Genomic DNA, 243,793 nt, shown 5'->3' with positions numbered 1-243,793 from the left:
GGGCGCGGGGAGCGGGGGGCCGGGCGCGGGGGGCCGGGCGCGGGGGAGGAGCCGCACCGCCCCCGGGGTATTTAAGCCCCGTCTGGCGCCCGCGGGGCCGGCCGCTCCCGCTCCTCCCAGCTCGCGCCTCCCTTCCCCCGCCCGCGCTCTCCCCGCGCGTCCCCACCCTCCGCCCCGCGCTCGCCAGGCGCGCAGGCACCGGCCGGCGGGCGCGGGGAGCGGGGCGCGGGGAGCGGGGCGCGGGGCGCGGGCGGCGCTCGCCTCTGCCGAGCCGCCCCCCGGCCGCCGCCGCGCACTGCCCAGCCCGCCCCGCCGGGGCCGCCGCCGCCCCCCGACCCCCGCCCCGAGCGCGCCGCGGCAGCCGGAGCCCGGACCGGCCCCGAGCGCCCCGCAGACGGGCGGGCGGCTGTGACCGTCCGGCCAGCAGCCCGCAGCATGGATTCGGACTCCGGCGAGCAGAGCGAGGGCGAGCCCGTGACCGCCGCAGGTACGGACGGGCCGGGCCGGGCGGAGGGGGGGCCGGGGCGGGGGTCCCGAGTGCTCCTCGGAGCGGCGGCGGGGGCCGGTCCCTTCCAGGCCGGGGCCGGGGCCGGGGCCGGCTCCGCGCCGCGAGTTTGCCGGGAGGCGCCCGCCGCCGCCGCACTCGGGCGCGGGAGGGAGAAGGGGTGCGTCTGCGGGCGGCTCCGGCGCAGCTGCGTCCTGCGGCGGCTCGGGTCGCCCGGGCCGCGTGGGGGTGGGGAAGGGCTCGGGAGGCCACGCCTCTGCCCTTTGAAATAACTTTCCGCGCGCCGACCCCGTCCTCGAGCCCGGGGCGCTGCGGCACAGGTGAGCGGTCCGGAGGCGTGGCCGGGGACCCCGGGCGGGAGAGGAGCGCGCGGACCCGCAGGGGCCCAGGCTGCTGCGCGAGCGGGAGGGTCCCGGCGGCGGAGCGCGGACGGCGCCGCGGGCTTTTCACAATCGATCGTTATCGAAGCCGTGGGTGGATGCTTACTTCGGAAAAAATGAACGTCCTCCCCCGCCTCTCCCTGATACTGAGCAACAGGAGGAAGCCACCCACAGCCCTGGGTCGGCTTACGCCGGGCTCTGCCCACCTGCACCGGCGGGCTCCACCCCCCGCCCACGGGCCCGCGCCCCGAGACCCGGTCGCCCCCCGCACCTGTCCTCGGCTCCCCGCACCCTCGGGACCCTGCGGGCTAGGCGCAGCCCCCCCAGCCCTGTGACCTGAGCGCCGGGACCCTCCTGCTACAGACCCGACCTTCCAGTCTAGTCCCCACTCTTCCCTATGGCAGACCAGCATCCTGAGAGCAGGGACCAAGTGCCAGAAAGCACTATCAGCCCAGGCGTGGGTGTCCGAAAGGCAGGCTCAGGAACCAGGCAGGACAGCTCGAGGCGCTGTGCCAGAGGCCCTGTGTAGATGATTCCCCTTCATCCTCACAGCATCTAGCCAGGTGATTACTATCTCCATTTTACAGAAGCCCGGAGAGGCTAAGTGGCTTGCCCACGTCTCGCAGCAGGGAGTAGCCACCAGCAGAGGGATTCCCTATCCCCTACATGGTACCCCTCAGCCTCTCACAGGGCAGCTCTGGTCAACCCCTTTGGGTGCCTGGGAAGAGATGAGCCTGGCAAAGAGGAAAGGTGGCATTACCAAGATCCCTGTGTTGAGGATGCCCGTGTCTGTGCAAGGGCCACCTCCTTTGGGCTGGTATGTGTGACTATAACGAATTAACCTGAGCCCTTTTGCCTACCCGTATGTTTCTGTAGCTATGAAGCACCAAGATTTTGTTTCACACGGGGCTTGTGGATCTCCTCACATCTTTTTAAAGTTCCAGTGGGTGTTTGTGTGTGTATCTAAGTATATCCGGAGAGCTGGGCGGAGCAGGGGTGAGAGGCCACTGACCTTGACACTTTACTGTCTCAAAATCCCAGGAACTATCATGCTGTCACCACCCCACCCTCAGATCTCTTATGCAGGTTGATATTCGAAGGAGAGAAGGAAACTTAGAGAAAGAACAGGGAGGAGACACTCCAGAAGAGTTCATCCTTGGGTGATAGCAGAGTGAAGGAGTTCTCAGGGGGCCTGGTTCTTCTCCCGAAAGCATGCCCAGCCTGGAATATCCCTGATGCGTGCATGTCGGTTTATGTCAGACCTCTGCACTGCTAACAGCAAACCTTAGGCCAGATAGGTCCCATGAAGAATAGGGCAGGCAAGTGAGCTGTCACCATTTATTTGAGCCTTGCTGTTTTCTACAGTCATTTCTTCTTTTCTGTATGTGTTTGAATCTCCCAAGCTGAATGTTTAATGGAATATCACAAGCCATTCTGCTAAATGGCATTCCATCTCATTATTCTCAAACTTAAGCTATTCGTGACAAAGCTTCAAAACTAGATGTTAATTCATTGCCTTGCTGTATCTGCATCCTGTCAAATGGAAAGCCTTGTTGCAGCTTCAGATATCGGTTGAATGACAGGTATGTTATCCTTAGGGTTTGACCTTGGTCTCCATAAGGAATGAGGCATTCATCTGTATCCATGGACTTGTATCCGTGCAAGCTGGATGGGTTTGTCACCAAGGACAACAGAGGAAGTGGGACTTCTTGGAGTATTCATCGTGTGTGTGTGTTCGTTCACCTATCTCTTAAGGAGTTGGGATGTAAGGGCTGCTTCCTCCGAAGTGGTACTTTGTCAAAATTGCAAAAAAGCCCTGCTGTGAGATGGACCCCATTAAGGTCAAGAGCCTGGACTTTGGGGGCACCTGGGTGGCTCAGTGGTTGAGCGTCGCCTTCAGCTCAAGGTCATGATCCTCGGATCGAGTCCTGCATCGGGCTCCCTGTGAGGAGACTGCTTCTCCCTCTACCTGTGCCTCTCGTGTATAAATAAATTTAAAAAAGAGTCTGGACTCTGGAATCAGAACGACCTGGGTTTCATTCTCTACCCATTGAGCAAGTTTCGTAACCTCTCTAAACCTGTTTCCCCACCCTCTGTAAAATGGGGATAACAGTAGTACCACAAAGAGGTTGTGAGGATTAAATAAAATACCACGTAAGAAGTATTCCTGGTGATCATTCAGTACATGGTAGCTGCTATGTTGATCATCACCTGACTGGATTTTTTTTTAAAGATTTTATTTATTTATTCATGAGAGACAGAGAGAGGCAGAGACACAGGCAGAGGGAGAAGCAGGCTCCCTGCAGGGAGTCTGATGTGGGACTTGATCCCAGACCCCAAGATCATGCCCTGAGCTGAAGGCAGACGAGCAGACGCTCATCCGCTGAGCCACCCAGGTGTCCCCTGACTGGGTTGTTTGTTGTGAGAATTCTGCTAAATAATGTACCCCAGTGCTTTATAAAATGTAAACCAGTAGGCATGTGTAAGACAATTAGTATTGTTGTCATTATTATCACATTAAGGTAGTTGCCTGAGCAGGTTTGTTTTGAATTTTCTCCTTTTTACTCTCCTTCTCTCTGGGGTGAAGTTGGGGAGGATGTTTGTATGTGTTTGTTTGCTTGTTTGGGGGAGGTTATCTTTAACTTACCTCTTCTTCTCCTCCTCATCTTCCAACTCAAGGCATGAAGATGGGGATATTCAAAACCACTGCTCTGACTCCCCTTTTTCCTCTAGTGCTAGGTAAGATTGTACAAGGCAGAGAATCCCTTACCCAACCCACCAGCTAACCTGGAGATAGCCACTTACATGCCATTTCTTTCTTTTTTTCTTTTCATGCCATTTCAAATAGAAGAAGAGGCCATAACCCTTCCCAACCAGTGAACCTTTTTCCTTCAAAGTAGCAGAAAGCCCAAGAGGTCCTCCCCATTCCCGCTTTCATTTTTATCCATCTGAGTCACCTTCCCAGTTATAAATTGGCAGAAGAGTGAGAAAGTCTTCTGAGGACTACCTACTCTTTACTGTCCCCCTTTGAAGAGACTTTTTCCAGAGATCTCCCCAGTGCCCGCGAAGTACTCATCAAGCAATACAATACTCTGCATAAGAGAGTGAAGAGAGGAGATGAGATTTGTCCCAAGCTGCATTTTCTGTTTTTCAGGAAGCACAGGAGGATGCTTTTATGTCATTCTGCTGCCTGAAACTCTACTCTGCCTTTCTGTCGTTTTGGGTTCTTTCTATGATTAGGAAAGAGGCAGGGTTTATGGAACACTGGATTCATTCCAGAGACCCAACTTGGCAGTCTATCGTTTGGCAAACCCACCATCCATCTCTCAGGAATCCTAGCACTTGTGTATTAACTCGACAGTGATTGAGTCTTTCCTAAGAAGCAACAAGAGAGTAAACGTTAGCGGTGTCAGCTTTTTCCCTTTTTGGCTTGTAAGCCAAGATAGTCTACCCAGCTGAGGGCAGACTAGCTCCTTCCACCCACAGCTAGGTGGTCCAGGGCAGTCTAGCTGGTGGGGCTTCTGTGCAGCTGGACAGATGCTACAGAAAAGCATTTCCATGCAATGGAGTTGAGATATGGCAGGGGAGTTTCAAAACAGTAAAAAAAAAAAAAAAAAAAAAGGGAAACAGCAGGCCCCTAACCTTGCCTTTGCCATCGCCTAGGTCCTAGCCTTGGTCCTTGTGAAAAAAGTGGCAAGGAGGGATGCCTGCATGGCTCAGTCAACTAAGCTTCTGTCTTTGGCTCCATGATCTTGGGGTCCTAGGATGAAGCCCTGCATCGAGATCCTGCTCAGTGGAGAGTCTGCTAGAGATTAATTCTCTCTCTCTCTCTACCCCCCTCCCTCCCCCCACCGCCTCTCTCTCCCCCTCTCTCCACCCCCTTTGTGTGCTCATGCTTTCTCTCTCTCTCTCTCTCTCTCTCTCTGATTCTCTCAAACAAATCAGTGAACCTTAAAAAAAAGTTGCAAGAAGGCTGGGTAGGATTCAATAGGTGGCCAAGAAGAAGAAAGATATTCCAAAAGTCAGACACTACTTGAGCAAAGGCACAAATAAGCAGGGAGATGACTGTTGTGGAGAGCATATACTAGGGAGTACTGAGAAGTAAGGTTATATGAGTGCAGGGAGGGCCACACAGAAGAGGGTCTTAATTACTGGTCCTGATGGTGCACAAGAAGCCCCTCCCTATTGATCCTTGTTGTGCAGAGATGTGACTGAGAGCTGGGTTTGCAGGAGCCACATCGGACAAAGGCTTGGAGCCTCGGCAACCAGGCATGGCCATGGTATCAGAGGACATGGTAGCCGTAAGGCAAGGCAGGAGGAGAAGGATGCAAGTGCCATTTTGGAGAAGCAAAAAACAGTAGTTGCTGACAGATGGTATAAAAGCAGTGAAGGGCGATGGAGAGTGGAAGGAGACTGGTGTGGTGAGTTGGGGTGAGGGCAGGGAGATGGGGGAGCTGAACTCCCCCACCCAGGCTTCCCAGCACCACCCTTTCATCAGGCACTTAGCAGTGATGTTTTGCTTAAAGGCACTTTCCCCTTGTAGACAGTAAACCATAATAGGGCATTGGTTTCAAGGGGTTGTGAGGTTCTGGAGTTTGTTGATTCTCATTGTTAGGTTCCTCTTGGAGACTGTCAAGTAACCTTTGTTGCCTGACAGATTGACATTGACAATGTGCTGGCCAACCTGGGACAGAGACCACCTGGGGTTGCGGTACCACTTGCCTGTTAGTCATAGTCCTGTGTCTTGTTCCTGTTTGTGGACATTTTTAGGGGCCTCTGCCTTATCCACACAGAGGGCTGTAACTGCTTTAAGGGTCAGGACCTTGTCTTTTGCTTTCATGTTCTTGAGATTTTTATGGGCGTAATAAATGAACGAGCATCTTGAGGAGACTCCTGGGAACTCTGCTCCAAAAGACAAGACAGCCAGAAACCTTTCCTATAGGGTGGAACTGCCAAACCTTTCCTTCAGTGTTTTGTTTTGCTTCAGTATTTTTATATATATATATATTTATATATATATATATATTTTTTTTTGTACTACCTGGGACCCTGTGTTGGGAACGCAGAGTTAAGAATGCAGTCCATTCTGCCTTCCGGGGCTTCAAATCAGAGGGGGAGATAGGACCACGTATGCTGATGGCCACAGCTTATACCAGTGCATGAAGATTCCTGACCCATCTTGCCCTGGATATACCCCAGACAAGTCTCTGTTTATACGTTTTGTCTTAACAGCCCTTTCCATTGTGTGCTTTATGGTCCCACCGACACCATGGATGCTAAACACACTGGCAGGTGGCTGGCTGGTTGGCTGGCTGCATGCCTGCATGGATAGATGGATACAGGCATAGCTCAGAGATACTGCAAGTTCAGTTCCAGACCACTGCAGTAAAGCAAATATTGCAATAAAGATGGTCAAATGAATTTTTAGATTCCCCAATGCATAGGAAAGTCATGTTTACACTCTATCATATTCTCCTAAGTGTGCAATTATTTCATATCTTTTTTACAAAACAATTTACATACCCTAATTTAAAAATACTTTATTGATGGGGCGCCTGGATGGCTCAGTTAAGCGTCTGACTCTTGATTTCAGCTCAGGTCATGATCTCAGAGTGGTGAGATCGAGCCCCACTTGGGGTTCCTCACTGTGTGTGGAGCCTGCTTAAGATTCTCTTTGCCCCTCCCCCATCTTTCTCCCCTCTCTAAAAAAAGAAATAAATAAAAATATTTTATTGCTAAAAAATGCTAACCATCATCTGAGCTTTCAGTAAGCCGTAATCACTGATTAAATCTCACCATAACAAATGTTAATAACAATTTAAAAGTTTGAAGTATTGCAAAAATTACCAAAGTGTGAGACATAGACATGAAGTGAGCAGATGCTGTTAGGAAAATGGCACGGCTAGACTTGCCCCACTAGGGTTGCCACAAGCCTTCAGTTTGTTTGAAAACAAAACAAAAAAAATCTGCAAAGTGCATTAAGCGAAATGCAACAAAATGAGCTATGCCTGTCTATGGATAGAGTGATGGATGACTCTGTGATAGAGGTTGGCATGCAGTGGGTTTAGTTGGGGAAGGAAAGGAGAGGGGAGGGACACTGGACTAGGCAGAGTGAGAAGCTGAGCTGCAGTGCACACCCAACAGTAGCCTCCAGCTCCGGAGCTAGAATAGCCCTTCAGAACTACTCTGAGTAGAGGTAAGAGGCCGGGCCTCCATGTCCTCTTACACAGTGACCAGTCATAGATGCAGGCCATCCCAAGGAACAGGATGTGAGCTTGGGTGAAGCAGTCCCCCACAGCTGAATGCTATCTGCAGGCCCCTGGCAGCCTGTGGCATGCTTGACTCTTGATTCTCTGGGAGGAACCTGGGCAATACACTGCAACATCCCCTGTAGGTGGTCCCCAGAATTCTTCAGGAATGTTTCATTAGGGATGGTGGCCCTGTCTCCTGGCAAAGCTCGGGGGATAGTCGTTGAGCTGTAAATTTTGTCTAGACCTCACTAGGACAATTTAGATTGCCAGATGAAATTAGCCATTCTAGACCTCATAGCTCTGCACCCAGTTGTTCAAGCCACTCAATCCAAGAGATATCGGCTGATCATCTGTTTTGTGTTCAGAGTGTACAGGGTGCATAGAGAAATGGAATTAGATGGGACCCTGCCTTCTAGAAATTTGCAGCCATGTTAGGGAGAGAAAACACCCACCCAGAAAAACTGAATCTGCAAGACTGAGTGGCATCAGCAATTAATAGTGTAGGATTTGGAGCATGGAGTATGGGGAATTTGGAATTCTGGTGGGGAGGCTTCATCAGGGAGATGTGCCTTGAGGGTACCCTTGAAGTAGTGAAAGATTTAAATGGGGGAAGAAGAAAGAGCAGGTGGCCAGGCCAGGAGCCTGTGAAGAGCCTGGCCTGACCCCCAGTGGGGCTCTCCTTAGAGGACCAGTGGGAGAAGAGAGCTGTCCTACTTAAAAAGTAAAATTGGACGTTGTGGTGATGGTTGTAGCCAACATGTAAGTTTCTAGAGCTGGAATGAGAATGTGTGTGACTGGGTAAATATAAAGTCCTGTTTCCTATGTTATTTTTCTCTTAAAAAATATGGCACTTGCTTTTTTATTTGTCAGCAAAACCAAATTATAGTCACACTTTCCCATTAGCACTGTCCTCTAACTGGTTCCTTTTCCTCAAGAGTTACCATTGGCTCCCACTTGAATTCACATGCCGATCTCTGTAAAGACACTGTATACAAAATTTGGTTTTGTTTTTTTTCAGTCACTTGGCTTCCAACTCTCTATGTAAAATGCCTGTGTAGGTGGGTGTTTGGGCTGTATTCTGTGCAAGCGTAGAAATAAACAATACACAAGAATGTAAAAAACATATTTCCCATAACAGCCTAGTCCAAGAAAACATATAGGGAGAGTGAGTACCCTTGGCCCCCACATATATTAAGGCATGTCAAAAAATAGATTACTTTTTTTACACATCAGAGATGATGTTTTTAAGGCAGTTGCATGGTCCAAATTTCTGATGCTGCTTTAGAACAGTCTTCACGTTCATATTGGGTTTCTTAAACATTATGGCCTGGGAATAAATTTGAGCCTGTTCATGGAAAATCTACTAGCGTGCAGACTATAAAAATGGAAAACTTGGCGGCACAGAAAGTGCTAGACACACCCTAATAGAAACCAGTATTTTGTAGCTCAGTTCTCCAGAAAAAAAAAAAAAAAAATGAGACACTGGTGGTGTCTAAATACTGGTTTAAACTGTTTGAAAAACCACAGGAGCAGCCACTAACTTGTAGATTCTCTTCTCAAAAGTAAAATATGCTTTCTGTGAAACTGTTCTAACCCTGAAAGGAAACATTTTGGTGATCCGTAGTTTTATGGAGATTCCCAGTTGATATTTTTATAGTGGAGGCATCCAATTTCATGCGCAGGAGGAAATTCTGTCAAGGGCTGTTCTGGTGAGCACGCACGTCCGCCGTTCCTGATTTGGGGCCTGTGCGTTATGCTGGGAAGGTAAACAGAGATTTTGGCGTAGAACATGGGAGGGAGATAATGGGGCCGTCTGCAGGGCAGGCCTCTACCACGTTCTAGTTGGTTCCTTGGTTTCCTTAAGATAACACTGAGATCGTCAAGGAGAAAAAACTGAGGTTGGGGTTATAGAGTAGAGGAAGTGGGGTTTAAGAAGTTGTGACAGATGGGATGCCTCAGTGGCTCAGTGGTTGAGCATCTGCCTTCGGCTCAGGGCATGATCCTGGGGTCCTGGGATCAAGTCCTGCATCAGGCTCCCCACAGGGAGCCTGCTTCTCCCTCTACCTGTGTCTCTGCCTCTCTCTGTGTGTGTCTCATGAATAAATAAAATCTTAAAAAAAAAAAAGTGAAAAATATCAAACAAGATGAGAAACTGTAAGGATAGTCTTTGGCAGCCAGAGTCCAGCCCCAGAGGGCCAGTACTGAATACAAAATTACAGTGATGTTTTGAATTTTACTTATTTCATGTTAACTAAGAACATACAATGTAGCTGAGACTGGATTGATTGTTTATATGACATTTAACCCTTATGCCAGCCTTCCAGGATAGGTACCATAAGTAGCCTCATTTTATAAACCAGGAAACTGAGGCACAGAGAGGTTAAGTAACTTGCTCAGGGAGGTGCAGCTTGTCAGTGGATATGAAGTCACTCGAACTCCAAAAATAGTGCTCTTGTTCAAGGTAGATTCAGGTACTTAAGTAAATGGATGCCATCAGCTCCCCAGGGCCCAGAACACCCTGACCATTAGGCTCCCTCATGAGACCCCTTCTGTTAGGACATTACCTATCCAGAAGGCCCTGTTTTAAGCAGCAGACGTTACCTGCATTGGCTCTTTAGCACATGGGCAAGGATTGGCTGGCACAAGTTCCTGTCCTGGAGCTGGTGAAGAGTGATTTGGGAGGGAAGATGGGGAGAAGGGCACAGTGCTCTGCCAGGGAGAGAAGGTCGTGGAAGGACCCTGCAGCCATGCACATCCCCAGAGTCATGGGACCTGGCAGGTGGTGAATATGGCAAACAGAGGAGAGAAGGGATTGAAAAGCAGAGTCAGGAGAGGTGCTGAAGGCACACATTCCTTTTATCAGAGTGTGCTTACGCTGGGTCCTAAGGCCTTTTTTTTTTTTTTTTAATTCCACTTCAGCATTAAGAATCATTTCAGATATAGAATTCCCCGGGCATTCTGACTAGTTGGATTCGAGGAGGAGCAGAAACTTAAGGACGAGCCTGCTTCACAGGGAAGAGATGTTGAGATTCAGAGCTAGCTGGGTTTTGGGTGTCCAGCACTCTCTCTTATTTACTGCTTTTTAGTAACACTAGTTTCTGACCCAAGGAATGCAGGCTCATGGTAGAACATGTAAAGACAGTACAAAGGAGAAAATTAGATTAGATTGAGCCCTAAGAATAGATGTGCTTTCCCAAAGCCAAAAAGCAGTGAAAAAGCAATGAAAAGATGCAAGGGAGCTTTATTTGGGGAGGGAGCGGGCCTTTTAAGAGAACAAAAGTCCCCCTTCTGCAGCGTTTCCGTGGGGACACAAAATACATCTGGCTATACTGCCAGGCAGCATCAGAACCAGAACTGGAGGCCAGATCCTCTGGCTCGTCTGTCCTTCGCTGAAAACATGGGTAATTTTTTTTAAAAGGATAAGAGTTATTCTGGATGTTGGGATAGCAGAGGGACCCCTGCTCTGTTTCCTTCTGACACCTTGTACAGTGTTCTTGCCACCCTCTCCCCACCAGGTACCTCTGCCCAAGAGTTAGGCCACCACCAGCCCACACCAGGCCTTAGACTTCTGCCTGGCCCACTCCTCCCCCATAGTCAGGAGAGCCCTACACAGAGCCCTTACAAGATTTTGTATTTTTTAATAGCCAAAAGATATTTACTTAGGTATTTACTTATAAAAAAGGTTTTACAGATGCCCAGTGGCAGTTGCAAAGGTTAATTTACTTTTGAGTTTAATTATCTACCAGCTTCAGGGATAGATTTATTGACGTCTAGTTCTCCAATTATGTTTTTTATCTTTGTTGGAGATTGACTATTTTTGTAAGGAAACAGGGAAATTTGTTCAACTGTGTTAGCCTTTCTACCCCTAAGATTTACCTTCATAATTCAGTGATTCCATCTCAATGAAACAAGGCAGGCAGAGTTCATTTAATACGGAGTCAACTTTTAGAGAGCCCAGAGCAGTATCTGATGGGATTCAACAATAATTTCTTGGAGGCACCTGGGTGGCTCAGTGGGTTTAGCATCTGCCTTGGGCTCAGATCATAATATCATGATCTCATGATCTCAGAGTCCTGGGATCGAGCCCTGTGTCAGGCTCCCTGCTTGGTGGTGAGTTGGCTTCTTTCTCTTCCTGGGCTTGTACTTTCTCTCTCAAATAAATAAATAAAATCTTAAAAAAAAAAAAAAAACTTTTTAACTTATTTTTTCCTTTAATTTCTCCCACTATGTATAATCCTGAGTTTCCTGCACCCTTACTCCACTGCTCTTCCTGTGCCCATTATTAATGCTTTTTTCCTGCCCATGTCTCCTCAGGCTGAGCCTTCAGCCTGGTCTTTTCTGGCAATACACTCTCATTTGGGAGAGACCATCCGATTTCATGGCACAGAGCCAAAGATTCCCAAAGCTGCAGTCTAGCGCAGTCCTCTCTCCCAAGCAAGAATGCTGCCTTGCGAGGCATCTGGGCATCTCTTCCTCACTGGCCAGGAGGCCTCTTGGCTCAGCACCTCCACACCCAGACCATTACCTCTCCCTCAGCTTTGCCCAGCATTTCTGTGGCCTCCTCAGCCACCAAGTCGTTCCAGACTGAAACAGCTGTAAAGTTGTAACAACAATGAAATGTCCTGTACACTTGATCCATGGCAAAACCAGGACATGGATAAAGCAGGTATTATTATTCTCGATTTACAGATGAAGAAACAGAATCAGAGATTACCCCAAATCAAAGCAAGTGGTAAATTTTCACTATTGAAAACTGTACTCCCTGAATTGGGGACAGCAACAAACCCACATACCAAACCTAAACAAACAATATTCAGTCAAATAGCTATTGAACGATTAAATACATAATGACTTTTCCACATGGTGTAGTATTACTCAGTTGTTAAGAAAAATTAATTAGGAGTGCCTGGGTGGCTCAGTTGGTTAAGTGTCTGCCTTCAGCTCGTCATGATCCCAGGGTCCTGGGATGGAGCCCTGCATTGGGCTCCCTGGTCAGTGAGGAGCCTGCTTCTCCCTCTCCCTCTGCCACTCCCCCTACTCATGCACATACACTCTCTGTCAAATAAATAAAATCTTTTAAAAATTTAATTCGAAGAACATATAATAATATAGGGAAGAGTTTGCATTATAATGTATAAAGAAAGCTTGATGATCTATGATCCAAATTGTGCTCCATACGTGTATACATATATATTTCATGTACGGATGTATATACACACACATCTCCGTACATATACATACACTCCTTTTTATAGAGAAAAAGGGAAGAGACCTCCTTTCATTCATACACATAAACTTTAACTTTTTAATGCTGGAACAGAACCATTCTATATGATGAGTTTGTGGGTAATTGTAATTTCCTTCTTTGTACTTCTCTTCTAGATATTTCTGCAATAGGTGTGTATAACTTTCAGCACATAATGTGGTTTTTAAAAGCAACAATCAAGTGAGATCCCGTGGCCTAGTCCACTGCTCATCCTTTGGGCTTTTTTACAGTTTTGTCCCACGTCCTCCCATCTTCTTCCTTGAAACTAGTTCTTCTCTCACTTCTCTGTGATCTTTCCCCCAGACCAGTCCTCTCATGGCTCCTCCTGGTAGGGGCATGTTCCAGGCTTCTCTCCTCAGCTCTCTTCCTGCTCACGCATTGCCCAGGCTTTGGTTCTCCCCTCTCCCTGGTACCTCCTCACCCAGAGGGTATAGGCCTTGTGGGCCCTCATGCCACGTAGAGAAAGTGTAGACCACCAGAGTGGGTAATGAGCTCATAGATGTGGGGCTCAGAGTCTGGCACAGGGCACCAGAGCCTCTCCAGCCAAATGGAATGCTGGATGAGCTTGCTGACTCAGCCGTCTTGGCCCTTGAACACGGCCTCACTGCCGTTTGCTGACCGGCAGTGTATGTAGCTGGCAGCCCTGACCTTCCATGACCCTATCTCTGTCCCTGACCTCTATCCCAAATATGAGTGAGTTTCACGTTCCACTTTTTCATTTACACATTGATTTTGTGTCTTTATTACTTTTATAATTAGAAAAAGAGAGGTGAGGATTAGAGCAGGATTATTAACTTTCAGGAGGTATTGGTCTGCCACCAGCATTGGTCTACTATCCCCCAAAAAATTATTATTGAGGAGCTGTATGATACTAAATATAATGTATCTATTTCTGAAGAAATTAGAAATTTAATTGAGGATTTCTTGTGCATCTTGGAGCTGAAAATAAGAGAGACATCATGGCCCTAATATTCATTACTGCCTCCCTATCTCCACCTTATTCTACTCTAGTCAACCAAATTAGGGTAACCCAGTCAGGAAGTTTATAGGAAACAGAAGTACTGTTTCACGTTTATCAGAATTTTTTTTTTTTTTTTTTTTTTGTTTATCAGAATTTTTAACTTAATTTTAAATTAAGAGTATTCCCCATCAGCCAGGATTTTGTCTATCTTTACTTTCTTAGTTTATGTTATACAAAATGATTATTTTTATCTCTTTTCAGAGATAAATATATATATATAGATTATGCATTTTCACCCTTCCAGAAAAGTTCCTCCTCTCGTTAAAAAAAAAAAAAAGACTTAATCTTCAAGTGGAAAGCAATTATCAGTTCTTAATTAAGCAGCCATATCTCCTTCTTATCAGTTGCAAGTGAGTGCATATGACCACTGTGATTTTTAAAAGATCAGAGAATATGAAAGGTAGAATAATCAAGATAGGAGTGAATTCTGAGGAAATAGGCCTTTATGCCAAGAATGATAGATGGTAAGACCAGCATTTGTAGTAAGCACCCAGGTGTTATCTCCAGAAAGCTGTTACCAAATTCCCCCCACCCCAGGCTTTCCATTCACCCCAGGAGAGGGGTCAGTGATGGGCTTATGGGTGGGATGAAGATGTCTGGTTCCAGCCATCCTTGGATTTTGTTTGTTTCATTTTTGTTTTAAAAAAAAAAACCTACTCCAGGGGCAGCCCCGGTGGCCCAGGGGTTGAGCGTCTGCCTTCAGCCCTGGGCCTGATCCTGGAGACCTGGGATTGAATCCCACCTCAGGCTCCCTGCATGGAGCCTGCTCCTCCCTCTGCCTGTGTCTTGGCCTCTCTCTGTCTCTCTGTCTCTCTGTCTCTCTCTCTCTCTCTCTGTAGGTCTCTCATGAATAAATAAATAAAATCTTAAAAAAAAAAAACTCCACATAAAAATAGCTCTGCCAAATTGTCATAATCCAGTGAGAGTAACTGGAGTCTGCACAAAGTCTGAAGATTGTTGATAATTAGGGGCCAAGGCTGTCTTAAGGCGGGATGGAGGTTGGCAAGGACTAGTGACAGCTGGTCAGGTCATCAGGAAGTTGGGTCAGGTGACAGGGAGGCCACAGGGGCAGGGGACATTCTCTTGAGTCACTCGGCCTGCAGTGGGTCTGCCAGTCATGGCTGCTCAGCCTTCTTAGGCCTCTTCCCCTGGAGGGCAGTCCCTCTTAAAAAGTCCAAAATTTTGAGAAAAGCTGGCTCCCCAGTTTGGGCCTCCTGACCTCCTACCTCCTGCCCAGAAGCAAATCCTCCTCCTGACATCGCCTCTTCTGCACCCCCTGGCCCCAGATCTCTGCCTCATCCTTGATGCTTCCCTTCCCTGCAGCCTCTCCCACCGGAGTGCTTCTCTCCATTTCCTCTGCCAGCACCTCCCCCCCCCCGCCCCGCCCCCACTTCACAAGCCCTCCTGGGCAATAGATGGACTAGGGCAGGGGAAACTCAGACCTGGAGCCCTGACTGGTCATGAAGCAAAGATCTTAAAGCTTCCGGAGAGAAAAACAAGGCCCTTTTACCAATGGTCTAGTTATCTAAATAGCAGCACCGAGAACCAAATAACAGTGATACAATGCCTTTGAGTTCTCAAGGCGAGGGATTTCCCTGATAGAGTTCTGAACCCCGTGAAGCCATCAGTGGAGTGTGTGGGTAGAATAAGGTAATTATAGGACACGTTAGGTCTCCAGAAAATTACCCTACCATGTTCCCTTCCTTAGGGAGCTGCTAGATCAGGAATCAGCCAGCTGACGCCCCAGGCCAAGTCTGGCCTGCCACCTTTCTTGGATGGCCCACAGCACTTTTACATTTTTTTAATGGTTACATTTAAATGGTTATATAAGTACCCAGATATATTTTGCCTTTTGGCCCTTTATTCTCTGACTTTTTCAGGTGGTTTGCTGATGCCTGTACTAGACAAAGTGTTCCACTGAAATGGGGTATAAGAAAGAGGAAGCCATGAGACAGACACAGGAGAGAAGGAATGAAAGATAGAGGGAGAACCATGGTGGCAGCCTGGAGCAGGCTTAGAGGGGAAAAAAGGTGCCCAGATTTGAGCCAGGGCACAGAAAGCCGCCCCTGCCCAGGAGCCTCCACAAAAGAAAATTAAAGTGAAAGATTAGTTGATTAATCTGAGCCTATTGAGAACTTTGTATTCTGCTAGGAGCTTTGGGAGTGAATTAATGCTAGGTAGATAGAAAACTAACCAAAAGAAAAACAAGGCAGCGTTTGGCTCCTAAGAAAACAAGATGAATAAGAAAGGAAATGCAGTCATGGAAGTGATAGAACATACATGACTCAGCTATGAATGGTATCCAAGTCAGGGTAATGTAAATCACTGACGTCTGATTTAACCAAGTATTATAATAGAACTAAATGGGAAGGTGGAAGGAGAAATGAATGGAGAAGAGAGCTAATTTCTTGCCTTCCATAATAGGAAGTTAAAAGCACATAAAGTCGAGGACTAACAGTGTAAGCATGTAATTTAAATATAAAGAGGTAATTATTAGTTGAAACAGCTAAAAGAATTTGAAGTATTTTGCATGAAGAGCCAGCATCAGAAGTGAGCCAGAGGATGCTGCATTTTGTATAAGCCCTAGAATGACTTGACTTTTAAAATGCACCATATCACTTTGAAAACAGGTTTTGAAAATAACAAAAAGGAAAAGTGACTGGTCAGCTGAAGGAGTGATGTCCTGGCAACCATGCCCAGGTGGGAAAGAGGCACAGTGGGAGTGACCCAGGCCCCTGGCTGAAGGAAGCAGGCTTCAGTGTCCTGAGGCCACGCTAGTTCTGAATATCATGATTGTTCCTGACTAAGTGGGAATACATTTCAATAAAATGTCATGACTGATAGCCATTCATTCATGCACTGAACATTCTCTGCATTTCTATCCCTAGCTGGAGCTATTGGGATGAATACATGATTCCTGCCCTCAAGCAGTTCACAAACTGGTGCTAGATAAAGTCATTCATCCAGCTGGTGTATGATGGCTCTGCGCTGTGATGAGAGTATACTGGAGGGAAATGTGATTGCCAGGACAAGTGCTCAGAGGTCAGAAGTCCACTGGCGCCTGGGAGTTTGACTAGGAATCGAGGGAGATGGGGCAAGGGAGAAACAGATGTCCGCGGAACAAAATGTCCAGGGAACAAAATGTGCAGAGGCACAGGGAGGGCCTGGGAATGACGGAGCCAGGTACAGATGAGACGTGCGTGTGGCCTGGAGTCAGGAACTCGGAGTTTGGAGAGGATAAAGCTGGAGAGGTGAACAGCAGCTAGATCCTCAGCTCAACAAGGTGGCATGCTACAATAAAGGGCCTGCCCCTGTCGTCCCCACAGCATCGTTTCCCAGGCTGACTAGTCACTATTGGTTTTTGGAGGCTGAAATTCATTACTGAGCTCCTACTATGTGCCAGAGACACCTCTGTGGACACAGCAGTGCAGGTCCCCTCTCCTGGAATTTGCAATGAACAAACCAGTGAAGCCAGGTGGGAGGTTCTTAAATAGCCCTGGTGTGGGGGTTTTGTTCTGGATAGAAAGAATGTTCAGGGAAGGGCTGGGAGGGAGAGCAGAAGGCCATGTTTGCATCCAGGTAGAAGATGCATAGAGTAAAACGTGGGACTGGGGCAAGGATGAACCACTTTCTCTTTGAGCAGAAAAAATGGGATGACAGGGATGTGAGGCCCCATAGGAAGAACCGGCCCTGGGGGTTGGGGCACAGCTCCTGTATGCAGCTGTGTCAGCATGGCGCGGCCTGCTGGGGCTGGCAGCCTGCAGCTTGGTCTGTGGGTGCGGTGCTGAGGCCAGCACAGGCTGAGGCCCTGGGCAGAGTTTGCTTACCGCCTGCCCGGTGGTGAGCACAGGCTGTAGCCTGATGGAGAAGGCAAGGGCCCCAGGAAATTGGTGGAAGGGGCATTTTGGAGAGAAGCCACAGAAAAGGAAAGCTGGAGGCTCCAAGGTCACTGCCTCCGGTTTTTCAAGGAGGGAAGAGAGGAGGCATTTTATTGCTGAAGTGGACAATTGCAGAGCTCGGCGAGAGCTTGATGGATGGAGGGGAATCAGGGTGTGAAAAGGAAGCCTGATAATCCATCCTACAGGAATCAGCTCATATCTCGTGTATGCCCAGTGCTGTTCTTTTATGGACTTTTTTTTTTTTTAATATTCTGTTTTGTTTTTTTTTAAATTTTTATTTATTTATGATAGTCACAGAGAGAGAGAGAGAGAGAGGCAGAGACACAGGCCGAGGGAGAAGCAGGCTCCATGCACCGGGAGCCCGACGTGGGATTCGATCCCGGGTCTCCAGGATCGCGCCCTGGGCCAAAGGCAGGTGCCAAACCGCTGCGCCACCCAGGGATCCCTTTTTATGGACTTTAAAAATTCAATTTCTGGGGGCACCCGGGTGGCTCAGTCAGTTAAGTGCCTTCAGCTCAGGTCATGGTCCCAGGGTCCTGGGACTGAGCCCCATGTCTGGCTCCCAGCTCCGTGGGGAGGCTGCTTCTCCCTCTCCCACTGCCACTCCCCCTGCTCGTGTGCTCGCTCTCTCAAATAAATAAATCTTTAATAAAAACTCAATTTCTGATTCTGAAGAAGTTACCATTAAATTGGGAATATAAAGCAAATGAGCAGGCTCATCTAGTCCAGCTCCCCCATTTGACAAACCAAGGAACCAGGAAGATAAAGACTTGGGCCCATAGCCTACAGTGAGCAGCACACTGGGGACGATGGGGCAGCCTTGGGGCAGGGCTCTCTCCTTCACACCCTGCTGCCTGCACAGTGGCTGGGGACAGGAACAGTTTTCCGTGTTTGGGGAGCGACGCCGTGGCTGCAGCTCTGGCATGCCAAGTCCACAGGGCAGCCATTATCAGCATCTTGGGGTGACCGCACCAGATGACTCGCTTTGAAATAGTGACACCTTTTGGTGGCGCTTTCCTCTATGACCATGACCTATAAATAATTTAGAGAGACATTTACTGCGTTGAGACATGTATGGAGAAAGTTAAATTTAGAAAGGAAGTCTCAGAGAAAGACACATTTAGGTGTGACTTCCAGGAACATGAGTCTCCCCAGCTTGTTTGATCCTTGAGTGATGTGAGTGGGACTCTCTTGGCTCACAGTAGTTCTGAGTAGGGGTCCCAGCGGAGCTCAGGGGAGCAACCTCAGGGACCTTGCAGGTGAGTGAGAAAACTGCCATCTCACCTCCCATCTGCAAACTACCTCCTGCAACACTGCCATTGCCCTGAGCCAGGAATGACCATGGCATTATCCAGAATTCAGCCTGACTCGTCTCAGATCTCAAATCCGTGGACAAAACCAGTTACTACAGGATATATGGAAGGGGCACTGCTGTCAGGAAAACAAAAACTTGCATTGATGAGCTTGTTCTCAAGTATCTCATCATTGGGTCCTGAACATCCAGTTCCTGAGTGGGAATCTGCAACAACCACCATGAACACAGCATGGAAAGCAACAGCACAGACACCTGTCTGCATTGCAGAGAGGATTCCTGAGTGAGTTCCTGCCTCTTCTCTAAATCTTTCCAGGGGTGCCCTATGTCTAGAATTTAGCCCCCAAACAGAGGCTCTTCACTTAAACTGGATTGAAATCAGGAGTATCTGTAAACCTGGAGGAAAATATTGCATCTTCATTTTCACTAATATAACAGAAATTTCACTAATACAGCTGAAATTTAGCTTTACTCCTAAATACAAATGCTGACAATAAATCACATTAGTAAAAGCAGTGCCTGTTACCTTCCCCCAATACAAATCAGTTATTTTTTATGTGACGTTATAGTTTTTGCAGACATCTTGACATGCTGTTCACATTTGTCACTACTTTGAATAATAGAAGATCTTATATTTTGATGTACTAATAAAAAACTCCATATTAAAAAATAAGTGATATATTATGTGTGCCCCTTTCCTGTTCCAATTTCAAATTGACTGAAATCCAAAAATATCATTGAACAAAATTTATATTTCACTAAAAAAATAATTAAGTAGAACATTGAGCAAGGCATAATGCTGTCTGCCAAATCATCTCCCATCCAGAAGTACCTTCTGGTTTCTTCTCCTTCGTGTGTTCCAACCTGTCTAGTACAGCTACCATTTTTTTTTAACTCACTAAACTGTATTAATCTAATCATGGCACCTTCCAAGACCTCATTCCTTACGTGCCCACTATCCCAGGCCACATTTTGTCTTTATTTTTTCCAGTAGAGCCTGGAAAGGTGTTCCATTTTACTGCCTGATTTTTTTTTTTTTGACGTTTTAGGTTTTATATCTACACTCCAAAAATTGAAGAATTCCAAAGGCTGACATTTTTATGACATCAGTCTGTTTACTAATTTTACATATTACCAAATTGGCATCCTCCCATGGCTCTGAATGCAGCATCCTACTGGTGTCCTTGTTAGCAGGCTGGTGGCCTGAGCCTGGATTTTCAGCAACTGCCACGGAGAACAGTCTGGGAGCTGTCAACAGAGAGAGGGGATCACCCAGAGAGACAGATGTGGCCTGTGCTATTCTGATCCCCAGCAGCTCCCAAGTGTTAAAATAGCTGGTGAGCGTGAAGGGACGTGAGTGGGGAGGCTCTGGGGTGGCAGGAGGGTGGGTGCTGCTGCCATGGAGAGAGGGCTCCTGCTGGAATTGAACACTGAGGGCGTGGTGGGTGGCACCTCTGACCCCTCAGGGGATGCTGTTGCTTTTAGGGGTACAGACAGGCAGGACCCAGCTGGGCCGGGCAGGCGACTCCATGTGAAAGGCAACGCGTGGACCTCATGCTGAGTTCAGAAGGTGCTCGAGTGCACTCAGTTCAGCACGTACTTCGTGAATCCTCGTGCCAGTGTATATCCTGAACAGATAGAATGTGGGCCTCGAAGAACGAGAAAGAGCACTCGAAATCATTCATTCAGTTATTCATTTACAGACATTTATTGAACAACTTCTACATGGCAGATGCTGCCCCTGTTGTGAGGATACACAGGTCCTCTGAGCATCAGTCCTAGAATAACTCAGTGCTGATCACAGTGCAGCACTGGAAAAGGACTACACTGGAATTGGGTGCAAGGGCCACCCTTGCTGGAAGGATGTGAGTGCTGGCCCGGGGCTCAAGGTGAGAGGAGCCTGTAGCAAGAACAAACCGTCAGCTGTGCCTCTGCCACCTGGTCAGGGATCCATTGGATCCAGCTATGGGCACAGGGGGCCAGGGCAGCCAGGCTTAGAGCACCACTCCCAGGGAGAGCCGCCCTGAATTTCTGGTACTTTTTGGCTGTCACCTGCCTATCTTCACCCATTTGGGCTAGGGCAGAGTCATACATGTGAAGGGATGAAGCTGCCCTTTGGCTTGTGATTTCAGCATGTCCTCTGACATCCGAAGAGCAGGCATCTGATGGGAGGGCTGAGATGAGATGAGGTGGGCAGAGCCGGGGTTCTGTGTACCGAGCTCCTCCTCGGTGTCTCCTGCCACCTCCTGGCTTAGGAAAGGGCAGTAGAAGGGAATCCTGTTATGTACCAGTAGAGACCTATGGACACCCTTACCCCCATCATGCAGCCTGCCGCTAGGTTATTTGTTACTTTCAGTAGATTAGAATATAGTGTCTGTTGACCATGTGTTTGTGAATATTAAAGCACATATGCCTTGGAGATTGTGTGGTAGAGTATATACGTGTTAAATGTGATGCATGGTGGGGTTGTGGGGGACTCATTCTCTTCCTTTAGTGTGTCTTTTCTGACTTCTCTCAATACCCATTAATCATTTTTTGTACTAAAATTGTTAAAGTATCTTGAGAAATAGATACTTGGTCTCCCCTCTTAAAAATAAAACAAAGAGAACAGTATTAAAAATTACACCAGTGGATGGTGTTTATCCCTTTATTCATGAGAGTGATCCACCATTCAGAGTGGCTACCAACTTTGTGGGTGCTCTAGGGAAAGAAAAGAAAAATCTAAAGAGCTTAAAATAGTTTAAAAAATCATAAGTATGTGTTGATTTAGGGGATTATTGCTCTTCTACATGAATAATGAATAAACATTAAAGAAATTGATTCTCCACTCATCCCCGGTCTCAAAACATAACACTTGTCACAGGTGGCTTTATGGATGAGTATTTCTAAACCTTCAAAAAACAAGGCGGCAGGATGCCTGGATGGCTTGGTGGTTGAGCATCTGCCTTCACACTCAGAGCATGATCCTAAGATCCCCAGAGTCCTGCATCAGGCTCCCAGCAGGGAGCCTGCTTCTCCCTCTGCCTATGTCTCTGCCTTTCTGTCTCATGAATAAATAAATAAAATCTTTAAAAAAACAAGAAAGCTACATAATCCATTTTATGAGGGTAGTTTATTTGGTCATTAAAATCAGACAGAGACTTTTCTAGGAAAAAGTTATAGGCCAGTCTCACCTTTGAGCATAGTTGCAAAATGCTAAATACAAAACTTATGGAATTCTTCAGTATATTATATATGTGTATATTACATACATATACACTATAATATATATAATGTACATGTATAATATGCATTATGATGACGTGGGGCTTATTGTGGGAAAGCAATGATGATTTAAATCAGGAAGCCATTTAATAATTGGTTAAATTCACATATTAAAAGGGATAAACCATACGGTGATCTCAATAGGTACAAAGTGTTTGATAAAATCAGATACACATTTCTATCTTCAGACAAAGCCTATTAGCAAACAGGAACGTAAGGAGAATTCCTTAACTTGATAAGTGGTATCCATCAAAAACCCACAGCAGAGATCATATGGGGGGAGCAGATTTTAGAGGCAATTCTGTTGGTAGGAAACAAGACAGAGATGCCAAATAGCACCCTTACAATTCAGCATTGCACTGGAGGCTCCCACTGGTGCAACAAGGCAAGAAAAAGAAATAGAAGGTAGAAGAAAATCATCTTGTGTGGGCAATTTGGTTGTCCATATAAAAAAATCTGAAATGCTACATAAAATCAATTAGAACTAATTACAGAACTCAACAAATTTTCTCAATTGGAGATCACTATATAGGAATCAGTTGGGTTTCTGTATATCACCAATAACCATTTAGAAACTATAATAGAAAAAAATGACACTTGTAGTAGCAACCAAAACTATGTGGTACCTAGAAGTAAATCTAATGAAAGATATGCAAGAGTTTCATGGAAGTGACTCTTAAAGCATTATCCAAGTACAAAGAAGATCTAAGTGGAGAGATAAATCATGCTAGTGGATGGGAGGCTTAATATCATAAGGATACCTGTTCTAGATTAATACAGGGTGTCGTGGCATTTGGCCAAATGATCCTAAAATTCATATGGAAGAGTAAAGGCAAGAACAGTCAAGATAATTTCTCTTTTTTTTAAGATTTTATGTATTTATTTGAGAGAGAGTGAGAGCACAAGTAGTGGGGAGGGATAGAGGAAGAAGTAGATTCCCACTGAGCAGGGAGCCTGATATAGACTCAGTCCCAGCGTTCTAGGATCGTGGCCTGAGCCAGAGGCAGATGCTTAACCAACTGAGCCACCCAGGTGCCCCCAGTCAAGACAATTTCTACGAAGGATAAAATGGTGGGGGGTACCTTCCCTATGGCCTATCAAGACTTATTATGAGTTATAGTAGTTAATATGGTAGAGTGCCAGTACTGAAATAGTTCAGTAGTACAGAGTAAAAGACACAGACCCATGCAGTTTGGAAACTTGATAAGAAAAACGTAGCCTAACAGGTCAGTGGGACAAGGGTGAATTATTCAATAAACAATAAATTGTGAGGAGAAAAATGTACCTCATGCAATAAGCACAAATAAATGCCAAATGGATTAAAGACCTAAATGTGGGAAGCAAAGCCTTCAAACTTCTGGAAGATATATGAGACTCACTTCTCACCTCATGGCAGGAAAGGGTTTCTTAAAATGCGATACAAAAGAAAACATTGATAAATTTGACTATGTTAAAATTTTTAGCTTCTGTATGACTAAAGGCACAACAAATAAAGTGAAAAGGCAGCGCTACAGACTGGAAGGAGATAGTTGCAACTCATGTGATCAGCAGAGGATTAGAATCCATAGCATATTAAAAGCTCCTGTAGGGGCACTTGGGTGGCTCAGTGGGTTAAGCATCTGCCTTTGGCTCAGGTCATGGTCTCAGGGTCCTGGGATCAGCCTGCATCAGACTCACTGCTCAGCAGAGAGTCTGCTTGCCCCTGGCCCTCTGCTCTCCCCCCCTCTGCTTGTGCTCCCTATCTCTGTCTCTCTCTCTCTCAAATAAATAAAATATTTTTTAAAAACCAAAAAACTCCCATAAATTAGCCAGGAAAAGACATACAATCCAAGGGGGGGGGGGGGTGGAGGCAGGGGCAGGAATTAGTAAATTCTATGAATAAGCAATTCACATTCACAGAGGAAAGACGTGAATGCTCAGTATACACAAAAATACATTGAATTTCACTAGCAGAGATATATTAAAACAGGTTACTATTTTGTACTTATTGCAGAAAATTAAAAGGTGGACTATTTGAAGTGTTGATGAGAAAATGGAACGGCAGGCACTCATATGCTGCTGCTGAGAGTGAAAATTAGTGCTGTCTTGCTGGGTAGCAACCGGCAGCCTCTGGCCCAGGAGCTGGCAGTCTCATTCTAGATGTAGAACCCAGGAGACTGTTGTATGTGGGCATAGAGACAGGTCTGTGGACTCTTGCTTGCAGAAAGGGGAAAGAACTCAAATGTCCATCATCAGGAAATGTGAATGCATAGTATATTCACATAAGCAACTAAGTGACGAAATTTGATAAATTTTGAAAGCTTGATGTTGAGTGAAGAGTTGCAGAAAAACCTGTGTAGTCCGACACCCTTATCTGAAGTTTAAAAATACTCTAAACAATATACTGATGATGCGTGCATACTTGTGAGGCAAAACTATAAAGACATGGATGAGACAAAGACGCATCAGCTTCTGAAGTGCAGTTAGATCTGGGGAGATAGGGAAAAGAGGGAGCTGAAAACAAAGAGGCCTTTTTACCTCGCTCTGTCTCCGAGGACAAAATATTGAGATCTGTTCCATCTGGGCAGTGGCCACACAAGTAGAGTTTGTTATATTATCTTCTGTTTTGTCTACATACTTGAGATGTGTCGTGGTTTTTAAAAAATTAATTCTTCTGAGGAAAAAAAGGACCCTTCATTTCCATTTTCCAAGTGGGCAGTAGTTCAAAAAAACATTTAAACTAATTGATATTTGTCACTCATGAATGGCAGTGTAGTGTGGCGGGGTGAAGCATGGGACTGTGGGGCAGCCTTCCGGGCCTGAACCCAGCCCTTCCGCATGGATGGAGGCTGCACACAAGCTGTTTAATCTCTGTGCCTTGGATTCCTTGGATGTGAGACGCAAAATGCCATTGCTGCTGTTGATGATGATAATGATGATGATTAGTGTGTGCTCATAGAGTTGTCACAAGGGTATGATGAGTTCGTGTGCATAAAGCCCTACGGAAGTGGACTCTATTATTATGCTTGAATATGATGTACCATTCAGAGAGACACCAGTTACTTATTAAATAGATGCAAGGGAGAGTGGGGGAGGGGATGAATAAGCTTTGTTTAAAGAAATCATGTTAAGTAGATGTTGTGTTTGGTGATGGTTGCTCTTCAACTGCAGTAAGACAAAAATATCTCTCCGATCTCCAAAATTAACCTGTGGAGTTGGAGATGATTCAGCCCCCCAGTTACTTCACACGTATCTGCCTCAGCTAGCTCTGGTAAGTAAAATCATCACTCATTCACTTTTCAGAGCTAGCTGTAAAATCAATATGTCACTCTGTTGAAATATATAGAATTCCCTCTAAAAATGAGAGCGACATCTATCTTCAAGTTTTGGTGAATACGTGGTATTGTTTTATCACATAATGAGAATGACTTTTTTTGTATTGAAGAAAAAAATGATGAAATGTAAATCTCCTTGCTAGATGGGGATTTAAATTGAAGCCTATTTAATGTCGCAAATAAGTGAGAAATCACAAACATTAGGGAGCCAAGGATGATTTTCAGAAAGCAGATGCTGGGACGCAAAGATTGCAGGCTTTGTCTGGAGTTGGTTTGAACTTGGCCCAAATCGCAGTTCTGCTGCTTATCAGCCCTAGAGCATTGAGTGAATTACTTAAATCTGCTGTGGCTCAGATTCCTCATCTGTAAAATGGAACTCACCGTCCCTCTCTTGCAGAACTCTTGTGAAGACCAAATACATGGTGTCTGTCACCCCAGGTACATAATCTGTGCTCAGTAGTTAATAGTCTCTGTGACATGATTATTAATTAATTAGTTACTCAGTGCTGATGGATGGGCCGATTGGAGAGGGTCTAAGACAAAAATGAGATAATGAGCTGGTATGCTTGCTTACAGCAGACCCATCTCTCTTCACCTTACTTAGAACAGTAAGTTATTTCAAGGCCCAGAAATTTTTTTAAATGAAAAAAACTTGGTCTTCTTCTTAAAGATGATCAATCAAGTGCTGCTTTTAAAGAGTAATTATTCAGTGCAAGGTACTGCAACAATCAGAACCAGCTTTCCTGTAAGAAGTGTCCCTTTTTGACTACCATCACTTTTGTACATCTTTGCACAACATCCTGAAATGTCCAGTATAGCTGGGAAGATTCATCATGCCTGGTCCCCTAAAAACACATCATTTCTAATGGCTGGATGAATGACTCTCTAGGACTGAGCAGCCATGAAGTGCAAAGCCAAAACTCTGCACCTGTTCTCAGGCTTGAGCCAAAGGCAAGATTTCCAAACAAGCCCGAGCTCGAGGTAGAATGACTGGCTACTGGCGACACCCGCTCCTCTGCATTTGCTTGTTGGCAGCTCAGTCCTTCTTCCTTCTACCCTCCCTCCCAACTGTGCCATACCCAAGCCTGCCTCTCACTTCCTAACCTCAGTTTTCATTGAATAGGAAGGGCAGTTTGGTGGCGGGCCTAGAGAGGGGAGAGAGAATTCCCTAGGAGGGATACATTGTAGCTCTGACTCAAGAGATTCCCAACAAGCCATGAGTAGAGACCATACTTTAATTAGCTAATTTTATATATGTGCATTTTTAATTAGCTAATTTTATATATGTGCATTTTAAGGAAGAACCTTTTTAATCCCTCAGGATCCCCAGTTGACAAATTCTTTAGGGAAGGTTGGTCTTCCCTTCCCTTGCTTTGTGAAAACTGGTAGAGTTTGGGTAGGAAAGGGGTAAGCTTGGGGTGGGACAGGTTGGTGTGAGGTGCCTACTGGGCAGGTCCCATGACCATCTCCACGCAGATTCCCCTAAGGCACCAAGAATTCAGCATGCTAAGGCCTGAATTCATCCATTCCACAGGCTCCTAGATGCTTCTAATTGCCCCACAGCCCCCTCCACCACCCTCCAATTTCCCATGCTAGAAGAGGCACTCAACATCATCCTCAACTCATCCCTGCCCCCCCAGCAGTCATTCCTGATCGCCCATCCCCATCACCCATAGGACAAGCTAAAATCAAAATCACAGTAACTGTCTTACTAATTGCCATGGCTTCCTACTACCTTGGGGAATAGCTCAAGGCAAGTAAAAGTGTTTCAAATCCATATTTCAAATCATCTTATTAGAATTTTTGAAATTTTTATGGCCCATTTTTTTGTCAGATTTGATTAGATCATTACTTTTACCTTATAATTTGGCTGCGGAAAAGCTCTTATGATGAGGAGGATAATCGTCAGCCCTGCCATTTCCTTGCTGTTCATTTATGCTGGCATGATTAGTGTATTGTCTTCAGTTTTGTTGCTTGCAGGAATCTCTTGAAATCATTGGTCCATTCTGTGAGGATTTAGTTAAAACTAAATAATATAATCACTGAGTCTGTTTAACCAAGCACACATAAACAAATGCTGAAATAAATCAAAACTGTTGAAAGGGAATAAACAAGTAAGGGGTTCACTAAATACCCCCAAACTCTGAGTGGGGGACTTTCCCCACTTCCCTTAGAATGCCACATGCTGTGGGTGGGTCCCCCAGTCAGCCTGCATGTTAACTGTTAGTAAAGCTTAACATATCTCCTAAGAAAACAAAGAGACAGAAACAGAGGTTCTGATATTTTCATCTTGGACAAGGTGGAGTGTTACCTGGCAGAGGCTGATACCCCCCACGTCGTGGTGATCCCACCTGTAGGACCCATAAACTGCTTGCTTCTTACTTCAGGGAGTGGAAAGTTGGGGACCTCAGGTCTCAGCTGCAGAGGTGAGCCCAGGAAATACACGCTCAAGGGAGTGGCTCTCTTGGGGGGAGGGAGAGGCCCAGACCCGAAGGAGGCTTGAGGGTGTGCTGGACTGACGTGCAGTCAGAAAAATGCATTCCTCACCCTCCCAGGCCATCCAAGTTTTACTGTGATGCCTTTTAAAATATCCCAAAATATCTTTTTTAAGCCTCAAAACTGCCATCTCATTCAAGTATGAAAGGGATTAGACCAAAAAAGGCTTTTTTTTCCATGGGCTTCTGAGCTTTGATCATTTCTCTGTGGAGAGAGGGGAGGATCCAGGTTTTTGCTGGTCCTTAACTCAAAGGCCCCACCATTAGTCAATGATCTCGTTTCATTGCACTTCCTCCTGTGCTGTGTTTTTAATATTCCAGCAGTATACAAGCCACAGTTTTATACAAGGGAAAGAAAATGTTTTCTAGTTTGACTCCACTGGAGATGCAACGACTCCTTTAGTAGTCTTCCTGGAAACCGTAACTCTGTTGGGTTCACACTTCAAAACAGTACTTAAGGTTGCTTAATAGTTTTGGCCTCGTGGCTACATAGGGACAACCAAGAACTGAAGCAGAGGCAGGGTCTTCTCTAGAAGGTGTTTTGGCCCTGTCGTGGATAGCCCATCCTGCCCACCCTCTCACCCCCAAAGCAACCCCTTCCTCATCATTCACACAGAGAACAGACAAGAGAACAGGCAGGGAAGGGAGAGGGTGCCATTCTCTCCACCGGCTCCTGGCCCTTTGGCAGCAGTGAAGGATAGAACAAGAGGGACATGACCGGTCCAATCAGCTTTTCTGGGTGCGTGTGCAGGTAAACAGACAGGTGCTCATCATGGAAGTTCAGGCAGTTTGTGAGGCTGCTGGATCTGAAGGAGGCTTGCTTGAACTTTTTCCCAACAGTTAAATATAAGTGATTGAATGCCAGAAACTTGGACTACCACTAATCACCCTCTGCTAAGGGTCTTACCCCTCCATAGGCCCTGGGGACTCCGCTCCCACTTTCCTTATACTCTGGGTCTCCTGCTTTGACAGCTGGTGCTTATTAAACACCACAGATTGTTGTGCTCTGGGTACCATCTCCACTCCTAACTTCTACTTAACACTTTTAGCTAACTCTCTTCCTTGCCATCATCATCTTAGGCTGTTTACAGAAGTGAAGTGATACTGTGTGTGCACTGGCTGTGACAAAATTTCCAGTTTTATTATTTTGACACAGCTCTCCATACTCGTATTCAAGTTTTCCACACCATCCTTAACTGGAAGCAGAGAAGTTACAGAGTCCCGAGAGTAAGAAGAGAAGAGTTGAGTCTGTCCCCCAGCCCCTCTGTACCTCAGTGCATCTTGGGCTGATGCTCAGAGCTCTTCATCCCTCACAACCCTCATTTGCTTTATTTTTCCCCAAACGTACTACCTGTTCTTATCATGCGAAAGCTCATCTGCCTCTTCCCTGCCCACTCACCCGGCTTGGTAAGATCTTCCTGCTGTTTATCACCACCAGTTTGGCATTTCACCATCTGGGAGAGCTTAGTGTCGTCTAGAAATGTGGAAACCTCACTTGTACTACAGCTGAACATCATTTATAGAAGCATCAACTCAGACTGGCCCCAACACTGTTCTGTTTAGTGAAGGACCCACTTAAGTTAACTTTTGCCTTCTGTCTCCAAACTAGTTTGCTACCATTGTCACACCAATCTCCCAACATAGTTCTTGGTAATTTTCTTTTCCTTGTAAATATTCTAAGGGTTCTTATTGTCAGAGCACTGACCTCACATTGCTTTCACTTGAGCTTCTTCATCAATCTTGTGTGTTTTTTAAAGATTTTATTTATTCATGAGAGACACACAGAGGCAGAGACATAGGGAGAAGCAGGCTCCCCTTGGGGAGCCTGATGCAGGACTTGATTCCAGGACCCCAGGATCACGACCTGAGCCAAAAGCAGACAGTCAACCACTGAGCCACCCAGGTGCCCCTCACCTGTGGTTTAAGGAAGCTCCTGTTTATTCTACGGGGGTCAGTTTCACGGCTTCCTCCATCTTGTTCCATCGTGCTGGTCAGGTGAGCTATATATAATAGCTGCATAATCACATTTTTCTTTCCATTCTCAGAGATTCTGAGGTATTGTAAACAACTCATTAGCTTTCATGGCTGGGGAATGGGACCTTTTGTACAAACATGGCTAAGAGAATTGTCCCTGGCCACAACAGCCTTCTGAAGGCTTGTACACAGCAATAAGAGGACAGTTTTCACCAAGATCTAACCTGGGTCCCTTGGTGTTCTCCCAAAACAAATATGTATCCACGGGTTAGGCCTGTTTCCCCAAATATCCAAGTGTACTCCTGACCTTGGCTCCCAAAACTCACATTCTTCCTCTCAGCCTCCAGTGTTTCTCCGTGATAGATCATCAATATAGTACCCCCTGTAGAAGGTTCGGATAGAAGAATGAATGGAAGAAAGCAAGCTCAAGATTTCCATGTACATGGAAATCATGTATGCGTGCTGGTAACAGTGGTGTCTCCTCACCCCTCCCCAGCAGATCCCTGGGAGCTGTAAAAGTTGACCAGAGTGTCTCGATTTTATTTCTCTCAATCCTGTCCCAGAATTTCTTATAATACCACAAGATGATTGTGTGTGTGTGTGTGTGTGTGTGTGTGTGTGTGTGTGTGTTGTGTACAAATTTTGTAAGGTTCAGGAAGTTTGAGAAGTGGGTAGACTAAACAAAACCACACAGGTGTCTTTACTGTGGGACTTCTCAAAGCCTTGAATAAGCTACCTGGTATGGCAAATCCTCAAGAGCCAACTATAATATATGGTCATCTACAAACTTATCATAACTGACCACACACCCTTCTCTCCCAAATCACCTATCAGGACTAGTGTCCTATCAGATACATGTTGAGGCATGTCCTGATCAGGGGGTCTTAGGCATGTCAGAGTCTCTTAGGGAGCTTGTAATTACTGGCCGTCTCCCTGAAGATTTTCACACTGGCTGTCTAGGGCTGGGCGGGAGAGAGGGGTTGTTGGGGAATCTACTTATTTGTTGTTCTTTCTTAAAGCTTTCTTGGTGCTTGTTGAGCCATACACAGCAGTTAGGTTCCTCCACCCTAGACTCTTGGTATTTCAGGCTTCAGAGATGTTACACCTTGGCCCTCCTGAACCCTCACCCTGGAAGTTTGTACCCTAAATCGCCTTACAGGTAAATAACACATTTTTTAACAACTGCGATGACTGCAAACTTACCAGGAAAACCAGCCTTTGTGACTAGGAGAAACTATTGGCCTGTATCTTTTTTTTTAAGATTTTATTTATTTATTCATGACAGACACACACACACAGAGAGAGAGAGAGGCAGAGACACAGGCAGAGACACAGGCAGGGAGAGAAGCAGGCTCCATGCAGGGAGCCCGACATGGGACTCGATCCCGCATCTCCAGGATCAGGCCCTGGGCTGAAGGAGGCACTAAACTGCTGAGCCACCCGGGCTGCCCTGGCCCATATCTTTGACTTTAGAAACCACTTTATAACATTGTAGCCATCCCTATCCATCCACATGCAAGTCCACCCTTAGCTGTCCCCAGCTGTTCTCACTCTTGCCATTTTGTGTTATTTCGCATGTTTTTCCTTTTTGTTTCATTTGTCTGTCTCTCCTGTCCTGCAGGACCACATTCAGAGTGGGACCCAAATGAATATTTTGGAGTGATTTTCCCCATAGCAATTCATATAGAGCCAAAACTAATAGTAAGTGCTCGATAAGTGCAGAGCAACCAAAGGACAAAAGGGATTTTTGCCCAGAATGAACCATAAACGGTTAAGATTGACTACAGAAGGCAAAAGCAAGTAGAGGGGGCGGTAAATTGGTAAACGTGGCAACATGAGTGTACAACTTACCTGCTGAGATTAAAGCATCTCAAATGGCAAGTATATATTATATTCCACCACCCTCTGAAGTTTTTCTTTGTTACTTCCAATTTTTAACTCAACGATATATATATATATATATATATACACACACACACACATTACTGGTGGTTTTGGAATAGGGTGACGGGCTTGTCCCAACATGCCTGTCCCTTAGTTCCAGCACAGAAAGTCAGCTCTATGAGAAACCCCTCAATCCTGGCAAACCAGGGCATTGGGCACTCTACTCAAAAAAACAAAAAGAACTCCCTGACCAAATAAAATTGGGAAGTGCTGCATCGCACTATATTCTATTCACCTGAATTACTGCTGCTGTAATGGAGCAAATTACCACAAACTTAGACACTTCAGACTCACAAATGTATCCTCTTACACCTCTAGAGATCAGAACTCCTAAATGGGTTTCACAGGGCTAAAAATCAGTGTAACGGCAGGGCTGCATTTTTCCCAGAGGCTCTAGGGCAGATTGTGTTCCCTTCCCTTTTCCAGCTTCTAGAAACCAGCCATGCTCCAATGGCTCGTGGCTCCTTCCTCTGTCTTCAAAGCCAGCGATCATGTCACTCTGATCCTCTGCTCCCAACATCACGTCCCCTTCTCTGGCCCACTCTCTCCTGCCTCCCTCTTTTACTTTGAAAGACCCTCGTGATTATATCAGGCTCACTGGATGATCCAGGATAATTTCTCCATCCTCAAATCCTGAATTTAATTACACCTGCAAAGTCTCTTTTGCTGGGTCACATTCACAGGTTTCAGGGACTAAGATGTGGACATCTTTGGGGCGGGGGGGGGGGGGCATTATTCCGCCTACCACACCCAGCCCCCTCAGAGAGTTGCTAGGACACCTGGATGTATTAAAGGAATATTTCAAAGTCTCACAGGAAAAGAATCTGTTTAATTACTTAATCCAGTATTTTCCAAACTTATTTGATCAAGAAACTCTATGCCCCTGAAGAGCACGTCTTTTCCCCTCTTGAAACACTGCTGCTGTCATGGAAGAGGAGAGTTCCATACAGGGTACGCACCTTGAGAGTCCAAAGACTTCCTGTGTGATGTGCAGACGAGGATGATTTTGAGGGAACTGACTTCGGGATCCAATTCCTCTTTCTTACCTCAATTCATAGTCTTTTTTACATTTCCCTGCCTGAGACACAATGTGAGGTCAAAACATGGTGGTCCCCTCTCCTTTCCACTGTTGTAGCCAGAGTTCTTGCCCATTCTGGGGTGCAGAACCTCCCTGGTCAAACACAGGGATGACGCAAAACTCTGGTGTTGATGATGCCTCTTTGAATCAAGGTACCATAACCCACCCCTACACATTTCATTTGGAGGTGCATTTCCAATAAATATTTACTTTTTATGTTTAGTACTTATCAACAGTTAATATTTTATATTATACCCCAAAATAAAATAACTCGCTCCAAAAGAAATGTTTTAAGGCTTGGAGATTTTTGACCACTGGAATCCTCTTTTAATTTAAATTTCCACTTGTGGGCAGCCCCGGTGGCCCAGCGGTTTAGCGCCGCCTTCAGTCCAGGGCGTGATCCTGGAGACCCGGGATCGAGTCCCATGTTGGGCTCCCTGTGTGGAGCCTGCTTCTCCCTCTGCCTGTATCTCTGCCTGCCCCTCTCTCTCTCTCTCTGTCATGAATAAATAAATAAAATCTTTAAAAAAAATTTCCACTTGTGTACATCCTTTGGCTGTAGAGAATTATGATGAATTGATCTGATAAAATATTTTCAAGCATAAAAACGTATGTTAAAAGTCTCTGGGTGTCATGAAATAGAGATGCAATTTCAAGGAAGAAAAAAGAACAGCATTTTAATTTTTAAAGAAGAGCTTGACTTGTATCATCTTAAAATGGACAGTAACAGGTGTTACATCACTGTAGTGCTATGTTATATTGGACATATTTTAAAAATGATTTAACAGGCTAATTTTTAAATACTCATTTTATATCTAGAAATCATATCTATTAACAAATTGTTACTATTTAACATTATAATACTTGCTGGCAAGTTAAGTGCACAAGGAGGTACATGGGTTTTCAAAAATCTTATGGGAATATATGAGCGAAAGGTGTGGAGCTATGGGTCTTAGAGAAAAGTGTTGGGAGTGCTGGAAGGGAAATGAGTGGCATTTGGAATCGGGCTAGCAAGGAAGCCTTGATAAAAATGCCAGCTTCACCCAACAGTTAGAGTTAAAACCACGAAGCGCCTGGTGCAGAGGCCGCCAGCACTCCTTCCTCCCAGCGCACCTGCCCCGTGTGCCCGGTGTGTGAGGCGCTGGGCGTCCAGGAGGGCTTGCACACAGGTCCCTGCTCCCACAGAGCCTACCTCCCAGCAGGCACGTGCGTATTTGATGCCCCGCTTCTGGGTCAGTATGTGCTGGGTGCATTTCTAGAGAGCCTCTTAATGTACCTTATTCTCAGGCAGTTGTTAGGAGCTATATCTACAAAGAAATGACTCATTTTTTTTTTAATATTCTAGAAAGGATCCATCTAGATGCCATTGTTCCCATTAGAATAATAACCTGAGTAGGCATACACCTATTTTAGTGCAGGGCCACTATTCAAAAGTCTTTAAGCTGCTTCTGTGGAGTTGACTTCAAGGCAATACAGCACAGGAGCACCCCGGTGGCTCAGCGGTTAAGCGCCTGCCTTCAGCCCAGGGCGTGATCCTGGAGACCCAGGATGGAGTCCCATGTCAGGCTCCCTGCACGGAGCCTGCTTCCTCTCTGCCTGTGTCTCTGCTTCTCTCTGTGTGTCTCCATGAACAAAGCACACAGCACAGTCTTCTGAAATCCTTAATACCTGTAAATATTTGGGACACCTGGGTGGCTCAATGGTTGAGCATCCGCCTTTGGCTCAGGTTGTGATCCCGGGGTCCTGGGATCAAGTCCTGCATCAGGCTCCCCATAGGGAGCCTGCTTCTCCCTCTGCTTGTGTCTCTGCTTCTCTCTCTGTCTCTCATGAATAAATAAATAAATAAATTTAAAAATACTTATAAATATTTGTCTTTGGAATACGCATTTGATATTTTGGGAACAAAGGTAATTCACACAGAAGTCTGATAACCATAGTAGATGGTCATACTGGGCAGAAATGTTTTTTGTTACAAACTCAGGGAGGGCATAAATCAGACAGTTGGGGCTTTCTCGTGGTAAAGAGTCAAGAGATGCTGTTTGTTCTCTTTGCGCCTCGACTGAAGGGAAAATCCTGCCTATGTCAGGGTCACTTCACTGTGACCTTGCTTGAAGATTGTATGGATTCAAACTTGAGAGAGAGAGCTCCCTGCACTGTAGGATGCCCATGGCCCCAGCTGCCTTACTGCTGCTGATCCTGCCACAGCAACCCCACTCCAGGTTGTGGCCCCCAGGGCGTGTAGCCAGAAGGCTGAGAGCTGAAGTAGCTGTCTTGCAGGGGCCCAGGGCTGAGGGAGAAAGGCTGGGCCAGTTGTGAGGGGTCATGTGGATGGAGGAAGTGCATATATGCCTTGTTTAAATTATGTTGGAGTGTCCATTGAGTCTGTCTGTGAGACCCAAGCATCCAGGTATTAGTCACTGTCCACTGAGAAAATGAGTCCAGGGTGGGCAGAGCTCGTGGGATAGGAGGTGGGGCAGCCAGGTGAGGATTGCAGAACCTGGCATGCATGGCCGTGTGGCCCCTCTGCCTGTCCAATCTGTCACTTCCCGTGGCCATGCAGCACCGGATAGAGTCTCTCTGGATCCTAGAAAGGTCTTCAGTCCTCAAAGGAAAAGTATTTTTTTAATAGAAATTTGTGCTGTATTTTACTACTTTCTTATTCTTCTGCAGTGTTTCTCTGGTATTTTACTTAGCAGACACCATTTCATCCCTGTGCCCAGAACTGAACTGGGTGCTGTGGGAGACATCGTCTCAGTCCTGGGGCAGCCCAAATCTCCTTTGGAAGAATAATACACATACATACTGTAGAGTGATGGCCAGTGGAAAACAAGAGAAATGAATTGACTTTGGGGGGCACCTGGGTGCTCAGTTGGTTTAAGTATCTGCCTTCAACTCTGGTCGTCATCTCAGGGTCCTGGAATAGAGCCCGCATTGGGCTCCCTGCTGAGCTGGGAGCCTGCTTCTCCCTCTCCATCTGCCCTTCCCCCTGCTTGTTCTCATTCTTGTGCTCTCAAATAAATAAAATCTAATAAATAAATAAATAGATAGATAGACTTTGGTTTTTCTAAGCTTCTTCACATTCAGGGTACTACTATCTGAAGCATGTTTGCCTTGGACTTGTTGATGTTTGTGTTTCGCACACAGTGCCCTTCTGTTCTCTATTGCCAATTGAAAGCGTTGGTGAGGCAATATTTCTTCGAGTGCTCTTGACTTTTCTCCCAAGTCTCTGGCTCTTGTTGTGCAAATTGATGTACATATAGATAACGACAACCACAGCACAAGTGCCACCTAGCAATGGTGACTATAAGACACATAGCAATTTCCAAGATAAGAAACATGAAAAAAATACACCTTAGACTCAAAATATGGATTCTGAGACTCAGTAAGAAGACTGCCATGATCAGCTGCCTGTGTATGGCATTGGCACTGCTGCTACATTCTTGTCATTAAGTGGTAATTTGCACAACTGAATGGTGGTGTCCCTTGTGAGCTAATAGGGTCAGGAGAGTATCATGCATGAAGTAGGTCTCAAAAGGTGAGATGCTTAGAGAAGAGGAGACCAGTTCCAGAGAGAGAAGCGTGCAATTTAAGAGGTTTAGGAGGGTAAACAAGCAGATTATGTGGAGAGGACAGTGGAGTCCCAGGCTTTGGTGGAGTTTGGTTAAGGGGTTGTGGGATATAAAGGCCTGCGTTTCTGCTCTAGGAACATAGGTTCAAATTAGTGTTTCTCACTTATAGAAACATAACAAATGGTTCTCATCTTCCTATAACATTTCTTTCTTTCCTTACTGTAGGTCCTGATGTTTTTAGTTCCAAGAACCTTGCTCTTCAAGCCCAGAAGAAGATCTTAAGCAAAATAGCCAGCAAAACCATGGCAAACATGTTGATTGATGACACCAGCAGCGAGATCTTTGATGAGCTCTACAAAGTCACCAAAGAGCACACCCACAACAAGAAGGAAGCCCACAAGATCATGAAAGACTTGATCAAGGTGGCAGTCAAAATTGGAATCCTCTACCGGCACAACCAGTTCAGCCAGGAGGAGGTTGTTATCGTGGAGAAGCTCAGGAAGAAGCTAAACCAGACCGCCATGACCATCGTCAGCTTCTATGAGGTGGAATACACCTTTGATAGGAACGTGCTGTCCAAGCTCCTGCATGAGTGCAAGGACCTGGTGCATGAACTGGTGCAGCGACACCTGACGCCTAGAACCCACGGGCGCATCAACCACGTCTTCAACCACTTTGCCGATGTGGAGTTCCTCTCCACCCTTTATAGTCTGGATGGAGACTGTAGGCCCAACCTCAAGAGGATTTGTGAAGGAATCAACAAATTGCTAGATGAGAAAGTCCTCTGAATGCCTTCTCTCCTCCTGGACTTTGCTGAGTTCCGGTTCTAGCAGCCAATGTGGTCCAGGTTAGAATCAAGACAACAGGACACCTTGTCGAAGATGCCCATGTTCTGCCCTATTTACCTGTCTGATACTGATGCCAGATTTCACTCAGGTGTGCTTATCCCCTGAGCTCACTGACCAGGTCTGTACTTTGAATCTCCTTGGTTTGCCAGCCCAAAGGACATTTCATCTATTCTAAGTGGAAGGCTGTTGTGCTCATCAACGTGAGCTCAGTTCATCTAGTGGAGCAGAAGGAGCCCTGGACCAGAAGTTGAAGGGCATGGATTTGGTTCCCAGCCTCACCAGTAGAGCCATCCTCGGGATCCCAGAACCACGATGCCCGCCTGCCCACCTCCCAGGGCTGCTGTGAGGTTCAATGCTTTTGAAAACTCTAACATAAGGTCTTGTTATTTTCTCTCTGGAGTGTGAGAGGGATCAACCTGGATCTAGACTACTAAGCAGCAGAGAAGAAAAGAATAATAGCATCTAGTGGGCTGGGTTTACAGTCTGTCTCTAGACGTGCTGTTTCAAATACAAATGAATACAAAAGTGTGAAAAAGCATAGCTGCAAATTGGAAAGATGTTTTCCAAGAGCTGTATTTTTTAGGCCCTAGATGCGGGTTTATGATCCTGCAGAGGGAGGCTTTCCAGTGGGTTGGGGGTGCGGAGAGAGTTGCCCCCTCCTGACACAGGGGCAGAAAACTATGCTCCCTTTAGACCTGGCCTCCCCCTCTTAGGGGCGCCATCCTCGAGGTGCAGGAGGGCACACAGAATGGACCCCTATCCATCTCACCTAGCCGTTCACAGTCACTTTGCGCTAATTTCTTTGGTTCATTAATAAATTGAAAACTACCCTTCAAACAAGAGGTTTTGGAGTTGTGATTCCAAAGTCAAATACCTGGGAATTAGATACAGTGTTAAGAACAATGGGATGGAAAGGCAGACAGTGACAAGCAAGAGCTGCACACTCAGACCCTGGGGGGCAGTGGGCGGGCAGGAAGGGTGGGCGCGGGCTGCTGGCTCAAGGACATGTGGCCGCCTTCAGTCCCACTGGCTCCCAGCCTTGCTTTCACACTGTGACTTCTGACATATTTTTACCAACTCTCAACAAACATCAGGACAGGGTATTTACTGCCTTATGTTGTCTGTAGGACATGGCGTTAGAAGACTTGCTCTTCCTGCATCACCTCCCATCCTACTCTGCTGCTTATAGCTGATGATAATGGCAAAATACCACATTAGCTCGGCCCATGGCTCATCCCATTAGAAGACAGTTTGTGGGAGGCTGTGGAATGACATCCTGTGAGCCTCCGGTTGCCATTCAGCCTCAGCTGGCTCCTATGTCAACATCAGTGCAGTGCAAACCACCAAGTTCTTCAGCTTCCAGCACTCAAAAGTAGTTAATAGGAGGGGCGCCTTGGTAGCTCTATGGTTGAGCATCTGCCTTTGGCTCAGGTCATGATCTCAGGGTCTTGGGATTAGGCTTCCTGTTCGGAGGGGAGTCTGCTCCTCCCTCTCCCTCCCACAAAAAAAACAAACAAACAAACAAAAAAAAAACCTGCTTACTCATACTGTCTCTCTCAAATAAGTTTTAAAACATAAAATAAAAATTAAAAAAAAAATTTAGTTCCTAGGAAGGATATCCAGTAAGGAATAGGGAACAGGTAAGTCAGCCGCAGCATCTCCTTGCAGACCTGAGGCCTGAATCTTGATGCCCTGTGCACATATGGGCTGGGGTGGTCGTTATGGCAATGGAAGCTCAGGTGGCAGGCTTCATCCTTCCCAATTGCCGACCAGGCAGCAAGCAGCCCAGCAATAGCTGAATTTTCACATAGAGCCTTCAATGCCTGCCTTGGTATAGTCATCTGATTAAGGACTGCTTTCTAGTTTCAGGGATAGTTCTAGAAGCAGCAGGTCTTTTTTTCACTTTTTTCACCTACCCAGAGAATTCAGACCTACCAGGAATGGATGGCACTGTGTTCTGTTCATCTGAGACACAGTAGGGAAGAAGGCAGGGTCCCCAGGTGCTCCCCACTCTGCAGGCCACCACACACATCAGTTTCTGATGGTCCGTGAGTCCCTAAGGAAACTGGGTCCTCCTTGTTCTTGTTCAGAGAAGGACAAGCACTTTTACCACAGCAAGTGTAAAAGCAGAGTATAGACCAGAATATGTTCTACTGCCCTAGACCTCCCTACTGAGGTGGCCAAGGGGCTCTCTACTGCATGGCCAGTTGGGTGTATCTCAAGCTTATCAACAGTAGCCAAGGGGAACTGGGCTACCTAGGCAAAAATAACCCACACACAACTCTAAAAATAGCCCAAACCAATCCCATGTGTACGTTTTAAACATAGCATTGGCATATAAACTCAAGTGATTACCAAGTTTCATCAACCAACCAAAAAGCTTACAAATTTCAAACACTTTACATAACAAACTAGTGAACCAAAAAAAGAAATGCATTATTGGTTTATCCTAAGGACTCTAACCATATCACTCCATGGCCCTGAAAGGCTGTTTTTTTTTTTTAATATTTATCTATTCATGAAAGACACAGAGGCAGAGACACAGATGAAGGGAGAAGCAGACTCCCTGCAGGGATCCCAATGTGGGACTTGATCCCAGGACCCTGGGATCACGACCTGAGCTAAAGGCAAACACTCAACCACTGAAAGACTGTTTTGCCTGGAAAAAAAAAAAAAATGACCAGCAGATGCTAGATGCTTTCCAAAATAGGACTCTAGATGTGCATTTGTGCTCAGACCGCTACAAAATTTTCGAAACTGAGAACCCATAAAAGCAAAGTTAGAATATCTACATTCAGGTGGCACCAAAAAGAAAACCGATCCCAAGAGAAGCAACAGTGCAGAATCGCCCAATTGATCCAGCCCCACATGCACTACAGAGAGCAATGCCTGCCTCAGCAGTCACAGACAGCACTCATTCTTTAAGAGTGGGGCTGGCAGGAGCAGTCTACCTTAGTCATCTAGAAACATCCCTAGGTCTTCAGCCATCTGTGAGCACTCAGGTCGGTCCCCTGGGAGGACAGCAGACTTGTGCTGAAATCCCTACCCCATCCCTGGTTATGTGTCCTTCTTCAGGCATCTGAGCCCTGCAGAAACACATTTCCTGCCGGCTGTGCCTGCCGTGAGTTTGTGTCACCCTTCCTCCCCGTGTTTGCATCTGTGAGTCTTGACACCCTCAGCAACTCCAGGTCCCTTCTCAGTGACAAATCAAAATGAAAAGACTTCTCCATCTGTGCTTCTTCTCTGAACTCCCATCTCCCCCATCTGTACATTTTTCAGAAGCAAATCAGTACATTCACTGGCTACTCAATGAACTTCTTGTATCTATATTTTTTAGAAAAGAAACTTGGGGTGCCTGGGTAGCTCAGTTGGTGGAACGCCTGCTTTTGGCTCAGGTCATGATCTTGGGTTCCTGGCATCGAGCCCCAATTGATTGAGCCCCTGCTTAGCAGGGAGTCTACTTCTCCCTCTGCCCACCCCCCACCCTGCCTTGCGTTCTCTTTCATAAGCTTAAAAATCTTAAAAATCTCAAACCAGGCCTGCATGCCCTCAGCCTTATTATCCTGCGGGGGGCGGGGGGTTGTTTTTTAATTCAACATAGTCTCAGGTGTCAAGGGCATAACCAATTGTTGAAAATTCCAGGTCAGCTAACTTTGGCTATGAAGACATTGCATTAGCAGGAGTTGTCCAATAATGGACAAGGACATTGACAACAGAGTCATGAATCAGATGAATCTCAACTCCAAATTGTGTGGCCAGTTTTCCCTAGTTAGTCTGCGGGGGCACAGAGCAGACCCGCCTCCTGCTCTTTCCTTAGAGGGAGGTCTTTTTTGTTAGGGGGAAGATTTTTCTTCAACTCATTCCTCCAAATGGCATCTAGAAATCCCCAAGATTTCTGGTAGGGGTGTGGGGGTGTGGCAGGGAAAGATGGGGTGGTAGCAGGGGAGAGGGAAGAGACCATGAGTTCTAAAGGGAGGTTTGGATTTTTGTTTAATTCTTGTAACTTTTTTTTTTTTTTTTAAATAGCATCAATATAAGTCCCTTCTGAATTTTGTGGGGATGAGACTTTATAGCTGGATGATCCCACCTCACCTCAGGGTCTGAGCTTCTCTTTTTGTTTCCAGCATTGGTCATGCTGAATGATCAACTCAAGTGAAAGAATTTAACTGGATGTATTTTTGCAATAGGTTGGGTCTGTAGGTCTTTGGGGTCCATGGGTTTCCAATTTTGAGAAATGTAAACATATGAAAGTGTAGGCTTGCAGAGAACGAATGTCACCTTGCCCTTGATGGTGACTTTCAACAGTTGAGGGACACACAGGCCTCCTGCAGAAAGAGGCAGACTCCTACATGTCCTGGCAATCCTAATAATGAAACTCAAAGGTACAAGAGAAGCCATCACTAGAGACTCCGGGTACTGTTCCCTCTGAGGAAGGGAACAGGAAAAACCTTGCAGAGAAGAGAAGTTGCCTGTACCCACTCACATTCTATCCCAGTGCCAGTTTTACTAGAGTACAGAATCCCAGGCATGAAGAGGATGTGTGGTTCTGGGATCCCAGGAGCTAATTCCTTGGCTGAACTTAAGAATAAGGCACATGGCACTCAGGTACTGGTGTCACTGAATTCCTCCACACCCAGAAGGAAGAACCAGCCAGAGTAAGTGATCTCTCACAGCCCACCCCAACAGCCCCTCAGCGCTGCTACTAACCTGTCATTTCCCCTCCCTATCCTCCTTTTGCAGTGCTGGGGCAGATCTCTACAGAGTAGGGGTCCCGGCCACCCACCCAGGCAGCCAGGGCGTGGGCAGCCAGGCCCCCCAGGCCATGGTATAAAGCTCCTCCTTGCCGACTGCCAAAGCCCTTCTGGACCAGTTCCTAGGACAAGAGAGTCTGGGGTTTGGCTCCCAAGGAGGGGCTGGATGGAAGCCAGCGCTTGGCACGGAGCGAATGCTGGAGGCTAGCCGGGGAGCGGCAATTCGTTATGTTGTGGAGGGAGAAAAGCAACTCTTCCAGGCTCTGTCACTGGGAAGGAGGGGCCTGGGGGCTGGTTCCCTCTGTGTGACTGAGCTCCTTCCACCTCCCAGAGCTGCGTTTCCCCAACGAAAGGGTCTTACTCCTTCAGTGGTGACATGGGGCATGGGTGCTTTGTGGATCAGACACAGCTACAACTGGATTTTAGAACTAGATGGTAGAAGAAAAAAAAAAAAGAACTAGATGGTAGGGGGCGCCTGGGTGGCTCAGTCCGTTAAGCATCTGCCCTGGGCTCGGGTCATGACCCCAGGGTCCTAGGATCCAGCCCCGCATCTGGGCTTCCTGCTCAGTGGGGAGTCAGCTTCTACCTCTCCCTCTGGCCTTAACCCCCTGCTTGAGCTCGCTCATGCTCTATCTCAAATAAATAAACAAACAAACAAATAATAAATAAATAAAATCTTTAAAAAAAAAATAGACTGCGGGTTTGGCTTTGGGGAGACAGGTACTTGGAGGTTTTTCTCTGTGGCTTTCATAGGCAGTGCAAAGCATAGAACATGGGACAAGCCATGAGTCAGAAGGTTTAGTCTCCGTTCACCTGCTACCTGTGATTTCCTTGCACGTCACCTCCCTCAGGCTGTGCACACAGACAGAGCCACCCAAGATCTCTAAGAATCCTTCTAGCTCAGAGTTCTGTGTTCTGAGCATCATAGGAGAGAAGCTCTAGGCATTTTTTTTCCTTGTATGGTTCTTAGGAGGGAAACTATTCATTAGTTAAATGAAGCAATAGCTCCAAGAAGACTGAGAAATGACTCCTCAATGATCCCCTTTAGAACTCTGGATCATAGATAGAAGTTCATTATTTTAGAGGGGAAAAGCTTTAAGCTAGAAAATGCAGGCTAAAATTCGGACTCCAGGGGTGCTGGGGTGGCACAGTTGGTTAGGCGTCTGACCCTTGGTTCTGGCTCAAGTCATGATCTCAGGGGCCAGGGAACCGGCTCGCACCAGGCTCCACACTTAGCATGGAGTCTGCTTGAGATTCTCTATCTCCCTCACCCTCTGCCCCTTCCACTCATACTGTCTCAATCTTTCAATCTCCCTCTATCTCTCTCAAATAAATAAAATCTTTTTAAAAATTTAGGATTCCAAAAAAAAAAAAAAAAAAAAAAAAAAAAATAAAAATTTAGGATTCCAAAGGACCAGAGACTGGAACGTGAGCCCACACACATTGGCTCACGAAGGCCAGTCAGTCACCAGCGTAGCTGGGGCCCACTGGGAGCCCATGTCAGGACCAGCTGTCTACAGAGACATACGTTTCAAAGTGAGATGTGTCAGACTCGGTAATGTATCTCTGTAGAGATAACAGGTTAATAAGCAAAGTTGTAAACATGTCATTACTGATTTGAGTCAAGTACCATAAGAAATTATCAGAATTATTTTAGAGTATATTAATAAAGCCATTCCCCCAACAAATGAGATTTTATGGAGTTCTCAGACCTTTTTTTCCCTCAGCTGGTAAAACTTTATTTCCCTCTATGTGGTAAACACATTGTGTCACTAAAATAACCCTATATTTGTATATACAAACAGCACTCTTCGAAACATTTTTAATGTGTCTTTAGAATGTGTTTCATGCACCCTGGTGTACTGAACTTTTTCTTTAACCAGTTTTATTGATATATAATCCACCCATTTAAAATGCACAATTCAGTGGATTGGGCTATATTCACAGCTGTGTGTAACCTCAAGGACACAACTTTAGAAACCCCTCAGAAGGGAACCTGGTACTTTAGCTATCATGTTACTCCCCCACTCCGGCCTTACTAGCAATATCGAAGCTGCTCTTCCCCTGCCCAATGTCACAATAATAATTTCTCAATATTGGAAGTGCACTATGGTCATGGATTCAGAGCAAGCACATCCCAGTGGCCTGTGTGGCTAGGACTCATGCTGAACCAGGTTGTACCTCTAGCATCATGGGTACGGTTCCAGTGAGAACATGCCTCGGCAGCCTCCTCATGGGTGGCCTCCCTGGGGAGGTAGATCCGGCTAAGTGGAAGGATGGCAGGCTGACAAGATGCTTGCAGTTGGCAGCTCCCTGTCATTTTGCTGCCCCAGCCCTGGATGCAGAGTCAGTGGCCATGTGCTGGGGGTGCTGCAGAAGGAGCCCAGGTATCACATGTGGACTCTGAACCACCTGCATCAGAATTCCCAGGGACAGGGAATGGTTCCTTTAAAAATGCAGTCCTGGGGTCCACCCCCAAAACCACCTAAGCCAAATCTCTGGAGATGGGGCTTGGGAATCTGTATTATGAACAGACTCCCTGGTGATTTTTAGACACAGAAGTTTGCTGAGAGGGTTCGACTTGCAATCCTTTGCATCTCTATGCTTCTCAGGGGATGTGTTTTCTCCTCCCGCCTCTTCCAGCTTTGAGACTGAGTCCCTCTCATTCTCCCTCTGTGTCCACGAGGGACACTGGCTGTTCTCACTTATGCCATTACCTGGGGCTTTCACAAGCCCTGTCTTCACTGGCTGCAAGGGCCTGAAGGACAGCTGTCTTCATTGCAGCAGACACCTTCAATGACCTCCAATGCCAAGAGCCACGGGAACTGTGGGGAAGGTGGCATGAGGCAACCCATGCTGTCTGGACCATGCTCTGAGTCTCACATTTGCCTTTTTTTTTTTTTCTATTTCTCATCTCTGAATTAATGAATTATCTTCTAAGGCAGCTTTCTGAAAATTTTCTTCTAAGGAAAATTACTTGGGATGCTGATCTGGAAATGTAATTTCCAGAATCATATTTGGTCCAAGTTGCTCCAAGAAGAGGAAGAGTGCCTCACGGGCACATTAAAGATGGCATGCTCTGCTCAGCCCCTCTTTGGGCCCTTTCTTTCCAAGGCCCCCTTGGGAAATGTGGGTGAAGGGCAGGGTTCTTCTGGAACCTGGAGGTAAAGGGAGCAGAAAGACCTGCCTTTCTCTTAGCTCATGGCAAAATGATCTTAAAGTCAAACATGGGCTCAAACTAGCCATCCATGGGACTCCCAGACAGGAAGAGAGGAGCCAGGGCACACACAGACACAAGAGAGAGGCTCCCAGGCATGGGACATTTGGTCCCACCTGATTCCAAGTTGATCAGGACTATCCAGCCCCTCCAGTGGCCCCCATCCAAGCTCTCTTGCAGCAAAGGGGAGATGGCTTTTTGCCAGAGGAAGAACAATGGAGGCTTCCTTTCAGAAAGGGGCCTTACAGCCAATGAAGCAAGAAAGGAATGAGGGAGCTTCAGCCATTTTGTGGGGGTGAGTGCTCACAGGTTCCCCCAAAGAGCCAAGTACCCTCTGGGTCCACTAGCACAGGATAGGACTAAGGTACCGGTGTAGTAGGCCCCTACTGGCCAGGGCCGAGGAAGGCCCTACAAAAGTGAGGGCTTATGACCTCTCGCCTCTGATCTGACAATGGCAGCTCATTTCTGTTGCCAACCAGTCAAGCGGTGGTTCAGATTGTGAAGCCATACCCTGATTATTCCTCAAATTCAATCAATGAAATTGAGTTAATTGAAATCAATGGGCTGCTTGCCTCCATTCTGTGTAGATGGAGGCCTCTTCCCTCATCATTTATTTATCAGAGGCAGGGAATTCAGAGTGTTTCTGTCTTGCTTCTCCACACCATGACAACCACATTCACTTTCTTTCCCCAAATTTTTTACCCTAGTAAAATACACATAGCACAAAATTTACCATCTCTATCATTTTTAAGTGTACAGCTCAGTGTATTAAATACATTCACATTGTCATACAGCCATTACCACCATCCATCTCTTTTCATCTGGTAAAACTGACACTTTATAACCTCTAAACCCCAGTACCCCTCTCCCTGTACCTCTCTCCCTGGCCCTTGGCAACCACCATTCTACTTTGTCTCTATGATGTTGACTACTCTGAGTACCTCATATAAGTGGAATCATTCAGTATTTGTCTATTTGTGATTTCTTTCACTTAGCATAGTGTCCTCAAGATTCACCCATGTTGTAGTATTAGAACTTTCTTCTCTGTCAAGGCTGAATAATATTTCATTGTGTATGTACCACATATTGCTTATCTGTTCATCCATCCACATGCACTTGGGTTGTTTCCACATTTTAGCTATTGTGAAGAATACTGCTATGAACATGGGTATACAATACCTCTTTGAGACCTGCTTTTGATTATTCCACCCCAAAGTGGAATTGTTGGATCATATAGTAATTCTATTTTTAATTTTTTGAGGAACCACAATTCTGTCTTCCACAGCAGCTGTACCATTTATATTCCCACCAACAGAACATGAGGGCTCTAATTGCTCCATAGCCCTACCAACATTTGTCATTTTCTGGGGTTTTTCTTGATAATAACCATTTGAATGGGTGTGAAATATTACGTCTTAGTGGTTTTAACTCGCATTTCCTTACTGATTAGTGATGTTGAGCATCTTTCATGAGCTTATTAGCCATTTGTATATCTTTGAAGAAATATCTATTTAAGTCCTTTGCCCATTTTTGAATTGATTTTGTTGTTTTTAGGAATTCTCTCTATATTCCGGATATTAATCTCTTACCAGACATGATTTGCAAATATTTTCTCCCATTCTGTAGGGTCTTTTTACCCTGTTGCTAGTGTTTTTTGATGCACACTTTTTTTTTTTTTTTTTTGGTAATTTTTGTGAAATCCAGTTGTTTATATCTTCTTTTGTTGCCTGTGCCTCTGGTGTCATATGCAAGACATCATTGCCAAATCCAATGTCATAAAGTTTTTGCCCTCTGTTTCTTTTAAGAATTTTATAGTTTTAGGTCTTATATTTAGGTCTTTGAGCCATTTGGTGTTAATTTTCCTTAGCACTTCATTGTAGTTTTCATTGTAGTCTTTCACCTCCTTAATTCCTATTTTTGATGCTACTATAAATGGAATTGTTTCCATAATTTCCTTTTCAGATTGTTCATTGTTAGCATATAGATATGCAACTGACTTTTGCATGTTGACTTTGTATCTCACTACTTTGCTGAATTCATATACAAGTTCTAACAGGGTTTTTTGTGGAATCTTTGGGGCAACTGCTACTGTACTAAGAGCTAAAATTAACCATCCAAGTCTTCCTCTGGAAGTTGCAAGATGGTCTTATTCAATAGACTCCAGGGCTCTAAAATACTTACATCAGACAGATCCTTCCAGTTCAACTGCTGTTTAGCTGGGGAGACACATTCCTGGTGCTTCCTTGTTCCACAATCTTCCTAGAATCCTCAACGGCACATTCACTCTAGGTCTCCTGCCCTGTCTCACCCCATGCCCTATCATGCCTCTGTATGTATGACCTCCAGATTTCAGGCTTCACCACCTGCATGGATGTTAAGACCACTGACGAGGTTGTGAATTCTGCTCAGCAGTGAATCTCCTGGATTCATCAGTCCAGGAGAACCAAAGACCCACCTCTTTAAATCTTCCTCCTCCTTTTTTTGCAATCAGGTATCTTTTTCACATTTTTTTGCCCAGTTCCCTACCAATGTGCTCAAAATGCCAAGAGAAGGAGAGGGGTCTTCATGCTGTATATATATGTATATCCAAGGGTGGGACACAAGCACCTTCTTTTCAAATTCCCAAAACAACAGAAAAAAATTTTTTTTCATTTTTTGAAATCAAATCCAGTTGACAAATTCAGGAATGGTTTAAAGATTCTTGGTAGACATTAGGCTTTCCAAGAACATAAACAAGAAAAACCAGTCCCATGAGCACACATTCGTGGTACCTCCCCAACAGAAGCAGGTCCTCTGACCACCACTAGCGGAGGGAAGCAGTGGTGACATTTCACTTCCCACCTCTCCTCTCTCGGTCTCTCACCCTGAGTGATATTGGTCTCATTTGTGGACTAATTAATGCCAAGCTGATGTGAGGGGAGACTGTAGCCCCTTTACCCAGGAGAAAACTGCAGCTTGACTGGGCTTTTGAAACCAGGCCTTTGTAGGAAATGGGTTCCTCCTGACTCTCCTCCCCTACATTGTAAATGCCAGGAAGGATGGACCCACAGGGGAGTGTGTGACCCTCACAGTTGTGGCTGGCCAATTCCTCACTTGCCTGAGAGTTCCCAGAGGAAATGCAAACAAATCAGACCACACTTGGCCGCTGGCCAATGAATCTTTGAACTTCTTCAATAAAAAGTCTTTAAAACTTTGGTTCTGACCCAAATCTTTTGCTGCAGCATAAAAACTGCTAGGCCTCAAGCCTCTGTGTTTAGGGAAACAGTGTGTCTGTGGCATTTGAATAAGGGTGTTTATCTCAGAGATGGTTCCTTGAGTTCCACCAAGTTCTATTAAAAGCTCACTATGCCTCACTTTCAGTATTCAAACCTTCCTATTTGGTGTGTTTCCCTCCATCCCTTACCTGTCCGATATATCTACCTGTGGGAATTCCTAACCCCGTCCTCTTTCTTGTAAGCCCTTTGTTGTGCTTTATAAAGGGGCCCAGAGGTTGTTGAATTTCCACTGAAACCAGGATGAGAGAAAAACTCTCCAGCAGGAGGTATTTAAAAGGTCTTAGTCAAGGCGCCTGAGTGGCTCAATTGGTTAAGTGTCTGACTCTTGGTTTTGGCTCAGGTCACGATCAGCAAGGAGTCAGCTTAAGATTCGTTCTCTCCCTCTCCTTTACCCTGATCCCCCCCCCCCCGCCCCACTCTTAAAATAAATAAATAAACCTTTTAAAAATAAATAAAAGGTATTGGTCACTGGTATTCACTATCCAAAGTGGTCCTGGAACTACCACTGTTACAAAAAAAAAATAAATTTAAAGAATCAGTGAGATATTAAGATGTGTCTTTCTTTTATGATGAATTGCACATTTGATTTTTTCTTTTTTCTTTTTTCTTTATTCATGAGAGACAGAGAGAGACAGGCAGAGAGACAGGCAGAGGGAGAAGCAAGCTCCCCACAGGGAGCCCAATGCGGGGCAGATGCTCTACCACTAAGTTACCCAGGTGCCCAGATATTTTCATTCCATTCCCCCTTTGTTGCTTCTTACTTCCACAGCAGATAACATGGCAGGTATCTGCCCTCCAAAGCCAAATCTCCTGCCCTTATAAACAGAAGTCTCAGGAGGAAAGAGAACCAAGCAATTCCTCTCAGTCCCATGTGTCCTCCAAACCAATACTCTTACTACCTCCACTTCCATACCTTCCTGGAAATAATACTGAGTCCACCCGGAGCCTTGGAGAGGAAGTGAGTTACCAGCAAACCACTAAGCAGTGATTTCTTAACCTACTCTATCGCCAATTTACCTACATAACATGGACATTCCAACAGCAGCCGAACCCTCCCCACTGTGTCCCAAGTACTAGTCTTGAACCTCCTTAACCTGAAATCTACCTGCACCAAACTCACAGCACATCTGGGAATCAAAGACATCAAGAAAGTTCCCCCAGAAAATCCCAAGTAGCTGGAAAAGGACAGCAGGAAAGGATTTCAGACTCAAGGAAAGAAGAACCACAGATCATACCCTACGCATATTTTTTAATAAAACTAGAGAGAGCAATAATTGTTAACCCATTTTCATAATTGTGCCCTTAATTAACACCTTCAGAGAGTCAGGTCCAAGCTGTTCATTTTCACTTGAATGACTTTTAGTGACAATTGACAGGAACCAACTCCATTTCAGAATTAATTTTCTTTTATGGCACATTTCCAGATGTGTCACAGGGCTTTACGTGTTGTAAAATAGTATTTTTTCTTATTCTTAGAGTGTCAGTATAAATTCGTATGTACATAAAAGTCCTAGTATGTTAGGACAGCCCCAAATCATTTATAATGATGTACATCCTTAACTAGAGAAAAAGACGTTCTAAAGAGCCCTGCTGATTGCTTCCCTATAAGGCATCCTTTCTTTTTGGACTGTGGCAACACACATGTCATCTCCTCTCCTCCCACCCAAACAGATTTACTTTAGCCACCCATAAAACAATTTCATATTCTATCATAATATTTGTAGATTAAATGTGCTACTTGACCTCATTTAGTTCAATTTTCATGTTTTTCTTGCCATTATATTTATATATTTACATGGAAACTTCTAAAATTGGCCAGAACTCTGTTAGAGCAAATTATGAGAGCAGATGAAATAACATATTCATAGATTATTTATGATGTTGTAACTTTCTAAAGTGCTATGAAGTCAACCCATCATATGAAGATAATATTGCTAGAGCTGGTATTTATGGCAAGTCATAAATGAACATGTTGGATGGCTATTTTGGGTAACGACAGCTTTTAGAGCTTTGGAAGAGTTCTTCACAGTAGTCACTTTGTTTGGCATTATTTCTTCTGGGGAATTTCTGGGTGGCTGTTTAAGAGGAGGCTGACCCTGGAGGGAGGTGGCCAGGGCTGTATATAAGTGTGACAGCGACCTGGGGTGAGGTCACTGTCATTCACCTGGGTAAAGAATGGTTTCTTAGGTTGTAGCGTGTTCCATCCTGGGCTGCCTTGACTCTCACACATTGCTGGTGGGAATGTAAAATGGTGTGGCCACTATAGGAAACAGTGAGGTAGTTCCTCAAAAAGTTCAACATGGAGTTTCCATGTGACCCAGCAATTCCACTCCTAGATATATACCCTGGAGAACTGAAAACATATTCTCATAAAAATCTGTACACAGGGACGCCTGGGTGGCTCAGTGGCTGAGCGTCTGCCTTCGACCCAGGGCATGATCCTGGTGTCCCAGGATCGAGTCCCACACTGGGCTCCCTGCATGGAGCCTGCTTCTCTCTCTGCCTGTGTCTCTGCCTCTCTCTGTGTGTCTCTCATGAATAAGTAAATAAAATCTTAAAAAAAAATCTGTACACAAATGTTCATAGTAGCATTAATGATTCATAACAGCCAAAAAGTGGGGGACCTGGGTGGCTCAGTTAAGCATCTGACTTGACTTTGGCTCAGGTCATGATCTCAGGGTAGTGAGACTGAGCCCCATGATAGGCTCTGTGCTGGGCATGGCGCCTGCTTAAAATCATCTCTCTCCCCCTCTCCCTCTGTCCTTTCCCCACGAGCTTGTTCTTTCTCTCTCAAAAAAATAGAAATAAAACATAATAGCCAAAAAAAGTAGAAACGATCCAAATATCCATCATCTGAAGAGAATAACCAAAATCTGGTATATCCATACAAAGGAGTACTATCTGGCCTTAAAAAGGAATGAAGTGTTGTTAAATGCTACAATATGAAAGAACCTTGAATACATTATGCTAAGTAAAAAAGCCAGACACAGAAGGCCACAGATAGTATGATGCCATTTTTACAAAATGTTCAAGAATGGTAAATCCATAGACACAGAAAGAACATTACTGGTTGCAGAGGCTAGGAAGAGGGGAAATTGGGACTAAGTGCTAGTAGACACAGGATGTCCTTTTGGGTTGATGGTAATTATATAGTGATGATGATCGTACAACATAGTTAATATGTCAGAAAATACTGAATTGTACTCTTTAAAATGATGGGTTTTATGTTATATGAATTATATCTCAATTAAAAACTGCAAAAATCTAAGGAATATATTATAGTTTTCACAGAATAATATCAACAATTTCAAGCTTACTAACTATAAAATGCAACTCTGATGATTGGAGCCACTTTTAAGAAAAAAGTTAGTAAGCTATATCTTTTCATGCATTCTTCAGAAAAACACCTGTGACATGTTTTGAGCACAGAAATAGCTAAGAAATGTGAATATGTTACAAGAAAAACAATTCTGCTTATGTGATTTTTTATTTTTTTAAAGATTTTATTTATTCATGAGACACACACACAGAGAGAGAAAGAGAAAGAGGGAGGCAGAGACACAGGCAGAGGGAGAAGCAGGCTCCATGCAGGGAGCCCAATGCAGGACTCGATCCCGGGTCTCCAGGAACACACCCTGGGCCGAAGGCGGCACTACACTGCTGAGCCACCTGGGCTGCTTAGCTTATGTGATTTTTTAAATGATCGTATCATCAATATAAAGACATTAAACTTTTGCTGTGATGTAATTTTGTTTTTTCCAAAAAATTGTTGGAAACATCTTTTTATTTATCTACCAATATAATAAGCCAGTATTTCAGATCAAGGAATATTTCAAAATTTAAATTTTATAATTTAAATTATATATAAAGTACTCATTCACTTTCAAAAGTATCTCAGTATCCTCCATAAATTACATGGTTACCCTACTTAGAAATAATCCAGAATAACAGGTAATAGCCCCTTTGTACCCTGAGGAACCAAGATACTACACTCTTCCTGGGGAGAAGTCCCTTCTGAACACCTCGTGGAGCTCCTGCAGATATCTGTATCCCCACCCTCGCTGCTCTGCCATCCAGATAGTTCCCCTAAATCAAGAGCTTCTGGAGGGCAAGGACCTCATCTCATTCCCCAGGACCTAGCATCATGACTGACTGACCTAAAAAAGATGCTCAAATGACAAAAGAAAAGGGACAGAGGAAAGATTACGACTTTTTGTCAACTCTGCTTAGTTTCTGAAAAGAAAGGGACAGAGGAAAGATTACGACTTTTTGTCAACTCTCTTAGTTTCTGCAGTCCCAGTCCTGCAGGGGCCATGCCCCACTCTGTTCTAGCACAGGGTCTGGAGAGAACTGTGGGAAGCCTGGCATGATGACCAGCCTTGCCCCCTCTCCTCTCTGGGCTTCTGGGACTGGCAGCTGCACTTTTCTGAACCACTCAGTAAAGCCTCACATTGGCCCTCAGTCAGCTGGCCCATCTCGGTGCCCCCAGACTCACACTCCCTCACCCCCTGAACTCTGGTCCTGCAGCCCTGGGCTTGCTCCCAGCACTCCAGTAAGGAACTGGTGGTCTGATGATTCTACACTATGCCCTCTTGGGAGCAACCAGGACATACTGGCTGAGGCACTATACTCAGAGGCACCTCCTCGAAAGTTGATGTGGCTGGGGGCATGCCTGGGTGGTTCAGTTGGACTGTTGATTTTGGCTCATGATCCCAGAGTCATGAAATCAAGCCTGGAGTGGGGCTCTGCATTGGGCATGGAGCCTGCTTAAGATCCTCTTTCTCTCCCCTTGCCCCTCGCCACTGCTTGCACAGACGTGCACAATCTCTCTAAAAAAAAAAGTTGGTGTGCCTAAAATAATTCACTGATTTTAAAAAGATATTTCATATAATATAATAGTTAACTATTTCAAACATGTTTATTTCATTAAATAATCATATATGTACCTCTGTGTGTGTGAATCTCTATATGTAGGCTGGGTTAATTTGCTTATCTCTCATTTTCAGTAATAATTGTTTCCTAATACAAAATAAAAACAGTCAATCATCCATCATCAGTGGTTAACTTGTTGAAGATAGGTTTCCTGTGGCTTTATAACTACCTGCTTCAATTAAATAAAATCATCACAGCATTATTTAATTTCCTGACCCAATTGCCAAATTAAAATAAAAACAAATTGCTGTAATTTCTCAATTTTCTTTAGACTAGCTGGATTTTCAGCATTCAGAATGGCTCCAAATCTGTAAGTAACCAAGAAAAGAAAAAACAAAATATGTCTCTCTCCAGTCAGAAAAGAAAATCCCTGTCAGTCTGCTCACAGAAGTTACGGCACCCTCTGCTTGGCGGAACTTCCAAAGGGCCAACTGCTCCTCACCAAAGCCACAAGGTGTGGAAGAAGAAAAGGAAATAAGAAAATAGGCAGAGGACATTCAAGGGCCACCACAAAACCCCTAAAGTCCTAATTCTATCGCTAGATACCTGTGTGATTTCAGGCAAGTCGCTTTAGTTCCCTGAGCCTGTTTCTTCATCAATAAAATAGGAAAATATAAACAGGGGTTTGGGAAATTAAGCACATAATAGAGTTTGGAACAAGATAGAGTTTGGGTGGCTCAGTGGTTGAGTGTCTGCCTTGGGTTCAGGTCATGATCCCGGGGTCCTGGGATCAAGTCCCGCATCAGGCTCCTCACAGGAAGTCTGCTTTCCCCGGCCTAGGTTGTTGCTTCTCTCTGTGCGTCTCTCATGAATGAATGAATGAATGAATGAATGAATGAATGAATAAATAAATAAATAAAAACTTTAAAAAAAAGTGCTTGGAACTGTTTCTGACCCAGTGACACTCAATAAATGTTACCTTGTTGTGATAGCAAATTACTCTTCCTTGGAGGCCTCTTGGATTTAATTAGGGCTAGACAATCACTGTGGACAGGAGAGAAGTCAGTGGAAGAGCTAAGGCGGAGAGCTACTGGCACTCTACAGGTTGTGAATCCCCTAATGGGAAGGAGGTGGTTATAAACAAATTATATACTACTTAAGACAGGACAAATAATAGGATTCATTTTGAGTGGCAGTTCAGACTACCTAGTAGTGGATGCCTGTAGGGCTACAGTAGGACGGATTCTGAAACTGACACTGGAGTCCAGAGGCAGGAGGGATGTATAGATGGCAACATCTGTCCTGACCTTAGAATCGTGATGGCAGGTGCCATTCCTGATCAGTGCACAAAGGACCCACCTGTGGTGACCTGTACAATACAGGGGCACCTGTACAATAGAACTTCAATAGAAAGTCAGACAAGGAATAGTACCTCTTAAACCAAGAAATAATTTAGTTGAGAATTTTAGTTGAGAATCACTTCATTAAAATACACAAACCCACACACACACATCTAACAAAGAAAAATGCCAATACTGATAAGATACATGGCATTACAGGGACAACTCTTGGGGGATATCCTACTTTATTGACTTCGGCCCTTGAAATCCAAGGAAGAGGTTGGGAGAGACCAACTCTGTTAGAGAGTCCATGAGCTGACATGTTCAGAAGTTCAATGTCCACGGAAGGAAATTTTATTTAAGAAATGACAACCCTCTTCCCCTGCATCCCCACCACCACCAAAAAAAACCCTACTATTCTGCACACACAAATCAGCAGTACCAAGTCCACAGTATTATCCCACAAAGAACATTCCCAAATACCACTCCCAGTGAGTTCAGCTCCGGCTGGCCTACACAGAGCTCTTAGCCTGGGGCTGCTCAGCACTGTCGACCCAAGTGAGGCTTCACACTGAAGGGAAGACTTAAGAAGTCCTCTTCTACTCCATTCTGCATTCTTTTTTTTTTTTTTAATATTTTATTTATTTATTCAGGAGAGAGAGAAGCAGAGACACAGGCAGAGGGAGAAGCAGGCTCCATGCAGGGAGCCCGACGTGGGACTCAATCCCAGGTCTCCACGCCCTGGGCTGAAGGCAGCGCTAAACCACTGAGCCATCCACTGAGCCACCCGGGCTGCCCTCCATTCTGCTTTCTTAACTAGCACTTAACTGCCACAGTAAGGGGCTCTTCCTTTTCATGCTAATTGCATCCCCCAATTGTGGGTAATTTTTTTTTAAGATTTATTTATTTGTGTGGGGGAAGGGACAGGGGGTTGGAGAGAGACAAGCAGACTTGGCACAGAGTGTTGAGCCCAACAGGGAGGATAGATCTCACAACCCTGCGATCACGACCTGAGCCAAAATCTAGGCGCCCCACTACATTATCGTTAATAACCTGGCCAAACCTAAAACACACAGAGGAGTGTTCTGGTTCTGTCTCCACAGAGTAAAATGTGCTTCTTCCTTCTCTGAATTTGATCAAGTGCCTCAGAAATCCCTGAGGTAGAAATGTGTCCTTCATGAAATTAAAACCTAATTAGGGTACTACCTCTTCTGACTGACAGTAAAAAGAACTAGATTTACCCTCCTGCCATAAACAACTGGGAAACTAGAGAGATTACACGAAATCATGATTTTTAGACATTGAAAAACAACCAGGGCAGGACTCTGATCTCACTGAAAGAAGGGAAGCAAAAACCAAGGCAAACCCTGTGACTGGAAGTAGGTTCCAGGGCACAGGATAGGGAAGGAAAAATCCTAAGAGATCATGGAGGCCAGGATGGCTAGAATTTGGGACTGAAACAGTTTGTTTCCACCAGCCAAAGTGCCCTTGTGAGACAGAGGTAGTATCTTTAGAAGGCTGTTGTCTTAATGGTGAAAAATTAACCCTAAAGACTGCTCTGGACTCAGCCTAAGAAAACTTAAAAGCAGGTGTTGAAAAGACCAAACTGATTCCAAGTAACTTAACTGTACCAGTACAGACTCCAATTCTCTCTGAATTGCCTTTAAAGTTTAAGAATAAAGGATTTAATATGAGGATTAGCAGGAAGAGATAGAACCACCACTGATGGTTTTTTCTAGGTTTGGCCTTTATAAGGCTATAAATCAAGACCTTGGTTGAGTGTTAGATCCGAGATAGCACTAACAGAAATATAATGCAATCACATATGGAGTTTAAAGTTTCTACTAATCATGAGAGACACCTAACTCTGGGAAACGAACAAGGGGTAGTGGAAGGGGAGGTGGGCGGGGGGTTGGGGTGACAGGGTGATGGGCACTGAGGGGAGCACTTGACAGGATGAGCACTGGGTGATATGCTATATGTTGGCAAACTAAACTCCAATAAAAAAATAAAGTAAAAATAATAATAATAAAGTAGTTTGTCCAATGTAAAAATTAATTAATTTTTTTTAAAGTTTCTACTAACCACATTAGAAAGAAAAAGAAACAGGTGAAATTAATTTTGATGACATACTTTTGGTCTAATACATCTACAATACTACTTCAATATCCTTAATATAAAAATTCTTTTACTTTTGCACTAAGTCTTTGAAATCCAATGTTTATACTTCAAATACATCTTCATTTTATACTTCAAACATATGTGAATTCTGACTGGCCACATTTCAAGAACAGCCAGATGAAGTAGTATATAGGACAAGGTCCAAAAGGGTCCTGAACATGTTAACTTCTGTTCCTGTGGAACTGGGATGCATCACCAACATGGGAAATTCATAAATCCCATTCAAGAGTTTTTAGAGAGCTTCATCTCCAGCCATCCTGCCCCTCCCTTTGCGCTTCCCAGAGGTTGAGTGGGGCTGAAAGTTCCACCCCTCTAATCACTTGGGTCTTTCTGGTGACCAACCCATCCTGAGGCTCTATAGGCACACCACTATAAGTCACTTCATTGGCATAAAATCAGATGTGCTGCAAAAGGCTCCTTATGAATAACAAAAGACATTTATCACTTATATAGATGAAGACTGGTCTGATATTTGGATCCAAGTCGTTTCATTTTTCCCAGAGCTCACAGTAACTCTTTCTGTTTAACCCCAGCAACTATTAATCAGTCAATTTATTTTTTAAGAGGAAAAAATAAATTCTTAACCTTGACCTATCAGGTCTTACACATTCATCACCAGTGGGGACCAGCTTGCTCCACTCACTGGTTTTGCCCTAACTTCACTAAATTTTATAGTAGTAATTTAGACCAAACTCCTGCCCCTAAGAATACAGCACACCTTGCCTCTGTTACTTTCAACTTGTCACACAATATAAGGGATAGAGATGTGAAATCAAACAGATTTCCAAGTACTTTTCTCTCACTGAAATACAAAACATCTCTGGGCTCAAGTCTCTGCCCATTTGGCCATGTCTCACCAGATCGCATCAAGGAAGTAGTTCTAAGGTCAACTACTGTTTAGTGGCATCGGCAATGTGTTCTGGGGAATGAAAAGTACTCATCCACTTAGGAAAATAGTTTAAAATAACTAAAGAAAATTGATTCCTTTCTTGGAAAGAAGCCCACAATCTAGCTGCAACCACTTAAAAGAATGCTCCAAGAAACTCATGGTGTTTGACATAATCTGCCATTCCCCCCTGCCCAGGTCCGTCTTCCCTGTATCCAGGACACAATCTTTAAATTCTCTGGACACATCTTTTTGGGTACCCTCCAGTCTTGGATCCAGGCACCTACCACAAAGTTTCCCATGTGATGCATATGAAAATGCACAATTCCTTTTAAGTAATTGTCTCCTGCTGCTTTATTCAGAAGACCCGTTCTTCCCCAACTTTCCTGATGCTATTGGCCTTGCCAATGTACCCTCCCATTACCACAAGGCTCACTCTTCTAGAGAAACAGGTAATGCTAACTTAGCTGGTAGATCTGCCTTATCATATTTATTAGCTACCCATCTTTAGCTTCACTGATCAAATGTCCACTGCTTTCTGTCCTAGAACAAGTTCTTTTAGATCAGTACAACTTCATGGACATCTGCCATAATGCAGAAAAGTCCTCCTCCAAGTCATAAAATCTATCTGTAATCACACTGTATTTGCAGAGAGAGCTCTTAAATGGCATGGCAACTTTTCAGACGCCCTAGCCCTCAGGCCGGTAATGGTACCATCAAGCACTCGTGCTTCCTCTCTCCCACCTGGTAGAAAATGGCACAAGCTAGTTTCACCAGTACTCCTTTCTGCTGACCCCTTAACTATAAACTAGGTCAGATCACTTTTCTTTACTTCTAGGAGAGCAACAGGATTGCTAAAATCAATCCCTGTGTATTACCTGGTCTCGGCTTACTTATTTTGAGGGGACAAGTCTTCTTAGTCATTCATTCAGTAAGCTGAGCCCCTATTACTGAATACCTATTATGTATCAGTCAAAAGGAACATAAAACATACACATCGTCCTTAACCACAAAAAATTCACAGTCTCATTATGCATACACATAAACAAGTAACTTCCATACAATCATTAACCCTGGCCCATTGGACAGCAGGTCCCTCCCCTCCCTGCAAGAGGCCCCTCTCCTCAATTTCTGCAGTGGGTGTGGTGCATTTAAGCCTCCTTTACCTTCAATGCTCCAAAGATGGGGCTTCAACTCTAAAAATTTGTCTGCTATACATTATAGCCAATAGTAGACATAAATCGGTGAGATTCAAATGCCATCTTTGATCTAGCTCTGTGTTTTAGGATACACATGCAGAGATGCCACAAGATTCAGTGTCTTGAAGGGCTTTTTTTTTTTTAAAGATTTTATTTATTTATTCATGAGAAAGAGAGAGAGAGGCAGAGGGAGAAGCAGGCTCCATGCAGGGAGCCCGACATGGGACTTGAACTCCAGGTCTCCAGGATCATGCCCTGGGCCAAAGGCGGGGCTAAACCGCTGAGCCACCCGGCTGCCAGGTCTTAAAGGGCTTCTTAAAGGGAGAGGAGGCCTGCAACTGAGATCAATCTACACTCTAACCTGTCTGAAGCCCACAAAGTTCTCTTTGAACGTTACACAGAAACCAATATCTTTCTTTTAATCAGACCACAATTTTTGGGGCTGTGATGAGTAACTTATTCTTTTCATCCTATTCCAGTTGCTTCTTTTCTTTTTCACTAACCCTATCAAATTACTGAATAGTATTTACTTATTATTCAGCTATTTAGATAACAAAAAAATACACAGACCAAAGAACAGTATAGATCATTTTGTATTTATTACATATTTAACTGAATTTTTTCCAATTACAGAATTCAACTCCAAAATAAGGTAATTAACGCCTACTAGGTTGTTATTCTCATTTGCATTTGTCTCTCCTAAAATTTTAACACAGCAAAACACCTTAAAGACACGCGAATAGGTTCAGTGCACTTTCAGGGGCTCACGATCATGAGACAAAGACCACATTTACACCCATAAAAAAAGAAGACAGAGCTCAATATTTTACAATATTACTGACATGAAAGAAAAGAAAAAGCACAATACTGCATCTTCAGCACAATTGTTTTGGTAGAGGCTAGTATTTTACAGTTTAAAATACTGCCTCTCTACAGAGCACATGCTGTGCTTGGCATGCTTGGCACATTAGCACTTCGTAACTGCTTGGCTTCCCTCTGCAGTTTCAGGACCCTGCCTCAGGGCCCACTCTCCCCTGAGCCAATCTGTCCGCCTCCACATGGACTACTCTGGTGGGTGCCTGATCCTACTCCATTCACCTGCTCTTAAGGCTTTGCTAGGTGCCCTCCCGCCAGCCTCCCCCAAGACCCATGCTTGCTGCCACCTGCACGCTCCGTGAAGGAGCCTGGCGCAGAACTCCCACAGCTGCGTAGCACCCTCGCCCTTACTCCAGATGCCGCCCCTTCACCTGACTCAACTGTGACTAGAAGGCAAAGAAATCATCTACCCACAAAAATCATTCTCCCTACGTTGTAGTCACATCTCCTGCAACGCAAAAAAGGCTGGTGACACCTGATTTAGAATTTAAAACATTGAGTTAATTTAGGCAGAATATATGCTGCTCTGAAACTCTTTAAAACCTATTCTTACTGTTGCTTTAAAACTGTAAAAATATAAACATTGTAAACATTCTACTAAATATTTCCATGGAAACTCACCCTACTTTTCATTTAGTGAGTTCAGAAAGAACAAAAGTGGCACTATGTTCCCTTTGGCAGGCCAGAGTGATGGCCCCGGCCCCAACCCACTATTACACATCTCCCACCATCAGATAGCTCTGTTGGCCAAGCCATGTCCTTCATGACAACTGACGCTGCCACTCATGAACAACCTTGCAACCAAGGAGCACTACAGCTCACTAATCTCTCCTAGGTAGTTGTCCATTTGCTTGCTGGGCACCTTCCACCCACTGTGCCATACTCAACCCAGCCTTAATGCACAGAAGGATACGAAAAAACCGGAGCACCTCTTTTGCCATACACTGCATTTCTCTACAAAATGAGAGGGTAATCCTATTTCTTTGTCAGAATAAGAGCAGAATTGGTGGTGGGGGGGGGGGCGGGGGCAGGAAGCTGTGGACAGAGGTAGAAATAAAGAAGCTGTTAAGTCTAGCCACCAGTGTCTACTACACCCCAGAGAGACCAACCTCTTTCCCTTCACCATGACACTGCTGGGAGCTTGAAGATGATTCAAATTTTCTACCCAAAAGGAGATACCTAAAGATACCTAAGCAGGAAATTCCAGTCACCTATCATTGCTCTTGTAGCAAGGTTTTACTGCATGTTTTTAAAAGCATGAAATTAACAAGATATCACATTTTTTAAAATGAATAATATTAAAATTAATTTTTAAAAATAGCACTTTTGTTTTTAGGGAGGAAAACACTAGACATGAAAAACTAATGAAATCCATCATCTCTGGGGAACTCCCTTAATAATCTTCATCAGCTATGATTAGTGAGATCATTTAAACCAAAATTCTACACCTGGATGATAAGCAGTGCCAATTAACCAGAAAACTAACTGCGATGACTTAAAACTATATTACTAGAACAGTCCCCATGAAGTGTCAGAAAAAGTGAAATAATAAATATTTTCCACAGCACCATAAGATTTTATAAAATACTTACTATTTCGGTTTTTAACTTTAACATACAATCTCAAGATGGTGGTCCATCATTCATATGAGGCTTAACTTCTTCTTTACTAAGAAGAGTTCTGACACAGGCCATAAAGGCAAACTATAACACGAAAATGATAAATTTTACTGAAGAACTTGTATGGTATACTTAAGCAGTCACTGTTTTGGTTGTACCCACTCAGTACTAGTGGATTCAAAAGCCAGGAAAGATGGTTTTGCCATTTATACTCACAAAATTAGTTTGTCAAAAGGACCTAACTGGACCTAACTGGTAACTAAGATATTCACCATAATTAAAAAGTTCTTTTGTATCTATTTGCTTTAGTACTGTGTGTTCTTATGGGTTGTGTTTCCATATGACAATATTTTGTAAATGGCTCTGGGTTTCTAAAATAAGAATAGTGATTCACTTTAAATTTTAAAAATAAATGCAAGCGGAAAACAGACAAATTCTGTAGCCAAATTATCTGCAATTATGTGTAACAAGTTATCCACAATAAAAACTATATCACAGACTGAATCCCCCCAATATCCAGCATGCTCATGGATCTCCTGAATTGTTAGTGTGTACTGTGCCAACTTAGTTCAATACCAATCTAAGCAAAACATAATTGAAAGTAATGACTTGCCTATCAAAAAGCTAATACTGCATTCCAAAACCAAATACGAATTAGGTTTGGGATTATCAATGCCATGTCCATCTCCCTTCAATTAATGTGGAGAACAGAGACTTGGTTTTACTACAAATCAACTAACACTACAGTAAATTTGCTATAAAATTATTTATAACAAAATAAATATTTTCAGTCCCTCTACACTAAGTGACATATAAATCATTAACAGTTTATAACATTAGGTCACTTTTTTGGGACCCAAACATACTGTACAATCCTGAGTAAAAGATTAAGGATACAGTTTCTTGGGGACCTTTCTTGATCACGATTCATAAAGAAAACACAAAGAACCACAGCTTATAATAATCCCCATTTTCATTAGAAGTACCAAGAGTTCTTTTTACTTTGGTAAATAAGTTTATCTATGTAAACCATTTATTCTGATGGAGTAAAATATCAACAGAGCTTCTGCTAGGATCCCTCCATCACCTTTTGACACTGATACAGTAAGTAGTCAGGAAGAGAAGAGCAGGAGGATCTGAACCACAAGGCCAATACATCACCATGAACTCGAAAGTGCAGCAAACAGGGGATGGATGGGAGCAGTTGACAGGCCAAAAGCCCTTCGTTGCCTACAACAAAACAAAAATTAAAAATTCCTAAGACAAAAGAACTAAAATAGACACTTCTCCAAAGAAGATATACAAATGGCCAATAGGCACGTGAAAAGATATTTGACATCACTGATCAGTAAGGAAATGTAAGGAACTACTCATATATATATGATATATATATCATATACATACACACACACACACACACATGCATACACATACACACATACTTTCATGTATATATAAACACCGTTGGTGAGGATGTGGAAAATTGGGAACCTCTGTGCACTGCTGGTGGGAATGTAAATGGTGCAAATAATGTGGAAAATCATATGGTAGTTTCTTTAAAAATTAATATAGAATTATATAACCAAAAGAACTGAAAGCAGGGACTTGAAACCAAATAGCTGTACACTCACACTCACAACAGCATTATTCCTAGTAGCCAAAAGGCAGAAGCAACCCAAGTGTCCTTCAACACATGAATGGATAAACAAACTGTGGTATATTCATATAATGAATAGTATTCAGGCTTAAAAAGGAAAGATATCTTGACACATGGTACATGAATGAACGTTGAAGACATCACGCTAAGTGAAATAAGCCAGTCACAAAAGGACAAATATTGCATAATTCACCTAATATGAGACACCTAGAGTAATTGAATTCATAGAGACAGAAGGAAGAATGGTGTTACTAAGAGCTAGAGGGAATGATAAGTTAGTGTTTAAAGGGCACAGGATTTTAGTTAAGGAAGAGGAAAAGTTCTGGAAGTGATGGTGGCAACAGTTGTACAACAATATGAATGTACTTAATGTCAATGAACTGTACAGTTAAAATTGGTTAAAATGGAAAATTTTGTTATGTTTTACCACACAAAAAAAATACTTAGTTTGAACAACACACTCATTTGAAAGATACTCATAACAGGAAATACAGCTCTAAGAAATTTGATACTCGTAAAAGTTGATTCGTGCTCTGTGAGAAAGCCCCTATAACACAAGATTGTCTTTATGTAACTCTACGAACCTATAATTTCAACAACATGAAGTCTTAGTTTCTGTTGCAGGGTCTTTAGGGCAGAAGACAGAGCAGCTTGAGATTCTGACACTTTTACATTTTGCTTCACATCATTTGCGAAGGATAACCAGAGTTTGCCAAAGTTTTCAGTTGAGATTTTTAACGGTCTGAAAATAATTTTTAAAATTAGATTTATGTCCAAAAGAATGAAATTAATTCTAAACAAACAAACAAATACATTTCAAATGACTCATGAGAATAAAACAATCGTTGTAAATCTGGGTCCCACAAAATTTGTTTTTAAACTATGTTAAGAATGCTTACCATCATACTCCAAACTGATGAAAATACTGAAAAAAAGATGTTATTAAGGTGTAAATGTCTTTTCAATAAATCACTCACTTCTCTCTTTATCTGAGCATTAGTCATTTCAGTAAAATTTTACAAAGTGATTTCATGAATCATTCAAATATAAAACTTTCTTTCACATATACTTTGGATTTGGGGATAATAAGACACTATCTACATCCTGTACAGAGTATGAATACAAAGATCTAGCACCTTATGTAAATTAGACCGTGGAAAGGATTTTAACAAATGTATTTTTTAAATGTCTCATGACACTTAAGATCAAATAGTTAACGTTGGGTCTCTAGAGTGGGGGTAGAATTATAGGGAACTTTTATATTCTACTTATATTTTTCTATACCATCTGAATTTTTATAATAATTATACATTTATTCTTTAATTAGGAAAAATATTTTTTAAAGATACACAGGATTTTTTTGTTTTTGTTTTTGTTTTTTTTAGATACACAGGATTTTATTAATACACACAGAAGACCTGTTTATCATATGTATTGTGCTTGGTCAGGTTACTAATGCTCACCATGGGATACACCCCTACAGTCAGAACATGTTAGTTCTTAGAAGGCTGGATTCTACGTTATTCAGCACCAAAGGCAGAAACACTCTTTGACAGAGAGAGAAACATGTTCTTACTAAAAGATTTTAAAGAGTAGGCAAAAATTACAACAGTGTAACACAAGTGAATGTGTGAAGGTTAAAGAACTTTACAGATACTCATGCGTATTCTGCACTCTTGGTTCACGTGGCTTTTTCTAAAAAATGTCTGAATACAGTACAATATTACCATAAAACTAAATGAAGGAAGAGTGAAGAAGCTGTCTTCAATTATTTGGTAACACTGCAGAGTGCCTAGTATGATGCTAAATACTTATTATATCTCTAATAGAAGTTTAATAACCCTGAGTAATTTGCTTACAGATCTCGGAAGCTTAATAAACAGATTTTATGAAAGAGTTAATCAAATATATGAAATATAAATGAGAGAAGCTTCAAAAGCTTTTTTAAAAAGCCAGGCAGATTCTCTAAAGTTATTTCAGATTAAACATTTGTTCAGTATTACGTTCTTTTAGAGGTTTTCCAAGATTAGTAATCAACCTCAACCTAAATCAAGTCCCATATTATAATTGCTCATCGTGCCATTTACTTTCTCTTCACAGCACAATTCAAGACTATATATGCATTCATGTGATGTGTTCTCTGCTCTAAGACTGAACACTCCCTAAAGGAAGGGACTGTATCTAGTTTTGAATTATATTCTCTAGCACCTAGCACAATGTTTCTCTCCAGAGAAAAGGCCTAATAAATATTTGCTGAATGAATACCTTGAATTAATATTCCAGAAAATATTTACCTAATGAAATCTAATAGCGATAAGTTTACAGAAAATTCAAGCTGAACAGAATGAGTATCCATCATTTGATAATTTATAAAACCAGTAAGATTCCCGTCTGTAAAAGGTTTCTCCATCTGCACATTATACTGAAAGGTTTTGATGCTTTCTGCTTCTATTACAGGCAAGCAGCATCCAGGTTGCTCAGTGATCTGTAAATAAAAGTAATAAAAGTACTGAAGAAGGGATCAATACAGACTATCATATGAATACCAATTTTCTATTTCACTGAAGTTTGAATAACACACTTTTGTGAGACATTAAAAACAAACCACATTATGAAAATGACAACTTCACTTGAGAAAAATTCACTAACACAGGTAATTAAGAAATAGAATACAGGTAAAGGTTGTGTAACAAATTGCAGTGAAAATCTGTAAAATTTAGCAACAATAGTAAAAAAATTATTAAGCTTGAATCTTTTGGTTCTCAACTCTGGCTAGCACCATATGTTTAAAGTGAGGAGAGTTAAAACACACACACACACACACACACACACACACACACACACACAGGTGTCTTCCCTTCTCAATCTACATTGTTACTCAAGCTATGGGGGTTGAGTTGCCCAAGCAACTAGATTGGATTTTATTTTATTTTATTAAGTTCCACTGGTGATCCTAATGCCCATCTAGAGTCAGGAACTTCTGCCCTGGTCAGTGGCTCAGGTAATATCCCATTCAACATATTGTAGCTCATAGGAGAAATTGGGTCAGTCTTGTGAAATAACTGACCTACTGGTCAAATCTCATTATAATTCCACCAAGGACATCATATCCATACCATAATATAATTAAACATATTTCCAGAAATCACAATGGCAATCTCTTAGAGCTAGGGAAGAAATAAAATTGATGCCCAAGCACTCAGTACAGAAAAATAAATCAGTGAAAGAAAAAGGCAGTAGACAGTATACACATTTATTCTTTAATATTCTTATTCCTTGATGTTCTGCTTTGTTAAACTGAGAACTTTGTCTCGGTATTTATAACAAGAATGAATGAGACATTTAAAGAGTGCAAAAAAAAATCACAAAATATACACTGAAAATAATAACACAGTAACACCATGTGCCAGGTACTGCTGTAAGCATTTTACAGATATTAACTCATTTTCTCCTTACAGTAACAGGCAGACACTATTAATATCTTCATTTTAAATGTGAAGAAACTCAAAGCCACAAAGCAGTTACATAACCTGACCATGTAACACAGCTAATAAGTAGCAGAAGCAAGATTCAAAGCCAAGCAATCTGAGTCAAGAGCCTCCCTTCTTAACTACTATGCCCTATCAATACTCACTTTGTATTTATGGCCTTCCCCAGTACAGTTGGAAAATCTTTATGATGTTTTATCTCTTTTGCATAATTCACCCCTACTCAAAAATAATTAAAAAATCCTGTCACACCTTTGGGGTTTTTTTTTTTTTTTTTGCTAAAGAGAAAAGGATGTGGATGAAATTTAAAACCATCAGAAGAGCCAACAGCAGAAATACTAAGTAAGCATTGTCCATTTAAGGCAGAAATAAGGAACCATTCATTACCTTACCTTGAAATATTCTGCTGGAGCAATTTCTAAGTTAGCACTTTTCAATTCCAAACCACTCTTATTAGAAACTGACCATACCATCAATAAACAATCATCTTTCCAAATTTTGTAAGAAGACATTGATATGGTTTCATTATGACAGACCTCCACAAGATCTGAATGCATGTGCTCTGAAGTTTCTTCCAGTAAAGAAGAAGCTAAAGAGGTTTCATTAGCAACTGAGGGTGCAGTGGGCTGAGAAGGGTGAAAACCTTCCATGTTGTTATCTGTAAACAAAGATGGTGAAGACAGCTTGCAATTGGAGAGTTTCTCAACTGAAGGTAGTTCTGTGAGTGACTCAGAATCCAAAAGTTCAGAATTGAGAGAAAATTTATTTAATTCTTTGTCTTCTCTATCCTGCAAAGTATCCAAATAATAATCATCTTCATAAGTTGCATTTGACGAAGAACTAAAGTAAGAACAGGTGATATTATGAGCACTGCTTGTTTCTCCACTTTTGGTTTCCTTGACTTTTGATTTCCTTCTGAATTTGTGAGATACAGTATCTGCTTTTCCTAGCTGCAAAAATAAAACATAATATTTAAAAATCCATTCTACCAGTCATGAGTTTTAAACATTTTTCTATAATTTCAAATGAGTAATTTACTAACTTGTTAAAATTCTATCTATAAAGCATAGGTTAACAAAATCATCGGAGATGAATAAATGTTAAGCCCTAAAATTCTGACAGCTACCTCACTTTGAACTATCAGCTAAATCTTAGTTCTCATTAAAAACACATAAAATCAAAAAAAGAAAGTCAAAAAGTCATTTGTGAACAATTCTAAAAACTTGTTCAATTTCAGAATGCTAGAGTGTAGAATTGCACAAATTAAAAACAGTGAGGGATGCCTCAGTGGCTCAGTTGATTGGGTGTCCAACTCTTGATTTTGGCTTGGGTCATAATCTCGGGGTCATGAGACTGAGCCCCGCATCAGCTCTGTGCTGAGCACGGAGTCTGCTTGAGATTCTCTCCCTCTCTCTCCCTGTCCCCTCCCAACTGCTCACACATGTACTCTCTAAAAAAATTTAAAAAACAGTAAAATTTTTAAAATAAAATAAAAACAGTGAGAAACCTAGTCATGTTTTGAGTTTCCAGATCTGCCCTGTAGAAGAGAAGATAACCTCAAATACAGGATGGTTCAAACTCTGGTTTGGCAGTCTATAGTAACCATGATTTTATGGCACACAAGTCAATGAACAGAGAAGAAAAACTGGTTTTACCTCAAGAACCAACTGGCAGTGGCTGACACACACATAGCAGGCAAGAACTCTATAAGTGACTAGTGATGTTTCCTATTGACTCAGGAAATGAGAATGGCAAATTTGCCATCCCTGAACCAACACTTCTGGGGAATGGTCTATAAATCTATGTAAGAAAAGTAGAGTGATGCTTACAGTTCTCCCTTGCCTTCCAAAGTTCTATATAAAATCAGCGCAGCAGGCACTACTCTAAATCCACATTTCCATCCGCCCTGGGGCAGTGTGGCCACCATTCACATCATTCTAGTTCTTCCATGCCCTCTTACTCCCTCAAGTCCCAATACCTCTTCCAACTCTTGGCAGTGAATTTGTCTCCTATCTTTCAATTCAGAAGTCCTCAAACAAGAACTAAAATTCTATTAGCACAAAAGCGAAAACAAGGGGGGTGGGTGAAGGATTTCCATTTTCAAGCAGCCATGGGACTCAAATTAGACCTATATTAGACTGTTCAGTATTGTTCCTCAGGTCTCTGATGCTCTGAGTTTCTTCATTTGCTTTTTGTTTTCTCTTTTCTGTGTTTCATTTTGGGTATTTTTGATACTTCATCTTCAAGTTTATTTTTTTTTCTTCTGTACTGTCTAATCTGCTGTTATTCAGAAGCTACACAAGCCATAAGACACTAGAATGACATCTTTGTTAAATAAAGAAAAGAAATAGTCAACCTAGACCTCAGAGAAAATAACTTTTAAAAATGAAGGTAAAAAAGAAAGGAAAACTAAGAAACAGACTCTTAACTATAGAGAACAAACTGAAGGTTACAAGAGGGGAGAGACATGGGGTTAACTAGATGATGGGGATTAAGAAATACACTTGTAGTGATGAGCACCAGGTGTTGTATTAAGTATTAAATCACTAAATTCTACACCTGAAACTAATATTATACTGTAGATTAACTAGAATTTAAACAAAAACTGAAAAAAAAAAAAAAGATAAAATAAAGGGCAAGGGTGAGGGGAATTTAAAAAAAAAAAAGCAAGCCTTGATCCTTAGAGTGAATTATGTAAAAAAATTAACCCATAAAGGACCTACTATACCTTAAGTGGAAAAATAACCTAAATATATTTCTGGTATCAAGCCCACCACCAAAAAAAGAAAAAAAAAAAGCCCGATAATTCATTTGTCACACTGAATGCTCGCTTGAGAAAGATTGTTTAACTGAAAGCTCTGCACTTTGTCAAGAGGGCAGGAATCCTTCAACAGCAGCCAGGGGATTCACAAATCAGGGCTCCGTAGCCTGGGTGCATGCTGATCTTTTTTTTTTTTTTTTTTTTTTTTTTTTTTTTTTTTTTGGTGCATGCTGATCTTTAAGAACTCACCCCACGGGTCTAGGGCATTCACAGGTACCCTTACAGAAGCCAGCTGGAACATCTTAAAAACCCAAAGTAAGTCACCTTGCTGCTGAAATGCAAATGCTGAGACAGCATTAAGATCCATTACTTATTAATAGTTTGAAATTGATTTTTTTTTCCTTAGGAGGGAATATCAAGGCTGATAGAAATGAAGTCCAGAAAAGAGACAGAAAACAGGCAAAAAGCATAGGAATGGAGAGGAAATTCCACCAATGGAGAAAGAAGATGTAAGAACTGGAATGATCTAAAACTGAAGAAAATTGGGCAGCCCGGGTGGCTCAGTGGTTTACCACTGCCTTCAGTCCAGGGCGTGATCCTGGAGATCCGGGATCAAGTCCCACGTCGTGCTCCCTGCATGGAGCCTGCTTCTCCCTCTGCCTGTATCTCTGCCTCTCTCTCTCCCTGTGTCTCTCATGAGTAAACAAATAAAATCTTAAAAAAAAAAAAAAAAAACCTGAAGAAAATGGAGCTCTAATCACAATTTTGTACCAGGTAGGTCCATCAGTCCACCAGATGGAAAATTACATGGAATTCTCAGATGCTCAAAAATAGCACCTGTCCTTTACTCCAATTTTTCATTCTTTAATAAAAAATTATAATAATAATATATCAGCATTAAAAGTTTTGAAAATCATAATGCCCGAGTGTAGTTTTCATTTTTGCATAATTCTTTGTCTCAATAACTTTTATCTTCTTTTCTTTTTTTAAAGATTTATTTTTATTTATTTATGATAGACATAGAGAGAGAGAGAGAGGCAGAGACACAGGCAGAGGGAGAAGCAGGCTCCATGCCAGGAGCCCGACGCGGAACTCGATCCCGGGACTCCAGGATCGCTCCCTGGGCCAAAGGCAGGCGCTAAACCGCTGAGCCACCCAGGGATCCCCAATAACTTTTATCTTCTTAACAGTTATGAACAAAGTATAAATAAAACTTTCTATTCTGCCTTTTTGCTTAATATATCACATGTATGTTTTATTTTAAATAAATGCAAGATTTACCATAATTAATGGCTGAGTAATATTCTGAGCGAACATAATTATATACCCATTCTCCTACTGTTAGATATCTATTTCTTACTATTAAAAATACCATTTTGAGAACTACTTTTTCCATAGACACATCAAAATTGTTGAACTATTATTAATGCCAATACTTCCATTAAGCCCCCTTCCCACTGAGAACTGTCCTATCCATCCATGGGAGTAATACCAGTGGTCATATCTGTAACTTTATTTGGACCCTGACCCTTGCCCCAGCTGAATGGACTACAGAAAATACCTGACTCAAGCTAAACCAATTAGAATTTCTCTTTCAGGAATATATAAAGTGTGTCATTGGTGGCTTTGGAGCTGGGGAAGCCATTTCCCACCGCGTGTAAGGTGACAGCCAAGAACTTCTATAGAGCCAGTTTTTTTGTACAAGGCAGGGACACAGATTCTCAGAAGAATAAAACAGACTACTTACCAAATTGATTGTACTTTCTGATCCTAGCCCAACAAATAACGATGATGCCAGCAGCTGCTTTTCTTTCTCCTCTTTAGATTGGGTAAGGACTTGACACTGATCCTTTTTTGTTATAGTTTGGTCTACATTCTCCATTATTATGCTCTCTTGAGGAACAGGCAGAGCTTCAGTTTCATCCCCAGTTTTACCTTCCTTCTTAGGAAGATAGCCCTCTTTCCCCCACAATTTCTTTATACCTTCCAGCTTCAAGCTATTTGTCCTAAGGAGATTAATAATACAATTAAGTCAACTTAATAACTCCTGAAGAGTAACTTTCTTGAGGCATTTTTAAAAACACATCATTGCCATGGCCTCTTAAAACAGCTTTCAGGGGTACCTGGGTGGCTCAGTCAGTTAAGCATCTTTAACCCTTGATTTTGGCTCAGGTTGTGATCTCCAGGTCATGAGACTGAGCCCCAAGACAGGCATCTCTAGGATGCTCAACAGCAGCAACTCAAAGGGATTCATAAATGCCCACAGTGTTTCTGTAACCCTGTTTATCAAAACATATTCTTTAAGAAGAAAAAAGGCCAACTCTCCAAGTTTTACTAATAATTTAAATATCAGTTGAACAAAAAGGTTAAGTGTGATGAACACTGGGATGCCCTATCCAGATCATTCTTCAATAAAGGACATGTTGCCCTCTTCGTTGGGAGTACAGCCCTCTCTGGGACAGCCTCAGCTGCAGAGGGACACCTCGCCTGAGACCATCCCCTCCTGGGCAGCCCACACTAGTGGGCTGTTGAACAGAAGTATGGAGTCCTGGCCACATATGTGGGACTAACCCAGGACAACTCTGAAGGGCCACTCTAACTTCTGAGCTCCCCATGGGGTCAGCAGAGGCTGCTGTTAGACTGCATTGCATCTTAACTTCTTCCTCTGCCCACACCTGCTTGTTTCTCCTTCCTTCCACAGGTGGTGATCACAAGGCCACTCAATATTCTTTTTTTTTTTTTTTAAGATTTTATTTATTTATTCATGAGAGACACAGAGAAAGAGAGAGGCAGAGGGAGAAGCAGGCTCCATGCCAGAAGCCTGACGTGGGACTTAATCCCGGGTCTCCAGGATCAGGCCCTGGGCTGAAGGCGGCCCTAAACCACTGAGCCACGCTAAACTGCTGAGCCACCCAGGCTGTTGTGCCACTCAATATTCTGATGCTAAATCCATGATGGAATGCACACCCCAGGGAATCCAATTCACAAAAGAAACAAAATAGGAAAGGAGAGGAAAAATAAACCTAAAAGGAGCCTCAAGCTACTTTAAAGATTTTTCTGGCATATTTCATCTGCATGCATGCCTATTATCAACATAAATTTTCTGTCGTGGGGACACCTGGGTGGCTCAGTGGTTCAGTGTCTGCCTTTGGCCCAAGGCGTGATCCTGGGATCCAGGATCAAATCGCGCATTGGGCTCCCTGCACAGAGCCTGCTTCTCCCTCTGCCTGTGTCTCTGCCTCTCTCTCTGTGGTCTCTCATGAATAAATAAATCTTTAAAAAAAAAACTTTTCTCTGTCGTGGATTACATATCAGCCATCTAAAAGACAGGAAAACTAAGGGCACAAAATATGCTTCTTTATGATATGAAACATACTGTAAAAGAATTTTTTTTCTGTAAAAGAATTTTTTTAAACATGAGTCATCTTTGCCTGGATTTTTACAACAATAATGTAATTCGTGGTTTTACGTGGTATACCTTTGTATTGTTTTTAAACAGATCACTCAAACACAGATGTAAATTCTAGCCAAGCTAACCTTCAAAAGATTAGGGATACACTTTAACTCAGCTCTAGGAATTCCCTTTTAAGATAGCCCCCAAATAGGGCCTAAGGTAAGAAATTCTAAATTGAGCTTGCTACTACTTCATTCTCAGCTTGCCAGAGATTGCAGAAGAGCGACTGTCTCCTCTCTAAAGCTGAGTTGCCTTGTTAATTACAACACAGGTGCCTAATCTGAAATGATGTGTGAGCTGTGGTCCTCTTTGGAAAGGAATTTTAAATTCATCCCTCACGTTCCACTTCATGGTAACACAGCATATGTATAATTCTTTAGCAACTCAGCCAAATGTCATTTCTCTGAGAGTATGGTACGTGTGTATGTATAGGATTTACAAAGATTGTCAAGTCCTCCAGATCTTAGTTCAGTACTAAACAAACAGATGCTCTCACCTGTTGTGCCTGTAAAAGAGACTAAGTTTCCTCCCTGGGTTTAGAGGCTTCCTGTCCCCTCTTTCCCTTGTCCTGGTGTTCTGATTGGGGCACATAATTGCTACCACCTCTACCATCAAATGCTCACAAATCATCTGTCCCCCATACTTGGAATATCAAAATTAAATGTCTAGGAAAGAAAAGAATGTCAACAGAGCAGGAAAAAGAAGCTAAGAAAGAATTTCATTCAGCATATCATCCTATATTCCTCATAATCTATGAGTCACTCTTCTGATAAATACTTCTTCCAACCATCATGCTGGAAGACTGACAAATGCAAAGATGAACATTAATAAAATAAGGTGACTGACTCTATAATGAACATATGAGGACTCAAAATTCAAATATCATCTTTCAAAGCTGTCACCTTTGAGATTTTATTACATTTATTCCAACAAAGCTGCCATTACTCAAAACATTTTTTAATAAGCACTGAGTAATATGTGGAACTGTTGAATCACTATATGGTATACCGGAAACTAGTATAACACTGCATGTTAACTACACTGGAATAAAAATAAAATTTTTAAAAATGTTTTAACTCTTTTTGAAGCTCCTTCACAAAGCACCATTTTCATTATTTTATGTCACATCAATATACTGACCAAAGTTATTCGGATTGATCACTAATTTCTTTTTTTTTTTTTTTTTTTAAAGATTTTATTTATTTATTCATGACAGTCACAGAGAGAGAGAGAGAGGCAGAGACACAGGCAGAGGGAGAAGCAGGCTCCATGCACCGGGAGCCCGATGTGGGATTCGATCCCGGGTCTCCAGGATCGCGCCCTGGGCCAAAGGCAGGCGCCAAACCGCTGCGCCACCCAGGGATCCCTGATCACTAATTTCATTTGGTTAACTGAGCTATTGGATATTGATAATGATGGCAATGACAATCAGTATTAATAGTAGCAGCTACAATGTATCAATCACTTACTATGCATTGGATTTTATGAGGCACTGCATATATATTATCTCACTTTTTAACTTAATCATGTTTCTAAAATTTATTTATATTTCCCAAATCAAAATCTACCTAAAATGGTTGAAGATTTAGCTCCACATAAGACGTTTAGATAAATGTATCACCAATTTTCATGTTGGCAGGAAAGAAGCTCTGAAAACATTTTGAAGAAAGTATCCAGCTTACTTAAATGAAGTCAGTCATCTTATTTTATGTTCATATCTGTCAATCTTTCAATGAAATGGTTGTAAGATTATAAGGAATGTAGAATGATATGCTGAATATTCACCTGTGTATAAAAGTTCTCACATCTTTAAAAAATGTATATGTATACATATGTGTATACATATATATGTACAAATATATGTGTATTAAACAAACATGTATACATAGACACATATACACACAATACACAGTAATAACATATACACCATCATTATGTGTTAGAAGCCTATAGACATTATGCTATCTTGGAAATAAGCAAACTCTCTTAAAAGTTCTCTTATACACCTTGAAAGCAATAACCAGAAAACAACTGAAACAACAGCCCATGCAGAATTTAGCTCTCAGGAAACATCCTACATTTAAAGACCTTTAAATACTCCTATGTTTTCGATTTTAATAAGAAAAGAACTTACTCCTTCAGTCCAGTCTCTGCACTATTCCCAGATAGATCTGAACCAAGGGAAATGCCAGCAGGAGACTGTCGTCCAGTGAAGCCAGATGAAGAAAAGGAGAGTCCATATGGTTCAAAATTGAGAACTAGAATTTTAAAACAATAACAGAAGTTCGTATTTAAAACAAAGCAAAAGTTAGGGGGAAAAAGAAATTATCAGTTATCATTCACTCCTGAAATAAAATAACTGAAGATTAGAATCCAATGAAAGGGGGGCACCCGGGTAGCTGAGTTATGCATCTGCCTTTCTCAGGTCATGATTCTAGAGTCCTGGAATCCCAACCCCACACTGGGCTCCCTTCTCAGCAGGCTGTTGCTTCTCCCTCTGCCCCTCTCCCTATTCATGCTCTCTATCTCTCTCAAATAAACAAATAAAATCTTTAAAGAAAAAAAAAAAGAATCCAATGACAATTTTTATTTTTTTATTTTGTTTTTTAAAGTAACCTCTACACCCAACATGAGGCTCAAACATACAACCCCAAGATCAAGAATTATATGCTTCACCAACTGAGTTAGTGAGACACTCCTCCAATAACAATTTTTAAGCTGGAAGGGACACTGGAGATGATCTAATCAAATAATTATAGCAGTAATAATAAAGTAGCTATGATTTATTGAATATCTACTATAGTCTGCAAATAGTACTTTACTTTTACCTTTTCACCTCCCTTAGAAGCTAAAGTAGGATCCAATTAGGAAAGAAAACTGATAAATCAGGTCTACTGAATAGCTGCTGTCCCCAGACAAAAATGTTTAATGAGCTATGAATGAAGGGATGATCCTGTTTTTGCTTAACAAAATGTTCTTAGGCACATTCCTATACTGAATGGACTAATGGAGCCCTCAATGTGAAATCTCTCTTACTAAAAAGAACAAGGTTTACTCAGGTTCAGATTCCTTTGAATCTGTATACTCAAATGAATTCAATCAAGAGCTATAAAAATTCATATTGCCCTTGTGGTAGAACTGATGCCAATATCCACTCTCCTTTCTAAGTAATAGAACCCTCAATCTTAGTCAGGTACGTGTCCATCCAGAAAAGAAATGACATTTCCAGACTCTTCTGCCATATGCTTGACTTCTGGCCAATGAAATTATGTACACATTCTGTGCACAACTTCTGGAAGGAATCTGCCTACAAGAAAAAACATCTTTTTTCTCTCCCTTCCTCCTTTACATTCATGAAGCCATCATCAATCCTAGGCTGCCTACTTCTGGAATTTTTTTTAACAAGAAGAAGCAATAATCTTCTGCCTTGTTTAAGGCCACATTTTGTTAATTTGTTTTCTAATATGCTGTGTAGCTATACTTAATCCTAACTGGCATATTTACCTTTTTGGACAATCTGGATCATAATACAATGGACCTTTTTAAATCATAAAAAATATAAAATATTTTTATTTATATATATTTTATATGAAATATAATGTGAACTTCTATAATTATTACCTTCATTTTGCAAATACAGAAACTGGGGCAGGGTTTGCCATGAACTTACCAAAGATCACAAAAATAGGAAAAATGATAGAGCAAGATAAGTCAGATACTCTGGTTCTAGAGCTCTACTCCAAAAGAGACAGCACCTAATCCAAAGACAACTAAATAAATCAGTTTAGGATAGAATAAATTAATTATTTATCTAAATGAATGATACAGAAGAGAAATAAACATGTAGAAAAAATAATAGGCTAATTAAAAATCATAAGAACTTGGGCAGCCCCAGTGGCGCAGCGGTTTGGCGCCGCCTGCAGCCTGGGGTGTGATCCTGGAGACCTGGGATCAAGTCCCACGTCGGGCTTCCTGTGTGGAGCCTGCTTCTCCCTCTGCCTGTGTCTCTGCCCCCCCACACCCCCCTCTCTCTCTATGAATAAAATCTTTTAAAAAATAAAAAATAAAAATCAGAAGAACTCCGTTCTCGATGTACATTGAGTATTAACTGGGTGCATGAACTAGACCTTAATTTCTTCGTAAAGTGAAGGGTTCAGGCTATATCAGCAGTTTCCAAATGCTGATTTGATAACCAGGATCAAGTGACTTTGTAGAATCTCCCACATACAGCCAAGCTTTCAGAGATTCAGATACAAAAGATAGAGGAGTAGGGCTCAAAAATCTGTATCATTTTTAAAGACTTTCTTTGTGGACTGTGATGCATAATCATGTTTGGAAACTATTTCCCTAAATCCTTCCAAGGTCCTTTTCAACTAGAAAATCCTCTCATTTTAAGCTTCTCAATCATGTAATTTAATTTTCTATCCTATTTTGACCTCTTTTTAATAGCATCTGTGACAGTTATCCAGCCTCTGGATAACAAAGTAGCAGTGAAGAACTCAAGAAATGTTTCCTATGTACAAGCAAAAACAAAGTTTAAGGCAAATATCAAGTAAAGATAGAGTTTAAGCAAAGAGCAGAAAGCTTTTTTTTATTTTTTTTTTTTTGCACAGTGAGAGTTTAATATAAAAGACCAATAGGGGATTGCTGTAATGACAGATTTGTCAGTAAAAATAAAAAGAGCCCTGAAACATATTGGAAGGGCACATATTGGAAGCCTTTGGGCTGAGATTATGTGTCCAAGTAAGACATCCTCCTATCCCACCAAAGAGACTTTCTAAGATCTTGTTGGAAAGGGCAAATGGTGATTTTTGGAATGATAAGAGTTGCTTTGATGCCTCACCAGTAGGACTTCCGGGAACTGGAGCAGAAAGAAGTCAAAATCAGAGGTAGACTTTAATAGTGAAGGAAAAAAAAAACTAGGCATGGAAGGGGACAGCATCTGGAGAAGAGTCAGATAAAATTCCAAACCTGAGACAACAGTATTAAACATTGTCATCTAAGGAAGGCCTGGAAAGGCTCGAGGCTGAGAATGAACTTCAAACCACATTATTTTCATTATTCCATGAAATTTTCACAAGATCTTTACAGAGGTAAATGATTGGAAGGGCCAAAGATTTTTTAAAAGTTTACTAGATATATCAGAGTTCATGTGCATGTGGGAAACAGAAGAAAATAACAGTATGCAGAAGAGTCAGGTAAAGGAAGCAGATGGCTGAATTGCAACTTTACTTTTTCAGTGTCATTTTTAGATCAACCATTTAGTTATACTCATATGCCTCCACAGAGCTGGGAAAGTACTCGACAAAATCATTAGATGATGAATGGGGAGAAAAAGAGCTTTCAATGCTGAACTTCTCAGTACCACCACTCTGAACTAAAATATTCAATGGTCTGTCTTTATTCATATACTTATTTCCCATCCACCATCCAAACATCTCAATGATTTCCTCTTTGCCAAAATCACAACAGGCACCTTTCCCTGACAGGCTACATTTCTGAAATGTAAAGTTACTCTTTCTTTTCTTAGTTTCTAACTTCATTGATCAGATATTTTGTTGGAGGAAGCATTCTAATACAGTTTATATAAGTGTGCTCAGAATGAAAATGAAACTCACTAGTCTACAATAACCACATTTTTTCCCCCAAACTTTTCTAGAGATGCTCACATGAGTATCATCAGCCCTCCGTCGAGCACAGTAACCCAATATGATAATTCCACTTCTGGAATTCTTTCAAAATTCCAGAATGGCTATCTTAGGCACTTATGTATATGGACCCAATGACTTTGGGAATACCTCCAGGCTAACTTCTTTTTTTCTAGTTATCCAAAGACCTAATCAGGATAAATAAGTCACAAGTACTTTAAGGATTTAAGGAAGGATTTAAGGAAGGATGATAAAAGGAAACATCCTCAATTATTTATATTATGTAACTGTAATAACAATTGCATTAAAAATGATCTCCCTACAATTTCGCTTGTTACAGACCCAAGAAAAATTACCTTTTTCCTGAGAAAGCTTTTCCTCCTGCCGTTGGTGGTGAGGTTTGTAAGGTGCTGCCCCCTGACTAAGTTCTTCAGCCACAAAACCATCCAGAAAAGATAAAGAAGCATCTACCTGTATTAAAGTGAAGCAAAAATTAGAAAATTAAAAAATTCACCCTAAAGAGAGTAGACTATAAAATCACATAATAATTTTAATCCATATGCCCTAAAAATAATTTGTAAGTGAAAAACAGAACTTCATTTCTAAGAGGGCTATCAGTGCTTCCACACTCTCTGGGAAAGATGTTAGATACCAGGTGTACAAAATGCAAAAGAGAATTATTTTTTACATTCTCAAAGAAAACACAATAATAATTAAATGACATATTAAAGCAGTTCAAAGGAAATTAAAATTTTTTAATTCTTGAATTACCAAATGTTAAAAGAGATTGTCATTGGATATAAATGCCTTCGCTACAGTCCTCCAGAAGAGACACTCCTCGATTCCTATTTAGGATCACTACTGACCTGAAGGAAAACTCCAACCTTCATCTTGAATGTCATGGAAACTATATTTTGATATATTCCATATTATATCACAAATGCAAGAATTATTCTGTTTATAGACAATGCAATTTTAACACAGCTAAAATACAGATGCCTTACCACCATGTCTTCACAGCTTTTATCAACTGGAAGCAAACTCTTCATAAGTTCCAAATTCTCACGTAAGTGTTTCAATTCAAATGCATGCTGTCTCATACAAGTATCCAAAGATATGGTGAATTCCTGGATTAATCTCTCGACTATGTTAGAAGAGTGTGCTTGGGGCGTCAGCTTGGTAACAGCTGCGATTAACCAGGCTTTTGTTTCTGAAGAAACGGAGTCATTCATAAGTAACTTGTAGAGCTTGGTTAGAACTTCCTCTGGTGTGTCTTTATCTAAGAGGTAGGAATATTCCCCTAACACCTATGAGTAAAACAAAGAGACATTCATATTGGAATATCAAGCTACAGCAAATTGTACTCAGAAATCGAAACAAAGTAGCTACTGCTAGAGTCAATTTACTCTAGATTGACCATACTCTCATGGTGTAGAAATTATTAAAGATAAAAATCATATATTTTAGGTTGAAAATTATGTAAGAATTGGAACACAATATAAAAAGTTTTCAAAAAAAAATAAAATAAAAAAATAAAAAGTTTTCCACATCTTAATCATTAACAATATATAAAACAGCATACCTTGACAAGTTTGCTTTCTTCTGAACTTCAGGTTTGGTTACTGCTTTTTACAAGCATATTTATTTTGCAATAAGCACTTAAACCAGTGGTTCTCACATACTAGTATGCATGAGAGTCACCTAAAGTATTTCATAAAAATATAGATTTCTAGGTTCTCCCCTGAGATATGCTGAGTTAGTATGTCTGTGGTAGGGATCTGTAATACATATTTTGAACCAGCATCAAGCTGATTCTGATATAGATGATCTGTGGATCATCACTGATCCACTGGAAGAACATAGGAAGAACACTGATCTATGTTACATATCCTTTTTCTTACATCTAACTTATTTAGGTGATACATAATCCGAATCATTAATAAACTGATAATTCATGGAGTGTGAGATCTTTCCTAAGTCTATTTATGGAGTATTGTCACGTCTTTGGTGTAATACTGGCATCAGCAGGGAAGAAAACAGATGAGGTGATAGGCAAGGAAAAATTTACAGCTAGTAACAAGAGGAGGAAAAATAAATAGAACTAAATAAATTCAATCCTTAAAGTAGCAAGATAAGGGGCACCCAGGTGGCTCAGGTGGTTAAGCGGCAGCCTTCAGCTTCAGTCATGATCCCAGGGTCCTGGGATCAAGCCTGTATGGGGCTCCCTGGTGGAGAGCCTGTTTCTCCCTCTCCCTCACTCGTGCATGTGTTCTTTCTCTCTCTCTCTAAGTAAAATCATTTTTTTAAAGTAGCAAGATAATATTTAAATTGTTTACTAAGATGAAAGATAGTTATAGAAAACCCAGTAATCAGGGATCCCTGGGTGGCGCAGCGGTTTGGCGCCTGCCTTTGGCCCAGGGCGTGATCCTGGAGACCCGGGATCGAATCCCACGTCAGGCTCCCGGTGCATGGAGCCTGCTTCTCCCTCTGCCTGTGTCTCTGCCTCTCTCTTTCTCTCTCTGTATGACTATCATAAATAAATTTAAAAAAAAAAATTAAAAAAAAAAAAAAAAAAAAAAAGAAAACCCAGTAATCTAAACCCAGGTCAAGAATTAATAGAAAGATGGAGTAGATGCATTTTCCCTTATTCTTCCCAATACGTACACCTAAAAACCCTTGATGTTATATATAAAATACACACAAAAAGAGACTGACAGATGGAGAAAAGAAGGCTGACTGCTAAGGACACCGGACAGTATAGTGGGTAATCTGCTGCCTCATACACCCTGGACTGGACACTGGAAAACCAGCAACCTGGAAACACCAATGGGCACAGACAAACCGGCCCCAAGAAAAGCCTGTCTTCTAGCCAAAGAGCCAGGAGGCCAGAAAACTTTTAGGCAATAATAACCCTTCTACTCCAGCTAAGCACTACACAGATAAAAACTATAGACCCACCCACACCAGCAAAGGCAGAACAGAGAGCCAAGACTTCCACCTCTACCAAGCTGTAAGAGGCACCCCAATTCCCTCACAAGGGTGATGACAGAGAAGACCCAGTGGGGAGCTAAGACTTTCATCCCCACCAAGATCCACTCCTCCACAGTGTCTACCTCTATCCACGTATAAAGAGGGATCCCTCCCCTCTTCCCCTGGGGTGGTGTCAGAAGAAGCCTAGCAGACACTCAGGACTTTCACCACTGCTCTGCCATACAAGACGACCCCTTCACAGTATCAGTGGAGGCCATATAAAATCTTAACACCTGTGTCACAGCACCATCACCAAAAGAATCTAATCAACATTTATTGAACACACCATCCAACAACAGCAGAATACCCATTCTTTTCAAGCACTCACAGAACACAGAGTAAGACATATCTTAGGCCACAAAACAAACCTCAACAAACTTAAAAGAACTGAATTCAGAGTATTTTCTCTGACAACAATGGCATCAAACTAGAAATCAGTAACAGGAAATTTTCTAAACACTTAAAAACTAAACATTCTTCTATACAATTTTTCCAGAACATGGAAGAGGAAAGAACATTCCTGACTTGATACCAAAACCAAACCAACAGAGTAGAAAAAAAATCTCAAGAACAGAGATGTAAAAATTCTTAACAAGGTCTCAAGACCTCAAAAAAAAAAAATCTTAGATTAATGAGATCAACAAGATTGAAAAGGTTGCAAAACAAGACTACAAAGACAAGATTAAAATACAAAAATCTATTTTATTTGAATAAACTAGCAACAAATATGTGGGAACCTAAATAAAAATACAGCTTATTTTACTACTGCCCTAAAGCAAATGAAATGCTTAAGTATAAATCTAACAAAGCCTGGACAGTATCTGTATGTTGCAGAAAGAAATATAAGCGCTATAAATATATGGAGTGACATGGAATTAAAATACAATAACCCATTTAGGCAAGGTTTCTAATACTAAAACCATTGGTGAAAGACAGTTGAGGAAAAGATGTTCATACAGAACCACATAGAATCACCTTACAGATTAGTTATAAATTACCAAAGAGAAAGGGTACCTTTACAATGGAGAAATCTAAAAGACATGATCTTAACCAAACAATGAAACTTAAATCACCAAAAACTGGAAAAACTGATACTTTACATGTCCTGGTGATGCAGTGGAAAGTACATAATATAGTTGATGTAGTATTGCTGCTAAAAATGTTTAATCAAATCAGAAAAAATGAGACAAATTCAGCATGTCAGACATTCTACAAGTAAACAGAACTCATCCAAAAAATCAGTGTCATGAGACAGAAACTGCGGATCAGTACAAAACAAAAGAGGCTAAAAAAGACAACTAAATGCAATTTGTGAATCCTGACTGGATCCAGAATTGCAAATAGTAGGAAAACAGCCATAAGAGACATTTTTTGGACAAATAGATAAATGTAATGATGGACTGTATAGTAAGTGATATTAATCAATTAATGTTACATTTCTTAGGTGTAAAAATGGTTCTATGAGAGGACAATGTCATTCTTAGAAGATTCACCTTGAATTTTTTATGAATATCATGATATCTGCAACTCAACTGTAAATGACGCAGCAAAACAATCTGTATACAGATAGAAAACACCTATATAGAGGTAGATCCACATATAGATAGAGATAGATATGGAGATAGATATGGATATAGTAAAGCAAATGTGGTAAAAAATATTAACTAGGACTCTAGATGAAAAAGATGGAGATATTTATTACACTAGACTCTCAACTTTCCTGTAGTTGAGAAAAAAAAATTTTTTTAATTTTAGGATTTTATTTATTCATTCCTGAGAGACACAGAGAGAAGCAGTGATATAGACAGAGGGAGAAGCAGACTCCTCAACAGGGAACCCAATTTGGGACTCGATCCCTGGACCAGGATCATGCCCTGAGCCAAAGGCAGACTCTCAAAGGTGATGTTGAGCCACCCCGGCATCCTGAGAAAAAAAAAAATCTTGAATAAAAGTCTGGGTAAAATTTAAGTTAACATGCTAACATTTGGCCAAAGTATAAAATATTAAGATATGCATATCCTATGACCCAGTAGTTGTACTTCACCAAATCTCCCCCTAAAGAAACTCACCCATATGCACACCAAAGAATACACAGAGGTGACAGTATGTGTGCAATTACCTATGACTATATTACATAAAATATGACCTTCATCTTATAAAGGAATGATCTCCTTTCCTGGCTTTGATGAAGTAAGGAAGCATGTCGAGAGGCCCAAATGTAAGAAATTAAAGGCAGTTCTAGGAGCTGAGGGTAGCCTACAGTCAACAGTTTGAACTTCAAACCCTCAGTCCTACAGCTGCAAGAAACTGATTTCTTCCAACAACCACAAGAGCTTGGAAGTAGATTCTTCACCAGTCAAGATTCAGACGTGACAGCAGCCCTAGCCGACATCCTGACTGCAACCCTGAGAGTCCCTAAGCAGAGTACCCACCTAAGGCATGTCTCAACTCCTGACCCACAGAAACTGAGATAATAAATTTCTGTTGTTTTAAGCACTAAGTTTGTGGTAACATACAGCAACAGAAAACTACTATAACACAGATGCATGAGTGTTCACATATTCTAACACAGATTCACAAAAAAACATAACAAATGTATTGTAGACACAGAAAGATAGCAAACCAACTATCTATACTTAAAGGATCAGACAAGTGGGATGTCAAAGAAAATGAATAGACAAGTAGATAGTCAAGTGATAAAAACTAGCCACTGGGAGAAAAATTGATAGCTGAAAGAGTGAGCAGAGTAGAACTGAATGACTTCTGAAGGAAATACACTGTTAGTATTTGGTTGTATAAAAGACAATGTTATAAATACTTATGATCTAATGTACTTTGCTCACCCAACTCATAACTTGAAGAAATTTCTGTGGGTAGAACACATTTTCCACATCTAGTAAAGTGAGATAAGACTGAACTGCATAAAGCCTTAATTGCTGGTCTTCTGTTTCATCATCAAAACCTATAAAGAAATTGATACATCATTTTAACCTCCACTAAATTCTCTAAGTACTCTGTAATAAAAACATTTAATTTTTAGATCTCTATTTTATAGAATGCAGTAATTTACTAACCTTCCGCCAGCAGTCTCAAAAAGTTATTGGGAATATCAGGATGCATGACATCTCCTCCCACTGAAAACACAGCATTCATGGTCTGAATAAACCATGCATTATCAGGGGCATATGTGTCCACAGTGTTAAGAACAAGTACACTTCCAAATGCGACTTATTAAAATTATCTTTTCTGCATCAATCTTTAAAGAATAATCCCCAACCCATCCTACTTTGGCATTTTTATTCTTAACCTCTGCAAACAAATTGTTCTATATTCTAGTTTTATGTAAAATAGGTGCTCAGTAAAAGCTTATATAATAAGCTTAATAAACTAAGTTCACGTTGCTTTATCTAGCACTGTGTCTTGTATATAACTAAGCATCCAATAAATAAGTGTGAAATAATTTAAAGAAATGGTCCTGCTGACTAAGGACAAATAATGGAAAATGATCTACACTTCAAAGAGGCTAAATGTGGTGTATCTACCTGAACAAGCTATTTGACCTCTTTTCTAATCTGTTTCACTTCAGTTCTAAAATTCTCTCATTCCACTGGCTAGAGCTATAGCACTGGCTAGCACAAAACTATACTTAAGCAATTTCCAAGACAACTGGATTAGCACCATGCATTTATTCTTTTAAATAACAGACATCTTAAAAAGAATAGAATATCTTTGTGACCTAGAACTTTATTCTAAATTAAAAAGGAAATGTGAAAAGTGACACGTGAATGGAGTTCCCAACCACCTTACTGTGACAAGTTCCAGTATAAACAATAGTGGAAAGGATAAATTTTAGCATATCGATCCCTACTCCCAAGGCCCCCTGCAAAAAACAAGAACTTTTACCAGAAAAGAAACGAAGTATGAAGCAAAGTCAAAGACAAGGAGGCACTGAAAGAGGAATCAGGCAGGGGTTCCTTTATCTTTCTGCTCATAATACTGACCAATCAAATGAAAAGAACCAAGGAAAAAGCCATCCACTAAGAAGCCTACACAATTCCCATTTTTGACAAGAAACACTTGATTATCAGGTATGGGAAAAGTTACTGCTGCATCTCTGAATTCAATTTGCAAGAGACTATACCTAAACCAATCATTCTAAAGTTACTATGTAACCAAAGGCATTCATGACTCAGGGTCCAAACAAAGGATATTTCTCAGCAAGCTCAGCTATTTTGCCAACCAAATTGACAATAATATATTCTTCTTTGCTCTGATGTAAATATTCAAGCATTTTCTGGACAATCACTGTTATATTCTGTGCATTAGTAATTCTGTAAAGAAGTTCCAGTGTCTATAAGAAAAAGGAATAAAAACAGTATTATAAAACTATGAATGATAATGCCAATAAATACAGCAATATACAGATTTATAACAACAGTTGATTCTTCCACTTTTACATGGATCAACTGGGCAGTCAGAGTTAATAGGTGCTGAAGAAATGCACATTTTAACTGAAATAGAACTTAAGAAAAGTAGAACCTAGTGTCAAAAAAATAAATTATGATCAATTCCAAAGTCTAAAAAGCCTTCTAACTGATATCAATAATTATAATCTGACTACCTACATAAGAGGCCACGTAAAGACCAAAAACTTAAAAGGCTTATAATCTATTTTCTAAAAATGTAACAGCTTCTTAAACCTGTATTACTTATGCCTGTATGTGCACGTGTATATATACACATACATACATATCTAAAAATCCAGTCTTGCAAACTTTATTTTCCAGTACCCAAACAATAGAAAACAGCCCCTAAGTGGGTTTGTCAGTTGAGGGCAAATGGCCTCTAGTGGATAGACAACGGTTGGTGGCTCAAGTGCCTCAAAGCCTTAGCAAGGCTTAAGGTCAGAATCTCAGGCAGCAAGGAAAAACCATGTTATAGCCACTTTCTCAATGCTCAGGGATATAACTCTTGCTTCTTCAAGTAAGATGAAGGAAGACTGGTACCAGAGTAAGCTCCCATTTGGTTGGGCTTTCCGAGGCCCTATATTAAGGTGCTAAAAATATTGTAACTCCCAGAAATCAATATGAGACCAAAAGCAATACTGAAAAAGTAACATTTACTGGTATTTCAGAATCAACATTAGCTGTCAGGAGAATTTCCACATGTCTTCCTTGTCAAACTTGTTCAAAATACCTTTAGGGCTCTTTGTAATTTTTCAATCTTTATAGCCAAGATTTCAGGTACAAAAGACAACGGTTTCAGTTCATCTTAAACTCTATTTAAAATCTACAAAAACACAAGTCCCGTATCAATAGTTTCCAATTTATGTAGCTGTCTCAGACATGCTCCCTATACACTCTAAACCATCTATTTTTAGATAATTTACACCCAATTTATTTCCTACTCTAAGACCATGCAATTTAGCATTTCCAGGACTACATGGGACATGGTGTTAGGAACTGCATGACTAGCTAGAGGTCCTTTATGTTAGCTCCTCTATGCCTTCTTTCTCCCTGTCAGAAAGAAAGATAATAAAACCAGGTAAAAGGGAATCCCAGTCTGAAGCAACAGTTCACTCCATACCCAGGAACTGAAGTTTATGTAATTACTTATAGAGATTAGATGTGACAAGCAGCATTCAAAGAGACAGTACTACAGTGCCTTCTTGGAGCACCACTGAAACTCAGTATCTTCCCCAAAGAATTCAAACTGTGTTTCTCACTGCAGGTAATTTTAAGCAGATCAGACTTGAAAAGAATTCTATTTTCCCTCTGACTCTCATTTTTATTTATTTTTGACTCTCATTTTTAAATGAGAGCCCTCAAATTAAATACAGCAATAAGAAAACTGTACTAAGTCAACTCTGTTCAATTTAGTAGCCAATCACAAAAAGAAAACACATGCTCTGTATCTGTTCAAAGTGCAAGAGTCATGTAATTATTTGTTATTTTCCTTTGTCACCTTCTCATTTTTCTATGATGCCTACACAAAGAAATTATGTATCTGTGAACTTCCCATATTCATTTGAGACAGGTAACAATTTTCAAAAGAATAAAAATATGAATGAAAAAATATATATATATATCACCTGAACAGCTCAGTTGGTTAAGCGTTTGACTCTGACTCTGGATTTTAGCTCAGGTTATGATCTCAGGGTTGTGAGTGGAGCCCCACTTCTGGCTCCATGCTGAGTGTGGAGCCTGCTTAAGAGTCCCTCTCTTCCTCTATCTCTGCCCCTCCCTCTCTGCTCTCTCTCTCTTATAAAAAAGAAAAGAAATAAATGTATTTGACTTCTTAAAATTATTTTTGTTTCAAAAATAGTACCTTTTAAAATTCAAAATTTATAATTTTATCTTTTAAAATTATTCAATGAAATAGTGTTCTTTCAATAAACTATTTTGAACTCACTGCTTTTAAGTAACTTAGATGTTCAGTAAATTATCTTTATTATTTTTAAAATCAAAAATAGAACTGCCTACTCAACTAGGTCCCATATACCATTTTATTTTTTTTTTCATATACCATTTTAAATGAAGGTACAGAGTGATTTCTTTAATGAAAATTAACAGAACTATTTATATAGACACCCAGTGGACAAAAGGGAAAAGTTGAAAAAAATTAACTAAATTATACACCTTTCCTCCCAAGCAGTTCAAATCACTTTGGGGATATCTTTATTCTTTTAATATTCCTACATATTTAATACAGACTGCATTAGTCCACTTTACAGATGTTAAGCAGAATATGAAAAAATCTTAATAGACATAAATTACATCTTAAATTGTATTAACATAAAGACCTGGAAAGAGAATTTAGTTTTCCTCTTGGACCAAAAAGATATTAATGAATCCATACAGGTAACTGAACCTAACTCCTCCAACTCATAGTTTAAATCCATCCATGAGGATACTGACATAGGAATTTTTAGAAAAGCTCCTTAAACTTTAGTAGAAAAAATAAAATACACTCAAAAGTTAAAATACACGTATGTAAACACATATACACGCACATACACATTGCCAACTATTTAATTCTCTCCATAATACCAAAAAAAAAAGTTTAATAACACTCTGCATACACTTTTCAAAATATCAGTTTACCTCTCTTTTAATAATGGGATCAGGATGGTCTAAGCATTCAATTATTGTCATCTGGTGCTGAAGAGCCAAAGTGGGATCCTGCTGGATAACATAGGTAAGAGCCTTCAGTCCTAAAAACAAAGATTACATTATATAAAGTGACTGGAAACAAATACCCAGCAAATTTCAAGAGTCCTCTTTGTAATTTCTGTCAATATTATCTAATCATCTTGGGGCACTTGGGTGGCTCAGAGCCAGGAGATCCAGCCCTGCATCAGACTCTATGCTCAGCAAGGAGTCTGCTTGAGATTTTCTCTCCCTCTCCCATTGCCCCTCCCCCCCCACTCATGCACAAGTGGCCAGTGCTCCCTCTCTCTCAAATAAATAAATAAATAAATAAATAAAATCTTCTAAAACTTTCCTAATCATCTTACCTAAATACTTGAGATTTATTTTAGGTGAAAGAACAAATTTTCCAATGCACTTGGCAGCCTTCTCAAGTAATTCTGATTTAGGATAAATAGAATAAACTGTATGCACACATTCAAACAGAATCGCTGGAGAAAGAAAATATAAAATATCAGGGATCATTTTAAGGCATAATAAAAGAACATACTTGTATAGAACTCATAGCAAAACAGATTAAAAGGTCAGTTTTAGTAAAAAATCTTTATCTATGGAAAAATTTCAAAGACAGGAACTTTTTGATATTTTCAAGCTTACACACTTATCAGGATTATGTTACCACAGCACAATCTAAAGAGAAATAGATGATAGATAGATAGATAGATAGATAGATAGATAGATAGATAGATGATAGAAAGAAAGAAAGAAATGATGCATTCATTCATGAAACAAGTATTAACTGAATACCTCCTATGTGCGCCAGGCACTGTTGTAACAGTATGGATACAACAGTGGGGGGAAAAAAGTAAGACAGAAAACCCTGCCTTTATGGAGTTCACATTCTAATGTACACATAGTAATACACTCATTGTTCTTTTTTTTTTTTTAGATTATTTTATTTTATTTATTCATAGAGACAGAGACAGAGAGAGAGAGAGAGAGGCAGAGACACAGGCACCATACAGAGAGCCCGACGTGGGACTCGATCCCGGGTCTCCAGAATCACGCCCTAGGCTGCAGGCGCCACTAAACCGCTGCGCCACCGGGGCTGCCCACACTCATTGTTCTTATATAAACATTATTTCCAACACTCCTTGAATGCTTTAAAATAACTTGTTCTCAAGCAGTTTCTACCACTTATACACAGAACCAATATATATAGTTTATTTTAATATAATCATTTTAGGATGCTTTAGCATTCATTTCAAAGTAGGACCACTTCAAAAAAAATCCTCAAGTCAGTCCTTTAAAACCAGTCTCAAAAAACATAGAACAATCAACTGAACATCTTGTTGACAGTGTTCAAATTTGATTTCCTAATATAGTCAAAGCTCTGATAAATATGATAGATGATCAAAGTGGACACTAAAATTTTTTTTCAAACTTTTTTAAAGTTCCTAAGTAAAGGAGGTGGACCATCACCATGGTAAAGAAGAACCAGTGAAGTATCATTAAGTTCTGCATGTGCTATGGAGTTACAGCAATGAGAAGTGAGACATGAAATCCAACAGACTTAACAATTCTACTACAAATTGAAGCATATCCAAGTGTCCTTGATAGAATCATTTCTTCTCTATTTCCAAAAGCCTAAAACAAAACAATCAGATACTTTTTTGTGTACAAGATAGATCCTGAATATTCAACTAGCTATGTTTTACACTGCTAACTTGCCTATCAATTTACACCCAGATTTTATGTAAAAAGCTTTATATAAACCCTTTCTATAAAAGAGAAAATGAATCAGAAATATAAATTTCTCCCTGAGAAGGGAACTGACTTTAAAAGAAAACCTACAAAGTAAGTTAATTAAACCTAAAAAGATACACTGTATATTCAGATGTTGTGCTGTAAGTTGTCCTTACTCCGTGTTATGAAAAAAAGCAGACATATGACTTTATGAACTAAACAAAGAGAGGCTTGGTCAAGTGACTAACCAAGTAAGGCAGGAGTGGATAAATTACTAAGTCTAGCCCTTGGCCTACTTTCGCAAGCCTGTAAACTAAGAATGATTTTTACATTTTTAAATTGAGATATAACTGACATACAACTTATTTTAGTTTCAGGTGTACAAATACATTTTTTAAAGTTTCTGAAAAAGAGGCACCTGGGTGGCTCAGTCAGTTGAGCGTCCAACTCTTAGTTTCAGCTCAGGTCATGATCTCCAGGTCTTGAGATCAAGCCCCAAAATGGGCTTCCCACTCACCAGAGAGTCTGCTTGAGATTCTTTCCCCATCTCCCTCTCTCTTCCACTCCCGCCCTGCTCCTCACGCCTCCCTCCCAGTCACTTGCTCTCTCTTTCTCTCCCTACTCTGTTGCTCTCTAAAATAAACAAAATATTTTTTAAAAATAAAAATAAATTTTAAAAACTAAGGTTATAAGAAAAACAAAGCAAACAAAGGAGAGTTTATGACAGAAACCTATGGTACCGGGACGCCTACATGGCTCAATGGTTGAGAGTTTGCCTTTGGCTCAGGATGTGATCCCAGAGTCCCAGGATCAGGTCCCACATCAGGATCCCTGAGAAGCCTGCTTCTCCCTCTGCCTATGTCTCTGACCCTCTCTCTGGGTCTCTCATGAGTAAATAAATAAAATCTTTAAAAGAAAACCTATGTTACCTACAAAGCCTAAAATATTTACTACCTGGACCCCTTTTCAGAAAAAGTTTGCCAAAAACCCTGAATTAACAGGCAGCCCTAAATAAGACTAAAAATAATGCTGCGCAAGCACCTCAGTAGCCCAGTCAGTTAAGCGTCTGCCTTCAGCTCAGGTCATGATCCCCAAATCAAGCCCCAAGTCAGGCTGCCTGCTCAGTGGCAAGCCCATTTCTCCCTCTCTATCTGCTCTCCCCTCCACTCATGTGCTCTCCCACTCTCAAATAAATAAACAAAATCTTTGGGAAAAAAAAAATTCCCCTCTTCTGTTATAACTGACATGGTTTCCTTTACAGATTCCTACCATTCAGAACTCTCCTGCTATCAAACTGTGTTACTACAAAAGCTTCTCTACCCACCTAAAATCTAAACTTATTTAGATTTCTGGAAAGCTAGTACAGGTAAAATTACTAGTTCAAAAATTACACTTTTTAGTCAACTTAGGCATAAATGAGCTAAAAATGAATTTAAAAGGTTTTTAAATTATTTTTCCACTGGAGCTAAGTCCCTTTATTCCACTGCTCTACAAAAATCTAAGTCCACAAATGAAATAGCGGCCACCCTAATGTCTCCCCTCTACAGAGGTTTCAAAAAAGTGCTTCTGAGGATTTCTAAATAAATGTAAAAACACAATGTGAAGTTTTTTCTCTTCCAAAGCAACCTAGGTCCTAACCAAATTATCAAGTAAAAATTATCAAATTAAAAATAACATTCTGACATTTATAATACTGTGGTTTTATCATAGGTATTTGGTATTCGATTATGCACAAAATTTGAAGAGGTTCCACTGACACCTTCTCCTTCAGACTAGACTTTACTTTCATATGAAGTAAGTTAAGTCTCTATCTGTTGACCCCACTTTGGCAAGGAGATGTGGGTACCACCCAATGGGGATAGAAGTCCAGGTTCTCCACTCTGCCTCCTTTGACACTTGGAGAAGGAATCCTTGTTCCCTCTGAGTAGGGGATGGGAACCTCTGCTGATACTATCTTGCCTGGGAAAGGAAGGGGCATTACTTCATTAGTACTCCCTACGTGGCCTCCACTGATACTGCTAGCGTGGCCTGAGTATCCCTGACCAGTGGTAAAAGCTCCAACTCTCTAGTAGGCTTCCTCTAACACCACCCCAGCAAAGACAGGAGAAGTACTTCGTTAACCCCTATTCCTAAATATGAGAAATCCCGGCTTCCCCACATCATCTCCACTGACAGTGCAAGGGAGGGGTGACCCCCTTCAACACCTGGGAGGGATGAAGTTCTTGCTCTCCTCTTGGGCTTCTCCACCATGAGTCCAGTGGAAGGGTTGGGAAGCTAGTTATACCTGGTGAAGGGGAAATCTTGGCTTTCCACTCAGTCTTTTCGGCCATGTGTGATGGCTGGCTGGGATAGAGAGGCTAGCTCTTCCCCTAAGCGCCCTGAGGTAACCTCTGAAAATGGTTTGCTATTCACTCGACCCAAAAAACCCTAAAAAATCATGCAAATCAAGAGGTCCAAATCTTCATATTCATTTTAAGGACACACATGAAACTACCCAGGCCATCAAGGGTATGCATATCTGAAAAGCCACCTAATATATGAAAGATGTCACTTTGCGGAAGCAGTGTGTGCCATTCCGTCACTACAATGGTGGAGCTGGTAGGTGTGCCCAGGCCAAACAGTGGGACTGGACACAGGGTCAGTGGGCCAAGAAGAATGTTGAATTTTTACTGCACATGCTTTAAAAATGCAGAGTAATGCTGAACTTTTCAGGGTTTACATGTAGATAGATCCTCTGGTCATTGAGCACATCCAGGTGAACAAAGCAGCCAAGATGCAGCATAGAACTCAACAGGGCTCATGGCCGGATTAATTAACCCATACATGAACTCTCCCTGCCACATCAAGATGATCCTTGCTGAAAAAGACCAGACTGCTCCTAAACCAGAAGAGGAAGTTATACAGAAAAAAACATCCCAGAAGAAACTGAAGAAACAAACACTTACAGCTCAGGAGTAAATTCTGCATAGAATAAATGCAAATTTTTTTAAAAATAGGCTATTGTCTAAGTCTTCTATCTTGCTATTTTGCCCTTTTCTTGTCAGTCCTTTAGCTAGACAGCAGGCTTTTTTCTTGGGGCATTTTTGTCTGCACCTGTTGGTGTTTCCAGGTTGCTGGCTCTCCTGTACCCAGTTTGGGGACTATGAGGCAAAAAGAAAACCCAAGGTATTCACTGTGACATTGTTCCTTGCATTGCAAGGTCCCAAACCAGTCTACCTTCATTTCTCCACCTTTCAGAGTCATATGTTAATTTTACATATAATATCCATAAGAGGGAAAAACAGGGAAATGATGGTTCTGTTCCTTGTACTCCATTATATAGAAGTCTCCTGATTTATTAAATAGCTTATGAAAAATGTTACTCTCATCTTATCAGTACTCTGCCTAAATATCTTCCATATCTCTGTATTTATATACAGTATAAAGCCAAACTCACTTGGCTGCCATGAGAGGACCTCTGCAATATGGCCTTTCCACTGTTCCCACTATGAAATGTCCATGCAGGCTGCTGGTAAGTCAATATTCTCTGAAACAGTTTTAAACATCCCTACTTCTATACCTTCTCTCATGTTTCCTCTTCCTGGGCCCCCTAGACCTCCCTTCTGACTATCTGAATCCAACCTACCTTTCAGAGCCCCATTACCTCAATATATCCTTGTGTGCAGTCCTCAGGCCCACAGTGATCTCTACCACCTCTGGACTCCTACAGTATTTATTCCCTGCACCACCACTTAGCATTCTACCTTATACTAGGTATTATGCTTTCATAAATAAGCTATTTCTCCCATTATATTGTAAATTCCTGTGACGACGCTTGGGTGGCTCAGTGCTTGAGCATCTGCCTTTGGCTCGGGTCATGATCCCAGGGTCATTGGGATCAAGTCCCGCATCAAGATCCCCACAGGAAGCCTCTGCCTATGTCTCTGCCAATCTCTCTGAGTCTCTCATGAACAAATAAAATCTTTTAAAATATATATATATATATATATATTAAATTCCTTGAAGGCAAAGATTATATTTTATACTTCTTCATATGCTCTATATCACTTTGTATAATGTCTGGTATATAACAGCAGTCAATAAATGTCTTTGGTATGTTTTATGTCTTGATTTAACAGTAAGGTAAGTTATAATAATGAAACTTTCATAAAAATATGGTTTAGAAAGTATAAAGCCAAAATCCAATCAGATAACTAATAAAAGTAATCTTCTTTTTCTTTAATTCAACTAAAACACATTTTAAAAAAAAGATTTTATTTATTTATTCATGAGAGACACACAGAGAGAGCAGGCTCCATGCAGGGAGCCCAATGTGGTACTCAATCCCAGGACTCCAGGATCACACTCTGAGCCAAAGGCGGACGCTAAACCGCTGAGACACCCAGGCATCCCTCAACTAAAACATTTTAATTATTGATTAACCCAATACCAGATACTGGGCTAAACTCAGTCTCTTCCCTTAAGAAGTTCATAATTTCAAATGCACATTCTTCAGCAATAAACTCTTTATGGTAGCACTATGAGAGAATAGTCTACCATTGACAAAATCACTGTCAGTTATAATTGTATCAATACAAAAGGAGGGAAGCCTAACAAGGAGGGAAAGATTAATAAAAGAAATAAACAAAACAACAGAAACTATAAGGTTTCCATGGCAAGGTGAAACACTGGACTAACAGCCTACAAAGAAGCAAACTTGCTCGTGTTCCCAGAAATTTTAATAAAAGAAAGGTGCCCTCGTGGGAAACATTAAAAAATATTTTTTTCGGGTATACAGTGTTCTCCAAGTGAAAAGAAATGGGTAACAGTGGTTATCTCCAAGAAAGGGAACTGGGTGGTAGTGGTAAGGGTCAAAGGGACACTTACTGTTCACTGTATACTTTTTTGTACCTTTTGAATTTTGAACCATGTGCAAATATTACCTATTCCAAAAAAAAAAAATTAAAGCTGAAATGTCAATTACAAAAATAAAAACAAAAAAACGTTCTACAAGAAAAAGAAAAGCAGATCCTTAACTGATTCTAAACAGAATTCCTTGAAAGTCTTTCACACTCTTATCCTACACACTAATTATATCTCAGTAAAACTTTTTTTATCTTGGCTGCCTGCAAAGACTCTGACATTTCTCTGGATCGTCTGACAGTTCCTAGCCTAACCACCTGTGTCAGTAAGGATCATCCAGAGGTAAGGATGGAACAGATCTACTGGGTTACCTTCACAGTCAATTAGATGCTTAGTGAATATTTTTAATATAAAAACAATTTCTCTTTAAAAATAAAATATTTTAAAAAGAGAGAATTTTAATTATAATTCAGGTCAATGTTTAAAACAAAGTCATAATTTCAGAGTAGTTCTATTATCCAATGCTTACATTGAAAAATAACCCAAAGAACCATCTTAAAAATTAACATACAAAATTCTTTTGGAATTTATAGTAGTCTAACACACATTTTGCTAAAATACCAAAAAGCACTGTTAATCATTAGAGTAGCATTTACATATGTTACCTACCATATGTGACATTGTGATTTAACTCGGCTCTTCGTAAGGATTCATCAAGAACATCATACATTAATTCACTTGTCCTGTTTAAAAGATATTTTATTTGCAGTAGAATTATAGTATTATAACTCAATAAAACAGTTTTTCAAACTTCTCTCTCTTTAAAACTGAGGATCTACAGAAAAGAAGTGAAAAAAATTCATTTTATGAAGATATGGAAATTTCACTTCTTCAAGATTCCATTTGCTCTTTCTCATGAGTTTAATTTCCTGTTTTATCAAAGCTGACTAGTCAATGGAGAGATATCCATAAGTCAATCAACTCTTTACCTATACCTAGTCTACAAATCAGGCTTTTGTTTCGTTGAGCATACTACCTTTTATAATTTTATTTATAATAAAATATGCTACCTGTTTCAAGTTACTACAGTAATACCTCACACATCCAGATTATTCCAGATGGTAACCATGTAATTTTTTTTTTAAATATTCAAATACCATCTTTCTTTGAGCAGCACCAGGTTCTCTGGGAAAAAATTTCAACTTTCATTTATGTTAAATGTAAAGAAATTTCATTTTGTGAAACAGGTTTGTACCACTCCTATGTCTTTATGGTTACTGATTACAATTACAGTAACTGGGTTGAGGTAGCTACTGTAAGAAAATGCAGTGCTTTCTAGAGCATTCTGCCTCCAAACCTAGAAAAGTCCTCTCCAAGAAGTCAGTGTGAAACTATGGCTCCTAAATTAGCATTTCTGTCTATATTTTACAAGTTCAAAAAAGCACTAACAGAAAAAAAAAAAAAAAACTACCATCAACATACGATACACACAGTAGTCTTGCAGAGAAACTATACTGTAATACAAACAAAAAGATCAAAAATAACATAGGGCTACACAAATAACATATCAACATATCTTTTTCAGAAAATTTCTTTTTTCCAAATATACAACTATAAAATTTAATTTGAAGTACATAACTTTATTCTATCTTGACTAACATGTAATTATCCAGTGAGAATCCAGAACCATATTCTAAAATCCCTCATTTTATTGTGTAAGCACTTTTTTCCAGACAATAACCACAAAGCAGACATTACAACCCTTCCCCCACCTCAAATTTGGTAATACTACACCTAGATTACAGTCTAGTTTCTCAATTTTAAAAGCCAATGTCTGACAGAAGAGTCATAATTAACCACATGAAAATGTGGAAACGTTTGCAGACATGATCAAGCAATGTTAATAACCTAAGACGAAGAATGCTATAAAACACAAGAAAATATTCAAACAATAGACATAAAAGAATACAAATCTAAGAAGTTTCCAGTAAATTATCTCTTTCAATTAAATATATTAGAATCCTGTTATAAAATAACATTTTTACTTTGCCACACTGAGCTAATCATGTCTTTAAAAATACAAGATTTGTGTTAACATAAAATCTCAGAGTTGGGACAAAGGAAAAAATATTTTAATGTTCCACAGCATCAGTAAAGAGTTCCACTCTACTCATTTCAAATAAGTCTATGCCAACTGAGCTCTCTGTGGAGACAAACACTCTGTTTGTATTGTTTGTAACTTTGTATGTATTCCACACATTCATTCATAAAGGAAAGAAGATAATGAGTTAATAAATTTAGTAAATTCACTAAATGCCTCCAAAGTTACTTCATGAAAACATACTGTCACTGGATTTTTTTAGATCAGTGAGGTCTGGTTGCATTATTATGAAATTCATGATTTTAAAACAGAATTCCAGTGAACTCCAACTAGAGCTACACAACAGGATAGGTTGGATTATATACAATAAAATTAGGACAAACACTTTTAATGTGCATATCTACTTCCATCACCTCCAGTTTTTTGACTTAGGTTTCGATCAGGAATTGAGATCCAGAAACACAGAAAAAGTAACATAGCAAGAGTGATAGAGTCCAATTAGCTCCCCTTAGGAGCTCACAGGCAGATGGACAGTGACATGACACTGACAAGGAATTAGTAGGAGCAAGAGTCTAGAAGACAATCCCTTTCTAAAGCTAGGCCAAAGAATTAGAAGGTACCCTACTACATGGAGGAGAACCATATCTCACAAAGTCAAAACACTGATCAGCAAATTTTTTTTTAGTAAATATTTTCTTAAGACAGAAACTCAAGTCATGGTCCTTGCTCTCAAGGGAACTAAAATCTAGTTCAACTTGCTCTTGAACAGTTCAGGAAAAAAAATTTTAAAATATGTATGTATATATATAGTGAGAAAGAACAAGAAGACAAATGCAAATAATTGATGACTCTAGGTAAAGAGTACAAGGAAGCTCTTGTACTATTCTTGGAACTTTCCTTTAAATTTGAAAAACTATGGCAAAATAAAAAGCTACAAAAATATATATATAATCAAAAAGACACCCATAAAAAATCTAATATAAAGTACTGGCTAAAAGAATAACCCAGACAAAGAAATTAAGATGAAGTACTCATATTCATTAATTAGAGCAAGAGTCAGCAAACTATCGTCCACAGGCCTATCCTGGTTGGATATTTGTTTTTGTATGACTACAGGCTAAGAATGGTCTACATTTTTAAATGACTGGGGTGGGGGGGGAAATCAAAGGAAGAATTTTTTTTCCAAAGGAATAATATTTCATGACAGATAAAGATTATATGAAATACAAGTTTTAACGTCCAAAGAAAGTTTTTTTGGAACACAGCAATGTTCATTCATTTACATGTTGTCTATGGCTGCTTTTGAGCTGTACAACAGCAGGCTTAAATAGCTACAACAGACAACATACAATCCATAAAACTTAAAATATTTATTATCTGGACCTTTACAGAAAGTTTCCCAATCCCTACACTAGAATGATTAAGAAGGTTTCATGGAAGATACGGAGCCTCAGAGGTACCTTTCCCTATGAACAGAATTTAGATAAGCAGAGGGCCAGGATTATCCCAGCAACCTGTTATATACTTCTTAAAATGGCTTATTTATCATTATTAAGCCAATTAAACATTGGGAGAACCTGACGTATGAAACTTCTAGATGATGGGCTATCAGAGTATCAAGTTTACTTAGAATAGTTTACCTTTGATCATCTTTTCCTAGTAGTCCTAATATTCTCAAGAGCTGGATTTGTAACCATGGTGCTGGCACACTGTGGTAATTGAAATCTACTGGGAGCTTTCCTCCAACTACTTGCTTCAAAATTGTCACAAAACTCCCCGTCAAGTCTTTATATCCAGATGAATTCTCCTATAACCAAACAAAAAACAAAAACAAAAACAAAAACAAAAAATATTCTGTTAAGAATAATGTCTTATCAAAAAAAAAAAAAAAGAATAATGTCTTACCAAATATAAAATAGATCTGGTTGAAATGCCATACAGAATCTAACTTAATATATGTTCACTTAGAAGTTTCAGGTTCACATTTAATCAAACAGTGCTCTAATCTGTTTGATTTCTTCCATGATGAAACTACTCTGGCTACTTGATCCAAAGCTGAATCATCCCTCAAAAGCTTGCACTACTCTCTACTTATCCCCACACAGTCTCAATCACATTTCATAAGTTCTCATAATTACATCTTATATAGAACTTTTATTAGCCAATACCAGCAATTAAATCAAAAAGGGAAAAGAACGGGCATATTGAAAAGGGGCAGCATTACCACTACTTTTGATGAAAATCAAAGCCTGTTTGCAATCTCTGAACTTTGTTTGCAAAAGACTTCTCATGTAAGTAATCTAAGTGTATTCTGGGTGGAGGAGCACAGGGCAGTCAAGACCACTCAAACATTCAAACCTCCCAAAATCAGTGCATCTGCCTTTTAAAAATTAATTAACCCTATAGTATTTAAACACACCTGTGTTTCTGAATGCGTGTGCTTTGGTTACTTATCTGATGAATCTCTTAGACTGGGGAAATGACATACATATTCTTCAAACATTAGATTCATTGTAATTTTTATTTCATTATCATGGACACATTTTTGGAAGGGAAATAACAGCTCTTTGAAAGTTTAGTAAATGTTAGAGAAAAATAAGATTTAACATCAATTATCTATTTATACCAATCTATTTTGGAGCACAATGCATAAAAATGAAGACACCCTTCAACCTGTAATTGTAAATTGAATTCAGTAACATATGCCATTTTGTTTTATAGTACTCATGGAGTCTCACACATATATATAAAACACACAAAGGGGTTTCAGGCAATACACTGGGGCTGAATTAATATAAACCTATATGACCATTTAGAAAATTTTACCATACCATTCAACCTTCCTTTCTGATCTGATACAGTATCGATGGAAGGAGACAACATAGTAGTCCATATACCTTGCACAACCCCTATCCACTCTCCTCATTTGTATAAGCTGTCACACATATCTCAGGAATTTGTACAAAAGAAAGTTACTCCTTGGGGCACCTGGGTGGCTCAGTTGGCTAAGTGTCTGACTTTGGCTCAGGTCATGACCTGAGGGTCCTAGGATCGAGCCCTGTATGAGGCCCTGAGTCAGGACCAGTGTCAGACTTGGCGCTCAGTGAGGAGTCTGCTTCTCCCTCTCCCTTTGCCCCTCTCCCTGCTCGTGCTCTCTCTCTGATATATAAATAAAATCTTAAAAAAAAAAAATTTAAAGGAAAGTTACTGCTTGAAAAACCACAAAGTTACAAATTTCAATCACCTTCCAAAGGTATCATTTTTCCATACATCTTTAGTAACACAAAAAAACTTAGTCATTTAAAAAAGAGACTAATCCTGTAATATGCCAACAACTCATGCTATCAAACTTGCAAAATTACTATTAAAAAGTCAATTATAAAAAAAGTCAATTATAAAAATTTGAAATGTTAATTAAGCATTTACTGAAAAACATGAGTTTTCTTTTAATTCCATAATTACATTTTTCTAATGGCAACTACTCAGTACCTCCTGAAATTTCCAACTTACCTTAATCATCCTAAAGTATATGTGCAAAGAAGCAGCCATGACCCCAACATCTCTGTCACAAAGTGCTTTCCGAAACTTAATATGGATATGCTGTACTTGATTAGGAGCAATAAGATGGAATTTATATAATGCCAGAACAGCTTTTCTTCGTATAATCTCCCTAAAGATAAAAAATTAAATCTAAATAAATCATCTGAATTGTCATTTAGCTTAAAAAGATTATAGATGAGATGACTTCAAAATATGAGCTATTACCTTAATATAAAAAGAATGAATTATACATTTATACTAATTTCTTTATTCTAATCCACCAAACTATAAAAAGTAGTTCTCTCCAGGAAGTAAGACCTCAAGAGACTAACTGCTCATGTTATATAGTTCTAGTTACATAATTTTTGGCAATAAGCATGTATTTTTTACTTTTGAAACCAGAATAAACAAGGAAGATAAACATATTCCTTAACTCCCTAATTCCATTTTTGAAAGCCATCTCTCTAGAAACTGTGAAAAGTTTCAACAGTTCAAAGCTTTAACAGGTAATTCTGGCTAGCAATATTAAACCTCTTTATTAATACTGAAAATCTCAGTAACATTCTACCTTTTAATATATTTTTTTTTTTTGTACCATAGGCAACCTAGAGGACTCCAAATACTCCAAATAGAAAGGGAGACTCACAGTAAAAGATGTTACCCTTCCCCTTGCCCAGCTCATGTTTCCAAAATATCATTACAAAGAAGAGGAAAGTAGGAGCACCTGGGTGGCTCAATGGGTTGAGAGGCTGCCTTCAGCTCAGGTCATGATCTCAGGGGCTGCTTCTCCCTCTGCCTTTCCCTCTCCCCCACACCATCCCACCCCTGTGCTTGCATACTCTCTCTCAAATAAAATATTTAAAAAATAAAAAAATAAAAAAATATTTTTTATAAAAAAAGAAGAGGGAAGTATACACTAGTATTACACTTAATTTGTAACAGATACTGTCTAGCACACAAGAAGCAAAAATATTAAGTAGCTATACTATATTCATAATATAATTTCCAAGGAAGCATATTCCTTATTCTTCTCACTCATGCCTATTTCTAAATATTTCATATTTGCAGGCTATGCTGGCAGTACTCATAACAGCAGCAATGTCTGTCACAAAAGTGAAGTATTTATTTTTAGGGTTTCTTAACACATATTTGTTACCTAAAATCATAGAATCTCAAAATTGAGATTACTCAATGCAATCCTCTGTGTTCCACTCAAGAATATCCCTTAGAATATTCCTAACAAATGTCAAATTTAGCTTCTGCTAAATTCCATTAATAAGCAACTTACTATCCTCCTAGGCAAACTATAGCATGATGGAAACTTCTTTTTTACAGAGAAAAAGCAGATTAACAACAGATTTGCCATTAGTAGTATTAATACTATGATGACTGGAAACCATATCTCGGTGTATTGCTATTGAGTGTTAACCATTTTAGTTCTATGGGGGCAGCGGTTTAGTGCTGCCTGCAGCCTGGGGTGTGATACTGGAGACCCGGAATCGAGTCCCATGTCAGGCTTCCTATATGGAGCCTGCTTCTCCCTCTACCTGTGTCTCTGCCTCTCTCTCTCTCTGTCTCTATGAATAAATAAAATCTTAAAAAAAAATTTTTTTTTCAGTTCTAAGAGAGTAGGTAAATGAGGTAAAATAAAATATAAACACTCAACAGGCTCAGGAATCCGAAGGCCTGGCCCTCTATGGTGACACTAACAAAAGACATCAAGAGACCTGGGTTGAGGCTATAGGTCTGGCATGGTGAAATTCAAAAGTCAAGTGCAAACCACATCTTCCTTGTGTCATCCCCTGGCCTACCTATAGCTCTGACCCATGTTCTTCCACATGGAGTTAAGTATGGCCATCTGCAAAAGCAGAGTTTCAAACAGTCTAACTGGGGGAAAAGAGGCCAGGATTTGAAATTAGAGTACATGGGAAGCAAAAAGGAAAAAATTCAGTTCTCAGAAGGATTTCATACAAAGACTCTGGAAGTATGATTACCACAAAACAATGAGGGTATGGAAAAATTACATAAAAATAATGCTCTGCTATGATCAGATCAACCTGTAATTATCTAAGAAAAACTAGTGCTTTATTTCTAGTAATTAACTGTCTATAGCCATCGTTTGTTCTGAACACAGATCTGACCTAAATAAAATATTAAAACAAGTTTGAAAAGCCTATGAAGTTATTCTATAATTCTTAGTAAAAGCTATCATTTTAGCCAGATAATTCATGGTCCAAAATTTCTTAAAGAAAACAAACCATAAGACAACACTTTATAATCTCAGAACACCAAAAATACTAGCTTAAAGAGACATATAAAATAAATATTGTGTGAATAACAAAAAAATATTAAAGATTGTATAACTAAAATGGTGAAGCTGTAAGGAATCTTACAAGATTAGCAAAATACCACAAGTTAATAAGGTTTATATGGATATGTTCTGCTATAAAATAGAATTTGAATGTTGCAATTTTGCTATGAAAGCAACCCCAATATGGGGAAGCTCTGCATTCATAGCACTTGAACCACTGCCAGATTTTTTTCATTTCACTTTATCCTCAAAACAACTTTGTGAAAACTAACACACTTCAACCAACCCCATATAGCCAAAGGAAAAACAGGACCAATGCTGGTTAGTGGTAGAACTGAGAGGAAAGCCACAGATTCCTGACACTAAACCTCACTGACTCTCAGTTTAACTTTAGAAAGCTGCCTGACATTTTCTCGAACCCACATAAAATAAAGCATGATGCTATCAAGGATTTTTGCATTAATATCTGGCAGTCAAAGGATATCCTCCACCCTAATAGCATTAAATTAAAGTTATAATAAATGTTTTAGTATAAATTTTTATCCTGAAAAATATAGTATAGACCCGTATCCAAAAAAAATTGACTTACTTAGAATGTTGAAGTTTATCTTCAATTAATGGAAGAACAGCTGGAATCATTTCTCGAGGGAAAATCTGGCTGACAATAGTAAGTGCCATACATACTTCTACCAGATTAGTGCTCTGCAAATCCTGACGTAATAATTAAGCAAACAAAACATTCAGTGCAAATTTTGAAACTTAGGATTAGTAAATTCAACATTGCAATGGTCCTATGTACTTAATAGTCTTCTACTAACTTTATAATTAATTTGTACATTCAGAACAGATCTAGAGAAAAAGACAAGAGCCAGAAAAGTGTATTGGAGATCTGCTTTCAAATGAAACCATAATAACAGCAGCAGAGGGTTAAATGTTTCATTTAACCCTTACAACTGGGTTAAGTTCTATTATTAGCCTCATTTTATAAACTCAGAAACTGATATAAAAGATCTTTCTAAGTCCATTCTATAAGCCTGGCTTCTTCCAACAATATCTAATTCAATATGTTTGAGGCAAAATGTCAGATGCCTATGGAAATAATTTTCATATTTACTAACATATAATACAGTACCTTTACAACTGTATTCACAAGGAGAAGCAGCAGTTCATGACTTTCATGTAAAAATAAAGAAACAGCCAAATAACCTATAAAATTTGAGGGAAAAAGTCTCATTATTACCTGCCAAAAATGAACTTTTCCCAATAAATTAAATAAAACAATAATATATTCCAAAATTTAAGTGTCAAAGATAATAGCTATAAATAACTATAAAGACAGATTATAAAATATGAGGTTCAAAAACTTAAGGAAGATTTCAGGTATGCTTTATCCTGAAATACGTCATAATCATGTATTTCACAGGATATACCTGAAACAGAAAAGAGGCTATATGTACCACCTTGAACTCCTATACATGACATGACAAATACATGCCTTCTATCTTCTGTGCATATGTCTACACAAGCAATCAAAATATTTTCTATCTGGGAACCTGGGTGGCTCAGTGATTAAGCATCTGCCTTTGGCTCAGGTTGTGATCCCAGGGTCCTAAGATCAAGTCCCACATCAGGTTCCTCACAGGGAGCCTGCTTCTCCCTTGTCTATGTCTCTGCCTTTCTCTGTCTCCTATGAATAAATGAAATCTTTAAAATACGTATATATTTTTTCTATCTTATAGCCAAACATGCAACTATTCAACTGAATGAATCACCTAGGGATCCCTGGGTGGCTCAGCAGTTTAGCGCCTGCCTTCAGCCCAGAGCATGGTCCTAGAGTCCCGAGATCGAGTCCCACATCAGGCTCCCTGCATGGAGCCTCCTTCTCCCTCTGCCTGTGTCTTTGCCTCTCTCTGTGTATCTCTCATGAATAAATAAATAAAATCTTATAAAAGAAATGAGCCACCTAATACCAACCCATATGATGTAAATCACATTTTAAGCCATAAACAATATTTTCTTAATATGAAAATACACTATTGACAGAATAACAGTTGTTGAGGGAAGAAACACGGTCTACCACATTATATGTAATCACTGATTTAAGTAAATATTTTTATTTCAATATCAAAACATAAAGTACATCTTAGAATTGAGGAAATACATTAATACTATGACACAGGCCATATATATATATATGGAATCTAGATACTCCATGTCATTTCCTGTCACTCTTCACACTGATAACATTTGTTAGACAGTTACTATGGAACAGTGCATTACAAGCCTCACCTCATTCAATCTTCACAACCCTATGAAGTATTATTATCCCAAAGAGAATATGAGGCCCTAAAAGGGTAACTGCACAAAATCTATAGCTATTACATGGTGGAGCCAGCACTCAAACCCAGCCAGTCAAAGTTAGCTCATGTTTTAATACCTATGCTGTCCTGTCTCTCCACACAGTCTATGTGGAGGCCCTATTCCCTGCCTCCCACCCTTACTGCTTTCCATTCTTCTCAATTCTTTCAGTCCTCTCATTAGAATTCTAATGTTAAACTATCCCATCATTTCCCAGATAATGTGTGTATCGGCTGGAAATCATGGGCAAACTGTTAGAAACTACCTATTCTCAAAACCAAGAAATAGCAGCATAACCCATTTCAACATCTTTACTGAAGATCAGAGGAGCAGAGCATGAGAAAGAAAATAGAATTAACCAGGGGCAAGAAAGAAATGAGAAAAACCTCGGCATTTAAAGAGATTAGGTCTTACCAGATTGCGGAGAACTCATGTGATAAGCTAAGTTATCACTCACACCCAAGTCACCAATATCAAGGTAGGAGAAGATGAACAAATTCAAAAACTATCTCAACAAAACCTTACCTCTATCTGTTACAAAGAATATCCTAACTATTTTGACAGGAAATATAAAAATATTTAGTGACTCAAAAAATGAAAAGGTTCCAGAAGACAAAGAATAATGACTATGATTATGGAATATGTTTGATATAAAAGAGTGACATATAGGATAAGAATATAAGCTTTGACTCACAGAAACTTGGGTTTACATTCTGGCTCCACCATTTATTAACTGTACAACCTTGGACAAGTGACTTAACCTTTGAGCATCAACATTCTATCTCACAAGATAAAGTACCTAACATGCCTGACTTAATAGGTACTGAAAATGTAACTTTTCAACAAAATTCATATAAAAAATACAAAGCCATCTCTAACAGAGAAAGCACCAAAGCTAGTCTCAGAAATCTCAGGGGAGCTGAAGAGGCAATAGGACCAGAGTGAATACATATAGAAAGTTTAAATGCTATCTTAAAAAAAAAAAAAAAAAAAAAAAAAACCCTTCTACTCATTAGCATACATAAAAAATGTCTGATACCTACAGACATATGTCCCTCTACAAGGCAATAAAATATTTCCCTAAGGTCATAAATCTCAACAAAAATGACTCTGAAGTCACTATTAAAATAAGCTTCTATAACTATCAATAACATGTACAAGGTTATTCCCTGCAACACTATTTACAAGAGCAAAGAATAAAAAATAACTCATATGTCCATCAGTAGGGACTTGGTTGAAAAACTATGGCCCATCCACCCATCCAATGAAAATGATGCAACTGTATAAATAAAGATGTCAAAACAAAATGTAAAATAATCTATATAGCCATGCTATCTTTTGTGTAAGAGAGTGTTTGAGTGTGTACTGGTGCACTTAATTGTTTTGCAAAAAAGAAACAACGGAAAGATTTATCAGAAACTAATGAAAATATTACCTATGGGAATAAGGGCCAAACTGGGTAAAAGGGGAAGGGGATAGAGATAAAAGTGAGACTTCTTTGATTATACCTTTTTATAAGGTCTTAACTTCTAAACAATGTAATACTTTATATATTTTTAAAATAAAATTAAATAGAAAATGAAAAAAATTATATTAAATTCTAAGAAGTACAACATAGTAACACCTGTACAAAATTATAGCACCAACCATCTGATATTGATCATCTATTGTTTTTCAGATTTCCTGGCCTTTAGAGATCTTAGAATTAATTTGAGGGCTAAATCATTAATATACGAAAAGACAACACCGTAAGATGACAGACGGTAAAAGCCACCCAAGTGATCACCAAAAAGTTAAAACTTAATTTGGAATATGAAAAAGGAGAGACAGGATGCCAGAGGACATTTCCCTTGGAGGGAAGAACACAACAAATCTAGAAGAGTGGACTGAGTTTCAATAAAAATAGAATACTGGGTGCACCTAGTCTCGGAATCTTTACCAAAATATCTCCCTTCCCCACCCCAGCATCTGACAGCACAGGTGAATATAATTTGTGAAGAATGCTGGTCCTTGAAAATATGACACTACCAACTCCTTTGAATAAAGAACATGCTATACTCCTATATTACTCTAAAGTGTTTTCTTTTTGGATTCTGATACACTGCTAAACCTACATGAATAAAAGATTTAAGTCCTTAATTTAAAGGACATTTCCTAATAGTTTGATTAAAGAGACAAAATTTTTCCAAAGATACCTCTAAACCTTCACAGCTAACATTTATGAAACTGAGAACAGTATTTTTTTAATTATTCAAGTCAATTTCAGTTTTTATTCTATAAAGAAACATTTTTAATCATTAAACTGATGAGGTGAGACAAACTTTAAATCAGCTTTCTTGAGGTATAATTTATACATAAGAAAATTCCTCATTTTTAAGTGTATAGTTTAATGAGTTTTGAAAAATACATATAGTCATCTAACTATCCCAAAATCAGGCAAATTTTAATCTTCTCCATAACTCTAAAATGCCATGAATCAGTAAGACTGATTTCACTTATAGGCTTTAAGTTTTTGAAGTGTTCTCTTCTAAAGCTTTGAAAATTACAAAGCACTGTTCTAAAAACACTATATACCTGCTACCATTCATTTCACACAATAACTAGAACTTTAAGGACAGTATTAAGTAAAAAATCTTAAACACATACATACCTACTCTTTTTTCTAAAAGGTTTCCTTGTTGTGCCAACTTGATTGCATGTATATAGCCAAATGAAGCGTCATATCCAAGCATTTCACAATATATAAGTCTCACCATACATTCCTTCATCATTTTCTGTAAAGCAAAATAACCAGTAATTGCATAAATAAGTAGAATGTTTTGTTTTTTTAAATTATATTGCAATCATTTCACAGAGGAAATCCCTTAGTCCTGGCACTAAAGAAATAACCAATACATATATTATAAATTCATAACCTGAAGTCAAACTTTATAAATAAAAGTTGCTCCAAAACTTAGTTCACCAACAGTATTGATTTTAGTAAAATTATTTTAACTTTTTTTTTTTAAGATTTTATCCATTTATTCATGAGAGACACAGAGAGAGGCAGAGACATAGGCAGACAGAGAAGCAGGCTCCCTGTGGAGAGCCCGATGCTGGACTCAGAGCCAACACCAGGCTCAATCTCACAACCCTAACATCATGACCTGAGCCAAAATCAACAGTCAGATGCTCAACTAAGGCACCCAGGCACACCCTAATTGTAGCTATGTCTAATTCTAAATGTGTAAATTTGGTTATAATGTGAAACACATGGTCCTCAGACAAAATTTCACCAATAGTAATATGACTTGGCTTCTAGAATGGAGCACATCATTTTAATATACTTTGCCAAATAAAAACATCCATAAAATTCCCACAAGTCGGGGATCCCTGGGTGGCTCAACGGTTTAGCGCCTGCCTTCGGCCCAGGGCGTGATCCTGGAGTCCCAGGATCGAGTCCCACGTCGGGCTCCCTGCATGGAGCCTGCTTCTCCCTCTGCCTGTATCTCTGCCTCTCTCTCTCTCTCCCCCTCTCTCTCTCTCTCATAAATAAAATATTAAAAAAAAATTCCCACAACTTGGTAATAATTTGTAAAGAAAATAACTTTCACATTTAAAAACCAAATTACACACGGACTTTCTTCAGAATTATTTTATTGTACGTAATATGCAATAGTCTGTTTTACAGACATTCTTTTTAAACAACTCTGGTATAGCTATTATATAAACAATATTTAATTTTTTTAACCAGGTCTTTCAATACTGACAATATAAGCTAATTAAGTTGTTTAAGGCATTGTATAAATGTTTTCAGTATAATATTTGCATTCTCAAAAAAAAAAAAAATATTTGCATTCTCAATATCTATAATAAATTTTAATCATAAATAAAAATATAAATAAAATGTGTTTCAAAATAAGCTCACACCTATTTTAATATATAAAAATTAATCAAGGTTAGTATATTACACAAAATACCTGGAAAATAACAAATAATAAGCAAGGATAATAATATTTAATATTTCATTCATATTTATGTATGTATTTCATATTTATATATGTAAATATGAAGAGTTTTTTTAAAAACCATAGGAAAATCAAGCTTGGAGAAAAAGATTTTTAATACAGGTCACTTATGTTTAAAGTAATAAAAGTTAAATCATTAGTATATTAAGACTACTAAGTACTGAAAAAACAAGCTTAAAAGATACTAGAAGTCCCTCTTCAAAAGCTTCCACATCAATTAGGAGTGAAAGTATTCATCTAATCTATTAAGTACCAATCCTGGTTTTCAAACATTTTATCTCAGAGTTTTTCAAAAGTCATGATGAGCTCTATTTTATCAAAATTAAGAAATGTGTGGGAAATATCAGAAAGGGAGACAGAACATAAAGACTCCTAACTCTGGGAAACGAACTAGGGGTGGTGGAAGGGGAGGAGGGCGGGGGGTGGGGGTGAGTGGGTGACGGGCACTAAGGGGGATACTTGATGGGATGAGCACTGGGTGTTATTCTGTATGTTGGTAAATTGAACACCAATAAAAATTATTTTATTAAAAAAATAAAATAAAAATAAAAGCTTAAAAAAATTATACATGCATACATTATTATTCTCTTAGAGAAGAAAGTCCATTTCCCAATACAGAATTTTTTTTTTATAATTTCTCTACCAAACTGTCATACAACTTCTACACAACCACCTCAGGGACAGACTATAAAGCATGCCCAGATGGGCACCTGAGTGGCTCAATCGGTTAAGTGCCCAACTCTTGATTTTGGCTCAGGTCATAATCTCAGGGTTATGGAATCAAGCCCTGCCTGGGGCTCCATGCTGAGCGTGGAGCTTGCTTGGGATTCTCTTTTCTCCCTCTACCCCATCACGCGCGCGCTCTCTCTCTCCCTCTCTCAAAAAAAAAAAGAAAGAAAGCATGTCCAGAGCTGGATGGTCACAATGATTATAAAATCTTCCTTCCGAACTCTGGCTCCCTAACTTATCTTATTTCTCCAGGTATGTCAACTATAAAAAATAGAAATAAAACAAAGTAAAAAGACAGAAACCACTTCTGCTGGGATCCCCGGGTGGCTCAGCGGTTTAGCACCTGCCTTTGGCCCAGGGCACAATCCCGGAGTCCCAGGATCGAGTCCCGCATTGGGATCCCGGCATGGAGCCCGCTTCTCCCTCTGCCTGTGTCTCTGCCTCTCTCTCCTCTCTCTATGACTATCATGAATAAATAATAAATAAAAATAATAAAAAATATTTAAAAAAAAAGAAACCACTTCTGCTTAACATTTCTATCAAATATCATGAGTAAATATCACAATGATTTCATACATATACACACACAGATATATCTATACATATACACATAAATATAGCAGATTAAGCTAGGTTTTGAGCTTCATTTGTCCACATTACTATGATAATAAAAGGAAATATATACACTCTTAGACTTTAAAAGTGTTATTTATGTACATAAGCATGCGTTCATGCAAAATGATCACCCCAATATTTTTATTAGAAGAGGGAAAATACTCCCACAGTGATGTACACACAGGAGGTACTCACTAAATATTTGCTGAATAATGTTGCGTGGCAAAATCTCATTATATGAAACATGAAAATTAATTAAAAGGAAAAAAATTTAAGTCTTAATCTAACTATGTAGAAACATTGACCTGCATAGAGCGGCTACTCATTAAACAGCTGCTAAATGAATGCTGTTTGAAAAATCAAATTACATGGAACTCAAGTTCTAAAATAACTGGAACTCGATTTAGGTGTTGTGCAATATAGTTTTACAGTAAGAAAACCATGTTTCTGCCTTGTTCACATATAATTCAGGGCTGAAAGTATTACTTCAGATGATATATGGTAACTTTTTCCCAGTGCACAACATTAAAACAATAAGAAAGGCACTGGAGTCCCATCAGTATTGCCACATTTATGTAATTATCATCACATTGGCATTGAATTGTCATCAGTCAAGCAAGTCTTGCTTCAGTGCCACCAGTCAATAATAAAAAGCTCAAGCTCTGACTTGCTATCATCCATAACTGACTGTGACCATAACAAATTAGATTTTAGTAACTGATCAATTAGATGCCACTATAGACTCCATAGTGGACCAGATTTCAAATATAAAATGTGCTGGCACTAGCTATACAAACTTACCAGTGTTGTAGTAGGAGCAGAAACAGTTGCTTTCAGATTACTCAATTCCTGTTGGATTAGTTTCTCTTCCTCCTGAAACAATGAAAGTATTTAAATGCATGAATAACTGTCTTTCCAAACTCTAACAATATTTCTTGAAAGGAAAAATATGATACTTTCAATGACAAAAAAAATCACATTATTTTGAAGGACAGTTATAAAAATTATGTGCTTAACATTGGCCTAAAGGCCAATGTTTCATTCCTGGAAAGAATAATCCATCATGCCTTTTTCCTTCACTTAATTATTGTCCCCTCAAGGACAGTCTAGCAGAAAATGTTTTGTTTTGAATTAAAGGTGGAGAGAAAGAAGAAAAGAAATTTTTCATGAATTGGTCCAGGATAAGGTTCTCACACTTTCTCTTTAAGAGTAAAAAGTCCTGGGGAGCCCAGGTGGCACAGTGGTTTAGTGCTGTCTTCAGCCCAGGGCCCAATCCTGAAGATCCGGGATCAAGTCCCGCATCGGGCTCCCTGCACGGAGCCTGCTTCTCCCTCTGCCTGTGTCTCTGCCTCTCTCTCTCTCCGTGTGTCTCTCATGAATGAATGAATAAGTAATCTTTAAAAAATAAAAAAGTAAAAAGTCCTGGGGCGCCTGGCTGGCTCAGTCAGTAGAGCATGCAACTCTCGATCTTGGGGTTCCAAGGTTGAGCCCCACATTGTGTGTAGAGATAATAAAAAAATAAAAAATTTTAATAAACAAGTAAAAAGTTTTCAAAGAATAACAAGTAGCATAAGAGCCATATGCTTCCTTCTTATTTTCTCCTTATTCCTCACATCCTTTCTCTCACTTCCCATCTCTCTCATACACACAATAAATACACCATTGTGATCACTTCTGTCTGCACAGTGTTTCACCTCTTTAGCACACTTGAATATTGGTCTCATTTTTGGCTAACATAATGCTATCTTTAAATTACACATTGAATCAGGGGCGCCTGGGTGGCTCGGTGGTTAAGCAACTGCCTTTGGCTTGGGTAGTGATCCTGGGGTCCTGGATTGAGTCTGCATCTTGCTCCTGGCACGGAGCCTGTTTCTCCCTCTGCCTGTGTCTCTGCCTCTCTCTCTCTCTCTCTCTGTCTCTCATGAATAAATGGGTAAAATCTTTAAAAAAAAAAAAAAAAAGTTACACATTGGATCAGCAGATGTCCATTAGGTAGATTATCAAGAACCACTAGTGAAGTACTGCCACATTTCCACATTTAGATATCTTATGTACAGCTTCAAACTGCAATTTAAGATCAAAAATAATTCTTTTTTTTAAATTTCACTCAGAATCTCACAAAAATGAGTAAAGGACAAAGCGTTGAGACAAGCAATAGTATGTCCATAATTATGATTTCTGAATATGAAGCAGAAATACAGCATCCAGTGGCATATCATCTTATTTCACATTTTAAAACAAAAATGTTTTAGGGCAGCCCGGGTGGCTCAGTGGTTTAGCGCCTGTCTTTGGCCCAGGGCGTGATCCTGGAGTCCCGGTATGGAGTCCCACGTAGGGCTCCCAGCATGGAGGCTGCTTCTTTTTTTTCTTTTCTTTTTTTTTTTAAGATTTTCTTTATTTATTCATGATAGACAGAGAGAGAGAGAGAGAGAGAGAGAGGCAGAGACACAGGCAGAGGGAGAAGCAGGCTCCATGCAGGGAGCCCGATGCGGGACTCCATCCCGGGTCTCCAGGATCGTGCCCTGGGCCGAAGGCAGGCGCCAAACCGCTGAGCCACCCAGGGATCCCCATGGAGCCTGCTTCTCCCTCTGCCCATGTCTCTGCCTCTCTCTCTCTGTGTGTCTCTCATGAATAAATAAATAAAATCTTTTTTTAAAAAAAATGTTTTAAACCCCCAGGGCACTTTGAAGGAAATCCTTCTCTGTCATTTCTCCTCTCTGGGCACCTACCTGTCATCGTATATTGCTTATATCTGTCTTAAGCTCCAATTCCTTGGGAAAAAGGAAATAAGTTTTATTCTTTTCCCTCGGTGTCTAACACATAACCTCTCCCATAAGCATATTTTGAACAAATTACGACGTAACACATTTATCTTGCACAACCCGTTCACCTACCAAAAGTCTGCGGACGCTTAATACCTTCTATGACAACTGCTGATTTTCAATGCCCACCTGAGGCCGACAACAAATTTTACATTTTGGGAGAATGACGCTTTTTCTTTGCAACCCCCCTCCCTCCCCCGGTTGGTCTAACCTAAGAACCTCGAGCTCCCCAAAGATGCTGAACGATAGGTTCAGATGGCAGGGTCTGTTCCGGCGTGTGAAGGGACCTGCAAAGGAACTTTGTAGAAGGTAAACAAAGCTGGCACTGGCTCGGCACTTGGTGTTTTCACTCGCTTGATGGCCCATCTAATCCTCAAAACAACCTATAGAATACGTATGGGTGCTTGTCCACGTCAACGTTCCAGGAAATACGAGAAGGCTCAACAATTAATGAGGCTGCCCCAGATAATAATGACTCAGGGTCGGGGCCAACCGTGGAAACTCGGCCTGCCAGCTGTCGGTCCCGGAAGGAAACTGACGCTTCCAGACAGACGCAGGGACCGACTGGACGCCTATCGCAGCCCCTGAGCTCCCCCGGAGCTCCGGCGGGGCTAGGCCTCCCAGCGCGAGGGCCTCCCCACACCGCCCACACCCCCCTCGGGCGCCCCTGACCTCCCGGCCCCGGGAGCACGTACGTGCTTGGAGGTTAGCGCTGTGATGCCGCGGACGAGGCCGCCCAGCCGCGAAGAGAAAGAAGCCTTGACGCCCGCGGGCCCGCCCACCGACTGGTTCTGCAAAAAGAGTCCCGGCAGCGCCGTCAGCGTCTTCTCCACTATGTCGCTCATCGCCGCCGCCGCCGCCGCCGCCGCCGCCACCGCCCGCGATCGGGCCGCCGCCCGCCTGCATGCCCGGCCCCTGCCCAGACGCCGGCCCGGCCTCCGTAGACACTTCCTGTTTGTTTGAAAAAGAAATCTTTATTCGCGTCCAGCGCGGACAAGGACAGTGTCGTTCTCGAGAGAGGCCGCCGGAGGGCGCGAGACTCCGCGTGATGAAACCGCGAGCGGCGCAGACGACCCTGACAGCTCACGCTGGGGCCGCCGGGAGGAAGCCGCTGGGCCGGGTCCCTCTCACGCTGTGACGTCAACTCATGACTACACACCAGGTAAAAATAGAGGGAGTCAGGATGCCTGGGGGCTCGGCGGTGGAGCGTCTGCCCTCCCCGGATCGAGTCCCACGTCGGGCTCCCTGCGTGGAGCCTGCTTCTCCCTCTGCCTGTGTCTCTGCCTCTCTCTCTCTCTCTGTGTCTCTCATGAATAAGTAAAATATTTTAATTTTTTTTAATTTTTTTAAATTAAAAAAAAAAATAGACGAGTCTGTGTCATTCCCTGGGTTGCTTCTCCATGCCCCACTGCCTTGTAAGTTTGATAGGTGCTGTAATCTGTCAGGGTGGAGCAATTCATGAAAACCTTTAGCTTCATTGCTGGAGGGAACTCAGTTATTTTGGAGACTAGCGTGAAAAGCCCAGTGGTATCTGCTAGCCTGAGGTTGCGGTCCCGATTACGGTGAGCAATGGATCAAGGACGCGGCAGTAGTTGAAAAGAGAGATCAGGGGATCCCTGGGTGGCGCAGCGGTTTAGCCCCTGCCTTTGGCCCAGCGCGCAGTCCTGGAGTCTCAGGATCGAGTCCTGCGTCAGGCTCCTGGCATGGAGCCTGCTTCTCTCTCTTTCTATGTCTATCATAAATAAATATTTTAAAAAATAAAAAAATAAAAGAGAGATCAGGAAACAGCCAGGGATAGTAGCTCTCCATCCATCCCTAACTGACCACAGGCTGCATGCACACGCAGGAGACACAAGGCCTGTTGGAAAGTAAAAGGCAGACACGAAAACTGCCTAAAATGTGAAAGTTCTCTCCAAACCACACATATATCTAGTAGCAGAGATTGGAAGTCTTACTGGTTCTGGGCATTTGAGCACAACCTCTGATCAATTCCTGGCTGACTACTAAGCTGTGCGGGTACAGGATGACCCCTAAAAAGAGAGATATCCAAAGGTTTAGTCCAGGCAAGTTACTAAACAAAGAAAAAAAAAACAGCAACAATTATCACTAAGGGTAGAAATCAGAAACTAGATTTGCTACAGAATTTTACCTAAAATGTTCAGCTTTCCTGGAGGGATGACAATTCTGGACTTCAGATTATAATAAAAAGCTGTAGTGATCAAACAGTATGGTATTAGCACAAAAAAATAGGCACATAAATCAACGGAACAGAATAGAAAACCCAGAGGTGAACCTACAGCTGCATGGTCAATCTTTGACAAAGCAGGAAATAATATCCAATGGGGAAAAAATCTTTTCAACAAATGGTGTTGGGAAAACTGGACAGCAACAAGCAAAATAATGGAATTGGACCACTTTCTTACACCAAACACAAAAATAAATTAAAAATGGATTAAAGACCTAAATGTGAGACATGAAACCATTAAGATCTAGAGGAGAATACAGGCAGTTAACCTCTTTGATATCAGCTATAGCAACTTCTTACTAGTTGTCTCCTGAGGCAAGGGAAACAAAAGCAAAAATAAACTATTGTGACTTCCTCAAAATAAAAAACTTCTACACAGCAAAGGAAACAATAAAACTAAAAGGCAACCTTCAAAATAGAAGATATTTGCAAATGACATATGTGATAAAGAGTTAATATTTAAAATATATAAGGAACTTATCTAACTCAACACCCAAAAAATGAATAATCCAATTAAAAAATGGACAGAAGACATGAGTCGACATTTTTCCAAAGAAGACATATAGATGATCAACAGACACATGAAAAGATTATCAACATCACTATCATCAGGGAAATACAAAGCAAAACTACAATGAGCTATCACCTCACACCTGTCAGAATAGCTAAAATCAACAACACGAGAAGCAACAGGCGTGGGCAAAGGTGTGAACAAAGGGGAACTCTCCTGTGCTGCTGGTGGGAATGCAAACTGGTGTGGTCACTCTGAAAAACAGTATAGAGTGTCCTCAAAAATAGAACTACCCCATGACCCAGCAATTGCACTACTAGGTATTTACCAAAAGAAAACAAAAACACTTATACAAAAGGATATATGCACCCCAGTGTTTATAGCAGCACATCTGCAACAGCCCAAGTAAGGAAACAGCCCGAGTGTCCATCAACTGATGAATGGATAACAAAGATGTGGTATATGTATATAATGAAATATCACTCATCCATTAAAAGAATGAAATCTTGCCATTTGCAATGACATGGATAGAGTTAGAGAATATACTAAGCCAAATAAGTCAGTCAGAGAAAGACAAATACTGTATGATTTCACTCATATGGGAAATTTAAGAAACAAAACAAATGAGGATGGGGGTGGGGAGAGAGAGGCAAACCAAGAAACAGACTCTTAACTATACAGAACAAACTGATGGTTACCAGAAGGGAGTGGGGTGGGGGAATGGGTGACATAGGTTATGGCAACTAAGGAGGGCACTTGTGATGAGCACTGCAAGATGTATGGAAGTGTTGAATCAGTAAATTGTGTCCCTGAAACTAATACTACACTGTATGTCAGCTAACTAGAATTTAAATAAAAACTCTAAAAAATAAAAACATAAAGTGTCCAGCTTTCAACAACAAAATTATGAGAGTTTCAGAAAAACAGGAAAATATGACCTATATGCAGAGGAAAAAGCAATTGATATAAACTGTCTCTGAGTGGGCCTACATGTTGGATTTAGAAGACAAAGATTTCAAAGCAATTATATAAATATGTTCAAAGAACTCAAAAAAATCATGTTTAAGTAACTAAAAGAATATATGACAACAATGACTTAACAAATAGATAACTCAATAAAGAGATGCAATCTATTTTTAAAAAGAGAACCAAATGTAAATTCTGAAGTTGAAAAGTTATAATAGTTGAAAATTTACTAGAGGAGTTCTACAATAAGTTTGAGATGGCAGAAGAAATAAGCAGTGAGCTTGAAGGAAGATCAAAAAAATTATTCAGTCTTTAAAACTGAGAGAAAAAAGAATGAGGGAAAAGAAACAGCCTTAGAGATTTGTGGGATATCATAAAGTATATTAACGTAAAGGTAATGAGAGTCCCAGAAGAAGCGAAAAAAGAGGGTAGGGGAGTAAGAATACTTAAATAATGGCTGAAATTTTCTCCTATTTGATAAAAAAAATACCAAAAAAAAATCCAAACAACAAAAGAAAAACAATTTGTCATTTTAATGGGAAAACCAATTCAATTAATAGCTGACTTCTCGGGGATCGCTGGGTGGCACGGCGGTTTAGCGCCTGCCTTTGGCCCAGGGCGCGATCCGAATCCCACGTCGGGCTCCCTGCATGGAGCCTGCTTTTCCCTCTGCCTGTGTCTCTGTCTCTCTCTCTCTCTCTCTCTCTCTGTGTGTGACTATCATAAATAAATAAAAATTAAAAAAAATAAAAAATAGCTGACTTCTCATCAGAAACAATGGTAGCCTGAAGGCATTGATACCATAATTTTAGAACTGAAAAACCAAGAATTACATAGTTAGCAAAATTGGCCTTTTTTAAAAAAAAAAAAAAAGATCTTTTATTTACTGATTCATGAGATACACAGAGAGAGAGGCAGAGACACAGGCAGAGGGAGGAGCAGACTCCCGGCAGCGAGCCCCATGTGGGACTCAATCCTGGGACTTCAGGATCATGCCCTGAGCCAAAGGCAGACACTCAACCACTGAGCCACCCAGGCATCCCAAAATCAACCTTTAAAAATCAGAGTGAGGGACTTCATTTCCTTATGAAGTCTCCTGTGTTACATGAAACATACTAACTAGATCTGTATGCTTTTCTCCTGTTTTTTTTAAAAAAAGAATGTGAAATAAAGACATCTCAAGATAAGCAAAGAATTTGTTATTAGTAGACTTACCTTAGAAGAAATGTTAAAGAAATTTCTTCAGAGGTGTTGGCTGGCTCAGTTGTTACAGCATGTGACTCTTGATCTTGGGGTTGTGAGTTCAAGCCCCACATTGGGTATAAAGTTTATTTTTTTTAAAAAAAAAAGGGAAATTTCTTCAGGCTAATAGGAAATGACACTAGACATTAATTCAAACTATACAAAGAAATGAAGAACACAGGAAGTGGTAAATATAAAGGACTATAATATTTCTCTTTTTTGTAAGAACTCCTTTAAAGGACAAAAGATTGTATAAAGTGAATCATAACACTGTATTGTTGGATTTAGAACATGTACAGATGTAACATATATGACAATAATCACATGAAGGAGCTATAAATGGAACTGTATTGGAGCAAAATTTCTATATTTTACTGGATTCGTATTTTATTCCAGTTATTATTAACCTGAAGCAAACTGTGATATATTAAGATGCATACTGTAATTCTCAGTGAAGTAACCACTTAGAAAATAACTAAACAAATATAGTAAAATATTAACATAGGAATTAAAATGATATTAAAAGAGGCTATTAAACATAACAAAAGACAATAAAAGAGGAACAGGAGAACCAAAAGTGAAAAAGATGTGATATATAGAGAATAGCAAAATGCCAAGGATGAATCCAAGCATATTCATAATTATATTATAAATCTCAATGAGCTATTTTCTTTATTTTGTTAATGTAATATATTGCATTGATTGGTTTTTGGATATTGAATCATCCTTACATTCCAGAAATAAATCTCACTTGATCATGGTGTAAAGCCCTTTTAATGTGCTATTGTATTCTGTTTGTTAGCATTTTGGTAAACATTTTTGCATCAATGTTCATAAGGGATATTGGTCTGCATTTTCTTGTAGTGTCTGTCTGACTTTAGTATAAGGAAAACGCTAGCTTCATAGAATGAATTTAGATGTGTTTTCTCCTCTTCAATTTTTTGGAAGAGTTTGAAGAGGATTGGTGTTCATTCTTCTTTGAATGTTTGGTAGATTCACCAGTGAGGCCATATGGTCCTCGGCTTTTCTTTGTTGGGAGGTTTTGGATTATGTATTCAGGCTCCCGACTAATTATAGATCTATTCAAATTTTCTATTTCTTATTTCTTCAGTTTTGGTAAGTTGCGTGTTATTAGGAATATATCTATTTCTTCTGGGTTATCCAATTCATTGGCACACAATTGTTCATAGTAATCTATTACACAGTCGTCCCCGCTTTATCTGTAGGGGATACTTTCCAACGCCCCCAGTGGATGCCTCAAACCACAAGTAGTACCAAACTCTACAAATACTGTGTTTTTTCCTATACATACATACCTATGTTAAACTTTTTTTATAAATTAAGCATACCAAGAAATTAATCACAATAACTAATAATAAAATAGGACAATTAAAACAATATACTGTAATAACAATTTTGTGAATGTTATCTCTCTCCCTGTCTCTCAAAAAAGGGTACTGTACTCACCCCTCTTCATCTTGTGAAAATGTGAAATGATAAAATGCCTACATAATGAAATGCAATGAGGTGAATGACGTAGACACTGTGATGTAGTGTTAGGCTACCATTGACCTTCTGATGATATCTGAGAAGAATCATCTGTTTCTGGACAATGGTTGACCACAAGTACCTGAAACTGCAGAAAAGGAAACCACAGATAAGGGGGGACTGCTGTAATCCCTTTTATTTCTGTGGTATCAGTTGTAACGCCCCCTTTTTCATTTCTGATTTTAGTTATTTGAGTCTTCTCTCTTTTTTTCTTAATCTAGCTAAAGATTTGATTTTGTTTGTTAATCTTTTTGAAGAATAAATTTTAGTTTTGTTGATTTCTGTATTGTTTTTCTTTTAAGTAATCCCTACACCCAACATGGGGCTCAAACTCATAATCCTGAGATCAAGAGTTGAATGCTCCACTAACTGAGCCAGCCAGGTCCCCCTTCCTCTACTGTTTTTCTATCTTTGTTGCACTTATCTCTGCTCAAGTGTATATTATTTCTTTTAGCTTTGGGTTTAGTTTTCTTTTCCCAGTCCCTTATGTTTAAATAGGCTTTTGACTTGAAGTCCTTTTTATTCTTTAATGTATGTGGTTACAGTTATAAATTTCCCTCATAGGACTATTTTGCTGCATCTGAGAAGTTTTGGTATGTTGTGCTTTTATTTTTATTTATCTCAAGGTATTTTCTAGTCTCCTTTGTGATTTCTTCTGTGACCTATTGGTTGTTTAGCAATATGTTGTTTAATTTCCTACATATTTCCAGTTTTCCTTCTGTTATTGATTTCTAGTTTCATTCCATTGTGGTCAGAAAAAATACTTTGCATGTATGTGTAACCTTTTTAAATGTATTAAGATTTGTGTTTGGCCTAATATATACTCTGTCCTAGAGACTATTTCATCCGCACTTGAGAAAAATGTGTATTCTGCTGTTGTTGGGTAAAGTGTCCTGTATATGTCTATTAGTTTAACTGGTGTATAATGTTGTTCAAGACCTCTATTTCATTATTAATCTTCTATCGATTTCTATTCATTATGGAAAGTACATATTTAAGTCTCAAACTATTATTGTGGCTCCCTTTAATTATTTCAATTTTTGTTTCTATTGATAGGTAGGTCTAAGTGAATAGATAGATATTCCATCTTTATGGATTAGAAAGAATCAATATTGTTAAGATTGCAATTCTCCCTAAACTAATTTATATATTCTATCCAAAAACTACAGCAGCCTTTTTGGCATAAACAGTAAGCTGATTCTAATTTTTATGTGGAATATTCAAAACAATTTTTTTTAAGATTTTATTTATTTATTCATGAGAGACACAGAAAGAAAGGCAGAGACACAGGCAGAGGGAGAAGCAGGCTCCATGCAGGGAGCTGGACATAGGACTCGTTCCCGGGACCATGGGACCACACCCAGAGTTGAAGGCAGGCGCACAACCGCTGAGCCACCCAGGCATCCCTATCCAAAACAATTTTTAAAAAAAAGAAGAACAAAGCTGAATGACTTAAAGTAGCCAATTTCAAAACTTACTATAAACTACAATAATCAAGACAGTGTGGTATTGGTGTAAAAACAGGAAATATATATATTAATGGAAGAGAATTGAGAGTCAAAAATAAATTCTTATATATATGGTCAATTGATTTTTTAAATATTTTATTTATTTATTCATGAGACACACACACACACACACACACAGAGGCAGAGACACAGGCAGAGGGAGAAGCAGGCTCCATGTAGGGATCCTGATGTGGAACTCGATCCTGGGACTCCAGGATCATGCCCTGGGCCGAAGGCAGGCGTTAAACTGCCGAGGCACCCAGGGATTCCCTGGTCAATTGATTTTTTTAAAAGACTTAGTTCTTTTAGAGAGAACATGGTGGGGAGAGGTAGAGAGAAAGAGAAACTTAAGCAGACTCTATGCTGAGGTTAGAACCCAACACTGGACTCAATCTCATCACTTTGAGATTATGAAACTAAAAGTCAGATGCTTAACTAACTGCACCACCCAAGCACCCGTATGGCCAATTGTTTTTCAGTGAAGTAGCCAAGACAGTTAGTTGAATGGAAAAAGGACGCTCTTCAAAAAGTGATACTGGAACAATTTGATATCCATATACAAAAAAAGTTAACTTCTAGACCTTTACCTCACACCATACCCAAAAATTACCTCAAAATGGATCTTAGACCTAAGTATAAATGCAAAACTATAAAGGTTCTAGAAGAAAACATTGGCTAAATCCTTCATATGCAGAGTTCTTAAATATGACATCACAAGTGTGATACACACACACAAAACTGATAAATTGGACTTCATCAAAATGACAACTTTTGGGCATTAAATGAAACTCTTAATAAGTTCAAAAGATAAGATGTAGTCATGAGTAAATGTTTACAAATTATGTATCTGGTAAAGGAGTTGTATCCAAAATACACAAAGAACTCATAACTTAGTAATGAGAAGAGTAACAATCCAATTAAAAAATGAAGAAATGCACATTTCACCAAAAAGAATATATGAATGGCACTTGAAAAGATAGTTAACATTCTTAGTCACTAGGGGAATTCAAATTAAAACCACAATAAGATAGCATTACACACCCTCTAGAACTATAATCAAAAGGTCAGACAATACCAAGTGTTAAAGAGGATGTAGGGAAACTTTTATATATTGCTCAAAGGAATGGAAAATGGAAAAGCCACATTGTCAAACAGCTAAGTAGTTTTTTAAAAAGGTAAACAAATTTGCCATACTATCTAGAAATTCTACTACTAGATGTTTACCCAAGAGAAATGAAAATATATGTTCACACAAAGACTTGTACATAAGTGTTCACAGCAGTTTGGTTATTCATAATAACCAAAAGCTGGAATCAACTCAGATGTCCATTTTGATGAGTGGATAAACAAAATCATATGTCCATGTAATGGACTACTTTTCACCTATAGGAATGAAACTAAAGGAATGAAGCACTGATACACGCTAAAACATGGATTAACCTGGAAAACATTATGCCAGGTGAAAGAAGCTAGTTATAAAAATTGACTTATTGTATGATTCCATGTCCATGATATGACCAGAAAAGACAAATCTTCAGAGACAGAAATCAAATCAGTAGTAGCTTGAAATTGGAGTTGAAACTGAGGATGGACTGCAAATACTCATGAAGGAATTTCATGGGGTTTTGGACATGTTTTAAATCTAGATTATAACAGTAGTTGCACAGCACTGTAAATTTACTAAAAACCACTGTCTACATGCTTACGATGGGTGAATTTTATGGTATATAAATTATATTTCAATAAAATTGTTAAATGAATTTCAGAAATGCTTGTCCGTTATTGACAGTTTGCTACTGGATCTTTCTGGAACTAGTGACTAGAGATTCGTGCAGAAATGGAAAGAGAAAGAACGTGTTTAGAAAAATTAATACCTTTTTGACAGTAAATAGGGGGCGACCAGAGAAAAAATTCAAGAGAGAAGGCTTGCAAATAACAGAAATTGAAACTCTCCAGACTGAGAGGCAAGGCCTAGAAAAGGAGACATACCGGATAGAGGTCTAGGGACTGCAATTGTGGGAATTTAGGCTACTTTAAAGAACACAGTTCCACCCTCATACTCAAAGGGGCACCAGAGGAGCAAGCCCCAGTTGGAACTGCAGATATTCCCAACCCCTGAAGAAAGGGCCCTGAGCTCGTTCAAAACCTGACCTAAGTTCTTCAGAGACCAAGACTCTCAATTTCCTTTTATTTTCTTTCTTGAGGGGAAGAGGGAATTTGCCTGAAGGTGGCTTCCTTTTAAGTCTGAAAATGTGGCAGGAAGAGCCAAGAGAAGCCCTGTGACTCTCTCCAGGGGAGAGGCAGTGATTACAGCCAAAAGAAACTGCCCTAAGAAGAGCTTTTTCAGAATGACACATGCTATTTTCTTCCTCTCCCTCCGTGACTCAGATTCATATTTCACACAGACCTTTGCCTATGTTTTCTTTGCTCTGCCTTGACTGCTAGCCAGCAGACTGTGTCCACAGCATTTTCCCACTCCTGCTCCCCAGTCTGGTAAAAACATTAGCTGGAAGAGATCCGGTGTTTACCAGGTAAATTCCTCTACAAGTACCTTTGCAATGAAAACTATTTGAGTCCTCCACAACCCAGCTTATATCTAACCTAATTCAAGTTCTAGTCAATGAAATAAAATTCTAATCCATCCATACCACATATTTGAACAGTTCAGTGGTACTTACTTGTAAAAAGATTTGACCTATAATATTTTCTTTTCCCCAAAGAACTTAAGAAATAAGTAGAGGCAAAAACAGAGCCCCTTCAGTAGTTGGAGAGTATTTTCCCACAGACATGTGTTTTAAAACTCCAGTTCCCAGGAAATCTCTGTAAGGACTTTTCCCAATAGTCTACCCAATCCTGGACAAAAGAGAGAGAGAGGCTTTAGATTTGATAAGCAGGATCTTCTCAGAAGGAAACCATGGGAACTTTATCAGTATTCAAGCAGGCGGTGGTCCAGAGCATTGTAGAAAATGATCAAGGGATCAGAAATGAATTTGGTTAAAGGAAACAAAAGTAGCATACCAAAGAAATGAGAGTATATTGAGGCCTGAGGCCATTCTACTGTAGTAGAATGAGAGTCAAGTCTTTAAAAATACAGTACCAGGGCACCTGGGTGGCTCAGGTCATGATCCCAGGGTCCTGGGATTGAGCCCCATGTTGGTTCTCTCTACTCAGCAGCAGTCTGCTTCTCCCTCTGCCCCTCTATTCACTTGTGCTTCCTCTCTCTTTCTCTCTCATTCTCTGTCTTAAAAAGATAAATAGAATCTTTAAAAATAAATAAATAAGAAATAAAAATGCAGTACCTAGATCATGTGACAGAATTAATTACATCAGTTATTCTTACATAGTGATAAGAGTGAGATGCTTAAAGAGCATCATTCCTGGAGGAAGCCATTTTCTCCCTCTCCCAGCTCTGTAAAACAGAAGCTTCCACCTTTTCAGAATTGTGAAGAGCATTTGCCTTCCTGCTTATCCTCTCCCAATTCTTTCCAAGGAGGGACTGACTTACCTGACTGTGGGGCATTGGGGAAGGAAGTGCGCATGCTCAGCTCCTTCACTACCTTGTCCGGGGAGTAGCCTGCCCACCAGACAAGTGCATCCCTACCCTGAGTCCCAAATATACACATGTACACCCACCCTTGCCTCCCCGGAAGTCTAGGGCAGAGTATTAGGAAGTGTGGTTGTAAGCTCTGACATGTGACTCCTCCACTTTGGCCTCACTCCCACCCAACACTTCTCTCTCAACATGTCTAATTCGTGTGACTGTTTCTCAAAACGTTCTGAACATGGGCTTAGAGCTGTAGTTTATGGTCTTCTTTAAAGCCTCCAAATCAAGGGGCACCTCGGTGGCTCAGTGGTTGAGCTTCTGCCTTCGGCTCAGGGAGTGATCCCAGGGTCCTAGGATCAAGTCCCATGTTGGGCTCCCTGCTCAGAGGGAGGCTGTTTCTCCCTCTTCTCTTCCCCCCAGCTTGTGCTCACTCGCTCTCTCTCTCTCTCCCTCCAATAAATAAATAAAATATATTTTTTTTAAAAAAGGAAGAAGAAGAAATACCAGCCCTTGGGGTGCCTGGCTGGCTCACTAAGTTGCTTAAGCTTCTGCTTTCAGCTCAGGTCCTGATCTCAGCCCTACATCCAGCTCCTTACTGTGCAGGGGCCCTCTACCTTTCTGTCTCTCTCTCTCTCTCTCTCTCTGTCTCTCTCTCTCTCATAAATGAATAAAATCTTAAAATAAAAAAAAAGAAATCCCAGCTCTTATCAGATGTGCAGCCTTCACCAATTTTGAACCTCAGTTGCCTTATTCATAAATGAGCAGAAATGTCATTCCCACCAACCCTGTAGGGGGGTGACTGTGAGAATCATTACATCATGTATATGAATGTTCTATGTACACTGGAAAGTACGATAGAAATATAAGATAGTTTGAAAAAAATGGTGAGGTACTTGAAGATATTTTGGGGTCGAAGAGCTAGATATTTTCCATTTACTCCTTCAGATGCACTCTCCAATCTGATCCGTGTTCTGGAGGCTGAGCTTTCTGAACATCAGTGGGCTCCCTCGCCTGTTGGCTGCCGGTTGAATTTAATTAAAGTAGAACCACAGAGGGGTTTGGAGAGAAGGTAGTGCAGCATCCTCCCTGCTGGGTCTCTTCAGGTTGCCTGAACCCCCTATGGAGGGCACAGCTCAAGTCAAACTGCCTTCTCCACAGTTTTCCCCCAAACCAGCAACATTACCATCACCAGGGAATGTGAAAAATAGTTACTCTAGTCCTGCCTCAAACCTACTGAAACAGAAGCTCTGGGGTAAGGCCCAGCAATCTGTGTCCTCCAAGAGATTCTTTTTTTTTTTTTTTTTTTTTAAGATTTATTTATTTATTCATGAGAGACACAGACTGAGAGAGAGAGAAAGAGATTGAGAGAGAGGCAGAGACATAGGCAGAGGGAGAAAGAAGCAGGCTCCTCGCAGGGAGCCTGATGCAAGACTTGATCCTGGATCCCGGGATCACAACCTGAGCCAAAGGCAGGTGCCCAACCACTGAGCAACCCAGGGGTCCCCCTCCAAGAGATTCTGATGGTACAGAATTTGAGAACCACTGCTGTAACTAACTACTGTACTCCCATTTCCTTTGCTTGCAGCTATTCACCCTAGGATACTATCCCGTGTTGCTTCCCCCCCAAACCCTGTTTACCTTTGTAAATAGTCTTTTCATTACACTCCCCTCAAGTTAGTAATTTTGAGCCTGCCATTGTTTCCGTTTGGTAAACTAAGAAATGATGTAATATCCTTGTGAGACATATGACTAAAATCTGAGGTTTTTGTGTGGGCTTGGGCTGCAACGTTGGTTTCTACCAAGGGCTTTGGTCTGAAGAGGGAAAACGCTAAAATAAGTTGCTACTTGCCAAAGGAAGCTGTTGGTATTTCTTTCCTTTGGCTAAGGCCAAAGCTATAGTGAGCTAAATTCATACTATTTACTTTTTATTTCACACCGAAAGTTGAATGGGCCAAGATATAACATTTGAGCAGCCTGTAGAAAATACACAAGTTCAAAGGGTCAGCCTGTGTCGAGTGTGTGATACCTGAGACAAAGAGACTTTTTCTAGGTGTTTGTTTCTTCAGGTCTCTTGTCACAGGAGCTCTCCTTGTTTCCAGGGTAAATCTGAGGCAGAAATATTCAACAGAGGTCAGCAGGGAGCCTCGAGTAAATCTGAGAAGCCCCAGTCCAGCAAGTCATTTCCTTCGGGAAGAAGCAGGGTGAAAAGGAGGCTTTGGGAAAACTCAGCCCAACCTAGGTTTGTCTTGCCTTTGCAGATTGAGTACACTGCTTTTGCCTACAACTGAAGAGACTGGTTTTCAAAGTGATATCTCTTATTTACACCTGAAAAAATGGTGAGACAGGCTAAGCCTGTTTTCACATTTTTTCTTGAATCTATTTTTTAAAAGACAATTCTCCATGTACCCCCTCAAGCTGTAACTTGGTATCCTCAAGCTGAGGTCCATGGTATCCTCAAGCTGTAACTTGTTCTGTGTGTAGCTCACCATTTCAACAACCTTCCCAGGTTTTCCCCTCTTTGAACTTTCCCAGAGCATAGTCAGAATTTAAAGGAACAGGATCCTATCCCCAGGGTCAATTGCTGATGTGATTATCTAATTGGCCCTGATGGGCAATGACTTACTGCTAGCAACCCTGCCCAAGGCAGCCCACAAGAGTAGACCCATCTCAGAGAAAGCAGGCCTCACCACCTAAAAGCTGTATGACCTTGAGAAAATTACAAAGAAAGATGTAAAGAATCATAGATTCTTGGGGTTGAAAGGAACTGATATTTAGAAATTTATGTCATGTGTTACATTTAATTTGATTTTTCATTCCTCTATTGAACTTTCTACTGAAAATAATTTCTGCCATTTATTGAGCACCTCCTATGGGCCAAGACCTATTCTAGGCATATTGTATACATTGTCACTAAACCTGAAAGTAACCCATCAAGGTAGTTAGCACTAACCCTAATTTACAGTTGTGGAACTGAGACTCGATAGAGTGACATACTTAGTTCCAAGAAAGTGGAAAAGCCAGGGTTCATGTCCAATTCCAGCTGGCCTGGAAGTCAGTGCTCATTCCACTTGACTGTATGATCTCTTGAGAGATCCCATTCTAACCTGCAATTGAAGCATCTTTTATAATGACCTGAGTTCTGTCTTCCTCTACCCCCTCCCCATCACTTCCAAGTTTTACCCATCTGGATATAATAAGCAAAATTGGCTTCCTCTTCCACATGCCACTTTTTCAGATATTTGAAGACTTCAAACTACTCTGACCACCCTGAAAATATTCAACCTTTCCTTCTATGAAGGAAGTCCCTTTACTATCCTACCAATTCTTCTTTAGTTTGTCTATGTCCCATAAGTCAACAACAGCAACAACTTGAGTTTTAGTATACATACAGAAAGCTGGATAAATTATAAATTATTATACAGTGCAATTAATTTTTACAAAATAAGCTTTCCTTCCTGGATTGAGAAACAGAAACATCACCAGATCCCTGGAAGCCCGTGCTTTCCTGTCTCTGCCTCCCCAAGAGGTGACCACCACCCTGACTCTTACTACATGCATTATATAGAAAGCAGATGGTCTGCCTCCATTTGTGTCTGGTTTTCTTTGCTCAACATTGTGAGAGTTCCATGTCATATTGTGTGGAATTATACTTGGTTCATTCTCATTGATTTCTGTGTACTTTTCGTTTTTGTGTGCAACGCAACCTTTTTTTTTTTATCGAAGTATAGTTGCCATGCAGTATTATATTAGTTACAGGTGTACAACATAGTAATTCAATAATTCTATACTCAAATGCTCACCATGGTAAGTGTAGCTACCATCTGTCACAATACAAAGTTATTACAATATTATTGACTATATTCCCTGTGCTATACTTTTCATCCTCAGGATTTATTCATTTTATAACTGGAAGTTTGTACCTCTTAATCTCCTTCACCTATTTTGTCCATCCCTCTACCCACCTCTGGCAGTCACCAGTTTGGTCTCTGTATTTATGAGTGTTTTTCTATTGTTTGTTTGCTTGCTTGTTTTGATTCCACATATAAGTGAAATTATATGCTATTTGTCTTTCTCTTATTTCATTTAGCTTTATACCCTCTAGGTCTATCCATGTTGTTATGAATGGCAAGATTTCATTCTTTGTTATGGCTGAGTAATATTTTATTGTATATGTATACTATATCTTCTTTATCCAATCGTATGTCAATGGACACTTAGGTTGTTTCCATATGTTGGCTGTTGTCAAAGCTGCAATAACCATAGGGGTACATGTATCTTTTCAAATTAGTGTTTTTATTTTCTGTGGGTAGAAATAAAATGAAAGAAAATGGGTACTCAGCAGTGGACTTACCAGTTTATATGGTATTTCTATTTTCAATTTTTTAAAGAACCTCCACACTCTTTTCCATAGTGACTGCACCAATTTACATTCCCACCAATAGCACACGAGTGTTTTCTTTTCTCCACAAGCTTACCAACACTGGTTTTTTCTTGTCTTTTTGATGCTAGCCATTCTGACTTGTGGGAGGTGATGCTTCTATGTAATTTTTTTAATGTGGTAAAAAATTTATAACATAAAATTTACTATCTTAACCAGTTTTAAGTGTACATACAGTCCAGTGATATTAAATACATTCACACTGTTGTGCAACCATCACCAGAACTTTTTCATCTTTCCAAACTGAAATTTAGTCCCCATTAAACAGTAACTAACCATCTACCCCTCCCTCAGCATTTGGCAACCACCATTCCACTTTCTAACTCTGTGAATCTGGCTAGATACCTCATATAAGTAGAATCATACAGCATTTGTCCCCTTGTGACTGGAACGATGTCCTCAAGTTTTATCTATGTTGTAGTATGTGTCAGAATTCCCTTCCTTTTTAAATCTAAATAATATTCCTTTGTATGGCTATACATTTTGTTGATTCTGTGTGCTTTCTTAAAAAGATGTATTTATTTTTGTATTTATTTTAAGATGTATTTATTTATTTGAGAGAGAGAGAGCACGCACCCTCAGTGTGGGTAGGAGGGGCAAAGGGAAAGGGAGAGAAACTCTTTTTTTTAAGATTTTATTTATTCATTCATAGAGACACACAGAGAGAGAGAGAGAGAGAAGCAGAGACACAGGCAGAGGGAGAAGCAGACTCCATGCAGGGAGCCCGTCGTGGAACTCGATCCCGGGTCTCCAGGATCACGCCCTGGGCTGCAGGCGGCGCTAAACCGCTGCGCCACCCAGGGCTGCCCAGAGAGAGAAACTCTTAAGCACACTCTGCACTAAGCATTGATGAGCAACTCGATCTCATGACCCTGACTGAGATCATGACCCTGAGAGCAACACCTGAACCAAAACCAAAAGTTGGACACTTAACTGTCTGCACCAGCCAGAAGCCCCTATTCTGTGTGCTTTTTAAAGCACATTGTCTTACAGGGTGCCAGCGTCTCTGGTGGGTCTAGCACAAGCAGGTCCTTTACACAGCTCCACCACTGCACTCTTGCACTCATTTTTACTTGTTTCCAAGTCTGGCTCTCCTCTGGATATTGTGCTTCTTGTGCATCTTTGCTTCCCCCCTGGAACCTAGCTCTGAGTAGAAATGCAGTAAACAATATCTGTCAATAAATAAATGAATGGGAGCAGAACAGCCCCCATGAAGTCCCTCCTGTTTACCTCTCAGAGCCTCAGTCTCTTCATTCTTAAAGAGTCTGAACCCAGAGTTTGCAAGTCTTGCTTACTTTAACATCTCTGATTTTATGACACTCGCACTTAACAAAACTCTTTGTTGACCTATTCCAAGGGTTTGGCTAACAAAAACGATAACAGTAACTTTTAAAACTACATTTATGTGTTTACATAACTTAGTTTATCCCCTTGGTAATCCTGTTAGATAACGTAAGAACTGAAGGCTCCGTGAAAGAGGATTCTGGACAAGGAGACAGACTTGCAAAGTGGGTTGTTAAAGGTGGTCTCCATCCGGGAGAAGTTTGCCAATCTCATTTCTTTCATTCCACATCTGAACTGACAAGCATCCTAGAGTGCATGGGGGGGAAGTGGAGTCCGTGGGGGAGGCACTCTAGGACAGCTGCAATTCCCAGTCCAGTCACTAGGTGGCCCCTTAACTGCACCCAGAGGGGACAGATGAAAACAACTTCAGCCCCAGAGCCAGGATGGTCCCAAAGGGTCAGTGAACGGAATAAGGCTTTTTCTTGGAGCCTTTCCAGATAGTAAATAGTTAGGAGGCCCTGAATATTCTGAAATAAACTATAATTGGCATTAGACTTAAAATGCTACTCACTCTGTTCCCGGGTAAGTTAAAAATCTGACCATAATACCTTACTCTCCATCTTGTGATTTCTGGATCTTATTCTCTTCTCTCCTCCTTCTCTTCATCCATTAGATTTTTATGAGAGACACGAAGCCAGATTTTGATGGGCCCATGGTTGAAACACATTGACTTAAAATATCTCAAGGGACAGTAAGTTTACAGGTGGATCAGTAGCTCTTCAGCTGGAATTTTTAAAGGACACTATGTTTACTGTCTTATGAAAGAGAACACTCTCACATGTTTCAAGAAACTTGAGAAACTTTCATGTCAGATTAGATCAAATCCATACAAATAAATTGTCTCTCCTTTTCCAGTGCTGCTAATAAAGTGGTGTATATGTCTCCAGGTATTTTTTCCAAAGTACATACTAATATATGTTTCTTCTTTATAAAAAGGAAAACTGAAGTGCCCGGGTAGCTCAGTCAGTTAAGTGTCTGACTTGATTTCTTCTCAGGTCAGGATCTCAGGTCATGAGATTGAGCCCCACGTCAGGCCCTGAGCTAAGTGGGGAGCCTGTTTGGGATTCTCTCTCTCTCCCTCTCTCTCTGCCCCTCTGCCTCACACTCTCTCTCTCTCTTAAAAAAAAGAAAAAAGAAAAAGAAAAAAAGGGAAAACTAACACTTTCAAATGACCTTTAAAATTTTATTATAGGGGCATTTGGGTGGCTCAGTTGGTTAAATGCCTTTGGCTCAGGTCATGATCCTGGGATCCTGGGATCTAGCCCCACATCAGCCTCCCTGCTCAGCCGCAAGCCTACTTCTCCCTCTCCCTCAGCCTGCCACTTTGCCTACTTGCGCGCGCGCTCTCTCTCTCTCTCTCTCTCCCCCCCCCCCACTCTCTATCAAATAGATAAATCTTTAAAAAAAAAGTTTATTATAAAAAGGGCTATTGATTAAATCATGACACCTATTAACCTTATTCCACATTCTCTTCTCTTACAATGAACATCCATGGGTTTGAGTAAAATTGTGTTCAAGTAGTTCCTATTTTATGTTTTAAAAAGAATTAGTATTAATTTATTCTGTCCTCCTTCAGAATCCTTAAGTGTTTTGGCATTCTTACTGCAAAGGTATTTTTGCCAATTCCTAGCAATTTTTTGCTATCCTTTCAAATTTTTAAATTTGATTACTGATCCTAGGTTATATTTTTAAAGCTGATTTACAACTTTTGAAATGTAATGCTCTATTATTTTATTGTAGCTTCCTTGGTTCCAAGCACAACTTCAGGTGGGATTAGCACAGGTTACTGTTCATTCTATTTTCTACATGGAAGTTCTGTGACCTCCTATTGTATTCATTTTTTTAACATTAGTAATACCCCAGTGGGTTAAAAGCCGTCAAAAAATTAGAGACTAAATAAATAAATACCTGTTTTAAAACCACAGAGAACAATTTCAACCTACACATTAACGTTGCGTAAGGATAAAATGAAATACCCAGTGTGAAAGCTCTTTGAAAAATACAAATGTATGCCATGCAAATGTAATATTTGGCTTGACTTCAAGTAGAAACCAAGAGCTGCTGAAATAATGGCTTCTTAGGATTTACCAAATGCCGAGGGTCAGATATCTGAGGAAAGAGCTGGGAGACACATAAACAGCATCATTTCTTAAACTAATTGAATATTCTACATTGTTTACTTGCAAATGTTCTGGCTACTAACACATGACTTAACACATTTTAGTAACAGGGCAATGGGAGAGAGAATGCATTTTTTTTTTTTTTTTTTTACAGTAGCCTTGAGATTCCAACTAGTATCAAGGGACATAAATCAGCACCAAATCTTCAAAGTAAGTGGCTGGTCTGGCAAGACAGAGCCAGTGTAATGTGGCTTTTCTATTAGCTTGGCTATAAAGTTGGCGATTAACTTAGCACTTAATTGGATCCTCCTACAGTGGAATCACAAGAGCATTCAGTCCTGCAGGCTAGAGAACGTGTTGTACCTGTTGAATAGTATTTAAGGTCCTTTAAAAGTCTGGTTATAATTGAGTAATGACTAAACACGGCTTTATTATATCGGACTTTTAGAGGTGATAGGCATGGTTGTCTACCTACACAGAATTGTGCCCAAAGGGCAGTGTCTGAATCCTAGCTCCACTATTTATAAACTGTGTGGCTTTGATTGGATATTTTAGCCTTCATAAGCTTCAGTTTTTTCATTTGTATAATACAGGCAATAGTACCTATCCTTCTTTTATTCATGAAATTGTAAGAATTGAGTTAGAACATGCATGGAAAAGAGCTTTGGGGCCGTAAGCACTCTACAGCCATTAGTTACAATTACCAAATGTAACCAGCATATTTTACCAATGAAGAAGCTGAGGGTCAGAGAAGCTAACTGATATGGCCAAGGATCTATGGTGGCAGAGTTAGATCTAGAACACAGATCTCCAGGCCTCTTTTCTTTGCAGTGAATCCATAAGTGCTGTTTTGTGAAATTTATATAAACTAAGGTCTCCATCCATGACTTATTTACATACAATTTATTAACCAGCTATAAAAGGTCATTAAAATTTAACTTCAAGTTTGTTAGAAGCTAGATTTAATTACTGTGTATGTGTTGATGCATTACTAAACTTCCAGCTAAAACTATAGCTAGGCTAGACCCTGAGGGAAAAGTTTTTTGTTTTTTATTTTGCATGTCAGTGCTTGGCTAAAACTTCTGTTTTTGTAAGGGAGTCACATGAGATAATCTAAACTCTAAATCTAATTATGAGGAAGAATCTACAAAACAAACTCAAACCTTGTATGAAAGCCAAAACTTTTATCGTTCTTTCATAGTCTTTGTAAAATAGATTATTTCACCTTCATCCCAATATATATTTCAAACCTGTAATTTTAACATAAAGATGACTAGTTGTGGCCTCAAAGATATCTTACTCTAATATTATTTTTGTCTCAGTAAATTCATTTATCAATAATGTGTTTGTGAAAATAGCATCATATCTAAAAGCATGTCTATGTTTTAAATAAGGCTATTGTCTATGTTTTAAATAAGGCTATTCTGAGTTTTCCTTTATCCTGAAAAATTATGGCGGATTTGGACTAAATAATGTCTAAAAATTGTTTATGACTCTAAGCTACTAAGAGCTAGAATTCAGAATTAAAGGAACAAAACAGATCAGTGTTTATTTTTCAGCCTATAGTTGCATGGAGATTTAGGCCCAGTTTCTTTTTTACAGAAAAAAAATACATAAAAATACATACAGGCATGTTGAACCTTGGGGCCTTATTAAGGAATGTCTCCCAAAGTCTTTATGAGTTTTTTTTTTTAGATTATTTATTTATTCATTCATGAGAGACATAGAGAGAGAGAGAGAGAGAGAGAGAGATGCAGAGACACAGGCAGAGGGAGAAGAAGGCTCCATGCAGGGAGCACGACGTGGGATTCGATCCCCGGTCTCCAGGATCAGGCCCCGGGCCGAAGGTGGCGCTAAACCACTGAGCCACCCAGGCTGCCCAAGTCTTTGTGAGTTTTTAGCAGCTTAATTTTACAGCGTTCTATGATGGAGAATGTTTAGAATTTATATCTTAAGATTTAGGCCCATGTCCTGGCTGATTTTGAGCAAGATATTAACCCTCTCTAAATCTTAGTCTTATAATCTTTTTAATGTAGTGCTTTCATCAAGATGCCCAGAACTTACAAGATTTTTAAAAGATTGGGAGGAGGGTTGGCAGGCAACTAAAGAATCTAAGAAAGCTAGTATTTCAAAGCTAGATAGCTTTTCAGTCTAGAAAGTGGGCAAACTTGACTACTCATTGTTATCACTTTTGTTCCGGTGAAATGACCTAACAGCATCCTTTACAAAAAGTAAAATTTGTAGCCTCCCTGGGTATGGAGTGCACTTTGAGGAAACCTAAATGCAGGTATTCTCAGAGGAAACTTAGGTAGGTATTCTTATTAGTAACACAATTGTTAGTTTCTAAGCCTATACTTACTTCTGCCTGCTTTTGAGATAGAGGCAATATCTCCTTTCTTTCCATACAAGTTTAAATGGTTTAGGACAACCCTGTGCCTTGTGCCTGAGGAAATGTATATTCTGGCCAGAAAAGGTGCTATCCACAAACCTGAAGCTGAGGCCCTTGAAATGGCAGGGTGTTCACATCAAAAGTGAGGACAATGAAACTGACCTTGGAATGTGGCAGTGGAATTAAGTGAGCTAATGCATGTAGGCCTTCTGGTACATAAGGTATTTGTTAAATAGTAGCTCTTATGAATATGCCCAGTATTGTTTTCCTAAGTCCTACTATGGTCTCTTCCTCTGGCAGACATCAGGGGAGGTAGCAGGAAGCAGAGCCACGCTCAGTGGGCAGCCCTAACAGGTGCTGACCTGTATGGTCAAACCCCACCCCTTGAACATGTATCTGCAAACCATGGGCAGGGCTCTGGGTGGCAGATGGACAAGGTTAACAGCAGTGAGAACCAAAAGCAGACTGTATGCCTTGCATCCTCCCAGAACTGGCCCAAGGCAATATGTGACTTGCATGTAGTTCAGCAGAAATGTAAGCAGGGGACAAACTTTTGGCCCCCAGTTTAGATAGGCTTGCACTCACGAAATGAAACTTCAGATAGAAGAGACACAGCAACATAAGACAAAGGGACACTGCTGCAAGGGAACATGTCCAGGACAGTGCTATCTTCGTGCTGTTTTAACCTCCAGTAAATAGTCTGCCCTTGAAGTAAATGACAAGAGCAGGAGTGTGAAGACAGCACTGGGTGCCACCTTCCAAGGAATTAACAAATCTGAGTCTTGGGGATTTGGGGTAATGGGAGCACATGAAAGTTGCTTCTGATTATTCATATAAAGAGATAGTAAGCAAGGTAACCTGCAGAATAAAAGGGGGAGGCAGGTGTGAACTAGCTGTCTAGGGGAGCAGGTGATACAATGAAACAGCCAGGGAACATGGAGGGCCACAGTGTGTCCGTAATTTCAAATTTAAACTGATTCTAGTCAGCATGGTTGTGCGTTTCTCCCCAGAGCTTTGAAGTGTAAAGTCAGTAGAACTTATTGTGATTAGTTAGGGTTTTGCCAGATAAATAGTATGAAAGTGAAGAGGGGCAAAGAAATAGGAAGTGTATGCAAGGTTCATGAATGGAAGCTGGGAAAGGAGGGAAGTAAGGACACAATGGAGGTGAAGAGTGGTGAAAGATGTCAGGGCCAATGGATTCTGGGTCCTGGTGGGGTTGAGGACATTCTTTTTTTTTTTTTTTTTTTTGAAAGATTTTATTTATTTATTCATGAGAGACAGAGATAGAGACAGAGAAAGAGAGGCAGAGACAGGCAGAGGGAGAAGCAGGCTCCATGCAGGGAGCCCGACGTGGGACTCGATCCCGGGTCTCCAGGATCATGCCCTGGGCTGAAGGTGGCACTAAACCACTGAGCCACCCAGGCTGCCCCAATTGAGGACATTCTTGAAGCAAATTTTGGCATTACAAATCTTTTTCTTTTCTTCCAGATGTTTAAGAGTGGGACATTTCCTTGCCATCTTCTCATGTTACTGTATTTAGTCCCATTTTGTTTTCTTCTCCTTCCCACAGTTTACACAGCAAGTTCATGAGGGATTGCTAGTTGCTTTACTGAAAAAGAGTTCAGATTCTTGTACTGGAAGAGTTAAGTGGTGTTATTTGGAAGTCCTTTTACATTATCCAGATTTGGTTAGAGATAGGATTATGCTGATGTTCTTTATTTTTCTCCTTAATTTACAGAGAGCTCTCTTATCTCAGACATTCTGGTGCTTTGGTGGAATTTTCTAAATGATACAACCTACTACATAGCAATTTTTGGGGAGAACTGCAATTTGACCCTTAAATTGGGGCAGGATTCAAGCAAAATAGAGACCTTCTGACCAGAGCCTCTGCTCAGATTCCTAACAGGAACACATTTCTCATCTGAATGGTCGTAGAAGATCGGATGACAGAGGCAGTTCTATCCGTTTGTTGTGCTCCTCTTTCACTTACCTGAAAACTATCTTAAAATGATTGCTTTCCAAATGCAGTGACACAGCAATCTGTTTTCTAGAGACCTTACATTCAGTAAACTCCCTGCTCTGAATGTCTGCCCTGGCAATTCTGGAGGTGCTTTAAAGCAAAATGAGCAGTTCACAAAGGCATAGAAAGGACAGAGAATAATAGAATCTGTAAGATTTGGGGATCACAAAAAGTGCAAATGACCCACTGATATGTTCACCCCACTTGCCTTGCTGGAAGGGACCTCAAATGGTCTTTATGTTCATCTTCCTGCCTCCATGCAGGAGGGTAGCAAAGTTTTCCGCTCACGTGGAAATTAGATCTAATGCTATCAATGCTTCAGGAATTTTTAAAAGCTGATCTTATATTTATTTTTAAGCAGATTGACTCTTCTACAGTTTTACTCATTCTTCTATTGACTACTAAATTTGACTGTTAGGGATATTCCTCATTTGGAAAGTAATTTGCTCCTTGCTGCTGTTACAAACATGCCTAATTTTTTAAATTATCCGGTTACCACAGGAAAGTTAATCATGATAATCTAGAGCTTAAGTCTTGACTTTTTGGTTTTTTGAATTTGTGAAAAGCACAGTTTATTGTAAGGTGACTTGCATTCTCCCTAAATTCAACCCCTTGCCTTTCCTGGCACTGCCGATTGTGGACAGAGAAATAGAGCTGAAGTCAGAAGCCTCAAATCCCAAATCCACTATTATAAGCTGCATCACCATTTTTGTTACTCTTAATTTATAGCCCAAATTTTCTCATTTGCAAAATGTGAAAAAGCATACCTATGTTCCAGATAAATCAGGTAACAAATGTAAAAAGCATTTTTAAAATGCTAAAATAGGGGTTTCGGGGTGGTACAGTCAGTTGAGCATCTGGCTCTTGGTTTCTGCTCAAGTTATGATCTCAGGGTCCTGGGATGGAGCCTGGTGGTGAGTCTCCGTGCTCAGTGGGGAGTCTGCTAGAGATTCTCTCTCTCTCTCTCTCTCTCTCTCTGCCCCTCCCACTCATGCTCTCTCTCTCTCTCTCAAATAAATGAATAAGTCTTTTTTTAAAAAATGCTTAAATATTGTAAAGATGTGCTTATTTTTAGGGTTTACTCCCTAATGCCCCATGTTAGCTTGTTTGGGATCTCTTTGGGCCCCTACCCTTCCCTGCTCTTCCTGTTTTTGCCCTACTTTCCTTCTCCTTTCCCTAGTGTCCAGCTATCCTCCATGGAATGTTGTTATAGCAGAAATCTCAGAGACTACACAAAAGCTAAAAATACAGCCAAGAAAGAAATTAATACTAGTGTACAGAGACCTTCTTCCTGTTAAACATATTTCTTTGAGGCTGTTAGGAGATGGGGCAAAGGAAATGAGAGAAAGGACAAAGCAGATGGGGATGCCAGTAATGAGAGCAGGAGAGAGGAGAAGTCAAGAGTCAAGGATCTGGGAAAGAATCCACTAGAAAAGGAGAAGCACAGAATTAACGTCATTGTCACTAACCCCCCACCCCCACCCCACCCCACCCCAGCATCTGGACTCGGTTGAGAAAAGAGGGGAAAAGGACAGTATAAATCCAACAAAACATGAAAGTATATGAAAAGGAGTTTGTACTGAAAAGAATAAAGTAAGCACAAGAATAAAATTATTTTCAGGAAGGGGAGTATCAGATTACATTGCAGGCAGGCACTGTGATAAAGTTATGATACAGTGAGCATAGTTTAGTAAGAGAGTTTGATTCCTACAGCCAATTACTGGGAGGAAAATGTAAATTGCTGTTATATTTGTACTGCAGGTAAAATTATCCTATGGCCAATGAAGTCGAGAAAAGGGATTTGCTGAAAATGTGGTTAGAACTCATGCTGTACACTCAATCCATGTGATAGAGAGAATGTGGGAGATGAACTTGGAGGAGCACATATTCCCATCTGCTTTTCTTCCCCAAAGAATCATATGGCACTCTGCAATAATTTAGATGTAGGAGTTTTAGATGGACACTTGATATGGGAATTAAAAGAATGAAGGAATTGGAAGAGGAATCACCAGTAAACCATGAGTTGGGATCCACTGAGGGAGTAGGGTGGCCTAGATGGAGCAGCAATCTTATTAAGGGCTAAATTTTTCTCTAGTGGAATTTCTTGAGCCAGGAAACTGCTAATACCTAGGCTACCTTATAATTAAAGGAAGCTAAACAAGCCCACTTGCAGACCTAAGTTCCCATGAAAACATCACTACCCAATCTTCAATCTCTTCTGACATATGATATATAAGATGCCTTTCTCTGAGCCTGGATAAAGACAGTAGCAGACCGTCTTATGCCCTGGGTCCCACCCCTACAAGACTACTTCAGAAACTAATGTTAGGGGGATCTCTGTGTGGCAGATCAGTTTAGCACCTGCCTTTGGCCCAGGCATGATCCTGGAATCCCAGGATCGAGTCCCACATCAGGCTCCCTGCATGGAGCCTGTTTCTCCTCTGCCTGTGTCTCTGCCTCTCTCTCATTCTCTGTGTCTCTCATGAATAGATAAATCTTTTTAAAAAAGAAAGAAAGAAACCAATATCAGAGGTAACAATGAGGATAGTGAGCTAAGGTTGGGAGAATTATATTCTGCATCTCTAAACTCCCCAGGGAACAAAGCCATAGAGGTAAACTATTTTTTTTCACATTGCAAATGTATCCCATGACCCATCCTTTTTTTTTTTTTTTTCTTTTTTTTTTTCTTTTTCTTAATTGGTCCTTCTCTTTCTGATCACATCCATCTCATCTCAGGTCATCTTTGTTACCCCACCAAAAGCATGAGGATCAGTTTCCCATTATAATGTTGTTTTGAGATTCATCAAGTTAATTTCACTCCTACTTTGGCTGCTCTGAAATCAGCCACTTTATGCAAAATTGAATGTAGATGCGTTACACATAGGTTGATCAAGTTGCCAGTGAAGAGAGGCTCTTTTTTCGTGGTTGGAGAGACTAGACTTTCCTATAGTTACTTTCAAGTAACTCTCCCCGCTGCCAGGCCTTTAGGCAGCTTTCACAGCCTTAGGCTCTCTAATTATGCTCTGTGGCCAACAAAAAGAGAAAACAAAAAAACTTTAGGCCTCAAAACTAGGACTTGACTTCTTAGATCTGACTTCACTTGCAGGTTTAGGATCCTAAAGCTGTGGCTTCTACCTTCACATCCATCCAAACGAGATATGCAAAATTCATGACTCCATTTTACTAGGTCGTTGTGTAAGAGAAAGTGACAGAGGGAAAACTAAAATCTTTTGCCTTGAGAGCAAAATACTTCACCTTCCACTTCAAATAGAGCCAATGAGACTGAGCAGAAAACATCTCCCATAGCTACCTGTCAGGTGTTATAGCAAGGGAAGGCAGGAACAAATCCTTTGTATAAATCAGGAATGTTCTGGTTCTTGTAATGAAACACAAACTTATGAAAGGTAGTCTTGTACATAGAAATATTCAAATATCAGAAAAATTAGTAAGTAGTGCCTCTCCATAGTATGGGGATAAGAGAGGTTTGTTTATCTTTTTGTTTGTATGGGAAAATTAAAGACTATCAAGTTATATTTTGTGTACATATCAATAACCAAATAATATGCCTTAAATATAGTCCATCATATTTCTCTTGATCTTTGAAATAGGCAAGTAAGTTTCATTTTCAGGAGCTCCCCTTAGCACAAATATGCTCCCAGCATTATATCCACCTTTCATTACTTGACTCTTATCTTTTTGCTCTTAATTTAATGGGTTTATAATTTAACTCTTCTATTTATTTTTTTTTAAGATTCCATTTATTTATTCATGAGAGACACAGAGGCAGAGAGAGAGAGGCAGAGACATAGGCAGAGGGAGAAGCAGGCTCGATGCAGGGAGCCTGATGCGGGTCTCCATCCCGAGACTCCAGGATCACGCCCTGGGCCAAAGGCAGGTGCCAAACCTCTGAGCCACCCAGGGATCCCCTGTTTCTTTTTTCTCTTTTTTTAAAGAATTTTTTAAGTCCTTTTTTTTTAAGATTTTATTTTATTCATTCACGAGAGAGACACAGAGAGAGAGAGAGAGGCACAGACACAGGCAAAGAGAGAAGCAGGCTCCATGCAGGGAGCCTGATGTGGGACTCAATCCCGGGTCTCCAGGATTACACCCTGAGCCAAAGGCAGCACTAAACCGCTGAGCCACCCAGGCTGCCCTGTTTCTTTTTTATAAAAGAAATTTGGAAGAATAAAAGATATACCAAAGAAATGCATTGTTTCCAAGTAAAAATAAAGTTCATAACTTTCAGTCAGTGAAAATACTTTTCTTCTTATTCTAAACCTGTAGAGATAAAACACAAGCAACAATAACAAAACGAATATTTAGATAAGTTCAAAAACAAGAGAAGAACTCTCTAGATGCCAGACCCAAAGCAGAAACGAAAAGCCGTAACAGAAAGCAAGGTAGCCAAACTGTTAGGTGCCTTTGTACAAATCAGAAAATGGACCACTGTCTGAGTAGATTCACTCTTGTGGGTGCAGAACTTTCTGAGTTCTGAGTTCTTATTATCTATTTATTTGAGTGAGAGAGAGAGAGAGAGAGAGAGAGAGAGAGACAGGCAGAGGGAGAAGCAAACTCCTGGCTGAGCAGGGAACTTGAAGTGAGGTTCGATCTCAGGACCCTGGGATCATGCCCTGAGCTGAAGGCAGACACTTAACCAACTGACCCACCCAGGTGCCCCTGAGTTCTGAGATTTTACTGAGTCACACCACCTTGCCCAAGTGCCTTTGTATAGGGTATAACCTGCACAGTTGTACCCAGTCACACTGACAAGTAAGAGCAGAAGCTACATCACTCAGAGAGGTTTTGAAATTGGAAATAGGTCTTAGGGGCTGAGCGACAGAGTTGTTTTGGGGTTTTGATTTTTTTAGATTATTTTATTTGAGAGAGAGAGAATGCATGCACACGCAAGAGCAGCAGGAGGGGCAGAAGGAGAGGGAAAAGAAGCAAGTCCCCCACTCGGCCCAGAGCCCAAGGCGTTTGGATCCCATGATCCAAGATCATGACCTGAGCCAAAATCAAGAGTCAGACACTCAACTAACTGAGCCACCCAGGTGCCCCAGGGATAGAGGGGATAGAGCCTAAATACATATATGAGGAAAAGACACTAAGTCTTAAGTTCACGAAAGACAGGAGGCTGATTGTACATCCTTGCTCATAGTAGCATTATTCTCAATAGCCAAAAGGTGGAAGCAACCCAAGTGTCCATTGAGGGATGAATGAATAAACAAAATGTGATCTATATATGTACAATAGAATATTATTCAGCCTTAAAAAGAAAGAGGATTCTGACACATGGACAAACTCTTGAGGATATTATGTTAAGTGAAATAAGCCAGTCACAGAAAGATAATATTTGTTGATCCCACTTATATTAAGTACTTAAAATAGTCAAATTCGCAGAGATAAACAGTAAAATGATAGTTTCCAGGGGCTGGGGGAAAGAGGAGTGGGGAGTTACTGTTTAATGGGGATGAAATTTCACTTAGGGAAGATAAAAATTTTGGAGATGAATGGTGGTGATGGTAGCACAAAAATGTGAACATTCTTAATGCCATTGAATTGTACACTTAAAAATAGTTAAGGGGGGGGCACCTGGGTGGCATCTGATGGTTAAGTTTCTGATGCTTGGTTTTAGCTCAGGTCATGATCTTGGGGTCATGAGATCCAGCCCAGAGTCATACTCCATGCTCAGTGTGGAGTCTGCTTAAGAGTCTCTCTCTTGGGGATCCCTGGGTGGCGCAGCAGTTTAGCGCCTGCCTTTGGCCCAGGGCATGATCCTGGAGTCCCGGGATTGAATCCCACATCGGGCTCCCGGTGCATGGAGCCTGCTTCTCCCTCTGCCTATGTCTCTGCCTCTCTCTCTCTCTCTCTCTCTCTCTCTGTGACTATCATAAACAAATAAAAATTTAAAAAAAAGTCTCTCTCTTTATGTTGGTAAATTGAACACCAATAAAAAATAAATTTATAAAAAAAAAGTCTCTCTCTTTCCCTTTGGCCCTCCTGCTTGGGCTTTCTCCTTCTAAAATAATAAATAAATCTTTTTTTAAAAATTTTTTTTCATAAATTATATTTTTATGACATTTTATATACAACACCCAGTTTGATATAGTGATGGTGGATACATGTCATTATACATTTGCCAGAATTCATAGAATGGACAGGACCAAGAGTTAACCCTAATGTAAACTATGGTCTTTGGGTGACAACAGAGTTCATAGATTGTAACAAATATACACACTATGGTGTGGGATGTCAATAGCAGAAGCAACTGTGGGTATAGAGACAGGGGATACATGGAAACTCGCTGTACTTTCCACTGTAAATTGAAGATGGCCTAAAAAGTTTTTATTAACTCGGTAAGGTCACAGGACACAAAATCAATGTACAGAAATCTGTTGCATTTCTATACACTAATAATGAAGCAGCAGAAAGAGAAATTAAGAAAACAGTCCCATTTACAATTATACCAAAAATAATAAAATAAGGGGTGCCTGAGTGGCTCGGTCCGTTAAGCATCTGACTGTTGATTTTGGCTCAGGTCATGATCGCAGGGTCCTGGGATTAAGCCTCGCATCAGGCTCCCTGATCATCAGAGAGTCTGCTTGTCTCCCTCTCCCTCTGCCCCTGCTGCCACTCATGCTCTCTCTCTAAAATAAGTAAGTCCTTAAAAAATAATAAACTTGACTGAGGAGGTGAAAGACTTGTAGTCTGAAAACTATAAAACATTGATGAAAGGAATTGAAGATGAAACGAACAAATAGGAAGATATTTCATGCTCATGGATTGGAAGAAGACATATTGTTAAAATGTTCTACTCAAAGCAATCTACCCATTTAATGCAATACCTAATGGAAAACACCAACAGCATTTTTCCCAGAACTAGAACAGATAATCCTAAAATTTGTATGGACTCCAAATAGCCTAAGTAATGTTGAAAAAGAAGAATAAAACTGGAGGTATCACAATCACAGATTTCAAGATATACCACAAAACTGTTGTAATCAAAACAGTATAGTATTAGCAGAAAAATAGACACATAGATCAATGGAACAGAATAGAGAGCCCAGAAATAAACCTACAATTATGAGGTCAATTAATCTTCTTCAACAAAGGAGGCAAGAATTAGAAACGACAAATACCCACCATTTGCTTCAACGTGGATGGAACTGGAGGGTATTATGCTGAGTGAAGTAAGTCAATCGGAGAAGGACAAACAGTGTATGTTCTCATTCATTTGGGGAATATAAATAATAGTGAAAGGGAATATAAGGGAAGGGAGAAGAAATGTGTGGGAAATATCAGAAAGGGAGACAGAACATAAAGACTCCTAACTCTGGGAAACGAACTAGGGGTGGTGGAAGGGGAGGAAGGCGGGGGGTGGGGGTGAGTGGGTGACGGGCACTGAGGGGGACACTTGACGGGATGAGCACTGGGTGTTATTCTGTATGTTGGTAAATTGAACACCAATAAAAAAATTATTTTATTTAAAAAAAAAACAAAGGAGGCAAGAATATGCAATGGGAAAAAGACTGTCTCTTCAACAAATGATGTTGGGAAAACTGGACAGCCACATGCAAAAGTATGAAACCAGAGCACTTTCTCACACCATGCACAAAAACAAACTCAAAATGGTTAAAGACCTAAATGTAAGACCCGAAACCATAAAACCCCTAGAAGAGAGCACAGGGAGTAATTGGCCTTCACAACATTTTTCTAGATATGCTTCCTGAGGCAAGGGGGAAAAAAGGAAAAATAAACTATTGGGACTACATCAAAATACTAAAAGACAGCCTACTGAATGGAAGGAGAAATTTGCAAATGACATATATGATAATGGGCTTGTATCCAAAATATATAAAGAACTTACACAACTCACTACCCAAAAACCAAATAATCCAATTTAAAAAATGGCAGAAGACACAGAGAAATTTTTCCAAAGAAGACATACGGATGTCTAACAGACACATGAAAAGATGCTCAACATCACTAATCATCAGGGAAATAAATCAAAACCACAAGATATAACCTCACACTTGTCAAAATGGCTAAAATAAAAAACACAAGAAACAAGAAGTGTTGGTGAGGATGTAGAGAAAAAGGAACTTTTGTGCACTGTTGGTGGAAATGCACACTGGTACAGACCTTGTGGAAAATACTAGAGAGATTCCTCAAAAAATTAAAAATAGTTTTGCCATATGATCCAGTAACTCCACTAATGGGTATTTACCCAAAAAAATATGAAAACACTAATTCAAAAAGATATATTCAACCCTATGTTTATTGCAGCATTAAGTAAAATAGCCAAATTATGGAAGCAGCCCAAGTATCCATCAATAGATAAATGCATAAAGAAATGTGGTATATATACACAATGGAATATTACAAATACTACATTATTTCACAACCATGTGGAATTTAAGAAGCAAAATAAATGAACAAAGAAAAAAAAGAGAGACAAACCAAGAACAGACTCTTAACTATAGAGAACAAACTGATGGTTATCAGAGGGAATGTGAGTGAGGGGATGGGTGACATAGGTGAAGGAGATTAAGAGTACACTTATCTTGATGTGTATTGAATAATATAGAATAGAAGCTTGAATCATCATATTGTACACACTAATATAACACTGTATGTTAACTGTTCTGGAATTTAAATAAATAAATAAGTTCCTCTGGAAAAAAATACAAAAACACTAATTCAAAAAGATATATGCACCCTTATGTTTAATGTGGCATTATTTAAAATAACCAGATTATGGAAGCAATCCAATTTCCATTGATAGATGAATGTACAAAGACGTGGTATATATATACCTTACTTACTCCGCCATAGAAAAGAATGAAATCTTGCCATTTGCAACAAGGAGAGATATAGAGGATATAATGCTAAGTAAAATGAGTCAGAGACAAATGCCATATGATTGCACTCATATATGGAATTTAAGAAACAAAACAAATGAGCAAAGGAAGAAAAAAAGAGAGAGGCAAACCAAGAAACAGACTCTTAACTATACAGAACAAACTGACAGTTACCAGTGAAGAGGTGGATGGGGGATGGGTGAAATAGGTGATGGGAATTAAGGAGTGCACTTGTGGTAAGCACTGGGTATTGTATGGAAGTGTTGAATCACTATGTTGTACACCCGAAACTAATATTACACTGTATGCTAGCTGGAATTTAAATAAAAACTTTAAACATTTTTAAGAATTATATGTTAAAATTATAAAGCACAGGGTCACCTGGGTGGCTCAGCCATTGAATATCTGCCTTCCTCCCAGAATGTGATCCTGGAGTCCCAGGATTGAGTTCCACATCGGGCTCCCTGCATGGAGTCTGCTTCTCCCTCTGCCTGTGTCTCTGCCTTTCTCTCTCTCTCTCTCTCTTTCTCTTTCTCTTTCTCTTTCTCTTTCTCTTTCTCTCTCTCTCGAATAAATAAAATATTTTTTAAAATTCCCACAAAAAAAATAAAATAAAATAAAAAAATAAATAAAAATTCCCACAAGTTGGTAATAATAAATAAGATCTTTTAAAAATAATAATAAAATAAAATTGTAAAGCACAGAATTAGAAAATCTCTAATATCAAACTTAATGAAATAGTTGATAGGGGTAAAAATCATCAATAAATGAAACCACTAAATAAAAGGTTGTTGGAGAACTTTACAATGAAGGGCTCAGACTGTCACCATCTGAACCTACTGATTAATCTTAGCATCACTAGTAATAACACAATTAGATATGCTAGTCTCCTGATTTGATATAATATGGCACTAACTCTGAAGTATTTTCATCAAAAATATTGAGCCTGAGACACTAATTTTGCCTCTCTTAACTTGGTTTATAATGAGAGGAGAGGGATCCCTGGGTGGCGCAGCGGTTTAGCGCCTGCCTTTGGCCCAGGGCGCGATCCTGGAGACCCGGGATCAAATCCCACGTCGGGCTCCCGGTGCATGGAGCCTGCTTCTCCCTCTGCTTCTCCCTCTGCCTGTGTCTCTGCCTCTCTCTCTCTCTGTGACTATCATAAGTAAATAAATAAAAAAAATTAAAAAAAAATATAATGACAGGAGAAGGAGAAGAATAAATTAGATGATCCCATCAGGAAGCGGACAAATTCAGAATGTGGGACGTTCCATATGATAACTCATCTGATTTATTCTGTAAGTCAATGTCACATTAAAAAAAAAAGAGGGGCCACCTAGGAGCCACATTTCCAACTCCTGATTTTGGTTCAGGTTGTAATCTCAGGCTTGTGAGATTGAGCCCCTCATCAGGTTCCACACTGGGCATGGAGCCTACTTAAGATTCTTTCTCTTTCTCTCCCTCTGCTACTCCCTCCCCCCAAAAATAAAAATATTAAAAATTAATTTTAAAAAAAAGAAGGAGTATGCTAGATCAGTGTTCTCACCAGAGACGTTTTGTCCTGAGGGGAACATTTAACAATTTCTGGAGACATTTTTTATTGTCTCAATGTGAAAAGTGTACTGGAAACTAAGGAGTAGAGGTCAAGGATGCTACTTAGCATCCTACAATGCACAGGACACCCCACACATGTAAGAATTATCTGCTCCAAAATGTCAATAGTGCCGCTGATGAAACACCCTAAAGGAGATTGAAAAGACACAACAATATAATTTAGTGTGTAGGTCTTATTTGGATCCTGATTTAATGAAACCAAAACCACAAAAAGACATTTTTGAGACAATCAGAGAAATCTGAACATAGATTGGGTATTAGATGATACTGAAGAATTATTGCTGAGTATGTGTTGTGTATGATATGTAAGAAAATGTCTATAATTTTCAGAGATTACTAAAATATATAGGGATGAAATGGCACAATGTCTAGGGTTTTCTTTAAAATATTTCACCAAAAAAAAAAAAAAAAGATTACATAATACTGTTGACAAAGTATTGTTAAGTCTAGAATCTTGGCGATGGCTTTGTGAGTGTTCCTTCCATATGTGTTTATATATATATTTTAAAGATTTTATATATTTATTCATGAGAGACACACAGAGAGAGGCAGAGACATAGGCAGAGGGAGAAGCAGGCTCCATGCAGGGAGCCCAATGTGAGACTCCATCCTGGGACTCTAGGACCATGCCCTGGGCCGAAGGCAGAAGCTTAACCGCTGAGCCACCCAGGGATCCCTTTATGTGTTTATATTTGATAAAATTTTTATTTGAAACCCAAAGAATATTCTTCAGAAAGAATACTTTAACTCAGCAGAAGAAAAAGGAATAGACAAGAAACAATGAATGTTATTCATGGAGGAATCCTTTTGTACTGTGAGCACCTTCTGTTCAGACTAGAAAGTACATGGTATGAAGCTGATGCCTATTCAGATCCTGAGATGAGCTGCACGGTGGCCAAGCACTTTCAGTCACAATTCAGTGAGAAGAAACAAGGTCTCCCTGCTTACCAAAAGATACTATATATGAAAAAAAAAAAAAGAAAAGCATTTTAATGGGTTCATTCTAGTTTGGAAGCTATTGTAATATATATTTGCTGAAGAACAAGATTTTTCTTATTTCATTTTTGTAGTAGAGGCTTTTGAGAAATTGGAATACTCTAAAATTTTTTAGTGTAAGGAAAAAATCACTGGGCTAACAAGGAAGGAATCTTCTAATGTGCCTCTTGTTTCTCTATATTTTCAAAGAGACTATCACTTTTTTTTTTTACATCTCAATTAATTTGATGACTGTATCTCTCAGAATATTAGGGACAAGATTATTTTCTATTTGTGAGTTTCTTTAGCTTGTTATCATCCAAAGTCCAGACACCTTATGTGACCTCATTAGTGTGGGTACAGTGATGGGTGTATTCCTCATAATTGGTAGTGATATTGGTGGGAAAGTCAAAGCAAACTTGCACTGACCAAATAGAATCCTACGATCTGCTGGAAAGCAGCTATGGAAAAAATCATTCACTTGTATTGCAGGACAGAGGTATAGACCAAAATATGAGAAATTTTCACTGGGTAGTAAGTTAGATGATGCACCCTCAAATGATATATCTAAATTCTAATCCCTGGTACCCCTGAATGCAACTTTATTTGAAACAGTGTCTTTGCAGACATAATTAAGTTGAAAATCTCAGGGTAAGATCACCCTAGATTTAGGATAGACCCTAAATCCAATGGCTGTGTCCTTATAAGGGAAAAGAGAAGGAGCTTAGAGACACAAGAGAGATACAGGGGAAAAGCCGTGTGAAGATGGAAACAGAGATTGGAATTATACAGCTACAAGCCACAGGATGCCAAGGATTGCTAGCTGTCACCAGAAGAGTGAGGCATGGAATGAATGCTCTTTTAGCCTCCAAGAGGAACCAACCTTCCTAACACCTTGATTTTGGACTTCTGGCCCCAAGACTGTGAGTGTACAAATTTCTGTTGTTTAAAACCACCCAGTTTGTGGTAAGTTTTTATGAAGGCTCAGGAAACTAATACAATTGATGTGGGGTAGATTTTCACAGAAATAACCTGATGAATTAAAACAAATGACTCAGATTCCCATATGGTCTTCATTTTGTCATTCATTTATTCATTTTCTTGTTCATTCGTTCATTCATCTAATATCCATTAATTATGTACTTGGCTCTAACATATAAACTGAGACTTTTTTAGATTCTTTGACCCATTCTTGGTCCAGGTAAATTTGCTTACTAACTTTTTAGGCAGAGGAAAGTTTATTGTAGATATTTTGTACTTCACTTAGAAAGAGCTGTTGTTTCTGGATTCCTGTAAGTTACCTTGCATTCTGCCTAAGAGTTGGCCAACAAATGGCAATAACAAAAAGTAAAATGGGAATTTTCTGTTTTCTCAGAATTTCATCTAAGGCCACAAAGTTGAAGACAAATGGCAACAAATACTTCCACATTGGGAGGATAGGTGCTAAATTCATCTATGCAGGATTTACAAAAAGATAAAAACCCTTATCATACATAATCTACGAGTGAGAAAAAAATTTGCTACAGAAGGAGTCATTGAAAGGGATTCATAGAAGCAAAGGGTGTTAAGATTTTTTTCCTCTTGGAAACACTCTTTACAGCTGTGCTACATGTACACTGCACAACTACAGGGGGCACCATTCACCCTACAGTCATCAGAAATTTATGTAATGTTAAAACAATTTTCCAGCAGATGGCAGTAAAGTATCTTGAGGAATAAGGTCCTTTTCCTAACTCACACAAGGTCATAGAGGCTAGTAAAAGCTCTGCTCATTTTCCTTCTTCCACACACTCTCCCCCAAGTTAAATACGTAGAATTCCAAGAGAATCTTCACAGATATTGGGATTGCCTGCAACAGGTGATACTAGCATTTATTCCTTGAATGAATGCTGGCTGAGTTACAGAAACTCTTAGGCCTACCCCAGGCTACTTACTATCAGAGCAGAGCTGGGAGATCTGAGAGAGCTTGATAAGATTCCCAGGAGTCTTAGACTTAATGCCCATTCTTATCTGGAGAAGTCTGAAGGCAAGAGACTGGCTAGAACTACTATGACAACAAGACAAGGAGAGGGGAGTCAGAGCTAGTTACAGTGTACTTCAAACACTTGGCATGTCAAGAGTGCATGAGCCAAATGGAAACCCTCACTACAGGTAGCCAGTTGTGAATTGTCTGAAAGAAACTTGTCTGAGTAAACTGACCACTGAATGACAGTCACCCCCCCACACCCCCTCATTCCTCACCTCCACCCTGCCAAAAAGAGAAGATGTACAACTAGAGGACAGAAAAGGTGAGGGAAGATCACCAAAGTTACCCAGAGAAAAGATTACCTTTGGCATAGAAAGGTGTGTGGAAGTCCACCACAGGTTTCCCATAAAAGTGCTTCATAAAGGAGAGACACCTGATCACAGAGGGCATTCCACAGGTAAGAGAAAACCATAATAGCATTAACCTTTGCCCATTTACCAGTCATCTATTCATCCTTCCTTACCCTGGAAGTGCCACAGCTGCAAAAAAAGCAGAAGGAAAAAGAAAAGTTAAAGTTAAACCATGTTCTGCCTCCCTTTGTGAGTTCCTAATTTATCAACCAAGCCTAAGGAATTACTACTCACCGTATCTACTTTTGTTCTGTCTGAAGAGAACATAGATTTTTATTTGGTGGTCTTCTCTTCCCCATGCAATTCATGTGCAATAGGGGAAGTTAAACATCCTAACAACAACAACCCACTCTACCACCACAGCACTAGTTCTTATACTCTGACAACTACTTAACATAGCTCAAAGAAATTTTTAAAGATCTAAATAAATGGAAAGACATTTCATGTTCATGGATCAGAAGGCTTAATATTGTTAAAAGAAGGCAATTCTTTTCAAATTGATCTACAGATTTAACACAATTCCTGTCAAAATCCAACCTGGCTTTTTTGTAGAAATTGACAAATTCCTAAATTTTATATAGAAATGTGAGGAACCCAGAATCACCAAAGCAATCTTAAAGAACAAAGTTGGAGAACTCATGCTCTGATTTCAAAATTTACTACAAAGCTACAGTAATTAAGACAGTGTGTTACTGATAGAAGAATAAGCATATAGATCAGTGAGGTAGAGCTAAAAGCCTGGAATAAACCTGACATTTACAGTCAACTGATTTTCTGCAGGATGCCAAGACAATCCAATTGGGAAATAATAATCTCTTCAACAAACAGTGTTGGGACAACTGGATACTCACATGCAAAGAATTAAATGGGATCCCTTCCTCATACTACACACAAAAAATTTTGCTTAAGTTGGATCATAGGCACAATTATAAGAGCTAAAATTATAAAATTCTTGGAAGAAAACATAGAGGAGGTGCCTGGGTGGCTTAGTCCACAAAGTGTCTGACTTGATTTCGGCTCAGGTCATGATCTCAGGGTTGTGAGATGGAACCCTGTGTCCGCTCCATGCCCAGCATGGAGCTTAAGATTCTCTCTCTCCTTCTCCCTCTGCCCCACCCCTCCCCTCTCCCTCTTAGAGAAGAAGAAGAAGAAGAAGAAGAAGAAGAAGAAGAAGAAGAAGAAGACGACCACCAAAGCACACATGACAAAATAAATAATTTTTTAAAATGGGCTTTGTCAAGGTTAAAAACCTTTGTGCCACAAGAAAGTGAAAAGACAATCCACAAAATGGGGAAAGTGTTAGCAAATTATGTATTTGAAAAGAGACTTGTATCAAATATATAAAGAACTCTTAGAACTTAATAAAGAGAAAACAACCCAATTTTAAAATAGGCAAATGAGGGGTGCCTGAGTGGCTCAGTCAGTTAAGTGTCTGCCTTTGGCTCAGGTCCATGACCGTAGGATCTTGGGATGGAGCCTGGACGCTGGCCCCCTGATCAGCAGAGGAGTCTGCTTCTCCCTTTCCTCTGCCTTGTTATGTGCTCTCTCTCTCACTCACTCCTTCAAATAAACAAATATTTTTTTTTAATGGGCAAATGAAATATTTCTCCAAAGAAAATAAAATGGGGGCAGCCCGGGTGGCTCAGCGGTTTAGCGCCGCCTTCGGCCCAGGACCTGATCCTGGAGACGTCAGATCAAGTCCCACCTCGGGCGCCCTGCCTGGAGCCTGCTTCTTCTTCCCTCTGCCTGCGTCTCTGCCTCTCTGTGTGTGTCTCTCATGAATAAATAAATAAAATCTTAAAAAAAAAAGAAGATAAAATGGCCCATAACACATGAAAAGATGCTCATTAACTATATGTTGAAATATAGTTTATATATATAATATAATATATGTTTGCATATGGAAATACAAATAAAAACCACAGTGAAATACCACTTTGAAAAATAGCCATTAGGGGGCGCTGGGTGCCTCTATTGAACGTGAAACTCTTGCCTCCGGATCTCAGGGTTCTGGGATCTAGCCAGACTGAGGTCAATTCCCAGTCTGTTTGGGACTTATTTATTTCACTTAGCATTATACGCACTAGCTCCATCCATGCTGTTGCAAATGGCAAGATTTCATTTTATGGCTCAATAATATTCCGTTTATCCATTCATCAATGGACACTTAAGTTACTTCCATTATTTGGTTATTGTAACAAATGCTGCAATAAATATAGAGGTGTATGTATCCCTTTGAATTAGTGTTTTTGTATTTTTGGGTACTCAGTTCTTTGATTATTAGATCATAGGGTAGTTCTATTTTTAACTTTTTGAGGAAACTGGCTATACCAGTTTGCATTCCACCAGCGTATGAGGGTTCCTTTTTCTCCACATCCTCATCAACTCTTGTTGTTTCTTGTTTTGTGAATATTGAACTACACTTGCATCCTGGAGCAAATCCCACTTGATCGTGGTATATGATTTTTTTAAATGTATTGTTAGATTTGGTTTGCTAGTGTTTCGTTGAAGATTTCTGCATGTATGCTCATCAAGATATTGGCCTGTAGTTTCTCTCTCTCCCTCTCTCTCTTTCTCTCTGTCTCTCTTTTGTAGTATCTTTATCTAGTTTGGGTATGAGAGTGATACTGGTATCACTGAATGAATTTGGAAACTTTCCTACCTCTTCTATTTTTTGGAACAGTTAAAGAAAAATAGGTACTAACTCTTCTTTAAATATTTGGTAGAGAGGCATTACTTAGTTCCCGGCCTTGCAGAAACTCGGTTTTTTTCTTCCCCTGCACAGGAGACCTCTGCCGCAACCATGTTACACCAGATCATGGGTCAGGCCAAGAAGCATCCGAGCTTGATCCCCCTCTTCATATTTATTGAGGCAGGAGGTACTGGAGCAGCACTCTATGTGTTGTGCTTGGCAATGTTCAATCCAGATGTCAGTTGGGATAGGAAGAATAACCCAGAACCTTGGAACAAACTGGGTCCCAATGATCAATATAAGTTCTACTCAGTGAATGTAGATGATAGCGAACTGAAGAATGAAGGTCCAGACTTCTAAATGAAATGTTTCACTATAAAGCTGCTTAGAATGAAGGTCTTCCAGAAGCCATACGCACAATTTTCCACTTATCCAGGAAATATTTCCCCTCTAAATGCATGAAATCATGTTGGTGTATTGTGTTGGGGTTTACACTGAATAATAAATATCTGAAACTTGAAAAATAAATATATATATATTTGGTAGAACTCACCTGTGAAGCCATCTGCCCTGGACTTTTACCTATTGAGAGTTATTTGACTACAGATTCAATTTCTTTGCTCGTGATTGGTCTGTTCAAATATTCTACTTCTACCTGCTTCACTTTTGATGGATTATATGTTTCTAGGAGTTTATCTATTTCTTCTAGGTTGTCCAATTTGTTGGCATACAATTTTTCATAATATTCTCTTACAATTGTTTGTATATTGTGGTGTTGGTTGTTAATGCTCCTCTTTCATTTGTGATTTTGTTAGAGTTCTCTCCACCCTCCCCCCTCCCAGCTAGAGAGTCTAGCTAGAGATTTATCAATTTTGTTGATCTTTTCAAAGAACCAGCTCCTGGTTTCATTGATTTTTTCTATTTTTTGTTGCTGTTATTTCTATGTCATTTATTTCTGCTCTAATCTTTATTTTCTTCCTTCTGCTGGGTTTATGCTTTGTTCGTTCTTTTTTCTAGCCTTTTTTGTTTATTTGAGATTTTCCTGCTTCTCCAGATAGGCCTATATTGCTGTAAACTTCCTTCTTAGAACAGCTTTTGCTGCACCCCAATAGTTTTGGACCTTTGTGTTTTCATTTTCATTTGTTTCCATGTAATTTTTTATTTCTTCTTTAATTCCTTGGTTGACCCACTCATTGTTTAGTAGCATGTTTTTAACCACCATGTATTTGTGCTCTTTCCAGATTCTTTCTTGTTGATTTTCACTTTCATAGCATTGTGACCAGAAAATATACATGATATGACTTTGATCTTTTTGAAGTTACCAAGACTAGTTTAGTGGCCTAATATGTGATCTATTCTGAAGAATGTTCCATGTGCACTTGAAAAGAATATGTATTCTGCTGATTTAGGATGGAGTTCTGAATATATCTGTTAAATCCATCTGGTTCAGTGCATCAACCAAAGCCACTGTTTCCTTAATGATTCCTTATTTGGATGATCTGTCCTATGATGTAAGTGGGGTATTAAAGTTCTACTATGAGTGCCTGGGTGGCTCAGTGGTTGAGCATCTGCCTTTGGTTCAGGTCATGATCCCAGGGTCCTGAGATCGAGTCCCACATTGGTTCCCCACAGGGAGCCTACTTCTCCTTCTGTCTGTGTCTCTGCCTCTCTCTGTGTGTCTCTCCTGAATAAATAAATAAATAAAGTCTTTTAAAAATAAAGCTCTACTATTATTATATTACTATCAATTTTCCTTTATGTTGTTTTTTAAGATTTTATTTATTTATGCATGAGACACACACACACACGTACACAGAGAGGCAGAGACAAAGGCAGGGGGAGAAGCAAGCTCCATGCAGGGAGCCCGATGAGGGACTCAATCCCGGGACTCCAGGATCACACCCTGGGCTGAAGGCAGGCACTAAACCGCTGAGCCATCCTGGCATCCCCTTTATGTTTATCATTAATTGTTTTATGTATTCGAGTGCTCCCATGTTGAGTATATAAATATGTACAATTGTATGTTCTTGTTGGGTTTTCCCTTTAATTATTATATGGTGTCCTACTTTGTCTCTTGTTACAGTCTTTGTTTTAAAGTCTACTTTGTCCCATGTAAATATTGCTACCCTGGCTTTCTTTTAACATCAGTTTTCATGATAAATATTTCTCCATCCCCTCACTTCTAATCTACAGGTGTCTGTAGGTCTGAAATGAGTCTCCTATTAGGCAGCATATAGATGGATCTTGGGGTTTTTTTTAACCATTCTGTAACCTTATGTCTTTCAATTGAAGTGTTTTGTCCATTTACTTTCAAAGTAATTACTGACAAATAATGTATTCATTGCCATTTTGTTTCTTGTTTTGTGGTTGTTTTTGTAGTTTTTCTCTGATTCTCTCTTCTGTTCTCTTTCATGGTGTGTTGGCTTTCTTTAGTGTTATACTTGGATTCCTGTCTCTTTATTATTTCTATTACTGGTTTTTGATCTGTGGTTACCATTAGGATTGTATATAACATCTTCTGCATATAGCAGTCTGTATTAAGTTGATCTTCATTTATGTTTGAGCCTGTTTTTTACACATCTCCATTTCTGTCACATTTTAGATATATGGTGTTATATTTTACATCCTTTTATTTTAGGAATCCCTTGACTGGTTTTTATAGAAATATTTTTACTGCTTTTGTATTTTTTACTTTTCATACTATCACTATGTTCTTTCCTTTCCATGCAAAGAGTTCCTTCTAGAATTTCTTGTAGGGTTAGTTTAGTGCTCATGAACTCCTTTAGTTTTTGTTGGTATGAAAAACTCCTTCAGGGCACCTGAGTGGCTCAGTCAGTTAAGTGTATTCATTCAGCTCAGGTCATGATCCCAGGGTCCTGAGATTGAGCCCCACATCTAGCTCCCTGCTCAGCAAGTATTCTGTTATTCTGTTTCTCCCTCTGCCTCTGCCTCTCCCCACAGCTTCTCTCTCTTTCTCTCTCTCTCCTTCCCTCAGATAAATAAAGAAATAAATTTAAAAAAAAAGAAAGAAAGAAACTCCATCTCTTCTGAATGATAGCCTTGCTGGGTAGAGTTTTCTTGGATGCAGATTTTTTCTTTTCAGCACTGTGAATATATCATGTCATTCCCTTCTGACTTACAAAGTTTCTGATCCAAAATATGCTTATGGCCTCATGAAGTTCCCTTTGTATAACTGTCTTCTCTTGCTGCTTTTAAATTTTTTTCTTTATTACTGCTTTTTATCATTTTAATCACTTTGTGTGTCTTGGTGTGGACCTTCTTGAGTTGGATTTTGGGGTGGTAATTCTCTGTGTCTTCTGTATCTGGGTATCTGTTTCCTTCCCCAGGGTGGGGATGTTTTCAGTTATTATTTCTTCAAATAAGTGTTCTGTCTCTTCTCTCTTCTACTTCTAGAATCCCTATAATGTGAATGTTATTATACTTGATGGAATCACTGAGTTGCCCAAGACTATTTTCAATTCACATAATTTTTTCCCCATCTCATTTGCTCATTTGTTTGGTTACTTTCCATTACTTGGTCTTCCAGATCATTAATTTGTACCTCTGCTCTCTCAGGCCTGCTATTTTATTCCATGAAATGCATTTTTAATTTCATTTGTTGTGCTCTTGATGGTCTGATTAGTTTTTTCTCTCTTTGTTAAAGGGTCTCATAGATAATCTCCACTCTTTTCCCAAGTTCAATTGGTATCTTTATGATCATTACTTTATAGATTTTAAAAAGATTTTATTTATTTATTTATTTATTTATTTATTATTTTTATTTTTATTTATTTTTTAAAGATTTATTTATTTATTTATGATAGACATAGAGAGAGAGAGGCAGAGACACAGGAGGAGGGAGAAGCAGGCTCCATGCCGGGAGCCCGACATGGGACTCGATCCCGGGACTCCAGGATCGTGCCCTGGGCCAAAGGCAGGCGCTAAACCACTGAGCCACCCAGGGATCCCCTATTTATTATTTTTAAAGATTTTATTTATTTATTCATGAGAGACACAGACTGAGAGAGAGAGTCAGAGACACAGGCAGAGGGAGAAGCAGGCTCCATGCAAGGAGCCTGATGTGGGACTCGATGCTGGGACCATGGGATCATGCACTGAGCTGAAGTTAGATGCTCAACCGCTGAGCCACCCAGGCATCCCAAGATTTTATTTATTTATTTGAGAAAGAGAGGAGGGGGAGGGACATAGGAAGAGAGAGAATCTCAAGCAGACTCTGCACTGAGTATGGAGCCCAGTGCAGGGCTCAACTTCACAACCCTGAGATCATGACCTGAGCCAAAACCAAGAATTGGACGTTTAACTGACTGAGCCACCGAAGTGTCCTTTCATGATCATTACTTTAAATTCTCTATTAGGCATATTACTTGTAATCATTTCATTTAAGTCTCTTGTTTTGGTTTGGTCCTGATCTTTCATTTGGGACATATTCACCTGTCTCCTCATTTTGTCTAACTCTCTGCATCTATTTCTCTGTGTTAGGAAAGTCAACTACATTTTTTGCCTTTGACAACAATTCCCTTATTAAAAAGAGGTCCTATACTGCCATGCACTGCAGTGCAGTATCACGTGTTCCTCAGGGTCTGGTGCTTCAGGAAGTGTCTCCTATGTGTTTGTTACATGTGCTCTGCTTTGGGGTCCTAGCATCATTTTCCTCCTTTCTAGCTGTTTGCAGAGGCTCTCTTTGCTTTTTGTAGGCAATGTTTGATTCCCAGCAGGAGTAGGGCACTTTTTAACAAAGTGTGCACTGGTCTGCCTGTGAAATGAGGCCTACTACTGTTCCCTGAACTGAGGTCCCACAAAACATGTGAGTTTGGAGACAAGGTGTTCTTTATCTTCATGTTAGTCATATTTGTATTCAGGAATTTCTTTCCTTTATTAAACTACCAATTTGATTTTGCTTCTCTCTTCCTATTTTGAATTTATCTTGGAATCTTTTGGTTTCTGTCAGATATTTCCTATTCATACTCATTGACTTTGTTTCTTCCTATGCTGTGCCTTTATACTCAAGAGGTATCTTCTTTCCAGTGTGGGAAGAAGTCATGCATAGTACTTATCTGAAGATATAAACTGTGTAACATTTTAATATGTTCCTTTAAATCTATAATGCTGGGATGCCTGGGTGGCTCAGCAGTTGAGCACATCTGCCTTCAGCCCAGGGCATGATCCTGGAGTCCTGGGATCGAGTCCCACATCGGGCTCCCTGGGAGGAGCCTGCTTCGCCCTCTGCCTATGTCTCTGCCTCCCTCTGTGTGTCTCTCAGGAATAAATAAATAAAATCTTTTTTAAAAAATCTATAATGCTTATGAAAATAAAATCCATGTTATTTTCTTGTCCTTCTTGGTATCCATGAGTGACCATTCATCCAGAGGAATCAGGGTCTGAAAGTTTCTTGATTCTTTCTGGTATTGATAAAGAGAATACCAACTTGCTTGAAGGGTTGCTATAAGTAGAAAATGACTTCAGGCCACTCAACCTATACACTCCAAAGTACTGGCTCCTACTTAAAAGATGAATATCCTCTAAATGAAGGCCATGTTTGCTAAGGGCTATTCGAAATTCAGAGTATGGATTTGAGCCAAAGGTCTAAAACACCAGAACAATAAGTAGGAATTGAACTGGAATGAGTTACTGATTTAGACCTGAAGGTGAACATGGGGTAAAACAGGACTCATAGAGGCCTTGGAAATGTCAAGTTCCCCCTTCCCTAGGAAAATTGCACAGCAACCTTCCTGAGTTTTCCTGACAGTCATGGCTATTGTCTACTCAAAAGATCAAGTTACACTACTTTATAGAATTTCTCTTAGGAAGAAAATCTTGATCTTACAGTCTGTACTTCCTTTATATTTTTTCCCCCTATTCCCAAAATAGTGGCTTTGTTGTTGTTTCCTGCCCCTTTGTTTCCTGACTGCTAAACCTTCTACTACCAGTTAGGCCAGCTGATCAATAAACATCTATGTATGTAGTCCTATACTGGGAGGATGTCTAAGAATTCAAGGAGTTGGAAACCCTTCTGTTGGAGCAAACTTTCAGTGAAAGGGGGAAATGTTTCTTCCCAGAAATCTAGTAAAGCTTAACTATGATGTCACAATTCAGGTTGCCCTCCCACTCTGTGGTACTTAACCTTGATTGCATATTAGAATCATCTGAGAAGCTTCCCACTTCCAGACAATTGAGTTAGACTCTCTGGGGTTTGAGATCCCCAGGATGGTTATTTTTTAAAGCTCTCCAAGTGATTCCAATGTGTAGACAAGATTAAGGATCCCAGCCTTACGTTTAAGAATGTAAATGCATATGCGTGCTATGACCGTCTCTAATGCATAAACAGAAATCATTGATCAGCATAAGAAACACATGGAGAGACTTTCATTCTCTTTGTTTCTCACCATAAAAAAAAAAAAAACTACCCAAACCAACACTGCTCAGCATGATACCACTGGCTGATGCAGCACATTCCTGACAACCATTATCCCAAGGTCCCTGTTAATAGCTACACAGGTTTTTTCAGTTAGTCCTATTCTCCTCCCACATGGGGGTGAGAAGCAGCTGTCTCCATTGTAATAAGCAGCAGACTAGGTAGGAGACAGAAGACTTGGATTCTAATCTTTCTTCCCCTACCTAGTTGTAAGGCATGAGGGAGATCATTTTAATATCTCTGAGAGTTTATAAAATGAGATGATTTAACTGTCTATCTATTTCACAGACTTTTTTAAAATTTTTTATTTATATATAATAGTCACACAGAGAGAGAGGCAGAGTCATAGGCAGAGGGAGAAGCAGGCTCCATGCACCGGAAGCCCGACGTGGGATTCGATCCCGGGTCTCCAGGATCGGGCCCTGGGCCAAAGGCAGGCGCCAAACCGCTGCGCCCCCCAGGGATGCCTGTTTTCACATTTCATTTGATCTTAATATAAGTCCGTGAAATAGGGATCCCTGGGTGGCACAGCGGTTTGGCGCCTGCCTTTGGCCCAGGGCGTGATCCTGGAGACCTGGGATCGAATCCCACGTCGGGCTTCCGGTGCATGGAGCCTGCTTCTCCCTCTGCCTATGACTCTGCCTCTCTCTGTGTGTCTTTCATGAATAAATAAATAAAATTAAAAAAAAAAAAGAGGTGGAGAAAGAGAGGCACATTATAAGATGGATTTTGTGGTGTTTTGAAAGGAATACCATGTACCCATTGAGAAAATGAGATCATTCTACATGACACACACACAACAATTTTAATGATACATTCTTAGGTAAATGAAATAAGTTGCAATACAGTATGTAGGATATGATGTTATTTAAAAATTATATAAGAAGGGATGCCTTAGTAGCTCAGTGATTGAGTGTCTGCCTTTGGCTCCAGGGGTGATCCTGGGATCCCAGAATTGAGTCCCACATCAGGCTCCCTGCATGGAGTCTGCTTCTCCCTCTGCCTGTGTCTCTGCCTCTCTCTCTCTCTCTCTCTCTCTCTCTCTCATGAATAAATAAAATCTTTTTAAAATTATATAAGAATAAGTTTGTTAGTGCATAAAGAATGTCTAGAAGTATACATTCCAATCTATCAACATCAGGATTGATTAGAAGGGAGACTTATTTTTTCTTTGTACATTTCTGTTATACTTGAATAGTTTGATGATGAGCATATTTCATTTTCATAATCTTCAAATACATACTAAGTTGCAAATCAAGGTGAAAGAGAGGTGGTGAGGATATTACAGCCTAAGGTTAGTAAAGAGAGATAATGTAATTGCCTTAAAGTTGTTCTCATGCTTGGGTCCAGGCAAAGCACTCTCCAAGTTAAAAAATAGTCCAAAAATGTCCAGTTGTCACAGTCTATTTAATCAACAACTTTAAGAATTCACAGAAAAGATAAGAGGTGGTAGAAGGCTGAAAATGGTCAAGGGTTTTGCTTTTCAAAAGCAAAAGAAAAGTATAACTCTTGGAAATTACAAACTACAAAGCTTGAGACTGATCAGGAAAAGTCTAGAATGAATTATTGAACAGTTGGTGAACACTTAAAAGAGCATATGGTGATCATCAGCTGACATGGATTCACTAGGAACAAACCAAGACAAAATAATCCATTTCTTTTTGGTAGAATAACTAAATTATCATAGTAGCTTAGGGAAATATCACAAACTTAGTGTATCTTGATTTCAGCAAAGCTTTTCACAAAGTCTCTTACATCATTTTGGAAAATATGTGAAATGCAAATTATTAAGTGATTCATAGCTAGTTAAATATCATATCCATATGTTGGGTATATGCATCCAAGAGAGTGACAATCTTTAGTCCCATTTTCCTTCACATTTTTATTTTTTTTTTAATTTTATTTAATTATTCATGACAGACACACACACACACACAGAGGCAGAGACACACAGGCTGAGGGAGAAGCAGGCTCCATGCAGGGAGCCCGACATGGGACTCGATCCCAGGTCCCTAGGATCACACCCCGGGCTGAAGGCAGCACGAAACCGCTGGGCCACCAGGGCTGCCCTCCTTCACATTTTTATTAACAAAATAGATATTCTTAGTTTATTTGAATGTCAAGCTAAAACTAGCAAAGGAACTAATAGGTTATAGATGAGAAATTTCCATTCCATGTAAGAAAGACTTCTTTTAACTATGGTTGTCCAAAAATGGGTTAGACATAAGTTCTCAGTCAAAAAAATCTGGAGTGGGTTGGTTACTGGCGCATCAAATGTTCCTGCAAACACAAAATTGTATGATTCCAACTAGAAAATTAATAACAGATACTAAGTACTAACAGATTGCAGAGATAGTGGAAAACAATATAGGGCAGAATGTTTGTTTTCATAGAGAAAACAAATCCTGAATGGAACGCTGAAGAATCAGTAAATGGATATAGATGGGAAGTGGGTGTATCATTCTAGGATGTCATAAAGCATAGAAGCAAGACTAACAGCATTTTCCAGAGTTGAGAAATGACTGATGTGGCTGTGGCTTTGGTGAATAAGAGAAAAAAAGGCTAGGGCTAGATATAGAAGATCTGAAATCAGGAAAGAAGTTTATTCTTTGTACAACAGAGAAGGGATTGGTCAGGTTTTGCTTGCAAGGATCAGAAACCAAATCAGACAAGCTTCAAAAGAAGAATTTATTGGAAAAATATCAGGAGCCCCCAGAATCAATGGAAAGACTGGACAATCAGGTTTAGAAACATTAGAAAGCAAAGTCACCTCCAAGGGTTAAAAAGCAGGAACCAGAAGGATGGCCTTGAGGCAGACCATGTTAGGGTGAATGAATACTCCATCGTGTTTGACTAATGATTCAACTAGACGGATAAAGTTTCAAAGCCCTAGCTTGGATTACATCCACTTCTCATTGCTGAAGAAGATAAGTACTGGATTAATACTTTTTCCAGACTATATGCAATGGCAAGAGATAATTCCCCCAAAGGGAAATGAGGTATGAAGGAGAAATAAATGCTGAGCAGCCAAAAGACAATAAAATCTCACTATTGGCATTGTTGACAATTTTAAGCAAGGTAGCAATGTGATGAAAATAGTGCTATAGGGAGATCTGGCAGTTTGCAAATGGGCAAGAGGAATGAAAACCTAAATGTGGGGGGTGGATGGTAAGTAAGTGGAGCACAGAGGATTCTTAAAGCAGTAAAAATGCTCTGCATGATACGATAATGATGAATACATGTCATTTATACATTCATCCAAAGCTCTGGAATATACACCACCAAGAGTGCACTCTAATGTAAACTATGAACTTTGAGTGATTATGATGTGTTGGTGTAGATTTATCAATTTTTTTTTAGATTTATCAATTTTAACAAATGTATCACCCTACTGGGATTGTTGGTAATGTGGGAGGCTATGTATGTGTGGAGGCAGAGAGTATAGGGGAAGTCTCTACATCTTCCTCCCAGTTTTGCTGAATCTAAAATTGCCCTAAAAAAATAAAGTCTTTTTATTAAAAATAAATAAAACCAAAAACAACTAAAGGCAGGTAGTGAGTTCTCTAAATTTAGAGGGTGGAAATGAGAATAAGATAGCAATGATGTTAAAAGTAAAAGCAGCAGGTTTTGATAACTACCTAGATGTTAAGGATAAGGAGAGGTAAGAGTCAAAAATGACCATAAATGCTCCTCCTGAGACTGTAGGAATGATGGTGGTAGTTGTAAAATAGCCTAGAAAGAGAGCAGTATCTAGGATGGAGGTGAAGATAATGCTCATGGTATTATTGAATTTAGCTGATGGTGAAAATGTGCAGTAGGAAGTTAGAAAACTGGGTAGTCCAAGAGGACTTGTTAAAAGATAGAGATGTAGGAGGATTTGGCATACAGAAGATAATTCAAGTCAGATTTTGCTCTCTTAGAGGATATGCAAAATGGTGAGCAGAAATAATGACAATTTCCCCTTTAAAATATGAAAGAAAAAAAAGAAGGACCACCCCCACCCCCACCCCCAAGGAATCAGTAGAAGACATTTTGGGAATTTTGAATGAGAACTTTAACTTTTTACCATGAGCAGTATTACATTTTTTTCATTTTTATTCCTGATCCCATATTCTCCCTTTACCTGAAACACCCACTCTAATTATATATCCATGAGCATGCATATACTCCTGTAAAATATGCGGAGTTTTGTGGAGTCTGTGTGTTTGAATGTAAATAAATGACATTTGCTATAGAACTCATTGTATTATTTCTTCACTCCCCACATCATGTTGCTCTAAGGACGGGAAAGCCAAATTGCTTTTTAGAAATGGCTGCAACATCTCACATTTCTACCAGCTGATCATGAGAGCTCCCATTTCTATACATTTTTGCCAATAGTTGTTGGTAATATTTACTTTTTGCAAATTTGGTGTCTATAAAGTTGTAACTTGTTGATTGAAGTTAATTTTTTTCTTGATGAGTTTGATTATCTCTTAAGATCTCAAGTTTCTCCTTCGGTAAACTGCTTGATTGTTTTTTTTTTTCCTTATTTTTTTATAAGTTTCCTTTTAGTTGTTGATTTCTAGAAGTATCATTTATGTTCTAAAGATGTGTAGTCCAGGGACGCCTGGGTGGCTCAGCCGTTTAGTGCCTGCCTTCCACCCAGGGCATGATCTTGGAGTCCCAGGATCAAGTTCCAATCGGGCTCCCTGCATGGAGCCTGCTTCTCCCTCTGCCTGTGTCTTTGCCTCTCTCTCTCTATCTGTGTCTCTCATGAGTAAATAAATAAAATCTTAAAAAAAAATGTTTAGTCCGAAATAGTAGCTACTAGCCACTAACCATTCAGACATCAGCTTTTGAGTACGTGAATTATGGCTAGTCCAAATTGACATGTACTGTAAGTGTAAAATACACACCAAATTTCCAAGAATCAATACAAAAGCAATGTAAAATATCTCATTAATAATTTTTATATTGATTATATGTTAAAATGGTAATATTTTAGGTACATTATGTTAAAATTGTTATTAAAATTAATTTTACCTGTTTATTTTTCTTTTTATAACATGGCTATTAGAAAATTTATTTTATTTTTTTAAAGATTTTATTTATTTATTCATGATAGTCACACACACACACAGGAGAGAGAGAGAGAGAGAGAGAGAGAGGCAGAGACACAGGCAGAGGGAGAAGCAGGCTCCATGCACCGGGAGCCCAACGTGGGATTCGATCCCGGGTCTCCAGGATTGCGCCCTGGGCCAAAGGCAGGCGCCAAACCGCTGCGCCACCCAGGGATCCCAGAAAATTTTAAATTATATAGGTGGCTCACATCTGTGGCTTGCATTTTTTATGATTAGACATGTTGTTCTAGATATTCTTAGTTGGTTTTAGACGTTAAAAATATCTTCTCTTATTCTATTCTCCATCTTAAGTTCATTTATAGTGTCTTTCATGAAATCTATTCATTTTTCACCAAGCCACCACAATACACAGTCTGGGGGACACATTCACATCAGGATCTATATAAATGGCTCCCCCTGGAGTTGTGGAGTGGATAACATTTGCAGTCATACATAGCTAATGTTTTGCTTTGTGAATTGCACTTTGTGTCTCCTGTTTAAGAAGTCCTTCCCTTCAACCTGATTACAATGATATTTTCTTTGTGTTATTTTTATAATTTAAAAAGAAACACAGGATAGTGTTGTATCATAAAGAAGCCATTAAAGAGAGTGGTTTTAATGCCAAAAAATATGCAGAGTTCAGCCAAAAAGGATGACGATAGAGGAAATAATTATGTTGGATTTTATGATTTTGACAGCAATGTTATCTTTCTAATTATGTTTTGTATAGGCAAATGTTAAAATTTGCATTCCAAAGAGCGTGTTAACAGATGGTGGGGAAGGCAGGCCACAAGCATGCTGAATGACAGGCTAATTTCAGTTTTTAGTCTAAATATCTGCTGAAGTTAATTGTCACAATAGGCAAATAAGCTTGATATGGATCATAAAGAATTGGCTGTAATTGTGAAGATTATAAGATAATGTTTGGATTTCTACTTATGTCATTCTGAAACATCATTTGGGGCACATCACTTGCTTATGCTGGAAAGTCAACATGTCTCCATTCCCTGTCAGATCAAATCCAAGCTGCTCAAATCTGTCAGTAGAAACACCTATAAACTGGCCCCATTCTGTATCTCATCTTCCCAACAGATTGTATATTCTACACAGGTAGGTACTATGTCCTACACTCCTACTTCCTCATCAACATCCTGGGAGATGTCATGGTTAAAAACTGCAGCATTAGGCATAGGACACTATGTTTTAAGAAACTAAAATTCACTAAATTATTTGAGTAAATACTCTGTGTTTAGTGTGAAATGGCTAAAGCTTATTTGAGTAACTGTTTTCACCTTGAAGTAACTCACCTGACCTCAAACAAAGAAGAATTCTAATGGCAGAAGCAAGTAGAAAATAACATGTTCAAAATGAGATATCAAATGATAAGGTATTGAAAAGTTGAGGTCAACCTCAGAACTGCTAATATGCCCATTACAACCACAGAAATATAGGTTTACAGTAATAAGATTGTAGTCTTCCTTAAACCCTTTAATTCAAGAAAGAGGCTGAAAGGTTATAAAAAAGTCAAAGGTAGTGAGGACAGACACACATCAGCCCAAGTTTAAGATGTTTAGGGACTGAGGTCATTTATTCTTGATTAGTATTGGGAATTCCATCTCACTTTAGGTATTAACATCTACTGGTATTGATAACAGTTAAGTCCAAATTTAAAGGTGACCCTTCTTTTTACTCAGACCCCAGCTATAGGCTTAATTATGATTGTGTGAATGTATAATTTTCATTTTGAAGTTTTTATAATACTTCTGGTACAAGTCTAGGCATTATGTTAACAAAACCAAATATTTTTGATCCATCTCATGACTGTTATAACTTCAGTGTCTACTGGAAAAATTTGCAGAGGCAAGAATTTGTCTATCAACATAATATTTGACATTGAATAGAAATGTATTTCCAGAGAAAACTTGAAAGTCACACAATGATTCTTCTCCAGGTCCACTCTTCCTTCTGGATTCATTTTTCTTGCTAAAGTATATTCTCTGATGTGTTTTTCATCAAGTATCTATTGATAATAAACCCCTCTTAGCATTTGTATATCTGAAAAAGTCTTTTGCCTTTACTATTCAATGATAATTAATCATGGTACAGATTTTTATTTTGACAATTATTGAAAGTAAAAATATGTATTCACACAGCCATAATGAAGCCTCATACATTGAAGATATTATTCTGTTTTCTGGCATTTATATTTGCTGATAAAGAACCTGATTGTTTTTCCTCTCTAGTCAATCTTCTGTTAGTTTTAGAAGATTTTTTCATTAATGTTCTCCCATTTCACTAGGAGGTACTTAGGTGGTTTTTTTTTTTTTTTTTTTTTTTTTTTTTTTTTTTTTAATGTAGCTCAGGGATGCCTGGGTGGCTCAGCAGTTGAGTGGCTGCCTTTGGTTCAGGCTGTGATCCTGGGATCTAGATCGTGTCCCACATCGGGCTCCTGTGAAGAACCTGCTTCTCCCTCTGCCTGTGTCTCTGCCCCTCTCTCTCTCTCTCTCTCCCTCTCTCTCTCTCTGTGTGTGTGTGTGTGTGTCTCTCATGAATAAATAAATAAATCTTTAAAAAAAATAAAATGTAGCTCAAACATAAAGATACTCTTTATGGATTTTATATTTTCTATCTAAGAGTTTCTGTTCAACTAGAATTATATGGTGTCTCATGAGCAGAAGCGTGATGAAAGCCTCTGTGTGGGATTGTTTCATTGTTACTTATGTCTGAACTGTATGGATTTCACACATTTTTATGTTTGTTTCTTGGCTTTAGACAGTCCACATTTAGGGTAACTCCCACTCTGAGTAGTACCTGAAGTCTCTTTCATTTATACGTCATCCTATTTCCATCCATGGCAAATTGGCTCACATTTGCAACAATTCTTGGCCTTTGGGCTTTCCTGATCCCCACTCTTGGACAGTGTAGTAATTTTACAGCTCCCTACATGCCCAGCACCTTAAGTCCCATACCTAGATTTGCCCAAACCAAATGCATAGGTTAATTTGTTTCCTCTTATGAATGGCAAAGCTTTAGCTCCTTTTCCCTGCTGTGTCTCTAAAGGTTTCTGGAGAATTTTTTCCCTGATTTTGGGCTAGGGTATATATTCCTCAAATTAGTTTTGTTTTTGTTTTTTTTTTTAAATCTAACATTTCTGTGTGTAAAGTGGGGCAAAGAAGTTCAGTTTGCCATCTTGGCTGAATCCTTCCACAGTACCTTTTCCACTTTGGTACAGATAATCTTGAGAAACTATAGAGTAGTTCCAAGAACAAATATTAACTGAGGCTTTCTGTCTATTTGCCTTAGCCATCAAAACAAAATTGGAGGATTTTTCCTTCATAAGACCGCCATAAAATCTGAAGACATCCTATTAAAAGTGACAGCTAGGGCAGCCCCGGTGGCGCAGCGGTTTAGGGCCGCCTGCAGCCCAGGGCGTGATCCTGGAGACCCTCATCGAGTCCCACGTCAGGCTCTCTGCATGGGGCCTGCTTCTCCCTCTGCCTGTGTCTCTGCCTCTCTCTCTCTCTGTCTCTATGAATAAATAAATAAAAATCTTTTAAAAAAAGCGACAGCTATATGATAGTGAAGCATACAAAAGCATTATTTTGGCAATTATAGATGCGTTCAAGTGGGAAATTGGTCTGAGGAGCAAAAAATTTCTGAGATCAATAATTTTATTCTCTTCATTTCTGTTAGTTAAGACCAAAATAAAAGAGAATAAAACCTAATCCTCACATCAAAATTAATGCAATGAAGAGTAGTCTTTTGTTGAAGCACTGATGAGATCATGTCTAGTCCAAGCAGAAGCCTGTCAATCTCATACTGTGGTTTATGTTTAATCAGGTCTTTGTTTTCAAGTGCACAAATAATAGAATTCAATCTAAGATTTATACATTGCTGACTCAAATATCATTAACTTGCAGCTTTGAATTTGTATCTGCTGGTCCATAGAGTATATGGACTTGCGGTTTGCATAAAGTTCATCAAAAATTTTCTTGACAATATTTATAAATCAAAGATATACAAACTAAGAAGTCTTTGATGTACAACTGTGTGCCTATAAAATTAGCATAAAAAATTAACACATGAGTCTGTAGTAAAATCTTTATTCAAATCTTACTAATAAATTCCCATAATTCTTTTGGAAAGTAAAATGGCAACATAGATAGCAAAAATTATAATGTTTATTTCTTGAAATCATTAAGACCACAACTAAGAGTATATTCTATGGAAATATTTCAACAGAAGATTAAAGCTATGTGTAAAAGGCTGTTTATGTATAATAGTAAATAACCAGAAACAAGTCATGAGTTATAGTCTTTTAAGTTTCAAATCATGTTAAGTAATGGTGGTTTATTGAGAGATAACACGGCTTGTAGGAACAGCACGCAGTTCCAGAATTGGAAATTCTTAAAATATAAGACATTAAGCTGTATTGTCATCATCAACACAACATTAACCTCTCAATACTCTGGTACTCTTCTTTTAAGGAGACTTAGATACTATTTATTTCTGCTGTTCCTACTACTACCAAACTATTTCTCTGAGGATTCTAATTCAAATGCCCTCAAAAAGACTTTGATTGTTTTGGACATTCACTATGCAATACTGAAGGTCTTTGTTGAGCAGAGACTTTACAGAGACTTTACAGAAGTAAGGTGGTAAGATACGTTTTTCTTCTTTAATCTGGAAGTTACATTATTTTTGTACTCTAAAAGATAAAATTTTAAAATTCTTTTTTTTCCTTTTGTTTTTAAGATTTTATTTATTTGAGAGACAGAGGGCATAAGTAGGGAAGAGGGTTAGAGGGAGAGGGAGAAGCAGACTCCCCACTGAACAGGGAGCCCCATTGATCCCAGGACTCTGGGATCTATGACCTGAGCTGAAGGCAGACGTTCAATTGAAGGAGCCACCCAGGTGCCCCAAAATTAAAAAATTCTTAATGAACAGTACTTAGTTATACATCTAATACAAATTTCCCTTACTTGTTCATTTTAAAATAAAAACATTATCATACTCTGCTCAGCATAATTCATAGATGTAGAGAGACTTCTGAAATTAGAAAATAGCCCAGCAGAGAGAGAATTCATTATGTAACAATTTTTGAGATTCTATAATAAGAAAATATAATGCATTTATTTCTAATTTCATAGATCTTAATAAATCTGTTCCTGATATGAATCCTCAAGCTATATAGCTATAGGAAAAAGACAAACACTTGTTAGATAGGCAGAAAGGATGCCAAGGGAGATTTACCCATACTATATCAGAGTAAAACATGTCTAGAAGAGAATTGTCCATGTTATGGATGAGCAAGATAAAAAGAAAATTTATAAAAAATATTAAGCATGAACAAGATAAAAGAAAACACAAAGCAACTATGCAAGTATTATACTCAGCAAAGACAACAGTAATGAGAGGAACATGGCATACCAAATGCGGTCTGGAAAACATAAAGAACAGAAAAAAATACAAGAGTTTTCTGTGCTGGCGTGTTTATGATAAGACAAGAACTTATTATAAAATGAGAAAAAAAAGGGGATCCCTGGGTGGCTCAGCGGTTTAGTGCCTGCTTTTGGCCAAGGGCGCGATCCTGGAGTCTCAGGATTGAGTCCTGCGTCAGGCTCCTGGCATGGAGCCTGCTTCTCCCTCCTCCTGTGTCTCTGCCTCTCTCTCTCTCTCTCTCTCCATCATAAATAAATAAGTAAATCTTTAAAATGAGAAAAAAAAACAAAATGAGATATGTAAAAGAGAATTTACAAAACAAATTAAAACTGTCAGTAGTGTTCAATCAGGAGCCAGAAGCCACTAGTTATTCTAACCAAAAGAATTAAAGAATTATTAACTAATTATTGAAGAATTGAAAAAGAAAAAGAATATAAAGATTAGATACAAGATAGATAGATATATTATATTAGAACAAAATATAGATGTAAATAAATAGATTCAGATACATTGCAATGAGTTTCCATCCCAGAACTGGGAAACAAAGAGGAAAGTGGTTGGAATAATTAAAACTTAGAAGCTTTGGGAAGGGGCCCCAAGGAATTTAATACCAGACCTCAGAAGGGAGTGTTGTTTAGCTGGTGCTGGGGTCCCTAACTCAAGGAGGGGCTCCACAGAACTGGAACCCAGAACTCTAAGAAAGAGTACTGGCCAGCTGGCACTGGGGTCTCTGAGGGGCTGTGATGAGGCTGGTTCCTTAAGTGTTAAACTGTGACTATGAACAGGACTATGTAGCTAGCTGGGCTGCTCCTATAGCAAAGTGACACAGCCAGGGTGATTAAGTAAGTAAAGGGTACCATGAGAAAGAACGAGAGGGCTGCCTAGGTGGTTCACTCAGTTAAGTGTCTGCCTTCAGCTCAGCTCATGATGCCAGGATCCTGGGATGGAGACTCATGTAGGACTCCCTGCTCAGTGGGGAGTCTGCTTCTCCCTCTCTGACTGCCCCTCTACCTCCCCCTGCTTGTGTGTGAGTGCTCTCTCTCTCTCAAATAAATAAATAAAATCTTGGAAGAAAGAAAGAGACAGGAAAAAAGGAAGAAATCCCTTCAGCTCTTCCAGTCTTTAAGTCTCTTTCTGACACTTCCAGTAAGAAGCACATAATAGAAACTGGCAAAGCAGAAATGTGTTTCTAGCATCACACAGTAAGAGTATAGAAGGGTGAGTGTGGAGGTAAAAGACAATAGTTAATAATTGGCACAAAAGCCAAACCAATGTCATTACAAAATTAATAAAATTGGAACAGCAAGAAATAAATCTTACTAAGGAGTTTATTTTATTCACCATTGTATACCCAGCACCTACCACAGTGCTTGGTCCATACCAGACACTCAATAGTTATTGAAATAATGAATGTAGGAATGTTCTGACACCTGGACCCAACTCACATGTTTTTTGTTATGGCACAATTGATTCTTTTTTTTTTTTTTAAGATTTTATTTATGTATTTATGAGAGACACACAGAGAGAGAGAAAGAGAGAGAGAGAGAGAGAGAGGCAGAGACACAGGCCCAGGGAGAAGCAGGCTCCCTGCAAGAAGCCCGATGTGGGACTCCATTCTGGATCCCAGGATCATGCCCTGGGCCAAAGGCAGACGCTCAACCGCTGAGCCACCCAGGCGTTCCATCACAATTGATTCTAACACTAAATTGCTTCAACTGCTTTTTCACTCTTTTCTGTGAGAATGGCTTCTCCTACCACTCTGGTGGATGTTATAGCCAACAGAATTGCTATCAATTTATAGCCTGGCCTTGAATAACCAAAACAGACCATATCAAAAACTTAGAATCATCCTCTGTATCAAGGGATACATGAGAAAAAGTGAAACGCATAGTCTCTAACAATAACCTGTGAAGTGCTCACATTTTATATTGTCAGTTGTGAATCTTACTGATATTATAGAATGTATTTCAACTTTTTTCCTGTGGTATTCTTTACCTTAATTCTAATATAAGACTATTCTTTGTTTTTCCTGCATTGTGCTTTGTAGTGTTTATCACTATCAATATCTCCTTCTTCTTCTTCTATGTAACATTAGTGTATCTTTCAGGAGAAAAAATAAGTAATCAAGGGCTTCTTCTATGGATTTTTTATTTTATTTTTTAAAAATATTTTATTTATTTATTCATGAGAGAGAGAGAGAGGCAGAGATACAGGCAGAGGGAGAAGCAGGCTCCACGCAGGGAGCCAGACGCAGGACTCGATCCCGGGACTCCAGGATCATGCCCTGCCCCTAAGGCAGGTGCTAAACCGCTGAGCCACCCAGGGATCCCCTCTATGGATTTTTTAATGCATATTTTTAAGCCTTGGGAAGTTTTTGTGCCATTCCAATGTACTCCTTGTGTTCAGATTCAAAACTGAATTTCACTGGAGTATATAAATCGTCAAAGGAGCACTTAACTATTTTTTTTTAAAGATTGTATTTATTTATTCTTGAGAGAAAGAGAGTCAGAGACACAGGCAGAGGGAGAAGCAGGGTCCATGCTGGGAGCCTGACGTGGGACTCAATCCTGGGACTCCAGGATCAGGCCCCAGGCAGAAGGCAGGCACCAAACCGCTGAGCCACCTGGGCTGCCCCACTTCACTGTTTTGTAATGATAACTCTCATAGCATAGAATCTATTAAGTGTTGGGAACTATTTCCTTACTGTTCAGAAGAATACCAAATCAGAAATCATGGATTTCATATTTGATGATTTTTCACCTTCCTGGAATTCATACAAATTTGCTGCTGACTTTGTACTTAAAAGAAATAAATGTAAATGAATCTTGTTATTTTTTAATTTAAAGTTCTTCTGTGGCAAATCTGTTTTGAACTGGGATATTTTGACATAGGTAATTACTGCAGATTATTTGCACAAAAAAATTCATCACCCTCAAATATCCAGTTGCATATTAGCAAGTAATAATTTGAGAGGAAAGGAAGGTTAGTATGAGAAGAAGAATGCAGTGGGATGCAGAGGAAGAAATAGCTGGATAATTTTAACACTTTCTACCACAATTACCAGGTAAAGATAATTTCTGCCATGAATCCTTTTGCTACTTAGTCATGGAACTCCTTGAAGGGTAAGTGGGCAGTCAGTCAGTCGAGCCCAACCTATCCTCCATCTGCCCAGACCTTTGAGAGTATATCACAGCCTAGATTCAACTATACAGACCACCAAGTCTAGAGTTTCAAGGTAGAGGGAGCACAAACATATCTAGGAAACACTGCCTATTCCTTCCCTCTGACAAACTTTCTCCTTTTCTTTATCCTTTCCTGTTCCTCTATTCTTTCTAGAAAGAAACTCCAGAAACTTCTCTCTGGCCCTTGGAGTTCTGGGTGTTGGCAGGTATAGGTATTTAGCATTTCATGGATATGTCTCCCTAAGTTCTTGAGTGGACAGGGATACAGATTACTGGAACTCCCTCTCAAGGCTGTCCAATTTTGCACCACTGGTGAAGGATAGACCTTGGCATAATAATGAACTGTTGATTTTTCTGACAGACCAGAAAGCCCTCAGACCACCTGAAGATCACCATTTCAGAATTTTCATGATAAGCTATAGCTCATCTTTGAGGGAAAGGACTCAATTATGTTCACTGCTGTATCCCACTGCTTACCCATATTCTTTTGCTAGGAGAATTTAACTTGTATGTTCTACTTTAGTTTGAGAGCTTCTTAAAAGCTAGGGGTGGGACGCCTGGGTGGCTCAGTGGTCAAGCGTCTGCCTTTGGTTCAGGGTGTGATCTTGGGGGGTTCCCAGGATTGAGTCCCATGTGGGGCTTCCTGCATGGAGTCTGCTTCTCCCTCTGCCTCTGTCTCTACCTCTCTCTCTGTGTGTGTCTCTCATGAATAAATAAATAAATATCTTTAAAAAAAATAAAGCTAGGGCTATGAGAAAGCTATCATCTAGAGAACTCATAATTCTTTATATCATACAACAAATCCATGAGCTATTCATTGAGTGGTTTTGTTAATTATTGAATAAAATCCAAGGAAAGTTTAAAAATTATTGAATAAAATCCAAGGAAAGTTTAAAAATTTTTCATTATTATGAATAATGTATTTTAAAAGTTTCAGTCAACTATACTCAAAAAAATTTTAAGCAAACAACAGCAAAGAACTTTTAGCAAAAAATAAGTAGTAGTAAAAATCTTGACATAAGAAAACTATATGGCAGACAGTTCCTCAAAATATTAAACATAGACTTTAACATATGATCCAGCAATTCCGTTCTGGGTAGATGTTTAAAAGAATTGCAAGCAGAGACATGAGTAGGTATTTGTATATCCATGTTTATAGCAGCATTATTCACAATAGCCCAAAGGTGGAAGCAATCCAAATGTCTGTTAAAAGATAGACAGATTTTTAAAATGTGGTATACACATGCAATGGAATATTATTCAGCTTTTAAAAAGAATGAAATTGTGACAAATGCACGGATCAGCCTTAAAGACACTGTGCTAAGTGAAATAAGCTGGTCACAAAAAGATAAATGTTGTATAATTCTACTTAGAGGTATAACGTACCACTGATGTGATACCTACAAATACTCAAATTTATACAGACAGAAAGTAGAATGGTGGCTACCAGAGGCTTGGGGAAAAAGGAAAGTGGGAGTTACTGTTTAATGAGTATAAATTTCAGTTTGGGAAGATGAGAAAGTTCTGGATATAGATGATGATGATGATTCATAACAATGTGAATACGTTTAATACCAGTGAACCGTACTCTTAAAAATGTTTAAAATGGTCTGTTTAATGTCAAATGTATTTTCACTATTAAAAAAAATGTTGACAAAAACTCTTAAAGAATATTGGTCATTAGAAAATATCTTACCTGATATTATTTTAGCTCTTTACTTGTAGCTTTGAACTTGAATTTCTCCAGTTCAGTGGTTCTCAAAGTGTGATCTAAGGACTTTTAGAGGTCTTCAATACCTTTACAGGAAGTTCATGAAGTCAAAACTATTTTCATAATAATACCAAGATACTTACCTTTTTTTACCTTCATGCCCTCATGAGTGAATGTTGAAGTTCAGCAGAGGTCACATAACATGTTTTATCATAAAAGACTGCAGGAGCAGGTATGATAATTCAGCTGTATTCTATTAAGCCAGATATTAAAGAGACTTTTTAAAATGTGAAACAACACCACTCTTCTCATGAAACTTTTTTTTTGCTTTGGAAAACAGTTATTTTCATGAAATATGTTATTTATGTAATGAATTAATAAATACTTTTTAAATCTCCCCACTTTAATTGCTAATATGGAAAATAATGATAGATAAAACTCACATAAACAAAAGCTCTTTGGGGTCCTCAATGTTTTTTAAAGAGTGTAAACAGGTCCTAAGACCCAAAAGTTTGAGAATCCCGGGTTCAGTTTATACAATGAGGAGACTAACCCCATTAAGATGCAAGCAAACTGACATTTCTATCAAAAAATTCTATTACCACAGGTTTATCAAGGTTTAGCCAAACTCTTCTAAATTCAGATACCCAAAATTATCTGTGAACGTAAACAATTGTGTCAAATGTGGGTTAAGTAATACTTGCTGGTAAATAATTCTGAACCTGCAGACTTCTGGGCCTGACTTCATTGCTACTAGATCAAAATTCATGCCTGCACATAGAGAATGGTAATTGAATATCCTAACACAAATTAGGGGTTTGGAAGGAATGGGCTCTCTAATTGTGCACCTTATCTATTCTGTGGTCACTTAAATATAACCCACTAACTATAGAGTTCTTAGTCTACTTAGACGTGCAATTTAAAATTCATTATCCAGCAGTATAATTCGCAAAGACTGTGTAAAGACTGGTTATGCAAGAGTGACATCAGAAATACAGTCATAATTTAAGGTGGGTCACTCACTCTTCTCTTTAGTTGGTATAACCATGTTTTACTTTCTGAAAGATCCCTAAGAAAATATGTTACTGGCAAATGCTGACTGCAGTGAAATACCTTTTTCTCCTTTGCAGGAAATCAGGTCTTATCAAATCACGTATTGGCATTGTGGTTAAAAGCAAAAACCTGGGAAGCAGACAGACCTGCATTCCAGTCTCAGCTCATACTTAGCAGCTGTATGACCTTAGGCATTGCTTACCTTCTTTATTTTTTAAAAAAATATTTTATTTATTTATCCATGAGAACACACAGAGAGAGGCAGAGACATTGGCAGAGGGAGAAGCAGGCTCCCTGCAAGGAGCCCGATGTGGGACTCAGTCACGGATCCTGAGATCACGCCAAGAGCCAAAGGCAGACGCTCAACTGCTAAGCCACCCAGGTGTCCCGCTTACCTTCTTTAAATCTCAGTTTACCTATCAGTAAAATAGATATACTAATATCTTTATTCAGTGGATTAAGAATTAAGTAATGGGTGTAAAGAAATAGTCCAGTGTTGAATTTATACTAAACATCTGATCCATATTAGCTACTGCTTCAAATACTATCATTGGCCTCCACTATACAACTGAGCTAGTTCTGTTAGAGTAAGGGATAGAAACCAAAGGTCTTCTTGTTACCATTCTTCTTCTTCCCTTAGGACATACAGAGACTGACATGGACAGGACTAAGTGCTAGAGAAGGTAAGAAGTGAGCACTCTTCTGTTTGTCCTGAAAAAGCAAAAGACAGCCAAACAAAGGGTTAAGCCAAATCATATCTCTTGCAGCCTCATTTTATCAATTCTAAAATGAACATTTTTTAAAAAGAATTTATTCATTTATTTGAAGAGAGAGAAAGAGCACAAGCAGGAAAAGTAGCAGGCAGTGGGAGAGGGAGAAGCAGGCTCCTGGCTAAGCAGGGAGCCCGATGTGGGACTTGATCCCAGGATTCTGGGACCATGACCTGAGAAGAAGGCAGATGCTCAACTGACTGAGCCACCCAGGTGCTCCTAAATGAACATTTATCTTACATTATAATACCTTAGTGATTGAGATATGTCTTACAATTGAAGGTGTTTGCATTGCTTAACTGGAAGGGGTTTTTTCTTTCTTAATGCTGAATAAAACAATAGCAAATCTTACAATTTGTGGTATCTTAGATTCAATGAAATACAGTAATTGAGCTCTCTACTAAAAAATACTAACAGCACCCACAAAATCCCCCAAAGTGCACCCTTTATCACTGTACTCATCGCACTGTCTTCTGATCTGTTCTGCCAGCCGTCAGCCCTAACAGGCTTGTCATCTGGCACACTTAGATTGGTTAAATGACTGCATGCAAGGGCTTGATCTGACCTGATTCACCATTCATACTGCGGGTCTCTGGAAAGTCATAGCCAAAGGGAGTCTATTTCTCTTTTCTCGGAAGCCAACAGTCTCTAATTATATAGTGTTGGTGTTGCTCATACTTGTTTCATGCGTGTGAATTTCATCTACCCAACTTTAGTGTAAGCATCTCAAGATAAGGACTGAGTGAGATAATGTTTTGCCTTTCCTGTGATTCTGGTGAAACAGTGTATATTTTTAGTGACCAAACTGCCTGAAGGTTTTTTATGCTATGTAAGGACATAAGACCATATTCCTATCAGTCTGAGTCCCCTAGAATCTTGGACCACAGGGTTGTTTAAATTTCGTAGGCTATTCAAACAATTCAAGTCACCAAGAGCCTCTTCCTCCACCACTGGTTGTTGTAGACCTTTTGTCTGTTGATCAGGAGAGTCAAACCCACAGTGAAAGAGTTGCAAACTATAGATTAGATGATCTCTGGCAAAGCTGATGCTGCCTGTGTACCACTCACGGCCCTCTGATCCTTTTTGATCTGTTCTGGGGGCCATCTCCCAGCTTCTGTTTGCTTTGCTTCCAAAGAAACTGTTTTGCCACGATTGACAGAAATTCAGAATTGCCCACGGGAAATATAGCAATTGATTGGTGCCAGAATGTGAAACACCAGCTTTTTTCACTCAAGGCTGGATAAACCCTGAGGTATAAATTATGCTCCAGAGCTTCCCACAAGATCAGGTAAAGGTCAGAACCTCATGAAATTGGACTCAAGTTTGGTTCATTTTTCATCTTCCCTAGTTTATTTCCCCTAACTCACTTTTTTTTTTTTTTTAAGATTTTATTTATTTACTCATGAGAGACACAGAGAGGGAGGCAGAGACACAGAAGAGAAGGAGGCCCCACGCAGGGAGCCTGATTTGGGACTTGATTCCGGGACTCCAGGATCACGCCCTGGGCCATGGCAGGCGCCAAACTGCTGAGCCACCCAGGGATCCCCCCATAACTCACTTTTTAAGTGTGTCAGTAAGGCAACTAAGATCTGCATTTGATGGTGTTTGAATTTTAACATATAAATAATGGGGGGAAAGTTTTGTGTTTCCCAATTTAAAAGTTTACAGTATAGTAAATCCTTGTTCTTCACTCTGTGTGATTGTTCTTGAAACTCACAATGAGCAATCTAAAGCCATCAACAAAACAATACCTGGGGAGTCCTGACCTGCCCTTTAGAAGAACATAGCTGCTTTGAGCAGGATGATAAGAATAAGGAAACAAGAAGATGGCAAGCAATAAGAACTGACCAAACAGCATTTCACAATCCATTCTATTTTATTTACAAGTATGTTTATCTAATTTTATGTTTGGCAATATCTGACTTTTTCCTGAGCATCTTAGTGACTTTTTGGAACTAAAACAATAATGTAAAATGAGTTGATTAATTCCCTAGTGCTGTCCAACATCTGTCCAACATACAGTCCATATTTTAGTAAAGTGCAACAAGATTGTATAATAGAAATGTGTCCTCTAATAGACCCCAATTCCTCTCTCATTACATCTTTTGTAATGCTCTGGAATCTCAAAAAACAAATCTCAGGATCTATTCTAATGAATGGAATAGGTACAAAAGATTATACACTTTTGGCTGACAGTTTCATAAATTTGTTTCTAAATTTTCTTGAGGCTCTTAGGTGTGGGAGATGGTAGTGTGGATGGAGAAAGAGCATGGCCCTTGAAGTGAGAGAACTCTGAAACAATTCTTGTTGCCTTTCTTTTATGGCCTTCAGCAAGTTGTTTAATCTTCCTGAACCTTAGTATCTTTTTCTCAATAAGACTACTGTAAAGAAATGAATGAGATAATATGCATACCTTGTTTTACTGCCTTTTGTGCAACTTTGCCTTATTATGCCTTGCAGATACTGTGTTTCTTACAAATTGAAGGTTTGTGGCAACCTTGTGGCAACCAAATCTATCAGAGCCATTTTCTCAACAACATTTGCTCACTTTATTTATTTATTTTTTAGATTTTATTTATTTATTCATGAGAGACACAGAGAGAGAGAGAGGCAGAGACACAGGCAGAGGGAGAAGCAGGCTCCATGCAGGGAGCCCAACGTGGGACTTGATTCCGGGTCTCTAGGATCAGGCCCTGGGCTGAAAGTGGCGCTAAACCCCTGAGCCACCAGGGCTGCCCTCATTTGCTCACTTTATATCTCTGTTTCACATTTTAATTATTCTCACAATATTTTTAAGTGTTTTCATTATTATTGTATTTGCTGTGCTAATTTGTTACCGGTGATCTTTGATGTCACTCCTGGAATTGTCTTCAGGCATCATTAACTGCACCCCTATAGGACAGTGAACTGAATTGACAAATGCTGTGTGTATTCTGATTGTTCCACCAGCCTGCCATTCATCCATCTCTCTCCCTCTCATTGGGCCTCCCTATTCTCTGAGACAACAATATTGAAATTAGGCCAATGAATAGCCCTACAATGGCCTCTAATTGTTCATGTGAAAGGAAGAGTCACATCTCTCACTTCGAATGAAAAGCTAGAAATGATTAAATTTAATGAGAAGAGCATATTGAGAGCTCAGATAGGTTGGAAGCTAGGCTTCTTGTGCCAAACAGCCAAATTGTGGATGCGAAGGAAGAAAATTAAAGGAAGTTACAAGTGCTATTCTAGTGAATGCACAAATGATGAGGAAGATAAATAGCCTTATTGTTGGTATGGAGAAAGTTTTAGTGGTCTGAATAGCAGATCAGACCAGCCATAACATTCCCTTAAGCCAAAACCTAATCCAGAGTAAGGCCTTAACTCTCTTCAATTCCATGAAGGCTGAGAGAAGTGAGGGAAAATTTGAAGCCAGCAGAGGATGGGTCACAAGGTTTAAAGAAAGAAGCTGTTTTCATAACATAAAAATTCAAGGTGAAGCAACAAGTGCTGATGTAGAAGCTGCAGCAAGTTATCTGGAAGACCTAGCTATAATAATTAATGAAGGTGGCTACACTAAACAGATTTTCAATGTAGACAAAATAGCCTTCTATTGGAATAAGACGCCATGTAGGACTTTCGTAGCTGGAGAGAAGTCAATGCCTTACTTCAAAGCTTCAAAGGACAAGCTAGGACTCTCTTGTTAGGGGTCAGTGCAACTGGTGACTTTAAGCTGAAGTCAATACTCATTGACCATTCCAAAAATCCTAGGGTCCTTAAGAATTATGCTAAGCAAGCTCTGCCTATGCTCCATCAATGGAACAACAAAGCCTGGATGACAGTACATCTATTTACAACATGGTTTACTGAATATTTTAAGCCCACCCTTGAGACCTACTACTCAGGAAAAGATTCTTTTCAAAATATGACTGCTCACTGACAATGCACTTGGTCGCCTGAGTTTTGATGAAAATGTACAACTAGTATTTTTCATGCCTACTAACACAATATCCATTCTGCAGCCCATAGGTCAAGGAATAATTTCAACTTTCAGATCTTGTTATTTAAGAAATACATTTCATAAGTCTATAGCTGTCATAGGTGGTGATTCCTCTGATAATTATGGGCAAATTAAATTAAAAACCTTGTGGAAAGGATTAACCGTTCTCAAATTTTTTTTTAAGATTTTACTTATTTATTTGAGAGAGACAGAGATAGCAACAGAGATAGTCACAGAGAGCATGAGTGGGAGAGGAGAGGGAGAAGCAGGCTCCCCACTGAGTAGTGAGCTCAACGTCAGGCTTGATCCCAGGACCCTGGGATCATGACCTGGATCCAAAGGTAACACTTTATTGGCTGAGCCACCCAGGCACCCCAGGATTCACCATTCTGGATGCCATTAAGAACATTAGTGATACATGGTAAGAGGTCAAAATATTGACATTAACGTGAGTTTGGGAGAAGTTGATTCCAGCTGTCATGGATGATCTTGAGGTGTTCAAGACTAGTGAAGGAAGTAACTACAGACTTGGTGGAAATGGCAAGAGAACTGAAACTAGAAGTGGGGCCTGAAGATGTGAGTGAATTGCTGCAGTCTCATGATAAAACTTTAATGGATGAGGAGTTACTCATATGGATGAGCAAAGAAAGTGGTTTCTTGAGATGGAATCTGATGAAGATGCTATGAAGATTGTTGAAATGACAACAAAGGACTTAGAATATTACATAGATTTAGTTGATAATGCAGCAGCAGAATTTGAGAGGATGAACTTCAATTTTAAAAGATGTTTCACCATTGGTAGCATCACATGCTACAGAGAAATTATTCATGAAAGGAATAGTCAATCTATACAGCAATTGCATTGTTGTCCTATTTTAAGAAATTACCAGAACCTTCAGCAACCAACACCTTGGGCATTCACAACCATCAGCATCGAGAAAAGACCCTCCACCGGCAAAAAGTTTGTAACTCACCAAAAGCTCAGATGATAATTAGCGTTTTTTTAGCAATAAAGTACTAAGGGATGTACATTGTTTTTTAGACATAATGCTATTGCAAATTTAATAGACTACAGAATGGTGTAAACATAACTTTATGTGCACTGGGGAACAAAAACTTCATTTGATTTGCTTTATTACAGTATTTACTGTATTACATTACACTATTTATTGTAGTCATCTGGAACCAAACCCATAATATCTCCATAAATATCACCTATATTTGGTGGGGCAACTGTTTGAGATGTTAATCTGTATCTTGCTCTGGGGCAGTAGGTATTTTTGTCTCCCTCATCCAAGGAAAGTAGCCAAGTCTGACTCAGGGGTTGGTTAATGGTTTTAATGTTGTAGGGCCAAAATTAAAACTTGCCTGACACTCAGAACACAACTCAGTCTTGGAGGTGATACAGCTGTATTGTTCCAGGTGGTAGGAGACACCAAGGATTGGGAGAAGAAGAAGTGGACAAACACTAGAAAGAATGTTCTTAGGGATCCCTGGGTGGCGCAGCGGTTTAGCGCCTGCCTTTGGCCCAGGGCGCGATCCTGGAGACCCGGGATCGAATCCCACGTCGGGCTCCCGGTGCATGGAGCCTGCTTCTCCCTCTGCCTGTGTCTCTGCCTCTCTCTCCCTCTCTGTGTGTGACTATCATAAATAAATAAAAAATTAAAAAAAAAAAGAATGTTCTTAGGAGAATGCACATCTTCCTATGTTTAGGGGGATATATTTTTGGATTTCAAGAGGTTCAGGGACATGTACTTGACTCCCACAAAGTAGTTGGATCCAGAGCCTCTGAGATGATGGCTGACTTTGCAGTGTGCTGCTCCTGAGGGGGCAAGATGTGTGACCTAGACTTCAAGTCTCCCAACTGTAGATTCCTGGCCCAAGTCTTGCTTAAAAGTAGTGGAATAAGAAAATTTAAAAAAAAAAAAAAAAAAAAAAGCAGTGGAATCAACCACCCACAAGGGCAGTCTCACCTGTAGATCTGGGTGAGACAAGCTTCCACTCTGCCTCCAACACTTTAGAGGGATCTGCTTTGGCCTTCCAAGGACTGTATCCCTCCTTATGGGGCCAGAGGTCTGCAAGGGACATGTACACCCAGGGCCCACACCTCACTCTTTTAGACCATGCTCCACATACCTGAGACCCCAGAATTTCCAGTCTCAATTACTCTGAACTATGTCTAAGTTCTGCACCAGCATCTTTCCAGGCCCCATCTTCCTGAAGGCAGCCATGCACCTGTGTGTGTACCCTTACTTGAGAGACACTTAAAATGTGACCTCTTGGCAGGTGTGGGATTGGAGAACAGAGTTCGTATATGCAGGTTTGACAATACACACACACACATACACGTAAGTTTCCTTATTGTGTAGGACAGTGCTGGGGTGGGAAGGCAAAGAAAGCAGGCCATTTCCAGGGCCAGGAGCCACCTTTCCTACATCACAAGAAATACCTAATTTCTGAATTCAAACCAGGCCTTCCAACTTATTACAAAATTATATTTATTGAGATAGAATGATAGAGTCTATTTTATTTAACAATTTTTCAGCTTGATTTATATTTATATTAACCTCTGTTTGTATTCTGTTCTAGGCCCTGTAACTTTTAGGAGTGGCCTGGGACCATAAGGATTTGGATGACAAATACATAGCAGAGGTAGTTAATGCAATCTAAAGACCAGAGGACCCATCTCATAATATTCTGGAGTGTGTAGAACCTGCAAGAGGTATACACACTCCTAATGAATCCCCTCTCCCAAAAATAAACATGGCAAATCCTGGATTTCTCATTTCCCTTGACCAGGGTAGCTCAGAGCTAGATTTAACTTCACTTAGCATAAAATAGGATAGGGATTTATGTGTCTTGTTCATTGCTTTATCACCAGCACCTCATGCCAATACACATGTTGAATGAATGGATTCTTGCTCCCAATGCAAGGACCAAACTCATGCCTGCCACATGGTTTTGAGCTGTCACATTTTTTTTTTTAAGATTTTATTTATTTATTCATGAGAGACACAAAGGGAGAGGCAGAGACACAGGCGGAGGGAGAAGCAGGCTCCATGCAGGGAACCCAACGCGGGACCCGATCCCAGGATCCCGGGATCACGACCTGAGCCAAAGGCAGACGCTCAACCACTGAGCCACCCAGGTGCCCATGAGCTGTCACATATTAAGTGTCAGTGTTGGGTAGTCAGTTTTTGCCAAACACCATATAGTACCTGTTTACATGTAACTTGTCAGAAAAGCCTAGAATCCCTTTTGATTTGCTAAATTGTTTTAGCACCATTAGCATTTTCTTCTAGGCCTGGACCACTATGTACCTTGCCTGCTATGTTTCCTTACTTCCTTATTGTCATAAGTCCACACCTTATTTTCTGGCAGAACCCCAATTGATTAAAAATTCAGAGTTTCTTGGGCCCTGAATGTGATACCAATTCTGTTTCATAGATCGTGGCCTTAAGGTTCTAGATCATTTTCCATCTATATGTGACTTTCCTACCCTTCAGAGTACAGTTTTGTTCATTGGCCGTGCATACATGTAACTTAGTACCTGCTTTCTCTCTCATCCTAGATACAATGCTGGAGTTAGAAATCCCATTTACCAACATCACCAGGAGCAGACATGCTCATTGATCCCTGAGCCAGAAAATGATAATCCAACTGTCACCCTTCAGGACACTTTATTCAGGGAAAGGTTATAGAAAGAATAAGTTTGTCTAAAAACTATCTCCGTTCTTAGCAGACTAAGGACTGAAGGATACTGTTTTTTTTTAATTATTTATTTAAATTAAATTTAATTAATATAGAGTATATTATCAGTTTCAGGGGTAGAATTTAATTATTCATCAGTTGCACATATAATACCCAGTACTCATCACATAAACTGCCGTCCTTAATGCCCATCACCCAATTATCCCTTCTCCCCCACCTACCTCCCCTCTAGCGACAAAGGGTGCTGTTTCAAAGCCTTTTTAAAGTCTCCATGTACTTCTGTGTTTCTCAGCTCCTGCAATTTGTAGAAAATATGCCTATTCTCAGAGGACTGAAAAAGATATGGTCTCTACCCTTTTGTTGGGCTATAATCACAATTGTGGCTACAATTTTATTAGTCTGACCTTCCTTTGTGTATGGTCACCAGCTTAGTGATTTAGCTACACTGAAATCCTACTAGTACCAAGCTCAGTAAACTCAGTCTGGACACTGGAGGCTCCTTGCAGGCAAGAACTGTGCCTTTTGGTTTGGTATCCCTAGTCCTTGGCATCCTGCCTGTTATATAGTATTGTTCAGTGAAATCCTTCCAAGAGAGAAGTTCTGTTAAGAATTGTAGAGGGACTGAGTTTTACCCTACTTGCCAGCTAACAAGTTAGCCTGTCACCGTTTCATGGATGGTAGAAGATATGAGACTCCTGAGTCAGAGACAAAAACAGCTTATTACTTACAGCAATAGTAGTAACTAACAGTGTCTGCATTTTTTTAAAGCCAGTTCCCCCAAACAGTTTCTCCTAGGTGACATGAATAGGGCCAGTTAACACTGGTACATGAAGAACTCTGAGCTTAGAGAACCTAAATCTTTGTTTTCCTTTGCAGAGTTTTTATGGTTTTATTTAAAACAAATAAAACTTACACATGGGATGTCTACTCATTTTCTTCACTGTGCAGCCTGGCATTGGGATTGGTGACTCATGGCCATTGGGCTGCTCTTTCCACAATGGCTTTGTGGTTCTCAGAGGAAACATTGTAAGCAATCTCAGCACAGAAAGATTTGTTGCATATCACCAGCACTTCTAGCTTTTTGACGTTGCAGACCAGAAGCTTCTAGAAACCACTAGCCAGCATATGCCTCATTTCTCGTTGCTGCCATAACCAATGTTAGGCATCAAGATCTGGCACTTGGATCTTTTCTGTGCCCTGTTGTCGATGCCTCTGGGCTTCTGCCAGTTATGCTTAATTTTGACATATTTGTCTGATGGTGCCAGATGAACTTTTTGGTCTTCTTTTTGACAATGTTGGGCTTCATGAGGGATCTGAACCCATGCTGGGTTGGAGGTGGCTGCTACATCCCTTGAATCTTTTATAATGAGCAGTCAGCATGCCTGCCTTTTGCTCCAGAGGGACACATTATCACTATCAGACATCCTTGAAAAGGTAATCTGGAACAAAATTCAATCAGTGCCTCACTTGCAAGACATGCAAAGATGTGAGTGCCCACAGAGAAACGTCTCAACACATGGCTAAAGTGAGGCAGAGATGACAACAGCTGAACATTTGCCTTGCCCACCTCAACTTCGGCAGCCTTCGAGGAAAAGCAACTTTTTTCAGTGTTTCACAAGCACACTGCTCCATCCAGCTTCTACTTGATCAATGGTCCATTATTCCCTGCCTTGAATGCCTTCTTCCCATTTGTCTTACTGTGGAAATATTATGCCTTCTTTCAGGTAAGATTCAAATTCCACCTCTCCCACAAAGCATTCTCTGACCAACACAACTCACAGTTGTGATTCATTCACAGTGATTTATTCTTCTTCTCTAATATTATACAGTGATTATTATCTATGCCAATCACATGGATACTTAAGAAGTCTAAATAACAACACCAGCAACCTCTAACCCTTGTAAATCACTTTACATTTTACAAAATGTTTTTACATAAAGTATTTCCTTTGACCTTACAAGAATTTGTGAGACATGCAAAGGAAAGTCTTACTATTTTCAATGTATAGATGAGGAAAAGTAGAGATTCAGAAACTTGCTCAAGGTCACATATCTAATAAGTAGGTCATCAGGTTTTGAGTTAGTTCCTGGACTCCCGGTGGTTGCACTATACTACTTCTTAATGCTATTTAAACTCCCAAATGGATTTATATCATGTGGCATTAAGTACCAGACTTGATACTTTCCTTCTGGTCAAATATTCAGGAAGGAGGGTAAAGTTACAGCAGAGTCTAGTGGTTAAGAATCCTGAGTCAGACAAACCTGCTATGGAGATATTTTTTGGGTTCACCAATATGCAGATTGCCTCTTCTTCTGGAACATGGAGCTAAACCACATTTCCCAGGTTCCCTTGCATCTAGGTGGAACCATGTGACTGAGATCTAGCCTATGGAATATGGACAGCAGTGATGTCACTACTTCCAGGTGTAGCCATGAAACATCCTATTCACTTTTCCACGCTCTTTCCATCACTCCATCAGGCTGGTCGATGATAAGGAGGTCTTAAAGCTCCAATATGCTCATGCCACAAGATAAAAGGGGCCTGGGTACATGAGTCACTGCTTACAGGTGAGTTGCCTAAGAGAACACCTGATGAAGACCATCAATGCTGCACTTTGCCCCAGAAAGAAACAAATTTTATTGTGCTACATCACTGTGATTTGGGGATTGTTACACCAGTTATCCTACTCTAATACACTTGAGATTAAATCTCAGCACTGCAATTTACCAGTGTGGTATGACCATCTGCATGATACTTAGCCTTAGCCTCTATCCATTTGTAAAATTTGTAAAACAAACAAACAAACAAAAATCTACTTCACAGAATGCTTGTGAGGATTCCATGAAACAACATATGCAAAGGGCTTAGCATAGTGTCTAGCATGTCGTATAAACACTATTTAATCAGTAAATATTAACTATTTGTGTTATTATTTCTAACACATTTTCTGCTGGTTCCAAACAGATTTTCAAAATTCTGCTTTTCCAACTTGTATTGGAGGAGAAAGGAGAGTGCTTTCTCCCACTCTAATTATTCTATGACAATGAGAATGGCTCAGAGCTAGTCAGGGCTAGAGTCAGTCTGCACACAGACCTTGTTTTTTGGGCACTCTGCCAATCTATCCTTTCCTGCCCCTGTAGATTTTTAAAGTTCAGTAAGAAATAAATACGGCGGGAAAAAAAAAAAAAAACATAAAAAGTATAAAGTTAGGCAGCCCGGATGGCTCAGCGGTTTAGCACCTGCCTTTGGCACAAGGCCTGATCCTGGAGACCCGGGGTCAAGTCCCACATCGGGCTCCCTGCATGGAGCCTGCTTCTCCCTCTGCCTGTGTCTCTGTCTCTCTGTCTCTCTCTCTCTGTCTCTCTCTGTCTCTCTCTGTGTCTCATGAATAAATAAATAAAATCTTTTTTTTAAAAAGTATAAAGTTATTTCCATTGGGGGTAAAATACCCTATTAAAATCTTCAGAAACTCTCTAAACATCATTCTAGAAATATGCATTTCTAACTAATACCTGCATTTGGTAGTACTTAGTCTGAATGTTCACAATGAATGCATCAGTTGTGTGGTTGAGTCATTTGGAATCAGACAACTAGATCTCTCAAGTTAAAAAAAAATCTATTCTTTCAATGGTATTGATTTGTCAGTGTAGGTTCACCAATTGTAACAAATGTACCACTCTGGTGGGGGGATGTTAGTAATGGGAGAGGCTGTGCATGCATGGAGGCAGGGGGCATATGGAAATGCTCTAAAAAAAAAAAAAAAAAGGAAATGCTCTGTACATTCCACTCGATTTTTTAAAAGATTTTATTTATTTATTCATGAGAGACACATACAGAGAGAGAGAGAGGCAGAGGCACAGGCAGAAAGAGAAGCAGGCTTCATTCAGGGAACCCAATGTGGGACTCGATCCCGGGATTCCAGGATCATGCCCTGGGCTGAAGGCAGGCACTAAACCACTGAGCCACCCGGGGATCCTTATTCCATTCAATTTTGCTGTAAACCTAAAACTGCTCTAAAGAATGAAGTCTCTAAAAGAAAATGTGTTCATCACTACTAGACTGAACTTCCCATGATGAACAGTTAGTCTAATGGGATAATTATGTTACTAAAAAAAAATTAAGATCGTTTTTGCTTTAAATGATTGGCAGTGTATTCCCAGTCCATTATTTTTTCTCTAGTTTGGTGGCAACACAAACTTTTTTTTTTTTTTTTTAACAAACTTACAGTACAGATTGAGCTGCCTCTCTGACACTTGGGAAGCTGATGACAGGGCACAGAAAGGCCTGTCACAGTTGATTTCATGTTATGACTTGTTAATGTGTCCAGCCCACCCACTCTTGTAGTGGTTCAGGGAATTTAAAAAAAAAAAATCCGCAGGGGTGCGCAGCAAGAACATTTCTTGCGTGAGCAGATCAGGAAAATTAAGAACATTTCTTTGAACTTTTTGCTTGATAGTCCAGATTTAAATATACACTATAAGGTAAAGCATAACTTTTATTCACCCTCTTGTCAATTATCTTGCTGCTTGCTCTCACTTTGTCTAATGAATAAGTAAACCTGGAAAAAGCTATAGGCCCTGAAATCAGTCAGCCTCAGTTTAAAATCCAGCTTCATGCCTTGGCTAGGTTACTAAACTTTTCAGAGATTTGCTTCATTGTCTGTGAAACAAGAGTATAATGGCACTGATCAATGGTGAGTACCTAGGAATCATTTCATTGCTCTGCTGTTTTTAAAATAAGGTTAAGATTACAAACTTTGATAAAAACTTGAAATAAAGAAAACACACCACTTTAAAAACTCCTGAGGAGGGCAGCCTGGGTGGCTCAGAGGTTTAGCGCCGCCTTCAGCCCAGGGCCTAATCCTGGAGACCTGGGATTGAGTCCCTGCATCGGGCTCCCTGCATGGAGCCTGCTTCTCTCTCTGCCTGTGTCTCTGCTTCTCTGTGTGTGTGTGTGTGTCTCTCATGAATAAATAAATAAAATCTTAAAAAAAAAAAAAACTCCTGAGGATCCCTGGGTGGCACAGCGGTTTAGCGCCTGCCTTTGGCCCAGGGCATGATCCTAGAGACCCGGGATCGAATCCCACGTCAGGCAGGTGCATGGAGCCTGCTTCTCCCTCTGCCTATGTCTCTGCCTCTCTCTCTCTCTCTCTCTCTCTCTGACTATCATAAATAAATAAAAATTAAAAAAAAAACAAAAAACAAAAAAACTCCTGAGGAATGAATCACAAGACTAGAAAAAGGAGATTTTAATACAAATAGTCTATTTATTAATCTCTTCAACTCTTGCTAAGCCTTCACCCTTCTTTTTTTTTTTTTTTCTTTTTAAAGATTTTATTTATTCATTCATAGAGACAGAGAGAGAGAGGCAGAGGGAGAAGCAGGCTCCATGCAGAAAGCCCGATGCGGGACTCGATCCTGGGTCTCCAGGATCACACCCCAGGCTGCAGGCGGCGCTAAACCGCTGCACCACCAGGGCTGCCCTACTTGCATTTTTCTAATTATTTATCATTAAGCAGCCTATTGAGAGATTTATAAAGCATATGAAAATAAAAAATCATTTCTTGTTCATTTTAAAGCTGATTTACTACACAATCATACTATGAGAAAAACTTTCAGAGAAATTATATAAAATAGCCTGAATTTGGGATAGGGCACCTGGGTGGCTCAGTGGTTGAGCGTCTCTGCCTTTGGCTCAGGTCCTGATCCCGGGGTCCTAGGATTTAGCCCCCGTGGGGCTCTCGGCAGGGATCCTGCTTCTCCCTCTGCCTAAGTCTCTGCCTCTCTCTGTGTGTCTCTCATGAATAAATAAATAAAATCTTTTTAAAAAATACTCTGAATTTATCATTTAATACACTTTTATCTGGTCCAAATGTTGGCCTAGTCCAAGATAATCTGTGTTCCATGGAGCATAGCAGTTTAGTTCCAGACCTGCCTAAGGATTGGTCTAAAAATTTGGTCCTCTCCAAGGCCCAAGAAGATGCCAGAGCCACAGACATGAAATCCTTGGAGCTTGAGTCCCTGAATGACTGAGTAAGCTTCCACCCATCTGATCCTAAACAATTCATGTTGGATTGTGACATGAGTAAGAAATTATTGTGTTTAGCCATTGAATTTGTATTTTTAATAATACTCAAGGCCTTACATTCACCCATCCAAGGCTGGGATAAAAAAGCATTTAGGAAAAAAAAAAAAAAAAGCATTTAGGCAGATTGGTACACCCTAGTCACCATCCCAGTTTGTAAGGGCCTAAAGCAGGGGTTCCTCTTATTAGTGCTGACCACTGGGCTCCTATGTTTCCCACCATTTCCTCCTTGACACAGATCTAAACTGGCACTTGGCTAGTGCTGCCCATGAAAGAACTAAGGAATTGCATTTCCTTATGCACACAAGGTGCCCTGCTCTGTTAATGGGTACTACTTCCTGAGCCTGAGTTCCAGTACTTTTTGTGAAGCTTCTTTCTGCTTTTAGAGTTTTTAGCTTAATATTCCAAGAATAGACCTCACTTTGCTTTTGCTGGGTCCTGCATCAGAGCTATAAACCCCTCTCCAGAGTCCATTCCATTCTGATTAACCATGGTAAGCAGAAGAAGCCAGCTTTCTGCCTATTTGGCATCTTAAGTCTCACCTACCTTCGCCATACACTGCCTCCCCCAGTGTGCTAGGAAACCTTGTTCTACCCTGGTGCTCTATTGGCAGACCAAGTATTAGTTCAATTATGTCCATTTCACCTGCATTTCACTGAGGCCCCTTTGCTCTTTTGAGCGCCAGAGCCTTTACTTTCAGTTGGGCCCATGCCTGCCTTTTACCACCTGATATGGGTGGGTCCAGAGCCAGGTATCCTCCTGACCTTTCTCTCCAGCCTAGAGTAATCAGTGGGGCCTCACAGAGGAGTTCTGAGACAGCACAGTTCAGAGGTCATTGGGGTATTTTGTTTTTCTTTTGATATTTAATATTTTCTTGATGCTTTTTGTGATGAACGTGTTTTAATTGTAGAGTATCACAAATGCATTAATGGTTTAGAGCCTTATATTCTTATATAAATATACTGCATTTTAGTACATGCTTGGCATGCACACATTATTTTATTATTCTAAATAAAACCTAGCAGGACCCAGGACCTCAGCCTAACATTTGATGACTTAATATGAAGTTACAAAAGTCCCAGCCAATTGTCCTACTGCACACCTGCCACAGACACCAGCTTTTATTTTTATTTATTTATTTTAGACACCAGCTTTTAAAGTATCTTCCTTCTTTATTCTCACTTTTATCCTTCACTGCTTCCTGATATGCCTTGCTTTCATTAGCCAGCCTGTATCTTCACTGCCCAGCTAAATAGATCGTTGTTTCTAAACAATGACTTCTATTACTGAACTTAAGGAAGTTAAAAAATAAAAACCAAACCTGCTGCTTGTAGATATAAATGATCAATTGTCAATTCTCAGGAAAGCAGCTACTAGAGGTAGTCTATCCTATATTCCTGGCAGCAACAGTGACAATAAAAGCCTCACCCCAACAGATGTTCTGGAAACACCTAGGAAACATCCTGGAAGGACAGAGTATTGCATTTGCACTCAAACTTTACTATCTATCCTAAGGATGTTTGCAGACTCCAGTAAAGATAGCTAACACTGAGTGCTAAATATGTGCCAGATGCTGTACTGCATATTTTATGTACTCATTTATTCATTGAAGCATTTTTACAAAGCAAGTACTATTATTTTTACTCCTATTCTACAGATAAGGAAACTGAGGTTTAGATGTTTTATGTAATTTGGTCAATGTCATAGTGTGTCAATTAGGATGAATTCAGCTACAAGAGATAAGAATTTGTGATGTGTGGCTTATAGCAGTGCTTTTAAATGTTAACGTGCATAAGAATTATCTGGGATCTTATTAAACTAACAATTCTAATTCAGTAGTTTGGGGGTGGGGGTGGGATTCTTAATTTTTAATAAGCAACCAAGTGATGCCAGTGCTGGTCTGCAGACCATATTTGAGTAGCATGTGTTTAGCCACAAGAACATTTACTATTTACTTAATGAGAGGTTTGGAGGTTCAGCAGCTCTACAACATTCTTCAGGACACAAACTCTTTCCATCTTTCTGATGGTCCATCATAAATAGGGTGACTTTTTTTTTATCTGAGGCTATTTCCTCATGGTCACAGGATGCCCATCACTGCACCAAGTGTCACATCTGCATATGGCCACAACCCAGTTCATGTCCAGACTGGACATGTTGCCACCTTAAAAAATCTAGCAAGGAAGACATGGGGGTAGATGGGAGTAGAGGTGGGGAAAGTGGAGAGTAAAAAATCTGATGAGCAGGCATTACACAGTGTCTGCATAGCTAAGAAATAGTATAACCAGGATTCAAACCCATCTGTGTCCAAAGCTATACTACCTTTCATCTGTTTAATTAAGTGTAACTGAGGTGACTTGGAGTCATCTCAGAAGGCAAGCCTAGAATGTGATTGTTCTAAACAAGCTGGTTTCTGATGACCTGTACCATGCCAGCCTGAAGAATGAATGCAGTATTTAAAAAGTGAATAGATCTGTTTGAAGCCTAGTTATGAAGAGCCAAATAAGCGCTGTCTAGTGATAAAGATTCTATTCAGCAGACACCATTCTTCTATGGGTCAGAGATTTTCAGCTGGATTAGATGTATACATAAAAACATCCCTTAGGGAATCCCTGGGTGGCTCAGCGGTTTGGCGCCTGCCTTTGGCCCAGGGCATGATCCTGGAGTCCCGGGATCGAGTCCCACATCGGACTCCTTGTATGGAGCCTGCTTCTCCCCCTGCCTGTGTCTCTGCCTCTCTGTGTGTGTGTCTTTCATGAGTAAATAAATAAAGTCTTTTAAAAAAATCCCTTAAAATGATTTGCTTGACTCCATGGTCACCAGGAAAATTTCTGATTTATCATTTGACCTGCCAGGTAATCAAACACAAGGAAGAAGGGGTTGTCCCCTGGTGAATCTACACAAGTTATTGTTTCTCTGAGAATACATGGTTCTCACTGGAAATAAGTATTTGGACAGAGATAACAGCTCAGAGACATACCCATGTCCAAATTGAAACTTATGCAATGAAAGTGGAACCACAAATCACTATAAAAGGAACAAACTGCTTAGGAGACATTGGGAAAACTTACTCCCCATTTGGGAGAAAATTTTAAACAAAATTTTAAAGACATCCGTTTACATCAATTAGACTGGTCTCTCAGGGAACATGAAAGAGGGTGTTCACTGGAGCATTGTTTATGGTGCTGGGGAGTTGGAGTAATGTGGGTTGCCATTACTGAGAAAGTGAATAAGTTGGATGCAATGGATTCTACATACCACGTGACAGTAAGAACAAATCTTTAAAACATAGTAATGACAAGATAGAATGCAATACTATTTTTTAAAGACTTTTTGTTTATTCATGAGAGACACACACAGAGAGAGAGAGAGAGAGAGAGAGGCAGAGACACAGGTAGAGAGAGAAGCAGGCTCCATGCAGGGAGCCTGATATAGAGCCTGATGTGGTACTCGATTCCAGGACCCCAGGATCACATCCTGGGTCAAAGGTAGGCACTAAACCGCTGAGCCACCCAGAGATCCCCAGAATGCAATACTATTGATGTGAACTAAAAATATAAGCACAGAAAGTAATACACAATTTGTATAACACTCAAATACAAAGATACACATAAAATATATTAAAGCACCTATGGGGGTAGGGGGTTGGGAGTAGAATATAATGACCAAAAGGAATGAATGGAATGGATGGATGGATAGCTATATAAATAAGGCAGAGGGGTCTTGGAGGGACCAATAATGATAACATGCCAGTAACTGAAGAATGGCATGAATTCAACCTTCTTTACCTGAGATCCCAACAAATAAACCAACATATGTAGGCGAGCACGTGTACAGACATACATTTATCTATATAGCATACATATGTAGACAGAAATTTTTAAAAGCTAAAAATGAATATGTGGAGATTGTGTTTGTTCGTTTTCTTATGACATCCTATAGATGTCCTGACAAAAGTAAGTCTCAGGGCCTGCAACACTATGTTAGAGCCCAGGCCTAGAGACCCACCCAAGCCAGCTTCCCTGAGTAATCCACATTCCTGGTCCACAACCATTGTGTCTCTAACTACAACCATAAGTTCTGGGAGGTGCTTTGTTTGTTTGTTTTTAAGATCTATTTTATTTCAGAGAGAGTGTGTGAGTGAACATGAGCAGGAGGGGCATGGGGAGAGGGAGAGAGAATCTCAAGCACACTCCAAGCTGAGCGTAGAAGCTGACATGTGGCTGAATCTTACGACCCTGAGAGATCACGACCTAAGCCAAAACCAAGAGTCGGAAGCTTAACTGACTATGCCATCCAGGTGCTCCTGGAAGATTTTAATTAGTAAAGTAGAATATCATCATCTGTCTAGTTAGAATGTGTCTTTCCTTCCCTTCAGGAAGTTATACATGTTCATTTTTATTTTTACTCAGTAACTATTTCTTTGTGTAAGTTCTTCACTTAATGGAAAGAAGCAGACTGTTAATATCTTCTCCTTTGCACTAATACATTGTTTTCATATTGTCACTGCCATTACTGGTATAGGTAATTTTCTTGGTCGATGTAGATTTTTTTTGGTGTGAAGGTAGATATACTTTTCTGTGTTTTATAACAAAATATTTAAGAGATAACATTTAAGGCAAGACACTATAAATAGAAAACTAGCTCACTGAATTGTAAATTGGCATTTGGAATGGAAAACAAAAATGAGTGTGTCCTTAAGTGAAAGAGAATGTTTGCACAGGAGGCCAACTGTTGTTTTAAATTAACTTTGATGCTAGGATTTAACCCTTTGCTCCAGAGGTCATAAAATAGGTTAATTTCTAACCGATTGGAACCAAAGAGTTCCAAGGGCAAAGTTATGAAAATTCCCTGGGCATGCATGAATTTGGAAATTCTGTAATCTAAGGTGCTAAGGAAATTGTCATGACAAATCCTTTTTAGCTTGACTTTTCTTTTTTTTAGCCTGACTTTTTATAAAAGTAAGTTGTAAGATGTATACCAATATATTTAAGGGAAACAGCTGCACAAGCAAAAAGAACTGTTAAAATATCTTCTTGACATAAAAATCCAAATGAATATACATATACTTTCATAATAACCAACAGAGAACTTAGAATAGCTAAAAATATAAGTGCTTGCTTGCATGGTGTGCCTCTTATAGCTCAAGTCCCTCTCTAAAATAACATTATGACTTTGTGGCTTTATGCTTTCTTCTTCTTAAAATGCCATTTATATGCATGCAGGCATAGCTCACTACTAGTGACTGGTGTTCCAGTTTGCCTTTAGGCTAGTCTAGCTGAGAATGAACTTCGCAGAAGCCAGATACTCCAGACTCTTATCTCATATAAGATGTAGAGCCCAAGGGCAAGATCATAACATTCTAATTGCATGCCCTTTGGACAAAAATCTGTGACCAGTCACTGTAGTTCTAGAAATAAAAAGTGGAATCAATCCAGTCAAAATGCTGGTTTGTGGAAATAATACAACAAAGCATTAGAGAAAGTATGTTTTCCTAGACAAACATAAAGGGAAACATTTGAAATCAAGACGATTAAACTGATAAGGAGTAGCCTGGGAAAGATGCATACCTTTAGGATTTTATTCAAAGACCATAACTGGGAACTTCTGGGTGGCTCAGCAGTTGAACGTCTGCCTTTGGCTCAGGGTGTGAGTCTGGGATCCAGGGATGGAGCCCCGCATTGGGCTCCCTGTGAGGCACCTGCTTCCCCTCTACCTGTGTCTCTGCTTCTCTCTCTCTCTCTCTCTGTGTCTCATGAATAAATAAAATCTTAAAAAAAAAAAGACCATCACTGATTACATTAATTACATTATTTAATCAACTGCTGAGAAAAATAAATGCCAGATACAATCATTTGTCTTGTAGTACTTTCCAATTTGAGAATGGAATTTGAAAAGGGAGGGGAAGGCATAGAAATGATCAGGGGAAGCTAATGTTTGAGAAGATTGCGCCTTACACCTATTCTCCAGAATTTAGGTAAAAAAAAGTCTGTAAACAACGTGACTAATTTATCATCCAGATATTTTGTGAGTGAAAAGGAACACTGTTGGTAAATATGCAACAGCAATAGATATAAACCAAGACTATCCCAGGCAGGCTGTTATAAGTATACTCTAACTATAAACATGATGTTACCTCAGAGGCACTAGAAAGATGCTTAGCCAATATCTGAATTTTTAATTAGAATTAGAAATTAGAGGGCAGCCTGGGTGGCTCAGTGGTTTAGCGCCGCCTTCAGCCCAGGGCCTGATCCTGGAGACCCTGAATAGAGTCCCAGAGTCCCAAGTCCGGCTCCCAGCATGGAGCCTGCTTCTCCCTCTGCCTGTGTCTCTGCCTCTCTCTCTCTCCCTATGTCTTTCATGAATAAATAAATAAAATCTTTAAAAAAAAGAATTAGAAATTAGAGCTTTATTCCTTTGATTTATATTAACAAGGGGACTGTCTCAGTTTCCATAAAATTACTCCTGGAAAAGCAATCATTAAGTCATTTATATTTTAACATAAATAAACTCTTCAGATTCTTCCCAGAGGGCAAGTATAGAGGGAGGGGACATGCCAGTGTGTAGAACTCTACACTGTGTTTGGCTGAAGGAACGGGGAAAATAATACTACATGAAGGAAGCTGGAGAGGTGTGAGGGTACCCCTGGCCAGAAGACCCAGTCTCAACTCAGGGAAATGCACAAGGAATCACAGGTGCCAGCCAAGCCTCCTCAGCCCAAAGGATCTTTGCTCATCCGAGCCCAGAGGACACATGTTCCCCTAAAGATCCCATCTTTCAGGATATGAAGAATGCTCATGAATCATTCTACTCCAAGTAACCTAGCTTAGCTTTGAAGCTGACAGTGTAACTGCCATTTCTAGAATGTTCAGAGATTGCTTTCTGTTCACTACACAGAATTGGCTAGAAGAAAGGCCCTCGTCAGATCAAGTTTTGACAGCACCACACTCCACATAGAGTGGGGAAGTATGGGGTGAAGAACTCTGAGTTAACTCCCACAAAGCATCCTTTCTTACAGAAAAGAGTAAGGGATTATTTTGAATTTCTTGACTCTGAGCAATTTATATCTCAGATTTAATCACTATTTGATGTGACTCCTTAGTACTGAAAACAACCACAAAATAAATAAATAAATAAAGTCTCTAGGCTGTAATTTGGGCCATTTATGACCAGTAATTTGCATCAACCCCATCCTTGCTTTTCACAACAACAGGTTATACAAGCAAGGTAATAGCCAGTGACCACTCACTTTTTATGAATATATAACTGAACTGAAGGATGTCTCTGGAGAAGATTACAGGTTTTAGGTAAAGCTACTTTCAGAAATAAGGTCCTGAAATAGAAACTTACAATCTGAGCAGAAATCAAATGGCTCCAGAATGCCTGTACTAAGGTGTTCTTGCCAAAGGTCTGCCAGGGCAAATGCACCATCCACAAAAAGTCTAAGAACCAGAGCCCAGCCTATACTAAACCCCAGCAAGATTGCCTCCTTAGAACAGCCCTGTTCAATAGAAGCTTCAGCAGTGATGAGAATATTCTATATCTGTGTTGCCCCACATGGTAGCTATCAGCCACATGTGGATATTGAACAATTGAAATGTAGCCTTTACAACTGAAGAACTGAATTTTTTAAAAAAGACTTTATTTATTTATTTGAGAAAGAGAGAAAGCAAGAATGGGGATGGGGGTAGAGAGGGAAAAAGAAGCAGACTGTCTGCTGAATAGAGAGCCCAACTTGGCGTTCAATCTCAGGATTCCGAGATCATGACCTCAGCTGAAGGCAGACACTTAACCCACTGATTCACCCAGGTGCCCCAAGAATAGAATTTTTAATTTTATTTTCATAATTCGAGCTAATTGTATTTAAATTTAAGTAGTTTTAAAAATATTTTGAAAAAAAATATTTTGAGTGGTTGATACACAATGATACCTTAGTTTCAGGTGTACAAACAGTGATTTGACAATTTTATCCATTATTCTATGCTTAATGTAGCTACCATATATTATCATACAACACCACTACATTTTTTCATATATTCCTTATGCTATGCCTTTTATTTCCATGTCTTGTTCATGCCATAATTGGAAACCTGTATCTCCCACTCCCCTTCACTCATTTTGCCATCCCACCACCATCCTCCCCTCTGGCAACCATCAGTTTGTTCTCTTTATTTATAGTTCTGCTTTTTGTTTGTTTATTCATTTGAGTATCTTTTTAAATTCCACATATGAGTGAAATCATATGATATTTGTCTTGCTAAGTCTGACTCATTTCACTTAGCATAGTGTCCTCTAGGTCCATCCATGTTGTCACAAATGGCACAATCCCATCCTTTTTTATAGCTGTGTAATATTCCATCATCTATATACCACATCTTCCTTAGTTATGGACTCTGAGGTTGCTCTCATATCTTGGCTATTATAAATGATGCTACTCTAAAAATAGGAGTCCATATATCTTTTTGAATTCATGTTTTCATTTTCTTTGGGTAAATACTCAGTAGCAGAAGTTTTGGATCATAGGATATTTCTATTCATAATTTTTTAAGGATTCCCCATTCTATTTTCCACACTGGTTGCACCAGTTAACATTCCCACTGACAATACACACAAAGATTCCTTTTTCTCCACATCCTCACCAATACTTGCTATTTCTTATGGTTTTTATTTTAGCCACTCTGACAGGTATGAGGTAGGATCCCATTGTGGTTTTGATTTTCATTTCCCTGATGCAAAACTTCATTAATTTAAATTCAAATAGTTACCTGTGGCTAGTGCTATGAACTCAAGTGTACAAGTTAAACCTGTATAAAGAAAGCAATTAATGAGTTACCTTTAAATTCAGCAAGGAGGTGCGTCTGGGTGGTTCAATCAGTTAAGAGACTGATTCTTGATTTTGGCTCAAGTCTTGATCTCAGGGTCCTGGGATAGCCTCAAGTGAGGCTCCATGCTGGGCATGGAGACTGCTTAGGATTCTCTCTCTCTCTCTCCTTATTCCTCCCCCACTACCCCCCCTCACGTGTATGCACACACATGCAAGTGCTCTCTAAAAATAATAATAAATTCAGCAAGGAATCTGGCAAAGTAACATTTGATACCTTTATATTTTAATTCTGTAAAAACTGCAGTTTCCCTTATTAAGCTCTTGTCAGTTCTTTACAGTGACCTTCTAGGCCTTTCGTCATCTGATCTTCCACCCCTCTCTACTTTCACCCATTACCTCTAGGATCTCAGCTCCTACTACTCTTCTCCTTCCTCATTTGCAACATTTCTGACTCAAGGCCTTTGTACTTACTGTTCGCTCTGCCTAGACTACTCTGCTCTTAGCTATCTTCATGGGTTACTCTCAAAATAATGCTCAAAAATATTATGTTCTCAGTGAGACATTTCCTGACCACTTTATTAGCAATTGCAATGCTCACCACACCGCTACACACACACACACAAACACTCCTTCTCTTTCCCCAGTTTTGTCTCTTTGGCATGTATCTCTTTCTGATATACTTCTTTTTTTTTTTTTTTTTAAATTTTTATTTATTTATGATAGTCACAGAGAGAGGCAGAGACATAGGCAGAGGGAGAAGCAGGCTCCATGCATCGGGAGCCCGATGTGGGATTCGATCCCGGGTCTCCAGGATCGCGCCCTGGGCCAAAGGCAGGCGCCAAACCGCTGCGCCACCCAGGGATCCCCTTTCTGATATACTTCTAACATAATTCACTTATTTCTTTTGTTTATCTCCCCAATTAGAATGTGAGCTCCATGAAGGCAAGGATTTTCATTTGTTTGGTTTACTTCTGCAGTTGGTGGTGTGCTCATAAATTTTTAACAATGATCTTTTGGGGGGATGAGGAATGCCCTGATTTATAGCATTTGCCAATTTTTGTGGCATAAATGTTCCTATTATGACAAATTTCAAGCTACCAGCAGGGAGTTAACAAACATGGAGTTGGGAAGAGGTATGTACAATACCCTAAATGCTTCTTATCATCACCTTAGTCCAGTCCACATACATCTTCCAACTCAGATTAGTCCCTCCAAACCTGAAAAGCAGCCTTGGGCCAAAGGAGATAGAGAAACCAGGCTATTATCCAAAGGTAGACAGACTCAGGTGGGAAATTACCTGAGAATCTTTAGCACACTTGTTTTTCTCTCTCTTCTCAGAGGACTTGGAGATGGGAGCATACTGCAGACATGTTTTGACCCTGGCCTCTCTAATCCAACAAATATAAAATTCCACTGGCCTCTCTAATCTAACAAATATAAAATTCCACTGAAACACCATAGTAGAAGACTATGTTTCAAGAATGATGTTTAAAAAGAAACATTTTTCTTTTGGAAATGTTCATATTAAATTTCTGTATTTATTAAAATTGAGGAGAGATTATATAATAACTGAGTTGTGACCTGTCTGCAAAAGTTCACTAGTAGCTTGGGGGAAGGGACTTGCTTTCTGGAAGAAGTGGCATCCCAATTAAGGCCCAAAGGAGGAATGGATATTATCCAGGTTAAGGCATAGGTGGTGGCAAACAGCTTTCCAGAATGTTCAATGGCCAGGAGTGACTGGAACTTTCAGTGAGATTAGAGAAATGACAAAACCCGAGACTGGAGAAACAAGTTCAGGCCAAGTCTTTTATTGTTTAAAACACATGCTCTTCCTTTTGAATTCATGGAAAGTAGAGGATTACCCAAATGCTCACAAGCAGAGAATGGATAATAAATTGTAATATATTGATTAAATGGAATACTCTACAACAATCTAATCAACTGGTCTCCACCACATCAACAAGTTGGATAAATTTCACAAACATAATGTTGAAAGAAAAGCAAGACACAAAAGAGTACAAATTATATGATTACAAATTATGCGAAGTTTCAGAAGGGACAAAATATGTGGTGACGGAAGTCAGAAAGCAATTCCAACATACATATGAAAAGGTGCTCAATGTCACTAATCATCAAGGAAATGCAAATCAAAACCATAATGCAATACACCTCATGCGTGCTAGAATGGCTATTATTAAAAAGACAAGATAATAGTTGGTGAGGATGTGGAGAAAAGGGAATCCTTGTGCACTCTTGGTGGGAATATAAATTGGTGCAGTCACTGTGGAAACAACAATCCCACTTCTGGGCATCTATCTGAAATCACTAACTTGAAGAGATATCAGCACTCCCATGTTCAGCACCACTATTCACAATAGCAAAGACATGGAGACAACCTGAGTACCTGTCAATAAATGAATGGATATGTACACATATATACACAAAATATTTTTCAACCATAAAAAAGAAGGAAATCTTGGCGGGCAGAGCATGGATGAAACTTGAGGATATCATGCTAAGTGAAATAAGAGAAAAACAAATACTGTATCAACTCACTTATTTACAGAATCTAAAGAAGCAGCACTCACAGAAGCAGTAGAATGGTAGTTGCCAGAAGCAAATGGAGGAAATGAGGAGATGTGAGTCAAAGGGTACAAACTTACACTTATAAAATGACTAAATTCTGCGGATCTACTGTACAGCATGATGATTTTTATACATACAAGTTGCTCAGAGAGTAAATTTTAAATGTTCCCACCACCACACACACACACACACACACACACGGTAACTATGTGAGGTAATGTATGTATTAACCAATCTTATTGTGGCAATCATAATATATTACACAATATATATGTATACTGAGTTATCACATTGTACACCTTAAATTTATACAATGTTATATGTCTATTATATCTTAAGGCTGGAGGAAGAAAGAAGCCAGAATGCAGTAACTCTTGGGAGCAAATAGTAGCTAGAAGGAAACACAAGAGGGGACTTTTAAGGAGCTAGTAATGCTAGTTTCTGATCACATTCTGAATACACAGACTTGTGGAGTTTGTGAAAGCTAATCAAGGTCAATGCTTACAATATGTGCATTTTCCTTTCTGTATATTATATTTCCAGAAAAAAGGTAAAGAATATATAGCACTCTTTTTATCTCTATCAATTGTAAAATACTTCTTTATTTTCTGTGCTCTTCTCTTTCATTATTGAATTTTTAACTCATGGTCCTAAGTCTGTATCTTGTGACAGTGGGTCACTAGCCTCATTCAAATTGATGTCCCCATGTCAGCTGATCTGAGTGGCTGGAAATGACCAGCTGTAGTTGCTGACTGGGTCGCACACTAATGCCTAGACCGGGCTGGCGATATCACGAGGCCCTATCGCTGCGATCTCCGGCATGTACACCTGACACAGAATGCCAGGTGTAGGTTAATGAAAAACATAGAAAAGAAGGGGAAAGCTTAATGCAGTCAAAGCTTGTTAATGAGAAAACATAATTATATACTTTATATTTTCAGCAAAGAATTCACAAGGGTCAGCCTACACATTTTTATGAATGAACATTCCTGCCAAACCAGATAGTTCATAAAATATTGACTTAAGACATAAATTTATTTTTATGAATTGTTGGTCAATTGGGGAAAGCAAAGCACTGGTTAACAACTGTAGATTTTCATTATTCATCTGGCACATAATAGGGGCTCAATATAGTTTCCTGAATTATACTGTTAGTCAAAAAATCCTGAGTCTGTCTTCCCTGAGTAGCTAAATAGTTCATAGATTCATAGCAAAATAGAGCCAGAAAGGTCATGTGGAAATTATTCCACTGTATAATGAATGGCATCTTAGAAGCTTGCAAATATCCTTGTGCATCAAAAAGATCTGACTGCATGTACTTGCTGTAGGTGATAGTTTATTAATCTGGAAGCTCCTATAAATAAAGTGACTTGGTTTTAAAAGCCCAAAGTAGTCTCAACCTGCCAAGAGATAATACTGTAGTGCCAAAGCAAGAAAACTATGTCAATTAATTCACCTGAAGCCAGAAAGGGATTTTAATAACATATGATTTCAGTCTGCTCTGCCTGGAAAGCTTGGAAATGGGGTAGGCTTTGCCATTTCCAGCAACATCTAAAACCAACCACTGTCTTGAAGTCACACTGATTTATATAGACAATAACACCTCTTGTTATGCCCCAACACCAGGAACAATATAACTGTAGCTTACCATACATTCTCTTTTAGAAATTTTTTTATAAAGCAACCTATTTGTTCAAAGAATTCATATATAGTCTATCTATAATGTTATCGTACACACATATCAAGTTATTGTTATTCATTTTTAGTGTAAAATATAACCTGAAAAAAAAAAAGAATCTATGCTATTATCAAGAGCTCACTTAGTAAATTTAAACTGTTCAAAAAACTACATAACTTTAAAATATATATATATATTTCTGGATTTAGTAATCTTATCACCAAAAGAATCATCTTAATATTGAAATCTGCAACTTAAACTTCTTCTTCTTCCTATTACCAATGAGGAAACCCTCAGATTTTTCAAAGTAAATTAAAGTAAAAGAACTAGGGACACCTGGGTGGCTCAGCTGATTGAGTGTCTGACTCTTGCTTTCAGCTCAGTTCATGATCTCAGAGTCATGGGATCGAACCCCGTGTCAGGCTCTGAGCCTAGCCGGGAGTTGACTTGAGATTCTCTCTCTCCCTCTCCCTCTGCCCCCACTCTGCTCTCTCTCCAGAGAGAGTGTTTATGTATGCTCAAATACATAAATCTTTAAAAAGAATGTTAAAAATAAAAGAACTTTTTAAAATTAGATCCAGTGGTTCCTCAATGTCTAGTTTTGTCTAAACTTTAGAAGATACTTCAGAAATAATTTAGTTGAACCTAAAAATATTCAAAATGACAACACAGCCATCTTAATTATTGGCAAAAGTTCTTAATTAAGCAAACATTTATCGAGTACCTACAATGATACACTTGATCTTAGCCAAAAGGCAGAGAAGTGATCACCTACAATGATACAAAGGGGAATCCAATTCACAGATTCTGGATGCTCCCTACTCCATTATCTGTCAGAATCCTATCTGATTGGGTTTAAATTCCTGCTTCATATATTGTGAGAGATTTCATATGAATAATTTGACCTCTACACTTCCTCATCTGCCAAATGAAAGTAATAATTTACTTCATAAAATTGCTTTGCATGAATTAAATTAGATAATGTATGCAAAAAACACAAGTGTAAATGTGAATTTTAAAATAATAATAATAGTAATGGTTTATAAGACATTATTATTAAACTTTGCATGGTGTTGCTTTCAATAAGTTTCCTTGTTGGGGCGCCTAGGTGGTGCAATCAGTTAAGCATCCAATTCTTGGTTTCAGCTGAGGTTGTGGTGCCTCACATTGGGCTCCGTGCTCAGTGTAGAATCTGCTTCAGATTCTCTCTCCCTCTGCCCCTCCCCACTGTGCCAGCTCTCTCTCTCAAATAAATAAATAAATCTTTAAAGAAGAAGAAGTAGTAATAATAGTAATAGGAGAAGGAGGGGGGGGGAGGAGGAGGAGGAGGAGGAGGAGTTGTTGTTTCTCTGTTGAGAGTTGACAAAGATTTCCTAAGAGAAGTAACCAGAGTTTGAATTTTGGTCTATCACATTGGGTCACTTGCTGCTCCACAACTGTGAGCTTTAGGAAATTCTTTCTCCTAATATTTTCAGCTACCAAATATTCTTCTGTGCTCCCTAAGATTCAAGTTGCCTCTCATGTAGGAACTGGCAACTATGTTTGACTGATTGACATAACTCCAATGGGGAGAAATTCTGCCAAAAACAGTAATAAACATATGTGAACAGGTGAACAGAAGATCTAGTGATGAAACCATAGATGTTGGCTCACCTCTCTGTTTCTCTCACCTCTTGTGAACCAGGAAGCATTCAAGTCACATGTTCTCCTCAAGGAGAAATGCCTCATAAACAGGTATTAGAGGAGGAAAGCATTTAACCAAAGACAGGTAGTCTTTACAGAAAAGCAAAATCATGAAACTCTAAGCAGTTTTTTAATCTATGGACAAGATAATTACTGAGACTGAGGTGGTAATCGTTAATCCCATTAAAAAAGTGATAAGCACAAAAATCAACTCAAAATGCTGTAAGGACGTAAAATATAAGACCACAAACTATAAAACACTTAGAAGAAAACATAGGTTCCAACAACTTACAACATTCTTTTATCATTGGGAAAAAATTCCATTAAGTAAGTATATGTAGAAATTAAAATGATCTTTAATCTAATGATCCTTGTTTTCTGTAACTGGATTTTTAAAAAGATTTTATTTATTCATGAGAAACACAGAGAAAGAGGCAGAGACACAGGCAGAGGGAGAATCAGGCTCCCCATGGGGAGCCTGATGTGGGACTCCATCATCCGGGACTCTGGGATCACACCCTGAGCCGAAGGCAGACGCTCAACCACTGAACCACCCAGGCATCCCTGTAATTGGATTTTTTAAAAAAAGATTTATTTCTTTTAGAGCAAGAGAGAACATGAGTAGAATGGAGGAGAGGAAGAAGGAGGCTCCCCCCTGAGCAGGGAGTCCAATGCAAGGCTGGATCATTGGACTTCAGGATCATGATGGGAGCTGAAGGCAGATGCCCAACCAACTGAGCCACCCAGGTGCCCCTGTAATTGGATTTTTATACATAGTTTATTTATGGAAGAAAGATATTGACTAAAGCTTATCCTGGTACTCTTTATCATACCTAATACTTGCAGGGAAATTCAAATGTTACAGAAGTATTCGCCAAATAACTGTTAACAGCCTTTTCAGTAGTCAAGTCATTACACAAATCTTTTAATCTTCCATTAACTCTCTCAGTTTCCTTTGCTTTGTCCTGCCTTGGGACTTTGACCAAGGAGACACCATTCTGACAGGGGAATTATGACAAACAATGCTGATACTTTGGATGACAGCAGTAACATAGCCTTCTGTTGTACTTCTTTTTAATCATATTAATTTATTCATGAGAGACACAGAGAGAGAGGCAGAGACATAGGCAAAGGGAGAAGCAGGCTCCCTGTGGGCAGCCCAATTTGGGACTTGATCCTGGGATCCTGGGAGGTGCTCAACCACTGAGCCACCCAGGTATCCCTCCTTCTATTATTCTTTTCTTTCCCCTTTTCTCCTTCTCTTCCTCCTGCTTTAAAAAAATTTTTTTTCTGATTAATTTTACCCACATTACAAATCATGTAGTTTTTACAATAATCGTGAGGCAGGCAGTACAAGTATTAGTGTCCATATTTTTTTAACTGAGAAAACTAAAGCAAGCAAAGAAGTATTGCACAACGAACTAGCCTATAACACAGTTTCTTTGACTGCAAGCACAAAATTTTCTCCAGTTGAGAAGGAAAAGTGGGCATAAATGTAGACAGGAAAACCAAAGATCTTCAGACAGCCTCAGGAGCCACACTGGAGATTCACCAGGCAAAGTGCCACTCTGGGCAGGAGGGAATATTTAGAGATGAAGTCATCTAGTCCATCACAGCCATTTTACTAAAGAGGAAAATTGCTTGCCCTCAGTAGCTAGAAAGTATGAAAAAGTGTCGAGGATTGATAGGCAGGAAACCTGTGTTCTGGCCTCATTCTGCCACTAACCTTAGCACCAACCTACCTAGCCACCAACCTGCAAACATTTGACTTGGATGTCCTACATCAATTTCAAAATATGCCCAAAATATTCCTCTCTACAACCCCCCTCCCATCCCGACCCCTGTGGTGAATCATCTCAATAAATGGCCCAAGACAGAACCCTAGCAATCATCCCTCTCTTTCATGTCCCATGTCCTCTCAGTTACCAAATTCTGCTACATATCTTTCAGATCCATCTCCTCCTCCCCATTTCCACTGCCACTCTCTCAGTTGCTCTCACTATGCCTGGCCTGGGTTAGGTTACCACAGCTGTCTGACAGGTTTCCTGGCTCCCACCCTTGCCCTGTTTCAATCCAACTGCCACCTCGCCTGCCACCACAAAGAGTTTTCTAAACCAGAAACTCACTGCTTTAGTTATTATGAATCTGTTTTCCACCAACAATTGGATGAAGCATAAAGTCCCAAGCTAGACGTCCCAATCTGTTCGCGATTTGGCTTCGGCCCTCTACTCTCACTTCATCTTTCACTACTCATAACTTCAGCCCCGCCCCAGTTTTGCAGTTCCTCCAATGTCACCTTTGGCTTTGACACTAATGGCTCACTCTTCCTGGAAGTCTCCCCCTTCCCCTGCCCATTGCCTGGCTAAAATTAACTCAGCCTTCTAGACTCAACTTAGGTTGGAATTTTTCCTGGCACCCCTTTTATAAGTTCCTTTGATACTCCCATGGCATCTTGTGCAAACGAAAAAGTCACTATTCACACTGAACTATGTTTGCTCACACATCTGTGTCCCTTGCTAAACTCAGCTGTGGGATGGCAGGGACAGCATCCTATCCAATGAATAGCTGAGGATCTACTTTATGCCAGATATAGGTATAAGCAAAGGCACTTCTTACTTTGCTGGGAGTGGGAGGCGATATCACAGATAAACACATAAGCAAAAGACTATGAGAGTGAAAAGCGCCTTGCAGAGAATTAAAATAAGCCACGTGGTAATGAAAGTGACTGGATGGCTACTTGAGATAGGGTGTATCAGGAAGTGCCCTCTGGGGCAGGGACATTTAAGCTGTCGAGGGAATGCCAAGGAACCGGTATCGAGGGAGAGAAAACCACTGAGGACAAAGGACTACCAGTACAAAAGAAGGAGAGGTGGCCCACGTGGATGTAAAGCGTGGGAAAGTCGAGAACATGGGGTCAAAGAAGACAGGGACCAACTTAGGTAAAGTCTTTAAGCCAGAGTAGAGTTTTGATTTTGTTCTAAGTGTGGTGGGCAGTGACAGCCATGACCTGATTGAGCCCGGGTGGCGCAGCGGTTTAGCGCCGCTTTCGGCCCGGGGTGTGACCCCGGGGACCCCGGATCGAGTCCCACGTCGGGCTCCCTGCATGGAGCCTGCTTCTCCCTCTGTCTCTTTCTCTCTCTCTCTCTAATAAAAAAATCTAAGACCCCTGCCCAGGGTGCAAACAGACCAGTTTGGAGGAGAGAGACTGCGGTGGGCGAGTTAAGACTCGGCGCACGTAGGCTTTGGGCCCCGCCCGCCCGGGTGGGGACCGGAGCTCGGAGCAGGTGCACGGCGGCTCCCGGGAGCAAGAGGAGCAACGGACAGAGCGGCTTCGGGCGGGCCCCTGCTCCCTGGACTCTGCGGGCAGGCCGCGGCGGCAGCCGTTGAGACCCACGCCCCGACGCCGGGGCCCGCAGCGCCGAGAGGCAGCCCGGCTGGGGGCGCGCGCCGCCCCGGCCTCCACGTGCCCCGCGCGGGGCTTCCGCGTCCTCTGGGCGGAGCCGGAAGAGGAAGTCGGCGCCGCAGCGGCGGCCCCGGCAGGAGCGGCGGCCCCCGCCCACCCCCGCCGTCCGCGCCCGTCCGGCCCGGCCACGGAGGCAGCGCCGCGGCGGGAGCGGAGCCCGAGCCCGCCCAGAAGCGCCGCGCCGCCGGGCGCCAGCAGTGCGATGGGGCCGCAGCGGCCGCCGCTCACGGCCGCGACCGCCCTGCTCTGGGGCTTCCTGCTCCCGCTGGTAAGGGGGACGGCCGGGCGCTCGGGCCTCCCCGGGGCGGGGCCGGGGCTCCCTGCCCCTTCTCCTCCCCACCCCCGGGCTCCCGCCCGGCGTCTCCTTCGCCCGCAGCCCAGCGGCCTGCCCCCTTCCCGCTTCTCCGTTTCCTTCCAGCCATCCTCTTCTTCACCCGCTTTCCTGCCCCGCCCCCACCCCACCCCCACCCCCACCCCGGACGCTCTTGCTACACTGACCTCGGGGTTCCGGGCCTTCTAAGCCTTTCTTACAGCATCTTGATCTCTTTCACCCGGAAAAAGGGAAAAAAAAGGCCATACATGTCCCCGGGGTGTTTAGCGGTTCAAAGACGGGGCTTTAGGTTAAATTGCTCAAATACAGATTTTTTTTTTTTTCTTTTTGGCTTCCTCTGTAGTTCCTGCTTCGCCTTAGGGCTCATTCCGTTTCCTTGAGTGTGTGTCCGTGTAGGGGGCGGTGTGTAATAATGGTCATAATGTAAAATACTTTTTTTAAAGGACACATCAAAGTGTAGTATCTTTGTGGTTTTCGATTCTCCGCCTAGTTTAAAGGGGAGGGGGGTCGGTTAAGGAACAGTAACAAATAAGACGAGCACTAGTTTGTTTTCATGATTAGGAAAAGCAACAACGTTTTTAAAATTCACCCTCAAGCAACCGGAGCTTCAGTAAATAAATGGCCAGGGCGCTGCTGTTGAGTGTTTCGGTTTTTATATTTCTTGGAAATTTTTCACTTAGGGGGTTCCAGGTCGGAAACTTTTGTGAGCTTTATCTACACGGATTTGACGTGGTGGATGGATGCCTCTCTAGTTCTTTCCACTGGAATATGTAATTCCCCTGAAAGAGTATATTTCGCATTCCCTGCTGTTTAAAGGATTACGTGAGTGGTGTATTTCATAGAAGTGTCTTTAACATTTATTAGGAAACCAAAATCAAAATCTAAAACGGTTAAGTGCCTTTAGTGTACTCCTAAGTTTGCTGGGCAACATCAGGAACACGAATGAGATAATGTAGCTGAAAATTGCTTTTGTGGCGTGGAGGGGGAAGTACAGTATAAAGAACAACAGACTCACAGTGTGAACCTGAATCTTTGAGGTGTAGTTTACCATGTACAATATGCTTAAAGGATGATAATTCAGGTAAGATATACCGACACAGGAAACTGTAATCTAGATATAAAACTTGTCTGAGTGTCTCTGCACTCTTGCATATTTTCATTTGAATCACTTAAGCTAATTTTAGAGATCTATATCACATTCCCACTTAGCTTTTGCCAGCACAGTAGTTACTTTAATCATATATCAATTGCTGGTAACTCACATTGAAATTATTATCAAACGCTCTGAACTCTTTTGCTAAAAAGTGTGACCAGAATTTTTTCGTGTGATTTTGAGGGCTTCACAAATCTGAAGGTGGTCCCTGTTCTAAATTGTAGCTAGCTTGTGTAGATTTCATTCTTTTTATATTGTATTTTGTTGTATCTCCCCTGTACCAACTTGGGAAGATCTCAGGGATGTTGTGGGACTCAGTACCATTTTTTTGACTCTGCAAATATTTAGTGTGCGTCTATTATATGCCAGGCACTGTGCCATTGAGTGTGAATAAACTGCCAAGATCTTTTTGAGTTGTAAAGATCTTTTTCAGTGCCAGCCACTATTATTGTTTTTCTGTTGTTGATTTCCCAGTGGGTTTGTTTTCTTCTTGACCCTTCTTTTAATCTCCCGAAATGATCTCTCTCCTTTTCCAAGGAACTCAAATCTGGTGTACCTTTCCTCAGCAGGAGTGCTCTCTCTCCTTTCTCCTTACTTACTGGATATCTACTTCCTTTCCTCCAATACTTTCTGACGTCTTTGGGGTTTTTTTTATTTGTTTTTGTTGTTGTTGTTTTTCTTTTTACGATTTTCTCCCTGAAGCCCTTGCTTATCCCTTTTACTTAATCTTACAGCTCTAGGTGGCCTGAGTTTATTTCAATGATTGAGGCCAGTTTAATTAGTTCATTTTTTCTGGGCTCTTACAGCTGGCACTGCTCTCAGCTTTCCCTTTAGTTATGTAAGAACAAGGCCAATATCCTCATCTAGAAGCAGCATGTAGTCTCTAGAAACCACTATTGCATCCTTGTAGAAAACGCAGAGGATGAAGTATTAAAAAGGCCCTTCAACGTCACGCAGCCTACCCTCCACATCTTGTCCTCACATCAGTGTGACCTCCTATTAAACTCAAGCCACGGTACATCTGACTGTTGAGATGATTGCTAAGCCCATTAAACATTTAAGTCTAGAAATAGAGTATATAGGAGGTGGTTGGTTCTCTCTTGGCCTTGTCATGATTCCATTTCATAGTCCCTAGCCGTCACTGTTAGGCCTTTATTTTCACAGTGGTATTTCAACCCAGTCACAGAGTTAGGTTTCAAAGAAAATGAGTCAAGTTTAGCCTGGATCTGTTTTCTAAAATTGCTTCAAAGTTCTCTGAAGAATCCTGAATCTTTCCCATAATGTTTTTACAAAAGTTCTGTTCATTTTTTTCATTACTTCAAAGAATTTGAAGTGTTACAAAGCCACATCTTGAACTTATTACAGTGAAGTGATAATCAGGATCCCCAGCAGAGAAATCTCTTGCTGAAATCTGCATTCCTTTGGTATACTACACCAACTCAAAGAATCTTCTTTAATTCCTTCTCTTCTGTGCTCCTTTCATTCTCCTGGGAAAAGAAGGTATGTTCTGCTACCCAAGCTATCAGAAACATGCTGAGCTGTTGTGTTGTAGACTGAACTGTGCCTCCCCCCACCCCCTCAAATTCATATGTTGAAGCTCTGACCCCTAGTGTGATGGTGTTTGGAAATGGGGCCTCTGGGAGATAAGTAGGTTTAGAGAGGTCAGATGATAGATCCCTTGTGATCAGTTGGTACCTTGTAAGAAAAGACACCAAGGAGTTTGTTCTCTGTCCCCTAAAACCCAGTCCCCAAACACACACACACCATGTTATGACACAGTGAGAAAAATGTCTATCTACATGCCAAAAAGAAAACTTACCAGAAACCAGCCGTGCTGGCACCTTTATCTTGGACTTCCAGTCTCTAGAACTGTGAGAATAAATTTCTGTTTAAACTACCCACTCTTTGGTATTTTGTTGTGGCAGCCCAAGCTGAGACCGCTTTTGGTACCAGAAGTGCAGTGCTCAGTAGCTAATACCTAAACATGTGGTAGCAGCTTTGTAACTGGGAAGAGGTTTGAGGTGCATGCCAGAAATACAGACATTAAGGACAATTCTGGTGAAGTCTCAGAAATGGAACGTATTATTATTAGAAACTGAAGGAAAGGTAATTCTTATAAAATGGCAAGGAACTTGGCTGAACTGTGATGTAGTATTTTGTAGAAGGAAGAATTGTGAGCAGTGCAATTAGATATTGAGCTGAGGAGTTATTATTATTATTATTTTAAGATTTATTCATTAGAGGGGCGCCTGGGTGGCTCGGTTGTTGAGCATCTGCCTTTGGCCCAGGGCGTGATCCTGGAGTCCTGGGATAGAGTCCCACATCGGGCTTCCTGCATGGGGCCTGCTTCTCCCTCTTCTTGCGTCTCTGCCTCTTTCTCTGTCTCTCTTATGAATAAATAAATAAAATCTTAAAAAAAAAAAAGATTTATTCATTAGAGAGAGAGAGCAAGAGCCGGAAGGGGGGGGAGAGGGAGAAGCAGACACCCTGATGAGCAGGGAGCCTGATGTGGGGCCCCATCCCAGGGCCCTGGGATCATGAGCTGAACCGAAGGCAGACACTTAACCGCCTGAACCACCTGGGTACTCCTTAGCTGAGATTTTTAAGCAAAGTATTGATGGAACAGTGTGATTCCTCCTGACTGCTTATAGTAAAATATAAATGGAGAGAGAAGAATTAAAGATGGAATTGTTAAGGTAAGAAAGGACTCGAATTTGATGATTTGGAAAATTCTCAGCCTATCCATATTGCATAAAGGGAGGAAGCTTGTTCTGAAAAAACACTAAGCGTGTGGCAGGAAAATCATCTGATAAAGAACTTGTAGGATTTTTTAGCAGAAATACTACTAGTTTGAACTAAAGGGGACAGAGATGGGGCAAAATGAAGGAAGACTGTTGACTTCTTGGATTTGACAGGTGGGGTGATGGAGTGATGTGGCTATGAATATGAATTATTCAAGGAGGAGGAGAAATGATCCCAAAGGCAATTCAAAGATCATTATAGGCCACTGCCTCAGTTCCAGCAGGCCTTATGGCCTCTGCTGGGAGACTTGGGGGCAGGATCCCACAGAGCCATGGAATGGGGGTGGTACTGGTACTGCAATGGGCCTGTAAGGTGGGACATTGAACTGAAAAGGATTATTCTTGATCCTTAAGACCTAATTGAATTTTTTTTTGCCAGGTTTTGGACTTTGGTCATATTACCACTTTTTTCTTACTGTTCTCACACACCCCTCCGCCCCTGCCTGTTTTTTAAGAGAAAATGAGCATGGGGGGGCGAGGGACAGAAGAGGGAGAGAGAGATACTTAAGCAGACTCCACACTCAGTACGGAGCCCAACTCGGGGCTTAATCTTCAGTCTCTGGACCCTAAGATCATGACCCAGAGGGAAATCAGGAGTCTGATGCTTAACCAGCTGAGCCACCTGGGCGCCTCTCCCTTTTGGAATGCTAATGTTTACCCTGCGCCTGTCCTAACATTCTATTTTTGGAAACATATAACTTGTCTGGATCCACAGACTCACAGCTGGAGAGGAATTTTGCCCACAGAATGAACTGTATTGTCAGCTTCGCCCATATTTGACTTTGATGGAATTAGATGAAACTTCAGACTTTAGAGTTGATACTGGAATGAGTTAATTAAGCCTTTGAGGGCTGTTGGGATGAAATGAATGTATTTTGTGTGTGAGAAGGAAATGAATTTCAGGGCCCGGGGCAAAATGCTGTGGACTGAATTAGGTTACCCTAAATTCTTATGTTGAAGCCCTAACCCCCAGTGTAACAGTATTTGGAGGTTGGGCCTTTGGGAGATAAGTAGGTTTAGATGAGGTCATTGGCATGGGGCCTTTATGATGGGATTGTTCTCTTGCTCTCTTTCCCAACCATGTGAAGACACAGTGATAGGGCAGCCATCTACAAGCTAGTTAAGGACCCCTTACCAGAAGTCACTTATGCTGGCACCTTGATCTTGAACTTTTAGGTTCCAAACTATGAGAAAATGAATTTCTATTGTTTAAGCCACCCAATCTGGTATTGGCGGCCTGATATTAGACATACTGGTTTTGTCACATTCCTTCCTTAACTTTTAGATTTTTCACAGGGTTTTTTTGTTTTTGTTTTTCTTTTTAACCTTTCCTCTGGGCTACCTCTGAGGATTCTGCATCCCACTGTCTGCTTTATTAGTCATTGAGAGCTATGCTGTCTCCTTCCCCAAATGTAACATCTACACATACACCTCCTTTCAGAATAATCCTGAGAAGGTTCAGAAAGATTATGACTTGTCCTAAATCATACAAAAAGGCATGAAAGAGAGGACTAGAACCCAGGGTTTCTAGACATTCCTTGATATTTTTCCACTGTGCAATAATGTTTTCTTGTGAATCAAGAATACATCAAAAGACAAGTCAGATAAATTTGTGAATTTATTTATTCATAAGAAAGAACTTAAGATTGAAATCATGCTTATCATATATTTGATAACTCTTTGGTTAAAAATCATCCGAAATTGGGTCTGTTTACAAAACTCTAGACCATAAAGTCTCCAGGTATAGATACTTATTCCAAGATACTAAAATTTTATTAAAATTGTACTGTTTTTAGGTCAGGATTTGCTAACCACCACTAAGCACTGTGGTCACAAATAAACTTTTTTTTTTTTTAGGTTTTACTTATCTATTCATGAGAGACACAGAGAGGCAGAGGGAGAATCAGGCTCCCTGTGGGGAACCCAATGTGGGACTCAATCCTAGGACCCCGGGGTCATGACCTGAGCGAAAGGCAGATCCTCAACCACTGAGCCACTCAGGCATCCCTTAAATCAACTTTTTATGCATTTATATTACCTGCCTAGCCTTGTAGTTCATTTGAATTTGTGAATTCTAGTGTAAATCATAAATTCTGTAACAGTTAAAGTATATCACTAAGTAGTAGGATTACTTAGGGAAAACCAGAGGAAGAGTAGATCTAGGTAACAAGTAAAATATGAACCTCATGAAGGAGATACTTTACCAGACTCATTCTCTGCTGTCTCCTCTAGCGTTGCATAGACTGCAGAGTATTGAATAAATTAATGTCTCCTCTCCACACCCTAATACCTCTTTGCCTGTGCTTTACAGATTCCCAGATTCTCTTCAGTACAAGGATGATGCTCTACTTTTTCCCATGGCCCACAGACTCCTCTGATTCCCTGTAAATACCTGTTTGATGCCCTAGCACCCGTTGAGCCACTAATTAAGTGGTTAAGATTACATTTAATCTTTCTGAGTCTGGGTCTAGTCACTTTCAGGGCATCCTGGAAGTAGGAGTAGAAACAATGTAGGTTGTTGATTATATAATTTATTAGGAAGGAAATAGACATAGAAGATAGATAATAATGGGGGCACCTGGGTGGCTCAGTTAAGTGTCTGCCATTGGCTCACGTCTTGATCTCAGGGTCCTGGGATTGAGCCCACATCCAGCTTCCTGCTCGATGGGGGGCCTGCTTCACCCTCTCCCTCTGCCTGCCTCTCTCCCTTCTTGTGCGCCCATGCACGTGCTTTCTCTCCCTTTCTCTGTCAAATAAAGTCTTTAAAAAAAGAAAAGTAAAGAGATAATAGTGAATGATCAGAAAGTTACTTAACCCTAACTTTGGAATGTGTCGTTCAAGACACACAACTTCCAACTCTGTCTTTCCTGCAGAGGCCCCTTTCAACTTTCACTGTATTGCTATTAACTGTGTAGTTGTGTAAAGAGAAAGATATCTGTAAACAAAGGGTACTTTGTTGTTGATGTAATGGTGATGAGGTAGGTGACTATTGCTCCTGTTGCATTTACCATTCAGTGATTACATTGCAACTTCTGGTTTAGGAATATAGCATTTTTTAAATCGCTTGTTTTCATTATAGATAAATTCTGTTTATTAACAAACTTTTCTCATAAGCCTCAGATCTTGTATTTGGTGTCTAAAAATACAGAAATAATTTTATTTGAAGATTTTAAGAAGAAAGACTGCCAGAAAAAAAAAATGACTGCCAGAGGATTAACTGTGTAAATGAGACTGTAATTCTCTCTTACATATTGCCCTTGAAACTGAAGCATTGTGTATATCTAATGGGTAATAATACAAATAACATGAACCTGGTTTAATTGACAGACTGTGGAGGGGCTGGGGAAGCTGAGACCCAGTGATGAATACACTGAAGACTTTTGAAGGAACTCATGCGTGAAATGGAACTACTGGCCAAAAATACAAACATTGGCTATAATATAGGTACAACGTGACTCACCTCTTGAGAAAATTCCTAGGAGAACCCCAATAATGTCTAGAAGGCGTGAGTTTCACCACTATTAATGATGACTATAGCCAGGTATTCTGTGGACCAGTATCAGAGCGTCACCCGGAAGCTTGTTCTAAATGCATGATCGTAAGTTCTACCTAAGAGCTGCTGCATCAGAATCTGGATTTTAACAAGAATGTTAAAGTTCAAGAAGCATTGATCTATAATTACGGGTAAGAAATTGCACAGAATACTGAGCATAATCTCCAGGAAGAAAGAAGAACCATGCTTGACAAATCTGATAAAGCTTTTTAAGGGAATTAAATATACATATGGGAAAAGGTTAACATTGCATTAATCAGAGTTCTACTTGATCAAATGAAAATGGGCTAAGATACAGAGTTCTGGCAGACACTAAGGATGACATGTATACAGAGTAGGGGATAGGACGTTAGATAAATTTTTCACTAGGGAATTTTTCTTTTCAAAAGGAGTATATGAAAACTTAAATTTGGAAAATTCATTGCTAGAAGATACCTTTTGGGTTTTGTTTTATTTTTTTTTTTTCTTTAAAGTTTATTTGGGAAAAAGCGTGCTCGAGCAGGGGGGAGAGAGAGAAGTAGACTCCTGCTGATCAGGGAGCCTCATGTGGGTGGGACTTGACCCCAGGACCTAAAAGCAGGTTAACCCACTGAGCCACCCAGGCGCCCTAGAAGATGATAACTTTTGAAGAAGAAAGAAGGATAGAAGACAAACCAAACCTGTGAACCAGGGTCAAAGAAGAATCCTTGAACTGTGCTATTAGCTTGGACAGGAGTACAGCAGGCCTGTTCTCACTGGGTTAATATTGGGCTGGTGAGTCAGCATCAGGAGTCTGTTGGAACAGAGGCCCAGAATTCAAATGCCCATGGAGACTAGAGTGTAAGGCATGGATGTACTCCCAAGAGATAGGGACGTGAAGGTCAGTGCAAGACTGACTCACTATAAGTATACTGATGAACTAAAGCTCCTGTACATGTCCCTTAGTTTACGATCTGATTGGCCTGAGAAAATAGGGAGATTGTTCTTTTGCAAGGATGTGAGTGTAATATACATCACTGCAGTTGGTCTTTTTTTAGACATTTGATAATTATTTGACACTTGTCATACGGAGAGCATTTTAGGAGAAAAATTGGCAAAGGAGTAGGTAACTAACATTAAGGTAAGCTTAAACATTGATATTTTTTGGTTTGAAAAGATGATAGGAAATGTGATTGAAGTCAAGTGATTAAGATAAAGTGAATTTGCAACTGTGAGCAACAGATAGTCCATGAAATCTTATGGAGGTAAATTTGAGTCAGAAAAGGAAGTACTACTACATACCATGGGCTAATAAACTTGTTTTTCTTGTGTGTGAGGATCAAGTAAGATGTGAATATAAAGACACTGGTATAAAATTGATGATTTGATGGTCCTGGAGAAATAAAGTTTGAAACCACTATCAGTACTATGAACAGGGAAGATTGGGGGCAAGTTGTCCTAGGAAAAGGAATTCCATGAAGCTCTAGAGACCTAGAATTGGGAGTATTTGGAAGAGTATTAAGGAAATGATGTGGGAGGAAGTAATTGGGTATTGGAGTGGTGGTAGAAGATGCCCAGTACCACAGAAGAGGGAGTTGACAGCTAATGCAGAGATCATGTGACCAATGTGATTGTTGGGCACTGAGCTGCTTTGGGGATGCAACTGCATGAAGGAACTTGAAGTGATAGCAGAATTGAAAGACTGCTGATCTAGGTTTTGGAGAGCTCGGTTCTAATCTTGGCCCCTGAGACCACTTCATTTTGATCATTTTGGACCTGTCAGAGCTATGAAAAGAAGGGCCTAGAGTATTATCTCTAAATCCCTTTAAGCCTTTGATACTAAGCTTTTTATTAGGAGAATATTTTCATTATTTTTTTAAAGATTTTATTTATTTATTCATGAGAGACACAGAGAGCAAGAGAGAGGCAGAGACATAGGCAGAGGGAGAAGCAGGCTTCATGCAGGAAGCCTGATATGGGACTCGATCCTGGGACCCTGGGATCACTCTCTGAGCCAAAGACATACTCAACTGCTAAGCCACCCAAGCGTCATGACAATATTTTCATTATTGATTGAAAATATAAACAGACTAGTTTTAAAGGTTGAATAAGGTCACAGAAGACCAGGCTACAGTTGATAACAAGGAAAAATTCAGTTGTTTTGCTACATGTCTCTAACTTGGAAGGTGTGAAGGAAGATATCCTCCCCTTCCATCATAGGATCTTTGTCAAATGATCAAACACTAGTATGTGGGTGGACCACAAGCCTCACCTAATTTGGTGTTTGTAATGCTTGAAGGGGACACTGAGTTTCAGGCCTTTTTCTTTATGCTTCCCTACTAATGGACCCACAGTAATGTGGTCCCCACTGCTCCATTCTCTGATAGCCTTGCTACTAAGATGTGTGGTTCACCTACCAGCAGCATCAACATCACCTGGGAGCTTGTTAAAAATGCAGAACCTCACATGCCACTCTGACCTATTAAATCAAAATCTGCATTTTAATACGACTGCTAAGTGATTTGTATGCACAATAAATCTTTAAAAGCTCGACTCCTGTAGCTGTGGTTCTCAAACTTTAACAAGTAATAGAATCTCCAGAAGGGCTTGTAAAAATAAACTGCCTGGGGGTTTCTGATTCTGGAGATCTGGAATAGGGCCCAAGAATTTGCATTTCTAACTCCATAAGAACTACCAAAGTTTTTATTAAGAGACTCTTGACTTTAATCCCATTCTGCTTCTGATTATCTGTTTCAGGTTTGTTTTTAATTTTCCTAGTAAGAGTGTAATTTCTTATGTCACGTTTCTTTGGGGGAAGGCAGCTTTAGTGAGCTATAATTCATATACTCTGCAGTTTACCTATTTGAAGTACAAAGCATTGGCTTTTAGTATATTCACAGATATGTGCAACCAGTCCATTTTAAAACATTTACATCATGTCAGAAAGAAATCAGTGGGACACAGAGATGTTTACGGCAGTGAAATTATTCCTTATTCCATAGCTTACTGTGATGGTGGATACATGTCACAATGTATATAGAATGTACAACATCAAGAGTGAATCTTACATGTAAACTATGGGCTGTGGGGGGTAATGATCAGCGTATGTTTGTTTATTGTGACAGATGTACCCCTTTAGTGCAGAGATTAATAATAGGGAAGGCTGTGCATGTGTGTGGCAGGGGGTATGGGGGTACTCTACTTCCTGCTCAATTTTGCTGTGACCCTAAAGTTGATATAAAATCTTTTTTAAAAAACACCGAAACCTACATCCTGTAGGTATCACCTTATATCCCCGTATTCCACCAAACCCTAAGCAACCATTAATCATCTCCTGTTTTTTTCTTTTTTTTTTAAACATTTATGTATTTATTCATGAGACACAGAGAGAGGCAGACACACACACAGGAGGAGAAGCAGGCTACTTGTAGGGAGCTCAATGTGGGACTTGATCCCGGAAGTGGGATCACGATGCCCTGAGCCAAAGGCAGATGCTCAACCGCTAGCCATCCAGGCGTCCCTCATCTCATATTTCCTGTGCATCATACAAGTACTTGGCAAGGTGCTAGATGTATTATTATTAATAATAGTTACCATTTACTAAGAGCTTAATACATGCAAGCAATTGCACTATCTAACTTAATCTTCATGACAACTCTCAGTCAAAGCTGAAGATGTGGAAGATTAAAACAGGTTAAATGACTTGGAACATGGAGAGTAAATGGTAAAATGCCATTCTGTCCCAGGTCTGTAAAGCTCATGATATCTATTGTTAATAAGCTAAATTTTTGAAGCTATACAATCTCTGTGAAGAACTTACTGAGATATTTTTAAATGTAGAAACGCGGATGTTGTTTAAATAGAGTTGTTTGCTCATGAAATTTACTACATGTTTCACATTGAATGCTATTTTACCATTGTGTATGGTTATACTTCACTAATTTTCTAATAAAATATATGTCTTCTCTCACTAATTCCAATACCAATGCCTGTGCTGAATTTTCTTCAATTGTAGGGAAGATTGTAATTCCTTTATAGCCATAAATCTTACCTATTTGAGAATCTTTGTACTTCCTTGAACACAGGCTTTTTAAAAAAAATCTCTTAATGGTTGTAATTATAAAAACACTGAATATTATACATATTATACATATATATTGTATAAAAGGAGGTTGTGTATATGTGTCCATATGGAAAATCTAATACATAGAGTTAGAAATGTATAGAAAAGCTACAGAGCAGTCTAGTTTGACCTCATGTATAAAACTGTACATATTTAAGATATGTATTCACGTGTATTAAATATATACAGATAGTGTCTGGAAAGATGTGGAAGAAGCTCCTAAGAGTGGGACTGAGAGCCAGGATAAGAGGAGGACTTTATACCTGTTTGAATGTTTTTCCTTTTTAGCGTCTCAAATCTTTTCACACTGTCACCTTTGCCTTTGTTTCGCTCTCCCTCTTTTTTTTAAATGGCCTGATGTGTCTCTCTCGATATCTTCAAGCTCACATAAATGTACAGATACATATAGGGAACTTGAGGGGGGGGTCACTTTTTTTTTTAATACAAATCAGCTTATATTGGGGTGCCTGACTGGCTGAGTCTGTAGAGAACTCTTGGACTCTGAGTGGTGAGTTCAGGCCCCACATTGGGCATAGAGTTTATTTAAAAAAAAAAAAAAAGGGTTACACTATAAATATCTCTCTGGAACTTGATTTCTCACTATGGACATCTGTTTCTGTGGGTAGATCTAGTTCTTCTTTTTTTAATGTTTTACTTATATATTCATGAGAGACACAGAGAGAGAGGCATAGACATGGACACAGAGAGAAGGAGGCTCCCTGTGGGGAGCCTGATACGGGACTCGATCCCAGGACCCCGGGATCACACCCTAAGCTGAAGGCAGATGCTCAGCCACTAAGCCACCCAGGTGTCCCTCTGGTTCTTATTTTTATTATCCTTGATCTGAACCAAAAGTCCAAGAAGCTATTCGTTTTTTTTCCTTTTTTAATAGCTACTTACTAGCATATCATAATGTAATGGGCTCCTTATTAGTGAAAGTTGTTGATTTTTTTTCAGTAATAAATGATACTATGAATATCCTTATACATTTATCTTTGTGCATTTCTTTTTTTAATTGAAGTCATTAACATACAATGTTATATTAGTTTCAGGTGTACAATATAATTACCTAGCATTTCTATACATTAGTCAGTGCTCATCAAGATAAGTGTGCTCTGACTCCCCTTATCTATTTCACCCATCCCCCACCCCTGGCACCCACCAGTTTGTTATCTATATTTAAGAGTCTTTTTTTGTTTTTGTTTTTATTTACTTTGTTCATTTGTTTCTTACGTTTTTACATATGAGTGAAATATATTTTTCTTTCTCTGACTTCATTTAGTATTATAGCTTCTAGGTCCACCCATATTGTTGCAGATGGTAAGATCTTCATTTTTATGGCTGAGTAATATTCCATATTTTTATATATATATATATGCATTTCTTTATCCATTCATCTGTAGATGGATGCTTGAGTTGATTGCTTTCATATTTTGGCTATAGTGAATAATACTACAATAAACAGTGGTACATATATCTTTTCAAATAAGTGTTTTTATTTTCTTTGGATAAATGCTCAGTAGTGGAATTTCTGCATTATATAGTAATTCTATTTTTAACCTTTTTTTTTTAAGATTTTATTTATTTATTCACGAGAGACACACAGAGAGAGGCAGAGACACAAGCAGAGGGAGAAGTAGGCTCCATGCAGGGAACCCGATGTGGGACTCGATCCCGGGACTCCAGGATCATGCCCTGAGCCAAAGGCAGATGCTCAACTGCTGAGCCACCCAGGTGTCCCTATTTTTTTTTCCTATTTTTAATCTTTTAAAGAACTTCCATATTGTTTTCCACAGTGGTTGTACCAATTTGCATTCCTACTGACAGTGCATTCCTTTTTCTACACATCCTCAATGTTCCTTGTTTTTTTGGTTCTAACCATTCTGATAGATGTAAAGTGATATCATTGTTTTGAGTTGCATTTCCCTGATGATTAGTGATGGTGAACATCTTTTCATGTGTCTTTTGGCCATCTGTATGTCATCTTTAGAAAAATGTCTATTTAGGTCTTCTGCCCATTTTTTAATTGAATTATGTCCTTTTTGGTATTGAGTTGTGTAAGTTCTTTATGTATTTTGGATATTAAATCCTTATCAGATGTATCATTTGCTAATTATATTCTCCCATTCAGTGGATTCTCTTTTGTCATTTTGTTAGTGGTTTTCTTTGCTGTGCAAAAGCTTTTTATTTGGGTATGGTCCTAGTTTTTTTTTTTTTTTTTTAATTAATTTATTTATTTTCCTAGTTGTTTTTAATTCTCTTGTCTTAGGAGATGTATCTAGAAAAATGTTTCTATAGCTGATGACAGAAATTGCTGCCTATGTTTTCTTTTCTTTTTTTTTTTTTTTTTAAGATTTTATTTATTTATTCATGAGAGACATAGAAAGAGGGAGGCAGAGACAGAAGCAGGCTCCGTGCGGGAGCCCGATGTGGGACTCGATCCCGGTTCTCCAGGATCACGCCCTGTGCTGAAGGCAGACATGCTTAACCACTGAGCCACCTAGGCATCCCCCTATGTTTTCTTATAGTTTTATGGTGTCAGGTCTCACATTGAGGTCTTTAGTCATTTTGAGCTTATTTTTGTGTGTTGTATTAGAAAGTGGTCTGGGTTGCCTGGCTGGCTCACTCAGAAGAGCATGCAACTCTTGCTTTTATGATTGGTCGGTCGTGAGTTCGAGCCCTATGTTGAATATAAAGATTACTTAAATATTTTTTAAAAAAAGAAAAGAGGGATCTCTGGGTGGCTCAGCGGTTTGGCGCCTGCCTTTGGCCCAGGGCGTGATCCTGGAGACCCGGGATCGAATCCCACATCGGGCTCCCGGTGCATGGAGCCTGCTTCTCCCTCTGCCTGTGTCTCTGCCTCTCTCTATGTCTATCATAAAATAAATAAATAAATCTTTAAAAAAAAGAAAAGAAAAGAGGCCAGTTTCATTCTTTTGCACGTAGCTGTTCAGTTTTCTCAGCACCATTTGTTGAAAAGACCGTCTTTTCTCCGTTGTATGTTCTTGCCTCCTTTGTCATAAATTGCCATATACATGTGGGTTTCTTTCTGCACTCTCTGTAATACATTTGTAGAGAATGAATCAGGATTCTATGTATTAAAATTTTTGATTGATACTACCAGTTGTCTATTTGAAGATTATTACCACTTCATTGTTTCTCCTTCTCCCTCTACCTGCCACTCCCCCTTCGTGTGTGTGTGTGTGTGTGTGTGTGTACGCGTGCGCGCGCACGCGCTCTCTCTCGCTTTGTCAAATAAATAAAATAGGGGGATCCCTGGGTGGCTCAGCGGTTCAGCACCTGCCTTTGGCCCAGGGCATGATCCTGGAGTCCTGGGATGGAGTCCCGTGTCGGGCTCCTGGCATGGAGCCAGCTTCTCCCCTCTGTCTGTGTCTCTGCCTCTCTCTCATGTCTATCATGAATAAATAAATAAAATCTTTAAAATCAATCAATCTTTAAGGGGGGTGGGCACCTGGGTGGCTCTGTCAGTTAAGTGTGTGCCTTCAGCTCAAGTCATGATCCCAGGACTGGGGATTGAGCCCCACATCGGCTCAGCCCAGAACCTGCTTCTCCTTTTCCCTTTTCCTCTGCCCGCCACCCTCCCTACTTATATGTGCACATGTGCACTCTTTCTCTCTGTCAAATAAATAAGTAAATATTTTTTAAAAAGAAATATTATACCACTTCAGCAGCAGTGTGCACAATTAGAACCCAAATCTTTATCTAAATACCATTCTTCTCCAAAAGGTACTTAGTAGAATGATTGGTTCCAGACCTGTGGCAGGTAAAAGATAAAGACAGCCTAGGACACTTTATGCCCTCAAAAATAAGGAAGTCCTCAACGACTAATGGGGTCTTCTTAAAAGGTTACAAAGAGCTGGGTGTAACAGGCTCTGCTGGCCAAATTTGGGACAATTTAAATATCAAACAAATAATTACATTACATTGAATTTTTATCAGTGATCATTTGGTGATACTAAGCAAAAGATGGTAGGAGAGAGTAAGTTCGTTTTTTTTTTTATTTAAAAAAAATATTTGAGAGAGAGAGAGAGAGAGCATGAGCAGGGGGAGAGGGGCAGAGGGAGAAGTAGACTTCCTGCTAAGCAGGGAACCCAGTGTGGTTCTGTCCCAAAACCCTGGGATCACAACCTGAGCCGAAGGCAGATGCTTAACCAACTGAGCCACCCAGGTGGCCTAGTAAGCTTTTTAAAAGAGTACTAGCTAATACATGTAGAAGGAATTACAGTATTAAAAAACAATGACCATTTCTCAACCCCTGACATAGTACATAAAATTAAATTCAGGTATAGATCATCGTGGAGGCTATAAACTAGGTGAGAGGTTGTTGAACTGTTGACATGCTACAGATTACTAACCAATCACACAGGGGAAAAAAAAGAAACCAAACTTTATACTAGAGAAATCCTGTAGTCACTACCTTAATCAAATTCACCATCACTAATGCTGGAACATACTGACATCATCATGTGCCATTTGTTAGATTCATTAAGAAGTACTAAATTCAGGGATCCCTGGGTGGCGCAGCGGTTTGGCGCCTGCCTTTGGCCCAGGGCGCGATCCTGGAGACCCGGGATCGAATCCCACATCAGGCTCCTGGTGCATGGAGCCTGCTTCTCCCTCTGCCTGTGTCTCTGCCTCTCTCTCTCTCTCTCTGTATGTGACTATCATAAATAAATAAAAATTAAAAAAAAAAAAAAGAAGTACTAAATTCACTGATGAAGGATTGTTTTCAAAAATGTTTAACCTAGGGATGCCTGGCTGGCTCACTGGTTGAGCGTCTGCCTTTGGCCCAGGGTGTGATCCTGGGGGCCCAGGATCGAGTCCTACATGGGGCTCCCTGCATGGAGCCTGCTTCTCCCTCTCCCTGTATCTCTGCCTCTCTCTGTGTGTTTCTAATGAATAAATAAATAAAATCTTAAAAAAAAAAATCCATCACTTATTTAACCCATCCTCCCTGCCCATCTCCCCTCTAGCAACCCTGTTTGTTCTCTATAGTTAAGAGTCTGTCTTATGGTCTGCTGCCCTCTCTTTTTTATCTTTGATCTATTTTGCTTAGCATAATACACTCTAGCTCCATCCATGTCGTTGAAATGGCAAGATTTTATTCCTTTTTTTTTTTTTTTTTAAGATTTTATTTGAGAGACAGAGAAAATGAGCCAGGGGAATTGCAGAGGGAGAAGGAGAAGTAGACTTCCCCTGAACAGGGAGCTCAATCCCAGAACCCTGGGATCATGTCCTGAGCTGAAGGCCAATGCTTAACCAACTGAGCCAACCAGGTGCCCCTCTTTCCTGCTTTGTTGAAGATTAATTGACCATAGAGTTAAGGGTACATTTCTGGATTTTCTATTCTGTTCCATTGATCTATATGTGTGTTTTTGTGCCAGTACCATACTGTCTTGAAGGCTGTAGCTTTGTAATAGAGCTTAAAGTCTGGAATTATGATGCATTCAACTTTGCTTTCCTTTTTCAAGATTGCTTTGTCTATTCGGAATCTTAGAGTTCCATACAAATTTTAGGATTGTTTGTTCTAAAAAATGCTGGTGACATCTTGATGGGAATTGCATTGATTCTGTAGATTGCTTTGGGTAGTATAGACATTTTAACAGTAGTTGTTCTTTCAGTCCATGGGCATGGAATGTTTCCATATCTTTGGGTCCTCTTCAATTTCTTTCTTAAGTGTTCTATAATTTTCAGCAAAATACAGATCTTTTACCTCTTTGGTTATGTTTATTCTTAGGTATCTTGTGGTTTTTGGTGCAATTGTAAATAGGATCAATTCCTTGATTTCCCTTTCTGCTGTTTCATTATTGGTGTATAGAAAGGCAACAGATTTCTATATGTTGATTTTGTATCCTGTGACTTTACTGAATTTGTGTATCAGTTTTAGCAATTTTTTGGTGGAGTCTTTCGGTTTTCTAGGGTATCATGTTGTCTGCAAATAGTGAAAGTTTGACTTCTTCCTTGCCTATTTGGATGTCTTTTATTTCTTTTTTTGTTATCTGACTGCAGAGACTATGCAGAGGCTAGGATTTCCAGTATGATTTTGTTTTCTTTTTTAAGATTTTATTTATTTATTTACTTACTTGAGAGAGAGAGAGTGCATGCGTACTTGCATAAGTGGGAGGAAGGACAGAGGAAGAAGCTGACTCTCCCCTGAGCAGGGAGCCTGACATTGGGCTCCATGCCAGGACCCTGAGATGGTGACCTGAGCCAAAGGCAGATGCTTAACCAAGTGAGCCACCCAGGCGCTTCTCCAGTACATTTTAAATAAAAATGGTGACAGTGGATATCCTAGACAGGTTGAGGGATTTCAAGTGCATTGTCTTTTATTTTACATAAACAATGAAGTAATAACTCATAAAAGATTGGGAAGGAAAGTTTCAGGCTGTTAAGGGAGTATTAAAATTTATTGCATAGCAACAATCTTCTCTAGGATATGGCCCTTATAACAAGGGCTATAATTGTGTCCCCATAAGAAAGTGACTTCCTTCAAAGAATGTGTTCTGGGCAAATGTGTATAATTACAGTATTTCCTCAAACAAGAAGAAATAAATTCATTGAAAGACCTTCCCTCTTACGGAAGTGTGGTCAAACCTATATATAAATAGCATTATTAAAATCCTTGGTTAGGGATCCCTGGGTGGCGCAGCGGTTTAGCACCTGCCTTTGGCCGAGGGCGCGATCCTGGAGACTCGGGATCGAATCCCACGTCGGGCTCCCGGTGCATGGAGCCTGCTTCTCCCTCTGCCTATGTCTCTGCCCCTCTCTCTCTCTCTGTGACTATCGTAAATAAATAAAAATTAAAAAGAAAAATCCTTGGTTATTGGCAAATCAAATTATCCAGTTTGAAAATTATTGTTCGTGTCCTAGACAGCTGCTCAGGAAGCAATCCTGCATGCGTCTGGAAATGGCAAACTTTTACCATCTAAGGACTACTGCATGCTATATAACCCTCAGTGGACATCTCTTCCGAATACTCTAGAAAATGCAGTAAGTAAATCAAAGTTACTACTTATATATAGACATAAAATTATTGAAAGGTGAAGATGAGTGATTGTTATGTTGTAGTGTGTGAACTAGTTGTAATATATGATGGTCAATAAACAGTAATTGTTTTATTGTTTTGGCTCAAGTATTTTTCTCTCTGTGGGAAAAACAAATCAGGGAATTTTAAAGTACTTCCCTGGTTGTCATAAAATATTTCGAATTTAAAAGAACTTGGTATTAAACCAATACTGATACTTTGTCATTGAATGCATTTTTTGTGAATATGTTTATTATGTTAAAGACATTTCTCTTTCCAGACTTCTGTCAGTTTGATGAATCTGACTACCACACCACTATGCAACCTTTCTGATATTCCGCCTGATGGAATAAAGAGCAAAGCTGTTGTGGTAAAGTGGGGAACCTGCCATATTCTTGAAAAAGCCAGAATTGCACAAACAGGAGGTGCTGAAGCATTGTTGGTTGCCAATAACAGTGTCCTAGTAAGTTTTAAAACTTTAATAACTTTTGAGCTCATGATATATATCAAATTTCACAAGAATTGAATTATTTTGGGTATGTAGTTTAGGGGCTGAATTTTGAATAATCTCACAGTAGGGTTCTTTTAAAATAAACATTCTGGGGCCATATAGGTGACTAAGTTGGTTAAACATCTGACTCTTGATCTCAGCTCAGGTCTTGATCTCAGAGTTGGGAGTTCAAGTCCCACTTTGGGCTCCATGCTGGGTGTAGAGCTTACTTAAAAAGAAATAATAGTGATTTTTTAAATAAATAAAATAAACATTCTGGCTATGATAGGTATTAATTAGAAAACTTTGGGACCCCTGGGTGGCGCAGCGGTTTGGCGCCTGCCTTTGGCCCAGGGCGCGATCCTGGAGATCCGGGATCGAATCCCACATCGGGCTCCCTGCATGGAGCCCGCTTCTCCCTCTGACTGTGTCTCTCCCTCTCTCTCTCTCTCTCTCTCTCTCTCTGTGACTATCATGAATAAATAAATAAAATCTCTAAAAAAAAAAAAAAAAAAAAACTTTGTAGTTTCTTTTCTGTTCCTAAAGTGGGCAAGACTTTGTTAGGAATGTGTGTATGCGTAAGTCTAATTAAACCTCAGTGTTGTATGTACGCACAGACATATATATATATGATATTCCTGTTTGTAAGTAAGTTTAAGTTTATGCTAAAGGATTCCAGTTTGAGAACTGGAAATCAAGGAAGAACATGTGAAACTTTGTTTTATAATTTTAAAAAAGATATAATATTAATACTTAAAGGAATAATTTGAGGGGTGCCTGGGTGGTTCAGTCAGTTAAATGTCTGATTCTGCTTGGGTGTGATCCCAGAGTCCTGGGATCAAGCCCCACATCAGACTCCCTGCTCAGAAGGGAGACTGCTTCTCCCTCTGCCTGCCACTCCCCCTACTTGTGCTTTCTTTCTCTTTCTCTCTCTCTCTCTCTCTCTCTCTGTTAAGTAAATAAAATCTCAAATAAATAGCAATACAGGAATAAGGTGTATTTTATTCTGTAATTAGTAGCTCATAAGTTTTCATAATATGTTTTTTTTTCTTTTAGTTTCCACCCTCAGGGAACAAATCTGAATTTCATGATGTGAAAATACTGATTGCATTTATAAGCCGTAAAGACTTCATAGATATGAAGCAGGTAAATTAGTAATTACATACTATACAAAGTTTATACATAGTACAATTCTTCACTTTTAACACTTGATATTCAATATAAATTATATATGCTCCATTTGCTAACAAGAAGCTATAAAGGCCTTATCAAGTCTTTATTTGGGAAGAGTTCACCTCTCAGAGAGCACAAGGTGTTTCTGAGCCCTCACTTTAGAATATTTATTTGTCCTGACTTCTTTAATAGGCTCTGTGTTATATCATTTATCTTACCCATAAATCCCTGGACAAGATGTCACTGTGTGGAACACTGAACTTTCAAGATTTAATAAACCAAAGCATAGCCTCATAATTCTGACAAGAGAATACATCATGTTGTCAAAAAGTTCTTGACTCTCTGTAGTGTCTGTTTCAGAGTGAAATTAGAACATTGCTGCCATATACTGGAATAGAAAACTAATTCTGTTTTGTTTTGTTTTTTCTTTTTTTGTCTTTCAGACTCTTGGAGATAACATTACTGTGAAAATGTATTCTCCATCATGGCCTAACTTTGACTATACTATGGTGGTTATTTTTGTAATTGCTGTGTTCACTGTGGCATTAGGAGGATACTGGAGTGGACTAATTGAATTGTAAGTTTAAGTAAACTTCAGTGTTTTTGTGCTAAATGGCTAAAAAATTATTGTTTGATAATCAATCATGTAACAACATGTAAATTTTACCTGACCTCAGAATATAGTGCTATTAAGATCTGATTATAGGTTTGTCCTCCTGTAGGTCATTTAATTTTTCACTGAGAAGGAAGTTATAGCTTCCTCTGACTCTTCTGCTGGTAGGCTAGCATTGAAACTACATCAAAGACATTTTAAAATTGAAATGTTTAATTATCTCTCTCAGAAAAGATGAAAATACTTGATGTCCTTGTGGGCCTATTTATTTAGATTAGAAGAAAATAAGTAAGAGAAGGTGGGACAGGGGGTTTTAGTTCCTCCTGAGAGCAATCATTGCAGTATGATCTCATCATGCTGTTTAATGCTTTAGAATTTCTGAAGATACGAAGCATGTTCATTTTTTTTTTAGATTTTATTTATTTATTCATGAGAGACACAGAAAGAGAGGCAGAGACACAGGCAGAGGGAGGAGAACAGGTTCTTATGCAAGGAGCCTGATGCGAGACTCTATCCCGGGAATCCAGGATCACACCCTGAGCCAAAGGCAGACAGACACTCAACCGCTGAGCCACCCAGGCATCCCTAAGCATGTTCATATTCTAATTTAAAAATAGGGGATCCCTGGGTGGCGCAGCGGTTTAGCGCCTTCCTTTGGCCCAGGGCGCGATCCTGGAGACCCGGGATCGAATCCCACGTCGGGCTCCCAGTGCATGGAGCCTGCTTCTCCCTCTGCCTGTGTCTCTGCCTCTCTTTCTCTCTCTCTCTCTGTGTGTGACTATCATAAAAAAAAAAAAAAAAAAAAAGGAATTCCAGGGCAGCCAGGGTGGCTCAGCAGTTTAGTGCCTGCCTTCAGCCCAGGGCGTGATCCTGGAGACCCGGGATCGAGACCCACATCGAGCTCCCTGCATGGAGCCTGCTTCTCCCTCTGCCTGTGTCTCTGCCCCTCTCTCTCTCTCTCTCTCTGTGTCTCATGAATAAATAAAATCTTTAAAAATAAATGAATGAATGAATGAATGAATGAGTGCATGAATGAATGAATTCCAAATGTACAGAAAATTTAGATTTCCCTGTTCAGTAACAACCTAAAGCCAGTCTTCTTGCAGTTATGTATGTCTGGCTCTGGATGAAAGCAGGCAACATTGTTAAAAGGAATCAGTTCATATTTAGAACTCTGAATTTAAAAATGTGCTCAAAGCATATTTGATGTATAAAGGACAATATATTCATCTTATGAATTGATCTGTAGGTTCCATTACAAAGGGCTTATTTGCAACTAAATGAAGTTAATATTACTTATAATTTCTTAAAATACTAAAATTTGATTGACTCACGTCAAGAGAAACATCTTAGGGTTGAACAAGTATAGTAGGTTTCTAGAATATTGAGCTTTAAATATTTTCCATATTTGGAAAACATGTTTCAACATATATATATATATACACATACACATATATATGCAATTCATATATATGTATATACATAGTTCATATGTATTCAACATCTATATACACATATACATGGGTGTGTATATATATATATATATATATCACATATTTTCATGTAAGCATTTTTTTCCATTATTAATCTTTAATAATGTAAGATCTCCAAGGTCATTTTCTAGATTATTTGGTGAAACTTCGTAAATAATTTCCCCAAAGCTCCTGATTCATTCAAAATGTTTTCCCCTTTAATCTATATTCTCAATATACTTCTATATATTGTAAATTATTTAAGTAAATTGTTTCTTCTCTAGAGCAGTGCTTTTCAAACTAGTATGTATACAAACTATCTTGAGATCTCATTAAAATGAAAATTCAGATTTAGTAGGCTTGGGATGGGGGCCAAGATTCCATGTTTTAAAAGAAGCTCCCAAATGATTTTGCTGGCCCACAGACCACACTTTGAGTTAGCAAGGTACGCTTTGTATACATGTCAGGGTAAGCTCTTCCTCAAGAAAATTGGAGATGGGAGAAGAATACATATAAGCTTTTTTATTCATAAAACATGATGATGGACAAAAACAGAGAATTTGTTACCTTCATAGCCATATTAGGAGAGAAGGAGTTCTTTACCTGCAGGATTACGGAATTTAAAAATTTTTCATTTTAATTACAGTTTAGTTAACGTACAGTGTTTATATTGGTTTAAGGTGTACAATTCAGTTCAATGCCTTACTCCATGCTCATCAAGAAAAATGTACTCTTAATCCCCTTTATCTATTTTGCCCATCCCCACACCTTCTTCCCCTCTGGCAACCACCAGTTTGCTTTCTGTATTTACAAGTATATTTTCTTGTTTTTGTTTTTTTACTTTGTTCATTTGTTTCTTAAAATTTTACATATGAGTGAAATTATATAATATTTATCTTTTCTCTGAATTTATTTAGCATTATACTCTCTTGGTTCATCCATATTGTTGCAAATGGCAATATCTTATTTTTAGGGCTAACTTATATCCTATCCTATTGTATATATACTTTATCCATTTATCTTTATCCATTCATCTATGGATGGAAACTTGGGTTGATTGCTTCCATATCTTGGCTATTGTGAGTAATGCTGTAATAGACACTTTTCAAATAAATGTTTTCATTTTCTTTGAGTAATTATCTAGTAGTTTCTATATATTTCTGGATCATATGGTAATTGTTTTTAATTTTTTAAGGAATCTCCATATTGTTTTCCACAGTGCTTACACAGTGCATTCCCATGAGCAGTGCACAGTGTTCCTTTTTCTCCACATCCTCACCAAACTTGATATTTCTTGTCTTTTGATCTAACAGATGTAAGGTAACATTTTATTTTTGTGTATTGTGTGAGAAAGTGGTCCGGTTTCATTCTTTTGCATGGAGCTGTCCAGTTTTTCTAACACCATTTGTTGAGGAATCTTTTTACCATTGCATATTCTTGCCTCCTATGTTGACAATTTATTCATCATGTAATCATGGACTTATATCTGGTCCCTCTATTCTTTGGATCTATGTGTCCTCTTTTGTGCCAGGACCATACTGTTTTGATTACAGTTTTATATTATATCTTCAAATCCAGGACTATGATATCTTCAGTTTTGTTTTTCTTTTTCAAGATGACTTTGCCTATTTGGGGTCTTTCTGTGATTCCATATAAATTTTAGGATTGTTTTAGTTCTACAAAAAATGCTGGTGGTACTTTGATAGGAATTGCATTAAATCTGTAGATTTGCTTTAGATGGTATGGACATTTTAACATATTTGTTCTTCCAATCCCTGAGCACAGAATATCTTTCCATTTGTTTGTGTTGCCTTCAATTTCTTTCATAGTTTTCAGGGTATAGGTCTTTAACCTTCTTGGTCCCAGGTATTTTATTATTTTTGGTATAATTGTAAATGGGATTGTTTACTTAATTTCTCTTTCTGCTACTTCATTTAAAAAAAAAACAAAACATTTTATTCATTCGTTTGAAAGAGAGAATGCACATGGGGAGAGCCAAAGGGCAAAGGAGACGGACAAGCAGACTCCATGCTGAGCATGGAGCCTGACTCAGGGACCCAATCTCAGGACCCTGAGATCATGACTTAAGCCAAAACCAAGAGTTGGACACAACCAACTAAGCCACCCAGGTAGCCATCTGCTGCTTCAATATTAGTGTACAGAAATACAGCAGATGTCTATAAATTGACTTTGTTTCCTGCAGCCTTACTGAATTTATATATCAGTTCTAGTAGTTTTTGGTGGAGTCTTTTGGGTTTTCAATATATAGCATCATGTCATCTGCAAGTAGTGAAAGTTTTACTTCTTCCTTACCAATTTAGATACTTTTTACTATTTTTTCTTGTCTGATTGCTGTGGCTAGGACTTCCAGTACTGTGTTGAATAAAAATGATGAGAGTGGACATCCTTGTCTTATTCCTGACCTTCTCTTATTTTATAGTCTTTATTTGGTTTTGGTGTCAGGATTATGCTGGCCTCACAGGATGATTTTGGAAGCTTTCCTTCCTCTTCTTTTTTTTGGGAATAGCTTAGGAAGAATAGGTATTAACTCCTCTTTAAATGTTTGGTAGAATTCACCTATGAAGCTTTCTGGTCCTGAACTTGTGTTTGCTGAGACTTTTTTGATTTTTGATTACTGATTCAGTTTCTTTGCTGGTAATCAGTCTGTTCAAATTTTCTATTCCTTGAGTGAAATAAGTCAATTGGAGAAAGACCATACAGTTTCACTCATATGTGGAATATAAGAAATAGTGAAAGAGACCATAAGGAAAAGAAGGGAACTGTGAATGGGGAAATATTAGGAAGACAAACCATGAGAGACTCCTAACTCTGGAAAATAAACCAAAGGGTTGCAGAAGGGGAAAAGTGGGGAGATGGGGTAGCTGTGTGACACACACTAAGGAGGGCACTTGATGAGATGAGCAAAGGGTGGTGTTGTTTTTTTTTAAAGATTTTATTTATTCATGAGAGACAGAGAGAGGCAGAGACACAGACAGAGGGAGAAGCTGGCTCCCCACAGGGAACCCGATGCAGGACTCAATCCCCAGGATTGAGGATGAGGATCATGCCCTGAGCCAAAGGCAGACACTGTGCACTGCTCATGGGAATGCACTGTGTAAGCACTGCTAAGCCACCCAGGCGTCCCAAGCACAGCGTGTTATACTGTATGTTGGCAAATGGAATTTAAATAAAATACTTTTTAAAAAAAAAGACACTTAGCTCAAAAAAAGTTTTTTTTCTGTTCCTGATTCTGTTTTGGAAGGTTATATGTTTCTAGGAATTTATCCATTTCTTCTTGGTTGTCCAGTTTGTTCCCATATAATTTTTTATAATATTCTCTTATAATCCTTTGTATTTCTGTAGTATTGGTTGTTATTTCTCCTCTTTCATTTGTGATTTTGTTTGAGTCCTCTCTTTTTTTATGAGTCTGGCTAAAGGTTTATCAATTTTGTTGATTTTTTTCAAAGAACCAGCCCTTGGTTCCTTTGATCTGTTTTGTTGTTGTTGTTGTTGTTGTTTTTAGTTTCTATTTCTTTTATTTCTGTTTTGATCTTTATTATTTCCTTCCTTCTTTTGTTTTGAGTTTCTTTCTTCTTTTTCTAGCTCTGTTAGGTGTAAGATAAGGTGGTTTATTTGAGATTTTTCCTGCTTCTTGAGGTAGGCTATAAATTTCCCTCTTACAACAGCTTTTGCTGCATCCCTGAGATTTTGGTCTGTTTTGATTTCATTTTCATTTGTTTCCATGTGAGTTTTGATTTCTTCTTTGACTTCTTAGGTGACCCACTCGTTGTTTAGTAGCATGTTATTTAACCTCCATGTTTACTTGTGATCTTTTCAGATTTTTTTCTTGTGGTTGATTTCCAGTTTCATAGCATTGTGGTCAGAAACGATGCATGATATAACCTTGATCTTTTTTAATTTATTGAGATTTGTTTGTGGCCTAATATGTGATCTAGTCTGGAGAACGTTCCATGTGCACTTGAAAAGAATATATTTTCTGCTATTTTAGGATGGAGTGTTCTGAATATATCTTAAATCCATCTGGTTCAGTGCATCTTTCAAAGCCACCATTTCCTTGTTGATTTCTTGTTTGGATGATCTGTCCTATGATGTAAGTGGGTGTTAAAGTCCCCTACTGTTATTGTATTACTATTGCTTATTTATGTTTGTTAATAACTGTTTTATGTATTTGGGTGCTCTCATGTTTGGTGTATAAATATGCACAATTGTTACAGCTTATTGTTGGATTGTCCCCTTTATTATTATATAATGTCATTCTTTGTCTCTTGTTATAGCCTTTATTTTAAAGTCGATTTTGTCCAATGTAAGTATTTCTACCTTGGCTTTCTTTTCATACCCATTTACATGATAAATGCTTTTTCTTCCCTTCACTTTCAACCTGCATGTGTGTTTACGTCTAAAATGAGTCTCTTGTTGAGATTCATCTATTGCATACTGATGGGTCTTGCGTTTTTAATCCATTCTGTCACCCTGTGTCTTTTGATTAGAGCATTTCAACCATTCACATTCAAAGTTAGTTATTGATAGATATGTACTTATAATGTCATTTTGTTGCTTGTATTATGGATTTTTTTGTGGTTCTTCTGTGTTTCTTCTCTTATAATTAGACTTTCTTTATTGATAAACTTGGATTCCTTTCTCTTTTTATTTTGTGTATGTTTTACTGGTTTTTGACCTGTGGTTGCCATTAGGTTTGTATATAATATCTTCTGCATATAGCAGTCTATATTGAGTTGATGATTACTTAAGTGTGTACTCATTCTTTACTCCTCTCTCAACCTCCCATGTTTTAGGTATATGGTGTCATACTTTACGTCCTTATTTTGAGAGTCCCTTGATAAGTGTGTACATACATATATACTCACACACACACACACACTTATTTTTACTGCTTTTGTGCTTCCTACTTTTCTTACTCATGGTCTTTCCTTTCCACTCAAAGTGTCTCCTTTAACATTTCTTGTTAGAGCAGGTTTAGTGGTGATGAATTCCTTTAACTTTTGTTTGGGAACTTCTTTATCTCTCCTTCTATTCTGAATGATGGCCTTGCTAGATATTCTTGGCTACAGATTTTTTCCTTTCAATATTCTGAATATATCATGTTACTCCTTTCTGGCCTGCAAGGTTTCTGTTGAAAAATCAGCTGATAGCCTTTCTGGGGTTTTCCTTGTATGTAACTATTTTCTATTGCTGCTTTTAAAATTCTCTTTCAACATTATGGATTTTGAAATTGAGGTGGCCAATTCTAAAAGTAGAATAAAGACAGGCTCTATCCCAGGACCCTGATATCATGATCTGAGCTGAAGGCAGATGCTTAACTGACTGAGCGACTCAGGTATCCTTGTCTTTTCCTTTAAAGCATTCTACCGGGCAGCCTGGGTGGCTCAGCGGTTTAGCACTGCCTTCGGCCCAGGGCATGATCCTGGAGACAGGATCAAGTCCCACATCAGGCTCCCTATATGGAGCCTGCTTCTCCCTCTGCCTGAGTCTCTGCCTCTCTCTCTCTCTCTCTCTCTCTCTCTCTCTCTGTCTCTGTCTCTCATGAATAAATAAATAAAACTTTAAAAAAAAAATTAAAGCATTCCACCTGGAGAACTGATACACTAAATAGGAATATATAAAATTTTCATTATAATATATATGAATGTATAAATCCTTCACTGGAATAAAAATAGCTTTAAATGTATCTGTTTGCAATGACAGATGCCAAAAATTGACACTTTTTCCCAATTTTGCTTCTGGAAAAAAATGCTGTTTCAAAAGTTAGTGGTTAATAACAGATCATCTCTGGAGGGTAAAATTGTAGGAACTTTTTACTTTCTAGATTAAGTACTTTTTTTTCCCCAAGATTTTATTTATTTATTCATGAAACACACAGAGAGAGGCAGAGACATAGATAGAGAAGCAGGCTTCTCGCAGGGAGCCTGATGCGGGACTCAATCCCCATACCAGGATCATGCCCTGAGCTGAAGGCAGATGCTCAACTGCTGAGCCACCCAGGCATCCCTAGATTAAGTACTTTCTGTTTGGTGTACTGTTTTTAAAGTATTATTACTTTGTAGTCAGAAACAAATTTATGTTGGTATTGGAGATAGATTTTAAAAATAACTGTACTTGGCAGAGATTGGCTGAAGTTCCTGTGTGTGTTTATACAGGGAGAGCATGAAGGCAGTGACAAACACTGAAGATAGAGAAACGAGGAGAAAGAAGGACGAATATTTAACTTTTAGTCCTCTAACAGTTGTAATATTTGTGGTTGTCTGCTGTGTTATGATGGTCTTACTTTATTTCTTCTACAAATGGTTGGGTAAGAAGTCATATTTCTTTTTTTTTTAAGAAGTCATATTTCATATTTGCTACTTTCAGCCTACAAGTTTTTCATTTACTTCACTAGATTTAAGATATTATACCTGGGAAGCTTAAGCAAATAATTAAAGTGATGTTAACTTTTTAAACTATCAGAAGTGTTAGATCTCCATCACTCTGGGATAAAAAATACTCAGATTAAAAATATACTATGTCTTTGAAATAAGAATACTTCTTCATGGATGACTCAGAAAAAAATTGTGGTGGCCCCTAATTTTTCCTCTCTGCAGGTAAAGCTGGAGATGGAGAGCCTCTTATCTAAGCAACAGTTTAAGGACCTCTTGGTAACTGTATTTAGTTACATGAAATAGAAAATATTCAAATTACTAATTTATTGCCTCTCCTTACCCTCAAAGTGTGGTTTGTTCCTTTGTCAGTGTGCAATTCAAGATGTATCACTCAGATTTTGTTTTACTTGAATCAATAGTCAGGATTGTGCTACATGTAAAGACACACAAGTACTTGCCTATGGTCCAGAAAGTAATGGGTACTTTCCCTTTAAGAAGGTAGAGATTTAAAAAAAAAAAAAAAAGAAGGTGGGGTAGAAACTCTAAGGGCTTGCCCATCCCCTGGAGAATCGTGTTAGTGGTCTGAAAGAATGGAAATTTGCCATCTCTAGCCAATGCACAACATAAAGAGGAGGAGACCAGGGAAAAGGGAAATGTACTTGGTAAGAACTAGCAAAAACACTTTGTAAAAACCACCACAGGCTCCAGTGCTTATTTGGAGAAGATTAGCACAATTTTCTGGACTAGAAAACTGAGGCACTCGGGTTAGTTTCAGCCTATTTTCCAATTCCTCCTGTCCTGTGGCAGCATTAAAAACTAGACCTATGACATACATTTTCAGTTAGAAAAAAGAATTATTTGAATGTCACTCATATTTCAATTTGTTTCTGGGAGAGTGGGTACTAGGATAGTTATTTATATTACATTATCATTGTGCAGTTAATTTTTCTAATTTAATACCAGCCTTCAGTTGTTTGTGTCTGACCCTCAGTCAATTAATTAGTGGTCTTTGATAGGAAAAAAAGTCCTCTACCCCCCCTAAAGCATGTTTTCATTTTTGGTGAGAAATTTCCTTAAATTTACTGGTATTTAAAAAGTTGACCTTGTTTATAAATGTAATTTTTTTAGTGGGAAAATTATTAAACCTGGGACATGGGGTTTAATTATGACTGACAAAATCGACGTGATACTACAGGATTTAATGTACCTCCAAATGATTCCTAAAGGCTAAAGTTGCTGCCATTTTTAATATATAAAAATATATCAAATTGCTAAGGTTCCCCTTACCATTTTAAGTCATGCTCAAGAAAGTAACTACAGGTGGTTATATTAACCGGATACTTTCTCATGCCTAATCATTTTCCTATGTAACATTGAATGAAATACTTAAAACTCTATTAGGGTCTCAGGAGCATGATTTCTACCTAAGTTTTAAAACTCAGTTGGCAGCCTTTGGTGGATGACTTACCAAACATAACTTGGCAGTTTTTTTACTTTCTTTTACCGTTCACATTACCATATGTAACTAGTGTTAACAAATAACAGGGGACTAAAAAAGTAATTTGTCCAAGTTCAGAATTGGAAAGTGGCCAATATTTAAAAACAAGGATATCAGAAAATTTTGGATGGTATGTTTTTCTTTCTTTTTTTCAAATGTATTTTTTTTATTTTTTATTTTTTTATTTTTTGTATCTGTGTTTCCGAAAAAGGAACACTTCTGCAGACTCCTGAATAAGATCTAAGTTGTCCAGCCACATAAACAGCAAGATGCTGGATGATTTTTCTATGACATTTTAAAGATGACATAAAAGCTGTATTGATTTTTAAAAAAGAAAGAAGGAAGGAAGGGGGGCTATCCTTTACTACTGTCTCTAGATTACTCTTTCTTTCTCACCTACAGAGCAGAGTTTCAATTTTCTGAAAGTTAGTGAAATATGAAAAAATTCAGGTAAAATTTGTATTTCCATTGTGAAATTTTGAGAAACGAGTATTTTATTTTAGAGTACAACAGTTTCTTCCCCTTTTTGAGAATAAGGAGATCAAATGTAATTTTAAATAATTGTCAAAAAAGTATAGCTAATATAGAAAAATATTTGTGAGTTTTAACTACCTTAGCTTCATATCATAAAGTGGTTTGTTTAAATGGATTTGGTTTTTACCACAGGTCAAGTTATTAGAGGTAAATTACACGATAGGGAAATATAGCATGATTAATGTCTAAGGTAGGTGTCAGTTCTCATCCCTAAGCTGCATTTTAAAAATGTTTATACTACTTCCTTAATTTGTCTATTCCTTAGATGTAAGTACTTACAAGTGTCTACAACTCACTTCATAGACAGCTTTAACAGACATGTTTGAATCATTGAATGATAGAAAATGTAGCCCTTGAACAGTCCTACCAGTGTGTAATGGAACTAAAACAACACATAAAATACCCATTCTTCAGTAAAACTCAGGATCTAAATATTTTCAGCTTAGTAACCAATTCAGATTATAGTATGGTCCCAGCATTGAAAGTATCAACAACGATTCACTAAGAAAGCTGCATTAATATTGCTTGTAAAAATATTTTCTTATCATATTTTCTTCTGTTCTCATATAATTTAGTGTCTTTTTTTTTCTAGTTTATGTTATGATAGCAATTTTCTGCATAGCATCAGCAATGAGTCTGTACAACTGTCTTGCTGCACTAATTCGTAAGATACCATGTGGACAATGCACGTATGTATCTCTTACAAGGAATCCTATAATGTTGGTATTTGTAATTTGAAATAGAACAGGGGAAAGAAGTGGTATTTTATTTATTTTTTTAAGAAGTGGTATTTTAAACCTGTGTGATCCAATATACCTGTGACTATTAAAATTTAAATTAATTTAAATTTAAAAATTCAGTTCTTCAGTCTCAGCCACATTTCAGATGTTAAATAACTATATGGAGTTAGTGGCTACTGTATTGGGCAGCATAGATATAGAACATTTTCATTATGTCTGTGTCAAATATTCTTTGATATATCATTTGTTGTACTCAAATCATGACTTTTAAATTGATATTTCAATAGCTTTCTTATGACTATGGTTAACATTTGTCATTTCTCATGTTGAAGTGAACATTGTATTTCATCTACAGAGTAACTAATTTCAGTCTATTTTTTAGGTTTATGTTTCGTGGCAAAAGCATTGAAGTGAGACTTATTTTGCTCTCTGGACTATGCATAGCAGTAGCTGTTGTTTGGGCCGTATTTAGAAATGAAGATAGGTATGAGTACTCAGTGTATTTGCTTTTAGATTAAGGATACATTATTTTATATCTTGATTGATAATTATGCATTATGATTATTACAGATTTTTTTTTTCACTTTTATCCCGCAACACCATAGTCTTGAAACAAGCTAAATAAGTACTTATAAAGGAGATCTTGTGATAATGAATTTAAGGTCATTGAGACCAGAAAATATGTACTATGATTTAAACATTTAAGCTGAAATAGGCTTCAAAAATATACTTTTTTTTAATTCATTTTATTTAAAGATTTTATTTATTTATTGATGACACAGAGAGAAAGAGAGGCAGAGACACAGGCAGAGGGAGAAGCAGGCTCCATGCAGAGAGCCCGATGTGGGACTCGACCCCAGGTCTCCAGGATCACACCCTGGGCGGAAAGCAGACAGACGCTCAACCGCTGAGCCACCCAGGTGTCCCAAAAATATACTTAATTATGATACATCCACATTATGAAGTACAATGTAGCTGTAAAGGATGAAGAAGATCTCTAAATTGACAGGCAGTGATTTCCAGGATGTATTTTTAAGTGAAAAAATAATATATAGAGTATTCTATCTTTTATGTAAGAAAGGAAATATACAAGTATCTGTCCATCTGCAGGCAGGATAACCAGAAAAATTTTTTTGACTTTTTAATGGTTTATTAATAAAATTTTTAAAGCTTAAAGCCACTCCTAGCCTAAAATTTGGAAATAAAGTTTATACAATTTTAGGCAGCTTCAGTTGATAATTATGCATATCACTTCCTGGTAGATTATGTTACATAGGTCTCGTTTCCTTTAGATCCAGCTATCGGGACATATGTTAAAACCAATATCTTTAGTTATGAACTAACTTTTTAAAAGAAACAGAAGATTAAAGATAAGTATGTACTATATTCAATGTATGTTCTGAGGTAGCCTTTCACCTTTTCCTTAGTAGAGTAGTATTTATTATTCTAGTAGGATAGTAAATTAATAAATACAGAGAGTATGAGAAGTTTTTTTGTCATTATAATTGCTGCTTAATAATCAAATAGTCAAATCCTAGCAAATGAATGATACTACTTTAGTGATCTATTTCTTTGAAAAGTCCCATTTAAGAATAACTACATAAACCAATAGAATAACTTCTTTTGATTTTAGGTGGGCTTGGATTTTGCAGGATATCTTGGGGATTGCTTTCTGTCTGAATTTAATTAAAACACTGAAGTTACCCAACTTCAAGGTAAAGTAGACTGCTTGGCTAGTTAAAATAATTTTTTCTTTTAAAACAACTTTATTCAAGTATAATTTACTTGTAACAAAATGCATCCATTTTAAGTGTACAGTTTATTGAAGTTTTACAAATGAATAACTTTGTAGCCGCCATCCTGATCAATTATAGAAGACTTCTCATCACTTCAAAAGCTTTCTCCTGCCCTTTTGCAATTAGTCCCAATCACCAGGCCTAACTAACCACTGATTTGCTAGCTGAAATATTTTTTTAATCATTTATATAATCTGCCAAATTCATGAAATCCTTATAGACAAAATATCAACAAAGAACATTTCTTTGATTTAGTGATTCTTTCTGATGGACATTAAGGAGAACATGTGATGTAATGAGCACTGGATATTATATAAGACTAATGAATCACTGATCTCTACCTCTGAAACCATAATACATTATATATTAATTGAATTTAAATTTTAAAAATTAGAATAAAATTTTTTTAAAGGAAAAGAAATTAAAGAAT

General features: G+C 39.7%; 4 protein-coding genes and 3 long non-coding RNA genes across 15 annotated transcripts in view; 6 read left to right on the top strand and 1 right to left on the bottom strand.

Annotated features, from left to right (window-relative positions):
• The first annotated feature begins 331 nt into the window (after nt 1-331).
• On the top strand, nt 332-37,960 carry TNFAIP8L3 (TNF alpha induced protein 8 like 3). The gene is made up of 2 exons (XM_025472802.3): nt 332-487; nt 36,498-37,960. Exons 1-2 carry the CDS (start codon nt 436-438, stop codon nt 37,058-37,060), a joined length of 615 nt encoding a protein of 204 aa, XP_025328587.1. The 5' UTR covers nt 332-435; the 3' UTR covers nt 37,061-37,960.
• Nucleotides 37,961-43,268: 5,308 nt separating this feature from the next.
• On the top strand, nt 43,269-60,663 carry LOC125754023 (uncharacterized). Its single transcript, XR_007407252.1, has 2 exons — nt 43,269-43,426; nt 53,567-60,663. It is a non-coding gene; the product is annotated as an uncharacterized LOC125754023 (long non-coding RNA).
• AP4E1 (adaptor related protein complex 4 subunit epsilon 1) lies at nt 59,422-114,526 on the bottom strand. Of its 2 annotated transcripts, none has more exons than XM_025472803.3 (21): nt 114,289-114,526; nt 111,573-111,644; nt 108,071-108,194; nt 104,195-104,268; nt 103,652-103,773; nt 100,722-100,881; nt 98,852-99,018; nt 95,780-95,853; nt 88,891-89,013; nt 88,478-88,587; nt 85,586-85,725; nt 84,449-84,561; nt 84,218-84,336; nt 79,349-79,651; nt 78,701-78,815; nt 74,831-74,954; nt 70,990-71,248; nt 66,874-67,431; nt 65,288-65,478; nt 63,578-63,735; nt 59,422-62,566 (listed from the first exon to the last, which is right to left on the bottom strand). In XM_025472803.3, the coding sequence occupies exons 1-21, from the start codon at nt 114,436-114,438 to the stop codon at nt 62,406-62,408; spliced, it is 3,417 nt and encodes a 1,138-aa protein (XP_025328588.1). In that variant the 5' UTR covers nt 114,439-114,526; the 3' UTR covers nt 59,422-62,405. The 2 variants fall into 2 exon arrangements, with proteins under 2 accessions (XP_025328588.1, XP_025328589.1); XM_025472804.3 differs by lacking the exon at nt 114,289-114,526 and adding an exon at nt 113,805-113,941.
• LOC118352884 (uncharacterized) lies at nt 93,681-107,460 on the top strand. The gene is made up of 3 exons (XR_004810784.2): nt 93,681-93,779; nt 95,382-95,452; nt 107,099-107,460. It is a non-coding gene; the product is annotated as an uncharacterized LOC118352884 (long non-coding RNA).
• A 6-nt stretch (nt 114,527-114,532) lies between the features above and the next one.
• LOC112675939 (uncharacterized) lies at nt 114,533-184,424 on the top strand. Its single transcript, XR_003146171.3, has 4 exons — nt 114,533-114,755; nt 127,257-127,396; nt 177,550-177,592; nt 184,248-184,424. It is a non-coding gene; the product is annotated as an uncharacterized LOC112675939 (long non-coding RNA).
• LOC112675938 (cytochrome c oxidase subunit NDUFA4-like) lies at nt 154,068-154,514 on the top strand. Its single transcript, XM_035708786.2, has one exon. The coding sequence runs from the start codon at nt 154,098-154,100 to the stop codon at nt 154,344-154,346; it is 249 nt and encodes an 82-aa protein (XP_035564679.1). The 5' UTR covers nt 154,068-154,097; the 3' UTR covers nt 154,347-154,514.
• Nucleotides 184,425-209,024: 24,600 nt separating the features above from the next.
• The window catches only part of SPPL2A (signal peptide peptidase like 2A), a 57,483-nt gene continuing 22,714 nt past the window's right edge, over nt 209,025-243,793 (top strand). For 3 of the 8 annotated variants that reach the window (XM_049104088.1, XM_049104086.1, XM_049104087.1), the window contains exons 1-10: nt 220,909-221,046; nt 228,499-228,618; nt 228,933-229,115; nt 230,199-230,288; nt 230,759-230,892; nt 238,577-238,728; nt 241,420-241,516; nt 241,950-242,051; nt 242,350-242,487; nt 243,201-243,282. In XM_049104088.1, the coding sequence (XP_048960045.1) occupies nt 220,924-221,046; nt 228,499-228,618; nt 228,933-229,115; nt 230,199-230,288; nt 230,759-230,892; nt 238,577-238,728; nt 241,420-241,516; nt 241,950-242,051; nt 242,350-242,487; nt 243,201-243,282 (1,221 nt within the window). In that variant the 5' untranslated portion in view covers nt 220,909-220,923. Of the gene's footprint in view, nt 209,165-209,716; nt 209,957-211,073; nt 211,101-220,908; nt 221,047-228,498; nt 228,619-228,932; nt 229,116-230,198; nt 230,289-230,758; nt 230,893-238,576; nt 238,729-241,419; nt 241,517-241,949; nt 242,052-242,349; nt 242,488-243,200; nt 243,283-243,793 lie in introns of those variants that run through there. The other 5 variants (XM_025472807.3, XM_025472805.3, XM_049104090.1 and 2 more) reach the window with 4 other exon arrangements.

Source organism: Canis lupus, chromosome 30, assembly GCF_003254725.2.
Source record: "Canis lupus dingo isolate Sandy chromosome 30, ASM325472v2, whole genome shotgun sequence".
Lineage (NCBI taxonomy): Eukaryota > Metazoa > Chordata > Mammalia > Carnivora > Canidae > Canis > Canis lupus.
Note: the sequence above shows the minus strand (reverse complement) of the source record. Positions and strands in the feature narration are given on the sequence as shown.

What these genes read in the sequence shown, in the direction of transcription:
- AP4E1 (XM_025472803.3), bottom strand. Translation starts at nt 114,438, where the DNA reads ATGAGCGACATAGTGGAGAAGACGCTGACGGCGCTGCCGGGACTCTTT. An exon ending in CTGCTCCTACTACAACACTG is followed by an intron (nt 108,195 to 111,572) that starts GTAAGTTTGTAT and finishes TTTGCTTTACAG; the next exon opens with AAAATGATGAAGGAATGTAT. An exon ending in AATAAATCTCAAGTATTTAG is followed by an intron (nt 88,588 to 88,890) that starts GTAAGATGATTA and finishes CTTTGTTTTTAG; the next exon opens with GACTGAAGGCTCTTACCTAT.
- TNFAIP8L3 (XM_025472802.3), top strand. Translation starts at nt 436, where the DNA reads ATGGATTCGGACTCCGGCGAGCAGAGCGAGGGCGAGCCCGTGACCGCC. An exon ending in CGAGCCCGTGACCGCCGCAG is followed by an intron (nt 488 to 36,497) that starts GTACGGACGGGC and finishes TCCTTACTGTAG; the next exon opens with GTCCTGATGTTTTTAGTTCC.
- LOC112675938 (XM_035708786.2), top strand. Translation starts at nt 154,098, where the DNA reads ATGTTACACCAGATCATGGGTCAGGCCAAGAAGCATCCGAGCTTGATC.